Source organism: Dipodomys merriami, unplaced genomic scaffold (assembly GCF_024711535.1).
Source record: "Dipodomys merriami isolate MVZ:Mamm:240054 unplaced genomic scaffold, mDipMer1.0.p SCAF_27, whole genome shotgun sequence".
Taxonomy (NCBI): domain Eukaryota; kingdom Metazoa; phylum Chordata; class Mammalia; order Rodentia; family Heteromyidae; genus Dipodomys; species Dipodomys merriami.
Genome location: NW_027204159.1, coordinates 10,345,078 through 10,633,435, shown reverse-complemented (window position 1 = coordinate 10,633,435; position 288,358 = coordinate 10,345,078). Strand labels below are relative to the sequence as shown.

The 288,358-nt window shown below is 39.0% G+C and overlaps 1 protein-coding gene, 1 long non-coding RNA gene and 1 other non-coding gene across 7 annotated transcripts; 2 read left to right on the top strand and 1 right to left on the bottom strand.

The window, feature by feature from the left end:
- Positions 1-53,241: 53,241 nt before the first annotated feature.
- On the top strand, positions 53,242-76,684 carry LOC138837310 (uncharacterized). The gene is made up of 3 exons (XR_011375297.1): positions 53,242-53,288; positions 76,392-76,482; positions 76,581-76,684. It is a non-coding gene; the product is annotated as an uncharacterized lncRNA (long non-coding RNA).
- A 9,542-nt stretch (positions 76,685-86,226) lies between these two features.
- Positions 86,227-86,301, bottom strand: Trnav-uac (transfer RNA valine (anticodon UAC)). Its single transcript has one exon. It is a non-coding gene; the product is annotated as a tRNA-Val (tRNA).
- A 66,457-nt stretch (positions 86,302-152,758) lies between these two features.
- On the top strand, positions 152,759-270,724 carry Nr3c1 (nuclear receptor subfamily 3 group C member 1). Of its 5 annotated transcripts, none has more exons than XM_070036296.1 (9): positions 152,759-152,849; positions 157,136-158,332; positions 243,867-244,033; positions 249,815-249,931; positions 254,845-255,120; positions 255,965-256,109; positions 261,057-261,187; positions 265,768-265,925; positions 266,636-270,724. In XM_070036296.1, exons 2-9 carry the CDS (start codon positions 157,149-157,151, stop codon positions 266,786-266,788), a joined length of 2,331 nt encoding a protein of 776 aa, XP_069892397.1. In that variant the 5' UTR covers positions 152,759-152,849; positions 157,136-157,148; the 3' UTR covers positions 266,789-270,724. The 5 variants fall into 5 exon arrangements, with proteins under 5 accessions (XP_069892397.1, XP_069892399.1, XP_069892396.1 ...); XM_070036298.1 differs by lacking the exon at positions 152,759-152,849 and adding an exon at positions 153,577-153,651 and having other exon boundaries at positions 243,867-244,030; XM_070036295.1 differs by lacking the exon at positions 152,759-152,849 and adding an exon at positions 153,582-153,651.
- Positions 270,725-288,358: the final 17,634 nt, after the last annotated feature.

Below are 288,358 nucleotides of genomic sequence, written 5' to 3'. Positions count from 1 at the left end.
ACATGCAGAATGTATTTTTTTGTTTTCTTTCATTCAGGCTGTTCTGAAAAACAGAAATTAGAACTAATCATATTCTCCATGTGAAACAATGTCTTTGCTAATTCTGCTTAAGGAATCAGCATTCATTCAGTTATATACACTATGAATGATTTCTTGTGCCTCTGGTTAGCATTCAAGAGAGAAAAATCTATTTATACAACTTGTAAGTATCATGTAAATACCATGTCTTGTGAACTCTACACCTATGTTCATTGCAGCTTAATCACAGAAACAGCAATTACTCTAACACCATTAGCAATCTCTTAATGTGCCAGAGATAAATTACTCAATAAATGAATGTTTAACTGCATTAATAGTGACCAACTGAGTGGTGTGTTACACAGCCTGGTTTCCCAGCAGCCGTTGCCTTCTTTCATTTTCCCCTTCCCGCTCTGCCTCCCACAGTGGAGCAGCCTGTGGAATTTGGGACCACTCCAAAAGGATGAAGAGTACAAATACACATGCTAAAGCTTGAAGAGAAATGATACAGGAAGGTCCTGTCACCCACTCCTGAGTGGTTCAATACAGCTGGGAATGCATTTTTGATCATGTCCCAGATAATTCAAATAGTTGCAGAATGGAGAAAGGTTGATAAAAAGCGCATGGGGAATCAGAGAGCTTAAAATAGTCCAGATCGCATACCAAGGCCAGATTCGAGTACTGGCTCCTAATGGTTCACACTTATCCAAAAGCTGGCATAAGCAGAAAAACCAAAGCATAATTCTGATGGGAAGATTATATTTAAATAGAGAAACCAAGGCCTTTAAGAATTACCTTATATTTTGTCTTCCAAGTATATGCGCCTAGTCTTGACAAGTATGGACTCAGGGAAAATACATTCTGCTGTTTATGAACAATGAATATCCTCTTATAGGACCATCCTCAGAGAACTATATCTATGCGTTCTAGGGAAGTAGGCATTCAATGTTCATATACAGTCTTTAAATTTTCTTTTGCTTTCTTCTATTTTTTAAAAAATTATATTGTCAAAGTGATGTACAGAGGGGTTATTATTACCTAAGTAAGGTAGTGAGTACATTTCTTGTCGAACTTGTTACCCCCTTCTTCATTTTTCTCCCACTTTCCCTTCCCCCAGATCCCCCAAGTTGTACAGATTATTTCCAATATATTTTCTTGTGAGTATCACTATTGCATTGGTTCCCCCTTTGTCCTTTGTCTCACCATTTTGTTGTTCCCTTTCCCTTCCCTAATTCAGGTAAACTTATATACAATACCCAGGGTATCAAAACCAAATACAGTGATAAACCATAGGAGAAAAAAAACACAAAAGAAACAATCACACAGTATGTTAAAAATAACAACTACAAAGAAGCAATGAAAAACCTCTTGTGTCCATGTCTCAGAGTTAAAATATGGCTTTTTATTTTCTTTTGAAAAAATCTATCAAACTTAGAATACTTGTTTTTTAAAGCTTGAATTAATTTGCATGGATTTGCCTTAAGGACTTATTCATCCACCCTACGGTGGATAAAGTCAGTATGGCAGTTCCTTAAAAACTTAAAAGTAGAACTTCCATAGGATCCAGTAATACCAGCTGTACATATATACTCAAAGGAATCAATGTGAATCTCCTATAAAGTTACTCATTTACCTTACGCTTATCAAGACACAGTCCCAATGGCAAAGTCATGGGTCAGCTCAAATGACCATCAACAAATGATGATTGGGGGAAGGAAAGGTGTTCTATATACATAATGGCATTTTACACACACATAAAAGAGAATGAAGATTATTTGTTTATGAGAGAGTGAGTAGAACTAGAGATCACCATGTTAAGAGAAATAAGCTCTTCCCACAAGCATAATCATGTCTTATTTGCTGTCATATATGAAATTTGAGCGGGGAAGGGGCGAGGGGGGAGGAAGAAGGAGGAGGGGTGCTGAAAGAACATGAATGTAAAAGGGAGATTATGAAGGACATGGAAAGGGAAGGAAAATAAGAAAGAGTAATATGGGTGGCAAATATGATTAAGGCACATTAAAACATATACAGAAATGCCATAATGAAGTCTCTTCTTTCATAAATTAATATATGCTAAGAAAAAAGAAAAAGGTATTATGTCCACATCTATATCTTTGTGGTTGACAGTGACATTAAGGTTTATAGATATTTATAAGTTTTAAAGTTGAAATCCCTCATTTTCTCCTTCACCTGCTGCATATTGTGTGCCATTCCCAGAGATATACAACACTAACAATTTGATGTATTTACTTTCATTTTGACACAAATAGAATTCTTCCATGTGTACAACGACACTACCTTTTGAGGGTATCCTTAAGATATATTTCAGTGTCATAAGTGGGGAAGATATATTTCAGTGTCATAATGGGGAAGATACATGTCAGTGTCATAATGGGGAAATGAGGGAAAAGAAGAAAGAGACAGAGGGGATAGAAAAGAGTAATATATGAGCTGAGTATGATCAATGTATTTTTTTGTTGGTCGTGGGGCTAAAACTCTAGGCCTGGGTGTTATCTATCCCTCAGGTCTTCAGCTCAAGGTGAGTGCTCTACCACTTGAGCCACAGCACTACTTCTGGTTATCTAGTAGTTATTGGAGATAAGAGTCTCACAGACTTTCCTGCCAGGCTGGCTTTGAACCATGATCCTCAGATTTTAGCCTCCTAAGTAGCTAGGATTACAGGCATGAGGCACTGATGCCCAGCTTGATCAGTGTATTTTATATGCATATATGGAAATGCCATAACGAAAACTCTTACTCTGGATAATTAATAAATGACAATAAAAAGGGAAATGTAATATATCTCCTTTGAAGAGGATGTGTAAATCCGTGTGTATGGTGGCACTATTCATAATAATGAAAGCATAGAATCAGCCTACATGCTCATCCAAGCATGAGTAGATCAAGAAAATGTGGTCTAGGTACATAATGGAGAGGGCTGAGAGAGGTATATATGAAACCCATTGTAATCTTACTTTTTGTATAGTGAATCCATAAATATTTTATAATAAAATTTTATTAGCAATAAACTGTTCACTTGAAGCTGTTTCTTAATCTGTGGTATTAATTTAGTACAACTATTACATCCTATTTGCTATTTTGTTGTTAAGATATATGATCATTCTTTTAACCATTTAGATTCTTTTCCAGTTCTTTTTTAATCTGTTAACTATAATGCAGTGGGCACTCTTAGTTAACTTCCAGTTGTGATCCATTTTGACAGACTGAGCTTCTTACCTACTTCTCTTAACCTGATGTGTGAGGCAGGAATCAAAACTTCAGATCCTTAGGCAATTGTGTCAGGAAGATCTAGTATCAGCAGATCTTGGTTTTTGTAAGAAATATCTAGTCAGGAAAGATAGAAGAAAACTACTGAACGGCTCATGTCTGCTCCTCCAAAACCACCTCTGCTTTTCAGCCAAACCCTCTCCTGGCAGACACACAAGCTCACCAAAAGCACTCCTCTCTACCATGTGTTCAGAAGAGTCTTTCAGAGTTTTGCATGACCGTGCAGTTTTCAACCTTGACACAACCAAACAAACAAAGCCATCTGCAAGCTCAACAAAGACGAGAGAAACTTCCCCAAAGGAGTTGAAAACAACATGCAAAGAAATAATGAACTTCTAAAAACAACCATTTAGATCTGTGCAGTGGCCAAGCCTTCTCAGCTTCGCACCTCTGCCTACTTGACAACCAGAGACAAGCTTCATCAGAATTCAACATTTCATCCCTAGGATGAAGCCACACTTGTTTGGAATGTTAATGTTAACCACAGTTATACATATCCATTTTGATAGTTATTAGTGTGGCAAATTCAGAAGTCCTTATTATGTGTGAGGTACTAAATATTCGGGTATAAAGATGAATTAGGTAATTTCTGCACTCTCTCCCCTTTAAAACATAGTCTAAACTGGCAGTAGTCCTTAGATTTCTCTACAACAATAGGCCCACTTTAAAATCTGATGAAAGCCAGAGAACTAGAAAAATATGCACCATATATCTACTCAAAACTTCACAAATGATCTCATCTCATACCCCAAACTTGGAAACCAACTATCACCCATCTGGGGTTAGTTTCCTTGGTATACTGACTGCAAAAGTGACAAATGAGGAAAGAAGGGATAATCCCAGTGAAATATCTTGCAGTGAAGAATAGAGTAAGGCCTGGTATACTTATTTTATAAGGGGCTTTCTCACAGAGACATCCCCCAACAGGAAGCCTTCTCCATTTCTGTAAATGAGGCAGTAAGTCAAAAAGATAACATGACTAACCCAGTCCCCTCTACTAGAATTCTGACCACAATCGGGGCCTTTGATAACATGTGTCTGTTTGGTCAAAAACTGACAAATATGAAATGCAATGAGTAAGAGTTAAAAATCTTAGTGTCCATTACATGGAGGTGAAAGGTTTTAACCAGCCATCAGCTTTGCACGTGAATCTTGTTTCATTAATCAATTTTATTTAAGAAAAATACATGCATTAACTGATTACTCATCCACTGACAACTTGCATCTTTATGTGTGTATGTGAGTGAGTGAGTGAGTGAGTGTGTGTGTGTGTGTGTGTGTGTGTGTGTGTGTGTGTGTGTGTGTGCGTGCTGGTATTAGAGTTTGAATTTAGGGCTTGAATACTGTTCCACTTGAGGCTGGCACTCTGCCACTTGAGGCATACTTCCACTTCCAGGTTTTTGCTGCTTAATTGGAGAAAAGAGTCACACATTTTCTTGATCCATTCATCTACTTAGGGGCATCTGGATTGGTTCCATATCTTAGCTATGGTGAATAATGCTGCAATAAACATAGTTGTGCTGGTAGCTTTTGTGTGGTCTTGTTTGTGATCATTTAGATAAATGCCCAGAAGTGGGATTGCTGGGTCATAGGGGAGCTCTATGTGGTGTCTTTGGAGGAACCTCCATACTGCTTTCCAAAGTGGTTGAACAAGTTTACACTCCCACCAACAATGCAGTAAGGTTTCCTTCTGTCCACATCCCCTCCAGCATCTGTTGTTATTAGAGTTCTTGATTATGGCCATTCTAACTGGGGTGAGGTGGTATCTCAATGTTGTCTTAATTTGCATCTTTTATGGCTAGAGAAGTTCAGCATTTCTTCATGTGTCCATTGGCCATTCTTATTTCCTCTTCAGAGAAGTCTCTCTTTAAGTCTTTAGCCCACTTTATAAATTGGGCGGTTGTTTCTTTGAGGATTTGTTGTTGGGGGGTTTAATTTTTTTAGTTCTAAGTATATTTTAGATATGAAACCCTTGTCCATTGTATGGCTAGTGAAAATCTTCTCCCAATCTGTGGGCTTTCTATTGATCTTGCTAGCTATGTTCTTTGCCATGCTGAAGTTCTGCAGCTTCATGCAATCCCATTTGTCCAAATTTCTTTGATTTGTTGTGTTTCTGGGTCTCTATTAAGAAAATTTCAGCCTGTGCTAAGTAGCCCTAGAGTTTCCCCTATTCCTTCCTGTAATGTTTTCAGGGTGTCTGCTTTTATTTTGAGGTTTTTGATCCATTTGAAGTTGATTCTGGTACAAGGTGATATATATGGATCTAGCTTTAGTTTTAAATGTTATATATATATATATATATATATATATATATATATATATATATATATGTTAGGAAATGGAAAAACTTGGAAAAAATATATTAAGTGAACTAAGTCAAGCCCAAAGAAACATAGGTCCCATGGTTTCCCTTGTTTGTAATGACTAGTACATGTCTAGGACAAGTAGAGATCAAAGATATGTACATATGACCAAGATAAGGACACAACTGGTTTTTTCTTTCTTGCTATTGTTTTTAATGTATCTAAAATGTACTATGTGGTTCTTTTGTTTCTCTTGTATGTTCTTCCACCACAGTATAACCCCTGTTTCACTCTATTTGACATTGATGCCCTGCATCTTGTGTATACATTTTTCTAATTTGGGGAGGGGAAGGGAAATAACAAAATGCTGAAACAAGGATACAGGTTGACCCATTGTAACAATGAGATCTACAAGACACTATGTAGAAAATAAACTTTACAACTTGGGGGGGAAGGAGGAATTGGGGAGGTGGAGTGGGAAGGGATGGTATGGGAAAAAACAAAGGAGGAGGTAGCAATGCTCCATAGGAAATGTACTCATTACCTTACTCAGGTAACTGTAACCCCTCTGTATACTATTTTTAGAATAAAAATAAAATAAAAAAGATGATTCTAAGGGAAATCTACCCCAAGACAGAGACACAAGTGGTTTTTTTCTTTCTTGCTATTGTTTTTCATGTACTTTTAATGCCCTATTTGATTCTTTTGTTTCTTTTGTATGCTCTTCCCCCACCGTATGACTCCTCTTTTCACTGTATTGGATTCCAGTGTTCTACATCTTGTATATACATTTTTGTAACTTGGGGAGAGGAAGGGATATAGTGGATTGCTTAAATGGAGATGCAGGTTGACCCATTGTGATGATGAGATGTACAGGACACTATGTTGAAAATGAACTTTACAATGTCAGGGGGGCAGGGGAGGGAGTTTGGGAGGTTGGAAGGAAAGGGATGGTAGGGGAAAAACAAAGGAGGAGGTAACAATGCTTGATAGCAAATGTACTCATTACCCTACTCATGTAACTGTAACCCCTCTGTACAGTATTTTTACAATGAATTTATATATTTTTAAAGAGTCACACAGACTGTTCTGCCCTAGCAGGCTTAAAACTGGGATCCCCAGATCGCAGCTCCCTGAGTAGCTATGATAATAGGCTTGAGCAACTGGTGCCTGGCCACATCATTTTGTGTTTTATAAATAGTGTGTTGGAAAATAGATTGACTAATATTTCCAAGCCCCCTAATAATTTAAAGGAAAATAGATATTCTTAAGCTTCAGAATTGCTTTATCTTTCATTTTGTCTCCCTACATATTTGTTTATACAGTGAATTTCCCTATTAAATCACATGTTCCTTGAATATAAAGACTATAGGAGTGTAGCTGGCTTCTTACCATCTCTGTAGTGTTTAGAAAACAGCCTGAAATATGGTCATACTTACTGTGTTGGGTGATTGAAGGTTATTGCACAAAAACAGAGAGGGAAGACATTCACTCTTACTGAACATGCTCTCCTTCTTGTTCTGCATCCAGAGATTATCTCTAGGATACCAAAAGTGACCCCAGTTGATTATCATACCACTCTGTTTCTCTTGTCTTTATGTTCTCCCTCCCCATCTCTTTTTAATCTATGATATTTGATACGTTCACCCAAGCCGGGTTGAGTCTAGTTTAAATATCTAACACTAAACAGTCTTTCAGTTCTTATTAGAAAAAAATTTTCCATCTTATATGCCAAACTAGAAAAACAAACCTTAAGCAATAATTTAATTATTTAAATTAGTTGCAGGGTTTGGTCCTTTTTCTTTCCTTTTTTTTTTAAGCTAAAAGCTTATTGAAAAAAAAATGAGAAAAGCCAAAGCATAACTTACTGCCCTACCCAAGCCAAATAACAACTGTGGAAAGCAATGTGGTTCCTAGAGCAATAAATGAATGGTTTCACCCCTCTTGAGTCTTGGAAACTGTACCCACCCTTGCCAGGAAGGCATAAAAGAATAAGTCTGTATTTCATTTCACTATATTGAACTCCTTGAGGGTAAAGTCTATTCTTGATCCATCTTTGTATTCTAGAAGATTGCTTGGCACATAGTGAATGTTCACTAACTTCTTATTAAATTAAATTGGGTTTTTGCAAGGTTTACACATATTTGCAATATGTTTATATATGTATATACAGTGTATAACTACCCTATGTAGATAGAGATCTTGAATGGGCAAGCTATGTCTTATATCTTCCAAATAAACTCTAAAAAATGCATCATACCCAGCTACTTATAGAATTCCACCTAGTATGTATGTACTCTGGTTAAAACTATCTTAAATGGGAACATTTTTTACAATAGTACCTCTGAGATGTTTTCCTAAATACATAGATTAAATTGTGCATTATATATATATATATATATATATATATAACTGATGTATACTTTATATTCAAGCTAGGAATAGAGATGGCATTACTTGGCCTTACTTAGCAGACACACAGTCCATCTTCTCAACCAACTGGTTCTCCATTGCTCCATTCTGAGCTGAGTATGCTCCCACAGTGGTGATTGTTGTCCCACATAGATGGCTTCTTCTTGCCATTCATTTTAGCTCCGGTGGACAATTCAAACCCACAATGTCTGACAAAGGTAGCAGTAGTAGAGTAGAGAGGGTATCATATGATGCTAAAAGGCCTGTGTGTTTATAAAGAAATGGTTGATGCGAGGAAGGACAAAGATCAGCAGATTATTGAGGATCCATAAAAGTTATAGAGTGGGATTGAGAATATAGAAAATACCACTGCCATCTGGAAAGATGACCTATAGCCCAGAGGAAAGCAGAACTCAGAGGAATGGAACTGGGACAGCAATTGTGAGTTCATTTCCCAGTGGCATACTTTATAAGCTCTTCACTGAGCCAGTTTTATGAGAATCCCCATCCTCAGGACAACATACTTTGTTTATAATATGAAAATTTTTAAGTTTCCTCCATTTTGGAATCACTTTAGAATTTTAGGAATTAAGAAACCCAGGAGAAGTCCCCTCCCACCTTTTTACCTAAATTACCTTCACAACTAGCAAAGTTTAATTGTAGGAACACTCAGGCCAGTTAACATTCAACCACAATTATTCCACTTTCTCTAAAATTGCATCCTCTCAGTCTAGGGGGCAAAGCCCTACATCTCTAGACTCTCTCTCCACACGTCTCCATGTGCTTTGTAGACCCACACTGGCTGGACCAAATGTGGTCCCTCACCACCAACACCTAATGTAGCTCTCTGGCACTTAATAAATATTAAGTACTATCAAATGTACTTTTAGGAAAAAGCTTGGAAAAAAAGTTGCCTCACTTTAAGCAGCTGCTTGAGAGCTGGGCATTTTGCAAAACCTGAATGAACTTGTTAATAAAAATAAATGATTCCATGTGTTCTACAAAATTCTTTCAGTGTTCATTTCAAAGCCACATGCCCCCCAAAATGGCTCCCTTACTAAGAGGGAATAACTCATTTTTTTATTAAAATGATGATAAAATCCATCTGTATATTCCACCAATGTCTGATCACCTATCACATATTCTGTCCAGTGGAAGCCTTGAGAATACAGTGGTGTAAGGTGGATAAACTGGAAATTAAATGAAAGAAATTAACAAACATATGAAGCACCATGAACTACACAATGCACAAAGAAAAAGAAAGTAGGCAAAGGGGAGAAAAAGTAATGAGGAATGCTGTTTGTAAAGGATCTATGACATCTCAGAAGAGGTGATATCCAAGTAAGAGAAGAAAACAGAGTACAAGGCATATGAACACCCAATGTTCCTGGTGTCTGGAAGATGAAGGCCAAGGCCCTGACCTGACCAGGCTCAGTCACCATGGACCACAGTATAGGAAAAATAGCAAGAAAGGTAAAGTGTTTGGGAAAGTATGTGCATTTGGAAGACAGGAGGAAGGAAGATCTTGTATTGATGAGGACTTTGGCTATAATTGTGTGATAGGAAGTTACTAGGAGTGCTTAAGTAAATCATGACCAGAGAAGCTTTGGATAAGACACAGACAAACAACATTCAACCAATCCAAGACTTCGATGTTGAGTCTAAAGCAGGCTAGATATCCAGGGTCCCTCCTGATTTACCACATCTAAAATGCCACACACACACACACACACACACACACACACACACACACACACACACACACACACAAATGGATGTACATGAACTGACAGAGATGTAAAACAATTTCAGGCTCAAAAAGTAAGTGAGCACTGGAGTAGTTAGTGCTTGCATGAGATTATTTGCCAATTCCAGGTGACTTAGACTCTGAATTTAAAAGCCCTCTTCTGTGGGAGATAAGAGGCAAATCCTACATCTAAGCAGGTTTCCAGATCAGAGGCTGCTTTAAAAGTCCTGTCACTCATGGGGGATATCTCATTTTTAAGAAAGAGAGAGAAAGGAAGAAAGAGAAAAAAACAAAGAAAGACAAGAAAGGAAGGAAGGAAGGAAGGAAGGAAAGAAGGAAGGAAGGAAGGAAGGAAGGAAGGAGAAAGGAAGGAAGTGAGAATGAAAGAAAGAAAAGAAAGAAAGAAAGAAAGAAAGAAAGAAAGAAAGAAAGAAAGAAAGAAAGAAAGAAAGAAAGAAAAGAAAGAAAGAAAGAGAAAGAAAGAAAGAAAGAAAGAAAGAAAGAAAGAAAGAAAGAAAGAAAGAAAGAAAGAAAGAAAGAAAGAGAAAGAAAGAGGGAGGGAGGGGGAAGGAAGGAAAAACAAGAAAAGAAAGGAGGAAGGAAAAAAGAAATGAAAGAAAGGAAGGAAGGAAGAAAGAAAGAAAGAAAGAAAGAAAGAAAGAAAGAAAGAAAGAAAGAAAGAAAGAAAGAAAGAAAGAAAGAAAGAAGAGAAGAAAGAAAGAAAGGTGATTGTGGAAATTAATGCCTATTTGAAATAAAGCCTTAGGCATTATAGCTTTTAAAATGTCTCTGAGCTAGGTTCTAAGGGCTCATGTCTATAATTCTACTATTCAATAGGCTGAAATCAGAGGATCAAGATATTGGATGCAAGATTATGTAAGTGTGTATATATATATATATGTGACATAGAATCTCCTGGATTTGTTTGCCTGACTTTTATATAGAATAAACTAGCAAAAAGCTGGAACAAGCTAAGCAAGAGTTAAAGAGCTCAAGCCCTAGCGTTAGCATATACATACAAATAATACTCTCTTTATTCCTATATGTAAATATAATCAAAATTTTGGGACAAAATTCATAAAACCATTGTGGTAAATAAAACAAGAAGAAAATGAAAGTGGTATGAGGTTGGATAGAAGCCTGCTTATGCCAACCCAAATCATCTCAGGAGCACTAGGCTTTATACATAAGTCTCAAACATCCCAGAATCAAAATCTGCAAAACATATCTCACCATAAAAATTAATAAACATGCGAGGAAATAAATCAACACAATGAGAGATGACCAGAATTACTAAATATAAAAATCACACAAAAGTAGGGGTTTTAAAACATAAAACTGCTTGAAGAAATATATTAAGAAATAAAGGATAGCACTGAAATTGTAACAGGAATAAGAAAACAGCAATGTGTATTAAGAAGATATGAAAAAGATACACCTTTCTAGAAATAGTTTCTAGAAATTAAAATATAAGATAAAGGAAAATAAAATTAGAAATTTAATGGAGAACCTAAAAAGCAGATTAGATATAACTAGAGAGAAAATTGTGCATAATTGTAAGGTAGAATAGGAAAAAACTATTCAGAACAAAGCATAGATAAACTTACAAAGAATATAAAAATCACAAAGAATATAAAATTATGAGGCAGAAAATAGACAAAGGAAACATTTATGAAATCTAATACACATGTCATTTTAATTACAGAGAAGGATCATAGAATGAAGAAGTGTAAACATTTGAAAGAAAAGGGCTCAGGATATTCCAGACCTGATAAAACTAACACTCAAATTCAGATATCTCAAGGAAGAGAAATAGAAAAAGGAGGAGAAAAAGACCAAATAGATACAAACACATGAACCATGCCTAAACATAGAATAATACAAAATGCCCAGAAAGCAAAGAAACAATGTCTAACTCAAGAAGTTTTATATGTCAAAGGAAAAGTAAAAGCTTTAATGACAATATTCTAATGTGTCCTCATCTAAATAAGCTGCTAAAGTCTAATCGAAATTCATAGAGAACCAAGAGAGGATGACAACTTTCAAACTAGTTATTGCCAGGGAAATAAAGTATGGGAGAAGAAAGGGTATAATAAATAAAAGAGTACTTTTCCAAAGAAGCCATACATGACAGAATGTCCTGGGAGAAAGTACCAACCTCATTAAACATTGGAGAACTGCAAATGAAAACCACAACAAGATATTACCTTGTACCTGTCAGGATGACGCCATCACCAATAAACAAAAGAGTTAACAGATGTTGGCAAGGATATATAGAGAAAGATTCCTTGCATGTGGTGGTGAAAATGAAAAGGGATACAACCATTTTGGAGAATCATAGGGAGTGTCCTCAAAACTTTAAAACTAGAAATAGTGTATCATCTAGCACTCCCACAACAGAGAATACAATTAAGAGAAGAAATTAAAATAAAATTAAGAGAAGAAAATTAAAGAAGCCTATCTTTCCATGTTTGCATGATGTTTGTCATATTAGCTAAGACGTGGAAACAACCGAAGAGACCATCAGTGGGTAAGTGGGTAATAACAGACTGAGGCATGTGAGGTAGATGGCATAGACTACTTACTTAGTTATGTAAAGAGCACTTATTTAGCCTTGTTATTAGCAACAAAATAAACAAATCTTAAAGGCATTTTGTTAAGTGAAATAAGTCAGAGGAAACAAATAATGTACTCCATCATTTGGATGTAGAATATTTTTAAATCAAGCTCATGAGAAGAATTGAATGATAATTATCAAATACCAAAAATGCCGGGTGCCAATGGCTCATGCCTGTAATCCTAGCTACTGAGGAGGCTGAGATCTGAGGGTTGCAGTTCAAAGCCAGCTCAGGCAGGAAAGTCTGTGAAACTCTTATCTCCAATAAACCACTAGAAAACCAGAAGTGGTGCTGTGGCTCAAGCGGTAGAGCACTCACCTGGAGCTGAAGAGTGCAGGGACAGCGCCCAGGCCCAGAGTTCAAACCCCACGACCAACAAAAAACAAAAAACAAAAAAAAATACCCAAAATTTGGAGAAATGAGAGAAGTTGGCCAAAGGGTATAAACACATAATTATATGATTTTAAAAGTTCTGAGGACCTCATATGCAGTATTATACTATAGTTAATATTATTTTCTACACCTGAAAATTGCAAAGCAATAGGTGTGTTTCCAGCAAAGAAAGTAACACTAAGGTGTTAGATAAGTTAAGTGACTTTATTGTAGTAATGATTTCAAAAACTATGTATGTATATATCAAATCATGTTGTATCTTAAGTATATTTATATATATATATATATATATATATATATATATATATATATATATATATATAAAATGTTGCACAGACTTTCCTTTTCAGCCATGCCTCTCCACCATGCACAGCAGGGGCAGCAGTTTGGTAAATAAACTTCTTCTCCTGGCTGAATAGCACGTGGTGTTCTCTTCATCAGCTACCTAATGAAACCTATCTATTTAATATACATTACATATGGTGCCATGACTCGGATGGGGTTTTTGAGTCGGAAATGTTAGAATTTCCCAACCACCCCTTTTCTGTGAACCAAACTGCCTTGAGACATAATGTGAGACTTTTCACCAATATCATTGCTGGCCTTCACATCCACGTCCACACCACTTCTCTACTCGGGTGAGTGAAACTACTCTCTACGGCTCTCTGTTGCTCAGTCTCTGTTCAGATGTGGCACCTAACCAGAGAGCTCCTATGGCCTTTAGCCAAAAGGCTGGTCACCTCCAGAGCCAAGGACGCTTGGTTTTGGGGGCTTGGCCATTTCTCTCTAGAGGGCTCTGGGGGAAGTCGGGACGCCGCTTCTGCCTGGTCAGCTCTTCTTCACTCACCAGACTGACTCTCCTACACATTTAATGGGGTGCTGCGAATAATAACCGAGCTGGGAAACCCCTTTGAAATGCCTCCTGTGCTCCCTGGAAAGCCAGAGCACCTCATTTTTATGCCATTCTCAGATTTAGACAGTTTTTGCCACTGCAATGGTAAGTAGTCAGAAGTCTGTTAACTTTCAGGCTCTCTTTGCTCTCTGCTCTCGGCCAATCATGTCCAACTTTCCCTATCTCTCCCCTTCTCTTTTCTACAACATTTTGGCTTGTGCTCTGAAGAGTGTGATGCAGGCTGGGTCCCAGGAACCCACCCCCCCAGGTTCCCTCTCAAAGGCTAGCCACTCTAGGTTTGAAAATTATCAGTCTTTCCATTTGTTCAGATTTTCTTTGCACTTTTTCAGAAATTCACCATCTTGAGTCCACCATGTTGGCCACATAGTGGGTTAAGAGTTTGGTCTTATCTGACCCTTAACCTTCCACCAAGCTTACGACTCCACCCATTTATTCTAATGTGCTTTCTTAACAAGTTGCTGCCTCTTCACAGGCCCTGGTAACCGAGGCCCAACCATCTGATGTGCTTTGTTAGCAAAGATCCCTAAACATTGTTTTCAAATTTTAGGTTCTGAGTTTGTTGTTGTATATTCTACTACTGACCACATGGTTTTAGATATTGGGCAAAATAATATCATCTTAATGCTGGAATTCATTACAGCCATTATTCATTTTGGGGTGCTGTAAAACTTAATGTGTACATTAAGTGTGTGTATGTGTATGTGTGTGTGCGCACACCTATGTGTATATGTCTGTCTCTGTGCAAACTTGTTATCTGGCATTGTAACCAAGTTATTTGGTTTAAATAGTCTGAGATTCCTGCAGTTTATTCAGTTTGGATTCATAGTTTAGTGCCAGTCAGTCTAAACGCAGTCCAGATCGAGTCCATCTCTTCCAACCTGGAAGATAGGCCACACTCCTGCCTAGACCATCCTGACTACCTCCACCATGGTAAAAGTAGACTGGAGTCTCCCTTGGCTCCATCACATGCTGCTGATTTCCTGATGAAAGATTGCTTTGGATTTGTAAAAGCTAAAGCTCTTTCTGTAACTTTGATTAACTTAAGCACTATTAGGGTTACCAGAAAGAAATCAGTGCTATGTCTATGCTAAAATTCTCATCACATCTAACAAGTTTTGTCACTGCAGAACATTTGTTGGTCAATTCTTGATAAGGAGCAAGTAAGCTCTACTTATTCTATTTGATCTCCTTGTTGCTTTAATTGGAAATAACAAAGGGTTTTTGTGGCAAAGATTTCAGTTCAAAGCCAGCCGGGGCCAACAAGTCCCTAAGACTCCATCTTCCAACTAACCTGCAAAGAGCCAGGCTGGAAGCATGGCTCAAGACTCTTATCCAGCAAATACTGGAAGTGGTACTACAACTCAAACTGGTAGAATGCTAGCCTTGAGCAGAAATACTCAAGGACAGTGCCCAGGTCTTGAGTTCAAAACTCCATGAATCTAACTGCAACAAGCCATCCCAGCAATGACCACCTAGACTCTGCCAGTCTGGGGAACAAGGGAACATGGAGAGAAGTAAGAGGAGATAATGTCACATCAGACACTTTGTGCCTACCCTTTCAAAATTAACCAGAGCTGGGAGGTCAACAGAAGTGAGAAGCCTTGCCCCTCTAATGTCCACACCAGTCTACCTTTTAACTGGACAGGAATTTACATTATTGCCTTGGTTACCTGACATTCTCCCTACCTAGTTGTCAGATGTCAGAAGTAGCTAGGGACATTTCCACCAACTCCAGGACAGCCTGGAATGCACAAGATAATTCTCTGCCCCAAACCCTTCTTCTTGCTATTTGTTTGCTCTCTAGTATTTTTGATTTTTGCTCAGCCCCTCTCTGCCTCATCAGACTTCCTCCAGATTTCATCCAAGAGACTTGCCTCCTCCAGACTTCATCTAAGGACTCACGCCCACCAAGTGACAGCTGCTGCCTACTGCCTTCTCCCAGAGAAGCCTTTTACCCCTACTGTTGATGCCCCTTGCCAGCAGGAAGTAGCCAGAGAGAATCTTCTCCTTTTTTCATATTTATCAAAAGGCTGGAATGTAAGGTCTGCACAGGGACACCTCCCTACCTCTTGGCTAAGTTTCTGCCCAGTATCTGTTACCTAGGTAACTGGCAGACCTGGAAGCAGTCACCTTCCTCTCCTGCTAGGTCACATCCTGGGCCACCTCTGGACACACACCTCCCATCTGACCTTAGGAGTGATCCAGACCCTGAGGTCATGTCCAAATCCAGTATGGCCACACCTTTCCCCCACCTGGCCACACCTCTTCCTGTCTCTGGCCTAGATAAGTCCTGGCCTGGGGTGGGTCAGCCTTTCCTTTTTAGCCATGCCTCTCCACCATGCATGGCAGGGTCAGCAGTTTCGTAAATAAACTTCTCCTCCTGCCTAAAAAAAAAAAAAAGTTATACAGAGGGGTTACAGTTACATGAGTAGGGAAATGAGTGCATTTCCTATCAATCATTGTTACCTCCTCTGTTTTCCCCCTACCATCACGTCCCTCCCCGCCTCCCCAACTCCTCCCACCCCCACCCCAACATTGTAAAGTTCATTTTCAACATAGTGTCCTGTACATCTCGTCATCACAATGGGTCAGCCTGCATCCCCATTTAAGCATTCCGCGATATCCTTTCCCCTCCCCAAATTACAAAAATGTATATACAAGATGCAGAACACCAACATCACATCCAGTGAAAACAGGGGTTATACCATGGGGGAAGAACATACAAAAGAAACAAAAGAATCACATAGTGCATTGTAAGTACATAAAAACACTAGCAAGAAAGAAAAAACCACTTGTGTCCCTGTCTTGGGGGTACATTTTGCTTAACATTATCTCATGTGGTCATATGTACATAGCCTTTGGCCTTCTCTGCTTGCCCTAGACATATACTAGTCATTGCAAATAAGGGAAACCATGGGACCTATGTTTCTTTGGGCCTGGCTTGCTTCACGTAATATAATTTTTTCCAAGTCTTTCCATTTCCTAACAAATGAGGCAATGTCATTCTTTCTGATGGAGGCATAGAATTCCATTGTATATCTATATACCACATTTTCTTGATCCATTCATCTACTGAGGGGCATCTGGGTTGATTCCATATCTTAGCTATGGTAAATAAGGCTACAATAAACATAGTCATGCTGGTAGCTTTAGTGTGGTCTTGTTTGTGAACATTTGGGTAAATGCCCAAAAGTGGGATTGCTGGGTCATTGGGGAGCTCTATGTAGAGTCTTTTGAGGAACCTCCATATTACTTTCCGAAGTGGTTGAACAAGTTTACACTCCCACCAACAATGCAGTAAGGTTCCCTTCTGTCCACATCCCTTCCAGCATCTGTTGTTATTAGAGTTCCTGATTATAGCCATTCTAACTGGGGTGAGGTGGAATCTCAATGTTGTTTTGATTTGCATTCTTTTATGACTAGAGAAGTTGAGTATTTCTTCATGTGTCTATTGGTGATTCTTATTTCCTCTTCAGAGAAGTCTCTCTTTAAATCTTTATCCCACTTATTTATTGGGCAGTTGTTTCTTTGAGGATTTGTTGTTGGGGGATTTAATTTTTGAGTTCCAGGTATATTTTAGATATAAGACCCTTGTCCCTTGTATGTCTCTAGTGAAGAACTAAGAGTATGCTGGGCACTGTGCCCAGGTAGTAGAAATGCAAAGGCTCTGCTCTGCAGAGCTCACAGGTCAGTGGACAATACTAGTGTCCAGGCAAATGATTACTGCAGAGCAGGCTGTAGATACAGCCCAGGAATAGTTCTGTTTGAGAAGGTCAGGAAAAGGACATACAACGTTAAAGATACTTATAGTGTCTGCTAGCGATGAGTAGGAAATTTCCACTAAACAGAGATGGAGTTGGCAAGACTTGCCAAGCAGAGGGAACAAGATGAAGACAGGAAAAGGTATTAAGGCACTCTAAGACCCCCACCCTCGTCATCTACATGTGCTCTGTGGGATGTGCTGAAGATGTCCTAACCACTGCATCTCCCCCCTCTCCTGCTACTAAGCCCATCCAGCACCCCTCCCTGGTTTTCTAGCCTCAAGCTCTAATTCAAATCCTCTTTCACACACTCCCCCAGGCTCTATCTCCCCCTTCTATTCTTTTTTTTTTCACAAATTACAAATGATATATATGCAAAGGAGTTTACAGTTAGTGCCATGGGTAAAATAGATAACATTAAGAATTTATCCCTTACAGAGATAACACTGAATTGGCTAGTGAGTCAGTTGTGAAAATTACTTTTATAGACACAACAGAAAATTTTTTCTTGAACAGTACAATTGGCTGATATGATTGCCATTGAGTTACTAGAAAATTCTTTTTTCTTTGGTGATATCAGACATTGAACTTCTCTCTCTCTCTTGAACCACAACTCTAATCCTTTGCTTTTAGTCTGTGTTTCAGATAATGTCTTTCAGTTTTGCCCTAGGTTTGCCTTAGACTTCCATCCACCTACCTCTGCTTCTTTAGTAACTGGAACTAGCGTGCCTATTTTCACCCATTTTCCTCTGATTGTGTGCCCTCCTCCTGCTTCCCCCTTATGTGTACATGTATAAACCACATGTGGGGTCAAGAAAATAGGGTCATCTAAAAAATGATGCAACAATTAAGAAGAGGTCCTTTGTTTCTTGAGTCCTGTTTACTTTGTCCCCTTCTATTCTCATAGTCCCTCAATGCTTAATTTGATGGCTTCTTGCTGCACTGTTCTGTACACCAAATAGCGGTTCAAGTATTTCTATTAATTTTGTAAAATAATAAGCTGATAGTTGAACTCAACAAATATACTTGAAATGGATGGTCTTCGCTCACATGAAGGGCTCACACAGAACTGCTTTCAGATTGTGATCTGAAGGAAGCCCCCTCTGTTGGTGGTTTTATTTTCTTGCATGACATCACTGTGAAGGGAATGGCCATTGTCTAACCAACAGGGAGGCCAAAAGGAAAACAAAATCTGTAAAACTTGGCCTCTAGGATAAACTCCACCCAGTGTGCTTCAAAACAATACCGAACACCCAGCCTCTCCTACCTTCCTTGCTTCCCTAAAATTCCCTGGGTAGGAATTAATGGATAGTTTTCATTTGGTGGAGGTTTTTGAACCAAGGCCCCAGTGTGTCGGTCTGCTGTCCTTCTGACGGATATTTTAATATCTAATTGGGCAAGCTCCTCCTCTATGTATGTTTTTAAACTTAACCAATCATAAACTTTTATTCCTTCAACAAAAGTTTAAGTAAGTGTTATCATAACCTTAAAAAAATGACCAGAGATGGAGATGTCCTTCTGTGGCTCAGTTCACATTTAGCATATTTAAGGTACTGATTTAACCTCCAACACCACACAAAGAAAAAAAAAAATCTCAGGAGAACTTTTAATAGTAGTATATCAAATTTATCGACTAAATGGGATGGCTAATGTCTTCCCTGTAAAATACTATCTTGTCCAAAAACCTGGGATTTTTCTTCCTCCATGCCTGTTATGCCCTTTAGTGAGTTTCTGTTTTCACAGGTACCTGAAGATACCATTTATTAATGCAATTAATCCCTATATACTTAATACATTTCTTGGCAATGAGTGGAAATGTTTATTAGTACTTATGTTTTCTGGCTGGCAGCTGCTACTATTTAAACAAAAATTGATCTTGTATTTAACAAGATTATTCATTCTCTTACTGCTAATATTTTGTTTATTTTAATCATCTAATATTTTGTCTTTGAAACCTGTCACGTTTTCTGGATGAGTGGCCATATCATAGGCAATTGAAGACAGTTAACTCTCTCGCTTCCTGTCAGCTCTCACAAAGTCTTGCTCTGATAACAAACAATTCCCAAAATTTCTCAATTTACATCAATGAAAATCATGTAAAATGCTAAATGCATGTGCTGCAGCTCTGCTCTGTGTATTTCCTAACTCTGGGTCCAAGCTTGGAGAAACAGGAATACACCCTCCTCAGAATAGAGGAAAAGATAGGGATGCCAGCAAATAAACACTATAGTTGCTAAAGCTTCTACTCAGAACTGATATGCATCCAAATCTATTCATATTGATCCTCCCCGCCCCCCAAATAAAGCCCCTGCCTGAGCCTAGTGACAATGGAATTAGAAATGTCCTCTACCCACTGGAAAGCCCTACAATCACACACAATGTCCAGAGAAGCATAACTGTGCAAATAAGATGAGTGAAAATAAGAAGACACTTTTATCCAGGGCTGGTGGCTTATACCTGTAATTCTACCTACTCAAGAGGCTGAGCTCTGAGTTTCATGGTTTGAAGCCAGCCCTGGCCAGAAAGTCTGCGAGATTCTTATCTCCAATAAACTGCTCAGAAAAAGTCAGAAGTTGAGCTGTGGCTCAACTGATAAAGCACTAGCCTTGAGCAAAAAAAGGCTCAGGGACAGTGCCGAGGCTCTGAGTTCAAGCCCCAGGACCTATATATATATTCTTGCTAGGTATCCATGGCTCATACTGTCATCAAGCTACATGGCAAACTGAGATGGGGAAGATCATAGTTTCAGGCCAACATCAGGCAAAATGATTCAAGAGATCCCATCTAAACAGAAAAGGCTGGCTGTGGTGGTGCGTGCTTAGTCTTAAAGGTACACTGGGAAATGTAAATAGGTGGATTTCAGTCCAAATTGGACAAAAAGTGAAACAAAATAACCTGGCAAAAATAATTAGAACAAAAAAATATTGAAGGTATGCTCAAGTAGTAGCACATTTACTTATCAATCATGAAGCCAAAAACTATTGCCAATAAAAGAAAAAGAAAGAAGGTGAAGAAAAATATACTTTATCATCCCTTCTAATCTTCATTCTGGTTTGTCTTTCCTAGAACTTTAGTCAAGAGTTCTAACAGCAACAAAAGGCATCTTTGTCTTACTTCTATCTTTTTTGGGGGGGGGAGGGCGTCCAGTCATGAGACCTGAACTCTGGCCCTGGGCGCTGTCCCTCAGCTCTTCAGCTCAAGGCAGGCACTCTACTACTTGAGCCACAGCGCCACTTCTGGCTTTTTTTCTTTTTGCTTATGTGGTACTGAGGAATGGAACCCAGGGCCTCATGCATGCAAGGCAAGCGCTCTACCACTGAGCCACCTTCCCAGCCCTTAATAAGTTTTTTTTATTGTGAAAATACTGTACAGAGGGGTTACAATTACATGAGCAAGATAATGAGTACATTTCTTATCAAGCATTGTTGCCTTCTTTGTTTTACCCCTACCATCCCTGGCCTCCCATCTCCACGACTTCACCCCTGCCTCTCCTGCCAAAGTTATAAAGTTCATTTTTCGACATAGCATCTTGTACATCTCATTGTTGCAATGGGACCACCTGTATCCCTATTTAAACACTTTGTTTTTTCCCTTCCCCTCCCCAAATTATACCAACATCAAATATAGTGAAAAAAAGGGGTTATACCGTGGAGGAGGGACATACAAAGCAACAAAAAAAAAACCACGTTATAAATACATTAGAAACAATAGCAAGAAAGAAAAAAACCACTTGTGTAAATGGTGCTGGCAAAATTGGTTAATCACATGTAGAAAACTAAAGCTAGATCCTTATATATCACTCTGCACCAGAATCAACTCCAAATTGATCAAAGACCTCAAAGTCAAAGAAGACACCCTGAAAAGAAACCCTAGATCTCCTTGGCACAGGCCAAATTTTTCTTAATAGAGATCCAGAAACACAACAAATCAAAGAAAGGTTGGACAAATGGGATTGCATGAAGTTGCAGAGATTCTGCATGGCAAAGGACATAGCTAGCAAGATCAATAAAAAGCCCACAGATTGGGAGAAGATCTTCACTAGCCATACAACGGACAAGGGTCTCATATCTAAAATATACCTGGAACTCAAAAAATTAAATCCCCCAACAACAAATCCTCAAAGAAACAACTGCCCAATAAATAAATAGGCTAAAGACTTAAAGAGAAACTTCTCTGAAGAGGAAAGAAAGATGGCCAATAGACACATGAAGAAATGCTCAACCTCCCTAGCCATAAAAGAAATGCAAATCAGAACAACATTGAGATACCACCTCACCCCAGTCAGAATGGCTATAATCAAGAACTCTAATAACAATAGATGCTAGAGGGGATGTGGACAGAAGGGAACCTTACTGCATTGTTGGTGAGAGTGTAAACTTGTTCAACCACCTTGGAAAGTAGTATGGAGGTTCCTCAAAAGACTCCACATAGAGCTCCCCTATGACCCAGCAATCCCACTTTTGGGCATTTACCCAAATGTTTACAAACAAGACCACACTAAAGCTACCAGCACAACTATGTTCATTGCAGTATTATTTACCATAGCTAAGATATGGAATCAACCCAGATGCCCCTCAGTAGATGAATGGATCAAGAAAATGTGGTATATATACACAATGGAATTCTATGCCTCCATCAGAAAGAATGACATTGCCCCATTTGTTAGGAACTGGAAAGAATTGGAAAAATTATATTAAGTGAAGTAAGCCAGGCCCAAAGAAACAGTCCCATGGTTTCCCTTATTTGCAGTAACTAGTATATGTCTGAGACAAGCAGAAATGGTCAGATAAGATGATGTTAGGTGAAATAAAATTAATCTTTTAAATGTACCTGATTTCAGAAGTTATTTTCAACCCTCCATGTCCCATTGAGATGGGTATTTGGTGTATCCATGTGCAGACCCATTTTCTTAGGTGTACAATTCATTGTAAATAGGCAGAGCTTTAGAAGGGCTGAGGGGGCGGGTGAGTTGGAATTATAATCTATACATAGCCCTGAAGCTCCCATGCACATTCAATATTTTATAAATAATAACCACAAGAACTACCTGGCTCTGTGGGATTGATATCAATTTATTTTCTATAGAAGGACATTTTAAAATGGGTACATTTCTTATATTTGCAATTGAACTCTTGGCACATGCTCTGTTCTGCTTGTCTTTTCCTTGCTTTTATGCCTACTCAAGTATGGGTTTTATTAAGCAGTGTGTATTTCACTTAAAGCTTCAAAAATATACTTTTTTGGAGAAAAAAAGCTTTTCTTGGTATTTTGTGGTGAGTGGTGCCTTTTTTCTACTTGGACTTTGTGTGTGTGTGGTATGTGGGCCCTAAGGACTCAAAAAATGCTGTTTTCTTCAGGAAATCTGTCAGACAACACCAATTAAATCTAGTGACTGAATAAACATAGCCAAACCAGTTCAGTTCGTTTGCATACATGTTAAAATGAGTGAAAGAGTCGAGAGAAAAGTTGTGTAGAGAGGTTGTTACCATTCACTCCTTCTTTCTACGTGTTCTTAGTGGCTTCAGGTTGTTGTGAGGTTAGAGTTAGCATGTTAGCCTGCTGTCTGTGGCTCATGCCGGTAATCCTAGCTACCCAGGAAGCTGAGATCTAGGAATCATGGTTCACAGTTAGCCCAGACAGGTAACTCTGTGAGATTCCTGCTTATCTCCAATTTACCATAAAAAAAAATAATAAGATAGACTGGGAGGTATGGCTCAAGTGGTAGAATGTTAGACTTGAGTGAAAAGCCAAGAGAAAGATCAAGGGCCTCAGTTCAAGTCCCAGTACCTGCACATGCACATGCACATATGCATGCAGGGACACACATACACACACACACACACACACACACACACACACACACACACACACACACACACAAAACCCACCACTAAGTTAGTTGGAAGCACTTTTCACAGTTGCAATAGATGCTCAGAGACTCTACAGTGATATATAGATATATTAAAAAATCCCCTACATCTTTTTTCCTTGCTGCACCAACATCCCACTGGGTAAAAAGACTGAGCTCTAACTCTTTAATAGTAGGATAATATCTACAGTAGCAAAAGTGCATCCCTCTCCCTAGACAAGATAATCCTCCACATGCTACCTCCACATTCTCACTCTCTTCTTCAGTGTCTCCCCTGTCAGGCTGGCCAAGCCAGATCAAAAGTCACTCTAAGCCCCAGGTCGGATTGACTGGCTGCCAAGATGCAAAATCCCAAGCCCTGGAGACACAGTCATGCTGAAAGCATGCTCCCTTCATGATTCCAGGTGTGAGAATTTAAGGTGTGACAGAAATGTGACAGGAAGCCATCTGGCAAAGGAGACTCAGTACCTACAACCCAGTTTCCTCCTCCTCTAGAACAACTCAGGCAGGGATACCAGGTAGTCATAGTTTTGGCCTGTTACAGGAATTCATCTCTAATGAGGATACCTTGTATTGGCAAAGAGGCCTCTCCATAATCAGAGTCTCTTTGCTCTGTTAAGTATTGTTATGGGATTTTCTGCTGAGTTCAGAAACACTGTGGTCAGATCAACAGGTTTGGGATTTAGCTGTATTGCTTGGTTCACTGACACACTAGTGCCATTTATGTTGTAAAGGCCATTTCAAGTGAAGTTCACACAAGCTTTTCTAGTTCTCATGAGGTATAGAAATTAATGCACTCTGGGCTTTTTGTGGTTGTTATTGTTGTAGGGCTTGAACTCAGGGCCTGGGCACTGCCTCTGAGATCATTAGCTCATGGCTAGCAATCTACCACTTTGAGCCACAGCTCTATTTCCAGTTTTCAAGTGATTAATTGGAGATAACAGTCTCATGGGGACTTCTCTGCCCAGGCTGGCTTCAAACCATGATTCTCAGATCTCAGCTTCCTGAGTAGTTAGGATTTCAGGCAAGAGCCACTGGTGCCCTAACACCCTGAGCTTTTATGTGCCTGAAGTTGCTCAATTACTGACAGTCTTTCTGGAAGCCCAGAAATTGTTGTCACTATTTACAGATTAGAAGCCACTAAGGAAAATTCTCCCAAAGTCACTTAACTAGCTAGAAGTTTATCTAAATATAAAACCTGTGTCCTTTCTCCTTTCTCCCCACCTACAACTATACACCTAAAATGCCAAAAAACCCAACATGTACTGATCCTACTTCTTGGTTCTATCAAACAAATTTGTATGTACCTTATGCAAGACACAGCTTGTATATACAATGATGGCATTGGGAAAGACAGTGATGATAACAACTTTGATTTATTGGCATACTGCATGACAAGCCAACCACTTTGCTCAGCACTTTACATTCTTGTGTTGACTTTCTTCATTCTTACAAGATTCCTGCCCAAGTATTCAGCTGGTGCACCTGAGATTTGTGGCCTCAGCCCCTGCCTGCAAGTCCTGTACTTCTAACATCCCATTGCTGGACAGTGAATATTGAACACATAGCTTTATTTAGCCTAGAGACCTGGTAAAAGGAAGCAGAATTTGGGATGTTGCCCAAAGGTCTGATGAGAAACTGCTTGTATTAACAGATTTTATTCTTCCAGGCTTAAAAGTATTTAGACACTTTAATTTCATCATTACCTGTCACAATCTATCTGGATGTCCCTTGTCAGCCAGGACAGGTAGATGCTGGGATCCAGTGATCCTCTGCTTTATCTCATATTTTTTATCAATCACACAGCCATAATATTAATAGATGAGCTCTATCACTAGGAGGCCATTTGAGAGAGTTGGAGATTATATCGATGCTTGATGTAAATCAACTGAATCATTGCTTAGGTCTTTTTGGAAATTTGTCTTCATGGGTTCCCATGCAGTAAGACAGATGTTTCTTCTGGCTAAAATGACATTGTGTCTTCTAATAAGTTGAAGAACAACATAACTAAATTCTTCACAAGGCCCACAAATTCCCCATACCAGAATTTTTATCTTCACCCATAAATCCCCTCCTCTGACTGAAGCAGAGCTGTCTGCCTAGTTACCCAGTTCCTCACCTCACTTCATTATTTTAGTGAGTTTAGCCTGTAGTGTGCCATTCCCCAGGAGACACACTGGGGCCAACAGCATATACCAACAGCATGGTGAGGTCGAAGAACAAAGAGCTGGAATCCACACCAGGTTTTATAGGAAAGCAATGATAGGTTCTCATTAGCAAAGCCACAATTGCAACTCCTTTCTTGCTATAGTCAGTGTGAAAACCCAGTAAACATCACTTTTAATCGATATGTGTTGGCAAGGTGTTCTAGAGAAACCATACATATGTTTGTTGACAATATATATGATTTATTACAAAGGTTGGCTTGTGCAACTCTGGAGGCTGAGAAGTGTCACAATCTGACATCTGCAAAGTGGAAATCCAGAAAAGCCAGTGGCAAAGTTCTAATGCAAGTTCAAGGACCTGAGAGGGAGGAGAATAAATTGTGTAAGATCAAGTCCACAATGAAAGCCCCAGAATCAGAAACTGAAGACACAAATCCCACTAAGTCCTTAATCTAGAATTAGGCGTGCTGATTCTGTAAGACTCAGTCTGAGGGCTGGTGTGGACCAATGTCCCAGCTTAGACAGACAGAAAGAGAAATTCTCATTTCCTTTCTTTTTTATTTGATTCAGGTCCTCAACAGGTTGGATAAAGCCCACTTACACTGGGTAAGGTACGACTCTCTACTCTATCCAGACTCAATTGCTAATATCATCCGGACACGCCCTCACAGTCATACTCAGAAATAGTTTCAGCCAAATATCTGGGCACCCCATGACCCAGTCAAGTGTGGACATAAAATGAATTACACACATCACAGCAATTTGAGAACTTTATTCTCACTAAGGTGAGGTTGGAGTTCTGCTCTTTTAAAATCTGTGTTCTTTTACAGTTGTTCCCTGCTACAAAGAGGGAAGAAAGAAAGGGTTGAATATAAGTGGAGACTCACTAACTGTGCTTTCTGCCTTTTAGAGAGTCCAGTATAACTTGGCATGTTTAGAGTTCTGAAAAGTCCTGCAATCTTCTCATATTATCAACTTAGTTTTATTCAGTGCTGTCCAACCTTATCTTAGCACCTAAGTCTGTCTGGAATGGTAAATGCCATTATTCTATAAAGCCACTGTCATCCAAGTCACTGCAGTCTCTATTCTGGAGGTAAGAATAATGAAGAACATCGTATGTATAGGCTGGTAGATCACTAAGAGATTTCATTGTCCTTATACTTTCTTCAAATTGATAGCCCTGGGGAAAAATCCTGACCAGAACGTTTTCATAAGGAATCTACAAGGCTCCTATATGAAAACAAAGACTCAAGTTTTCTTCCACACATTCCAATTTACTACTAACACACACGTAGAAGCTGAAGGGAGCAGATCAGCCTTTGTCCTGTTAGATCCCTCCTGGATTTATAATATTGCAAATAGACTATAGCCAAACTCATTTAAACTTTTACTAGATCTCAGATATTCTGAAATTATATACAAAACACAGAAAGCATGCACTCCTCACTTCTTCTATCTGCTAGTCCTAAGTCACCCTGACCAGCATGAGTGGGCTTTATCCAGCCTGTGGAGGACCTGAATCACGTGAAAGTGAAGGAAGAGAGAATCAGAGGATGAGAGAGCAAGGTCCCTCAGTCTCTTTCAACGGAATTTCCCCAACAACCTAAAGACCTCCTATAACACTGTGCTTCATAAAGGTACAGAGCACTTCTGCATGTTGCCACTCTGGGGAACAAGTCTTTACATAAGGATCTTTGGGGAACACTCATTCGAACCATAGCAAGATCTGAATTCTGGTTCTACATGTAATATACAATGACTCAATTCTCCTCCCCAGAAATTAGTTATCTATTATTATTATTATTATTATTATTATTGTTGTTGTTATTGTTATTGTTATTATTATTATTATTATTGTGAAAATACTGTACAGAGGGGTTACAATTACATGGGCAAGATAATGAGTACATTTCTTATCAAGCATTGTAGCCTCCTCCTTTGTTTCCCCTTCCCATCCCAAACTCCCCCCAACCCCCACCAATCCTCCTCCTCCCCCCTAACAAAGTTGTAAAGTTTGTTTTCAACATAACAACTTGTACATCTCATTGTTGCAATGGGTCCACCTGTATCCTTATTTAAATGATTTATTTTTTCCCTTCCCCTCCACAAATTATAACATCAAATACAGTTAAAGCAGGGGTTATACTGTGGGAGAGGGACATACAAAGCAACAAAAAAAATAATCTTATAAATGTGTTAGAAACAATTGCATGAAAGAAAAAAACATTTAAATACATATCTTAGGGTTCATTTCCCTAACATCAACTTAACTGACCTTTTCTGCTTGACTCAGACATATACTAGTTATTGCAAATAAAGGAAACCATGAGACCTATGTTTCTTTGGGCCTGGCTTACTTCACTTAATATAATTTTTTCCAAGTCTTTCCATTTCCTAACAAATGAGGCAATGTCATTCTTTCTGATGGAGGCATAGAATTCCATTGTATATCTATATACCACATTTTCTTGATCCATTCATCTACTAAGGGGCATCTGGGTTGATTCCATATCTTAGCTATGGTAAATAAGGCTGCAATAAACATAGTTGTGCTGGTAGCTTTAGTGTGGTCTTGTTTGTGAACATTTGGGTAAATGTCCAAAAGTGGGATTGCTGGGTCATAGGGGAGCTTATGTGAAGTCTTTTGAGGAACCTCCATACTACTTTCCAAAGTGGTTGAACAAGTTTACACTCCCACCAACAATGAAGTAAGGTTCCCTTTTGTCCACATCCCTTCCAGCATCTGTTGTTATTAGAGTTCTTGATTATAGCCATTCTGACTGGGGTGAGGTGGTATTTCAATGTTGTTTTGATCTGCATTTCTTTTATGGCTAGGGAGGTTGAGCATTTCTTCATGTGTCTATTGGCCATCCTTCTTTCCTCTTCAGAGAAGTTTCTGTTTAAGTCTTTAGCCCACTTATTTATTGGGCAGTTGTTTCTTTGAAGATTTGTTGTAGGGGAATTTAATTTTTTGAGTTCCAGGTATATTTTAGATATGAGACCCTTGTCTGTTGTATGGCTAGTGAAGATCTTCTCCCAATCCGTGGGCTTTCTATTGATCCTGCTAGCTATGTCCTTTGCCATGCAGAAGCTCTGCTGTTTCATACAATCCCATTTGTCCAACCTTTCTTTGATTTGTTGTGTTTCTGGGTCTCTATTAAGAAATTTTCGGCCTGTGCCATGGAGACCTAGGGTTTCTCCTATTCCATCCTGTAATGTTTTCAGAATTTCTGCTTTGACTCCGAGGTCTTTGATCCATTTGGAGTTGATTCTGGTGCAGGGTGATATATAAGGATCTAGCTTTAGTTTTCTACATGTAGTTAAACAATTTTGCCAGCACCATTTACTGAAGAGGCTGTCTTTCTTCCATTCTATTTTTTTAGCTCCCTTATCAAAGATTAGATGGCTATAGGTCTGTAGGTTCATTTCTGGGTTTTCAATTCTATTCCATTGGTCCTGAGGTCTGTTCTTGTGACAGTACCAAGCTGTTTTGATTACTACGGCTTTCAGAAATTAGTTATCTTGTTGGAAAAGCTAAGGTTCCCTTTGATCGACATCATTAATCACAGTTCTTGCCCACCTTCTCCAGAGATGCATACATGTGTATGTATGCACACACACATGTGAATATACACACTTCACATGCACACAACACATATGCGTGTGAAGTATGTAACATGTTTGCAATGCTTTTACATTGACTCTGTACTCACATGCAACTTACTTTACAGTGAAAAGTGTAAAATGTGTTTGGGACATCCAGCATACTGATACATGTATCCATTCTATGTGGCATTTCCTCTTATGACTTCACTATTTATTCATCTATTTCCATCCTGTTAGAACTAAAGGTCACCTGCAATCTGTGCCTCTCAGAAGCCATGCAGCACTGAGCATCCTTGCCCATGGCCCTTGTATGTATACACGAGATTGATTGCTGGCCACAAGTATATTTATTTGTAATAAATACTGCCAAGCTATCAATGAGGAATTGTGAAGTGCATAAAAGCCAAGGAAAGGGATCTCTACAAAGACTCAGGTAGTCAACAGGGAGGAAGAAATGGATGTACTCATGCTTTGGAAAATCCTCTGAGGTTTCTTTCTGTACTAACAGTTAGTCCCCAAATCAATCCACTGATGCTAAAGCCAAGGTCCTTTTTAAATTCAATCCAAAGTCTCCCTCCTGCCTTCACTGTGCCCTTTTTGGACCTCCCGTACTCTCCTGATATTCTATATAAGTTTATATCCTGAACTTGACTACCACAGAACATGTGAATAGAAGGTAGATATTTTACCATTAAAAGTTTGCCATTGGGGCTGGGTGCTGGTGGCTCACACCTAAAGAGGCTCATGGTTCAAAACTAATCTAGGCAGGAAAGTCTGTGAGGCTCTTATCTCCAATTAATCTCCAAAAAGCCAGAAGTGGAGCTGAGGTTCAAGTGTTAGAGCACTAGCCTTGAGTGTAAAAGCTCAGGAACAGTGCCTAGACCTTGTATTCTCACACCCAGACCAGCACAGAAGAAAAAGTTTCCCATTGGATTTTTTAAAATCTCTTAGTGTGTGTGCAAGTATGTGTGTGTGTGTCTGTGTATGGATCCATATACATGTGCACTTGCTTGATTAGTGCTCTACCACATGAGCTGTATCCCTAGTCTCTTTTGCTTTTTATGTTTTTAAGATAGATTCCCACATTTGTTTTGACAAGGCCAGCCTCCGGCCATGATCTTAACTTTGCTTCTTGAATAGCTAGGATTACAAATAGCTGTGCACCACTACACTTAAGTTTATTTTTGAGATGGTCTCACTGATTTGTTTTTTTGCCCAAATGATTTTGAACCATGATTCTCTTGAATCCACCACCCAAGTAACTTGGATCATACCAGCTTTTCTTTCCTTTACTTTTGGAGAAAGACCTCTCTTTTACATAGTAAGAAAGGGATAGGTAATGACAACCACTTCATGTACTGTTAAATGAACATATACGAGGATCTAAAACTTCAGTGACAAAATTGTGAAATGTGGACTTCTCCACTGAGGGCAGTATTTTGTGCCACTATTTCAGGTCAGTTAGCTGCAGAATGTGACTTAGCTTGAATATTGTTAGATTTTTCCCAGAGACCTTCAATCTATTCTATTACTGTTCTATCACTTTGAGTCCTTTCAGTTCTCTGCACAACACTCTCTGGTAGTCTCTTCATTTGTTCATCTGGTTTGCTTGTCTGCCTTCATCCACCATGTTCATGAGGACCTTATCTTTCTTGACTGCCTCAGGCCCTCAACACCTGCAACAGCATGACATAGCTAGTGACTGGCAAATACATCTAAAGTAACAAGTGAATGAACTAAGTATATCTCTAAACAATTAGATTCTTCAGTTAGTCTTTATCTTTGCCACTTACTTGGAGAAGTTACTCTATACCTAGGGACTGTGTAATAATTTCCTATTCTGTGATTCTATGTGTACTTCAAAAGGTGGTATAATGCAAACAGAGGTTAAAAAATGAGTAGTAACCAGGGTATACATAAGATGGGATTTGTGAAACTGGGCTGAGAATGGCACAGAAAGGGAAATATAGATGAATTAAAGTAAAATAAGGCAAACCCTCAAAATAAAGGGAAGAAAAGGGCTTGCCAAAGGAAGTGATGTGTTTCAATCATGCAAAATGAATTCTGCAGTTGTGATACAACTTGTAATTTCTTTAAAAGAGTATAATCCTCCTTATTTATTCAAAAATAATGTCATGTTGGTCAGAAAATGAATTTAAAAATATGGGGAAAAGTAAGCTCTTTGAAATAGGATTCTATTTCTTCATGTTTGAGTAGAATGTTAAACCAAAAACTCTCCCATTTCTCCTATTTACTTACCACTCTTTATCCAAAAGGAGTTGGAGCCAATAACCAAACAAATGAGAAAGTGAGAACCCACAACATATAAATGGAACCCAGGCTTTTAGAAAAGTTTGAAATTGCTCATGAAGTCTGGTTTAGCCAGACATCTGTGACGTTTCTTCAGTGAGAATTGTCCAAGAGAATTCTTCTCTTGGACAAGCACCATTTACATTTTTGTTTTCAATATCCTAACTGTATTTATTATCTTATTTAAAAGTTAGATCCAAAGAAACACTTCCATTGGCTCTTGAGAAAAAAAATCTTGAAACCTCAAAAGGAGCACAAACCTAGAATTAGTATAATGATTGGTTGGGAAATATGCATTTTTATGACATCCTTGGGAAAATGAATGCCTAATATCCATGAACTTGTGACTGTAAATAACTGATAGCTGACAGTGATGACTTGCCATCACCAAAAACAAATATCCAAAGTCCTTCAGACAGAGAAAGCATAGTACATGTCCTGTGAGAAGCAGACTATTGCTTTCAAAAATACTAATGTACTGCAGAGGATTTAGCATCTCTCAATTTAATCTTACAGCCTAGGCTGTAAGATCATCTCTTCCTTGCCATCCAATGCTTACCCCCTACCCTTTTATCAGGCCCACTTCCCCACTCATATAAAGACTATGAAAAGACACTCATACTGTTCCTTCTGACTTAGTGCCCTTTATTACGACTCTCAATCTAGCTAAAACCCTTCAAGTCCCTTTCCTCAAGTGTGGATTGGAAAAGGCAAATACATCAAATGCTGTAAAATAAAATTGTTTCCTACTTCAATCACCAGTTATTCCCTACTGAATCAGAAGATGGTGGAATAGTGACCTGAGCACAGTCGAGGACTAACTGTTGGGCCATGTCTCAGTAAGACCGAACTTGTTTAAGTCTACACAGGGTTAATTTCACTTCCTTAGGTGGGATGCCAGAGAATGTGAAAATATGCATGTTCACATGCAGGAAAATATGAACAATAAACAATAGCAAATGTCCACTGTAAAGACACTGGAAATTTATGGTCCAACCTGTACTTAAAATATTCAGATAATCCAGGTTCTTATTTTCTTTAATGAATTGGATGTCAAAAAGATGCTCCCTGAATAGGATTATCAAGCCTACTATTGGATTCCTAAATCTGGAACTTTCCTCCCTAGGTGAGAAAGACTAAGTGGAAGCTACTTAGATGCCTTTTTTCTTAGAAAGTCTATTCACAGGCTGTGGTTCTGCCGGAAAATTAAATGTCTTTTATGTGTGCCAGTGCTTTTAGTCTAACTATCCCTTGTTATTTCCTAACTTTTCCTTCCAGTTCTTCTGCCAACTCTATCATTACAGTCAAAGTTATTAAGGAAAAAAAAGTTTGTTCCAGGAACAATCAGAAAATAACCCAAACCCAATCAATTGAATAACCACAATCATCATCATTATCATCATCTATCATCACCATCATTATCATTACTCTTTAAAAAATGAGGGCAAAGGTCAATTTAGTTTTCAGAGAATGGAGTCTAGCAAGATTAAAATTCTTGAGCTTCCTCTGTGCTATGTTCAAACTGAAAAGTCTATCTTCTCTATTTCTTTGACCAAAACCCATATCTTCGCTCAAGAAAATAAGCTGTGGGGCACTTTCTTTTGGAACAACTTAAATGGCAAGTTGGAAATCAAATGTTTCTGACACAATAGCAATTTTGATGAGTTAACTGCCAATGAATATACCATATGGATGAAATTTTTCCCAAAGTGCATGTGGGTGTGCTTAAGGATAGAACACATGGGGTAAAACACATTTCAAGCTTTAAAAAAAAACCATACATTTTGCAAAGTTATTTTGTGCAACTCCAGACAAGGGGAGCTTATGGAGACATTTAAGTCTGCAATGTATAGTAGCAGCCTGGAAGAGATGCTCTAAAATCTAGTTTCAAGGCAATGGCCAAAGTTGGGCAACACACCATTGTTCTAGGCCTTTGTGTGGTCATCTCATCTTCTTGATTCACATGGAGCTCAGGATCAGATCTTCTTTTATAAACTGCTAGCAAGTCATGGTTCCCCAATTTCAAAATGTAGCCTAGCACTAAATTTTTGAACTTACATGTAGGCATATATAATGACTCTCCCTTGGCCTTGATTCATTGGTTTAGCATATTGAGATTGTTTTGGATCTGATGCCAATCACTCTGGGAGTTATATCATACTAGGGACTTAGATCTGTATCAGTGGATGGATTGATCTCTTGTCACAGTATTCTGTATAAGGCTTAGAATCCTCTCAGGGAGTCTCACTGCTTCTGCTGCCATTGGGTCTGAGTTTGCATCTGAGATTGAATCTTTTCTTTGGCTTTTCTCTTCATTAGAAGTATTCACACGTGGCACACAGTCAGAATTACCTTCATTAGTGCTTAGATTTCTCGAGTTAGATGCCTGGTCCAGGCATCTGACTGCTATCTTCCTAGGACTTGAATGAATGCTCAGAGCTCTCTAGTATTAGCAGAGTGTCACTTTCTCCCAGGTCCCACCCTTTCCCTGTCACCCATCTATGGCTTGTTGCACAGGGGGTGAACAAAAGGTAACTTATGTGTACTTTCCATATTCAGACCAAAAAATTTCAGTGCATCAAGCTACATGTTAAAAAAATAAGGGTAATGCAACATTAATTGTAGTTCGTAGTTCCTGTTGATCCAGAACTGGGTAGAAAATACGGAAAGTTGTCAAATGTTTTTTTTTTTCTTTCATGCGATTATTTCTGACACATTTATAAGATTATTTTGTTGCTTTGTATGTCCCTCCCTCACGGTATAACCCCTGCTTTCACTGCATTTGATGTCAGTATAATTTGTGGAAGGGAAGGGGAAAAACAAATCGTTTAAATGGGGATACGGGTGGACCCATTGCAACAATGAGATGTACAAGTTGAAAACAAACTTTACAACTTTGGTGCAGGGGGGGGCCCCCACACGGAGGATTGGGTGGGGGAGCGGGGGGGGGGGAGGATGGGAAGGGATGGGAAGGGGAAACAAAGGAGGATAAGAAATGTACTCATTATCTTGACCATGTAATTGTAACCCCTCTGTACAGTATTTTCACAATAAAAAAATAAAAATGAAAAGCCCACTCTCAAGAAAAAAAAAGAAAATATGGAAAGTTGTTTCCTAAGCATAGATTATATAAATCAAAGGCAGGAGAAGTCTGCTATTTTCATTTTATATTCCAACTGAGAGTCTCACTCCACTATGAGTTAGCCATACTTACACAACAGCTCTTCTTTCTCATGTTCTAATGCCAGCTTGATTTCATTCATCACCACTAAATATTCAAACACACGCTAGCAATTTGGTGAGCACAGGAGGATTTTTTTTAACTTTTAAATTTTTTTTCAATATTTTTCTTGTTATTATAAGGGTCATGTACAGAGGGATTAAAGTTGCATAGGAGTTTTGACTTCTTCTCATGTCCACCTCCTGGAGCTAAGCATGTGGTAGATACTCAAAAATGTATGATAAATAAGTCAATATGATATGAAATCATTATTTTCCTTTTTTCTACATGAGAATATTAAGGGGTTCCCTGTCATGGTTTCTACAAAAATAGTTTGAAAAGTATGAAGATGAATATATTTTTTACAAAATTAGATGGTCTGAATTTGCTGAATCATAAAAAAATTTACTTTGAAAGCAAAAATAGGAGTTACCTATTTCCAACCTCTCTCCCGTCACTCTCCACTCTTAATCTTAAAACACAATAACAGCACAGATGGCTCATACCTATACTCCTAGCTATTCAGGAGGCTGAGATCTGAGAATCACAGTTCAAAGCCAGCCCAGAGAGGAAAATCCATGACACTCTTATCCTAACTTAACTACTAAAACTACCAGTAGTGGAACTGTGGTTCAAGTGGGAGAAGGCAAGCCTTGAGCAAAGTGCTCAGGGGAGCACCCATGCCCCAAGTTCAAGCCTCAGCACCAACTCTCTCTCTCTCTCTCTCTCTCTCTCTCTCTCTCTCTCTCTCTCTCTCTCTCTCTCTCTCTCTCTCTCTCTCTCTCTCTCTCTCTCTCTCTCATACACACACACACACACACACACACAAACACACACACATAGAGGAGCAATGGAAGTCTATTATTTTGTTCAGTAACAAGAATGTGTCTAAATGCAAAACTCTATGCTACTCCTTCAGTACTTTGCATACCCAGAGAATTGTTTTATTTTTTTTTTGGTTGGTCGTGGGGCTTGAACTCTGGGCTTGAGCTGTGCTGTTCAGCTCAAGGTGAGCACTCTACCTCTTGAGCCACAGCTCCACTTCCAGAGAATTGTTTTCTGAGACTGCTAAAGTAAATAAGTCAAGCCAGTCAGCTCTGGTGTCAAAGAACAGGAAAGCAGTTCCCCAAAACACAAAATCATCAGATTACTCTTATGAGCAAAAAGCTAGTCCAAGAATCTATCTTTCCATGACAATCTTATAACCTTTGTCCTACATCCAAAACAAGCAGCATAGTTGCTTCTAAAAACACGGAAGAAAAAGTGAAGGATTTCTTTCCCATTCAACCTTTCAAATAAAGGATAAAATGTAAGCTAGGCTGGAATATGGAAAGCATGGGTTTAGTAAGATCACAGCTGTTAAGTCACTTTGGATACAAACTGTATAATACTTTTGAGTGTGCCTGGGCTTTCAGATTGAGATATTTATAATAAGTGAAAATTACAGAGCAGTGACGGAGTCTCATGGCTAAGAGCACCACCTTTGAAGTTATATATTTCTGAGTTTGAGTTCCTGTTTTGTCTTTTCCTGTGTTCCCTAAACAAATTATTTTCCCCATACCTCAATTTCCTCTGCTGTAAAAAAAAAAAGATACTATTTCTAATTCCTAGGGTAGTTGTGAAAATTAAATGAGACAGCCCATGGAGAATGCTCACATAATGGCTGGCAAAGAAAAGCACCTGAAAAATGTTTACTATTATAACCATTATTCCAAGAGGAAATAATTTGGCAGGGATGTTGATGACTGAATATAAATAGCACAGAGTATCTTATCACAAGTACATAGCCTTTCTGAGAAATCCAACCAGCATTCGCTAATTATAATTCGCTTGGAATGAAATGAAGACACGTAGGCCATTTTAAGAACCAAGAAAGAGGACTACTAATGTGGATTAGGACATTGGTCTGAAGAAGAAAGAAGCAAGAAAATCCAATGTGTTGTGGAAAGAACCCTGGTCAGTGCTCTCCAACAAGAGCAGCCCAGAGAAATCTTTGTGTCTCCAGCTGAAAGCTCAGAGCCCTAGCAAGGTAAGAAATGTGTCTACCCTATGGTACCTAAGAAAATGGTCCCTGAAGAGATCAACATTCCACCTGGAAACTGATCAGCATCCTTTCCAGAACCCAGTACTGAGGGTCCCCAAGGTGTGTGAGATCAGTTGCTCGAGATCCAGGTTCTTCCTTCCAGTTGAAGCCCATATCCATGTGTGCAGGTATGTGTTTCGTTCATCTCATTCCCTTTACTCCATGAAGAAAGCATGGCTGATTGGCTCTGAGTTCATGGAGCCCACAGCTCAGTGAGGGGTGATGGGTACCCCAGGAGATGTCTGGAAAGGGTAGTATTTGTAGAGTTCAAGAATAATTGGGGGATGAGAATGTGGCCTAGCAGTAGAGTACTTGTCTAGCATGCATGAAGCCCTGCATTTGATTCCTCAGTACCACATAAACAGAAAAAGCCAGAAGTAGCGCTGTGGAGCATGTTGTGGTAGAGTACTAGCCTTGAGCAAATGAAGCTCAGGGACAGTGCCCAGGCCCTGAGTTCAAGCCCTAGGACTGGCAAAATAAATAAATAAATTAAACATATAGCTAATCTGGCCAAAGAGGATGGGGGGGGTGTGGACAGTCTACAACTGAACATGAGGAGTGAATTGGGTCAGTGGGATGGGAGGGGTGGGAGAAGGTCCACTCTAAGGAATACATTAAAGGGCCATCCAAGGATGGAGAGATTTTGAAGTGGTCTGTGGCAGCAGCAGAATCTATGGAGCACATTCATCTTCATGACGGATCACCAACATTAAGTTGTATTTACCACATTCCAGGCTGGTGACAAGTAGTCATCACCCCCACGATGGGCATTAGCTCATGAGATCTGCACAGCTATCTGATGAGCCCACCTTGTTTTGCTAATGGGAAAATTGGGAATTTGAGAGGTTATGGTTTAAGGCAGCTTTACAGCTGGAGTGTGAAACTGAGATTGCTACCCAGCAAACTAGCTTAAGCTTCTCACTCTTAACACTGCACTTCCCCAGACGTTCACCCAGGAGCTTCCAAACATTGGAAGGTACTTTCATACAAGGCTTTAGGTTTGTGGTTGGTTTGACACAAAAAGTCAAAATATGCTTCCAGATATGTCTGAGGGATAGAAGATATGACCACAGGTTGGTTGATAGGTTGGTTGGTTGGTTGGTTTTACCTCTACATGATTTTTTACACCCATTTTTCTTAACTTCTACAGATTCCAAATGCTTGCAAAGTTCTTGCACTATTTTGGAATCCTAAAAGTATAGAGACTACCATCTGAAAGGACTGATGTCTGACAGGTCTGTTCTCTTGGACTTAGATAGTTCCCAGATCTACTACAATCTACAAATTTGATCCAGATACCAAGAGAAGGAAACTTTTTTTTTTGGTTGGTCATGGGGCTTAAACTATGGGCCTGGGCTCCCTTCCTGAGCCCTTCAGCTCAAGGCTAGCACTCTACCACTTGAGCCACAACGCCACTTCCAGTTTTCTGAGTGGTTTATTGGAAATAAGGGTCTCACGGACTTTCCTGTCCAGGCTGGCTTTAAACCATGATCCTCAGATCTCAGCCTCCTGAGTAGCTAGGTTTATAGGTGTGAGTCACCAGCACCCAGTGAGAAGAAAACTTCTATGTGGGCAGTTGAGAAAGAAGAAATATTACCATGTATAGTAAAAAGTTTAAGCCAGGCACTAGTGGCTCATGCCTAGAATTCTAGCTACTCAGGAGGCTGATATCTGAAGGATCACAATTTGAAGCCATCCCACAAAGAAAAATCTTTTAAAATAACCAGCAAAAAGCAGGGCTGAAAGTGTGGCTCAAATAGCAGAGTGCTGGCTAAGCAAGCATAAAGCTTTGAGTTAAAATGCCAGTACTGCCAAACTAATCAACAGAGTTAGCCAACTAGAATGTTGTTCATAAATCCCTATTGTTCATAAATCTCTACATATAACTTACACACTGATGGTGGGTAAAGAATACTGAATTTAAAAATACTGAAAAATAAATTAATATTAAGAAACTGACTGAAAAATCGAATTCCCTGCCATTTTTTCTTTGTTTCTTGAGGTTTTCATCAAGGTGGGATAAAATATGTAGGGAAAGACATCTCTGACTATGGTCATGAGAATGGATGATACAATTTCTATGACCACAAAACTATGTGATCTGAAGGAGATATCTGTACCTATGTTCATGGTATTACAGGTTTATCAACAGTAAATAAGAAGTTGAAGCAATTCAAGAGTCCATGAATGAATGAGTAAAGGAAAAACATATAATAAGTTTTAGTTTAAAAAAATTAATGTTGCCAGGAGCCAGCACTTAATGCCTGTAATCCTTGCTATTAAGGAAGGCTGAAAACTGAGGAGTGCAGTTCAAAGCCAGCCCAGGTAGAAAAGTCCATGAGACTCTAGTCACCAATTATCTACCAAAAAAGCCTTCAAGGGAGCTGTGGCTCAAGTAGTAGAGTAATATCCTTGAGTGAAAATGCTCAGAGGCAATATCCAAGCCCTGAGTTCAAGCCCCAGAGCCAGCACCAAAAAAGTTAAAGTGGCATATAAATACAAGGGAATATTATTCATCCTTTAAAAGGAAAAGAATTCTGACACATGCTACAATATGATGAACCCCAAGGATATTATATGAGATAAATAAGCCAGTCAGAAGACAAATGTTACCTAATTCCACTCATGTGAGTGAGATATCTTAGAGCAGAAAAATTCACAAAGACAGAAAACAGGGTGATAGGTGGGGATTATAGAAAAGAATGGAGAATTATTGTTTTAACATTTCATAAGCTGAAAAGAATTCTGAAGATGGATGGTAGTCATGACTGCCAAGTAAATGTACTAAATAGTATTGACATAAACACTTAAAATTATTAAGATGATATTTTTCATGTTATATATACATATATATTAACAACTTCAAAATATTTCAAATGAAAATAAATCCATTTCAAAAACTACACCGTGACATGTGACATACTACAGTGGAAATATAATATTGATGTGTTAGCTTTCTGACTCTGTGGAACAATGCCCAAGATGGGTAACTTAAAAGGAAGAAAGAGTAAGGTGCCAGTTACTCAAACTTATAATCCTAGGATCTCAGTTCAAAGCTAGCCTAGGCAAAAAAGTCTTAAGACACATATCTCCAATTAACCAGAAAAATGCTGGACTGGAGATGTGTCTCAAGTAGTAGAGCACCAGACCTGAATACAGTTTTTTCACAATAAAAATTTTTTTAAAAAAAGTCAAAGTGCAAAGCCCTGAGTTCAAGCCCCAGTACCAGCACAAGAAAGAAAAAAGAAAGGAAGACTTGTTTAGGTTTAGGTTCAAAAGTTTTAGTCCATGTTTGCTTTGCTTCATCTCTTTGGCATAGGAAACATCATAGAATAAAGTTATTAATACGACATCCAGAAATTTAAAATGAAATAGAAGTGTTCAGGACCTTACCATATCTTCCTGGACATATGCCCAATTACCTGATTTCCTCCAAAAAAGTTTTACCTTCTAAAATTTCTACCACCTGCCAAAAGTACCACCCAGGGAATCAAGCCTTTGACACATGAGTTTAAGGGAGACACTTAGGATCCAAAAAATAACAATCATAGTTTGGTATATGTAGTATGATATTAGTTCTTATAACTCATACTTTATATAAGATGTAAATCTGATATGTTATACTATAATAATAACTAACATCTACTTATACACTATAACAATTATAATCATTTTAAATATGTTTCACATTTACTGAGCGCCTACGATGTCCTCACAGACAGCCAGAGTTTGTGCATTTCCAGAGCTGATTAGATCCTTAAGGAGAGCTCTGACCCAACCCCTAGATTAATTCCTTGATTGTGTCCTAATCAGATAAAGTTGGTCAATAGAGGAAGTGTCCTTGCTGAGCTTACTTCCTGTATTCCCTTTTCTTTGTGTCCTGGCTGCCATGATATGACCACTCTGCTCAGCCACAACCTTGCGGATCAACACCCCTGAAACTGTGAGCTAGAATACATAATCCCCCCCTTTAAGTTGTTTTGGCTATTTTGGTCACAGCTATCTAAAAATAACTAGTATTTCATCTCACAGGAGATTGATACGTAGATTATACAAAGAATTCAAAATCTTAAACCTGAAACGACCACATGTTCCAACCAACACATGAACATATAAACTGGACGTTTAGATTCCATCTCATCTATATCAGAATGGCCTTAACCAAACAAAACCAACAAATTTTGATGACAATACAAGAAAGGGAACCTTTGTACATTGCTGATAGGCACGTACATTAGTTCCATGTGTTCACCAACAGATGAATGGATGTAGAAATAAGCAGGTGTTCTGCTCACATTTATAATCCTACATCACTGGGAGGCTGAGGTCCAAAAATCACAACTGGGGCAGACAAATCTCTGAAGCTATTATCTTCAATGCTAGATCTAGAGAGATTTAAAGAAGCCACTTCCTGGCGCCTGTCCTAGACTGACTGAATCTGGTTCTGTAGGGGGAAATCTCCATTTAACAATCGGAAAATATGCTGGAATTAGAAGTGTGGCTCAAGGGCTGGGAAGGTGGCTCAGTGGTAGAGCACTTGCCTTGCATGCATGAGGCCCTGGGTTTGATTCCTCAGCACCACATAAGCAAAAAGAAAAAAGCCGGAAGTGGCGCTGTAGCTCAAGTGGTAGAGCACTAGCCTTGAGCTGAAGAGCTGAGGGACAGCGCCAAGGCCCAGAGTTCAGGCCCCAAGACCAGACCTCCCCCCCCCCAAAAAAAAAGTGTGGCTCAAGTGATAAAGTGTCAGGCATGAGCAATGGAGCTTAATGAGAGAAGAGGCCTTGAGTTCAAATTCCAATACCAGCACAGAAAAGAAAAAATTAAGAATAAGTAAATAAGGAAGCTTTCGTGTTCCTAGGGGAATAGCTAATGGGTGCCTTATTGAGGCCTCAAGCTAGCCAAGGCTGTTTAATGGAATGGAAGTTCTCCTACTACAGTTGGTCACTATACATAGTAACAGAAAAAAAGTTTCAATATAACAGGTGTGAGAATGAGGACTTCAGCCTTTTTCAGCTTTATCAACGATGATAGGAGGTAGGTGCCAGAATTTTATAGCTGAGGAAGCTGCATCATGAAGAGTGAATGGGGGTAGAGCCAGGATAGTCTGGGGCTGAACTTTTGTATTAACCACACCAGTGTTTCCTAAATTGAACTTCTTAATGTTCATAATACTGATAGGAGTTAACATTCATGATTGTCTAGGGTACACTGAGATAAAGGCTTCCAATGTATTACCTTATGGATACTCTCAAAGAACCTTGTGAAGGAGATGCTATGAATAACACCATTTGATATGGGAAGAGCCTCTCCAGTCTGTCCACTAGAAAGGAGGAGAGCCATGAGTTAAACTCAGGTGATCAGAATCCAAAGTCTCATCCTTAAAAAATCCACTCAGGGTGACACTGATGAAGATATAAACTGCGTTGTTAAAAGGCAACTCCTTTGTATAACTACTTAAAGATAATATTTTTTTCAATTCTTTTTAATTTTTTTTAAAATATTGTAAAGGTATATACAGAGGTGTTAGTTACATAAGTCAGGTAATAAGTACATTTCTTTTAAAAATTAATTTCAAAAAAAAATTCCACTCTTGCTACACTGAGAGGCTACTCCAGCTGCATCCCCCAATAGATGGTTAAAACACAGACCCTGACCCCACCCCAGACACAGCAAATGATATCTGCTTTTTAATAAGATCTCTGCTGACTGATACATAAATGAAGTTTGACAGCCTCTGCATTTCATTCTCTTTTGCAAAAGTGAGATCACAAGCCTGCAGGTAGTAAACAGCATTGGCCAGGCCGATAAACAAAAAACAATGGTGATATGTGTAATGCTAGATCCAGAGAGATTTGAAAGAAGTCACTTCCTGGTGTCTACCCTGGACTGACTTAGTCTGGTTCTGTAGGGGGAAATCTCCATTTAATAAAGAAGGCTAAGTGCCCTGTGAGTGCCAGAGACACTGCAGTATCCCATGGTACCCAGAATAAGCAGAGACAGTTAACACTAGCACCTCTCCCATGTCTTCCTGAGATAAGGTCTGACTATGGAGCACAGGCTGGCCTCTAACTCATATTCCTCCTGTCTCAGCCGCTCATGTTCTGGGATCACAGGTGTTCACCAACCTCCCTGGCTTCTTTCTCACTTCTTTCAGGACTAGACAGGTAGAACACATGAATCCTCCCCCCAAGAAGCTATCTAGCTCACAATTTTTGCACTGATTGAGAACACTGAACCACGTGTGATGACAGTACAGTGAGTAAAGCTGCCAGCACTCACAAACAACTGACCTGGAGTGTATTGACTGGTCCCTATGGAAACAGTTCCTTGATACTATGCTTGGCTTTACCTGTCTGCTACACAGCAAAGCAGATTCCCCAGCCTCTTGGGATGGGTCTAACATAACAACAACAGCTAGGATCTAAGCAGACCCTAACCAATTCCATGAGTCCATCCCAGCTAGAAGTCATTTCTCAGCTAAGAAACTGACCTTATGCCTGGCTTCTCAGAACTCACATACACAAATCATTTAGTAGCAACCTCAATGCTCTCCTATTACTGACAGCTGCTAGCCAGGCTCAACAGAACAAACTGGGGAGTTTAAAGTTGAAAATCCTTTAAATTTGAAGCCTTTAAATTTGAAAGTCCAAACTCAGGAAAAGAAAGAAAAAGAGGAAGTTGAAAGAAAAAGAGTAAAACGTCTAGGCCTCAGAATACATTATATTGTTATGAGAAAATGTCAAAGAGTCTGGGGATTTAGCTCAGAGGAAAGAAAGAAAGAAAGAAAGAAAGAAAGAAAGAAAGAAAGAAAGAAAGAAAGAAAGAAAGAAAGAAAGAAAGAAAGAAAGAAAGAAAGAAAGAAAGAAAGAAAGAAAGAAAGAAAGAAAGAAAAGAAAGAAAGAGAAAGAAAAAGAAAGAAAGAAAGAAAGAAAGAAAGAAAGAAAGAAAGAAAGAAAGAGAGAGAAAGAAAGGGAGAGAAAGAAAGAAAGAAAGAAAGAAAGAAAGAAAGAAAGAAAGAAAGAAAGAAAGAAAGAAAGAAAGAAAGAAAGAAAGAAAGGGAGAGAAAGAAAGAAAGAAAGAAAAAAGAAAAGAAAGAAGGAAGGGAGAGAGGGAGGAAGGGAGAGAGGAAGGAAGGAAGGAAGGAAGGAAGGAAGGAAGGAAGGAAGGAAGGAAGGAAGGGAGGAAGGAAGGAAGGGAGGGAGGGAGGGAAATGTCACAATGAAACCAATCATTTTACACAATTAAAATTAATAAGAAGAAATGATAGAATGACTGTGGAAGACCTGAAACAAAAGAAATTCTGAGGAAAATCACAAATACTATGAATAGAAACTGACTATTTTTATTTTTACTTGGAACAATACAATGCTCAAGACATTGACTTGTTTCATATTCTGAAAACTCAAACAAAAATAGATTAATTTAATCATTCCCAAATATTCTCTCTCTCTCTCTCTCTCTCTCTCTCTCTCACACACACACACACACACACACACACACACACACACAACACACACACACACACACACACACACAACACACACACACACACACACACACACACACCACAAACTGTTTTCTCAGTTATGACTTCTTGGGAGAGATGGAAAATTTGGCAATCCGATTAACTGTAGTTTACAATAAAATAGAACTAAGTGGGTGCTTTAGATGCTCTTTGTTTCTCATTATCCTTGGAAGAATGTCAAGAGTTTAATGCAACTGCTACTTAGGGAATTTCGATCTCTCAGTCAGAAAGCAGCACCTCTGCAAGGACAGCATTTGAAAGTAGCTCATATTCTTTATTTGAAGGGATATGCCAGGCTCCAGCTATGTGCTATGGTGCCTTGTCACACAAAACCCTCCCAGCAATCCCACAATGAAGGTATGATTACTAAACTTTTACATAACAGAGATAACAGAGGCCGAAGGTGGTAAGGCTATTTCTTTAAATGATAAAATAGAAGAAATAGAACCCAGGCAGCAGGGCTCCAGCATCTCCCTGCTTAAGCACTACACTAATCAATAAGCTAAAATAAACTTGACCCAAAATTCTCTTCCTTAAATCAGCCATACTGGTTACTTGTTAGGGAAATTTACAAACAGAGTTTGGTTGATTGCTTTTATTGGTTTGAGACAGTGCCTTATGAGGATGCCGTGAGAAATGGCTGAGATTCTAGGATGTTATTCATGAGTAATCAACACAATCACTCAACTTCTCTCCCCAGCCTCCATGAAAAGCATCCTTAGGGCTGGGAAGGTGGCTCAGTGGTAGAGTGCTTGCCTTGCATGCATGAGGCTCTGGGTTCGATTCCTTAGCACCACATAAGCAGAAAAAGCCAGAAGTGGTGCTGTGGCTCACGTGGTAGAGTGCTCACCGTGAGCTGAAGAGCTGAGGGACAGCGCCCAGGCCCAGAGTTCAAGCCCCACAACCGACAAAAAAGAAAAAAAAAAAAAGAAAAGAAAAGTATCCTTAGACCACCCATGCCCATGAGGTATGGTAGAAAGAAAAGAAAAGAAAAGAAAAGCATCCTTAGACCACCCATGCCCATGGGGTATGGTAGAGTCCATCTACAGGACTTATGAATTTATCTACCTAATAGATTTGAACCAACTGACTGACTGTCGTGTGTTTCAGGTCAGGCTGTACCCTTACATATTAATATTCTTTTAAAACTCACAAATCTCAGTGAGGCAGGCACCATTATCTGTATTCATCGATGCTCAATTGCAATAAAACCCCCAAAATGGAAGAAAATGTTTCCCATATATCTGACTAGGAACTTGTATCTACTATTTATAAAGAATGTAACATCTCCAAACAAACAAACAGACCAATTTAAAATGAGCAAAAAAGAATTCTTTCATTTCTTTTTTTCTTTTTGTCTGGTACTGGGGGTTCAACTCAGCGCTGTGAGCTGTTGATTGCGTTTTTTTTTTTTAATTTTATTTTATTTTATTTGAGAACATACTGTACAGAGGGGCTACAATTACATGGGCAGGATAATGCATACATTTCTTACCAAGCATTGCAGCCTCCTCCTTTGTTTACCCTTCACCTCCCTTCCCAGCCTCCCCCCTCCCCCCACCCAATTATACCCCACTCCCCCCCCCCCCGACATTGTAAAGTTGGTTTTGACATGACATTTTGTACTTCTCATTGTTGCAACAGGTCATTCAAGACTAGTGCTCTGCCATTTGAACCACACTTCTACTTTCAGCTCTTTGCTTTTTAATTGGATATGAATTTCATGTACTTTTCTCCACAGTCTAGCATTGAACCACGATCCTCAGATTTTAGTCTCCTACATAGAATTACAGGCGTGAGCCACTAGTGGGCAACTGTGCAAAGAATTTAAATAGGATATTTTTCCAACAGAGATGTAGAAATGACCAATAACCACAAGAAAAATTGTTCTGCATCGTTAATAAATAGGAACATGAAAATAACAACCTCAAACCCCATAAGATGCCTATAATCAAAAGGCAGATAAAGTAAGTGCTAGGCAAGGATGTGGAGATTGGAACTCTCATGCATTGCAGGTGGGGATGTAACATGGAGCAGCCATTTTGGAGAGCAGTTTGATATTTCCTTAAAATGGCAAACATAGAGGTACCATCTGACCCAAAAAGTTCACTCCTCAGTACCCACCCAGCAAAAGTAAAAATACTTCCACACAAAGCATATGAGTATTCATAACAGTGTTAACAATGGCCAAGAAGTAGAAGCAACTCCAATGTCATGAAAATGTGTCCATAAAAAGAAACATTATTTATTGACAAAAGAAATGGAGTGCTGATACTTCTTAAAATAGCATGCTATATTATACTAAGTAAAAGAAGTCACCAAAACCCCACATGTATGATTCTACTTGGGGAGATGAGCAGCTCCCTGAAGTTGTGGGAGGAAGGAAGGCAGCATGGTAGAGTCACTTCTGATGGGCATAGGGTCTCTTTTGGGGTGAGAAAAATACTTTAAATCACATTATAATTATGGTTGCACAACTCTGGGAAGATGATAAAGTCCTTCAACTGAATTATACTTTAAATGGCTCAATTTCATAGCAAGTGTCATCTCAACAAAGGTATTAAAATTTTTATATAAACTAGGACTAACATCACGCCCCTAAGAGCCATCCCAGATATACAGGAAAATTTAATAGGAGGATCAGGGTCCAGGCTGGCCAGGGCATGATGCAAGACCATAAGAAACGGACCCCCTAAACCCAAAAGGTCCAGGTTATAATGCAAGTAATAGAGTTCCCAAGTTCAAACCCAGTCCCGAAAGAAAAATATGGAACTGAATAATATTTGGTCATTTTCCCCAGTTCTTACCCTCTGAAGGAAAAGCTCTGTATCTAGTATCTTTATACCTATCACTCCAAGATAAGCATAGTATCAACAAAAATTAAGGCAACTCAATTTTCTCCATCTACAAATCTGTCCTGTTTAAACCATCTTCCTCCAGATGAGGAATAAGAAACTTGAAGAGCCGAATCATTCTCCTTCTACAGTATCTCCAAGCCTTTACCTCGCCACACACATACCCCAAACAAGTCTACAAACAGAAAGCTTGAAATACATTTTCTTCTTAGTCCAAGATAAGAACGAAAGAACATCAACAATAAAAACCAACTGATTCCACAAGAATTCTCATCATGCAGCTTTCTTTTCTTATAGTTACATGCCATCATCTAGGTGGGATTTGTCTATAACATGAGGAATTTATGTTACAAGTCATTTTCATAGGATCATTGCTGGGCAATGGAGCTATTGCAGAAACATGTAAGTTCTACATCTGTGGAGGTCTTTATCTTTTTTCAAGTTTCTTTCAAGATTTTTATCTGTGAACTCGAAGCTATGATAAAGTTAGCCTTCCCATAAAGCCAGAAGGCTAACAAGATTTCTTATAATCCCCTTCCATTCTTATTACCTACAATTTTTAATGATTTCCCTTCAATTCTCTCAGCCCTGCTATTCCTCCTCTGTTTTACTGTTGTTCATTTTCAGCTTAATAACCACCTCATTCTATGTATCATCGTCCTGAAAATTTCAGGGAATAGCCATGTAAGAGAAATGCACTCTCTGAATTTAGAACAGTACATTATGTGTATACTTTAATATTATGTTCCATTTGTGCCATTCCAATCACATTGGCTGAGCTCAGTGGCAAACTAAAATGACTGCAATGTTTTCTGTTTGGACAGGATGGCTTATTTAGCAGATACATAATAGCATTTATTTTCTTTACCATTAAACAAATTTGGTATGTTTGCCCCTCAACCATTCCTGGGTCTCAGCCTACCAAATTTGTGCCATGTACCAGAGCCCAAAAGCTTATTAACACCCATGTTTTTGCTTTGTTTTTGAAGTCTCTTCTTAACCATCAAGACTAGCAAACTTATTGCTCAGTTCAGCAAAGTTTGATAGCCCTATTATTTTTAGTACCAATTCTTGGTATTTTATAACTGAGAATAATAACAACAACATCTAATGTTTATGGAACTCTTAAAAATGGACCAGCCACTGTTGAAAGCTAGATCAAGATGGCCCCTTATAGATCATTGGCTTTCAAAACCTCAACAATGAGCCTGTGAGACAGCTGTTATTATTGTCCCCATTTTAACAGATGAAGAAATTGACTGGTACAAAGTTTTAAAAACAGGTTCAAGACCACACAACTCACAAGTGGCAAGTTTCAAATCCAGGAGTGTGGTTCCCAAATCACAAAGCTGGGATATCTGGTAGCAGTTTCATCACCTCGTTGAGTGAGCAAGCAGAGGAATATGGAATAAACAAGAGAAATCCATGACAGCCAAATTCCACATTCTCATCTCCACCCATCTTTTCCAGGCATCTGTCCTCCAAGAAGCCTCTCAAGAGTACTGGGATAGAAGGGACATTGTTCTGAAATCCCTCCTCACTGCTGCTCTCCTTCCTCCTCCTACTGAAGGGACCTTGATAGAGACCATGTGTCTGGAGAGAAATATGGACTTCTAAAGTAAGCCAGCTCCCAGACACCTAGACATTACTGTGCAAAGGCAGAATGTACATCTAATTTTTGACTCCTTAGGTCTATAAGAACAAAACAGGAGTATTCTGATAGAACAGACAGAGGGAGCAAAAATTCTCCAAGAAGAGCTATTTGGGAGTTTGGGTTTTGATCTTAACTATTTTAGGGTGTTGCTGTTTGTTTGATTGCTTCCCTGTGTTGGCTTTTAACTTGGGACTGCCTGCTTCCTAGGCAGGTGCACTACCACTTGATCAATCCCCCCCCCCAGCCTTTTGGAGCCTTATTTTTCAGGTTAAGGTCTCACATTTGTCTTGGGGCTAGACCAGACCATGATTTTCCAACCTATGTCTCTCACGCAGCAGACTTGTACCACCCCACCCTGCTTATTGGTTGTAATAAGGCTTCCTAAACTTTCTGCCTCATTAACTTTTGGCTCCACACCATGATACTTTCAATCCCTGTCTTCCAAGTAGCTGAGATTACAGGCATGAGCCAATGCCTGGGGCTAATCTTAGCTGTTCTTAGTTTTGCTTGAGACCAAGCTTGCTTGATTGAAGTTAGACTTTATTAACTACCTTGAAATTCTTTCTTTGAGTCCCTTCTAATTAATCAGGAGCAGTATTCAGGCTACTCGTTTCCACTTTCCAAACTTAAAGCTTGAAGACCCAACATATCAAGCGTTCAGTAGCGACAACATTCCTTGTTCAGTGAACATAGCTGCTTGTGTTATTCAGAAGTGTCAGTAGACACGCAGCAGCTGCAGGGCCCAACAGAATGGCTGCACCGACACTTTTGAAGAGTGAGACATTTGAGAAGTTCACCTGAGGTAACTGTGATCCGGTGAGAGGCGCAAAGCCTCGTCAGCTTGCCTCACCTGTTGGGAAATCTCAGCCAAACCTTGTTTTTCATCTCAGACTCAAAGGCCAAGTGTGCTGCTTTAGATGAATTCATTCATTCAGTGTTCCCAATAGTGTTTGTGGAGTATCTTGTCCTGGGTAAAGAGAAGGAAAGTTGAGCCAATATTTAAGCCAAGTTTTTGGCCTTCTAAAACCCTCATTTTAACCCTGAAATGCTTCTACCATAGCAAACATCTTGACATGAAGACAGAAGCTTTGTAACAAAGACCATTCTCAAACCACTGGAACTAATTTCAATAATCTTTGTTTAAAAATATGTATCTGGGCTGGGAAGGTGGCTCAGTGGTAGAGCGCTTGCCTTGCATGCATGAGGCCCTGGGTTTGATTCCTCAGCACCACATAAGCAGAAGAAAAAAAAGCCGAAGTGGTGCTGTGGCTCAAGTGGTAGAGCACTAGATTTGAGCTGAAGAGCTGAGGGACAGCGCCCAGGCCCAGAGTTCAGGCCCCACAACTGGAACCAAAAACAAAAAAAAAACAAAACAAAACAAAAAAAACCCTGAAAGTATTTTTCTCAAGAGCTCGATTTTCCCTTAGTCTGGCTTTGGAGAGTAAGGTATCATTTCTCAGTTACCCCCAATTAAATATAGAGAAGGGATTACACTAAGTTTAATGTAGAAGGTGATAACCTTATATATTGTAGATAACCATATATAATGTAGAAGGTGATGAGATATATTGTTGTTGTGTTTTCTGTGGTTACAGCTTTTGCACGATTACCCTTGGGTACATATTGGTTGCTGATGTTCCAAAGTTGCTTAACATATCAGGGTTTCAAAATCTTTTCAGTGACATGATTTTATTTGACCACTGTATTAACCTTTCGAGGTGGGCCGCTGGGATATGATTACTCTAGCTTCACAGAATGAAAACAGGCTTTGCGGTTCCAGTATTGCATGACTGCTCCAGAGGTGAGCAGGAACTAGACGCCTGCTATTTGACTCCTGAATCAATGTGCCTGTCACTATCCGTGCTGCTTCTCATTAATTCTCTGCACCACATTCACACTAGCATTAGTCGGGTTATCAACTGCCTCTCACAGAAAAATTGTAGATGGTAGATAACTGTCCAGCACCTGTAAGAATATCCAATACCACAACATGGTCTACCAAAAGAAAACCTTTGCAGGTAAAAGGACATTAATGACATTTGATAGTAGCAAAAATCAGAAAATGGCCCATTCATTAAAAAAAACAGATTAATAATAGTATATCCTTCCAACAAACTACACACAGAAACATGCCAATCAAAATAACCATTGACAAAGCACAATAACATGAATGAGTTACCCAAAAATTGACAGACGTTGCTAGGAACAGGATGCATCTTGCATAAAATTTATATAAATGTTTTTTATAGAATTTATAGAAAAATAAAGCCAGGAGCCAATGACTCATGCCTGTAATCCTAGCTACTCAGGAAGCTGAGATCTGAGACTCACAGCTTGAAGCCAGCCCCAGCAGGAAAGTCCATGAGACTCTTATCTCTAATTAAACATTAAAAAATTTTTAAAAGCCAGAAGTAGATGTGTGACTCCAGTGGTAGAGCACTAGCCCTGAGCACAAAAGCTCAGGGACAGCACCCAGGCACCATTGAGTTCAATTCCCAAGAGCAGCACAAGAACATATATATATATATATATTCCAAATTTGAGCTATTTTAAGGTAAAACAAATCGAATAAAAAGTATGTGAAAGTAGCCTCTGCCTTGAGGAAGTCAAGATGATTATTAATCTTTTTGATCTGTGGTTAACCCGGGATCACAGAACCACAGAGAGGGGGGATACCTGTTCTTGTGACCTCTGGAGAAAAGAATGGGAGTCATATGCTGTGGCTCTTGTTTTCATTTCCTGTCCTGTAGTCGCTGCATGGAGACTTCTAAAATTTTTTTTACACATTTGCGCATATCTCAAATATTTCACAATACTTTTTGTAAAGAGCATGAAGAAAGCCACCATTAATTCCACAAACACCAATGGCAAGCAACGTGCCGGGCATTGGTCAAGGTTGGGAGCAGAGCCGTGAACACAGCTGACTGTAGCTGACCTCACAGGCCCTCCCAGCAAATGGAGAAGATGCAAGCAAGCACAGGGGGCTGTGGGAGCCTGGAACCCTGGAATCTAGTGTAGCTCAGGTGACCTTAGACACAGCTCGAACCATAAATGAAGCTTAAGCCTGGACAAGAAGGTAACAGCGAGCACAGGAGTTGGAGGTATGCCAAGGCTGCTGCACTAGGGGGAGATAGGCTCCACACTGTACCAAAACCTCATGTGTGCTCCTTCTTAACGATTTGACTTAACCAGGAGGCAGGGGGAGAGGAGGGAGTAAAGGCAAGCAGAATATCCTAAAACATTTCACCCCTATGAGATCCACAACCGCTCCTAAATTCTAACCTAATGCCAAAGAAAGGAAGCACAGTGAGTATAGACCACCTAAGGCTTCCCTCCTCCTCATTCCTATGACGGAATGACTTCGGCTAAGTGCCATGTTGGAGGTAATTTACCATTTGTCATAGGCAAGTTACACAACTCAGTTAGTGATTAAATTACTAACATAGCTGCTATTTGAGGAGAGAAGGTTCAAGGTTGTTTCTTGCTCCCGCACTTTGGTTTACGTGGAACTGGATGCATTCTTTCTTAATCTCCATGTTTAACAAAACAACACTTAAAAATGATATCCAATCCCCAATAATGTAAAAAAAAAAAAAAAAAGCAAGCAGCATTCATCAAACTCAAGGGCCCCTGTATCTAACCTTGGTCCCATGTTTAGATTTATAAAGTGTGAGATCATTGTCAGTTTCATTTATCTCTGTTATTAAATTACTGGGCCTCCTTCAAATGGCATTATATCTTCTTATCTAATTCAAATAAATGTGTTACTTCTGGCTAGCATGTAGATGGTGAAATCTCATTGTTAACTCAGTAATTGAGATAATCACATTGTTTTGCTTTCCTAATGGAATCTTAAATTGATTGTTCATGCCTGAAATTCCACTCCATTTCACCAGAGTTTTCTTAAAACCGCTATGCTTAAGACTCCTCTGTGTCTACACATATCTACAAGGATGTAACATTCTTGCCCTATTCTTCAACTAGCACTTATCTTTGGCTTTTTTTTTCTTCTTTATCATCAGCATAAAGGTTTATCCTTTGGATTTAAGATTGTTATTTATTTTTATTTGTTATGATTTAACTATACTAGTAGTATAGCAACTAAAGTCACAAGCTTTTACAGTAAGCCCTGGGCTTCAATCCAAGAGCTATGACCCTAAAGTAACAACCTGAGTTTCCTCATATGAAACAGAAACAAGAGCAACCCCATAAGGTGCTATGAAATCTCACCAGGTTAGTTTCAATCTCAACTGAAGTTAAACAGCACATAATAACCACTCTGATTTTAGCCAAAGGAAATGTTACAATCCACATTCAGCTTGACTAGAAATGACGATGCATTGCTTAACGTTTAAGCCAACCTTCTGAATTTTGACCAGCATTATTTTTATGCCTCATGTCATTTTGTTCTTACAATAGTTGCATCTGAATCATTAATATTTCCTGTCATGTATACCAATTCATTTTGTCTAACTTGGTCTTATTTTATTTTTGTTCTGCTAGGTCTGGAGGAAGCAGTAGTCTGTCCTTCAGCACTTGTTTCAGGTAAGTACGTCAAACCAGAGCATCTGAGGCTCTAACTACAGCCGCCTGTACTTCCTGATAGCCAAAACCAACAACCTCTATGGCTGACCAACACAACGAAATGGAATTATCACCCACCATCAGCCTGAAACACTGTGGCTACCACTCCAAGTCCAATGCACTTTTTTTCATTTGAGGCTCTCCACATACTCTGCTCTGCCTGGATTAATCTTTCCTACACATCCCTGTGCCCAAACTAATTTCTACCCTTCTAGAAAGTCTCCATTTGTGTGTCAGTTTCTCCAAGAAACCTGTGACTCCACCGATTTAGGGAGAATTTCTATTGTGTGATTTTATGATACTCTCAAATTATCCTTATTTTGCATGAGTAGCACTTGCTTTACCACAGTCCCAGTATACATACACTTCAATAGCCATTATTAGGTTAGAATAACAGCAATCCTCCAACAAGGCAGTTCAAGCCTCAGTTACCACAGTATGTGAATAGTTGCATAAAGCATGAACTGCTAGCTCTTCAGTCCACAAATCACTTCATAAATAACAGATCTATGTGATGATCTGTTACCAATCATATCACCTCTTCCAAAGCCAGTAGATGGCTTATCACTGTGGGTTTCTTATTCATTTCGCACGCAAGGAGCAAAGTGTGTTGCTACTTTTCCTCCCAGGGATAAACTCACCTGGATTTACAAATGCAGACAATTAAATAGCCAAAAAATAACATCAAAAAAGTACAGAAAACAAGGAAGCAAGGAAGGAAGGAAAGAAGGAGGGAAGGAGGGAGGAACGGAGGAAGGAAGCAAGGAAGGAAGGAAGGAAGGAAGGAAGGAAGGAAGGAAGGAAGGAAGGATATGGTTAGCCCAGAAGTAAAATTCAAGCCACTTTTAAGTAGAGAAACAGGAAATTGACAATCATGGAATGCCAACATCATTTACCATTGGCTGTGCTGTAGCTATGCAGTCAAGGAACTTAGTGAAGTCACTTGTGGCATAAACAAGTTATTTGGGAATCACAGTGAGGTTCTTAGGTACAGGCCAATCTTCCCGCAAGTGCTGCTGGAGTGCAGCAATTCTCTTCTTCCCTACCCACTGCCCACATTGTGTTACAGCCATAAAGGGGCCTGCCAATAGGAATCTTGTTGAGAGTGTTGGTGGGGAGAAAGCCATGCATCAGCTTCGTGCAAAGGGGAATCTTGAATGGTAACACATGAAAGTCAAGTCTATTTTCTCATTTTAGTTCTTTTGGGATTTCAAAACAATCCTAGTACCAAGATTTTAACCCTATTAAAACACATTAATTATAGAAGAAAAAACAACTGTGAGCTGAACTCAGCCTGGAAATATTCATCATGTATTATCATGTCATATTACAAAAACTGTACCTAGGATAATTTTTAAATAAGTGATTGCAGGACTTTTTTGGTTAGCCGCGGGGACTTCATAGTACTTCTATTTGTTACTACCATGGTTTAGGAGAAAGGGAAAACTGGTAGATCCAGGTCTCTTCTCTCTTTGAGTCACACTGTTTTAACTAAATAAAAAATGATGACACTGGCATCCCCCAAAGGACTGTTGACAGAACTGAGCACTATATGTCAAGTGCATGGTTTTGCCAGAGTCATAGCTAGGGCTTATGAATAGTAACATAACTTGTGACAAAACATTATTTTTTACCTGTTCTGTCCCTTGAACTCAGGGCTTGAGCACTATCTCTGAGCCTCATTGTACTCAAAGCTAAAGTTTTACCACTTGAGCTACAGTGCCACTTCAGTTTTCTGATGGTTAATTGGAGATAAGAGTCACAGACTTTCCTGCCTGGTCTGACTTTGAACTACAACCCTCAGCTCTCAGCCTCCTGCATAGCTAGTATTACTGGTGTGAGCCACCAGTGCCTGACTAGTCATCTTTATAAAGAAAAAAAATGTTCTATAACTCGGATTTTTCATTTTCTGTTTCTTTTTTGGTGGTATTAAGGCTCAATGAATTCAGTGCTTTGGACTTACTAATCAAATTCTCTTAAACATCAGCCACACCCCAACCTTTATATTGTTGTTATTCTCTAATACAGTCTCATATTTTTTGTCCATGGCTGATGTGAGCAAGATATCAACAGACAGACAGAGAGATAGAGAGATAGATTGATAAGAGAAATTCATGCCTATTTCTCTTTGCTTGCTTTCTCTTTTCCCTTGACTCAGAGAGCAGCAATCCTATATCTTCAGCTATCCTTTACTGTAATAGTAATATGGCTAAGCTTTGAAGGCACACAGTATGAATTTAAAATCCTATTTTACTTCCACTAACTAGCTAGATGACCACAAACAAGTTTTAAGCTTACTGAGTCTTTAAAAATTGATAATAATATCTGGGAACTGGTGGCTCACACCAGTAACCCTAGCTAATCAGGAGGCTGAGATCTGGGGATGGAAATTTAAAGTAAGCTCTGGTAGGAAAGTCCATGAGAGTCTTACCTCCAATAAACTACTGAAAAGTGGAAGTGGGACTGTGGCTTAAGTGGTAGAGTGCTAGCTCCAAGGGAAAAAAATCTCAGAGACAGTACCCAAGCCCTGAATTCAAGCCCCAGGACTGTCATACACACACACACACACACACACACACACACACACACACACACACACACACACACACACACACACACATTCTCTCTCTTTCTCTCTGTCTGTCTCTCTCTCACTCTCCCTCTCCATCTTCCTCTGCCTCCCTCCCTCCCCCCCTTCTTTTACCACCATCACCAACAACAACAACATCAATAACCACAGTTCCTACCTACAAGGGATTCTGCAGGCCAAAATGATATCACTAGGATCCCTACCCTTATTAAACACTAGCAGTTCCTGCAAATGGCCTGGCATGATTGGTTTTCCTTCAGTCCTCTACAGGCATTTGCTAATGCACTACACCTTACCTTTCCAGGAACAGCATCTATATAAACACTCTAATCTTTTCCTCAAATTATTCATTTTACCAAGTAAGTCTAATTTCTATGAACTATTCAGACCCAAACTTCAGCATTTCTCGTTACACTCATTTAGGTCTCATTCCATCAAATGATACAGCAAAGATCACTTTTACTCTCCAGCTCTCTTCCTCACTCTGGCTTTCTTCTCTCCTGCCCACTCTTGGTAATTATTGAACTCAAACTCCCAACATTCCATCTATATCCTATTCTGGATCCACTAAATCTAGAATAAAGTTGTATTTCCAAAAGGAAGAAACTAGAAGTTCCAGGCTGACTCTGGCTGGCCACCTCAGGCTCCTGGTGACAGGTTGGGGCGAGAGGACACACAAGTGACAGGAGAAAATGCTGCATTGGTTTCCCAGTTTAAGTTGGTTCTACCATACTTATCTATCACCCTGCACCAGAATCAACTCCAAGTGGATCAAAGACCTCGAAGTCAAAGTAGACATCCTGAAAACATTACAGAAAGGAATAGGAAAAACTCTAGGGCTCCTTGACACAGGCCGAATTTTCCCTAATAAACACAAAGAAACACAAAAAAACAAAGAAAGTTTGGACAAATGGGATTGCATGAAAATGCAGAGCTGCATGGCAAAGGACATAGCTAGCAAGATCAATAGAAAGCCCATGGATTGGGAGAAGATCTTCACTAGCCATACAACGGACAAGGGTCTCATATCTAAAATATACTTGGAACTCATGCAGAAGCTCTGCAATTTCATGCAATCCCATTTGTCCAACCTTTCTTGATTTGTTGTGTTTCTGGGTCTCTATTAAGAAAATTTTGGCCTGTGCCAAGGAGACCTAGGGTTTCTCCTATTCCATCCTGTAATGTTTTCAGAGTGTCTGCTTTGACTTTGAGGTCTTTGATCCATTTGGAGTTGATTCTGGTGCAGGGCGATATATAAGGACCTAGCTTTAATTTCCTACAAGTGATTAACCAGTTTTGCCAGCACCATTTATTGAAGAGGCTGTCTTTTTCCATTCTATTTTTTTAGCTCCCTTATTGAAGAGTAGATGGCTATATGTCTGTAGGTTCATTTCTGGGTTTTCAGTTCTATTTCATTGGTCTTGAGGTCTGTTCTTGTGCCAATGCCACGTTTTGATTACTATGGCTTTGTAGTAGAGTTTGAAATTTGGTATTGATATTCTTCTAGCACTGATCTTTCTGTTAAGGATCATTTTTGCTATTTGGGGTCTTTTATTGTTCCATATGAATTTTTGGATTGCCTCTTCTATTTCCTTGAAGAATAAGGTTGGAATATTGACAAGAACATGTGGATGTATACAAAATGGAATTCTATGCCTCCATCAGAAAGAATGACATTGCCCCATTTGTTAGGAAATGGAAAGACTTGGAAAAAATTATATTAAGTGAAGTAAGCCAGGCCCAAAGAAACATAGGTCCCATGGTTTCCCTTATTTGCAATAACTAGTACATGTCTGAGACAAGCAGAAAAGGTCAGATAAGTTGATGTTAGGTGAAATGAACTCCAAGATAAATATTCAAACGTTTTTTTCTTTCTTGTTATTGTTTCTAACATATGTATAAGATGATTTCTTTGTTGCTTTGTATGTCCCTCCCCCACGGTATAACCCCTGCTTTCATTGTATTTGATGTTGGTATAATTTGTGGACGGAAAGGGCAAAAACGAACCATTTTAATAGGGATACAAGGTGGACCCATTGCAACAATGAGATGTACAACTCATTATGTCGAAAAACGAACTTTACAACTTTGGGGGGGGGAGGGGAAGGAGGGTGGGGAGGGAGATGGGAAGGGTTAGGTAGGGGAAACAAAGGAGGAGGCAACAATGCTTGATAAGAAATGTACTCATTACCTTGCCCATGTAATTGTAACCCCTTTGTATGGTATTTTCACAATAAAAAAATTTTTAAAGAGAAACTTCTTTCAAGAGGAAATAAGAATGCCCAATAGACACATGAAGAAATGATCAACATCTATGGCCATAAAAGAAATGAAAATCAAAACAACATTGAGATTCTACCTCACTCCAGTTAGAATGACTATAATCAAGAAATCTAATAACAACAGATGCTGGAGGGGATGTGGCCAAAAGGGAACCATACTGCATTGTTGGTGGGAGTGTAAACTTGTTCAACCACTTTGGAATGCAGTATGGAGATTCCTCAAAAGACTCCACATAGAGCTCCCCTATGACCCAGCAATTCCACTTTTGGATATTTACCCAAATGGTCACAAACAAGGCCATAGTAAAGCTACCAGCACAAATATGTTTATCGTAGCATTATTCACCATAGCTAAGCTAAGGAGCCAACCCCGATGCCTCTTAGTAGATGAATAGATCAAGAAAATGTGATATATATACATATATATGTGTGTGTGTGTGTGTGTGTGTGTGTGTGTGTGTGTGTGTGTGTGTATACACACACACACACAATGGAATTCTATGCATCCATCAGAAAGAATGACATCGCCCCATTTGTTAAGAAATGGAAAAACTTGAAACAATCATATTAAGTAAAGTAAGCCAGGCCCAAAGAAACATAGGTCCCATGGTTTCCCTTATTTGCAGTAGCTAGTATATGTCTAGGACAAGCAGAAAAGCTCAAAAGCTATGTACATGCCATATAAGATGATGTTAAGCAAAATGAACCCCAAGATAGAAACATAAGCGGTTTTATCTTTCTTGTTGTTGTTTTTAATGTATTTATAATGTATTATGTGATTATTTTTGTTTCTTTTATATGCTCTTCCCCCATGGTATAAGCCCTATTTTCATTGTATTTGATTCCAGTGCCCTGCATCTTGTATATACATTTTTCTAATTTGGGGAGGAGAAGGGAAATAACAAAATGCTGAAATAAGGATACAGGTTGACCCATTGTAACAATGAGATGTACAAGACACTACGTTGAACAGGTCCCATGGCTTCCCTTATTTGCAATATCTAGTATATGTATGAGTCAAGCAGAAAAGGTCAGATAATGTGATGTTGGGAAAATGAACCCTTAGATATGTATTTTAATGTTTTTTTCTTTCATGCATGTGTTTCTAATGCATTTATAAGATTATTTCTTTGTTTCTTTGTATGTCCCTTCTCCACAATATAACCCCTGCTTTCACTATATTTGATGTCAGTATAACTTCTGGAGGAGATGGGGAAAAACAAGTCATTTAAGGATTCAGGTGGACCTGTTGCAACAATGAGAAGTACAAATTGTCATGTCAAAAACCAGCTTTACAATGTCGGTGGGGGTGGGAGGGGGGAGGCTGGGAAGGGAGGTGAAGGGTAAACAAAGGAGGAGGCTGCAATGCTTGGTAAGAAATGTATGCATTATCCTGCCCATGTAATTGTAACTCCTCTGTACAGTATGTTCACAAATAAAATTTTTTAAAAAAGACACTACATTGAAAACGAACTTTACAACTTCGGGGGGGGGGCGGTGAAACTGGGGAGGTAGGGAAGGAAGGGATGATAGGGAAAAAACAAAGGAGAGGGTAACAATGCTCGATAGGAAATGTACTCATTACCTTATTCATGTAACTGTAATCCCTCTGTACAGTATTTTTACAGTAATATATATATATATATATATATGTATATATATAAGTTAGCTCTATCACATGTAAAAATATCTGAATAATAAAACAAAGTTTGAGGCTTCTTTCCCCTCTTTCATTAAAAAAAATGAGGTGCTTCTTAAATTAATGCAGTGCCCTGTGCACTTCCCTTCGCATGTAGAGACACAACCCCTTTTAAAACTGTATTAAAAAATAGAATTGGCAATGGTCTTGACTCCTGTTCGAGCTTGCCAAAAAGGCTGGAAGGGAGCATGCTTCTTCCTGCCTTTCTTGGCTGCATTCCCTGTTAAGAAGTTGGTGGAGACAGGCTCCTTGTCTTCCTCAACTTTCCCTTGAGCTGTTTGTAAAATAAGGGGTGGGTCCCAGAGAAGGGTTCCACAGGTGGTAATGTAGATATGTTAGGTGCTTGCAGCAAAGTCTAGGAGCTTCTGATTGAGTTCCCATGCTGGTGGTGAATCCTTAAACATCCTTCTTGGCTAGCATCCCATTGCTACTGTTTGTGTAAAGTTGGAAGTGACTAATTGCCTCAATCTGTGTTTCCTATATAACCGTGCTTAATGCAAAGCCCACAGGGACTCTCTCAGAGCCATTTTTGACCAACTGGATCATTTTCTTTGCTTCCAAGAAATTCTCTTCTCTCTTCCCCCAACATTCTAAAATGTTCCTAATCCCAAGTGACAGTCAGCATCATGGGATATGTTTAAACATTTCCTTAGAGAACACAAGATGTTGGGTACATTCCATATTTCACTGTCTCAATGAGATTAATTATCAATGGGGATTATCGCCATGAACTCGATGGAAATTTTCTGACCTGTTTTGTTCCTCATGAAGGCTATTTCAGTAACAAAGCACAATCATTACTCGTCGAAGCTTCTATCACCAAAAAATAAAACGTCAGATCATTTGAGCTAATTAAAATTGAAATTTGAGTGCTCTGGTGAGTCCACAAACATACCATTCAATTGCACATCTCCCAGGAGAAAATGCCCACTGACTGCTTCTCAAATGTGAGGGCATGGTTCTCCCCAGTTATTGCAGAAACTACAGTGTTGCAGGAAAATGCCACACAAGCAAGTGTGGACAGGGCCGTCCCTCTGTGCAGGCTCCCCAGCCACTGCTAGAGAAGCCCCTGCCCTAAAATGCACTCAGTGTCTCTTTTTCTCTTTCTCTTTCTCTGTTAATAATATTATGCACATTTACAAAGTAATCACCTCAATACAGGTACAAATTAACCAAGTAAGCAGCAGAAAGCTAGACTTGGAGTTGGAACTCAAGTGGTAGAGTGGTAGCCATGAGCTGGAAAAAGCTGAGTGAGAAGCTCTGAGTTCAAGTACCACTACTAGCGCAAAAACAAAACAACAACAAAACTTCAGCTCTCCAGGAGGGGAACGTATTTGTATGGATATACGTATAGGTGCATAGATACACATGCATATGCATGTATATATTCATACCTGTGTGTATCTATGTTCATATATGTACACATGTGTGTATGTATACGTGTATATATACATATGTGTATACATACACATATGCATATATGTGTGAAGTGAATTTGTTTAAACTTTCTTTTTTTTATTATGAAAATACCGTACAGAGGAGTTACAATTACATGGGCAAGATAATGAGTACATTTCTTATCAAGCATTTTTGCCTCCTCCTTTGTTTCTCCTTCCCATCCCTTCCCATCTCCCCCCACACACCCTCCCTCTCCCCCTTCCCCCTAATTCCCCCCTCCCTCCAAAGTTGTAAAGTTCGTTTTTCAACATAATGACTTGTATATCTCATTGTCGCAACAGGTCCACCTGTATCCCTATTTAAACAATTTGGTTTTTTTCCTTACCCTCCAACATCAAATACAGTGAAAGCAGGGGTTATTCAGTGAGGGAAGGACATACAAAGCAACAAAGAAATCATCTTATAAATATGTTAGAAACAATCGCATGAAAGACAAAACATTTGAATACCTATCTTGGGGTTCATTTCACCTAACATCAACTTATCTGACCGTTTCTGCTTGTCTCAGATATACACTAGTTATTGCAAATAAGGGAAACCTGTTTAAACTTTCTCTACCTGAAAATTGACAATGGTCCATCTCAGTTGCTTTGTTGTGTAGATCTTACAATAAAGAGACAGATACGCAGATTATTTGAGGGAAAACTCCTTGCTCCATTAGAAAAAATAAAATGGTACAAGACAACAATGACTTTAATAGAAGTGTTAGGCTGAGGCTGGAGAGACAAGACCAGGACAGAAATGAAAGGTGGGAGCAGCCTACCTGCAGTTGCACAGCATGAAGGGATGCACAGATTCTTGCAAGGAGGGTTTTTTTCCCTTCTCATCTCTAATGATCTATTCACACCAGCTTGTCAGATGAATGAATCCACAGCTCAGCGTTTAGTTGTTGGAGAAACACTCTATAGCCATTGCAATACATTCTTTTAAAGGCAGAGCCAATTTTTAATCTTGGAAGTAGTATTGCAGAGAAATCATATGATTCACCTACCTTAGATCAGCTAGCACTGAGAAGACAGAAGGGAAATTCTTTGGCCGTGGGGGCGGGGGGAGGGTAGGGATGAAAAGGCAAAGGAATTCTGCAACTTTTATGGCTTTTGTGAAGATCATTTAGCCTCCCTGAACCTTTATCTCTGTCATAATTATCCTTCCTTCCAACCAAAAAAAATGCTAGTCATAGATGCTAACATCTGAGTTTACAATTAGCCAAATCACCAGTGTATAAAGCTACCAAAAATCGAGCACAATCTTGTGATACAATAATATGAACATATAACCTGGGCCTAGTGTCTCAGGCCTGAAATTCTTGTTACTTGGGAGGATAAAATCATGAGGATCACAGTTCAAGGCCAGCCAAAGCAAAAAGTTTATGAGATGGCTCCTCAACAGAAAAATCTGGGCGCAGCTACTATAGGAAGTAGGAGGATTGCCATCCAGGCCACTTAGGCCAAAAGCAAGACCATATTTCAAAAATAATCCAGGATAAAAGGACTGGAGACATGACTTGAGTGATAGAGTACCTGACTGGCAAGCATGGTTCCTTGAGTTCAAAACCCAAACACTACCATAAAGAAAACAAATATCCACAATAAGATGAGAAAAGTGATAACCCTTCCCTACTAGAGTAAAACCTGATTCCACTACAGTACAACCTTCAATTTCAGGTGTTTCCCCCAAATAAATTACGGTACACTAGAATAGAATATAGCAGGACTTGATTGTATCTTTTTACCGTATCTTGGTAGCAATGAGAATTTTTTTTTTAATTCCAATAGATAAGATTGGCTGAAAATATATTTACTTATTTTTATAGAACAACGTATTTAGGGGAAAGTAGTTTCTAGTATTTCCAATGATATTAAGGCTGCTTTTTAAGTGAGAAAGAGGCTTTCCAGGGACTGGTGGCTCACAACTATTATCCTAGCTGCTCAGGAGGCTAAGATCTCAGGATCATGGTTCAAAGTCAGCCTGGACAGGAAAGTCCATGATTCTTATCTACAATGAACCACCAAAAAACTGGAAGTGAAGCTGTGACTCACATGGTGGAACATTAACCTGGAGCAAAAAAATTGAAGAGACAGTGCCCTGTCCGTGAGTTTAAGCCCTGGTACCTTCATGAGAGAGAAAGATAAAGAGAGACAGGAAGACAGGAAGGCTGGCACTTACTTTGATCTTCTCTTGTCCTCATAGTTACAAAATGGCTGTCAGAGCTCTAACCATCTTATCCATATTTGAAGCAAAACAAGAGAAGGAGTACTAATGGTTTAATCAGTGAGAAAAACACTTTCGTTCTTCATGAACTTTTTGTTTGTTCATTTGTTGAGTCAGGGTCTTGCTAAAAGCTCTGACAAGACTTTTTACTTGTATCTCATTGATTAGACCTATATCTCCTAAGTTATCTTTAACTGCAATAGAGGCTAGGAAGTTGGATATTGAACAGATAGTTAGAAGAAAAAGGTAATCAATATTTGTGACATTTCAGTCAAATGACACTTTCTGCCACAACTATCATTATTTTCTTTTCTTCTTTTAATTTTTATTAACATAAATTATTTATATACAGAAATTTCATTGTCATATTTACAACATGCTTATAATGGACTTTTTGTAAATCAAATTCACCCATCTACATTACTCCTTCTTAACCCCTCTCCCTCTTTTTTGCTTATAAAACGCACTTCTAAATATTTATACACATGCACATATACACATACACTATTGCCCTTTTCCTTCTCTCTTTTTCCTTTGCTTGATAAAAGTAAACAGTATAGTTCTATAATGATCTAATTCGTGTAGCTTAAGGAATATTCTAAAAAATAACCATACAGAACGAAAATATGCTTTGGATCAGGAGTTTTCCAGTCACCCTTTGTCCAGTGATGTCCATACCAACATGGTTCAGCAGGTTTATTAACACCATGGGGTTTCATACAACCACATCTGGCTAAAACTTGAAACACTGAAAATTAAATCCAAATCTCCTGGATATTTCTGGTTGGTTTTCTTTCCTTCCCTGATTCCATAACCAATCAATATCCCAAAGTTGGCACTTCTGATGCCTATACAATTTCTATTCTATATAATTATTTTCATAATATTGCTTAAGTGATTTTACAGTTTTATCCAAATGACATCATACTATAGCTATGACTTCTTTAATGTAATTATAATTTTGCAGAATTAATCATGTTGGAGCTAGCTCATTCCATTTCACTTTTATAAATATTTGTGATAAGTAGAATTCAATTTGCTGACCTTTCTTTCATTGATGGCATTTAGGTTATTTATGGTTTTTTGCTAGTTAGAACAATGCTATAGGGTGCTTCTTGCACACACCGCCTTCTACATATGTGAAATGTTTTCTCTAACTCTTATATCCAGAGATAGATTTGCTGAGTCAAAAGTCTGGGACTTTTTAAGTCTGGGACATTGTCAAGTGGCCCTTCAAACTGGCTTATCAATTATCCACCCACCACAATGCATGACCTCTATATTCTCAAAAGTGTTTGGGATTGTCAGCCATCTGCTTGGGCCAGCCTTGTTTGTGCATAATGGTATCTCATTGTCATTTTAATTTGGATGTCCTTGATGGCTAGGGAGATGGAACACTGTATCAGATATGGTTGGCCATGTGGCTTTAATCTTCTATTAATTTCCTGTGAATATCTTCCCTGCTAGGTTCTAATGAATTTATTGTCTCTTCCTTAACATTCACATCTTTTTGTGTCTGATTTCGACAACTACACCATATGCATCACTATTCAAGACTCACAACCTTAGCTGAGGACTTCACAGCTCACACCTATAATCCTAGTTACAGAAGAGGCTAAGATCTGCTGAGTAAAATTCAAAGCAGCCTGAACAGAAAGACTTATCTCTAACTAACCAAGAAGTGGAAGTATCTCTAGGCCCTGAGTTTTAGCTCCAAGACTTGCAAAAATCAGATAGACAGACAGACAGACAGACAGACAGACAGACAGACAGACAGACAGACAGACAGACAGACAGACAGACAGACAGACAGACAGACAGATAGATAGATAGATAGATAGATAGATAGATAGATAGATAGATAGATAGATAGATAGATAGATAGATAGATGCCTGGTGCTGGTGGTTTAAGCCTGTGATCCTAGCCTACTCAGGAGGCTAAGACCTGAGGATTGTGATTCAAAGCCAGCCAGGGGAGGAAAGTCTGTGAGACTCTTCTCTCCAATTAACCATCAGAAAACCAGAAGTGGCACTGTGGCTCAAAATGGTAGAGTGCTAGCCTTGAGCAAAAGAGCTCAAGGACAGCACACAAGCCCTGAGTTCAAGACCCTGGACCAACTAGATAAATAGATAGATAGATAGATAGGTAGATAGATAGATAGATAGATAGATAGATAGATAGATAGATAGATAGATAGATAGATAGATAGATAGATAGATAGATAGATAGATAGATCCACAACCTTCACCACTCACTCAGTGAATAAATGGTATTTACCAAATGTTGCAGTAGCATTGGACAAAGGCCATAGAGATGCCATTAGATCTAATTTTCTTTAAAATATTTTTGACTTGCTGAATGAACACAATTCTAAGGTACCTAAAAGCTGCAGCAAACAGCTTCTAGGTATGAAAGGCATCATTGCTGTAGGTACACTACAGGACATGAACTCTTCTCCTAGTTTCTGAACTTTAATAAAATGGTATGTATCACATAACTGCCCTAAAAAGTCTCTCAGTGACATTCTGAACTTAAAACTTCACATTTGCTAAGTAGGCACAATACCATTTGGGCACACCTCCAGCCTCTTTTGCTTTACTTATTTTTTCTATGTGGTCACTAACTTTTATCCAGAGCTGGTCTTACATGACAATTCTCCTACCTCTGCCTCCCATGCAACTGAGATTAACGTGTGAGCCACAATGGGCCAAAGACCCCAATTTTCAAACATCTCATAATGATGCAAAATTCTTAGTGGTGATGGTGCTGATATTTAAAATGACTCACCAAATGCCAATTTAAAATGGCTCACCAAATGCCATACATTGAACCCTTTCCTTTCTTATGCTTTTGTTTGGTTCATAAATCATTTTCCTTACAGCTCTTCTATTTTTCATAACCCTTCACACAATGACAGAATGTACGCAGCTTCATGCAGATAACTGAATGGGTTGCATCCTAACATTGGGGGTAGAAATGAAGAAACCCTTGCTTCCTCTCCCAACTGTAGTCTATAAGAAACAAATGACTGTTCTACAGCCAGCCCTTCCATTACAATATAAGCATCTGAAAACCTAGAAGGTGAACGCTTGGAATTAGGTTCTCGTTGGTCTAAAACGTAGGCATTGTGCAATAGTCACAGCCTTAAAAGCAGGAACGGATCTTAACATCCTCTGCCTTTATCTAGATCTGGTTTTAGACAGCACTAAAGCTCTCCTCCCTTACCTGAGTGTCTGTCTTGTTTGCACATGGCAGGTTACTGTACAGCTGCTTAATCACTCAGTAAATATTTACTGAGTGCCTGCTTAGGAATGTGATGTGTACATAAGTGAGAGCCTGGTGTGCTATGTAGAAGACAGAGCATTTACTCTCCAGGAACTTGTCATCTTGGAAACAGAGGACAACATGATAATAGGATCATATGTCCAAGAAAACCACGACAGTACAATATGCCTGCTGGAGAGCCAGAATCTGGCATACCATGGTCATCCAAATGTATCCCTGTTACAGAGCAAACTCAGGATGACTCCCTGGCTTGAACTCTTGGGTAGAGGATGACAGCATTCTCTGAGAAGAAGCCATGCTGGGGGGAGGTATGGGAGATGAGAAACAGGGAAAGATCATGAATTCATCTGGGTCATACTGAGGGTGAGGGATGATTAAGAATCCAAGATTCAGATGGACGAGTTCAGAACTCAAAGGAAAAGACCACGATAGAGATACTAACTTGCAGATCATTTGCACAATGGTGAGAATGATAGATAAAGTGCCTAAGACTTAGCTTGCGCACATGCCAACATCTATTTGATGGCTAGGTAGCAAAGGATACGCTGCCAGAAGCTAGAAAAAGTCAGATGATACAAGAGATTAGATGAGAAGGGAGGTCAAGAACAAGGCCAAAATACCACTGAGGAAACAGCTAATGGAGACACGGAGGGGTTGTTGGCTTTTGTTTGAACTCCCTAGAAAAGACTTAAGAGAGATCAAGACTTGAGCTGATCTCAGAGGAATAGAGGGTGGATCCGATGGAGAAAAGAGAGCAAAGGCTTCTGGGAGGAGAATAACACTAGCTAAGACCTAAACAATGCAACAGAAGTCAGGGAACGATTTGAGTCAGCACAGAGATGTCCTACGTATTAACCTTCCTTAAGGGAACATGGGAGAGGAAGCCCAGGGCCAGACAGGCCTTGCATGTCTGGTAAAGCATTTGGCTTCTCCTCTCCAACAAGAGTCATCTGTGGTTTCCAAGCCTGGAATCAACTGTGTAAAGCCACTAGAGAGGCTTAATACTTATGGGAGACACCATTCTTAGTAACTAGGGATAGAAACAAATCCAAGCCAAGATGCAGCTGCAAGAGACAAAACCCACCCCAGCTCTGAGCCCTCAGAGCTGTTGCACTACCCTGCCTGTGGGTGGGAATGCTGCCACGGGGACACGGAAAGCTGTTACTGTCACAGCAGTGGCCACCCCCAGGGAAGAGGAGAGAGCCCAGAGCCTCCCCCAGAAAAGAGGCAAGCATTAACTATCCTGCCCCTGTGATTTCTGCTTTGGTGAGTGACACAAAGCTGATTTCTACCAGGTCCGAGAAGCGGGGCTGACCTCTACTCAGCAAAACTTTGGCCACATCGTTGTACGAATGTGAAGTCTCTGCTTGCCTGGGTAGATGCCGCTTCTTTGGGCATCAGGATGGGGATTCATATTTGTGTTTTTAGAACTACTACGGCTCAGACTCTTACCTCCTCTTACTTCCATCTGTAGCAGAGAAATAGGTGAGAAAAGCAAGAGGAAGACATGGGAGAGCCTTCGTTGGGTTTTGCTGGAAAGGGGCTAGGGTTGAGGACGGAAGAAGTCCAAAGTTGGTAGTAGGAAGAAGGAAAGGGCCATGCAATGAAGATAATTCCTCTCCATGTGCCTCTTTTTCCTACCTTCTTGCAAAGTGACTACAACAACCTTATTGCCTCCTTCCTTAATTTACTGAGACTTTATGATGTGCTCACACCAACCTAGATGGGGAACATCACCAGTAAACATCCCAGATTCCGCTTCTGCCTTCGCAGAGCCTGAAATCTAGCAGGAGAGAGTAAATACAAGGGAGAACACTATAATGGGGGCAGAGGAGAACTACAAGGAATAAAAACTATGACTCTAAATCTGGACACTGGGGATTTTCCCTGAGGAAATTTGGAAAGACCCAAGGCTGCAAGATGGCTAGAAATTCAAATAGCCAAGAAAGATTGAGTTGGAAAGGGACAGAAGAGAGACCCCCGAGGCCTGAAAGCAACCAACAGTGCTAGACCCAAGGCTGCAAGATGGCTAGAAATTCAAATAGCCAAGAAAGATTGAGTTGGAAAGGGACAGAAGAGAGGCTCCCTAGGCCTGAAAGCAACCAACAGTGCTAGGAACAAAGAACAAAGGTCAGACTGAGAGCAGATAGGGGAGCTGACACTAGGGATGTCCCAGAGGACAAATGATCCAGGAACCCACTCTTGAAAGGGACCTAGATCTTTATCCTAAAATTAATGGACAGGGAGCATTTTTAAGCTAAAAAAAAAAAGTAGATGGTGAAATCAGATCTCTATCTGAATCAGCAGCAACAGGAACACAAGTAGTCTTGCATCTAATATGGTATACATGCTATGAGTCAGAAAAGCACTTCCTTATCTTCCCATCCCTAGGGTTTGTCCCTGACCCTCACTCTGTACTTTTCCTGGGGTCAGTGGATCACTTGGCTACTGCAGAAGGAGAAAGAAGCAGCAAGCAGATGTTCCTGAAACAGTGGCCAAGAGAAAACTGCTCTCGGGCGGCTGGCACACACTTAGAAACATGGGAGTCAGATAAGGGCATCTTGGAACTGGTTGGAGGGTAAAGTAGCCTACTTAAGAATGATATGCCTATGGGGGAAGTGCCCAGGATCCTCTGTGCAGTGGAAAAAGCCAGAGACAAAGTAGGAAAAAAATGAGTCTCCTGCCCTGGATTCTCTGTGTATTTATCCACCAGTGGGTATGTGTGAAGATATTTGCATGGAAAAGGAGCTTAGAAGTCAATTCACAACAACTGCTAACCGCTTTTTTAGTCCTCTTTTTTGCTTTCCTGGGTTTTTGAGGGTTTTTTTTCTTTCTCTAGTAAACCCATGTCAGTAAGTGAAAAGGAAGACGGCTTCAATTTTCTTTCTCCCCATCTAATCTGGTGCTGGCCCTGGCCCTTCTGGCCTTGGCCCTTCTGGCCTTTGACTTCTGAGACATCCTCAGAATGCTGTCTAGATATAAGAAAGCTCAGCCTGTACTGACATGATTTTTCTTGGATAGTTGCCCTGCTGCTTCTGTCCCAAACTACAATGTAGAGCTCATTTCATCACCTCTTCAAGAAACCAGCAATGGTTGTGCAGCATTTTCAGACCACATGCTGTGGCTCAGGTAAGTAGAATGAGTCACTGAGGTCCCTCTGTCTTACCCTTATATGTTTTTGCTGTCTAATCAGGGAGCTGGTTACTTTGTAAGACCAACTCCCTAATAAGTTTAGATTGCCACAGTTCACCAGATCTGAAGGTCAGGGCTGGGTTTGAGGGTTGACTGATGTACAAAATAGTCATCCATTAGATCTGAGTCCCTAGTATTGGTCCATGTACCTGCCATAACACTTGAATCTTGATGTAACAGTCTAATCTGAAACTCTGCCTGTGGCTTATGAAGCATTCAGAAATATTTCTTTGGATATTTGTTAGAAATCTTCTCCACAACGTAGCATCTTGTACATCTCATTGTTGCAATGGGTCTACCTGTATCACCATTTAAACAATTTTTTCCCTTCCCCTCCCCAAATTATACCAACATCAAACACAATGAAAACAGGGGTTATACTGTGGGGGAGGGACCTTATAAATATGTTAGAAACAACAGCAAGAAAGAAAAAACACTTCTGTCCTTATCTTGGGGTTCATTTCACCTAACATCAACTTATCTGACCTTTTCTGCTTGTCTCTGACATATACTAGTTATTGCAAATAAGGGCAACCATGGGACTTATATTTCTTTGGGCCTGGCTTACTTCACTTAATATAATTTTTCCAGGTCTTTCCATTTCCTAACAAATGGGGCAATGTCATTCTTTCTGATGGAGGCATAGAATTCCATTGTGTATATATACCACATTTTCTTGATCCATTCATCTACTGAGGGGCATCTAGGTTGGTTCCATATCTCAGCTATGGCAAATAAGGCTGCAATAAACATAGTTGTGCTGGTAGCTTTAGTCTGGTAGTCTTGTTTGTGAACATTTGGGTAAATGCCCAAAAGTGGGATTGCTGGGTCATAGGGAAGCTCTATGTGGAGTCTGTTGAGGAACCTCCATACTGCTTTCCAAGTGGTTGAACAAGTTTACACTCCCACCAACAATGCAGTAAGGTTCCCTTCTGTCCACATCCCCTCCAGCATCTGTTGTTATTAGAGTTCTTTATTATAACTATTCTAACTGGGGTGAGGTGGTAGCTCAGTGTTTCTTTGATTTGCATTTCTTTTATGGCTAGAGAGGTTGGCATTTCTTCATGTGTCTATTGGGAGATGGGAGGGCAGGGATGGTAGGGGAAAAACCAAAGGAGGAGGCAACAATGCTGATAAGAAATGTACTCATTACCTTGCTCATGTAGTTGTAACCCCTCTATATCATATTTTCACAATAAAAAAACTTATTAAAAAATCTTCCAATAGCAGATGAAATTGGCTTAAGCAAAAAGGATTTACACAACTAAAAATTCCAGGGCAGAACCAGCTCTCCTTGGCCTGGCACAAGCCACAGGTCAATCACTGAAGAGTTACTTTCCTTAGAGGACAGACAAGGAGACCCAAAGCAAGCACCAATCCTCAGGGTCTGAGAGAGAAAATAGCCTCTGCTGAAGGATCATATTGAGAATATGAAACTGAAGAAGTATTATCAGATAAGGAATGGATGCCCACCAGCAGATATCCACAAAACCAAGGCATTCACTAAAGTCATTTATTTAGCTTCCAGCTGGGTCCATGGAGTCATCATGGTATAGTAGGTGAGGCATCAGATTCAGAAAGAAGAGACTACAGTTCTAGACTTTTCTTCTCTAGCCTTTGCTCTATTCTCAGATCCATCTTTCCATGGTGTTCCCATAGTGATGCAAACTTAAAATCTAAAAAATGCAAAGCTAGCTGTGTCTCAGGTTGGAATTTTTTACTGCACCCAGCTGCCTCTCCATTCACACCTGAAGCCAATAGGATTCGATGCAAAGCCCTAAGTGGCATGCAAGGCCCTCTGCATGCCTTTTCACCACATACCTCACACAGCCAGTCCAGTCGCAGCAACCTGAGGCAGTGGTAGTTCACACTTAGGCTTGCATACCAACCAGTGTCCTTTCCTGTCCTCATCCAACTTGTACCTTGCTAGAATTCCACCTCATTCTTTTCCATTTGGCCAGGACATCAGCTCCAAGATGCCATCTTGCTTTCACCCTATGCTACTCTCCCCAGAGATCAGACCTTCTGTGAACACTGTAATACAAAAGCATGCTTCTATCTTTGCATTTAAAGTACCCTAATTGCCTGTGTGTAATTAATTACACCCCCACAAAATAATCATGATAGCAATCATGTCCTAATTATATGTTTATCCCGGGGTGTTGGAATGCTCCTTGGTCCCAAAGTAGATTTTTTTTTTGTTTTTTACACTGCTAAGGATCATATCCAGAGCCTTATGCATGCTATACAAGCATTTTACCACCTAACTTCATCCCCAGAGGCTTACTAAATGTTATTAAAATAAACATTTTAGGACTCCATCATTTGCATCTATAAAATGAAACTAATACAAGATGTGAGATTCGAAGATCATGGATCAAACTAGCCTTTGTCTAGCTCATAGATTGCAGTAGTAGGAGAGAATGAGACATAGACAGGTAAATGTAGTTTGCAGGGAGCAATAGAATGGTGAAACAAAGGACAAAGGGGAACCAGCGATATTCACAAGACAATATGTTAGAAAAGATTTGTACAACCTAGGGAATTAGGGGGAGGGAAAGTGGGAGAAAAATGAGGGAAGGAATAACAAGTTTCACAAGAAATGCATGTATTACCTTACTTATGTAAGTGTAACCCCTCTGAACATCACCTTGACAATAAAAAAGAGGGGAAAAAAGGAAATTCAGAATATGTCTGAAATAAAGGGAGATAACTCAAGTTAAATAATACAGCCCATAACTGGGCTAGTGATCTCCTATGTTAAGTTCACCATATAGATGTAGTGAAGATTTGAGATTGACTGGCCATAGAGTAGGAACTCAATTATACTGAATCAAGTGTTAAAAACAGATTTATCTGCTTCTCCACTAGTGTTTACCTGGTAAGGAGAGAGTCAAGGAATCCTCTGTCTCTATTATACAAACAGACATAGCCCATGCTGATTAATTCGCATCGATAACAATTCAGCCTTTACAAAGAAAAAAAAATTCTTAAAGGACTTCTATTCATCCGGAGAAAAGGACAAAGACTTGAACAAAACCTAAAGTCCTATAAAAATGACAAAACTTGGTAGCAACGAAATAGTCCAAGCAGACTAGAGCTACAATAGAAGTGCAGGTGAAATTCACTCTCATTCATATAAATGTGATCACCAATTTCTTCAGATTCCTTAGCTGTTCTTCAAACATCTGGTACAGATTGGATTACAAGAAGCCTGAATTTATGGACAGTGAAAAACACAATCTGAAAGTAGGACAAATATGTCAGTGTTTTATCACTACCAAGAATACTGACTCCCAAGAGCTTCTCCTTTTTTCAAAAATCCTATGTCAGTTACTTGGAGGAATGCAAATTAAAGTTTTATGAAAAAATCCCATACTTCAAAACAAAGTGTAATTAAGAACTTTCAGAATACATTTACATCAAAATAAAATTAACTCTCTTTGATTAATCTAGCATTGATTTTCTAACACTTTAGAAGAGAGTTTGTTTTCCGGAGCATTACCTCATCATTTGTGTTGCTGGGTTTGTTTTTGTTGTTTTCTTTTAAATTCTTACAAGTTTGTGCCAAAAGATGTGTTTTGTCTCATGAGCAAAGTTTTTGTACTATAAATGTATTCTGCTTTATTTAATGTATTCATTTAATTTCTGCTTAGATGATAGTTATCTGTCTTTTCCACCCCTCTTGTAATTCTGACTTCCTGACAATTTTAGGTAGAAAATTAAAGCAATATTCTTTCCGAACCTGAAGTGATTTTACCCAAGTCTTGTTTCAGAAAATAATAACAAAGAAGAATAATAGACTGGAAGACCTTGAATTTCACAGATTCCTCCTTTGCTCTCTGGCGTAAAGCCATAATATGAAATCACAGCATTTTTCTTTCTCCTCTCCATCTCCCACACAGAAGACTAATCAGTTGACTCTTGTCATTGGTTCCTAAGACTTTGTTGTTACTGCTGAAAACAAATCAGTTCAAGGGCTGGTAATTAAATCACATGCCTATGTTTTCTCCCCCTTTAAAAATCTGCCTTTTTTTCCCCCTATATGGTTCTGCAAGGCGATATCAAAGCTATCTCTTGAGCTTTGGAGATCAAAAGGAACACTCTATACCCAGAAGTCTGACCACAATGAAGGTGGTCATGAGGGAGCCACTATCTGTTCCTATGAACGCTTATTTTCACATGACAGTTTTACTGACCTTTATTTATACAAATATTTTCCCTTGTTCTTGCTTTTGCACTTCTTGTACACCTCCAGTCTGTTTCTTTATTCTCACAGATGGCATGAGGAAGATGATGTCTACATCTCCACTCTAAATATATAGGTATGGCCCCCAAATTAGGTGTATATTTCTTTAATCTTTATTCTTACTTTTTTTGTGGTTTTATATTATTCATGATACAGGGTTGTTAGCACTTTGTGGTGATTAGGATTTGGGAAAATAATGTTTTTGGAACCGGTACTATCTCCACCCAACTGTATGACTTATAAAGACCTTTAAATGTTGTGGGCCTCATTTTCTCAGCATATATATATTACCTCAAAGTCTTTTCTAGTCCTAACATTCTGAAGTATTTGGTCTATTCTGACTATCTTCCCAGTATTCTGTCTATACACTCTTTAGGATGTCCAACTCCAAATTCCTCTGGAAAGAAAGTAAAAGCTACATTGAAAGAGTCTTGTGGGTTGTTTTTTTTTTCCAGTTTGATGGTACATCTTTCTACTCCTCAATCCATAGGAAATATTACAACACTTATAGAGTCTATCAACTTCCAATGAAATACATTCCTACTTTAGAGTGTGCCATCTAGCTTGGGGATGTGCTCTACACACCTGAATGACTACTTTTTTTAGTCTCACCCTATCTTAGGCCTCATCTCTACTCCTACCCACATATGAGGGGAGGTACTTAGTCACCCAAAGGACAAAGAGTATTTTCCTCAACTAGCCCAGTAGGATGGTAAAAATCTAGACCCATGCTGTCCAGTAGTATCTACCACACCCATATGACTCTTACACACGTAACTTGTGGCTGATGAAAAGCAGGATGTCTTCCAGGTGTAAAAACACACACCAGCTTTCAGACTTAGCATGAAAAAACAAACGTAAAATATCTTAGTGATTTTTATGTGGATTCCATGCTAGAAAGATAATAATTTGGATATATTTGAGTCAATAAAATGTCATGAAAACTAAAACTGCCTCTTGATTTTTTACTGTTTCTACTAGGAAATGTTCAATTACATATGTAGTTCATCCTGAGACCAGAGGATATAGGTTTCTTCAGCTATTGACTCCTAACTGATGCCTGAATCATTCCTTTAGCCTCTCTGGACTCAACAAGCCAAGAGGCCCATGATCAATTAGAAAGTTTTACCAGACATGAGAGCTGAGGCTCATGCTGTACTGATTCTAGATAGTCACATTTTCTTATACTGGGCAGAGTGGGGAGGCCCAGTACCCTAGGAGGATAAAAGTGTTTCTCAAAGCCAAGTTACATAATTTCTTTCTTTCTTTTTTTTTTAAAGTTTGACAAATTCACACTGATTTCAGCACCAGGAATTCTGCCAGTTTGGCATTTCTAGCCTGAGTTTTTCTCTCTGATCTGAGGTACAAAGTTTCTGGACTGTGTAAGTTTTCCTTCCTGCTATAGTACTTGTGACCCATTTGGAAAGGTTAAAATCAAGATTCTAAAACTAGTGCAGCAAGATTTCAATGTGATGTTTGAGAAAATTTGTGCAAATGAAAACAAAACAGAACCAAAGGGGGGGGAAGCAAAAAAGAAAGGAAAAAAACAAAACCAGAAGTAGTTTCCTTTTGTAAACTTTCTCCTCTCTAAGAGATAGTGCTCTTTAGACAGCAGAGCACTCTGTCCTGTTCGACAAGGCCCTCTTTATCACTTATCATCAGCTAAACTTCTTGCAGGTAATCAGTGGCTTTTCTGGTTACCCCTCCTACTATTCTCCCTTCAACACTGCTTCAGGCCTGCATGCATTGGCTCAAGAACAGTTTGCTGTTTCTCTCTGTGTCCTGAAAGGCTTCCTCTATTCCTCTCCCTCCACTTGGCAAAGATCTCTGAAAGATGTTTCAAAAATCAGGTTGGGCCGGAAGTGGCACTGTGGCTCAAGTGCTAGAGCATTACCCTTGAAGTGAAGAGCTGAGGGACAGTGCCCAGGCCCAGAGTTGAGGCCCCATGACTGACAAAAAAAAAAATCCCACAGGTTGGTTTTCTGTCAGAGCCTTGTCTAAACTCCAGGACCCTGAATGAGCTTCTGGCTCCACGGATATGACATGTGGATTCTACCCCATACACAGTGTTTGCCTCTCACTCTCCTCCTTTGCCAGATCCCTGAAGTTTCAATGTCCCTGTTGGCAGCGCCTAGAGAGTTCCTGGCCCATCAAAGGCAGGTACATTACCTCTGGAATAAATGAAGGAGTAAGTAAATGAATACATAGGCCCTGTTGTTGCCAGTATAAAAGACTGGAATTATTTTAATTAATAACCAAACTAAATTTTTTTTCTTCTCTAATCAGGAAATGGACTCTTCGTGTTTGATCTTCTGAGCCTCTATATAGAACTTCGCTGAGATGATGTATTGCTCCATGTTTAATTTACACTTTGTTCCATTTTATTAACAAGTAATCAGGAGTCATGTTAAAGAGGCAATCTGATGGCACTGGTGATAGATGTTCCATGTTGGATCCATTATAAATCAGTCAAAGAGTCAAAAAAATGTAAATCCATTCATCAGCGTTCTGTTATGCAGACTCCCAATGAGCAACAAAATGCAGCCCTCAGAAGAGTTGGAAAGTCTCTCTCTCTCTGCTCTTTTCTAGCTCTCTCTGCTCTCTGTTCTCTCTCTGTTCTTTTCTAGCTCTTCTCTCTCTCTTTCCCAGCTCTCTCTCTTTCCCAGCTCTCCCAGCTCTCTTTCCCAGGCCTTTCCCCACCGCATGGAGGACCAAGATGGCCTGGTGCCAGCCTGAACAATGAATAAATCTACCCCTTACTGAAAAAAAAAAAGACTTGGAAGGTGAAAATTCTATTTCCATAACCATAGTAGGGTGGGGAGTGAAATCCGTTAGCCTCAGGTGAAGGCTATGACTTTGCCTTTTATAAAGTCTACAGAGTGTACAGATATTTGCTTATAGGGTAAATCATGTTATGTATAAATCAAGAAAATGAAATAAAATTATTTTGTCTTCACACCTTCAGTAATAGACTATAAACTTCCTTAGTGAAAGGATCTATTCTGCTCACTAATTAAAAGAAGAATAGCTGCATTTGAGGTAGACTAGTACTCTAACTAGGTAGTGCTGTAACCACTTATTATTGATAAACATTTCTTCTTCTATAACACAGGGTTGATGTGATGGTATTGTTTGACTATAGCTTTCTCTCCAAACCATTCTTGAATGCAAAATTAAGAGAGACATGCTTCAAGCCAAGAAAAAGCCAAAAAGAATGATACAAATAGATTCCACTGCAGAAAATTGTTTAAAACAAAAACTAAATTAAACACAGGAAAATATGTTTTTGCAAAACAATCACACTGGCAGGTTGTTCCAAGCATTCATCAGATAAGAACATGATACAGATAGGAGACAGCAATGCATGGGAGCTTTTTTATGTTTTTATTGCAAAAATAGTGTACAGAGGAGTTACAGTTACCTGAGTAAGGTAATGAGTACATTTCCTATGGAGCATTGTTACCTCCTCCTTTGTTTTTCCCCTATCATCCCTTCCCTCCCCAGCTCCCTAACTTCTCTCTAGACCCAACCCAAAGTTGTAAAGTTCGTTTTCAACATAGTGACTTCTACATCTCATTGTTACAATGGGCCAATCTGTATCCTTATTTCAGCATTTTGTTATTTCCCTTCCCCTCCCCAAATTAGAAAAATGTATGCACAAGATGCAGGGCACTGCATCTGGTGGGGAGGGGGAAGAACATACAAGAGAAACTAAAAAAATCACATAGTACATTTTAAATACGTCAAAAACAATAGCAATAAAGAAAAAAACCACTTGTGTTCCCTGTCTTGGGGTTAATTTCACTTAACATCATCTTATACATAATGCTTTTCTGTCTTTCTTCTCTTCCCTCGTTCTCCCATTGAGTCTGCATGGTCCCACAAAAATGCCATGCCAAGTTTTTGTGTGTCTGAGTTCTTTCAACCCTTCAAAATCATGTTGAAATGAGGGAGTAAAAATAGTGTTTCACGGGTTAGAAAGTTGTCCCCTTAAGAGGGCTTGGTGTCAGAATTGTGGTTGATTACTCTGTTTAACCGATGAATTTAGCTCAAACAAATGAGCTCTGGGAAGGAAGGAAGGAAGGAAGGAAGGAAGGAAGGAAGGAAGGAAGGAAGGAAGGAAGGAAGGAAGGAAGGAAGGAAGGAAGGAAGGAAGGGGGAGGGAGAGAGAGAAGGTGGGAGGGAGGGAGGGAGGGAGGGAAGAGAAAAGAAAAAGAAAATCTTTAATAAATACACTTCCAAAGAGACAGTTACTAGAAAACAAACTTCCTATTATACAACCTCTGCTGCCTTGCATCAAGGCTAGCCTGCTCAGAAAATTTGGAACCACTGCCATGACTGACAGATCAGTCTCTGTTAAGTAAATCCTTTGTTTTTAGCCTATTTCTGAGAACCACAGCACAGGATGAGGGAGTGTCTCCTAAATCTTGAGCATTGAGGCCAGATGGACTGGCCAGTTATCAAATGCAAAGCTATCACTTTTAAGCTTGGTTTGACCCAGTTTAACCTCATAAAGAGGGTTTTAAGGTTATAATATTGAAAAATCTTGGAGCACCAACTCTACATTGAAGTTTATATCATTTAGTTACTTCATGTGTCTACAAAAATGGGCAGATAAGTAGGTTCTAGTAGAATTTCTTAAATAGCTCAGTTATTAAAGATTGCACTTGGGAGGCTATATTTCGCAGGAATTATGAAATATCTGATTGCAGACAGCCTGCTTCAGCTTTACTGATGTGTTTGGCAAGGAGAAGAGGATGGTTCAATTCTGATCTTCAGCCCTATTCACAAATCAAATTTCTAGAGTGGAGGTTGTGGGAAGGACTCCAGGTGTTAACAAGGTCCCAGGGGACATTAAGGTGCAACTGTGCTTAGGAACCCTGTCTGATGCAGTACTATGCCTCTTCACAAACAGGAAAACCTCTAAGTGGGCAGAAGACGAAAGACTAGGCATCCTGCAGGCGAGATGCCTGCCATAGCTCCACTCACTTTTACAAGCAAATATTGTTTGCAAATGTGAAAACAGCACCACAAACATTTATTGAACATCTAGGAGGTATGTTAGATGAGCAACATAAAGTAGGAGAATAATATGTTAATTAACTCCATATCATACTTCTACATGTGTGTTCTGGTGTTATCAGCAATGTGCAGAACTAGCACAGAGCAAGAAATACTAATGCTGATGTGGAGAGAGGAGGGCTTCAGGAGAACAAATACAATAGAGAAGTTACTTCACCACACACAGTGGTAAACAAAGGCAGTATGACTCTTAGAAACGAAATGGTGAAAATCTCCCAGAACGTCATCATTCTCTTATACAAAATAGGAATGACAGTTTCCAATGGAGAGATGCTGGTAGGGTTGTTGAACCCTACCAATAGTTAGATGTTGTTGTTGTTGTTTTGGTTTGGTTTTGGTTTTCTGCTTTATTTTACTCTCATTTTCTAACAAAGGGAGCTAGGGATCACTAGAGAAATAACTGATCTCAACAGGGTCAGAAACTGATCCTAGCACAGGAAATATACAAGAGAAATTGTCAAAGGAACATAGAAGCCAACTGAGTATTCCTGATGGTCAAAGTGAGGCCAGTGTTAGCAACCAAGGAATGAACTTAAACTATAACCCAACATATAAAATAAGTTCTGTAAGTCCAGACTTCCATGATGGATGAGAGGGACAAAGCCCCTTTGTAGAATTCCAAGTCATTTATGTAGATTCTGTCAAGGAGATGGAGCTTAAGTGTGAGCCGTATCTAGAAATTTCCTTCCAAAGAGGATGATATAAGAAAGGAGTCTTGTAAGTTACTGGTACCTCATCCAGGTGCTCTGTACTAACTTCAACAGTAATACATCATTCCAATAGCACATATAATGACCATGATGTAATGTAAACAGGTCTTCCTGTGATCTTTCTGATGAAAACAAGTAGCCCTAGTACATCATAAGAAAAATACTAAAGAAACTACACCTGGAAGGACATTCTATGAAACACTTACTCCTCCAGACTATATAAATCACAGAAGCAGGGCTATGGCTCAAGTGATAGAGTACCTCCCTATTGAGCATAGGGCCCTGAGTTCAAATCCTAGTATTAGATACGTACACTGATATATCTAAAAAAAAAGCCCAAGAGACATGACAACTAATTATCCTGATTTCTGAATGGAATTTTGTAACAGAAAAAGGACATCTTGTAAAACCAAGAAACTTTGAGTAATTAAGTATGGATTTCAATTAATACTGATATCTCGTATTGGTTTATTAACATATGAAATATATCATATTAATTCAAAAGGTTACTGACAGGAGAAACTAGGTATGGGAACTTAGAGCTCTTACTCTTTTTAAAAGTTTCTATAAAGCAACTCATTCTAATATTAAGTTCAAATATAGTAATAATTATCCCCTGCTTCTTGGTTTTTTTCAGTTGCTATGAATATGAATATTATATGTATGAATATTAATGGTGTGGATATAATGTGTATGACATATACCTTAAACACAATAAGGTTTACAGATGTCTTTATTTAACTAAAATATAATTTCTGAATTTTTAATTGCTTAATTATTTAAAAAATATTCTTTGTCTCAGATTCAGTGTAAGCTGATTATATCAGCTATAACAAGACTATGACAAGCCCTTAAAATTTTGATAAGCAAAGCATTGAGATTCCACGTCACACCTATAGAATGGCCATTAACAAGAAAACAAATAATAACAGATGCTGGAGGAGATGCAGCCAAACAAAATGCTACCACATGGTTGATGGGAATGTAAACTTGTTCAACCACTCTGGAAAGCAGTATGGATGTTCCTCAGAAGATTAAACATAGATCTCCCCTGTGATACAGCAATCCCACTTCTGGGTATTTACCCAAATCACAAACAAGGCCACACTAAAGCTACCAAAACAACCATGTTCATTGCAGAATTATTCACCATAGCTAAGATATGGAACCAACCCAGATGCCTCTCAGTACATGAATGGATCAAGAAAATGTGATATATGTATATATATGTGTGTGTGATATATATATGTGATATATATGATATATATGTGATATATAATATATATATATCACATTTTCTTGATCCATATATATATATATATATATATATATATATATATATAATGGAATTCTATGCTTCCATCAGAAAGAATGACATCACCCCATTTGTAAGAAAATAAAAAGACTTAGAAAAAAATGATACTAAGTGAAGTACTCCAAACAGAAAAAAGCATAGGCTCATGGTTTCACTCATTTGTAATAATTAGTATGTCTAGGTAGTCCTAGAAGAGGATCACAATAGTGAAATAGCTATGTACATATGACTGTATAAGATGATGCTAGTTGAAATGAACTCTAAGATATGGAAAAAAGAGGGTTTGTTTTGTTTTGTTTTAATGTACTATGTGGAGTTATTTTTTTTCTTTTATTCTTTTTCCTTTGGCTTATCCCCTGTTGTCACTGTTTTTGATTTTGGTGCCCTAGGTCTTGTATATACATTTATCTGATTTGGAGAAGGGAAGAGGAATCATAAAATGATGAGACAAAGGACAAAGGATAAACCAATAAAACATTGATACTCACAAGACACTATATTGGAAATGAACTTTACAACTTGGGGGGAGGTGTGTCGGGGGAGGGAAAGTGAAAGAAAATAGGGAGGGGTAACATTGTTCAACAAGAAATGTACTCATTACCTCATTTACATAACTGCAACCCCTCTGTACATCACCCTTATAAAATAAAATCTTATAAGGACTTGGGATTTGATTCTGAAGATAATGAATACTAAAGGTTTCTTAGCACAAAAGAGATGTGTTCAGAGTGTAAATGAAATGAGGCTAGAATTGTGGAAAACAGGAGTCTTGACAGTCACTCAAGACAAGCAGAGGAATTAGGTTAAAAGCCTGGTCCCTATTGACAAGGACAATCCTCATTTGTGCCCCAAACCAGTAACTCAGCAACCTAGGCTTTACAAGGGTACCACGAATATTCTATGATTGAACAGTTTCAATAGAGATAACTCATTTATTGAATAAGCATATGTAAATGTTAAAACTTGTTAAATCTCTTATAAATGCATTGATCACTTGTAATCTCTCATCATTCCATGTGTCTACCACAGTAGTCTACCACGTTTTCTTCTCTCTCTTTCTCATAAGCAACATCATAATCTAGTTATTACATTGTTTAGAGAATAAATATGCTAATCCATGCAAATTCTTATAGAATAGCATGTGCCAAGTAGATGAGAAATGGTAGTTACATTTAAATGAGGTACTAGAAGTAATGGGCTTTTTGACATTGCTTAAGAGAACTTGCAGACACTGTGAAATAAATAACCTTTTGTGGCTATTCACCCTACAGAATTCCGTAAGTTTACCTCCCAAAAAGGTCACTGGTCACAAGCAAAGACAATTGGAAACATCAACCTTCAGCAATTTGAGGCTCATACATAAAATCACTGCTTCTACTGGTGACTCACTCCTGTAATTCTGTCTACTCAAGAGGCTGAGATCTGAGAATCACAGCTCAAAACCAGCATACTCAGACAAATCTGAGTGACTCTTATCTCCAATTGACCAGCAAAAAGCTAGAGGTAAAGGTGTAGTTCAAGTGGTAGAGCACCAGCATTGAAGGGAAAAGCCAAGGATGTGAGAGGCCCTGAGGCCTCAGGTACTGACAAAAACAAAAACAAAAGGAAACCTGTCTCTGTTTACTTCATTGGCACACTTAGCAAGCATTAGTCATTCTTAACAGTATTATTATGCCAAGTCCTCTTGGTTGGCAGTCCCATTGACTGCTTCTATTCTGTTATAGCTGCACTGGATGTCCACTGCCCATGTAATTGAAATGTCCCCCCCAAGATCCTCCAAAGTTAATTTTACCCAGTGCACCCCACAAAATCCTTTCTTTTTTCAGCAAGGAATATTTATTTTTTGAGTCATTGAAGGAAAGTTCTCACAAGCTTCAAGTTGTAAAGAGCCAACAGGTGACTGCCATATACTTCTGTCCTTCCAAAACAAAGAGATCCAACACCAGACACCAGGGTCCAAACAGTAGATGATATGGAATGTTTCTTCATGTAAAAAAATGGAAGGTATAGTGCAGTGGTAAGATAGTAAATACAAAGCACCAAACCAGCACCCTCATGGTTGCTCTACTTCCTCCTGTCTACCCCTCAGCCCCTGCACTCATTTTCTTTTCTGGGATCTGCCAGGGAGCCTGGCTCTTCCCAATTTTCAGGTCTGAGTTGTCACTATATGTTTACATGTATCCTGCTCCTGGGGCTTGAACTCAGCGTTTGGGCACTGTCCCTGAGCTTTTTTGCTCATAGCTAACTCTCTACCACTTGAGCCGCAGCTCTACTTCCAGGGATTTTTTGGTGGCTAACTGAATATGAGTCTTACAGACTTTCCTGCCCAGGCTGACTTCAAATTGTGATCCTAAGAGCTCAGCCAGGATTATAAGTGTGAGCCACCAGTGCCCAGCTGAAGTGTCATTATTTACTTGAAATCTTTCTGGGCTCTCATCAGCCCCGGGCTGTCATACTTTGTCTCTGTTACTATACTGCGCCCATAGATCCAGAGTTAGTTCCCACTAATTCCCTGTGCAGTGACTCAGAATTTCCAGATTCTTTGTTTATGTTATTCCCTCAGCTTGGATATTCCTTCTCGTAATCCTGGCCAAGCCTCTGCCAGTCTTCACCTACTATTCAGAGCCCTGGATATACGGTTTCTCCTTCACTGTTTCTGGCCTTATCACTCCACTGAGAAGTGAAGTCTTCTTTGTCATAAATCCAACAGCTCTCTGTATGCTTTTCTTATGTTCCATAGTATTACCACTATGTCATTATCCAGGTCCACCTCCAATCTAATTCTTATTTAAGGCAATGTCACTGTGTCTAAGAGCATAGATTTCAAATTGCCTGGGGTTGAATTCAGGACTTGCTACTTCCTATTGAGCTTGCACAAGTTACCTGTGACTTCATTTCTTCTTCTATAAATGGCAGGCAATGCAACCTGCAAGAGCACACAGTGAGCAATTTAAATGCACATTGCTAAGTGAAGAAAGTCAAGCTGAAAATGTTACATACTGTATAATTCCCACTATATGACATTCTGGAAAAGGCAAACTATAGAGACATTTAAAAAATAAATGATGTAGAAGTTAGACCAAAGAGGGATGGAATAGCAGAGCACAAAGGGCTTGGAATGGCTTAGTGGTAGAATGCTTGCCTAGCACAGATGAAGCCCTGGGTTCGATTCCTCAGTACCACATAAACAGAAAGAGCCAGAAGTGGTGCTGTGGCTCAAGTGGTAGAGTGGTAGCCTTGAGCACAGAGAGGCTCAAGGACAGTGTCCAGGCCCTGAGTTCAAATTGACACAAAAAAAAAAAAAAAAGAAAGAAAAGAAAAGAAAAGAAATAGCAGAGCACAGAGAATTTTTAGGGCAGAAAATACCCATCATCATTCTGTAGAGCTAGATATATGTTACTATACATTTTTTCAAACAACAATAAGAAGTATAAACCATGGGGTCTGAATAATTATGATGTGCCAGGCCGGTGTAGATTCCTCAGTTCTAATGACTGTACCAACCTGAGAACAGGGGTTAGAAAGGGGAGAAGCCGGCCACATGTGGGACTCAGGGATATGCAAACTACTATCTCTCCACTGTCCCCTTGGGTATACTGTGCTCTAAAAATTAAGTCTTAAGAACTAAAGATAAACCATCAATTGTGGTGATTTTAAAAGATGGACAGAGATTGATTTCTTTATAGAATCTCCTTCCAAGTAAAAAGACTTAAATCTCTCCCCTCCTATGTGACTGTACTCATTGACTTCCTTCTAACAAACAGAATAAAACAGAAGTGTGCATGATTCCTCCTTCCTCTTGCTCTCAGATCACTCAGTCAGCAGCCATTTTGGAGGATGCTCCAGCAACCCTATAAGAGGTCCACATAGCAAGGACTTGAGTCTTCCATGAGGTAACGAAGATAAATTAAATGACTCATGTGTGTAAAGTTATTAGATGAATAGCCAGATTGTGACAAATACTATTTCAGAGATAACAAATGAAGTTGTCATTTTGACACATCTTAAGCACACAGAGAGATGCTTGGTGTAAAGCAGCAAATACCATTACTCCTGTACTTATATTTATTAATGGTAACAGTTGCCATATTTTTCATAATTTAAGAAAAACAAAAAAGCCCTATATGTCTCCTTTTTGTATCCTATCTGATCTTTTTCTTTTTAAATATTATATATTTATACATAAATATTTATATAATATCAAATTATATTTATCCCAGTGTTATGTAGAGAAGAAATCTCCAAGATCATTGTGTAGATGAAAAGTGACTAAAGAAAAGAGAAGTATTTGGTAATACTCATATACCACACTATGGAGCTAGGACTTTAAAAAGAGTTTATAGTAGCCTGGAGTGACTAGTTGTCTGCTCTGTTGAACTTTTCCAGATGCTTTCTTCAGACTTCTTGGAGAAACTACTATCATAGTCTACCAGATATTTCTGAGATTATCAGTTGTTCACCAATCAGCAACCAAGCCCCAAGACTCAGTTTCTCAGCCTAAAATCTTCCCACAGAATGTGGGAAGATTCTGTCACCAGGAGAGAGAATGAAGCTAACACATAGACACAGCTACACAGAGGAGGGAGAGAAGGAAAAGATATGGAGAAAATTATTAACATTATTTAAACCCTTTAATGCCATATTCCTAAAATCTGCCCTTTCTTCATTGTTGACTTAATCCAGGTTGACTTTTTTTTTTGGGGGGGGGGCCGGTCGTGGGGCCTAAACTCTGGGCCTAGGCACTGTTCCTCAGCTCTTCAGCTCAAGGCTAGCACTCTACCACTTGAGCCACAGCACCACTTCTGGCTTTTTTTCTTTTTGCTTATGTAGTGCTGGGGAATCGAACCCAGGGCCTCATGCATGTAAGGCATGCGCTCTACCACTTGAGCCACAGCACCACTTCTGGCTTTTTTTCTTTTTGCTTATGTGGTGCTGGGGAATCGAACCCAGGGCCTCATGCATGCAAGACATGTGCTCTACCACTGACCTACCTTCCCAGCCTGATTGACTTATTTTTTACAGACCTTGCAATGAAGTCCTGACTCTTCTGTTTATAGTTGCTTATAATCTGCCATCGCAGAACCCTATATATATGGAATAGATCTGTAATTGAAAATGATGATCACAATGATACCATAGAAATATCACTAACTTTGAACTTAGGGAACATAGAAAATGTAACTGTGGTCAAAGTTATAATGTGGCACTTTCCTTCTCAAAGGTATTTCACCTGTCAACCATTCATTCAATGAATATTTATCAGATTCTTCGTATGTGCTAGATGAAAGGCTTATGACCAGAATAGCAACAGGACTTAGAGATAGTATGATAGTTTTCTAGATACTTTATGTGAAATTAATAACATTCATTCTAAATAGACTTCCCTTAATAAATAATACATATTTTAGTTCCTAGAGTAAAAGCCAATCGGGGAACTCAATATATTTAGTTTTTTGGGGTAGCCCAAAAGAAATGGGAAACAATAAATAGAGGACTGAAGAAAGATATAACAACCTTAACCAATAATTACAGTCAATATACTGGGCCTCATATTAAGAAGCAGAAATTTTCAGGCTATATAAAAAATCAAAACCTCTTTATGTTGACTATGTGATGTATATTTTAACTAAAAATGTATATAGAAAAGAAGAGAAGAAAATGCCCAAACCTGCAAATAGTACCCATAAGAAAGCTAATATAGCTATAAATAATATCAACCAAAGATCATTTAACAAGGAGTTATATCCAAGATAAAGGCACATATTTCATCATACCAATAAAAGGATCATTACAACAAGAAGACACAGCAAGTATAAATATGGTCTAACCCAACACCAGAAGTTCAAAATACAGGAGGCAAACATTGGCATAAGTAGAGACAAAATTAGACAACATTTACAATTATAATTGGGGATCTTAATTTGCCTCTTGTGGTAATTGATAGAACAAGTAGACAAGTAGATAATAATTGAAAGAGCAAGTCATTACATAGCATCTCCACACATTATCAATCATCTTGACACACATGATATTTATAGGCCACATGACATCACTGCAAAAATATATTATCATCCCATGAAATGGGACATTCACCAAGATGTAACATATTTTAAGTTACAAAACAACTCTCAGTGCATTTTAAAAACAAATCATAATATATTCTCTGACTATAAAGAAATTGGATTATATCTGAAGAGTAATCATATACATAGAAAATTTCTAAATATTTTAGGACTAGACAGCATATTTTTAAGCAAAATATAGGTCAAAGGAGAAATGAAAAATTAGGAATTATTTCAAAATGAAGGCTAAAGAAATTCAGCAAATCAAAATTTGTATGATGAAGCCAAAACAGCCTTTAGAAGGAAATTTATTAATTTAAATATGAACCGATATAAGCAATGGAAATTATTTGATCTTGGTAAATTTAATCCTATGTGGAAATGTTTTTAAATAATTTAAATGTCTACATTAGAATAAAAATGGCAATAGTAGTGATTTATACAAACTAGGCACCAGTGGTTCATGCCTATAAGCTTAGCTACTCAGGAGGCTGAGATCTGAAGATCACAATTCAAAGCCAGCCTAAGCAGAAAAGTTCACAGGCCCCTGATCTCCTGTTAACCACACACATAAAAAAAAGCTTGAAGTGGTGATGTGGCTTACATGCTATAGCGCTGGCCTTGAGCAAAAAAAGCTCATGTTTCCAAAAAAGCTCTGATTTCAAGCCCCAGTAATAGCTTGCAAGCGCGCGCATGCACACACACACACACACACACACACACACACACACACACACAGAAACCCAAACAAGAGCATATTGATATCGAAGTAAAGAGATGGAAATGAAAGGGTGACAGTGATCAAGATCCTTCTGTACAACCACTTAAAGATAATTTTTATTAGGTGAAATGAACCCCAAGATAAGTATTCAAATGTTTTTTTCTTTCTTGCGATTGTTTCTAATATATGCATAAGATGATTTCTTTGTTGCTTTGTATGTCCCTCACCCACGGTATAAACCCTGCTTTCATTGTATTTGATATTGGCAAATTTGTGGAGGGGAAGGGAAAAAACAAATCGTTTAAATAAGGATACAGGTGGACCCATTGCAACAATGAGATGTACAAGTCATTATATCAAAAACGAACTTTACAACTGGGGGGGGAAGGGGAAGGGGAGGGAGATGGGAAGAGTTGGGAAGGAGAAACAAAGGAGGAGGCAACAGTGCTTGATAAGAAGTGTACTCATTATCTTGCCCATGTAATTGTAACCCCTCTGTACAGTATTTTCACAATAAAAAAATAAAATAAAAAAGGTAATTTTTAAAAGGAAATAATAAATCCTAGAGCAAAATGGAATCAACTAAAATACAAATTAAGACAAATTTAAAAACAAAAATCTCATTTTTGAAATTACTAACAAAATTGATAAATCTCTAGAAAGACTGATTAAAAAGATAGTTAATTCAAATTGTGCTCATACAGATACACTAAATTATAATAAAGGAGTTTATAACATGACTCAAGTAGTGAATGCCTGTCTAGTAAAAATGAAGCCCTGAATATCACAGATACATATAGATATATAATACTTGGCCTCTTACATTAACTGGACATATTCTTCAAAATACAACTTCTAAAACTGGAATAGAAGAAAATCAGATTATCCTACAAAGTACAAAATATTATTATCAGAATTTGGTACAATCACAATACAAATCATTATTACTTCATTAACGAAATTAGACTTATTTTGTCAGATCGTGCTTACATGACAAACTCCAAAGGTTTTGTTGATGAATTTCATGAAAATATAGAAGTAGCAATACTAACATTCAATAAATTCTTTCAAAAACTAGAAAATGGAAGAAATAAGATGTAGTATGATACAGAGGATCTGAGGATCACAATTCAAAGCCAGCCTGGGCAGCTACCAGAGATTCTAGCCAGTACAAACTTTCAACAAAGTGAATTAAGATAAAATAATTGAAAGAATATACTATTGAATTAATTATGTATAACCCAGAACCAACACACACACACACACACACACACACACACACAAAGTTGGAGGTGGGCCTCAAGTAGGCAGAGTGCTTGCCTAACAAGTGAGAGGTCCTGAGTTCAAACCCAAGTACTGACAAAAAATAAAAAAAACAAAACTGAAATTATAACATAAAATAAAAAATAAGTTTCCACTAATCTATGTTGATGTAAATAGGTGATTAATTGAATAAACAATGGAGGGTAAAAGAAATCTTCTAAGCAAAGGAAATAAAAATAATTTAGATCCTTACTCCTGGAAATATGCACTGCTTTCAAATCAAGGATAATTTCTCATTGGTCACTCTGCTATACATTATTTGCTATCTTTTAAGGGGACTGCTATTGTAACAATGCTATAATATTTAACTTTTCCATAAATTCTTCCCACATGTATCAGGACAAATGTGGGGGAAATTCTTAAAGGAGAAATTGCTTCAATAAAGGGGAGATGCATTCAGAATTGGGTAGGGAAAGAAAGTGAGCTACTTTGCAACCACATCAGAACCTCCATCAACCCTGTGGGTATCTTTAAACTGGAATGGCTCTTCAGCATTATGAACAGAGAGGGCAAGTTTTCCAATCCACACCTTGGACATTCCCTAAATGTGAGCTGCTTTCCAACAGCAAGTTGGTACATACCTGTAATCCCAGCTACTCCAGAGGTGAAAGTAGCAGGTTCATGGTCTGAGATAAGCAAGGGAAAAATAATTAAATCTTATCTCAAAAAAAAAACCTAAAAACAAAGCACTGGGAGTGTGAATGAAGAGGTAGAGTGAACAGAACGCTGAGTTCAAAACCCAAGTATTGCCCCTCCAAAGGGGGGGGGGAAGGAGGAGGAGGAGGGAGGAGGGAGGAGGAGGAGGAGGAAGAGGAGGAGGAGGAGGGGGAAGAGGAGGGGGAGGAGGAGGGGGAGGAGGAGGGGGAGGAGGGGGAGGAGGAAATTTTCTTAATAGAGACCCGGAAACACAACAAATCAAAGAAAGGTTGGACAAATGGGATTGCATGAAGTTGCAGAGCTTCTGCATGGGAAAGGACATAGCTAGCAAGATCAATAGAAAGCCCACGGATTGGGAGAAGATCTTCACTAGCCATACAACGGACAAGGGTCTCATATCTAAAATATACTTGGAACTCAAAAAATTAAATCCCCCAACAACAAATCCTCAAAGAAACAACTGCCCAATAAATTAGTGGGCTAAAGACTTACAGAGAAACTTCTCTGAAGAGGAAAGAAGGATGGCCAATAGACACATGAAGAAATGCTCAACCTCTCTAGCCAAAAGGAAATGCAAATCAAAACAACATTGAGATACCACCTCACCTCAGTTAGAATGGCTATAATCAAGAACTCTAATAACAACAGATGCTGGAGGAGATGTGTACAGAAGGGAATCTTACTGCATTGTTGGTAGGAGTGTAAACTTGTTCAACCACTTTGGAAAGCAGTATGGAGGTTCCTCAAAAGACTCCACATAGAGCTCCCTATGACCCAGCAATCCCACTTTTGGGCCTTTACCTGAATGATCACAAACAAGACCATACTAAAGCTACCAGCACAACTATGTTTATCACAGCATTATTTACCATTGCTAACATATGGAACCCACCTAGATGCCCCTCAGTAGATGAATGGATCAAGAAAATGTGGTATATATACACAATGGAATTCTATGCCTCCATCAGAAAGAATGACATTGCCCCATTTGTTAGGAAATAGAAAGACTTGGAAAAAATTATATTAAGTGAAGTAAGCCAGGCCCAAAGAAACATAGGTCCCATGGTTTCCCTTATTTGCAATAACTAGTATATGTCTGAGACAAGCAGAAACAGTCAGATAAGTTAATGTTAGGCAAAATGAACCCCAAAAGGACTCAAATGGTTCTTATCTCTTACTATTGTTTCTAACATATTTATAAGATGATTTCTTTGTTGCTTTGTATGTCCCTCCTCCACAGTATAACCCCTGTTTTCACTGTATTTCATGCTGGTATAATTTGGGAAGGGGAAGGGGAAAAACAAATTGTTTAAATAAGGATACAAGTAGACCTATTGCAACAATGAGATGTTGAAAAACGGAGTTTACAACTTTGGCATAGGGTGAGGAGGGGGGAGGGGAAGGTTTGGGAAGGGGAAACAAAGGAGGAGGCAACAGTGCTTGATAAGAAATGTACTCATGGGCTGGGAAGGTGGCTCAGTGGTAGAATGCTTGCCTTACATGCTTGAGGCACCTGGGTTCGATTCCTCAGCACCACATAAGCAAAAAAGAAAAAAGCCGGAAGTGGCGCTGTGACTCAAGTGGTAGAGCGCTATCCTTGAGCTGAAGAGCGGAGGGACAGCACCCAGGCCCAGAGTTTAGGCCCCACGACCGGACCCCCCCCCCCAAAAAAAGAGAAATGTACTCATTACCTTGCTCATGTAATTGTAACTTCTCTGTACAGTACTTTCACAATAAAAAAAAGTTGCAAAAAAAAAAAAAATCCCCAGTCCCAAACATATACTCCCATATTTCCAGCATGATATAGACTAGTTTTCCTATCTCTGGATTTCACAGAAGATTTTATATATACATATGTGTGTATATATATGTATATATACATGTATAATATACTCTCATTTTTGAAGTTTTTAATTTTCATAAAATATACATAACTCAAACCTTTGTTGTTTAGCCATTATTACATGGGCCATAGTGGCCTTAACCAGATTCATAATGTTGTGCCATTATTGTCTCTACATCTTTGAGACATACTATTTTTTAATTGTGAAAGTACCATACAGAGGGGTTACAATTACATGGGCAAGATAATGAGTACATTTCTTATCAAGCACTGTTGCCTCCTCCTTTGTTTCCCTTTCCCATCCCTTCCCATCCTCCCGCCCCCCCAGCCAAAGTTGTAAAGTTCATTTTTCGACATAACGACTTGCACATCTCATTGTTGTAATGGGTCCACCTGTATCCCTATTTAAACAATTTGTCCCTCCCCCACGGTATAACCCCTTCTTTCACTGTATTTTATGTTGGTATAATCTGTGGAGGGGAAGGGAAAAAACAAATCGTTAAATAGGGATACAGGTGGACCCATTGCAACATTGAGACACACTTTATTTTATTAGCCTGTTAATTAGCTCCAATGATTGACGTGTACTAAACACTGATACTAGTTGATCAGCTAGATAGTAAGATGATTGGTAAAATGTATGAATGAATGTCTAATGTGTTTTTATCTAGGGACTATAGTAGAATTATTCAATGCCCCTTTATTCCTCCTCCATTTCTCAAATGTTTATGAAGTAACTTACACACAAACATGTGGCAGTGTTAGACTCTAAAAATTTAAGGATGACCTTTACAAAATTCCTGCTCACAGCCCACAGTCAAGTTATGTATCCAGACAGATAAAGAGCACATAATAAAACAATCCTTGGTGGGGGAGGGGAGTATAAATCCTTGGTTGAAGGAAAAAAATTGGGTAGGAGGAATAAGTGTAGAACTCAAATCAACTCAAAGTTCCTGTCTTTGAAGTTGAAGAGTTTGTGTATGGTCACTGATGAGACTATTCTGTGACTCTTGCTCTCTATATAAATTTGAGAACTAGTTGGATGAGATTTTGATTCTGATTATATACAATCCCTAGGCCAACTTGAGGAAAACTGATTTTATGACCATATAAAGTCTTCCTGTCTATAAACATGGAGTAGCTCTCAATTTGAGTTCTGCTTTTATACCATTCTCTCCATCAGCTTTGTAGCCTTGTTCCTATATTTGGTCAAATTTAAATATAAATGTTTCATTTTTATGTACTAATTAAAATCGCCAGGGGTTCTTAATCTCAACCTATACTTTGACATTGCAAGTATATGAGAAAGATAATAACTTTTTTGTAACCATTTGAATCTTGCCATCTTCCATTGGTTATTACTTCTAAGAGGACTTTTACCAACCTTGCAGATTCTACATAGGTGATTATATGGTGTATGAGCAGACATTTTTTTTCTTCCTTCTCAATCTCTGATTTTTCTTTTATTTCCCCACCTTATTGATACTTCCACTAAGATGTTGCAAAACAGGAATGAAATGTTTAAAAAGTAAAAATGAGTTTATGGCTTACACTGCTTGGGAAATCAAGGAGGGCTTCACAGAGGAGAAGCAGAATCTGTGCTGCTAGCTGGTAGGGAAAGGATCTGCCTGAAAGTCTTTGGAGCACAATCAGGGCTCTTCTTCCCACTAGATTCTCATTTTCCTCCGCAGTGCCTGAGTCGGTGCTTAGCAAAGAGGATGGTTACATCGATTTTTTAAAGCATGGCATGTTTTGCTTCTTTCTTCTCTCTCTTTCCTTCATGAAGGTTCTTTCTTATTTGTTTCTCTGTGCCTCCCTTGAGTTAGTTTCTCCTCTCTATATTACAACTGTTTACAACTATTTAAAGAGAACCTTTACAAGTAACTGCTATATGAATATGTACCTTCTTGCTACTCCATGGACTCACATTCATAGTTCTCTCTCCCACAACCCCCTCCTCTAGATCTCATTCCACTCTCATTCTTTCAGATGTGTGTGGCAAAAGAATTAGATGCCTTAGAAAGAATGTGTCTCTATATGTTCCAAAAGGGAGACTCTCATTTGGAGAGTTAGATGACTGGATGGATGGGGCTGGGTGACTAATCCTCTAAAAGCCGCAAGGCCTCCTTTGATAATGATCTTGATTAGGCAGCTCAGAGAGAGAGCTGATACTGATGATCATGGCAATAATACTGTGGACGGTGCAGTTCCATATTGACTATGGCAAATGAGTCCAAAATATGCCATGGACGAAGGCAGTCAGATTGTAGAACGAGACCGGAATCAGACTTCATTTGTGGCCTGGCTCTTGCCCAAGAAAAAATTGACTCTAATTACAGAAATGAGAAGAATAACTCCAAATTTATACAAGTCTAAGGTTTAAAAAAAATAAGCTTAGCCAGGCACTGATTGGTTCATTCTTGTAATCTTAGCTAGTCAAGAGGCTGAGATCTGAGGATCCTGGTTCAAAGCTAGGCTGGTCAGAAAAAGTCTGTGAGACTCTTATGTCTAACCACCCAAAGGCCAGAAGTGTAGCGGTTGCTCAAATGGTAGAGCACAGCCTTGAGCAAAAAAAGCTAAGAGGTAGCATCCAGGTCTGAACTCAAGCCCCAGTATTGACATAAATAAATAGATAGGCAAACAAACAGACTGGTAAGCACACTTATTTAATCATCTTGCCTCTCTTACAAAGAAGGAAATATTAGAGAATAAGACTCTAGACAGAAGTAGCAGGTATATAGAGGTAGGAAGGCTTATGCATCTGATAATACAGGCACCTTCCAGTGCCTGGACTGTGCTTCCTTGGACTACACACTGGCCCTGTGCATCTCAGTTTACCTGTCACATTCTAGAAGAAACCACTCCAATTTACCTCATCTTTACCTGCATTCCCAACCCCTACTCTACTGACATAGGGACTAGTCAGAGTCCCCTGCAGTGTGTCCTCATCAGATCCTAGGTGACTCTCCCAGACATATCAACCATTGTCCAACTGAATAGGCATTGATGAAAATAGCAGCCTCCTCTCTCCATGCTGGACTACAAGTTCCACAATGCTGGACTGTCTCTCTTGTTTACCACAGTCCATACTTTTGGTGTCACACTGTATCTGCCTACATTAAAATTTTTTAAAGGAAGGAAGGAAGGAGGGAGGGAGGGAAGGAAGGAAAGAAGATTAAATGATGTGGCAAGCAGAAGCTGAAGACACAGGCTTGAGGAGAGGACATGAAGGCAGAGTCTGGCTGCAGAAGACAAGTCAACCGCCATTGCTGGGCCTGGAAAAACACTGCTAATATTTGAGTGCAGAGCTCAAAGCCCCTCTAAGCCCCCAAAAGCCAAAGTAGTCAGAATTCCCCCATCCCCATATATGTTTCAAGATACTTAAGAACAAAAATGAAAAATTATGTCGTTACTCACATGTCCCCAAAACCAACAGCAAAGTAAAAGCCCACAGACAGTGTGCCACATAAGTGGAATTATCTTTAAGTGGAACGTTTCTTAACACTTTGGAAAGGAGTTGGTGAATTAAAGGTTTATATTAACCTCATCTCATACTTGTTTTTGTTTACAAGAAATTTGTTTTAATGTTCCATGCCCATCTGTTTGATGCTTCCTTTACTGACTGTATTAAAGCATAGCTACATCATTCTGTTTGGTTCTAGATCATTTATATGGAAAATAAAAAGACCTCGAGTTGGTAGTTTATTAGTTGTGGAATGATCATTTGCCTTCAAAATACTGAGGTTTATTTTTCACTTAGGGTATTTTATAGCCTTTTCTCTTTAGGAAATTCTTTTTTTTTTTAATCTCATGTTCAAATAAATAAAGCTTTTCTCTCTTCTCTTCAATGGCTCTATATATCTTCTATTTAGACATCCCACCTACTGAGCTGCCTGGTTATTCTATATGTCTTGTGGGAACAAGAATGTTAATGAGATAAACAGTTTTATAGGCCAGATAATTCCTTGTTGGCAAGGGGCCTACTATGTCCATAAGAGATGTTTAACAGTGTCTCTGGCCTCTCCCTATTGGATACCAGTAGCCAACCAGTACCAGTAATGATCATTAAAATAATACGTCTGGAATTTGTCAGATATTTCTTGGGGACAAAATGATTCCTAGTTGAGAGCCAGTAGTTCAGAGGGAGGCAGAGGCCAGAGGCAGAGATCATCTTTACCACTATCAGCAAAGGTATACCTGGATGGGGCAAGACCATCATCAACTTCCTTGGTCATGTGTTTTTCCATTCACCAGGGTGGTCTCTTCAAATCTTTCTAGGCCAGGTGCAAGAAAAGCTTTATGGAATCTTATGCATTGGTAAAAATTCCTGTGGAATCTCACCTGTGTCTGTCTCCATTTCTGTCCCATCTACATGGAACACAAAATGTTTTTCTGAAGTCCTTGGGAGCGTCCTTCCCCATACAGTGGAGAGAGTACTTTATGAGACCCAGTTGCACCAGTCCTTGGCCTACATCTACTCCTATGGCACAGCCAGAACCCAAAGCTCAGTAGGCATGGAATGTTTGCCCTGTCCACATGGATGGAAAATGTTCCTGACTTTGTTTCTCTTCTGTGACAGACTTAAACCAAGTAATACTTGTTGATATTTTGCCTCTTCCTGAAAAAAAAATGACTTTATTCTTAAAGAATGCATGAAAGAAACAAGAAAGCATGGTTGAAAGTCTGGTCTTTTAATTCTAAGCAGCCAGAACTTAAAGTAATCATTTCTACTTTACCAACCATGACGTAGTATAACCAACTACAACACCTAATCTCGGTGTTTCTCTCTTCATCGATAAAGTGATGTAACATCTCCTACATAGGAGGAATTCTGAAAATTCTATTCTAGAATATGTGCAAGGCATTTTGAATGGGACCCAATATAAAGTAATGTACTCATAAATTATGCTTGTATTATTGTTAATAAAGGCAGAAAATACCATGTGATGTCAGAATAATAAAAGACATTTTGGGAGAAGTTTCTTTTAGGATTTCTCACCAATTTTTCTTTTCTGTTTGGGTCCTAGGACTTGAACTCAGCACTTGGGCACTGTCTCTGAGCATTTTTGCTCAAAGCTAGTGCTCTACCACTTGAGTCACAGCTCCACTTCCAGTGTTTTTGGTGCTTAATTGGAGATAAGAGTCTCATGGACTTTCCTGTCCAGGCTGGGTTGGAACCATGATCCTCAGATCTCAGCCTCCTGAGTAGCTAGAATTACAGGCATGAGTTACCAGCGCTGAGTTTTTCTAACCAATATTTTAATAGAACTTTTATTTCTATCCTTTGTTTAAATCTGACAACACTGATAGCCATATTAAAAGATCAGCTCAATATCCAGGGCTCAGAGGCCAGAATTACACAACTTATACCCAAATTCAAAACATCTATTGTATGGTCAAAGTGAGATATTCATTCCTACAGGTGATTATTAATAAGTAAAACTACTAACATCTGCTATGTGCCAGCAACAGCTCTACACTCAGAAAGAAGGAAAAGTAGTGAGTAAAAACAGAGGAATCACAGACCCAAAGGGGTTATCATTCTTGTGCAGAGATTGCAAATCAAAAGGGCACAGGGCACAGGAAGGTGTTAGGAAACATATACACCTTTTCAGTCTTTTAATTTTTCCAATTATAAGAAACACAGGATTATAAACAATAATTCTCAACTCCAGAAAATCAGCTCTGTAAGAATGATAGTACATGACAAATAACACAGGCTTTGTTTGGAAGGTAATAGGGACTGACAGGACGAGTGGAAAGACAAAGAGTTCTGGGATTCCAGGCTCCAGAGATGAACTTATTTTTTTAAAGTGGCAGAGAGGGTTGCTTGAGATGGACTGATGACAGTGGGCAGTAAAAACGGAGAAGGGCTAGGTCACAGCATGGATCCCAGGAAATCAAGCTACAGGAACCAGATTCTCTGAATCCCTAGGTCACAGGGCTCAACCAACGACATGATAGTGTAGGAGACATTACACAAATAAGGAGGTGATAACTGGCCTGTTTTTCTGTTCCCCATCCTCCCCCTAGTACTGGGGATTGCACTTAGGGTCTTCCCTCAAGGCTGGTGCCCTACTACTTGAGCTATACCTCCATATCAAGCTTTTGGAGGTTTAATTGGAGCTAAGAGTTTCTCAGAGTTTGTCTACCCAGGCTAGCTTTGAACCAGGATTTTCAGATCTCAGTCTCCTCAGGAAACAGGATTACAGAGTAAGCTACCAGCTCCAGGTATAGACTACCTCTGGTAAAGAATGTTTTAAAAAACAAATAATTAAATTATAAAGATTAGAGTAAAACCCACCTTATTTTTTCCATTCAAATGGTTCCAGAAGGCAGAAAATTCTCCCCTGGTTTATTTGAAGTATCTTGGCCCTACAGTAAGAAGCCAGTAAGAATAATACCACTATGCCTCAGTTCAGTCCTAATCCTCTACAATGGGTGTCTGAAGACCTTGCTGGCTAATACCTAGTGAAAGTCTGAAGCTTTGGTTGTGTGTCTCTAGTCCTGTCCTGACATGTAATGGCATTAGGAAGGCCACAGGGATATTCTAGGAGACATTAAGCTATACCCAACTTTCTTCCTCTTTCTCTTTCTCTTCCTCTTTCTCTTTCTCTTCCTCTTTCTCTTTCTCTTCCTCTTTCTCTTTCTCTTTCTCTTCCTCTTTCTCTTTCTCTGTCTCTTTCCTCTCTTTCTGTTTCTGTTTCTGTCTGTCTGTTTCTCTGTCTCTGTCTCTCTCTGTCTCTCTCTGTCTCTCTGTCTCTCTCTGTCTCTCTGTCTCTCCTTCTGTCTCTCTGTCTCTCTGTCTCTGTCTCTCTGTCTCTGTCTCTCTGTCTCTGTCTCTGTCTCTCTCTCTGTCTCTCTCTCTGTCTCTCTGTCTCTGTCTCTGTCTCTGTCTCTGTCTCTGTCTCTGTCTCTCTCTCTCTCTCTCTCTCTCTCTCTCTCTCTCTCTTTCTCTCTCTTTCTCAGGACTTGGAGCCAAAGACTTGGGAAAAAAGGATGAAGTGCAAACAGGATTATAAGGACAAGCCAACACTGAGAAAGGAAACAGTTAAAGAAGTCTGGGGGCTATTGTAGTCTTAAAAAATAAATTCAGAGCAAAAATCCAAAATGTGTTTTATTTACTTCTACATAGCATAATAGCTGAGGCATTTTAAATAAAATGTCTGCAACCTTTAATGCACAAGAAAATGTATAGTTGTGCTCTGTATCATATAGGCATCAAAGTTGTCTATTTTTCCCCTGGCACACTTATAAAAGCAAGTATAAATTGAATTCTATTTTAATAACCCTTATGGTACAGTATTATATATTAGATGCAATTTCTTGTTTCCTACCCCATACTTACTTCCCACAGCATACCATTGCTTTCCTATTAGACAGTCTACCCTGTAGGGAGAAAAATACAAAAATTTTTAAAAGGGTCTAACATATAAAGCTAGCCTGTTCTTTTTACAGACATCTTGTAATTAGCTCAAGTTTTCATCCCTTCGCAGCAAGATCCTGCCACACAAAACAGAAAAGTTTTCTTTTCTCAACATATTTTTTCCAGATGTTTCCACCAAAAAAAAAGTAGAGACAACTTTTTTTTCTCATGACTTCATCCCAGATGACTGTTTGAAATGCTCCTCCTCCTCCTCCAACTAGTTTTCTCTCGCTTCCTTTGTAAAGCATATCTATTGTCTGTCTTCATAGTCCCTCAGCATTTCAGTCATTTTTGGCTTCACGAGAAGTCCAATTTTTGGTTTTATATACATTTACTAGATGTTTTTTGTACAATAAACGCTAAATGCTTTCACATTATGAGCAAAGAAAATTCAGTTGCTGCCAGACTTACACATAACACTCATTTTATATTTCCAATTAACCTTAAACTTTTGTCTGACTAAGGGCTGATTTTATGGCTTTCTGTACTGGAGGTGTTAGGATAAATTTGGCAGCCATATCAATAGCCACACTATGTCTCTTTTCTTGTTCAGACTCAGATGAGGCAGTTTTCAAGAGAATATTTTCATGTTTCAAACAATATTTTCTTTTTTTATTGTGAAAATACCATACAGAGGGGTTACAATTACATGGGCAAGGTAATGAGTACATTTCTTATTAAGCATTGTTGCCACCTCCTTTATTTCCCCTTTCCATCCCTTCCCAGCTCTCTACCCCCTACCCACACCCCTCCCCCCAACCCCCGCCCTGGCCAAAGTTGTAAAGTTCGTTTTTCAACATAATGACTTGTACATCTCATTGTTGTAATGGGTCCAACTGTATCCCTATTTAGACAATTTGTTTTTTCCCTTCCCCTCCACAAATTATACCAACATCAAATACAGTGAAAACAGGGGTTATACCATGGGGGAGGGACATACAAAGCAACAAAGAAATCATCTTATAAATATGTCAAACAATATTTTCTAGCCTTAGAATATTATCTAACACTACAATCATAGAATTTTGTAATTTTGTGGTGGTCATAGGGTATCTGATACATTTCCTTTTTTCTTCTCCAGTTTCTTTTTTGCTCATAGCTGGTGCTCCTCAACTTGCATCATGTTTTCAGCCTGAACTTTTGGTGGTTATTTGGGAGATGGAGTTTCACAAACTTCCTTGGCCTAAGTTGGCTTTGAATCTCAATCCTACAGGCCCCAATTTCCTGAGTAACTAAGATTGCAAGTGTGAACCACCAGAACTAGGCTCAGTACCTTATTTGAAATATGGCAAAGCTAGAAGACAAAAGTTGTTCCAAGCATATATGTGATTATCAAATATTTCTTCTTTTATTATCTTTAAGAAGTTGTAGACATGGGCTTCAAATGAACATTCAGCTTATGTATCAAAAGAGGTTTTGCCTTCATTCTATCTCTTATATCTCATAATTACATATGACTCTACATTCTCATGTGACACCCAAAACAGATCAGGAAAAAAAAAAAAGCATGCACTTGAAATCACTGAATCGTATTTAAATATACTTTCTACATGATGCAAGCCCGTATTCCTTGCTCCAATTATCTCTTTGAGTTAGGCTGACTTCATATATTTAGAACATATAAAATGGGCATGAGCTCCCACAGAGATAAACGTCATTGTAGTCAGACAAGAATTCAGCATTACTTCTTATAAACAATGATCTGGGACAAGTTAGTGAACTTCCCTAAGCTTTGGTTTTCTCATTTTTAACATACTGGCATAGTAATGGCACTTTCTCATAGGGCTGTCATGAGGAATAAATAAGTGAATTGGTGAGCATAAACATGCATAGAATAAGACATGACAAATAGCTAACATGACAGCCCCTGACATACTAGCACTTTTATTATGTTTGGTGAAAATCCCAAAGTCTGGTGCCTTCCTAAACGGGAGAAATACATAATAATGTACCCCCTTTCAGTCAGGCTGGGACTAGGAAGATACTCATGACATACCTAAGGGGAAGAAAGGTATAAGAAGGCATTTGGGTTTTGTTGTTGCTATTATTGTTCTTGTTGCTTTGTTTTGTTTTGTTCTATTTTTGCCAGTACTAGGGTTTGAACTCAGGACCTAATTCTTGTGAGTGTGTGTGTGCGTGTGTGCATGTGTGTGTGTGTGTGTGTGTGTGTGTGTGTGTGTGTGCATGTGTGCTTGCACACAAGCTAGTCCTGGACCTTGAACTCAGGGCGTGGGTGTTGTCCCTGAGCTTTATTGCTCAAGGCTAGCACTCTACCATTTGAGTCACAGTTCCACTTTCAGCCATTTTGGTGATTAATTGGAGATAAGAATTTCACAGACTTCCTGCCTGGCTTGGCTTTGACCCAGAATCCTCAGATCTCAGCCTCCTGAGTAGCTAGAATTATAGGCCTAATGCACTGCAGCAGGCAAGAGGGCACCTTTTTTTTTGGGGGGGGAGGGGGAGGGGGGATCTGGTTGTGGAGCCTGAACTCTGGACCTGGGCGCTGTCCCTCAGCTCTTCAGCTCAAGGCTAGCGCTCTACCACTTGAGCCACAGCACCACTTCCGGCTTTTTTTCTTTTTGCTTATGTGGTGCTGAGGAATCAAACTCAGGGCCTCAGGCATGCAAGGCAAGCACTCTACCACTGAGCCACCTTCCCAGACCCGAGGGCACCTTTTTGTAAGGGCAGTCACCTAAAGCCAGAGGGCAAGGGGGGCAGAGGCACGGGAAGTCAGCTGCATATAACTCAATGGTAGAACAGAGAACAGGTGCCCAATGTGTCTAAGGCCCTGGGTTCAATCCCTTCCCCCAAAACAGTCAACAAGGACCATATATGAGGTTTCCCCAACAATGAGGATTTCTCTTACCCTGGTCCCAGCTTCAAGTAAAACCATGTGACAAGGCCTGGCAGCTGTAGCTACCACAGAACCCAATTCTCTGTGTTCTCTTCCTCTGTGCTATGGCAGGCTGGCTCCCTGCAAACAAACCTACACATCTATGCCACATGATCAAGAAATAAATCTGTTGCATGGAGACACTGTGATGTGAAGATTGATTGTTCCTGCAACAAAATCTAGCCTATTCATTATTATCAATATTGATATTGCTAATATTACTCTCAATCACTCTCTTTTCCTTTGTGTGGACAGAGAATCCTTCCATGTCCCCAAGGCCTATCCCACTGTCTTAATATAATATTTCCATTAAATAAGTATTCTTTGATTAAGAGCAGATTTTAGTTTACAAGGTATGAGAAATTTTCTACAAAGTACAAACTATAAACCAACAGTGAAACCAGAAAATAGCCTAGATTTTCTTCTGCTTCTGTCTGAATCTCTTATTTTTTTGGCGCCTACATCAACTATGTTGTCAAGGTTACCTCTCATCATCTTTGGAATACTATTGGATGTCGACCCATATTGTATCAAAATTATACTTAGACCTTGATGGGTCTTTCAACTGTTGTAGCTTTCTTTTCTGATTTGTTTCTCTTGTTCAACTGTATTTAAATTTGTGAAAGACTCTACAGCCTGGCTATTCCCCAGAATGAATTATCATTCTACATTGTACTAACTCAGTATGCTTTCAAAGGAGTTAGCCTCAAATTGAGAATAAGTTGCAAAATTCTTCTTTTAAAAATGTACATAAAAATGTGCTCTTCCTCTCTAAATTTGTAGATGCTGTGTGGAGTTCCCCTGTGAATTCTGATCCATTCTCTCTCCTTCTGAAGTATTCATTGTTATCATTATCTCACCAATTGAATAATCGTGTCCTGCTAGGTTCCCTGATGAAGGCTTTAAATATGTAACTTGTTATAAGATCTACCACAACCTTATGAAAAAAGCAGTATTATTAGTTTCAGAAGCTAAGGCTCAGGAAAATAAAGTACTTACCCAAAGATACACAATACTCAATACTAGCACTGAGATTAAGCTCAGTCAGTTAGATTCAAAATTCTGTGTTCTCTGTTTTCCCACAATAGTAGCAGAGGAAAAGAGGGGAGAACTCAGTGGAGGACTAATTCCTTCCAGTTATAAAACAAATACTTGAATAGGGGCAACAATACCTCCTAATCTAAGCCTAATAATAAGAATTGGAAGTAGAGAATATAATTGGGATGCAGATTGAACTATACAAAACACTATTCAGGAAAAAAAATACCTCCCAAGCTAGATAGGAAAAGGAAGTTCAAATCCTGCAACACAGTCAGGTGGCAGTGGTGTTGGAGATTACATGACTTATAAAGAACTAGAAGACAAAAATGTGAAGACTCTAAACACAAAGAATGTATAAATATATGTATAAAAACACATAACTATGCATAAAAATGTATAAATAAATGTATAAAAAAGATGGAAATCTACTTACCCTGACTTCATCACCATCCTGTATACAGGCATTGAATCATTATACTGTTTTCCACAAGTATGTACAATTATTGTGTACTTAAAAAGAAAAATAAGTTGGACGCTGGTAGCTCACTCCTGTAATCCTAGCTACTGAGGAGGCTGAGATCTGAGGATCGTGGTTCAAAGCCAGCCTGGGCAGGAAATCTCCAATAAACCACCAGAAAACGGGAAGTGGCACTATAGCTCAAGTGGTAGAGTGCTCACCTTGAGCTGAAGAACTCAGGGACAGCACGCAGGCCCTCAGTTCAAGCACCACAAATGACAAAAGAAAAAGAAAAAAGAAAGAAAGAAAGAAAGAAAGAAAGAAAGAAAGAAAGAAAGAAAGAAAGAAAGAAAGAAAGAAAGAAAGAGGAAGGAAGGAAGGAAGGAAGGAAGGAAGGAAGGAAGGAAGGAAGGAAGGAAGGAAGGAAGGAAGGAGGGAGGAAGGGAGGGAGGGAGGGAGGAAGGAAGGAGGGAGGGAGGGAGGGAAAGAAGGAAGGAAGGAAGGGAGGTAGGAAAAGAAAGAGAAAGAAAGGAAAGGAAAAGAAAAGAAAAAAGAAAAAAGAAAGGTTTAAATATGTCCAATTTTTTTTGCCAATACTGGGGCTTGCACTCAGGGTTTGGGTGCTGAACCTCAGCTTTTATCACTAAAGAACTTGAACCAGTTTCACTTCCAGTTTTTTGGCAGTTGATTGAAGATAAGAGCCTCACAAACTTTCATGTCCAGACTGGTGTTGAACACTATCCTCAGATCTGAGCCCTCTTAGGATTACAGGCATACTCTGAAGATATTTTTAATTTTTGTGGTTTTAAAGGTAGCTCTGATGCTCCCTATAGTAGGCAAAGTAACTTTATAAACCTGTTTTGTGCCAATCAGAGGAAAGACAAAAGGCTACAGTGTAATTGTGAGGCAATTTGTAAAGGGCTTCATCTTTGATGCTGGCCATCATTACACATCAGCCATGTGTTGGCTGAACAACTTCCCAGAGACAGCCTATCAGTATTCACATCACAACTGGCTAGCCAGAACAGGTGCTAGCATCAGCCCATAAAACTGCTGTAACTCCTTGGAGTTGTTGAATTCTCAAATGACTTGCTGCTGAAAAGTACTAAAGAAAGAAAAGTAGAATGAAATGAAGCAAAAGGGAAAGGAAAGAATAACAAAAAGGAAACAGGACAAAAAGTTCTTCAACTGGGTAAGTGGGAATTTTTTTTAAAAAAAGAAAGAAAAGAAAATAAGAAAATAAAAGGAAAGGCGAAAGTAGATATAGATATATGAATGGAAAAAAGATATATGAATGCAAAGAAGGAAGGGGTGAAAAGAAAAATAAAGGTAGAGGAATATAAACATTTCAGGCTAAATTCATCTCAAGTATATGAAACCCCCCACCTGAGAGAGGGGGAATACAGATTTCTCCTATTCTAAATTCTCATTGAGTTCTCATTGAGCTCAATCTCATTGAGATTGAGCTTAATTCCTCCCTCAGAGGAGAGGAATCATTTGTTCCAAAGCCACACAATAGATTCATAAAAGATGGACAATCAGACTCTGGCTAGGTCTGCTAACTCCCAGGCCCAACCTTCCTCCTCCCCTGAGCATCTCCTTCCCTGACAATCCCTCCTTCCCCTGGAAACTTGCTGTTTGTATTGACCTCAAGCCATCCCAAACATAAACATTTTAGAAAAAAAGTGGACCTTCTATAAATGAAAAAACCCTTACCCTTATGATTTGTAATCATAGCACAACAATATAATAGAATTTGATCACTAATCTGTGAACTTTAAGACAACAGATAAACTAGCAGCTCCTTCCTTTTAGAGAGACAGAGACAGAAACATACAGACACCCCAAAAAAGACAAAGTGTTTTGGCTAGCATATCAAAGAAAAAATGTACTCTGAAGGAAATTTCTTAAGATAACTTCAGAAAAGGGTGAAATCCACAATATTGTTTGTAGCATTTCTTTGCTACACTTGAGGGCATTCCTATTTGCATTTAGATCTGCGAAGATACAAAGAGCTCAGGAGCTATGTGTCAATCATTTCAGTAAGAAATTTAATATGACTTTCTGAACTGGCTCTCTGAGTCTTGCCTATAATCCTAGCTGCCAGGAAGATGACCATCAGGAGAATCTACGTTCAAGGCCAGCCAGAATATTGAGAGTCCAATTGAGTAAGGAAGGTTGTTATGCTGGTACACCCCTGTGAGAGGTGTAGGTAGGAAGATCAAAGATTGAGACCAGACCATAACCAAAGCAAAAAGGGGATGGGGCTGTAACTCAAATGGTGCCTGTCTAGCAAGTACAAGGCCCTGAGTTCATACCCTAGTACTGACAAATGTAAATAAATAAAGGTATGACTTTCCTAAGAGGGAATGCTGGTGGTGATGGTTAAGCATAAAAGAGAAAAAAAATTAATGTTGAGGAACCAAAATATTTCTCCAAATGCCCTTACATATGGCAATGTCACTTTTCACATGGCCTGAATAAACCCCATCAGTTTTGTAGTTGGCAAGCAGGACTGTGTCTGGGTCAGATTTCCTTTTAGGCCTATGATTCCATACGATCTTACAACACAGTAAAAACTCCCTTTGCCCTAATTAGCTGGTTATTGCTTTCATTTTCTATTTTGCTTTGGCAATGGAGACCTTGCTTCATTCTATTTATTTATTTTGGATTGCACTCTGCTATATTAGCTTAGCTGTTTAGAATTAATGCCAATGAGGCCAGAGTATGTAGCACCATATATTCATTCCACAAGACTCACTGGGCTACCCACACAGGAGGCCGACTTAGCTGTTAGACATACAGCACAAACAAAATAGATAAAAGCTACTGTCCTTGAGAATTTGAATTCTAGCAGGGAGGGAAGCAGGGAGATAATAAGTATAATAAGTTTAGCAAACATACTTTATATTAGGTCGTGATAAGCACTACAGAGAAAAAATAAACTAGAAAGGAGCTAGAGAAAATAAGGCCAGAAGAGGAGCCCTAATTGTCAATAGGATGATGGGGACCTAAGTAGGACAATCTCTGATGACACACAGTTTGAGCAATATCAAGATGGTGGAGGGATCTGTGCAGACTAAAGGACAGTGTCTAACAGCAGATGTGACCAAAGCTCAGTGAGTGAGTGGAGGCTCAGAGGAGCCAAGAGGCCAGATCTTTCAGGACCAGGGAGGCCATCATGATGACTTCGGTTTAAATGTGGAACAAAAGGGATTTTCTTTTACCTGAGGATGCATCTTCACAATCTCATTGGCTCAGGATAGAGAAGAGCACTTTTGTTGTTGCTGCTGTTGTTGTTACTGTTTTTGCTATGCTGGTCCTGGGGCTTGCACTCAGGGCCTTGCTGCTGTCCCTGAGCTTTTTTTTATTTTTCTCAAGGCTAATGTAATGCTCTGCCACTTGAGTCACAGCTCCACTTCCGGCTTTGGTATAACTAGAGTCTCATGGACTTTCCTGCCCCAGCCGACTTTGAACCTCAATGCTCAGATCTCAGCCTCCTGAGTAACTAGGATTACAGACACCAGCCACCAATCCCCAGCTGAAGAGTACTTTCAAAGGCAAGGCTAGAAAAGCCAGCACTAATGGGTTATCACTGGTGACCCACTGGGGACCCAAGCATAGAAAAATAAAATAATGTGATTTGTAGGAAAATGGATAGAAATGGAAACACCAAACATTGCATACGTGCACTCATTTGTGAAAGCTAGATCTAAGAGGCAAATCTATTCATGGACATGTACGTATGAATACACAGATGTATGTATGAATGTATATGTGTATGTATACAGACATAGAACATGGCTATGTGACTGTTTAGAAAGATGAAGGAAAGAGGAAAGGCAAAAAAGAAAATGAAGATTGAATGATTTTACAACATAGTGCAACTACATATAAAGAGAGCGTAGGAAATTTCAATGGAACCATTATTCAATAGGAGGATGGGTGATCTGGAAAGAGAAAGCAATAGGGAGGGTTAATCTGAGTAAAATTTAATATATGAATGTCTGAAATACTATGGTAAAATCCCTTGGTACAACTAATGCACACACACACACAAATTGAATGACAAGAAAGTAAAACAGGCTTTGTTGGGGGAGTTATCAGTGGGAGAAGTTGGGCAAAAGAAGAGTGTGAATGAAAATAAATGTGGTTCGAGAAGGAGGGAAGGTAAGGAAGAGAAATAGAGAGCATACGTTGATTGGGATATATTGTATGCATGTATGGAAATGCCATAATAAAACTTTCCTTTGGTTAATGAATGTAAGCTAATTTCAAAAACCTTTAAAAAGAAAATAAATAATTTTTTAAAAAAGAGATGGCATGAATGGTCATGCTAGCAGGAATGAAGGAGGCAGGTTCTGGGTCTATCTTGGGACCAGACACACAGGGTACAATTGGGATATGAAGGAAAAAGTAGAATGAGGGTGATTCTGAGATTTTTGGCCTAGGCAATTGGAAGGATACTTTGGAGTTGCAATGAAGTGAGATGGGGAAGGCTGTAAAAAGAACAAATGTTTGTGTGTGTGTGTGTGTGTGTGTGTGTGTGTGTGTGTGTGTGTGTGTGTGAAGACTAGGTAGTTGGGTATATGAATTTGGAGTTTAGAAGAAGCATACTGGTTATTGATATAAACTTCAGTTTTCAGTGTGGAGACACTATTTGAAGCATTAGGTTAGATGAGCTATTGACTGAAAAGAGAAGAGCCCTAACACCTATGTACTGAGGCATTCAGCATTGTGCTGCAGGAGAGATGTGGACAGCAAAGGAGACTGAGAAAGATGGTTTGTTCTGTGATTCTACATAGGCAGTCTCTGGACCAGCAGACTGTATCACCTGGAAATTCATTGGAAGTACAAATTATCTGGCTTTACTAGAGTCCTACTGAGTCAGAGGTTCTGGGGACTCTGAACCCTGAGACTTCTGTTTAAAGAGTCTGTTGTACACTGCAGTTTAAGAAGAATAGGTCTTATGATATAGGAGAACAACTACAAGTTTTTAGAAGCCAAAGAAGAAGGTGTTTCCAGAAAAGGAAGGATCAGTCATGGAACAAATGAGACCAGGCCTGGTAGCTGGCCATTGGATTAAGTCCATTCTGTTAATGAATCCATTAGTGATTTGTGTAAAGCCAGTTTGAGTAGCAGTGGGGATGGGGGTAGGGAACAAATAACTCCTTCAAACAGCTAACCTATAGTTTAACAAAATGAAAACCAAGAAACTGAAACATGTGTTAGTTGGAGGTGTAAGGTCAAGAGGAAGGAAGAAAGACAAAAGGAGAGAGGAAAGGTAGAAGAATACAGTTGTAACATTCAATGTCTATATGTGTGAGTAGAACGAGATAACTAGAGGGGGTGGTTGGGCTCCAGAGAGATGGGGAAAGATGGTGGGAGGGGTGACAGTAATCAATATATTATACTCACAAATTGTTATGTGGAATTGAAACCTCTTTGTACAATTACTTAAAGATGATTTTAAAAAGATGGATTTCAATAGGTTCAAGGAAGAACATGAACAAAGGAGTTAGAAACCATAAATATAGGTAATTCTTGCCACTGATTTCATTCTGTAAAGGACATAGTTGTCATCATTTTGTTTTACATTCAAATAAATCTCCTGTGTCAACCACAACCCATTTTTCTCCCTCCTCCTACTCCAGGCTTAGTTGAAATTATAGCCAATGGTGTTGATACAAGTTTTTTGCCACTACGACTGATAGTTTATTCTGATTTTCCCCAAGACTTCAGTGAATAGGTTGTATGTGTTTCTTCTTACTTTCCTATTGTTTCTACTACTCACATATCTCTTAATGACCATATTCATATATATATATATATATATACCCTCTATAGAGGGAATCCAGGAGGAACAGATGAGTGGATGGGTGAATAGAAAAGAGATAAAGAGAAAGATCAGCAAAGAGAGGAAGAGGAAGAAGGGAAAGGGAGGATGCATTATACACAAAGAGAGAGAGAGGAGAGAAAGAAATGAACAAGCAATAAATGATTCTGTTGAGAGGAATTGAACAGTACATTCAAGGCCACAGTCACTGCACGAAGTGGGAGAATGTGATAGATTGGTTAGGGTAACTGCCTCTCCTGGAGCTGCAAAGATAAAGATAGTCACTGGGACTGAGGCTGCAGAGTTTGTCTCCAAGTTGCTTGGAGATGAATGAATTTATATTCATTCATTTAAGGACAAATATTTTAAAAGAAAGAAGAAAATATATAAGACTAAGAAGAAAATCTAATGTCGGTATACATTAATTCAGGGAGGAATTCATTTGTTTTAGGAGGGAAGACAACATTCAAAATGTTCTGTTCTACAAAGAAAGCAAAATGTGGTCAACAGTAGGACCTGGATGATGGTTAGGATGTTCATCACTTTGATGAGTTCTCTGTGTAAGGCAGGCTCCATCTCCTTCCATGAAAGCTTTGAAAAACATTAGAAAAGGAGAGAGAAGAGCAACTAATCAGAGTGCAAAGAAAACATTGGTAATAAACCAGTAATTAAAAAACCAATTCACCTTCATTCCTATTCTTCCCCCAAAAGAAAGAACCAACGTGTAAAAATAAAGGTATCTAGTTATGAGATATGGTCAGTATATTTGTCTCTGAATTTCCTACAAAGAAATAGAAAGAAGAAAATATACTCACTAATTTAAAAAACCCTAGTTTCCAAAAAAATGGGTTAAACCCACTATTTTATGGATTCTATCACTAAAATCTAAATAAATCCATGCCTGTGGAGCGAAATAAAGACTTTACACATTGGTTGTAAATTACTGGGCCTGGGTGGGTAAAGACAGGAAAGAGGATTGTGGAGAACACAGAAGAAATATTTGAAGGTAGAACAAAAGTGAAGATAATCCAACCCATATCAGAATCAAAGTGTTACCTGTATCTATAGTTTCTAGCAACTCTGCTTATGTTCTTTCTGGAAGCCACTGAAATCATTCTTTTGCCCCCATCTCAACTTCATTTGATGATAAAGACCTTGTCAATATTCTTGCTGACTTCTTTCATTTTGCTTATGTGGTGCTGAGGAATCGAACCCAGGACCTCAGGCAAGCGCTCTACCACTGAGCCACCTTCCCAGCCCACCTTATCAATATTCTTTCAGCAAACACAATGACAGGTTTCTTACTATTGGTTTCTTCTTGCCTTCTTAATTGCAAATCTTTTCCAATTCTTAAGCAGCATGAAGCCCTTAATTCTGCTAAGTTTTACTTCAAATTGATCTTTTGTTTTGTTTTTTTTTTTTTGGTAAAACAACACAAAGTGATCCTTGCTGCCATGGTAATAATTTGGCCTGTTGTTTTGTATACACCAGACTCAAAGGTGTATACAAGTTGTGGTGTAATTTGCACAGATATTTTGTGTAAATTGATGATATGCTTCCTTCTATTTTCTGCCATCTTACCTGTCTCATGCAAGCTTTCTAGAGACCAATCCGTTGGATGGATTCTATTGTAATTAGAATTCAGTGTAACCAAATGAACTTGCTAAGAAACCCTGATTGGGGCCAATGAAGTTGAGATCATTTGGAGTTTCCAGACCTCTGCATATCAGCTCTCTGGGATGGAACTTTTCTAGGGGCCACCATTACTCACATCAATTTAGGCACGTAATGCATCTCTCACTTGCCCAGCTGTTACAAATGTGCTTAAAACTGTGTTTATTTACAACCTAAATGCACCTGCAGGAGGGCAATCAAGGCTCTGCACTAATTTCGGTATTTTAGGGGAAACAACCGACATGTTAATATTGTATTCTTCTTTGAATGATAAATTGTGCACCCTTGCAGAAATCCTCCTCAGGCAAATTGAGGAAGTCCCAATGTTAAAAGTACTGTATAAAAATTAACACACAAAAATCAGTTGCCTTTCTGTACACCAACAATGGACAAGCAGAAAGGGAAAGCAAGGAAACAACCCCATTCACAATAACCTCAAAAAAATAAAATCTTCAGGAATTAACCTAACCAAATATGTAAAAGAACTATTTAATGAAAACTAAAAACTTAAGAAAGAGATTATAGAGGACACCAGGAAATAGAAAGGCCTTCCATGTTCTTGGATGGGCAGATTTAATATATTGAAAACGGCCTTACTGCCCAAACTGATATACAAATTGAATACAATTCTCATTAAAATCCCAAGGACGTTCATTACTGAAATACAGAAAACAGTCAAAAAATATATATGGAACAACAAAAGACCTAGAATAGTCAGAACAATTCTATGTAAAAAAGACAACATGGGAAAAATCTTGATGCTGGACTTCAAACTCTACTATAGAGCCATAATAACAAAGACAACTGGTATTGGCACAAAAACAGGCCCAAAGACCAATGGAATAGATTAGAAGATCCAGAAATAAAACCACATGCCTACAGTCAGCTGATATTTGACAAAGAAGACAAAGACAAACAGTGGAAGAAGCATAGCCTCTTCAACTATTGGTGCTGGGAAAACTGGGCAGCCACATGCAGAAAACTAAAAGTAGATCCCAGCCAGTCACCATGCACTAACATCAACAAAAATGGATTAAAGACTTTAACATCAAACCTGAAACTCTGAAACTACTGCAGGACAGTAGGAGAGACACTCGAATTTATAGGCACAGGCAGGAACTTCCTGAACAGAGTCCCAGGGCCACAACATATTGGCGAGAGACTCAACAAATGGGACTACCTTAAAATAAAAGTTTCTGGGGCTGGGAAGGTGGCTCAGTGGTAGAGTGCTTGCCTTGCATGCATGAGGCCCTGGGTTCAATTCCTCAGCACCACATAAGCAGAAAAAGCCGGAAGTGGCGCTGTGGCTCAAGTGGTAGAGTGCTAGCCTTGAGCTGAAGAGCTGAGGGACAGTGCCCAGGCCCACAGTTCAGGCCCACGACTGACCAAAAAAAAAAAAAAAAAAAAGTTTCTGCACAACTAAAGTCATAGCAACCAAACTAGAAAGACAGCCACTAATTTGGGGGAAAAATACCAGCAATATATCAGACAAGGGGTTAATATCCAGTATATACAGAGAACTCAAGAAACTAATCCCTCCAAACCTAACACACCAGTTACTAAATGGGCATGGGAACTTAAGAGAGATTTCTCAGAAGAGATAAAAATGGCAAAGAAACACATGAGGAAATGTTCACCATCCATGGTTGTAAAGGAAATGCAAATAAAAACAACCCTGAGATACCACTTTACCCCAGTCAGAATGGCCCGCATCCTAAATTCAGCCAATGACAAATGCTGGAGGGGATGTGGAGAAAGAGGAACCCTATTACCCTGCTGGTGGGAACGTACTCTCATACAACCACTTTGGAAAGCTGTCTGGAGGTTTCTCGGAAAGCTAAATATAGACCTTCCCTATGACCCAGCCATACCACTCCTAGGCGTTTATCCTGAACAACAGGAACCAGGATACAAGGACACATGCACCTCCACGTTCATTGCAGCACTGTTCACAATAGCCAAGATTGGGAAACAACCCAGATGCCCCACTAGAGATGAGTGGATCCAAAAATTGTGGTAGCTGAAGGGTAAACAAAGGAGGAGGCTGCAATGCTTGGTAAGAAATGTACACATTATCCTGCCCATGTAATTGTAACTCCTCTGTACAGTATGTTCACAAATAAAATAAAATAAAATTTAAAAAAATTGTGGTACCTATATACAATGGAATATTATGCAGCCATTAGAAAGGACAAAATAATGGCATTCGCAGGAAATGGATGGAACTAGAAAAAAACATTTTGAGTGAGGTAAGCCAAGAGCAAAAAGACAAATGGCATGTGGTCTCCCTGATATGTGGATGTTAAATCCAAACTGTAAGGAGATATGACAAAGTAAACTAGACTCGAGAAACAAAGGATCTCTACTCATGCTGCTGAACACATATGTGGTATATATGTGCACATCTGAGGGAAACTAGGAGGAGGACACAGAAACCTGGAAACAGGAGAAAACATACAACAGTGGGACCCATCAGTTGCATTGTACATTGACCAAACAGAACTACGCAACTCAATGTCAGGGATTGGAGGGAGGGAATGAGCAGGAAAGAGGGAACAGCTGACACTAAGCAAAAGGAAAGAAATGTACATATCACACAATGTGGAAGAAATAGCTGTATTGTCGAAGCTCATAAAATTTACAAACTTTATAGACCTCAATAAAGACAATTTGCCCAATGGGGGGAAAAAGAAGTATAGTAATAAAAGTAAATTAGCAGGGCTGGGAATGTGGCTTAGTGGTAAAGTGCTTGCCTAGCATGCATGAAGCCCTGGGTTTGATTCCTCAGTACCACATAAATAGAAAAAGCCAGAAGTGGCACTGTGGTTCAAGTGGTAGAGCCTTGGGCATGGAGAGGCTCAGAGACAGCCCAGGTCTTGAGTTCAAGCCCTAGGACTGGAAAAAAATTGGCACACAAAATGGAGTGCTTCTAATTCAATATCAAGGGGTTTTTGTTTGTTTTAAAAACTAGATTTCTGCCTCCTCTAATTCTTTTTTTTAAACCTTGATTGGTAGCTGGGTGCTGGTGGCTTGTGCCTATACCTTTGCTATTTAGGAGGCTGAGGTATGGAGAAGTAAAGTTTGAGATGAGACCAGATAGAAAAGTTCATGGGACTTCATCTCCAAAATAAACAGCAAAATCAAGGCTGGAGCTCAAGCTATAAAGTGCCTAACAAGTATGAGGACCTGAGTCCAAACCTTCACACTGCCAAAATAAAAATAAAAATAAAAAATATTTTTTGTTTGTTTTTTAAAAGAAGCAAGCTGGGTGCTAGTGGCTCATGCCGATAAATCCTAGCTACTCAAGAGGCTGAGTTCTGAGGATAGAGGTTTAAAGCCAGACCAGGCAAAAAAAATGTCTTGAGACCTTTATCTCCAATTAGCTACCAAAAAAAGCTTGAAGTGGAACTGTGGCTCAAGTGTTTGCTAGTGTTGAGCAAAAAAAGCTCAGGGACAGGACCCAGGCTCTGAGTTCAAGTCCCAGAACCGGTAACCCGCCAAAAAATGTTAATAAAGACAAAAATTGATGCTGAAAAAAGGTGATGTATAAAATGGAAATGAAAATTTTGATTTCCTCATCCCTGCTTGATGACAAGAAATTATAATTGTCATTGAACCTGCGTTTTCGTTTGCTTCCCTTTACCAAATGGGCAGAGCTTATATAAGGTTTGTTCTGGCTCTTGCCCACATTGGCCTCCTCCTCTTCCCTGGCTCTCTCTTACTCTCTTGGGCCTCTGTAGACATGAGGGCAGGCACGGAACACTTTCTTCTCTGCTGAAGAAATTACAACACACATCTTTAAATGGCAAAGTGAGGGAGAAAATGCATCTTTTGATATCCAACCACAGGACTTGTCAGTAGTCCGGTCACTGGAAGATCAGCAATCCTTCAGATGCAACAGGACCATAAAGTGCCCGTGTATCTGACAGAAACATAGGCATGCAAGTGGGGAAGAAATAGGAAGTCACTCAGAAAGGAACTAAGAGTAGAACAGAGAAAGTGGTAAAAAAGAGGACTTGGTGGGAATATTGTGTGCTGGTCATCTATTCCACAAATCCTTGTTGAAAGTGATCAAACACCCAGCTCCAACCTTGTTGTGATGGATTCCATGAGTCCCTGACTCAGGAAATCTCCACTGAACCAGTAGCTCTCAGCTAAACCAGGAAATGTATCCAAATGAGAAAGAGTTATGGTATTAGTCAGATTTGCTAAAGGGAGAAAAAGCAATACCCAAGAGACAGACTCCTCTGATGTAAAATGTTCTCTCTTGTGAAAGTTTCTACTCTGTGTTCAAAGCAAAGAAGAAAGCACCAGCAGTATTAATTTGTTCACCAAGTGTTCTGCAGTGTTAACTTCTTTTGGAAAACAGAGTAAGAGGGGGAGGGGCAGGGAGGGAGAGAGGCTGGGTCATATTGAAGCCAGAGCCAGATTTTGCTCTGAGAGCTAGTTAGTCCACCCAAGGGGCTGGGTCAGCTTCCATGATGACTGGTGGTACAAAGACAGGTGCAGTGTGGGTCCCACAGATAGGAAGTCTGATAAACACTGCATACGTGCCTTCTCTGGGCAAGAATGGAGAGGGGAAGAATACAGCCCCCACCTTCCTGGAGCTCCAATCATACTATCATCATCAGAAACCTCCTCTGCGTGGCTCCTTTCCTCAGTGATCTAAGCAAGGAGAACATCTCAGAGGTTGCTTCATTCAAGCATCTGAAGGAAGGTAAGTGGTGTTTTTTTATTCCCATTCTACAGCTGGGTAATGTGAGACGAAATAACATGGCTTGTGAAGTTCACAAAGAGGTCAGAACACTAGAAAAAAATTATCACCAGACTGGTGTGTGCTGCAAAGTTGAAACTGAAAAGGAAGGAAACATTTTGGGGGGGTGGGGGAGTGGCTTATCTAAAAGAAATGCAATTCTCTGAGTCTCCTGGTTTCATTTCTTCTGCAAGTATAAGCTGATGTGGTAGGAAAGGAAGGTAGAGCAGCAAGTAAAATAAAACTAGCACAAAGTGGAGAGGAAAGCCAGGAATTATATTTTTTAAATGTTCAATGTGTTAGGAGGCACATATCATGAAGAAAATGAAAATGGAATCAGAGAAAATAGTCATGGGAAGGGCTTTTAAGGAGGCAATATTTAAACAGAGATCTGACTAAAGGAACTAATTGTGTAGCTATCTGGGGGACTTGGGGAGAGGAAGCAAGTAGAAAGGCACTGCCATACATTGTAGTTCATACCCATAATACCAGTCTTTGGGAGGCTGAGATAGGAGAATCTCAAATTTGGGGTCAGCCTGGGTTACAGGTTCACTACAGATAATGAGACAATATCTGAAGGGAAAAAAAAGACTAAAAGAGAAAGAGTGAAGGAGGAAGGAAGAGAGGGAGAAAGGGAGGGAGGGAGGGAGGGAGGGAGAAAGGAAGGAAGGAGGGAAGGAAGGAAGGAAGGAGGGAAGGAAGGAAGGAAGGAAGGAAGGAAGGAAGGAAGGAAGGAAGGAAGGAAGGAAAGAAGGGAGGGAGGGAGGGAGGGAGGGAGGGAAGGGAAGGGAAAGGAAGGGAAGGGAAGGGAAAGGAAAGGGAAGGGAAGGGAAAGGAAAGGGAAGGGAAGGGAAAGGAAAGGAAGAGAGGAAGATGAATGCTCCGAGATAGAAGGAAGCTTGAAGAACAACCTGGAGAATAGGGCAGGAAAAGGAAAAAGATGGGGATCTGAGGTCAGCAAAGCAGCCCAGGAGGTATGGACTTTGGTTCTGGGCCTGAGTGAGCTGGATAGCTACTAAAGGATTTAGACCTGGATTTGGATTTGGCAGTATCCCTGTGGTTTGTGGGGTAAGGATTTGGGTATGGAGAGGCAAGGTGGAAGCAGGGAGGGCAGGAAGACAGTTGTAGAAATGTAGTGACAGAGATACACAGCATCAGCACTTAATCCTGACTGTGAAGTCAACAGTTTTCCAAGGGGTTGGACATGGGAACTGAGAAAGAGAGAAATTTGCAGACCACATTATTTAGCTGATCTCAAGTCCCTCATTGCTGAAGATTTGTTATCCCAGGATACCAATGAGGGCCAAAGAAAATATCCTTGGATATTGCCTTTATCTGCTTGCATGAAATGAAATTGACATCACATGCTGCTTTTAGCAGATCTGTGCAGTTACTATCTGAGAGATTGGGGTGAATAATATCTCTAATCCTAGGTATCTTTGCCTCACATATCTTTGCCTGACCGCTGCTGTGCTTCCCTCCCAAGGATGTGTGGAATAAAACCCTGTGAGCTAGAGGCCTCACAGGCTTGGGGCCTATGAGCAACACCATCAGAACATCCGAGTTAGTGCTATGATTCATTTGTGATGCCTTTGGGGTATGTCAATAACAGATTCCAGGAAGCTCCCCTGCCCCAAGTCTCCCTCCAATCATCTGTCATGACAAAAGAATGTCCCAATTAGCCCAATCCTTTCTGTGAGTGCACTGTGGACCTCAGACATTCTCCTTCAAAACAGGAGCTAAATACAGCTACTGTCAGTCATTTGTCATTTTAGGTAAACTTACATGTCAGATGACCGTTCTGCCATTAGCTAGACTAGACCTTATGCTTGAATAGAAGAAACACAAGATTAAATACACTCGCAAGGTACAACAGTCAGGAGTGGTTCAGGATGCTCTGGACAGATGGAGAAGATTCCCCCAACACACACACATACCAGGTGAGGACCATCCAAAGATAAACTACTTATGATAAAATTTGTCCCAGGTAGCTGCTGGCCACGGTGTTTCTCGAATAAAAATGATGCTCTCAAAGGATGGCTACTAGCTGTAGAATCCAAATGTCTGAAATGAAAGCATTGAATCTGTAGAGAATCCTAGGCTTGATGGACCATTTAGTTTCCTTTGTGTGACCGAATGCTTCCCAAACATCTCACTCTACACCAGTTTTGAGTGCTCCTGCTTCATCTCAGCTTTTAAAACCTCATATTCCCCTTAGTATTTCTGCACATGTCCATGGGTACTGAAAACAACTATGCTAATTGGCCTCATCATGACAGCAATCCCTAGACTAAGGCTCCAGTGCACCCACAAAGATGGCCCCCAGGATGAGAAGTCTGTCTCCATCCCTGTTGCCCTGCAGCTGCCACCAACAAGTTCTGCAGGACCCTCACTAGGATGCCTGCTGATGCCTACAAGCACTTCCCTGCTCAGCAGAGCAACACGCGGCATTCTGTAGTGTGCTCAGACTCAGCTGCTCTGTTGCCTGAACTCCCTCACTGGGGAGGTAGTGAGCCAACCAGGGAAGTATACACTAGTACTCTGACATTTCTGCACATGGGCTGTGCCATTCCCACCCCCACCAAGGTTTCAACTGTTTTCCAACCATCCTGGCTGCTAACTATCACCAACTCAGAGACTGGCATCTGTATCCAGGCCCATATAACTATGAATCAGAGCCATTGTTGTGGGCCACTCAATGAAGAATCCCTCTGTAAAATTGTATGAGCCCACAAATATTCCAAATTATTCACCCAGTACCATTTCCCAAGACTTCATAAAAGTTCTCAGGGTAGCTGACAAGTTTTGGTACCAGCAAAGTTTTTTTGTTCCCCCTACCATCTGCTGACATCAGCTTTTCTTGGTGGCATTGCAGCCTTCCATTTGGGAGCACCTATTTCTCAGACAAAGATTTGCAATGCAAGATTTCCATCTTTGCTCAAAAGGTTCCTAAGCCCTGTTGGAAATAGATATAAATAAAGGCATTTTCCTTTCTCTATTCCACAGAAGCTCTCACACCAGAGCTTCTTCCCAATCCTGGCACCTTGTTGTCTTGAGCCATGCCCATCCCATCCCTGAAAGAAACCAAAGAGAACATTCCATGAAACCATGAAGAGATCAAAACATTCTCCTCCCTACATCTCTATGTCAGCAACACTGATACATGATTTACATTTCACTGATATTGATGGCTAACTAGAAGTTGTTAAGTGGGATTCCAAACTTCTTTCTTCATTGGGTGACCATGGCTCACATCTGTAGTCCTATTTGGGAGGCGAAGATTGGGAGTTCAAGGCCCAATCAAGCAGAAAAGTTCTCAAGACCCTTCCTCAATCAGAAACTGAGAGTCTTGTCAGGCCTCTGTTAACCTAGCTATAAAAGGAAGCCTAAAATAGATCAAAATCTACACATGTGCCAAGAAGCAAGAGACTATCTCAAAAATAGCCAGTACAAAAAAAGAACTGGTTCAGTGATGAAGTGACTAGTTAGCAAGAATGAGGCCTGGAGTTCAAATCCCAGTACCACACACTCCAAAAAATTTTAAAAAAATAAAATAAAAATTAGGAAAAATGTTTTCCTATCTTGTCTGTGAAGAATCAACATGCCCAGAGAGAATGGGTTGGGCCCTGGCTGAAGATGCAGGTTGTGTCTTCCCTTAAAACAACATGTGTCTTAGTCTGTGTGGGCTGCTATAACAAACTTCCATAGATTGGAGGCTTATACAATACCTATTCTGAAGACTAGCGATTCTAAGACAAGAAACTAGCAAATTCTGTTTCTGGTGGTAGCCAGCCACTATCTTCTCACTGTGTCCTCATGTGGCAAGGGGTAAGAGAAAACACTGGAGTCTCTTCGAAAGGTATGAACCCCATTCAAGAGGGCCCTACTTTTATGCCCTTATCATCTCCCCGAGACCCTTCTTCCTTATACCATGCCATGGGAGTTAGGATTGCAGCCTATGAATCTGGTGGTAGACACATTCAGTCTATAACAATATGTATTGTGAACGTTTTCTCTTCATAAAAATAATATAATAGTGAGGTCAAGCAATGTGGCTTACTGCTTGTCTAACATGCATGAGGCCATGGGTTCAACTCCTTGGTACCACATAAACACAAAAAATAAAGGCTGAGAATGTGCCTTAGTGGTAGAGTGCTTACTTTGCATGCATGAAGCCCTGGGTTCGATTCCTCAATGCTCCATAAATAGAAAAGGCCAGAAGTAGCACTGTGGCTACTTCTGGTAGAGTACTAGCCTTGAGCAAAAGAAGCTCAAAGAGAGTGCTCAGGCCCTGAGCACCAGGACTGGCAAAAAATAAATTAATTAAAAAATTTTTTAAATAATACAATAGTGAAACAAGAAGGGGTGCTTAAGACCAGGACAAGTTTGGACAATAAAGCAAGGCTCCTTCTCTCTCTCTCTCTCTCTCTCTCTCTCTCTCTCTCTCTCTCTCTCTCTCTCTCTCTCTCTCTCTCTCGCTCGCTCGCTCGCTCGCTCGCTCACTCGCTCTTCAAATAACTTCTTTTAAAATTTATTGTAAACACGATGAACAGGGGGTTACAGTTACAAAAATAAGGTAATGAGTACATTTCTTCTTAAACACTGTTACTCACACCCTCATTTTCTCCCCTTTCCTCCCCTACTCCCCTCCCCACCAAGTTGTAAAGTTCATTTCCAACATCATGTCTAGTATTATTGTTGCATTAGTTCATCCTTTGTCTTACTGTTTCTGTAATTCCCTTTCCCTTCCACAAGTCAGATAAGCTTACATACAAAACAAAGAGTACAGAAAACTAAAACAGAAAGTTAAACATAGAAAGAACTGCATACAGGACATAATAAGAAACTCTTGTTTCCAATTCTTGGAATTTATTTTGATAAGCTTCATTATATATGGTCCTACGCACTTAGCGATTAGGCTATTGTGATCCCTTGCTAAGAATATCATAGACATATTCTAGTTATTACAAATGAGGGAAACCATGAAACCTATATTTCTTTGGGCCTGGCTTGATTCACTTAATTTAATTTTTTCCAGGTCTTTGGATTTCCTTACAAAGAGGGCAGTGTCATTCTTTCTGATGTAGTATAGAACTCCATTGTGCATATATACCACATCTTCTTGGTCCACTCATCCACTGAGGAGTATATGGGTTGGTTCCATGTCTTAGCTATGGTAAATAATGCTGCAACAAATATGGTTGTACAGGTAGCTTTTGAATGGCCTTGTTTGTGGTCATTTGAGTAAATGCCCAAAAATGGGACTGGTGGGCCATAGGGGAGCTCTATGTCTTTCCAGAGTGGCTGAACAAGTTTACATTCCCACCAACAGTGCAGTAGGGTTCCCTTTTGGCCACATCCCCGCCAGCATCTGCTGTTATTAGAGTTTGTGATAATGGCCATTCTAACTGAGGTAAGATAGAATCTCAATGTTTTGATTTGCATTTCTTTTATAGCCATAGATGTTGAGCATTTCTTCATGCGTCTATTGTCCATTCTTATTTCTTCTTCAGAGAAGTTCTCTTTAAGTCTTTAGCCCACTTGTCAGTGGGTGGTTGTTTCTTCAAGGATTTGTTTTAGGGGGATTTAATATTTTGAGCTCTAAGTATATTTTAGATATGAAGCCCTTATCTGTTGTATGGCCAGTGAAGATCTTCTCCCAACACTACTACTTTTGCTAGTTATGTCTTTTGCCATGCAGAAGCTCTGCAGTTTAATCCAATCTCATTTTCCAACCTTTCTTTGATTGTGTTTCTGGGTCTGTATTAAGAAAGTTCCAGCCTGTGCCAAGGAGCCCTAGTATTTCCTGTAATGTTTGCAGAGTATCTGCTTTTACCTTGAGGTCTTTGATCCATTTGGAACTGATTCTGGTACAAGATCTGAATCTGAGTTCTTTTATCTAAGATCAGAGATTAATACCTTTTATTTATTCAATAAGTGTGGCATACAGATACTATATTAAAAGACATACATCATAGTGGAAGTTTATTCAATTCAAAATAACCCAAAACAGAAAGCAAACATTGGATGGATCTTGCTTTTTGAGCCAATCTGCTATTCTTCTTTTCATTGGAGAATTGAGTCCATTAGTGCTTAGGGTTATTACAGAGAAATGTGTCATGTTTCCTAATATTTTCTTGATTTTTTTTTAGTATTTTGTTTCTTTTCCTGTGTTTACTGTTGATCTAGTAATTTTTGTCTGATGTGTCTCTTTGATTTTAAATGTTTTTTTCAGATTGTATTCCTCCCCTTAGAATTCTTTGTAATGCTGGTTTCATGATCATGCATTCCTCTAATTTTTGTTTGTCATGGAAGGTTTTGGTTTTACCATCTAATATAAATGATAACTTCACTGGGTAGATCAATCTGGGTTGGCAATTGTTGATCTTCAATGCTCCAAGCTCTCGTTGCATTAAAGGTCTGTGTGGAATGGTCTGCAGGGATTCTGATTTTCTTTTCATTGTAATATAGCTCCTTCTTTAGTTTTGTGGCATTTAAAATCATTTCCTTGCTATTCACATCTAATGGTTTTACTATGATGTATCTAGGAGTGTTTCTTTTTGGATCCAGACTACTGTGGGTTCTATATTCTTCTGTTAAAAGCAGGTGATATTTTCTCTCCTAAGAGTGAGGAAGTTCTCAGCTATTATTTTACTGAAAAGATTTTCAATGCCTTTACTATTAAATTCTTCCCCTTTGTTGATCCCAATTATGGATAGATTTGATTTCTTACCTGAGACTGTCAATTCCTGAGCTTCTCTTTGGTAGGTTGTGAGTGTTTCTTCTATACTTTTGATTTTTTGTTCTAGCTCCTCTCTTTTATCCTTGTCTTCTGATGTTCTATTTTCCATTTCACTTATTCTGTTACCTATGGATTCCCCTGTAGTTCGCATTGTGGAAATTGAACCTTTTGCGGTTCCGAAATCGTTCTCATAGTATCTATTTTATCATTTAACGTGGTAGATGGTATGTCTATTTTTCTCTCTGAATCTTTCTGGGAGTCTTGGATTTTTTTGCATGATTTCTTCTTTGTGCTTTTTGAAGTTGTTCTGGAATTTCCCCTTTTATTTTGTTGAGCAATTCTGTCACTTCTTAATGGTTCTTTTGTCTTCCATCTCTTCTTCATTCTCACTGGAGTCCTTCCCTGGATTGTTATTGGCTATTGGATTTGGTTTGTTGTCTTGATTGTTCATGAATCTTATAATCGTTTGCTGTGATTTAGGCGTTTGCATTCAGAGATTGTTAGGGCCATGGTCCTAGCTTGGCCTGTTTGCTGCTGACAAGTGGCAGCCCACACTTGGCTTGGATTAGTTCACACTGGATAGGCTAGCCCACAATGGGTCCCTGGGCCAGCAAATGTCTGTGCACAGGCTTAGTCCCAAGCTAGTTGGGGGGTGCTTGGTCAGGTCTGCAGCAGGGATTAGAAATGTTAGATTTAGTTCTCTGGGATGGATGTGCACTGGGCCCTTCCTGCTGCCGAACTGCTAGGCTGCTCCTGATGCCAGACTACTCCCACCACTAGGCTGCTCCCACCACTTGAACACCTGGTCACTCCTACCACTGGGCCTCTCCTGCACCTTGGCCGCTGAGCCACTCTTGCTGTCAGGTCACTGCTGCTGCTGGGCTGCTCCTGCCTCTCAGTTGCCGTGGCATTCTCACAGTTCTGGCCCATTGGTAGTACACATAATTGAGATTGACTAGAGGGAAGAATTTAATAGCAAAGGCATCGAAAATCTTTTCAGTAAAATAATAGCTGAGAACTTCCTCACTCTTAGGAGAGAAAATATCACCTGCTTTTAACAGAAAAATATAGAACCCCCAATAGACTGGATCCAAAAAGAAACACTTCTAGGCACATCATAGTAAAACCATTAGATGTGAATAGCAAGAAAATGATTTTAAATGCCACAAAACTAAAGAAGGAGCTATATTACAATGAAAAGAAAATCAGAATCCCTGCAGACCACTCCACACAGACCTTCAATGCAACGAGAGCTTGGAGCATTGAAGATCAACAATTGCCAACCCAGATTGATCTACCCAGTGAAGTTATCATTTATATTAGATGGTAAAACCATGACAAACAAAAATTAGAGGAATGCATGATCATGAAACCAGCATTACAAAGAATTCTAAGGGGAGGAATACAACTGAAAAAAAAATTGAAATCAAAGACACATCAGACAAAAATTACCAGATGATCAATTTAGTAAATACAGGAAGAGAAAAGAAACAAAATGCAAGAAATCAAGAAAATGAACAGGTGCTGGTGGCTCACTCCTAGCTACTCAGAAGGCTGAGATCTGGTATCACTTTTTGTTTTTGTTTTGTTTTGTTGCTGGTCATGGATCCTGAACTCAGGGCCTGAGTGATGTCCCTCAGCTCTTCAGCTCAAGGCTAGCATTCTACCACTTGAGCCATAGTGCCACTTCTGGCTTTTTCTGCTTATGTAGTGCTGAGGAATCAAACCCAGGGTCTCATGCAAGCAAGGCAAGCACTCTACCACTGAGCTACCTTCCCAGCCCCATGGTATCACTGTTTGAAGCCAGCCCAGGCAGAAAAGTCCCAGTGAGATTTATCTCCAATTACCTCTCAAAAACCAGAGGTGACGCTGTGGCTCAAGTGGTAGAGTGCTAGCCTTGAGCACAAAGAAGCTCAGGGACAGCGCCATCCAATGTTTTCAATCTGTTTTGGGTTATTTTGAATTTAATAAAGCTTCCACTAATTAAGATATATGTCTTTTAATATAGTACCTGTATGCCACATTTATTGAATAAATAAAAGGTATTAATCTCTGATCTTAGATAAAAGAATTCAGATTCAGATATTTGCCCAAAATAACATACCCTTAAATATAAAGAATCATCAAGAACACCATATAACTAACATAACAGAAAACAGCCCTATTGCCAAAAGGAGGAAGAGGAAGCGTGGAAGGAGGGGGGAGGAGGAAGAGAAAGGAAGAGGAGGAAAGAAGGAAGGGAGGGAGGAGGAGGAGGAGGAGGCGGTGGTGGTGGCAGAGCACAGTTCCAAGCCTAGGGTCTTTCCTTCCTCCATCACCCCGCAAAATGAACTCCCATGGTCCTGGGTTGTAGTTGGCTAGTGGAACTGGTTTGTTTGCTCGTGAATCTTGGAGTCTTTTCCTGTGATCTAGGCATTTGGGTTCAGAGATTATCAGGGCCGTGGTCCCAGCTTGGCCTGTTTGCTCCTGACAAGTGGCAGCCGTTGCTTGGCTTGGAGTCGTTCCCACTGGGTAGGGTAGCCCACACTAGGTCCCAGGGCCAGCAAACAAGTGCTCAGTCCCCAGCTAGTTGGAGGAAACAGCGTCAGAATGCTGCCGTCCCCCGGTGGGTCCTAGAGGCCAAGACAGCTGCTGGGCCGCTTGTGCGCTGCTGGAGTGGGATGGGCGACAGGGGAGAGATTTTCAGTCCTTAGGGTAAAAGGAGTTGTTGTTGTTTTCAGTTCCTGTGAGGCTCAGCTTATTTATATGTTTGTTGTTGTCGATCTTTTGGGGGAGAAGTGCATGTTAGGAACCCAAATCTCTGTTTGGATAGCGAGAGCTGCAGCCATTCCCTAGTGTCTGGCCTCCATCTCGCTTCCTCCATGGGAGGTTTACCACTTCCTTAGATTAAATTAAATTAAAGTATTAATGAGTAATTAATTAATTATTAATTAATTAATTTAATTAAAGTATTAATTGCCTTTTTCAGGTTTTTAAAGTTTTCGTTATGTGGTCCTTCACTTCTTTGATTAATTCCTACCTTTTTTTTTTTGAGGCTGTTAAGAAAAAAGGATTTGTTTTGCTAATTTCAGTCTCATTCTTCTCATTACTGGCATACAGGGAAGCCGTTGATTTTTGCGGATTAATTTTATACCCTGCTACTTTGCTAAAGTTTTGGATCAGCTCAAGTAACTTGGGAGTGTAGTCCATGGCAGGGGTTTAAATACAGCATCCTGTCATCTGCAAAGAGGGAGAGTTTTACATCTCCTTTCCTTATTTGGATCACTTTTATGTTTGCCTCTTGTCTTATTGCTCTAGCTAGGAATTCTAATACTATATTGAAGAGGAGTGGTTAGAGTGGACATCCTTGTCTCATTCCTGATTTTAGAGGAAATGGTTTTATCTTTTCACTATTAAGTATAATGCGAGCTGTAGGTTTGTCATATACAGCCTTTATTATATTGAGGAATGTTCCATGGATTCCTAGTTTCTCCAGAGCTTTCATCATAAAAGAGTTTTGGATCTTGTCAAATGCAAAGCAAGGCTCTTGAGAGAGATCTTTGTTGGAGAGAATAGGACAGTACAGAAAAATATGTAAGGGAGAATAATAGTCCCACATAACCCTACTTTCCAGAGAATCATGTTTAACATTTTAGTGGGTGTCTTATAAATTTATTTAGTATGAATTAACATGGTACAGAAAACTAAGTCTAATATAAAAGCATGAAATGTATAGGCCAAAAAAATGATTTAATATTATTATGGATATGTGTGCATGTGTAAATATATACATTATCTTATATTGACATATATGTGTGTATAGACATATTTTGATGATATACAATATATACACATATGTGTGTATAAATATTTATATAAACACATGCACACATATACATAAATATTTTATATATGCACACATATGTATTTTGTGGTTTGCATTTTCCCACAGATCATTAGAAAAATTAAAGTATTGATGGCAGTATTACATTTTATGTATACAATGTAATGAACAACTGTCCTTTTGGTTGACAGTAAGGTTGTCTCCAGGCTTTATTACTTTTTATCCTACTTTCATTTCCTTAGAACACTTTCTTAGGAGTATTATTTCACACATACATGCATCCAAATGCTATCTTTCCAGATACTATATCATGGTTTGGTATTCACTTTGTTCTAAAATTATGACTGTAATAACTCACAGGAATTTGTATGTCATTCAATTTTAGCCTTACTTTGTAATGCCAAGAATCAGAAAGCCATTTCCTAATGTTCTTCTGCCTTCAAAAAGGATCCATAACCTTGCCAAATCACTTCACCATTTTATGCCTCAGTTTACCTATCTAGAAAACAGAATACTTTCCTCTATCTTATAAGCTGTAGATTTCTACAAAAGGAATAAGTAGTAGTTTAAGTGTATGATGGGGCTCTGTAGTTAAAATGAAATAATTGGGATTTTAGTATCAGCTTACTTTTAATCTTGGACCTATCATTTATTAGTCATTATTGTGTTTCTTGGACAAGTTACTTCACTTCTCTTTTTCTTAGTTTTCTCATCTATATCATGGATGACAAAAGCACATACCTCAGGTGAGGATTAGATAAGGTCTTGTTACATGTAAATAGCATGTGTGTGATTATAATTATCCCTGGTTTTTATTAGTAAGTAGTGAACTTGGAAGTTATTGGCTTTCTACTATATGTTCTTAAAGGCTAGATGCAGGAGTGTGTCTCTGTCATTTAATCACAATACCAGAGCTGGATATGATGAAGTATGCCTGCAATCCCAGCTACTTTACTTGAGAACTGGAAGAAGGAGGATCATGATCTGAGACTAGTGTGGAGAAACTTATTGCAAGACCCTATCTGAGAAACAAACTAAAAGCAAAAGGGCTGGGTATATAACTCAAATGACCAAACAAACTTGCAACCCTAAATTCAATCTTCAGTAACACCAATGTTTTTAAAAGCCATATAGAACCAGACATGGTTGTACATGTCTGGTAGTACATTGTGATTTGAGGCCAGACTGAAGCTACACATCAAGGCCTTGTCTCAGAAGTGACAAAGTAAACTCAAATTAGTAAAGTCAGTGTTTTTCTAGGTATGTTCTCCAAAGTCCTAAATCTTGCAAGAGTGTGCTCAAAGAATTCCGATGGGCACAGGATGGTAGTTATACTGGTGAAGGGCATTGTGGGTTTCAAGTTCTGAATACATACAGGTTGCTTTTGTGGCAGAAGATTTAGTTGGTGAATTTAGTTGGTGAATTCCTTCTTCTTGGACCCATAAGCAGATCTCATTTCCCAGGCTGATATAGTGGAGGGTTACCATATTCTTACATTATGTATCATAAACAATCTGTTTCCGTGCTCCAACTCTGCCATTGCAGCATGAAAGCAGCCAAATGCATGTGCTTTATTCCAATAAAATTTTACAAAACTTGGCTGTAGTTTGCCAACCCTTGAACAAGAGGACAGTAAGCCAAGGGGGAGTTGTGTAACATCACTTAGAAAAAAGGTAGCTGGGCAGCAGGGATCTTGGGAAGGCTGGCACAAAGTTTGGCTTTTTGTCCTAAGAGCAGGAAAGAAGTCTTGGAAGTCCTTTTGAGAGGGGAGTGACCTGATACAGAGGTGCTCAGGCCTCAGGAGATCATCCCACAGCCCTTACTTGCCATGCAAACTTCAGATTCCACCTATTCCCTCCTCTGTGGAATCTCCTCCTAAGGAAACTCAAAGCAAGCTCCAGACTGCCAATGGCATCATCATGGAATGACCAGTGTGTAGACCTTAAGCAGATTCACAAGGTAGCATTTGTAACCATGGTGAACTTGCCAAGGCTGTGGCAGGATTAGAGATCCCAAGTTGTCACCCAAGTCCCCACCATGTCACACTTACTTTACCATGTGCACATGACTAAAAGCCCAAGTTGGTCAATATCCATGTAAAGTACAATTGCCACATGGGGAGTGGCCCACTCACAAACACACCTTCAGTGGAACTGCTAGCAGTAACAGCAATCATGGTGATTAGTAATGGTTACCAGTGACATTGTATCAAGTGTCGTGCAAAGTGTTTTTATATGATTGCCTCATTGAATCCTCACAATAAGTCTGTTGAGTAGGAACTGTGGATCAGTCCCTTTCACAGATTAAGTCAGAGGTTATGCAACTTGTCAGATAACAAAACTAATAAGTGGTAGAGATGAGAATTGAACCCGTATGGGGTGAACCACAGCCTGGCACTAAACCACTGAAGCCTGGTATCTCACAGAAAGCAAAAACAGTTCAAGAGGTAACTGGTGAGCATTGCACCAGACAGGAAACCAGGTGAATTCATTTATGATGTCATCAGGACCTTGCAAGCAGGTGTCCAGCTCCTGAAGTCCATACTGCCATAGCCTTCTCCCTAGAAGAACAATCCCCCAAATCCAGTAATCTTCTGGCTGGTTCTGGAAAAGGCACTGCCACATTTGCTTTGCCAACTCTCTTTTCCCTCTTCTCATTTATTTATTTATTTTTGCCATTGTGCCCACAAAGATTTCATCTATTTCATGTGAACTTCATAAATGCTGAGGGTAACTTCCTCCATCCAACCCTACTAGCAGACTAATATGGTAATCACTCCCACATACTAAGACTTCAGAGTGCTTCTGAACATTTATTGATATCTCCACTGTAAAAGAGTAAACCCTATGTGGAATGAAATGGCCAAGAAGAACATAGTCACACAAGATAATAAAAATTCCAACTTCTTCTTTGCAGAGTCAAGTATCAGAAATCAAGGACCAGAAATCAAGCTTGCTAAAATGTTGGAGGCAAAGGTCTTGTTTTTGAACTTTTCTGGAGGGAGCAGAAATGAAGACAAAGATCTTCTTTCATGAACAAGACTAAGTCCAAATGGTATATAGATTATATTCCGATGAGCAAAGCCTGTTTCCTCTAACATGGATACTTTTCTCATGACATAAGCAAAGTCATGTGGATCTAAGGATAAGAGAACAGGTAGTGTTGATGGCCCTTCACAAGGAAACATGCTGAGAGGTGGCACTATTTCACCAGAGCATTAAGGTTACCAACAGATGAACAGCTGTTCAGTGTACATGAGAATGTGGATGTCTCAGAATGACTAATCTGAACCTGTAAGGCAGGAATTGACCCACCAATTATTGTACCATATAGTTCTAATAAAAACAGTTTCATAGTGATGGCATGAAGAGCAGGTGAATTTGCATGTGGGAGTTTAGAAATTAGTCAAAGGATCCCTAACAACTAAGGTCGAAAAGTTGGCCTTCTTTTGGCCTCTGCTTATTTTTGATCATAATCTGTATAAACTCTAACTTCTACACTTGTTTTTGTAAAGAAACTATGAATAGCATAACTCAGGTATTATCTTGGCTGATTGGGATAAAGGTATTGGTCGAAAGAAAACAAAAAGCATATATTGGTTTTTAATGTTTTTCTTTATTATTATAGTTAATTAATGGATATGCCATAAAACTTATCATTTTAAAATATACAATTTAGTGGGTTTTAGCACATTTTTAATTCTGTACAACTATCCCCAATATTTCACTCCAGAGCATATCCATCATTTCTAACAGACTCTGTATTTAGTAATAGTCACCCCCATCTCCCTCCTAGATGCCTTAGCCACCATTAATCAATTTTCTGTCTCTATGGATTTGCCTGCTCCATAAATTACAAAACACAAAATCATGCAATATGTGGCCTTGCCTGGCATGCCTTAGTAAAGGTTTATCTATTTTGTAGAATGCAGAAATTAGCACTCCATTCCTTTCTGTAGCTAAAGAACATTCCACTGAGCCGATCTACCACATTTGTTTACTCATTCAGCACCTGATGGATAACTACTTTGAGTAATGTTGTTAAGAACATTCACGTGCAAGACTTCAGACAGAAATATATAGTTTCTTCTAGGGAAGATTCCTAGGAATTGAATTGTTTGGTCTTGCAATAACTCTATGTTTAACATTTTAGAGAAAACATCTAAACTGTTTCTCATAGGGCTGAAACATTTTAGAATCCCATCATCTATATATAAGAGTTTCATATCTTTCACCAACACTATTTTCCAGTTTATAAAAAAATATATAGCTGGGCAGGGGTGGCTCATGTCTATAATCCTAGTTACTCAGGAGGCTGAGAGCTGAGGATTGTGGTTAGCCAGCCTGAGCAGTAAAGTCTCTGTGAGACTCTTATCACCAATTACCCACCAGAAAACTGGAAGTGGAGCTGTGGCTCAAAGTAGTAGTGCACTAGCCTTGAGCAAAAGAGTTCAGGGACATTGATTGACTAGGCCCTGAATTCAAGCCCCACAATTGACAAAAGAAAGGAAGAAAGGAAGAAAGGAAGAAAGAAAGAAAGAAAGAAAGAAAGAAAGAAAGAAAGAAAGAAAGAAAGAAAGAAAGAAAGAAAGAAAGGAAGAAAGGAAGGAAGGAAGGAAGGAAGGAAGGAAGGAAGGAAGGAAGGAAGAAAGAAAGAAAGAAAGAAAGAAAGAAAGAAAGAAAGAAAGAAAGAAAGAAAGAAAGAAAGAAAGAAAGAAAGAAAGAAAGGGAAAGAAAGAGAAAAAAGATAGATAGATAGATAGATAGATAGATAGATAGATAGATAGATAGATAGATAGATAGATAGATAGATATTTAGATAGATAGATAGATAGATAGATAGATATAGTGGGTATGAATTGATATCTCTTGGTGTGTTTGTAGTCATTTTCCTAATGACTAAAAAGGTTGAATATCTTTCATGTGTTCATTGGTTATTTGTATGATATCTTCATAGAACTTGATGCAAATCATTTTCCCTTTGATTTTTTGTTGTTATTATTTTGGTTTTTTAATGAAAAATAGCTTTTTTATTTTTAGTAGTATCAGTTCTTTGTGTTTGGATCTAGACCTCTACCAGATACATGATATGCAAATATGTCTTCCATTCTGTGGGTCAACTTGTCATTTTCTTCATAACATCCTTTGCGGTAGCAAAGTTTTTAATTTTGATGAAGTTCAATTTGATGGTTTTCTCCTTTGTTACTTGTACCTTTGGTATTATATCTAATGAACTCTTGTGGAATCCAAGGTCATGGAGATTTACACATATTTTCATCTAACAGTCTTATGCTTTTAGCTTTTATATTTAAGTCTATCACCTATTTTGAGTTATTTGTTTGTTGATGGTGGTCATGGGGCTTGAATTCAGTGCCTGGGCACTGTCCTTGAGCTCCCTGAGCTCTCTTTTTTCAAGGATAGCACTCTACTACTTTGAGCCATAGCACCACCTCAGTTTTCTAATGGTTAATTGGTAATAAGAGTCTCATGGACTTTCCTGCTGGAGGTGCCTTTGAACCACAGTCCTTGACCTCAGTCTCCTCAGTAGCTAGGATTATTGGTATGAGCCATGAGCACCCCGTTTTTGAGTTATTTTTTATGTTCTTTTACATGTGGATATCCAATTGATTCCCAATCATTTATTGAACAGTCATGGTACATCTGTCTTAAAAATAATTAAGTTGAGCCAAGACATGGATTTCTTACTCTCAACTCTGCTCCATTATCTTAGTGCCAATCCTTAGGTCAATACCACATTGTCTTGATTACTGTAGCTTTCTAGTAAGTTTTGAAGTTAACAAGTGAGAATACTCAAACTTTGCTCCTTTTAAATGATCATTTTGCTGTGTTAATAATTTTTGTGCAAGTCAGACTTTTCATCATGGAGACAAACACACTAACAACACAAGGGAAAGGAAGAAAGATTTATTTTGAATCACAGTTCCAATAGTCAGTCTCTGCTTAAACAAATTCCCAGATGATTTGATTGGCAGCTCAGATAGGAGTCAGTGCAATAACAGATGGCCCAGTAAAATACCGTGGAAGGTCATGGAAAGTCATGGTGTTTCACTGGGGCATCTGTTAAAGCACTTTCAAAGCCAAAAAGACCTTGGGGAGATGTCATGCATAGAAAGAAAATCCAGAGAGAATGAGCGAAAAGTGGGTACTAGTAAAGATGGGAGTAGAAATACTGGAGATGTCACTATACTAACAAAGAAGCAGGAGTAAACTAGGTGCTGGTGATTCACACCTTTAATCCTGGATACTTATGAGGCTGAAAATTGGGAATGGAGGACTATGGATAGAGGGTAGTCCAGTCAGAAAAGTTTGCAAGACCTTATCTCAATCTGTGTCTGGGCATGGTGGCACATAACTGTTATCCTAGCTTTGTGAGAGGCTGAGATCAGGAGGATCTCAGCTGCAGGCCAGCCTGGGCAGAAAAATCCAAAAGACTCCGTTTCAACAGAAGCAAGTGGATGTGGTGGCATCTGACATCCCAGCCATAATAGGAAGCTTCAAGTAAGTGGATCAGAATCTAGGTGTATTTCTATACAGGAAGTAAGACTGTATCTCAAAAATAACTACTGCAAAGGGAGCTGGCCATGTAGCTTAGTGGTATAACACCTGCCTCACAAGCACAAGGCCCTGAGTTCAAACCCCAATAGAGGGAGGGAGGAAGGGAGAGGGAGGAGGCATGACTGATAAAGCACTGAATATGGCTTCAGCCACTCCCTATCTTGGCCCTGACTGACCCCAGCTGTGACCCTGCGCCATATCAATACCATACCTAAGGCCTGCATCACAGTGTCCCATAGGCAAGTGAATGAATCATAAAAACAAAGAATGAATAGTAGTAGAGACAGCTAGCATTTGTCTACCTCTATCACGTGTCAGAGCCATTCTACTCAGAGCTTTGCACGTGGGAACACATGTGAGGATTCAGTCCTTACCACAAGGTAGACATTATTTTCTTTCCCCCATTTTACAGGTAAGAAATCTGGGGCACACATAGATTGAGCTTATCAAGGTCACATAGTGACCAAGTGGCAGAACCAGATTCAAATTCTGGCAGTCCTGCCTTAGATCCCATCTCTTAACTATGTTTGTTTCTAGAACAAAGAAAATGAATGTAAGCTGAGACCTATTAATGCTACACTTTAGAACAACAACTTGCAGCAAATTCTCATTTGAGACAACACAGACCTTTCTGAACTGCCTTATTAGTCCATCACTGGTGGAGGTGTAGAAAGGACAAGGGAAAAATCCCAGCACACTGGCTTCCTTCCAGATGCTATGGGTATACAATTGAGTGGCCAATGCTCTGTACCCCTGTGATGCTAAAAAAAAAACAAGCCAAGGCCACCACCAGTGGCCACACTAGGGATGAGTGTCTTTTTGGAATAAATATCATTAAAATCATCATCTATCTGTGGATGTAGCTCAGCAGCAGAGCATATACTTAGCAAATGCTAGGTCCTAGGTTCATCTCTCAGTACCACAAGAAAAAAAACCCATCATCTAAAGAAGGAGTTCATCCCTAGTTAGCCTTGAAGGAGATAATAAGAACAAAGGAGGAGGCTGCAATGCTTGGTAAGAAATGTATGCATTATCCTGCCAATGTAATTGTAACCCCTCTGTACAGTATGTTCTCAAATAAAATAAAATAAAATTTAAAAAAAAAAGAAGTCTACATGACTCTGCCAGAACTCTGGAGGCTGTCATTGTCAAAGGAGATATTAAAACATTTGATAGGTCTGAATGATATATTTGTGCATGTTAGGAAACTGAGTTCATGAAGGTATTAGAATAAAGAAAGAGCAGAAAGTGAATTCAACAGACCAGATCAATTTTTATGGATAGTTGATCTGAGGAAACTCCGGACATACGAGGTATAATGGGAGCTGGGGGGGGGGGGGGGTAGGGGGGAGGACTTACATAGAGTCCTAGGTAGGGGCAGAGTAGAAGGTAGCTGGAGAGTTGCAAGGAGTTTCAGTACTTGCCTCAGAGTTGCTGGTAATACCTGAAATGGTCTGGTCCTGGTCCAGGAGCCTATTATATATAGCCTATTGTACGGGACAGGTGTAGCCTGCACGGAGGAATTCAGGTGCCTGACATCTGACGGGGTGGGGGTCAAGGAGTGGGATTTCATATTTTGATTAAAAGTCCTGGCAGGAGAGCCAGGCTCCAGTGGCTCATGCCTATAATTCTAGCTACTCAGGAGGCTGAGATCTGAGGATCACAGTTCAAAGCCAGCCCAGGCAGGAAAGTCTATGAAACTCTTATCTCCAATAAGCCACCAGAAAACCAGAATGGCACTGTGGCTCAATTGGTAGAGCGCTTGTCTTGAGCTGAAGAGCTGAGGGACAGTGCCCAGGTCCAGAGTTCAAGCCCCACAATTGACCAGGAAGTGGAGGCGGGTGTCAGTGGGCCATACCATGGGAGCAACACTGAGTTATGAGAACACAACAGATTCCCATCTGTGCAGGTGAACATCACTTTCCGTTGTTTCCTGATGAATGTTGGAAATAACTCTGAGATGAACATGATGAGCCTGTCTTACAGAGCCCCAAGAAGAAAACAGTGCAAAAGCATGAGGCCTAATCTCAGCTGTGAGCTGATGTGGCCAGACAAAGGTGAGACCCCACAGGGATAGCTGGCCAGAGGACATGCATAGTTTAGGACTCAGCCTACGTGCTACCATCCTTGTCATAAGGGACCAGAAGCCAGGGTCCCATGACATGCACTGAGGGCTTCATCCTGGCCAGCAGTGTCCAGAGCATCTTGCCACACCTACTCCAGCCCCAGGTGTGGCCCTGTGTAGGGAGGTCAGTGAGTGTCTCATGTTAGACAGAGGGAAGATGGCAGAGGAGAACACGCATGTTGGCATGTATATTTTGGGCCAAGGTTGCTGGTGATTGATTCTGGTTCTGCCACTTGGTAGCTACCTGACATTGCTTCCTCAAAGGACTAATCAACTCTAATCTGAGTCCTAACACCTAGCACCTCTATTCCCAGTCTTGCAACCTCAGACCCACGATGCCCTCTTTAGCCTCTAGTGTTTTGTCTGTAAAATGGGGGTGGTAATTGCAACTGCCTCTGCTGTATGACAGGAGAGCAAACAAGTAAACCTCAAAAATGACTAAAAGTAAAATAAAGAGAAAGAGAAGAGCAGACATGATGACTCATGCCTCTATTATTAACTACTTAAGAGGTTGAGATTAAGAGGATCATGGTTTGAAGCCAGTTAGAGCAAAAAGTTGGGGAGACCCCATTTCAACCAATAAAAAGCCAGGCGTGATGGCACATGTCATTGGTAGAAAGCATAGTCCACTAGAGCATAAACTCAAGACTCCATTCAAAAATTAACTAAAGCCAAAATGGCTGAGAGTGCAGCTCAAGTAGTACAGTACCTGCCTAGCATGTGTTAAACATGTGTTAAGCATGTATTAAACTGTTTAAAACCAGTAAGGGGGAAGGGGGATGGGGGAAGCAGAGAAAGTGAAGAAAAAGAGAGAAGGAAATGAGAGAAGAAAAAGAAGGAAGGAAGGAAGGAAGGAAGGAAGGAAGGAAGGAAGGAAGGAAGGAAGGAAGGAAGGAAGGAAGGAAGGAAGGAAGGAAAGGAGGGAGGGAGGGAGGAAGGGAGGGAGGGAGGTAGAAAGGGAAGGAAGAAGGGAGAGAGGGAAGGAGAGAGGGAGGGAAGGAAGAAGGGAGAGAAGGAAGGAGAGAGGGAGGGAGGGATGAAAGGAGCAAAGATCAAGGAAGGAGTAAGGAAAGGAGCAAGGGAGGGACTAGTGGGTACACCTAGGGCAGAATTGCTCAACCGTAGCCCTATTGACATTTTGGACTATCACTTTTACCGGGTTGTGCTGCCCTGTACACTATGGGACATTTAGCAAAATCCCCATGTCACCCACTAGATAACCACAATGGTTACCCTCTTCCATCCTGGACAACTCAACCTGTCTCTTGGCATTGTCCAATATCCCCTAAGGCTCCAATCACCCCTAATTAGGAACTCCCTGTCAAGGGAAAACCATCATAGTTAGATGAAACTTTATGATTCCCTAAGGTATTGTATGGAATATCGCTTTCTAAAAATCTTAGTGCTTCAAAATACTTGGCTGTTATTCAGAATGTTTATAAACAAAATATATTTGTTGATAGAAATCAATAGTTCATGTCCCTAGATGAGGGGTGAACAAGACAGCAGGAATTACATGTTGCTGGTGACAGTATATTGGCAATAATACTAGTAATACTTTGACAAGGGAGTGCCAAATTAGCATACATAATCTCATTGATTAATTATACATTCTCAGTAGAAGAGGAACCTATTTAACTGACAAGGACACTGAAGTGCCTAAGTAAAGCTCACCCAACAAAGCCTAGGAGCCTGGATTCTTTCTGTCCTCGGGCAAGCCAGTTCACTTAACACTATTCTAGACTCTGTATTGTCTTCATCATCTTTCAGCCTCAGACTTTGTCTATTCCCACCCAACTCCAGTGACTCCTCCTCTTGAAAATTTCATCCTGCCTCTGTCAGATGCCTTCCCCGGAACTAAGGTCCCACCCTGAGTGGGTCTTTATTACTGCTTATTTATCATGAGTTTGTTTCTGTGTTGGGCCTTCCTGCAACCAATGAGACCATAAGCTCAGGGGCCATCTTCCTCACCTCCATCTCTAGTGCCTTGCATAGAGGCAGACAGCAGAAACACATTAAAATAAGTGGACTTTTAGCTACTCAGGAGGCTGAGATCTGAGGATCATAGTTCAAAGCCAGCCAGGCAGGAAAGTCTGTGAGACTCTTCTCTCCAATTAACCACCAGAAAACTGGAAGTGGTGCTGTGGCTCAAGTGGTAGAGTGCTCACCTTGAGCTGAAGAGCTGAGGGACAGCGCCCAAGCCCAGAGTTCAAGCCCCACATCCGACAAAAAATAAAAATAATAAAATAAAATATGTGGATTGCTAGGAAAAGCTAGGCAGCCAAAGATAATGAAAGGAGTGTGATTAAATTACAGCCCATCCCTCCATACCTATAGGTTTTTGATGTGGATTTAACTAATCATAGATAGAAAATACTCAGGAAAAAAGTACATCTGTACCAATCCTGTAAAGACGTTTAAATTTCTGACATTCCTTAAACAGTGTGGTACAATAGCATTTGCACAAATTACATTGAATTAGCTCATATAAATAATATAAACAGATACAGGGCATATAGGTATGTACATCAATCAATCATATACAACATCAATCATATACAAAAATACCCCATTTTATAGAAGGGACTTCAGCATCTTTAGATTTTTGTTATCTATGGAGACACTGAAACTCATCCCCTGTGGAAATTAAGGGACAGCTGTACCTTTATATAGGTATCAGTACAGATGCTTTGACATCAATGAGGAGGGAAAGTCTGGAGACCTAAACACAGAAAGACAAATGGTTGGTTGGAAGTGGCACTATGGCTCAAGTGGTAGAGTGCTCGCCTTGAGCTGAAGTGCACAGGGACAGAGCCCAAGCCCAGAGTTCAATCCCCACAACCGGCCAAAAAAGAAAGGAAGAAAGAAAGAAAGAAAGAAAAAGAAAGACAAATGGTTAAAAAAAAAAAAGAGGAAAAGCAATTCACTCAAGATTTCAACATCAAGGAATAAAAAGGGGACAAAATCAACACACAATCCCTAGTCCAGGAAATAAGTGATTTTGTGAATTGACACATGATTAATAATAAGTTTGTAAAAGGTAAATATTGATGTCTGAAGATTATCATTCTGTGGATAGAGAATTGACCAGGAGTTAAGAAAGATATGTTCATTTTGGCTCCTTGGCAAGTCAGTGAGACTCCAGACAAATCATTCCATGTCTCTATGCTTTTATTTCTTTTGGCTGAAACATTGTGTTGGTTAAAGAGCATTGCGTGTGTGTGTGTGTGTGTGTGTGTGTGTGTGTGTGTGTGTGTGTGTGTGTGTGTGTTCTGTGCAAGGGTATGCATGTATGTGCACGTATGCCAATGCTTGGTCTTAAACTCACGGCCTCATGCTCTCACTGGGCTCTTTTGATCAAGACTGATACTCTACCCCTTGGGCCATACCTCCACTTCCAGCTTTATGCTGCTTAATTGGAGATAAGAATCTTGTGAACTGCTTGGACTGGGGGCTCAGAACTGAGATCTTCAGAGCTCAGCCTGCCGAGTAGTTTGGATTATAGGTATGAACCAGCAACTGGCCCCCAGAAACTTCTGTGTTTTTAAACATCTGTATTTGAACGCATGCTCAACTGTGTAGTAAAACCTATCATAACTTTTGGTTTCATGAGGATCAAATCACACAGAGATATTGAATTGCATGATTTATAGAATTATACAACACCAAAGCCTGTTAAATCATATAGTGAAGATTAAAATTCTTAGCTATACTTGAATTTTTTTTAAAATGAAGGAATGAAATGTGTGGGTGTGCGGGTGTGAGGGTGTGTGTGGGGGTGTGTGGGGAAAGTGGGGGTGTGGGTGTGTGTCCTTACTTACTTTGAGGTTTGCCTGGCTGGTCATCTCACTTTCAGCAAGGATAATAGTAGCAGTTGCTTTACTGTGTACTTACTAAATGTCAGTATTTGTGCTACATGTTTTAGAGAATATCTTATTGATTCAATATACACACTTTATAAGGCAGGTAATATAATTTGTTTATTTTTATTTATTTATTTTAATTTTTTATTCATTTTATTTTTATAAATTCATTTATTTTTCAGACAAGGAAAACAAAGACTCAAAGAAGTTCAGTAATTTTCCAGCTTAGTAAACATGTGTCTAAGATACAGACTCTCAAGTCTTCTTCATGCTGAGCTGAGCTATTAACAAGTAAATAAATGTTTATTAAATCCAACTAATGATATCCCTACCTACCACCACATTTTATGTGCCTGTTACAGATAACAAAGTGTAACACTTACATAAGTAAAACAGGAACAATATTTGTAGAAAGATTGTGGATTTAATTCACCTAAAGTATTGGTTTTATTTTACTTTTTTTCATGTTAGTGGAGCTTTCTCTCCAGTTATCCAGTTTGGGATTCAAGAAGAACAAATGCTAATAAAATATTAAAATATTTAATACATAATTCCACTAGGTCATATCTACAGATACTGTATTTTACTTAATGTATTATCAAGCCTACTGTAAACAAAGCAATAGAATATAAGGCTGGAACAATAAGGAAAGTAGAGTAATAATTTAACTTGCCCTAAAGAGAACCTAAAAACATTTCTCTTAGAGGATTACCATGTTTTGCAGGGGTTTTTTTCCCTTTTATTTCAAAACTCACCACAAAATAGAGAAGCAATTTCTATATGAATAAAAATGGAAATCATAGACAGAGGTAGCCAGAATTAGTGAGTTAACTAGAGGCTGATATTCTCATTTATGTACATGTATTTTAAATAAAAAAGAACTTTGACTATCTCACCTAATTATCTATTAAGAAGAAACTCTAGACCAATTGGTAAAGCAGGTAAAGTTTATTTTTAGACATTCAATGGGCTTCTCTCTCCAGCTTTCTGTCTTGTTTTGAGGTCACCATAGCTTCCCGATAGCTCTAACCTGCCTCCCTCCTGCAATAGTGTCAGGACCCTTAAGTTTTAGACTTTACCTCTAATGTCAAGATCCTTCCAGGGGCTAACTCTAAAAAGAGGGAGAGAAGAGGAAGAGGAAGTGGGGAGGAGAAATAGCCAGTTCTGCACACAGACATCCATGACTGCTACCCTAATAGAATTTGTCTAGAATATCTGAAGAAAGATGAAAGTAGAAAATGAGTTGGTAATGGACAAGTATTTTTAAAATAATTCCATTAGTGTGGCACATTTGAGTACTTAATGATTGCTATGAATTACATTCGCCTGAGAAATTCTAATTCTATACTACAAAAAATACTTGCACAATGGTGCAAAGATACAAAGGCAAGAAACTTCTTGTAGCATGACTTGCAATTGTGAAATATTGGAGACAATTGAAATATTTATCAATAATGCAAATATTAAATTATTACATAATATGCCACTATTACCTAAAATATTGACATGAAAAGTATAAAACCATTTGAAAAATGAGGTTGAAAGTTAAGTGAGTAAAATTTCATTCTTCTTTAAAAAAAACTATGTAAAATGAACTTTACAACTTGGGGGGGGAGGATTGGGTGGGGAGTAGGGAGGATGGGAAGGGATAGGAAGGGTAAACAAAGGAGGAGGCTACAATGCTTGATAAGAAATGTAATCACTATCTTGCCCATGTAATTGTAACCCCTTTGTACAGTATTTTCACAAAAAAACTATGTGTATAAGTAGACAAAAGATTATAATGTATATGTATAGACAAAAGACTGGATATTACAGACAAAAAATTTGTAATTATGCACATCAACCTTTAAAAACTGGTTATCTGCAAAATAGGATCCTGCAGAGGAAGGCATTTTTACTTTTGGTTTGTATTCCTCTGAATGTTTATATATTTACAATAAGAACATTTTGTTTTCTAGTTCCTTTATCTTTTCTTTTCTTTTTTTTTTTTTTTTTTTTTTTTGTTGGTTGTGGGGCTTGAACTCTGGGCCTGAGCACTGTCCCTGCATTCTTCAGCTCAAAGCTAGTGCTCTTGAGCCACAGTACTACTTTTGGTTTTCTGGTGGTTAATTGGAGATAAGAGTCCTGCCTGAGCTGGCTTGAATTGCAATTCTCAGATCTCAGCATCCTCAATAGCTAGGAGCCTCCTGAGTAGGTGTGAGCCACTGGCACCCGGCAAGTTCCTTTTATTTCTAAGATGTAAAAGACAAAAAAAAGTATCTAATGTTGTATTTCATCTTTCTAATGCCATTCTCATGATAATAACCATTTATCTTGGATGTCCCCAATCTTCTTTCTGTGAAATCCTTCCTCATTTGTTATATCCATAACTCATTCCTTCACCCTTACTGCTTTCCATTTTCCCTATAGATTGACCTGCTAAGGACTTAGCACCTCATTAAACATTAATGGCAGTAAAAATTGACTTATAAAGCAAATGTGGAAAATTATCATCTACCATCAAGTACAAAACAGTCATTCAGTAACCTATTTTTACTTCTTTTGCCCCACTATTTATTTCCTTACTAGAGAGGATTTGAAATGGTTCGTAACAAAATTAATTTAGATATAGTTGATAGATAATCTCATGGAAGGAATAAAATTGAGTACATAAGACACTGATCACAGGATAAACAGAAACACATGCGATGAGCTCACAAATAGGTAAAATACAAAATAAAAATCAGGACCAAAGAAAGAAGAATAAAAATATTCTGGACACCATTCAATAACTCTTTGCTGATGGTAATTATAGGGATGGAAAACCCGTCAGGCCTATGGAGCTAAAATTAATCACCAAGTATTCACAGACTGCCTCCTGCTTCTATTACTGGTCCTGGCTTCCTGCCTGCCCAGTGCCAAGGCTGGAGACATTTGCATGACATTCAGCTTGAGAGACAGAATAAGCAAAATAAGCAGGCAGAGGCTCATAGCAGCAGTCTGTACCCCAACATAGTTGTTAGAACCTCATTCAAGCAAGATAAATTCCTTCTCTGGAGGACTATGAAAATTGCTCAAAAGTTATGAACATTACAACTTTCCAATGGAAAGAGCCCAATTAAATGAAGGTACTATTTCTGCAAAGCAACAGTCAATTCATTTGTGTACCATTTGGAATTTCAAGTACAAACCACACATTCACTTTCTATAAAAACCAGGAAGTAAAAACCAATAGGACTTGGAACAACTATACTTATAACAACTATACTAAATTTTCAGGGTTCTTCCCATTGCTGACAAACATTTGAGATCATGACTAATTCCTTTAAAATTTAAAATCTGATGATTATGTCCCTCCTAAATTCTAATAAATAGCTTCTAAGATGGACATCTGTTGTTTTCTGCATGCTCATCTCTTTATTCCTGTGTTAATTTAAAAGCCCAAATTATTTTGTGGAGCATCTCTCTGTGTCTCTGTCTGTATCTCTCTATCTTTATACACTGCTTAAATCAAAGTATACATCCTTCTCATCCCTTGATAATAGTTTTCTTTTTTTTTGTTGCCCAACTGGATCAATGTAGCACATTGCAGAGCAACTACTGAGACTATTGGAAAAGAACTCTCTTTCTACTGTAGTTATTAAGCTAATAGGCTATCTCAAATTCAAGTGCTACAATCTATTATGTAGAGATAGCCTTTCCAGAAAGAAAACCAAAGAAGGACAATAAAGCTAAGAGATATTGTTCAAGCCCTTTTGAGATCTTTTGAACTTGGGATCTATCTATGCCTGAAGTTAAACTTCCTCTAGACTTCTAAGTGAAATAGCAAACACTTTTCAATAACAGTTGGTTGTGTTTTAAAGGTACCCCCAAAATATCCTCATGCTAATGACAAACTTCTATTATGTGTTTCTCCAGAAGGAATAATCAAATCACTTGAAGGAGACCCTTCATAATTCAAATCAGCTCGTGATTATGTCCAGCTACACCTCCCTGATGCCACGGATTTACACCTGCACCCCGCTTCATGGTGCTAATGTAGTGTTCTGGGTACCACATTCTTACAGGTATTCAATGGCTCAATAGTGACTTGACATTCTCTGTCTCCATTTCCTCCAGAATAGTGATTGTACTATGAATGGCTTTTCATTTAATGAGTACCTATTCATATTTGAGAAGGAATATTTTGTTCTTTTGTTGAAACATAATTGTACTCAACAATCTTTACGTCCTTGTAGTCTAATCAGCATCCAACATTTAACAGCATTTTGTCAAAGTAATATTTTGTTGCAAGAATGAGTAATTAGGAAAGGAAAATGGTTGAAATGGTCCCTTCTTTGTATTGTTATTATTGTTATTGTTGTTGTTATTATACTCTATCAATGATGGAACTACATCCTAGGTAAGGGGGGTGTGTGAATGAATGGGGAGAATTTGTTCTTTCTTTCTCAAAACTCTATTTTTAAATTCCATAAAATTTAATAGCTTTTCTTGAGGTTAAAAAAAGAACAAATCAAGGTAAAATGTGAAGTATAGTTAGGTAACACTGGAGGAAGTAAAGAGTCACAACAGCCACAGCCACAAATTTGCTAATAACCAGTAAGCAGTAAGGTTTCCCTACACAGACACACAGACACACAGACACACACACGCACACAGACACACACAGACACACACACAGGTGCAAATGCAGAGAATTCTTTTCCTGTCAGAATAAATTAAAATTGGAAATAAGGTAGTGAAAGTATAAAGAGGTATCAAAGTTATGTACCATGGAATGGCCAAGCAAGGGTTTTACAAATACAATGGAAAACTGCCAGGTAAAGCAATTTATACTTTTATAATAGGATTGAGGCCTTGTGATAAACAAATAACTATGTAGCCAAAGATTAGTCAAAATTTCTAGATGAGTAGAAAAATTACTGGTATATAAGTCGCAGTTTTACAACATATGGCTGGGATTTGGAACTTGCTTTTCCCAACCACCCTTTGTTAAAGGCAATTTAGACAGTTAACTAAAAATCTAATTTTCCCCATTTGCTTCAAACCCCCAAGTTATAAAACTCTCACTCAACCACTCCATGCTACTTCTTATTATACTTTTCACTACCTTATTCCTTTTTTCCTTATTATGGCAGAAAAAAAAAAAGAAATTTGTTACAGTGGGGGTGAGGGAAGCCATCACATTATATTGCCTAGTGGTTATTAGCAAACTTTTTAGAAGCCTCAAATTGCCAATAATTCCTTACCAGCTATTTCATGTCTCCCCAAACTTCCTTTCTATCCAGCCACTCAGCCATTTTGGAATTCACCAGATAATCCTCTCTCGCCAATGGCATTCCTGGTTCCCCCCTTGGCTCTTTCTCTCTGCATTCTCTTTCTGCTCGCTCGCTCTCTTTCTCTCTTCCTCTCCTTCTCTCTCTCTCTCTCTCTCTGTCTGTCTCTCTGTCTGTCTCTCTCTGTATGTCTCTGTCTCTCTCTGTCTCTCTCTGTCTCTCTGTCTCTCTGTCTCTCTGTCTCTCTGTCTCTCTGTCTCTCTGTCTCTCTGTCTCTCTCTCTCTCTCTCTCTCTCTCTCTCTCTCTCTCTCTCTCTCTCTCTCTCTCTCCCTCCTCTCTTTTTCCCTTCTCCCCTCTGGCTCTACCTCCTCATAGAGATGCTGGATATTGGATTCACCCCAAATACCTCAGTCACTCAAAACACTCAATGGCTGCCTCCTCCTCCTCTCTTTGCTTTCTCCCTTACCCCCTACAACTTATCTTCATAGAATAGGCAGAATGATGTTTTCAAGTAGCAAATTTGATTAAGGCCATGTGTAAGTATTTAACAACTGCTGAGTGTGGGAGGAGGGGGAAGTATGTATTTGTTTATCCTAAACTTTATTAATATAAAGGGTATATTTACAAAACACAATAAAATGTATTAACATTCTTTAATAGTGACCCCTATGTGGGAAACTGATTTTCATAGAACAACTTAGGTGAATCTTACAGATATTTGTATTCATAGTGAAAGTAAAGTTGAAATTCACCCTTGTTTGGCAAAGTCAAACTACAAATAAATATTTGATTAATATTTAATTTAGCAAAGAACACTCATGCTACTAAAGTTCTCCATGAGTGTCAGTTGATATTTTACATTAATGAATGAACTCAGGGTGAAGCCATAAAGTCATATTTGGGGACCAAACTTTTTTATCAGCAAACATGAATGATTTGGTGAGTCATACAATGGTTTTTCAGGTACTGTAAAAGTATTTTCTTTTGTGTCTTTCACAAACTAACTTTTAAGTTTAATCTTTATTATTAAAATATCCTTTAACTTTTAAGTCTGAACAATGAACAAAATAATTCAAGATCTGATTTATAGCGTCTTTCAGTTTCTAGAATATAAATATCATGTTTGATTTCAAACTACTAAAATCATATTTCTGAATACAGAGTTGGTAACAGATATGCTATATATTGTTTTGTTATATATAAGACTTCAATTTTATGGCAAATTAGATTGTGCTCAGCAATGTGTATAGAACAAACAAGAGTCACTTGAAGAGCAGGTAGTAGTAAAATGTAATAAAAAAAAAAATAATAAGGCCGGGCGCTGGTGGCTCACGCCTGTAATCCTAGCTACCCAGAAGGCTGAGATCTGAGGATCATGGTTCAAAGCCAGCCTGGGCAGGAAAGTCCATGAGACTCTTATCTCCAGTAAACCACTAGAAAACTGGAAGTAGCTCAGCAGTAGAGTGCTCACCTTAAGCTGAAGAGCTGAAGGATAGCACCCAAACCCAGAGTTCCAGCCCCACAACTGACCAAAATAATAATAATAATAATAAGGAAGTGAAGTTTTGAGTACTTATTATCTGTGTTAAAATATTTTCTTATAAGTTCACAAATATTTAAATGTTTAATAATGACTATACTTAGAAACTTACAAATCCCTGAACATTTAACAATCTGCTCCTATAAGCTGGTAAAACAGAGTCTAGCACCTAATTGAACTGTCACTCCCTTGCTCAGTGCATTCAGTTTGGGATGTGGGATGTGAGTAAAGAGAGACAAAGATAATGAAGTGACAATATAAAATTTCTACAACTCCCTCCCTGCTTCCCAAATAAAACTCGTGCTTAAAAACTTCTCCTGAATATATAATCCCATTTGAATTTCATATTTCCTGTAAAACAGGATGGGTAATACCATTAATGTTCTATACACAGAAAAGTTAAATGATTGGCCCAAGCTCATTCAAGTAAATATTGAGCAGGATTTCAAATGCTGGTCTTAGTTCACAAATTAAACACAAGTTAGAGAAATTTTAACTGACTAATGTGGATACCATCTTTTAAATTATAACAAATGTCTTTGTAGCACTTTAGAATCTGATAAATATTTACAAACCCGATTTCTAATTTAAGCTTAAAATAAGCCAAAAATCTACATAGCCTATTAAATAAGGTATAAGAACTTTTTAAATGGAAACACAGATTCTCAAAAATGAGCTGAGTAATTTCACCTGCAAATGGGGCAGATTGAAACACTGTCTACCAAAAGAACATGGAACAGAAAAGATTAAATCAGAAAAAGGAAGAAAGCTGATGACATAACGGCGAGCCACAAATGCCACAAATGAAAAACAATGTACATAATGCTCCTTAGAATTATTCTGTGTGCTTGCTGTAATGTCACCAAACATTAAAAACACTTGGTTCCTGCTTATGTCAACATTTATCTATCTTATCGGTTGATATTTACCTCATCCTTCATTTACAAACGCTTAAACTAACTTCTGATAGCATAACCCTATAGCCTTACCCAAGACACTAGAGAATATTTCATCCAGTTAATAGAAATTATGATATTTTGGGTTGTCTCTAGTGAAATCATAGAAAGCTTGAAGAGAAACAGCAGTTTAAATCCTTTTTAAATGATTCCTTTGCTTTAAATAACTTCTTACATTTAAATATAAATCCAAACACATGAGCAGAAGGCATCACCATCTACACATGGGGTGGGGGTGGCATTTAGCATTTCCCATTTCCTGTGGGACAAAAAGAAATACCAAGGTAGGATTTATTATTAAAAACTTGCTGAACTAGTATGAATTATTTATAATAAACATATCTGTTATTAGATGCAAATATTGAGGCAAAATGAGACACTCAAGCTCAACTGAATTGCCTTGAACTTCTTACCTCATAAAGTTAAAAATGGAAGTGTTTCCCAAAATCAAGGTAATATTTTGATAATGAGCAAAAGCTGTCTGTTAGCTTAATATAAAATGAACATTCAAAATTATTCATACACAACTGCACTGTTGGTGGGAGTGTAAACTTGTTCAACCACTTTGGAAAGCAGTATGGAGGTTCCTCAACAGACTCCACATAGAGCTCCCCTATGACCCAGCAATCCCACTTTTGGGCATTTACCCAAATGTTCACAAACAAGACCACACTAAAGCTACCAGCACGACTATGTTTATTGCAGCATTATTTACCATAGCTAAGATGTGGAACCAACCTAGATGCCCCTCAGTAGATGAATAGATCAAGAAAATGTGGTATATATACACAATGGAATTCTATGCCTCCATCAGAAAGAATGACATTGCCCCATTTGTTAGGAAATGGAAAGACTTGGAAAAAATTATATTAAGTGAAGTAAGCCAGGCCCAAAGAAACATAGGTCCCATGGTCTCCCTTATTTGCAATAACTAGTATGTGTCTGAGTCCAGCAGAAAAGGTCAGATAATGTGATGTTAGGAAAATGAACCCTAAGATATGTATTCAAATGTTTTTTTTTCTTTCATGTGATTGTTTCTAACACATTTATAAGATTATTTCTTTGTTGCTTTGCATGTCCCTCCCCCACGGTATAACCCCTGCTTTCACTGTATTTGATGTCGGTATAATTTGTGGAGGGGAAGGTAAAAAACCAAATCGTTTAAATAGGGATACAGGTGGACCCATTGCAACAATGAGATGTGCAAGTCGTTATTGTCAAAAACGAACTTTACAACTTTGGTGGGGGGGGGGGAGGAGGATAGGGTGGGAGTGGGAAGGGGAAACATAGGAGGAGGCTACAATGCTTGATAAGAAATGTACTCATTATCTTGCCCATGTAATTGTGACCCCTCTGTACAGTATTTTCACAATTCAAAAAACTAAAAAAATTATTCATACATATAAAATTTGATTTCAGGTTACAATTAACATCATAGATTTAAGGAAAAGCTTGAAGTCATGACAAAGAAACTACTTTGACAAAGAATAATAGACTCTGGGATGGGTCTTTTAGTAAGAGGAAACATATGATAACTAACAGCATGGGTGGCAGTGAATACGGCATGCTGTGCCCTTTCTTGAACAGAATCTTAACTAACACTAGCCAATTCATCTCGGTAAGGCCAAGTTGTCTAGTGTCCCTGGAACACGTGCAGGTTGATGAATGGGCATGCTAAACTGAGTCAAATTTACTTCCTGCATTCCCCACATTTCTGCTGTCACCAGTTACCCTTGTATTTTCCTTATATTCTCCCCCACCCCAATATGTTTATGCCATTTTTGCTTGCCACTCTAGTTCATTCCATATTAAGTAGAAAAGAGGAAATATGAATGAGAATTCATTGGTGTTCATAAAAACTAAATGAAAAGATATGTCAACAATTATAGTCAAGTAAGACACATATAACTTTAAAAGATTACAATAAGGTCAGGAGGGAGGAATCACAACCATTTAGAAATCCATTGTTATTTTGTGATACCTTTTATTTTTTGTTCTAAAACAACTTGGGAAAATAGTAATATTACAAATAATTGATAATGTTTGCTGCATACTTAATATGTCTCAAAGTTAGTGTCAAACTAACTTTTTTAGCTTAAATTAGTACTATTTTCATTCCCATTTCACAGATAATAGAAATGGAGGCACAGAGACTTAGGAAACTGGAGACTGGCCTGGCTAGTAATTACTTTGCGCCCTGTATTAGATTATGCAGATAATTCAGAACTCCAGTTAACTCCTAAGAGCTTTAGATCTTCACCATAAGATGAACAAATACATATTCAATGATATGTTTTAAGTTTCAAAAACTTTAAAGTTCATAAGTTGTTATTTTTTAAAATGATTCCCTTGCTTGAAATAACTTCTTAGATTTAAATATAAATCCAAATTTGTAAAGTTTGTTTTTTCAACTTTGCTGGGTGGGAGGAGGATCGGGGGTGGTATGAGAAGGGATGGGAAGGGGAAACAAAGGAGGAGGCAACAATGCTTGATAAGAAATGTACTCATTATCTTGCCCATGTAATTGTAATCCCTCTGTACAGTATTTTCACAATAAAAATTTTTAATTAAAAAAATTTAAAAAATATAAATCCAAACACATCAGCAGAAGGCATCACCATCTACAAAGGGGCAGGTGAAAGATGATGGTCCTATGGATCAAAATGGGAATTAGGATATGTATATCACTTGAATTGAGAGCTTTTGTATGTACTAGAGTAGGAGCATGGCATAATTTAATTGATGTTCTGGAAATACAATGTAGCAGTTCAGCTTGTATTATTTTAATGGGAAAGGAGATGATTAGACTATCAGTGGGGAAAACTCAGAAAATCTATCAAGTGCTGTATTATTATAAAAGGTGATTTGGTTACTGCTCAGGCTTAAAGTTCTGTTGGTCTTAGGAAAAAGATCTCTTAAGACTACATTTGTTCATTCAGTCATTTAACAAAAACCCAGAGTATCATATATGAATTAGAGATACACTGCTGAACCAGACAGATATAGCTCCTTGCCTTCATAGGCTTATGTTTTAGTGAAGGAGAAATTTACTAAATTGAGTGTAGAAATAATGAGTAATTGTTGAATGTGTTACCAGAACATGTGGGATACTATAAGAATACAAAATAACGAGGTCTCTCCTTTTGAGATACCCATACTGTTAAGAGTATGCCTCTGCCTTTTTGCTTGTCTGTCTGCTTTCCTGCTTGCCTACTAACTCAATTAAGTGCTGCCAAGTTTTTTTTAACCATTAAAAAAAGAATATACAATAATAAATCTAGTCTAGTTCAAGCAGGAGAAAGGTAATTCAGGTGTGTAAATCCATGACAATAAAAAGATCTTGAGTAATATTTGAATATTTTCATGAAGCTTTTGACCACCGTAACAATTCAGTTAACTAATTTATGCCTAGCTAACTAATTGACTCAGTGTTATTATTATAACTGTAAAATGCTTCATACAGTGTTCTGATCCAAGACTAGGGCATAAAGCAATAAATAAAGCAGATCAGAGTCCTTGCCTTGATGGAGTTTGAATACAACAGCTTCATTCCCATCTCTGCTTTCTGAGACAAATACATTTCAAGTGATTATTCATCCTATTTCTTTTCTTGTAGTAATGATCGCTTTGCAGTTTCCGATGAGTAAATGTTGTATTAAAGACTTAAAATATACCACACATGTTCAATAGTGCCTGGTAGATAGTAGAACGTCAATAGATATTAATTATTATTAGACTTGTGTTATAATTTTTCTCTTTTCTGATACACTGAAAGTGATCTCTGAAGTGAAATTCCATAGGCACTTATGTTAAGTGTATCATGAATTTGGTATGTTGCCTCATGAAATTTTTCCTCCATGCTTACTGAGGAAAATCTAATATTGTGTAATTCTTCAACACTTATGAGCTCTATGGTCTTGGACAAACACTAATCTCTGTAAGCATCAGTTTTCTCATATTGAAAAATAAAGTGAAGCTGGAACATAGCTCCTGATAGCCTACCACAATCGAGGCTGTGCTTCAGCAGTGCCCAAATAAAATCAAATAATAATCATCATAGCAATACCAATTTCATTCTACTATTACCAGGTTTATTTAGGCCACTGACAAGGAAATTTCCTATTTTTGTTCAATTTAAATTGTTGGCAATAGCAATGTTTAATTTAAAACTATGCATTCCTCCATACTAAGATCCGGGCTTGCAGGAAAAAGTCAGGGAAAATGCTAACTGGTAATTCTTGTAAAGACCATAAATTATTTAAAAAGTTATCAACACCTGTTAGTTAGAACTCAAACAATTAAGAGATGAAATCAGTTCTTTCCATAGGACAAGAGATTCATCTAGGCTTATGGTAACGGGGAGTCAAGTTCTGGCAAAGAATTATGTTCCCTTGACATTATGTACGTGTGTGTATAACACACATGTATGTGTATACAAAAGTCAATATATATATATGTGTGAAATCTCTAGGTCTTTTAAGCAAACGTACAAGGAAATGATAATAGCACGTGTTATTTAATTCACTTATAAAACATGCATAAATGGTGGTAGGATTGAGTTTGATGGTGTTGGTAGTTTGGGCACTGAATCTAGGAAAGACCCCTGCTTCTCTCGGGCAATGGAGACTCAGACGTTGGAAGAGCTTGCAAAGAGGCAATGTAGAGTTGCTGGAGTACGGTATCATTTCCTGCCTGTTCGGCTCTGCGGTGTCCTCGTGGTTGTGTTGTAAGGTAAATCATCCCAGAAGCCACATTTTAAAATATAGAATATTTGGATTCTTCATTATACAGTGAACAGGCTGCAGGCCGCCAGTTGTTACAAAGGCCTGCAGCATGCAAATACACATAACCCAGCTAGGAAACATGCTAAAGAGGAAAGAAATAACAAGAACAATACCAATAAGCCATTTTAGCTCCAATGGAGAGCTGAATTGGGACTCCATGATGCCTGGAGATGAGCCAGGAGATAGGAGACAGGACACGATCATGGAGACACACGTGGCATGGAGTCCAACCGCTAGGCCTCAGGAAATTCCCAGTCCCAGGCACTGGACTGACAGATTCGGTAACCTATCAGCCAAGTGCCTGCCCCTGCCTCCAGGGGTCCGGGTCCGCCCGCAGGTGATTTTGGGGGGTTCTTCCATCATGAAGACAAGATGCCAGACCTATAATCCACCATGTAGCCAATAGGGCGCTGGCCAGACCTGACCTCCTTACTTCAGTTGACTTGCTTCTTCCCTTTGGAGGATCCATCGACGCTGAGAGTCTCCACACCCTTCGCAAAGTGCGCTGGCCCCAAGGCTGCTCCTTGGCACTGGCTCTGGGCTCCACTCCCCGGGCAGCCAGTGCCAATTCCTTTGCCAAGATGGCAGCCCAGACGCGTCTGCAAGGTGGCCCTTGTAGATTGTCCCAGAACCAGGGGATCTTCTTCTTTTTTGTACATCCCAGGCAATACACAGAGCAATATTCACTCTGTTAAACCAAGGAAGGGTGGCTTGGGTCATAAGCGATCTAGAAATCAGCACCAACATGGTGTCCGAGGGGCCTGGTTGGCGACACCACCCTTTACCAAGATGGCGGCCGGGAGGCTTCCGGCACGCGCTTCCCCCATGGTTCTCCAAGATGTCAGAGTCCGGGCGGCTGCCGTCAGAGCGGGAAGGGCGCGCGGCGAGCGGAGAGCGCTGGGGCTGCGGCTGCACGCCAGCTCTCCGGGGCCGGCCTCCGGAGCCGGGGCCGGGGCCGGGTGGAGCTGCGGCCGCCCCGCTCGGTCCGCAGCCGCCCACAGTCACCTGTGGGGGCGCAAAAGTTACCTTCCCGCACACCAAGCCTCCGCGCGCTGCCCGCCCCGAGTCACCAAACCCCAACACGTGCCACGCGAGGTAGGAGGCTCGGCTGGGCCTCGCTGCCGCCCGCCCGGCCCCGCGGGCTGAGGAAGGGGCTGGGGGGCGAGGGTCAGCCCGGCGGAGGCCCCTGTTCCCTCCTCTCCTCCGGGACGCGCCACGTGTTTCCCGTGGACCGGGTGTGTGTGTGTGTGTCGGGGAGGGGGGGGTGTGAGCGCGTAACGGGAATGGCTGGAGAGAGCTTTGCAGGCTGACATTTCCGAGCTGCGCGAGTGAGGGGCAGGGGTCCCCGGCACCAGGCACCCGGCCCGGGGTGGAGGCCGCGGATGTCAAGGCTTTGGGAGAGGGGCCTCCACCCAGGACTTGGGCCGGGCGGGCGGGCGGGCGGGCGCGTCGGGAGTTTGGGGCTGGCCGGAGGACGCACTTCGCCCACAGTTTCGTCGGCAACTTGTTTTTAGACCTGCCACCCCCTGCTTCCCTTAAATCAGGATTCGAAAGTGCAGAGAAATCCAGCCCGCCCGAGGTCTTTGCTTTTGGCTCGCAACTTCCTCTGAGTGTGAGCGCGCGGGGAGGGAGCGAGGGAGGGAGAGAGCGAGCGAGGGCGGAGGGAGGGAGGGGTGGGGGTTGAACTTGGCAGTCGGCGCCTCCTTCTGCCGCCGCCGCCGCCGCCGCCGCCGCTCCGCGAGTCGGGGAGGAGGGTGGGGGAGGGCCGGGGCGCGGGGGAGGGCGGTTCTGCTTTGCAACTTCTCTCCGGCTGTGAGAGCGCGGCGGCTGCACACCGGGCGGCCGGGAGGATGCGGGGGTGGGGGACCCGGCGGCACGCGTCTCCCCGGGGCCGACAGTACGTATGCGCCGACCCCCTCCCCAGCAACCCCCCTCTCCTCCCGATCCGGCCTTCCCCCCCCCCCCCGAGGGCGTGTCTGCTGTGTGCGCGGCGGCACGGTTTCCGAGCTATCCGGTCGCCCCTCCGGTAGTGACACACTTCGTGCAACTCGGCCGGGGGCCCGAGGTGCGGACCACCCCAGCGGCTCCCGCTGCGGGCCGCACCCCCGCTGCCCTCCTACCCCGGCCCGCCCCTGCTGTCACCCGCAGGGGCGACCGCGGCGCCGGCCGCCGGAGGTCGGGGCGCGTTCTGGAGTGGGTCGGGAGCCGAGGAGCGGGGCGGGGGCGGGGAGGACACGGCCAGAAGAGAAACTAAAGAAACTCGGTCTTCCTCCCCGAGCCCGCCCCGCGACGCCAGGTCGAGCCCCGCGGCCGCCGCCTCACTTTCTTTTTCCTTGGGGTGGGGTGGGTGGAGAAGCCCCGCGCGCCCGGAGCGGTGGCCACGGGCCTCCCGGGCACTGGCAATGCCCGGGGAAGTGCGAGCGTGCCGACGCCGTCGGGGCTCGGGGAGCGGGGGTCCGTGCAGAGGGCGTGGGGGGCGAGGGCTGCGGGCGCCCCTGCAGTTGCCCAGCGTCGCCAACAGGTTGCACCGTTCCCCGCGGCCGCGGCGCGGCCCCTCGGGCGGGGAGCGGCCGGGGGTGGAGTGGGAGCGCGCGCACGCGTGAGTGTGTGTGTGTGTATGTGCGCGCACGCGGGTGAGTGCGCGTCGTGGCGCCGCCTCCGCCCGCCCCCCCCCCCCCGCTCGGTCCCGCTCGCTTGCCGCGGCCGGGCAGCTCTTTTCGCGTGTCCGCGCTCCCCTCCCCTCCTCCTCCTCCATTTTGCAAGCTCGAGTCTGTGCCTGGAGCCCGAGTCGCGCCGCCCGCCCGTCGGGGACGGATTCTAGTGGGTGGAAGGAGACGCCAGAGCGGCCGGAGCGGCGCCGCGCGGGGACCGGGGGGACGCGCACTCCGGAGCCTGGAGCCTTGGAGACGGGAGCGGGCGCGGGGATCTGGCTTGTCAGCGGGGAAATGGGAGACTTTGTGAAATAGGGGCGCCCCCCCCCCCGCCCTCGCCCATGGAGAAAGGGACGGCTGTTTACTTCTATTTCTTTGGATATTTCCCTCCCCGCTTTCACACGCGAAGTTGTTTGTCTGGGCTGCGGTGGGAGCCGCGGACGGTGGCGGGCGGGCGAGCGAGCGGCGCCCTAGCCAGAGGTAAGACAGGCGGGGGGCCGAACGGGTGTGGGGGCCGGGGCCGGCGCGGGCGCGCGCGCGCTCCCCCGAGGTGCCGCGGGGGACGGGGTCGGGGGCCGCTGCCGGAGTCCGCAAACTTTTAGGAGCCTCGGGGAGTGAGGGTGGAGGCTGGCCAGGGCCGGGGAACGGTGACGAAAGGTCAGCGCGCGGGTGACAGCGCTGGCCGCTTCCTCTCCCTCCGCTGCCGAGCCCCGGCCGGGCCCGCCAGGGGAGGAACTGGAGCCCGGACTGCCAGTGGAGAGGAGTCGGGCCCCCGTGGCCTGGGGGTTCCTGGGAGGGAATCAAGGTCGTTTCTCCTCCTTCCCTCCGAGGGGGCCGCCCAGACTCCCCGTTTTTGGGGTGGACACTACGCTCTGTCTGGACGTGAGCGGGGGTGGGGGCCGTGGTGCACCGGAGCGCCCCGGGCTGGTCCCGGGCGAGGCGCGCCTAGGAGGTGGCGGCGGGTGCGGGGATCACACGCTCGCCAGGCGGGGGGCTGACAGCCGCCACCCGCGCGCGGACTTGGGCCAGGGCTGGCGTTATCTGCTGGAAGTGGGCGTGTCGGAGAGAGCTCAACAGGTCTGGACGCATTTCTCTCTAATCTCGCACTTTTGCCTCCCCTGCGCCCCCCTTCCCACGCCCCCCGGGCTGCTGCTTCAGTGTTTGGCGTGGTTTCCTGCCTGGCTTTTTCTAAAGAAATAGACCCTCCATCGCCAGAGGAGTTTCGTGCAGCGAATTCTGACCAGTGGCTGTTTGACGTCTGAGGTTGCAGGCTTGATCACTCCAAAACCTTTGGCATGATTCAGTAGGGCTTACCGATGTGACAGGGGTGTTTATTTGCCTTAGAAACGGGATGACCAGGCTTGAAGGGAGCATTTCGTTTTATGAAGTATTCTTATGGTTTGGGGCTTGAAATTCATTAGGCTCTGTTGAACACCTGTGTTTGAGATAAATCCTTATCAGATAAACTCCACAGGGAGGCGGGGAGATAGTGTACCCCGAAGATTCCTGTGGCAGGTCCCCACCCCTTTCCCCCTTCTATCACACCCCTCTTCAGTGGGGGCCATGAGGTTTCTAAGTGCTCTGGTGCAGGGGAAAAAAAGTTTCATTTTATTGGGTGGGGTTTGACAGTAATGTCCCAGATGTGCTTACCGAGGTCTTTGATGGCCTCTTAAAACATCCTGATTATTAATGCATTCGCAGCCAGCCTTGAAAATAGGCTTGGAAGAATAGGTGCATATTTAGAATTGAACCCAGAATTGTTCTGATCATTTTAACGGACATTGTTTTATCTGGACTTACATGAATGTGGTTTTAATCATTCTGGACTTTTCCAGTACGGTACATGGATACTTGCAAAGGAAAAAAAAATCTTAATTTAGAGATAGGATAGTATTTCACACTGAAAGTCTTAAAGAATGTTTAAGAAAGCAATATAGCCTACCTGTTAGTCTACATCCACCTAGGTAGTATTGAGAGGTATAAGGGCCAATCACTTTACCGTACTACGAAAACTTAGTGACAGGCTGCTATGCTTTGCAGTTTAGTTAGCTTGGATACAATGTATCTCACTCCCTGCAAGCAAAATTTGAAGGTGGACACTATTAGGCAATATAGGCAGAAATGTCCGTTAACAATCAGAACCTTTCTCCAGCCATTAGTAGATAAGCAAATCAGCACTGTTTATTTTTCAAATAAAATGCACCTGGTTCACCGGTAGGATATATTAAAAGGGTTGAGTGTGTGAGTGTTAGTAGGAGGTGAACCTGGGAATTAGGGATAGAAAATTCTGGAGAAGTATTTATTAAATGTTAAAAGTATTGGTTCTCAGAAAAACAAACAGCCTTAACAGAAAAGAGGTTTTTAATGGTCACACTTCTTTAAAAAAAAATTTAAATACTTTGACATCAACTTGAACCTTTACCATAATTGTATGTAATGAATTATGATGTCTGATTAACAAAGCTACACAGTTCAGTGAGTGAGTTGCAGGAGGAAGAACCAAGCTTAGTTGTGTACAGTTCTGTTCTCTGTCCAGATGGACTACATTGTGCTTTTAAATGTGGCACACAGAATGGGAGCAGGACATGTGGCATTTGATTCAAGAAGATACGAAGTTTTGGTGACAAAGAACAGGGGTTCGAGGTTAACTAGAAGGTTCAGGTCACAGAGGTAATGTGACTTTATAGCTTATTATGTCCTCCCCCCCCCTTTTTTTTCTTTCTGTTGTAGCTGATACTCACTGATGGACTCCAAAGAATCGTTAGCTCCCCCCAGCAAAGAAGTCCCTAGCAGTGTACTTGGCTCTGACAGGGGAAATGTGATGGACTTCTATAAAACCTTAAGGGGAGGAGCCACTGTAAAGGTTTCTGCATCTTCGCCCTCACTGGCTACTGCTTCTCCGACAGACTCCAAGCAGCAAAGACATTTGGTTGATTTCCCAAAAGGTTCAGCAAGCAATGCGCAGCAGCCAGATTTGTCCAAAGCCGTTTCTCTCTCCATGGGACTGTATATGGGAGAAACAGAAACAAAAGTGATGGGGAACGACCTGGGATTCCCACAGCAGGGCCAAATCAACCTTTCCTCTGGGGAAACGGACTTTCGGCTTCTGGAAGAAAGTATCGCAAACCTAAATAAATCGACCAGTGTTCCAGAGAACCCCAAGAGTTCAGCATCTGCTTCAGTATCTGCTGCCCCCTCAGAGAAGGAGTTCCCCAAAACTCACCCTGATGTGTGTTCAGAAAAGCTCAACCTAAAAAGCCAGCCCGGAACCAACGGTGGGAATGTGAAGTTGTATACCACAGACCAAAGCACCTTTGATATTTTGCAGGATTTGGAATTTCCTCCTGGATCCCCAGGTAAAGAGACAAACGAGAGTCCTTGGAGATCAGACTTGTTGATAGATGAAAACTGTTTGCTTTCTCCATTGGCAGGAGAGGATGATCCATTCCCTTTGGAAGGAGATGTGAGTGAGGACTGCAAGCCTCTCATTTTACCGGACACTAAGCCTAAAATTAAAGATAATGGAGATATAATCTTATCAAGCCCCAACAGCGTACCACTGCCCCAAGTAAAAACAGAGAAAGAAGATTTCATTGAACTCTGCACCCCTGGGGTAATTAAGCAAGAGAAACTGGGCCCAGTTTACTGTCAGGCAAGCTTTTCTGGGGCAAATATAATTGGTAATAAAATGTCTGCCATTTCTGTTCATGGTGTGAGTACCTCTGGGGGACAGATGTACCACTACGACATGAATACAGCATCCATTTCTCAGCAGCAGGATCAGAAGCCTATTTTTAATGTCATTCCACCAATTCCTGTTGGTTCAGAAAATTGGAATAGGTGCCAAGGATCTGGAGATGACAACCTGACTTCCTTGGGGACTATGAACTTCCCTGGCCGGTCGGTTTTTTCTAATGGCTATTCAAGGTAAGACAAATGCTTTTCTACTTTTTCAGAATGATATGTTTAAGAAGGTTGATAAATTTGAAAACTCATTTGTATATGTTTTCCAAAGTTTATGTGCTTTTGCAAATGAATAAATTTAAATGGTAGACAACCTAAATGACTAATCTGTACATAATCACTTTAGGTTTTTATCTTACATAGTGATACTAGGCATCTCACTGGTCATTACTGAAAATTTTATTTGAAATCTTTTGCTCAGTAAGAAGTATCCTAAGTAAAAAAATTACGTAAAGTCAAATGAGCCAGTGACTTGTATACTGTACTTATACTGTCCATATTCATTTAGCTGTTTTAGAATATGCTCTTTCATTAGAAAATTCCCATACTACTTGCATAATCCAAGCTGTGCTATATTTGTACTTTGCTGGAGTGTTATATGGATATTAAAGGGTTAAAATTTAGAAGTGATGTCAATTCTTCAAATTGAACCTTCTGAGTTTTGAAATTGCTAAACAATGCAGTGAACAGTACATCAGACTACAATATTAGACTTGAGTCTTATTTTCAAGACTCTGACTTAAAGTAGACAAGTTGTGTCTGGTCATGAGTCCCTTTAAGAAAGGAATTAACTGGTGGCTGTATAAAAACCTTTCTTCCATATGTTCCTTCAGGTTCTCAAGTAGATAACAATTGATGGCTTGTAATTGATGTTAAGTATTAATATTAAGTATTAATTCTACCAGCTGTTTCTTTATTCTTAGTCAAAGTACACTAACATTTTTGTCCTACTTTTAAAAAGCCCATTCAAATGGAATTAATAAAAGCAAGTTCAAATCTAGATATATGTGTTGGTAGGGCTTTGGTTCTCAACCAAATACTAGGTTGTTTATCCCTTTTGGCTGTGAAGGAATATATTAAAGTGTGGATAGTAATGACAGTATTGATTATCAGTGGGTTTTTAAAAGAAGGTGTAATCGTTATTATTTGTACGTAGCTCTTCAAACTGTGATATTCATTGTTCCTACGTAACTGTTATTTAGGATTTTATTTAAAAATTCTTCATCTAGGAAGGGTGTCCTAATACTGAATTGAAAAACAGTGTCATTCCTTTCTGTATAGGAAGCATTTTAAATTAGGAAAAGTGTAGGCTTAGGTTTAGGCTATGGTCTGCTCTTCTGAGTGACTTAGTTGTTTCTTATCAAGGGGGAAAATACCTTTGTTATTAAGTGTCTTAATGCAGATTACTACTACTAATCCATTATTTTATAAAATAATTATATTTTATTTAGAAAAACATTACTTCAATGTTTTGTCATTTTTCTGAAATAGGGTTTAAAGTGTTTCCAGTAGGGAAATTGAGTTGTTGGTTTCACATGTTAAAAGACATGCTATGTTTTACATTTTCCAATCTCAATATTTTGGACAATGGATTTCACATGTCTGATTTTCTTAAAGAGCAAATTATCTGTAGTAAACTGCTAAATTGATTTATAACAGATGTAGTCACATAAAGCTAAATAATATACTTAGGAAATTCTTTGTCCTGATAGTGATCACAGTATTGTTTTCATTTTATTACTATAAGAAAAACTCATGAACAAAAGTTAATTTCCACTTACTATTGACTTTAAGCCTTATAAAACCTGGGATATGCAGAAGGAATAGCTTAACCTTTAACCACAGTTACCTTTAAATCATTAAAGATAATTTTAAGGCTTTAACTTATGTCGTTACTTTCTGACAACAAGTGTCTATATATCTAGTTTCAGCTTCCTTCCAACCTTTTAGAGATAGACAAAGTTATGATGATAACAGCTCTTTAAATGCTTCAATATCCACAAATGATTAATTTTATGCCGATGTATGATTTGGAATTATAATCATTAGTCTGTGTCCCAACAAAAAGGCATAATACTGTAATACTGGATAATTTGATAATGTTCGAACAATTTATACCATCTAGCATTTGCAAGGAAACTGTGATTATCCAGAACAAAGCTTTACCCAAAGACATTGAAACAATGTTTCTTTTTTAACCTTACAGAATTAGGCTATTGTTTCCAAACAACAGCCTTGATATAAGTAAAATTGGCTGCCTTCTCTCTGTTACACAGCTCTAGCCAAACATTAGCTAAGACCAGTTTTCCTGAGTGTCAGCGGCTAAATCCACACATGATCGAATACTGATTTTCTGACTTTAAATATAAAAATAGTAAATGCCATGGATGACTTCACTTGCAGTTCTTGCTTAAAAAAAATAACATTAATTGTAATATGACTTTATAAACTGCCCTTAAGATTGCTTTTTCTTCTAGAATACTTAAAAATATACTTTATATTTTGTTTGGAGGTGAATGTAATTCCTTCAGATGTGTTACTGCACCACATCGAGTTAGAATATTAAATTGTAAAACTGAATATTATGATTGAGCATAAAATGCATTTTATTTTTAAGGTTTGAGCTCATTGATAGTAAAACCAGGGAAGCTTTATTAAAGGCAATTTTAGTAAAATGAGCTTGTCATTCTAATTAATATTCTTTTTTAAATACTAATTCTGTAACTTGAACATAAAAACAACATTGATAAAGGCACATTTCTGCATAATTTGATTTTCAACATGGTTTCACCTCAGTAGTAATGGTGAAACTGCCAAAAAGAAAGCACAGAGAAGCTTTTAGATGAAATGAGAGCTTTTACATTGGGATAATGTTGAAATGTTAGTAAAATGTTTGTTTCCTGCAAGGTAGTATTATTAGAGAGAAAGCATGATGCAAGATGAATTTACAAATTCAGTTAGGGGGAGTCCAAGGCACTGGTGATTGGCATTACTGAAGACTAAAACTTAGGTATATTTCAGTGTCTCAATAGTAATCCTATCTGTGTTTAATATTATAAAGGTAATGAAATTGAAGACCTGTGCAAACACAAGATGAAAGTGGATTCTGTCCCTTTCTTTTTTCTTATATGTTGGGTATTTCTGAAAAAGGGAGAAAGCATAAACGAAAGGAAGGAATAATTTACCTTCTTTTTGATGCATACTTTCAGTTAAAGTTTTTATGCTTCTTTCCAAAGGTTTTGACAATGAGTGTGTACAATGTCCTTTTGCCTAGTATTTCTATATGGTTTTGAATATACACATACGGGCGTACACACACACACACACACACACACACACACACACACACACACACACACAGAGTTACTATTGCCTTTATGAAAGAATCTTTTCTTAAAAGCAAAAAGAAAAAAAAAACGGTAGCTTGTTAGGGCTGGATAGTTGATTTAAAAAAAATACAGCTCAAAAAAAAATACAGCTCAAAAACATGTATTCAAGGTGTGTCAATTTAGATTGGAATGACTAACATAGAAATAAGTGATAAACATTTAGTCAGATTTTATTGAAATTCTTGTATTTCTTTGGCTAATCTCTGTACAGTTTTATAACTGATAACATAGTTTTTATTCATAATGTTGTTTTTGTATATTTGTGTTATAGTTAGGCCATTTCTATGTTACTGAATGCTTATAACTATTATGAAAGACTCAACTATACTTTGTATGAATATACATTAAATACAAATGGTATTGCTAATGAAATGAATGTGTGGGTATAGATCACATTTGGGGTACTGTGAGATTTTAGTGAAGGAGACACTGGACTGAAATGCTTTACTTTAGCCAAATGCTAAGGGCACTTGGCTGCATTAATTGGTTAGTTATATAAGTCTTAATCCACTCTGGCTTGCAGGTAATAGAAAAAGCCTAATTATGTTATGAAATCTTAATTCATATTACATTTATGATAGTCTGTAGCATAATTTTAAAAACACATTTGTAATGAATATTCCTACATTTAATTAGCAATGAGTTCTTACATTCTATTGTGTGAGCAAATTAAATAGGTTTGTGCTGAATACATTTTATTTTCTGAGGCTGTCTTGGTAATATTTTCATCAAAAAGTAATTGGCTAGTACAGTATCTATAGATTTTTGTCAAATTAGTGAATAAGCACTTGGTTTCATATTTTTAAGTCATGTAAACTATGTACTAATGAATCTTGTTGCATAAAGAATTTTCAAAAAGTCATTCATTGAATTAAGTTTTTACTCAAAAGCCTTTACACAGGGGTTAAATAAAAGGAATGCAGACATTCCTTATTTCTGTAGCTCCAAGGAGTCAACTGATCCCATTTTGCCCTAGAATATTCTCAGATTTGTATTTTGAAGGAAATAAAAGGAGAACTTTCATTTTTTAAAGAACATCATGAAATGTCCCCTGCATGATGTGTTGATTCATGAATTGTGTCCCCTTCATAAATTGTGTTGATTTCTGTGTCAAATTACAGTGTGACATATAAGGGTAACTTTTCCATTGTATGTATTAAACAGTTTGATAACATATCAAATTTTGTAAACAGTGGTTTTAATCCCAGTGGGGATAGGTGAAGAGGTTCAGAAACCATTTGAATCAATAGTTAATGAACTTAGAGGTTTCAGAATGGGGAAATATAAGTCTGCTCCTGAAGAGAGTGCAGCAGTCAGGATTACAAACATTTCTTTCACTTCAGGTGGGAATCTTAAACTAATTATGATAATGTAACCCTAATTATTTATAAAGTTGTTGTCTCTTAGTATGTTTTATTGCCAAGACAATTTTATTTCCTGTTATTTTGCTACAATTAAGCTTATATTTGTCTAATTTTTCTTTAGATTATTTAGTGAAAATACAATGACTTGAATGTAGTTTAAATAATGATCTGGTATTGCTATAACCATTCTATATTTCATGGTATTCTTTTACAAATATTTAAATATTTTGTCTATTGACCATGAAGTACAACTCTTTTCTTCTGGTCATGTAGTTTCATGGGATATATATTTCTTTGCTGAAATTTAGAGGAAATTAATTTGGGAAGGGTACTAGGGTTTGAACTCAGGATTTTGTACTTGCTAAACAGGTTTTCTACCACTTTGAACCTTGGCTCCAGCCACAGGAAATTATGGAATATACCAAAATAACGGAATTCTGTGAGTGCTAGACAATCACTTAAACTATTTATATTACAATAGAGTCCTTATTTTAAAAGGAAGGGTCATGCCTTTTTCTCTGGATCAGTTTAAGTAGCAGTAGCTTATCTTGATTGACCTGCTTGCTTAAATACACTTTTTTCACAATAATCCTGTTAATAATTTGAGCATTTCAAAATATCTCTTTTTAGCAGTCTTGAGCAAGATTATATGTATAATGAAACAAATTTAGTGAAAGAACCTCTTATTGCAGGATATTTTTCCAATCACACAATAAGGCATTATATATACACATATATATAGACTTACATATACACACACATACACATATATATATATATATCATGTATACAAATGTATATATGGAGAGTAAAGGTGTGATTATAATTATAGATGACTTTTTGCAACTAGTTTGAGAGTTCAACTTAACTGCAGTATTTAAGACATAGCTTATTTCAAGTAATGTCTACTGTGTTACTTCTTTTTATACTAAAATTATCCTTTATTCTAGTTGATTTCATAATTCTCAAAAATATTTAGCTGTGGCTTATTATGAAAGTATATTTGATAGCCAAATTTGAAAGCTGTTGTGAAAGGACATCCATTCTAGTACATGATTTATCATTTCATGCTCATTGGGGCAATGCCATGACTTATGACCTTATGATTGTCACATGTTGAACATTAATGCTCGACTGGCTTGTTATGGACACTGGTTTATGTTGTTGCTGCTGCTGTTTTAATGCTTTGGTTCATGATTACTGGGGCTAAGAGTTTCCTTAATGTTAAAGATATAGATTTGGATATTTTCCCCCATCAGATCCTTTCCAAATAATTTGACTTAGTTATTTAGAAAATGGAATTTGTAGAAAAATAGTAAATTCAGATGACCTGGGTTCTAAGGTTGAAGTGAGTCAATCTCTGATCTTATGTAATAAGGTACTTTGGAATCAAAACATCTTCTCTAATTGTTTTCTAAACATCTGTGGGCCTGTATCTAAAATTTTATCAATTTGGTGAGAGAAGTAATTGAGGTAGGGAATAGTATACTGAAGTTGGCTCTTCGACAGTTTCTTCATGCATTATCAAGTAAAAGACAAAAATTGAACTCGGATTTGTATACTAAAAGGATTTAAAGTAGTATAATTAGAAGTACATAAAAAACAAGATGGTAAATACTATTGTTATTAGAACCCAAGAGGTGGGACTTGGGTTCTTGGAGTTTGTTTAATGAGTTAGATATAACACTTTAGGTAGAGCACAAAATTATTTGAGAGGTCATCCATTCTCACCTCCTTGTCGTTTTTCAAGTAAGAAATTGAAACTCTGAGTATTTAGAGAAAGGCCCCAAAAGAAACTAGTGGAATAGCCCAGCTGAGCAAGCCTGCTCCTCAGCAGACTGTGTTTTTAGCCTCTGGGTCTCATCTAGAGATCTGAAACAAATTGCTGATTCACATTAATTCAGACTTGGTAGGTCTTTCACAAAAACTACTTTGACTAGTGTAGAGATGTCCAGTCATCTCTACGCATTTGTTACTTTTTTCTTTTTATAGTGTTTGAGTACTATATGACAGAACTATGCCATTCACTTTTCATACATTCACCTTAAGTCTTCTGGCATTGTGAAATTTTTCTTCTTTCTTTATTAAGTTCCCAAGTCTGTATGTATCCGTGTAAGGCAGAAGGCTGGTGTTAACCTGAGTTTTTGCTGGTGGGAATGTGAAACACTCGAAGAGGACAGGATAGCCAGGAAACCTTACTACTGAATCTGAAGGAAATATTTAATCTTTAATAATTTTTGCCAACAGTGAATCTTTGAACACAAGACTTCAGGAGAAATGTAACTAAGCTCTCTTTTCATTTAGTCACATGTACTCTTGTCACAATGTCAACTTGTATACTATTCTTGTCACAGTGTCAACTTCTATACTGTTGTGAGAGCACCAACCATTTTCGTCTGGTAGAACTTGTCCATGTGTGGTTACTTGGAAAATCAAAAACATACTTTTAAAAAGATGAAAAATTTAAAGCTCTGCCAAATTGAGTTGAGACTCAAACAAGGATAACCCTTCTTGGCTAAGAAATTATGGTATCTGTGTCTATGCTGTAGGAATTTCCTATCAAGCATAGGATTCGTTTTTCTTTTTGGTCTCCTATGTGCAGTCATCAGAAGAGCCCTGGGACATTTCATGAGGACTACTGTGTTTAAAACCAAGATAATAACCTCTACATTTTTACATTTTTCAGTTTAGTTTTCTTGAAAGGTTTTCACTGAGTTTGTTGTTATATAGAAAATTAACAGCTGTAATCATAACTTCAACCACTTTGTCCACCTTGTTATTATCTTTTTGTTAATAAATGCTAGTGTGCAAAGATTCTATTATACTTTAATTTGTTGAAAGTGGAGTTATCAGCTTATTTTGTTCATATGTATTATACTTAGCAAAGCTATATGCAAAAATGTATCCTAAATCCATAAATTTGGTAGAATTTTGAAATTTGCTGGACTGTACTTACTAGGTTTTTATTAATTGATAGAAAAAACTTTTAATAAAAGTAATTTCATGAATTAAATCAAATATCATACATACACACACACATAGAGAAGAGGAGGTGTACAGGAACAAATGAGAGTTTACGTTGCCACACATGCCAGTGTAAAATGTAAGTTAGTTTTAAGTGGAAATATTAGAAATTTTAATTAGAACAATATGTAAAATTGTTATCTGGATTCCAACTGTCTTTATTAAGGACAAAGTGTGACTGTGAAATAGATTGATTCCAGAATGAAGTTGTATTTCTAAGCTTCTACCTTGGGAGTCTGTGTGTATTATTCCTCTTCAGAGACACCTAGTAAGCTATAAAAGAAAACTGAACTCATACACTGTAGTAGCCCCTAAATATTCTTGTTTAATTAGAAGATATTTTTATTCTTAACTTCATCCCTTTGTTTGACTCCAAATGAGTATTTCCAGCAATTGAAAATTTAAATTCTGTCTGTCTGTCTCTGTCTCTGTCTCTGTCTGTCTTTCTGTCTCTGTCTCTCTCTGTCTCTCTCTCTCCTTTTTTTGGGGTCAGTCAAGGACCATGAACTCAGGGCCTGGGTATTGTCCCTGAGCTTTATCACTCAAGACTAGCACTCTACCACTTTGAGCCACAGCACCACTCCAGTTGTGCCATTTCATTTTCTGGTGGTTAACTGGAGATAAGCGTCTCATGGACTTTCCTGCCAGGGCTGGTTTCGAACTGCCATCCTCAGATCTCAGCCTCCTGAGTAGCTAGGAATACAGGCATGAGCCACCAGCACCTGCCAAATTCTTTCTTAATTCTCTCTCACGTTATAATATTTGCTTTTATTGAGGGCAACTGAAAAAAATTGTTTTTGTTGAGAGCAATTGAAAGGAATCTGTCTAGATACTTCTTTTGTCTTTTGAGACTGGGTCTGACTACATAGTGTAGACTGACTTCGAACTCACAATCCTCCTGCTTCAACCTCAATGCTGGGAGACAGCAGTGTGTCACTATGCCCAGCCATCTAGCTACTTCTATGGAACATGTTTAATTCATCCGTGGTACTTTTCCAAAATAGATGATAGTTAGTGGTTAAGCTCTAATTTGTTATTAAGAAACTATATGCAAACAGTTTATACATTCATTTTCTTGACATAGTGGAGAAAAAAAGATTGCTTACGTCTTAGCCATTAATTGTTTATGTTCAAATAAGGTAGGTCTATTCTTGACTTGGACTTGAAGGAAATTTGGGAATAGCAGATGTACAGTAAATACAATGTATGTTTCTACAAACATTTTTCATTCTAGTTCGTCAGTGTATCAGGAAACTATTTGACAACAGTTATAGCAAGAAGGACTCAAATACAATAAAATCACATCCATAAAATAGTTGAACAGAGAGTAATAGCTGCAGTATGAAGCATGTAGTCTCTATTCTTCACTCCTTATAATCTAAAGAGAAAATTTTTGCATTTTACTGACAGTACTTAAAAAAATTAAGATCTTTAGTTGTACTGTTTTGTGTGTGTTATTTATGAAATCCTGGGACTAGGGTAGAACCTAGCTTTGGAAATCATGAAGGTACACAGGGTGTCATCACAGCAGAACAGCTCCTTTGTGACTATTTGTGTTAGGACCAAAGTTCTTTGAAAACATGTCTTTGCAAGAATAGCCTATTTGAGAAATTAGAGTTTTGTGTTTGTACTAAAAATCTGTTTTCTTAAACAGTCTTTCTTTCCAAAGATGATTTATAAGTCTTCAGTGGCCAGAAAAGGGGGATAAAATGCCATCATAGTCTGATAGAAGTGTTTTATTGCTAAGTGTCTTACTAGCTTCAGTCTCCTAGTTTTGTTCTGTTGACCAGGAGAACTGGCAGCTCTGTGTGTGTGTGTGTGTGTGTGTGTGTGTGTGTGTGTGTGTGTGTGTGTGCGCGCGCACGCGCGTGCATGTGTGTATGCATGCACCCACACATTATGAGTGTACCAGTACCAAGGCTTGAACTCAGGGTCTGAGTGCTATCCCTTTGGTTTTCACTCAAGGCTAGCACTCTTAACACTTGAGCCACAGGTCTACTTCTAGCTTTTTGATGGTTAATTGGAGGTAAGAAGTTCATGGAATTTCCTGCCAAGTCTGGCTTCAAACTGTGATCCTCAGATCTCAGCCTCCTGAGTAGCCAGGATTATGGGTATGAGCTACCTGTGCCCAGCAGCTGATTTTTTTATAGGTGGCAAATAGTTCTTAACACTAAACACATTATATACTCATATTAATATAGTCTGTGGATAGATTTTTAATATAGGATAAGTAAGAAAACAGAAGTTGTCCCTAATTCAATATATTGGGGATGAATGACCCTTCAGTTAGTAATATCATTGAACATACCAATTAAGACCAGCCCAGTGCTCTAGTAAAAAACATAGAAAAAATCTGGGAGAAAATGAAGGATATGGTGACACTGTTCAAAAAGAAATACACTTGACATGTAACTGTAACCCCTCTGTAATAATTAAAAGCACCACAAATAAGTCAGAGGGAAAATCTTAGATAGCTACACACACACACACACACACACACACACACACACACACACACACACACACACATATTTTGAAATGTTTATTCAGGTGTCTGGCCACACTTGATTTCCTATATGTCTAAGTGCTTCTGCATGTTCACTGGATATACCTTAGAAGCCTAATTATATTATTGTACTAGGCAGTCGTGTTCTAGAGAAAGAATTCTAGAGGAATTCTTTACAAAGATTCAGACTATCTAGACCTGAAGGGGCCTTCCTATTGTACTTGTAGCAGCAGATATCAAGCTAGGCACTGGACACCCAGAAATGAAGATTCTTTTAATCTCACTGAGCACGGTCTAGTGATCTTCATACCCATTCTACCTTCTCTCCAATTTGCTTTTTAAATGTGCACTTAAGCTCCTTACTAGGATGGAAGAGAAGTGTAGATATATGGGGAAAACTTTAGAATAAGGGAAATAATTAGTAAGTCTTAGAAAAATAAAAAAGGAAGAAAAGATAGGGGAAATAAGCTGATTTGATGAGACCTGACTTGTTATCTACAAGCCAGTGGAGTCAGGATGGAGGACTGGGTTGTTGTGCATATGTTGTCCTAACCACTGTACAAGACAAGGAGGAAGTGTGATTTTCACTGACATCTCAGGTTATACACCTTAGCTAGGTATAAGGCTCTTTTTTTTTTCCTTCAAGCCATTTAAGAATCATTTCCTTATCCTACAGAAGAAACATAACTGTCTTTTTAGATTGCCAGTGCATGAGCACAAATTGAGGAGATAGGAGCCTTTCCCCCAAATATTCACATAATTTACTCTCTCATTTTCTTTGCATCTCCACTTAAATGTCAGCTCCAGAATAGTGTCTATCTTTGATGCTACCTGTAGTAGTAGCATTCTTCACACAGTACTCTCTAACCCCTGGCATCATATTTCTAATTATGTCTTCTCTGTGGTCCTGCAGACATACTGCCTGCTCTGGTTACTCTCATATTCTAGCATCTGGAGGAGTCTAGCACATAGTAAGACTCCAATAAATACATGCTGAATGCCTAAATAAACAGAATGATGTATACTTTCACAAGATGCATAACAATGACTTGTATTTCAATCTGCAGTGAGAGAAAATGCCAGAGACGTGGCTGGAACTGGAGGAAGGGTAGCCCAGGCTGTCTTTCCCAGAAAAGAACTCAGTCTTAATACAGAGGGTTCGTGTGTGTGGATGGACAGTATTTCCAGTTCTTAGCAGTCTCCAAAGCCTTAAACAGGATTAATTTTCTTAGAATAACCCAGATATATTCATGATTAGACAATTGGGTAGTCAAAGCTTGGAAATGATGGGTTTAAGGAGTTTTGTTCATTTGTTTGGTGTTTTAGTCTTGTTCAAGATAGTAACATGTATTTTTACTGTAGAAGTTTTCATCTTTGTTTTCTTTTCCACTTGCATGAGCATTGAGCTTATTTTAGCCAGTGATTCTAATGTGTACATTTGTATTGACTTACCTAGAAAACTAGACAAGAATTCTTTTTTTTGTTTTTTAGTACTGAGGTTTGAACTCAGGACAGAGCCAAATCCCTAGCCCTAGATAAAATTGTTTTTCTGTTTGTTTGTTTTTTGTTGGTTGTGGTGCTCGAACTTTGGGCCTGGATGCTGTCAACTCAAGGCAAGTGCTCTACCCTTGAGCCAAGCACCACTTCCGGTTTTCTGGTTGTTTATTGGAGATAAGAGTTTCACAGACTTTCCTGCACAGGCTGGCTTTGAACCATGATGCCCAAGTCTCAGCCTCCTGAGTAGCTAGGATTACAGATAAAACTGGTTTTAATTACTGTACATTAGTAGTACAAGGAGATTTCATTTTATGATAATTCCATAGATATGTGAGCACAGTGAACTTAGAACGAATGTAACCCATCTACTATATTCCATAATCCTTCTCCTTTCCTGGTTTTGGAAATAGTACTTGGTAGATTTCATTATACATTATTACATATATATGTAATACAGTTGGCTTATTTTTCAGATTGGGTCTCACATTTTTGTCTGGAGTCAGCCTCCAAACATGACCCTCCTTACCTACCTATGCCCCCTACATAGCTGGAATCACAAGTGCGCACACACAGTTTATGGAGATAGAATCTTCTTAACTTTTTTTTAAATTTTATTTTTTAACTGCAAAGGTGATGTGCTGGGGAGTTATTGTTACATAGGTAAGACAGTAAGTACATTTGTGTTTACTTATTTACTCCATCCCTGTTTATCTCCCACTTACCCCTCCTTATCCCCCCCCCAAGTTGTAATATTCATATCCCACATAGTGTCAAGTGAGTATCAGTGTTGCTGTGGATCATCCATTGTTCTGCTTTTTCTGTGATTCCCTTTGACATATTGCATTGTCTATTATGTAAAACACCAGATACAAAAAGCTAAGAGAAATGAAGAAAGAAAGAGAAAACAATAGAGAAAAAAAGAACCAACCATTTATAGGGTCTAATGAGAGTCTCTTGTTTCCATAAGTTGGGGGTTCATGTTAATATGCTTCGTTATATATCGTCCTTTGCCCTAAGCATTTGGATTCTTGAGATCCCCTGTTAAGAGTATCTTCTACATATTCTAGTTCTTACAAATGAGGAAGATCATGCCACCTGCTTTTCTTTGGTTCTGGTTTATTTCACTTAATATAATTTTTTCCAAGTCTTTCCATTTCCTTATGAATGGAAACAATGTCATTCTTTCTGATGGAAGCACAGAATTCTATTGTGTATATGTACCACATTTTCTTGATTCATTCAACTACCGAGGGGCATTTGGGTTGGTTCCATATCTTGGCTATGGTAAATAATGCTGCAGTGAACATCATCGTACTGGTGGGTTTAATGTGGCCTTGTTTGTGGACATTGGGTAGATTCCCAGGAGTGGGATTTCTGGGTCATAGGGGAGCTCTCGATGTAGTCTTTTGAGGAACCTCCATGCTGCTTTTCATAGTGTTTGGACAAGTTTGCATTCCCAACAGTGTAGTAGCGTTCCCCTTTGGATGCATCCCTGCCAGCAGCTGTTGTTGTTAGATTTCTGGATTATGGACATTCTGACTGGTATAAGGTAGAATCTCAATGTTGTTTTGATTTGTATTTCTTTTATAGCCAGAGAAGTTGAGCAATTCTTCATGTGTCTCTTGGCCATTCTTACTAACTTTTTGTCTAAACTGGTTTCAAACGGGGATCCTCCTATCACTACCACCCAAATAACTGGGAATAGAGGCATGAGAAACCACACCCAGCCTCAACTGGCACATTTTTTCAGAGAAGTGTGAATGTAATTACTGAAGCTCCAGGAGAGGAGAGGTATCTTAATTTTGCCTGAAATTCTAATTTATCTTTTGTCAGCTTCTGTATGTCTTAGATTTGAGTTGTAGTATTGGAAGTATACAACATCAACTCAAAAGGTTGGTGGGATAAGTTTATCTCCTCTTCTAAGAGTTAGTGGTGAGAAATTCAACCTAATATGGCAAATACAGTTACAGAAGTGGAAAAAAAAAGTAAGGTCTTATTGCAGTAAGAATGTTTAAAGAATGAATGGCTAGCAAGGACAAGTACCCTGAGAAAGAAGCCACAGATACTGAATGAATAGCTAGAGAAGCAGAAGATGGCAGTCTGAAAATGGGAGAGGAGAGGTTTGTTCATGCTGCCATATCAGTTTGGATAGAAGAGTGCAAACAGCATATTCTTTTTTTTCTTTTTTCTTCTTTTGTTGATTGTGGGGCCTGAACTCTGGGCCTGGGCGCTGTCCCTCAGCTCTTCAGCTCAAGGCTAGCGCTCTACCATTTGAGCCACAGCACCACTCCCGGCTTTTTATTTTTAAATTGTGAAAATACCATACAGAGGAGTTACAATTACATGGGCAAGATAACGAGTACATTTCTTATCAAGCATTGTAGCCTCCTCCTTTGTTTCCCCTTCTCATCCCTTCACATACCCCCCTTTGCCCCCCCCCCGATCCCCCCCCCCCAAAGTTGTAAAGTATGTTTTTCGACATAACGACTTGTACATCTCATTGTTGCAATGGGTCTACCTGTATCTCTATTTAAATGATTTGTTGGGCTGGGAAGGTGGCTCAGTGGTAGAGCGCTTGCCTTGCATGCCAGAGGCCCTGGGTTCGATTCCTCAGCACCACATAAGCAAAAAAGAAAAAAAAAGCCGGAAGTGGCACTGTGGCTCAAGTGGTAGAGCGCTAGCCTTGAGCTGAAGAGCTGAGGGACAGCGCTCAGGCCCCACAACCAGATCCCCCCCCCCAAAAAAAGGATTTGTTTAAAAACTTCCAGCTTTTCCTGCTTATGTGGTGCTGAGAAAATGAACCGAGTGCCCTCATGCATGCAAGGCAAGTATTCTATCACTGAGCCAGCTTCCCAGTCCATAAACAGCATATTCTAAATGCATGTGCGTTTTTTTTTAATTTAATTTTATTTTGTTTGTGAACATACTGTACAGAGAGGTTACAATTACATGGGCAGGATAATGCGTACATTTCTTACCAAGCATTGCAGCCTCCTCCTTTGGTTTACCCTTCACATCCCTTCCCAGCCTCCCCCCTCCCCCCAATCCCAATCCTTCTCCTTCCCCCCCCCCCCCGCCCCCCTCCCGCACTGACATTGTAAAGCTCGTTTTGGACATGACAACTTGTACTTCTCATTGTTGCAACAGGTCCACCTGTATCCTTAAACAACTGGTTGCATGTGCGTTTTTGAATCCTTACCACATGTAAACATTCTCAAAAGGTAAAGTCAAATCCTAAATAATTTTTGAAACAATCCTAAATTTGAAATTTAGGTTAAAATATTGAGGTAGATAATAGCAACTTTAACTTCTGAGGCTACAAAGCCCTTAAAACGAAAGAGTTAGACACAAAGGCTAGGAACCAGGAAAGGAAGGACTTGGGTTTCTGTTCCCAAGAAGCCAGCACAACAGGAAAAAACTGGCCACACCCTACTTCTAGTGTGTTTATCAGTAATCTCTTAATTGTTTTCCTATTCCCCCCCTTAATTCATTCTGCAGTCTACTGCCAGCTTAATCTTCCCTAGAACACCACTTTCAGTATTATCCCCCTAATAAAAAATGTCTGTGGTTCTGTTTCTTGTTCACACACCAGATGATTCAAAACCACATGAAAACTCCAGAGCCCTTGGTGGGCTTAGGTTATGATAGCTTCATGCGACCCACCCTGCTCAGGAATGCTTATCGGCATGTAAATGAGCCTTATAAAGATAGTTTGGAAATTGGCTTTATGTAAATTTATTATCTTTGTAAACCCCTCCTTGGAGTTTACTCATTTCCTTCACTAAAATTATACCAAAACCACTCATTAAACATATTCCCATTGCCTCTCTATCCTCTTCAGTCTTGCCTTGTCTTCTGCATTTCTCTGTAATCTCACGGTCATGGATTCATATAAGGCATTCTGGCTTGTATGCTATAGAATAAAAATGGGATCATTTTGCATTCATTTTTCTGCAGTTTGCTTCTCTCACCTAATGACCATCCTTCTGGTAGATAAGAATTCTCAGAAATATAGATTCCATCCTTTTTTATAATTTGTACAAGATTTAATGCAGATTCTTGCATAATTTTTGCCACCGTAAACAAGGCTCCAATAAATCAAGTGTGGGTTCCCAAACGAAGGGTTGCTGAGTCAAGAGTATGTGTATTTAAATTTTTAATAGGTACTTCCTACTGATCGTTTGAAGATCATCTTTAAAGATCAGCCCAGGCTGGTGTCAAAGTCTTGATTCCCTTGCCTTAACCTCTCAAGTGCTGAGATTCCAGAAGTATACTTCCATTCCTGGCTTGTTAACTTTTCACAAGGATTACAGCTAATCACAATCTTACCTGGCAGTGCTTGTACTTTCTCTACAATCAAAATAGATAAATTATTACTACTAAAGAATTTCTTGCCATGAATCATGAAATAGATCCCTAAACCAGCCTGGCTCACTGTTCTGTATCTACATTTAGTGGAGGATAATAGTGGAGGGTAGATAGCAGTGCTTAGTGTGCTAATTCCTAGGCACATTTCATGTACAGTACTCAGTATACAATCCACTAAGGAATATACTCTTGTCATTGTCATAGAATTCATGAGATTCCGTTGAGCCAGTCTTATATCTAGACCTTACCTTTCATGTAAGGAAAGTATGGCGCTATACAATTAGTATTGTACATGGGGTGTGAATTAGGTCTCTGAAGTCAGATTTCCTGTGTATTAATCTATTTAACACCCATGTGATCTTGATCAAATTTATAAAGCTGTATACCTTCATTTTCTTTTGAAATGGCCAAAATGAGATCGTACCTGTAAACCACGTAATACAGTGTGTAGCATAGTACTAGTGAAATGTTAGCTTTTATTATTAGCAACATGACTTCAGATAAGACAGCTCCTGCATGCCAAAGGTTCTGCCTAAGAACTTTGTCCATTGTGCCATACCATCCAATGAGTACGCCTTTTTTCATTGATGGATCTCAAACTGGCTTCGTTATGAATTTAACCTTGAAAGTAATTATAGTTAAGTAATGGAATTTAATTTCTTGTAGCATTCTCAGATACTGTAACTTTGAAGAGGAACTGAAAAATACATGTGTGGTGGATGTTTTGTTAGATGAAGTGTTTCCTATCTGGTTCCTCTTCCTCTGTCCTCTCCCTGCTCTGCTCCCAACACTTAAGTTTCTACTACTTGAACCTCTTAGAAACTTGTGCAGAAGGTAAACAGGAGTAAAGGAAGAGCAAGCCTCTTACATCTTGACAAATTCTTTATTAGAAATAAATTAGTTGTGTCAGTTATTAGAGATAGAGATAGAGAAAAATTGTTCCCCCCCTTGTTGGTCATGGGCCTGGGCGCTGTCCCTCAGCTCTTCAGCTCAAGGCTAGTACTCTACCACTTGAGCCACAGCACCACTTCCGGCCTCTTCTGCTTATGTGGTGCTGAGTAATCAAATCCAGGGCCTCATTCATGCAAGGCAAGCACTCTACTACTGAGCCACCTTCCCAGCCCCCAAAATTGTTTTTTTCTTAAAGAGAGTAACTCTTTGAAAATCTACTATCATACTCAGGTTCAACCTTATCAAAGAAATACTTAAAACTCTTTTATTTTGTGATTCATATGAAATCATAGAAAAACCAGAGTTTTAAGTATTTCTTATGCCAGGCCTCGGTGGCTCAACCCTTTATTCCTGGCTACTCAGTAGTATGAGATCTAAGGATCATGATTTCAGGCTAGCCTGGGTAGGAACTCTTATCTCCAATTAACCACCAAAAGATGGAAGTGGAACTGTGGCTCAAGTGGAAGAGTACCAGCCTTGAGCAAAAAAGCTCAGGGACAGCATCCAAGCCCTCTGTTCAAATCCTAGGATTTGAAAACACACACACACCACACACACACACACACACACACACACACACACACACACACACACACACACACACACACACACACACACACACACACACACACACACACACACACACACACACACACACACACACACACACACACACACACACACACACACAGAGTTTACTTCTTAATGCGGGGTGATGGTGGCTTACCCCTGTAATCTAGCTCCTCAGAAAGCTGAAATGTGAGAATTGAAGTTTGAGGCCAGCCCCTGAAGGAAAATTGGTGTGAGACCTGATCTCCAATTAGCCAATGAGAAGCTGGAAGTGGAGCTGTGGCTCTAGTAGTACCAAGCCCTTGAACAAAAACAAAAAGCTAAGGGACAGAGCCCATGTGCTGAGTTCAAGCCCTAGTACCAACACACATGCGCGCGCGTGCGCACGCACGCATGCACGCACACACACACACACACACACACACACACACACACACACACACACACACACACACACACACACGAGTTTACTCTTTTGCCAGTCATGGGGCTTGAACTCATGAGCTCAGGGCCTGGGTGCTGTCCTTAGTTTCTTTTGGTCAAGGCTAGCCTTCTACCACTTGAGCCATGGTGCAACTTCTGTTTTTTTCTGTTTATGTGGTACTGAGGAATGGAACCCAGGGCTTCATGCATGCTAAGCAAACACTCTACCACTAAGCCACATTTCCAGTCCCACAGTTTACTTCTTGATGTAGATTTTTTAAAGGTGTAATTGCTTATATTTGTGACTAAATTTGTCACATATGCTGAATCAATTTGAAGCTTCTTGAATGGATCAAAACAAATCATGGAGTCTAGATTCAGGAGATAAAAAAATTAAACTGTGTAAAGGGGAATGACAATGAAAAATGTGGCTTTTCTTTTCTTTCTTTCTTTCTTTCTTTCTTTCTTTCTTTCTTTCTTTCTTTCTTTCTTTCTTTTTTTTACAATTTATCACAGTTAAAGGATTTAGGTGCTTTGGAAATTATTGTGCTAGAAAGAACAAAATCTTTGAATTTAGAGACTAACTGATATTCTAATTCTAGTCTTACCATTTATTTGGCCAGGCTGGCATAAGTTAACTTCATCTTTCTGGTAGGCCTCCAATAAAGACTGATTCAACAGAGCTTCAGAATTGTTGTATATTATAAAGAAAGGGGTGAAGTATCTGCCAAGTACTGAAATAATTGCTTTTATTCTTGGAAACCTATTGTGTGTAAGTCCTGGTGTCTTCCTCAAATTAAGAGAAAGTGTGTTGAATGGTAACCCCTCTGTACAGTTACTTAAAAATAATAATGTAATTTTTAAAATGTATATTAGAAAAGGGAAAAGGAATATTTTACTAATTGTGGCCATGTTCCCAGGTATCCTCCTATAAGGATAGAATGTCTAAGACTCACAATTAAGAATTACAAATCTAGATATCTCTATAGAATAGGAGTCTCTATGATTCATTGGTTGAATTTTATATATATATATATATATATATATACATATATACACATGTATTATACATATATATGAACAATATATGTCTATGTACATTATACATATATATGTGTACATTTATACATATATATATAAGTATACATAAGTATATATAATTTCAAAAAAGAATTCTAGTCCTTGTAGACATACTGAGTGTCTCAACACTAGATGTAGAAATGATCACTCTTGAAAATGAGTTATTGAGCTGTTTCTGTGGGTCATACTCAGAATCTACTCAGGAGAACCATAGCTCAAAGCCAGCTGGGACAGGAAAGTCTATAAGACTCTTATCTACAATTAACCGCCAAAAAGCCAGAACTGAAGTGGTGGCTCAAATGGTAGAATGCTAGCCTTTAGCTAAAAACCTCAGGGACAGCAGTCAAGCCCTGAGCAGACTGAGGCACACACACACACACATATACACACAAAAGACATATTAACCAAGACAGGAAAAAAGAATAGTATCATTCAACACCAACAGTTAAAAATTGATTGCTTTTAGAAAGCTAAAAGGGCTACTTACACATAAAATGACATGAGTTTCTTTTCCCTGTATTAAAAATAGTTGAGTTGAGGGAGACAGTATTAGTCTCTCCATCATACTAGTGGGGCGCCGGTGGCTCACACCTGTAATCCTAGCTACTCTGTAGGCTGAGATCTGAGGATCACGGTTCAAAGCCAGCCTGGGCCAGAAAGTTGATGAAACACTATCTCCAGTAAACCACTAAAAGACCAGAAGTGGTGCTGTGGGTCAAGTAGTAGAGCGCTCGTCTTGAGCTGAAGAGCATAGTGACAGCACCCAGACCCAAAGTTTAAGCCCCACGACCAACAAAAAACAAAAAACTCCATCATACTAATAAGATGAAAAAAGAAAGTGAAGGACAAACAGTAAAACTGTGTTAATGTAGTGCATACAAAGGGCTGAATATATCAGAATTCAGACAATCAGAAATGTAAAGTGGAGTTTTTTAATACCAGTCTTAGGAGAAGTATCAGGTAAGTGTTTTCAAAAACCTGGAAATCCAGACCCAACCTTCTATGGCATTAGCTAATTGTGTGAATACAAGCAGTTCAAGTGACTCTTCTGCACCTTACCTGCCATGTTTAATAATTATGCATTATTCTAAGGAAATAAAGTTTGGGTGCCATTTTCTGATCAATGACAATTAATATATTTTAGTATGGGTAATGGCAACATTTGGTATAGAAGTTTTGCTTCATTTTTTTGAAAGAACAATGGCTTTGGTAGATTTCAGTCTGCCCAGTTGATATTTCCCAATTTTATTCTTTACAAGGACCATGTTGGTTCATAAATCAAGGGAAACTTCAGCTTCCCCAAACATTTGGGAACAAGGGATGTTTCCCTCAAACCGTCAATTCTAATTCATATCAATACAGTTTTTCTTCAGAATGCACAGATGAAACAGCGTGAATTTGGGAAGGACATTTAATTAAAAAGAACAAAAACTTGAGAGGCAAGTACAGTTTAGTGCGAAATGGAGGGTCATAAAAGGGAGGTAAGAAAGTATTTCTTCACACAATTACCTACTGATTGGGCACATTAATGAGACTTACTAAGGATCTTTTTGTTTGTCACTTTACTAAGTGTTTCAGTAGAAAAATCAGTATTCTTCTTCCTAAGCCCAAAGGAAGTTGTACCTGTTTAAAGAGCCATGATGTAGACAAATGAAATAATTAAGAATCAAATATTGCAAGTGATGAAAACAAGGAATACAGTGCCCTTTATAAATCTGCTTTATTTCAGTGGTCAGTTCTAAAACAGCAAAGGAATGTCTGCTTTTCCATTGCAAGGTAATCATTGAATACTGAGGTCCATTTATCTTTGAACAAATAACACAACTTTAAGAAGGAAGGCCATGATACATTAGTAAAAGGCTAGACATTTTTGCCAAAGAACTTCCCTAGTGTACCTACTCACACACCTATCTTCCAAGCAGCAATAGCTGCCTTGCTTTTTTCCCCCTTCTCTATCATTCCTCATCTCCACACCCCATTATACTCTTTCCAAACCCTGTTATCAGTAAGTCAGTTAGTGAATATGTTGAAACAAATGTTATAAACTTGTGAGGTTAAGCTTTTCATGGTTGATTACTGTTTGTTTTTGTGGTATGCTATGAATTGCCTCAGGGCCTCATGTTCTACCACTTGACCCTTGATCCCTCCTTTTGTCTTGTATTTTGTTTTTAGATAGGGTCTTCCTAACTTTGCCCAAGCTAACTTCAGTCTTCCAGAATGGTGTGTACAACCATGCTTGGCTTTTCTTGGCATTCTTAAAAATGTATGTGTTAACACCTGTTAGTGAATCCCTATTTCAAAAACAAAATATAATCAAAAGGACTGGAAGCCTGGGTCAAGTGGTAGAACAGTAATCTAGCATGTGTGAGGCCCTGGGTTCAATCTTAACTTTATCTACCCTCATCCTGTTTAATAGTTGTAGAGGTAAAGCCCAAGAATCTGAATGTTTTTAGAAACTCCCCAGAAAATTTGGATGATCACCTACATTTGGACCCACTGCTCTAAGGAAAACAAAGATACCAAATAAATGCTTTTATCAAGGAAGTGGTTATGAGACTTAACAACCTTGACTGTGTGAGAAACAAGGCCACAATAGCTATGTAGTCTTTGTCTATAATTACATCAAAAGAAAGCTGGCAAGTGCATTCTACTACACACAGGCCCACTATGTCTGGCTTGCCTTTCTCCTGATACCTGTCAGGAGTCTGGATAACATGGATACATGTTATATGTATAACTCCAGATGGACAGAGGAACTATGTGAGATAGAATGATTCCTGTACAAGAAGTAAGGAGTCCCTCCCCCACTCAATGCCCTAATTCTGCTGTGAGAACATGTCTGAGGTTCTTTACCACTCCACACTTTTATCTGTCTTTGGCTCTAACTGCATTGTGAGAACAGATAAAGGCTATTCTTTGCATCTTTTTATTTCTCCCACTCCTTCTGTGTGTCAAATATAGGAACATTTTAAAAAGTTTTTGTGACTATCCATTTTTAAAAAAATTCCAGATCTTTCAACTTACTGTTAGATAATTCTTTATTTTGTCTTAGGAAAATTCTAATGTGTATCCTGTTAAGGGTTTATGAAAAAAGATTCAGTAGTACTTCATTACACCTTTTAAAAAGGGGAAGCTTCAGAATACCAAGTCTAGTCATGTATATACTGTCATATATCATTCATCCAAGAAATTAGACAGGTTATGTTGTGATAAGGATTTTTCCCCTTGGTGATTTTTAAAAGTGCTTCAAACTTAACTCTCGTGTTCTTTATTCATTAATCAGTTTGCTAACCCTACATACTGATATAGTTCTTAGGGAAGTAGATTTTTGGCAGAAATTCTTAATGACTATGTGTAATAGTTTGCTTTTCATAATTTTTATGGTTTCTGGATATTGATCATTATAAATAAAAGTGCAGTATTTTTGCATAGCAGTTCTATGATTCAAACTCAAGGCCTAGGACTTACCAGGCAGTTGCTTTACCACTTGAGCCAGTCCTTTTTGCTTTTGTTACTATTTAGATAGCCTTGGCTTTTATTTATGCCCAGTGCACCAGCCTGAACTTTAATTCTACTCTTTATGCTTTCTGTATAGTTGGCATAAAAGGCTTACACCACTGTTCCCAGCTTTCTTACTGATTAACATAGGGTCTTGAGAAATTTCCACCTGAGTTGGCCTTGGACGCAAATGATCCTGATCTTCATTTCCCATGTAGCTAGGATTATAGATGTAAGGCTACTTCACCTAGCTCAAAAGTATAATTTTTAATTTTTACAACTTTGATGATCAGGTTATGCATTATAAGCATATGACTGTGATTCCAGCATTTTGAAGACTAAGGCAGGAAAATTGTGAGTTCTTGCCCAGCCTGGGCTACATAGCAAGACCTTGTTTCAAATGAATGCTTTAGTAGCATCATAATGAATGTATATATACAAGTTATCAGTCTTAAAAATATATGATCAGCATTTTTCTTTGCCAAAAGAAATCAACTTCATTCTTTCTAACAAGTGCTGTACCATAATTAGACATACATTAAGGGAATTTAACTTTCCTTGATATTTTTTTTGGGGGGGGTTCGGTCGTGGGGCCTGAACTTCTGGGCCTGGGCGCTGTCCCTCAGCTCTTCAGCTCAAGGCTAGTGCTCTACCACTTGAGCTACAGCGCCATTTCCGGCTTTTTTCTTTTTGCTTATGTGGTGCTGAGGAATCAAACCCAAGGCCTCATGCATGCAAGGCAAGCGCTCTACCACTGAGCCACGTTCCCAGCCCCTTTCCTTGATATTATAAACACTGTTGCTCCTGTTGCAACAATGAGAAGTACAAAATGTCATGTCAAAACCAGCTTTACAATGTCGGTGTGGGGGGGGAGGGGGGTATGATTGGGTGGGAGGGAGGGGGGAGGCTGGGAAGGGAGGTGAAGGGTAAACAAAGGAGGAAGCTGCAATGCTTGGTAAGAAATGTATGCATTATCCTGCCCATGTAATTGTAACCCCTCTGTACAGTATGTTCTCAAATAAAATAAAATAAAATTAAAAAAAACAAAACAATAAAAACAAAAACAAACACTGTTGCTATGTACATCTGTGGATCTGTATCTTTGTGTGTAAATTCATGTTCATATAGGTATTTTCTCCTTAGTATTCTGCATTTTCTCTCAATTAATACTTAGAAAAAATTTCAAAATTTACAACTATCTTCAGAAGCATTAAATCATAAAATACCATGTTTTAGTTTTAGAAATTACATCATGGTTAGTTTTCTGTACTACATAAAATAAAAATTTTAATTTTAGAATAAGTAAGGCTTATTCTATGACTGGGCTTTCCATGGGGAAAGACTGAGGTCTGTGAAGGACTTTGGAGAAGGGGTGTTCAAGTATAGCTTCTGATTAATGAAGACTGGACTATGACGGGACAGTGCATTGTATCTAGTGTCTGCCTGCACACTAACATCACATTATAGACATCTATGGTTATTACTTCATGAGAACCAGCCTCAGTTATAAAGTAGGGCCTCTAGAAAACAGATAGAATAGGAAGGCCCAAGATGCAGCCTAATACAGATGCTTAAATAAACTAAGATTTTTGAATCCAAGTCCTAGGTCCTAAATTCAGCTCTCATCCTCTTTCCTTTTTAATCCCTCTGTAGTCTGAGATTGAGGCAAATACCTAACAATTCAGAAAACATTAAATAATGTATTAATTAGTGAACGTCTTGAAAGGAAATGAAGGCAAGGATATAATGCCAAAAAAAGGCAATCGCAGAAATTTTAGACAAGGTAGATTGAGCCTGAATTTGCTGAAAAATATTTTTCAGTGCTTTACCATAAGTACCGTTTTTGTAAATTTCATGATACACATAGAAATAACTACCCCTAAATCATTCACTAGCTACTTTTAGGTTTTTGTTTTTTTTAACTTCATGTAGTGGAAGCATGTAACTGTATTCCTTTACAGCCTGTTTTTGTTAAACTTAACATTATGCTTATAAAATTCATCAATGAACATTAAAGCTTATACAGATATGATTTTTTAAATTATTTTATTTTATTGTAAAGATTCTGTACAGAGGGGTTACATTGACATGAGTAAGGTACATTTCTCATCCAACATTGTTACCCACTCCATTGTTGTTCTCACACTGTCCCTATTCCCCACCCTCACCCCGCCCCACGAAGTTGTAAAGTTCATTTCCAGCATAGTGTCCTGTGAGTATCATTGTTGCAATGGGTCAACTTTTGTACTTCTTTCAGCATTTTATTTCCCTAACCTTCTCCCAATCAGATAAATGCATATTCAAGATGGAGGGTACCAGAATCAAAGAGGGATAAACCAATGGAAAAAGAAAAATGAAATAACATAAGAAAGAACTAGATGCAGTACATTGATGATATCAAAGTTGACAACAACAACAAAAATGGACCTGATGTTTCCATATCTTGGAGTTCATTTCAGTTAGCATCATCGTAGCTCTTGAGTTGTTATGATTCTCTGTCAGGACTAACTTAGGCTTATATTAATCATTACAAATGATAGAAACCATAGTGCCTATTTTTCTTTGGGTTTGGCTTACTTCACTTAATATGATTTTTTTTTCCAAATCTTTCCATTTCCTTATGAAAAGGACGATGTCATTGTTTCTGATAGAAGCATAAAATTCCATTGTGTAAATATACCACATTTTCTTGATCCATTCACCTATTGAGGGGCATCTGGTTGGTTCCATATCTTAGCTGTGGTAAATAATGCTGCAATGAACATAGTTGTACTGGTAGCTTTAGTGTGGCCTGGTTTAAGATCATTTGGATAAATGGCCTGGAGTGGGATTGCTGGGTCATAAAGTTAAGTTCTATGTTTAGTCTTTTGAGGAACCTCCATAACTGCCTTCCAGAGTGGTTGAACCAGCTTACATTCCCACCAGCAGTGTAGTAGTGTTCTCTTTTGGCCACATCCCCACCAGCATCTGTTATTGTTTTCTTGATAATGGCCATTCTAACTGGGGTGAGGTGCATTTCTTTTATGGCCAGTGATACTGAGCATTTCTTCAGGTGCCTATTGGCCATTCTTATTTCCTCTCCAGAGAAGTCTCTTGAATTCTTTAGCCCACTTACTAATGGGGTGGCTGTTTCTTTGGGGGTTTGTTAATAGGGGGAGTTATTTTTTTTCAATCAGTAGAGTACATGCCCTATTGATGAACACTTGGATTGTTGACAGTTTTGTTGCAATTTTGAACTATGCTACTGTGAAAATATCTCCTGATACATATCTGTTCAAGGCAATTTTACCTAGAAATGAAATCCCTAGGTCAATAAGTTAAGGGCATCAACAATTCTAAATAATGCCAAATTGTTTCCAAACAGTTCTGAGTGTTCTTTTTGCTTTGCATCTGCTTCTGTGTTGAGAATCAAATGACTATAGTGATATGGTCTTATATGGTTTTCTGTCTGATTCTGTGCCAATATAATGCTGGTTTTGTTATTGTGACTCTGTAATTCATTTTAAAACCAAGTATTATGATACCTTCATCATTGCTCCTTTTCCTTAGTCATGATTTGAGTGTTCAAGGAAGTTTTTTGTATTTCTTTGACTTTTAAGAATGCCATTGGTATTTTGGTGGAGATTTCATTGACTCTGCAATTTTTCCTCTGATTTCACCAGTTACCCACTGTTTATTCAAAAGCCTGTTGTTCAATCTCCACGTGTTTGCATAAGTTACAGAGTTTCTTTTCTGATGACTTTTAGTTTATTCCATTATGATCTGATAAGATGAAAGAACTTCCTTTTTGGACTTCGTTAAGACTTGCTTTGGAGCATGAGATGTGATCTGTTTTGGGAAAACTTCTATGTATCAATTAAAGACTGGATAGTCTCCCCGATGAAAGGAATACTCTATAGATGTCTGTATAGTCCATTTGATCAATAGTTTAATTTATCTCCAATGTCTGTTGATTTTTGTCTGAATGTATTTATTGATGAGAATAGGATCTCGAAGTCAATGACTGTGATTACAGTGGAACTTGTAACTCCCTTTATATCATGTGTGGTTGTTTTATAGAATTGGTTGCTACAACATTGGATGTAACTTACAATTATTATGTCTCTTCTTACTGATTTTGCTTGAAATCCATTTTACTGGATGTGAGGATAGCTGCTCATGCTTGTTTTAGGATTCCATCTTACTGTAGTTCTCAGAATATGACTTTCTATCCTTTCAATTTTAGTCTGTGTCTGTCTTTGCCAGTGAAGAGTTTCTTTTAGGCAACAAATTGTCTGATATTTTTTATAATTATTACTCTAGCTAGTCATTCCATGTCTTTAAATTGGAGTATTAGGTCCATTAACATTTTTCGTAGTTTCTGTCATTTTCTTATGTTTTCTAGTTGTTTTGAGTAATCTATGTCCATTTCTTTATTTTTTATTTATCTTAGAGATTCAATGGTTTACTGAATCATGCTTGAATCTTCCTAATTATCATTTGCCTGTCAGTATCTCTAGTGAAGTTTATTCTTTCACAATCACCAGTGATTGTATTTATCTGTATTCTTCTTTGGGTTTACAATTCTTTTAAAAAATATTCTATAATGCTGGCTTAGTGTTCATGCATCCCTTTAGTTTATGCTTATCTTGGAAGGTCTTTATTTTTTCTTCAATTATGAAGCATGATTTTTCTGGATATTACTAGGTTCAAAGTTGTTTTCTTTCAGGGATTAAAACATGCCACTGGTTGCTTTCCTACTTTTCAAAGTTTCCAAAGAACAATCTTCTTTTCTGTTTTGGTTGCATGAATAGATATATGTGACTTGTTGCTTCCCTGGCAGCCTTTTTACTATTCTTTCTATATTTTTGGGAGGGAGGGTTAACTATAAGATACTCTGAAATTTTTCTTTTCTGGTCATCTTACTGTAGTTCAAAATTCCTTTTGTACCTGGATATCCTTATCTTTCCCCACATTTGGGAAACTTCCTGCTATTATTTCACTAACTAGGTTTTCTATTTCTTTTGTCTTTGCTTCTAATTCTTTGTTAATTCATATTATTTTTATGGTTGGTCTTTTTAAATCAGTTCCATAGGTTTTATGTGTACTGTTCACAATTTCTCCTTTAGTTTTTTTGTTTATTATGATCTGAAACTGATGTCATTTAAAAAACCATTCTTTCAAATTTTTTTTGTCATTTCATCCATTTCAGTATATTTAGATCATTTTGAATCTACATGGAACTTATTGGGCTTTTACCTATTTTTCATCAAACATGTCTTTTTGTTTTTTGCTGTCACTTATTCATCTATTCTCTCCCTGTTCCTCTATTGTCACGATTTTGTGTGTGTTGTTATGTTTGGTGGTGTCCCTCAGGTCTCTGCGACTCTGTTTTGCCTGTCCCCCCTTTTTTTCCAGTTCCTCACTATAAGTCTCAGCTGACTTATCTTCAGTTTTATTAATTCTTCTTTTTTCTTTCTTTGCTATGGAGCCTCTCTGCTGAATTTATTTCAGGTTTTATATTGCACTATTTAAATATTTCTATGTGGTTTGCTTTTCTCATTTCTATCTTTAGGTCATGGTTTCCTTTACATCACTGGACATATTTAAAACAGAGTGAGCTTTCTGAAGCACAGTTTCTGTTTTTTTTTTTTTTTTTTCTATGCATGGGCTCCGCTTTCTTGTTTCTTGCATATAATATTTGTCAGAAACTAGATATTTAAAATACAGATTGAGCATCTCTTCTCTGAAAAATCTAAACTATTTTTGAATGCCTACATGGAAATTTCAGATTTATGATATTTTTCCTTTTTGATTAGGGATGCTCTGCCAGTAAAATCTACACATATATCCCAAAAGCTTAAAAATTGAAATCTGAAACAATTCTGGGCCTGGGGGTTTTCTGCTAAGTGCTACTAAACCTGTATTAAGATGTGGCGAATTCAAGACAATTTTCTCCCCTCTCAGCATTTGTTTGTTTGTTTCTATTATAGTGTTTATTTCTGACTGCTTTCAGTTAACATGTAAAGTTTATATTATTTTTCCATTATGAATACCCTGAAGTCCTTCTGATAACTTAGTGATCATCTAGTAATTGATTTAAGATTTCACTAAATGACTCTCTTTGTTGGGCACTGTGTGTCTTTTATGGAAGGATTTCAGTTCTTATCCAGGGAGTTCGCAGCCTTGCCTTAGCCTTTACTTTTGTCTTCTTTATAGCCTTACGTTTAATAGAAGTGAAGAGTTTAGAGCCTATTCAGATCTTTACAAGAATGTGCACAGCCCAGCTTGATGTATGTGGCCTTTTGGATTTCCAGGAATATAAGGGTTCTGGTTAGTCTGTTGTTTATTCCAACTGTTAACTGTCAACTCAGGGCATCATCAAACTAAGACATTTGCATAGATGTTTTCTATAGCCTTTCACTCCAACTATAGTGTTTTAACACTTTACCAGTCTAAATTAAATTAAATGATGACAATCTTCCATGCAATCACCAGATAAATAATTGCAATTCTTCATGAATTTTCATGGCTTCTGCTGAGCTAGGACCAATGGACAGGACTGCAAGGTTTGCCAATAGCAAGGATAGCATGTTTGTTTTTAGAATAAGCATATTCTGGACTGCCTTTGATTAATTTTCAGAGTTCCAAAACAACTTGAGTCTGATACTTAGGCCTTTTTCTTTGGAAGTAGAAGCTGAAGTTTCTTATTACAGATTTGTTTACATCATTCCCTTATAATTGCTTTGAAATCATTTTTTGTAAAGTCATACATTTCCCCAATTCTGAGTAAATTAAAAGTACTGTTACTCTCCTTTGGTTTGGGAAATGAATTCATTTTGGTCCATGGCCAACACTGGTGCATTTTCAAGCTGTTTTGCCATTTGTCTTACTTTAGAACCTGATACATCAAATATACATAGGTGGTATCCAGCTGTCTCTCTAAAAAAAGGTCAACTTTTTATATAGAAGTTGAAATTGTTTAAAAGCTATATTGGTGCCCTTGGCACCACATTTTCATAGCAAATCTGGAAATTTCTTTTTTTTTTTTTTTTGCTGGTGGGGGAGGGGGGGGTCCGGTCGTGGGGCCTGAACTCTGGGCCTGGGTGCTGTCCCTAAGCTCTTCAGCTCAAGGCTAGTGCTCTACCACTTGAACCACAGTGCCACCTCCGGCTTTTTTCTTTTTGCTTGTGTGGTGCTGAGGAATCGAACCCAGGGCCTCAGGCATGCAAGGCAAGCGCTCTACTACTGAGCCACCTTCCCAGCCCCCAAATCTGGAAATTTCTTACAGCAGCTAACATTTCAAGCTACAGCATGGTGGTACTGCTCTCCAAGCCTACAGATTAAATAGTCATGTCATTGTGTTCTTGGAGAAAGTAGTGTTTTCCAGTCTACTCTGAGGAAACATAAAGAACTATGGTGCTATCTCAGACTTGGGGGCAAGTACAGAGAAATCTACCCAGATTTTATTACCTACCTGATTTCCAGAGAAACTTTTTTTTAATTAAAAAAATATTTCAATGCCAAGTATGATAATACATGCCTGCAGTCAAGTCTAGCATTTGAGAGGCAGAGGCAGAAGAATTGCAAATTTGAGGCCAAGTTAGGCTATGTAACTAGACCTTGTCTCAAAAAAAAGAAAAGAAAAGAAAGATCTCATTTTATAAAAGTAGCTCTGAGCATTTGAGTTAAATATTCAGTAGAGATTTAGTTACTAAGATGAAAATGTTGAGTCCAGAACTATCCTCCAGCTTGGTCATTTTACTTCCTCCTCATTCCTTCTGTAGAATATTTAGTTTTAAATTTTATTCAGTTTGTTGGACGTTTCTAATGCCTTGTTATTTCAGTACTTCAGTAGATAGACAGAATGAAACCTTTTGGGTTCCCTTCAGAGGTACCTGTCAGCTTGTAGTGAAGACAGACCCACAGTTACATTACTTCAATTGTAAGGTACTCATCTTACCATTTATTATTACTTTAAGGAGAGACCAGGAACCCTAGAAAACAGTAGGTGGGGAAATGTCATTCATCCTTTATTAAATATGATTGGAAAGACATCAGTTGATGGGCATTTAGACTCAGGTTGTACACATGAGAATGTGGCCATACAGCTGTTTTTATCAGGGGATAATCTCTTTTCCTTTGGGATGAAATTCTGGAAGGATTGCTATGTTCTATGGTAATTCTATTTGCAACATTTTTTGAGTTTCAAAATACTCTTTTTAAATTGCTCTTCATGGTTATTCTATTTGTAACTTTTTTATTTCAAAATGTTTTAAATTTTATTAGTATATATTTGATTGTACAAAGTTAGAGGTTACACTGTGCTATTTCCATGCAGTATTTTGATGACACGCATCCCCTCTACTACCTACATCATCCCATTTTTAAATATTAAATATTTTAAATAGCTCACATACAGTATGTACACATACTGTGTACATACAGTATATACTTTGTATTCTTCTGTACAGTATCTTTCTTCTCCCCATCTCTTGCTGTTCTTTTTAAATTCTCATATCATTGTTTAAATCTAGATTCTGCACACGAGAGAAAATATACAGTATTTGTTTTTCTGGGTCTGGCTTGTTTTGCTTAATGTGTTGCATCCACTTTTTTTTGCAGATGACAATTTCTGCTTTTTAGACTCCTTTAGGAATTCTATACCGTTTTCCATTACAGCTATAGAGTCTACATTTCCACGTACTGGCTTCCCCTTTCTCCATACCTCCGCTGACATTTGTTGCTGTTTCTAGTCCTTTCAATATAGCACCCATCTTCATGGGTGTGAGTGATCTTAATTTTATGTACCTGCTGTGCGATGATGTTGAGCAACTTTTTATAAACTGTTGGCTACATTTATGTCTTCTTTGGAGAAAGGTCTGTTCATACTAAATTGGGCTATTTATTGTTCTGCTATTGAGTTGTAAGAATACTTGGTGATAATCTCTTACTATATATGTGGTGTGCAGAAGAGCTTTTTGCTTTAGTGTCATTTCCTCTATTTGTTTTTTTTTCATAGTCTGAATGTTTGATAATATATTAAGAGAAAACAGCAATCAGTGTCTAAGATCTTTTCTCCTATATTCGCTTCAGATTTTTATTCCATTGTGAGTTAGTTTTTGTGTATAGTACAAGTTACAAGTCCAGCTTCATTCTTTTACATGTGGAAATCAAGTTTTCCCAGAACTGTTTTTGTGTCCTCTTGGTACCCTTGTCAAAATGTGATTTATTTATAGGTCTTCTATCCTGTTTCATGGGTGTTTGTTTTCGTGGCAGTACTATGCTGTTGGACTACTATACCTTTATAAAACCAGGAAGTTTCCAAATTGTTTTTCTCCATAGTATTTTAGCATGTGTGTGTGTATGAGAGTGAGAGAGACAGACAGAAGTTAATTCCATATGAATTTGGGATTTATTTTCCTATTTCTGTGAAGAAAGCCATTGGGATTTTGATGTATTGCTTTCTTGCCAACCATCAGCCCAACATATCCTTCCATTTGTTTGAATCTTCCAACTTTTTTATCAATAGCTGAGATTTTAGTGTTGTTGTTAGAAATAGCTTGGGGTATTTGGGTGTTGTGTAGGAATAAGGACACCAACTCAAAAGGAACCCGGCAAGGCAAAGTTTACATCTGCAGAAGAGTACACCGTCAGCCAAAAATCTGGCAAGCAAGCACACAGCAGGCAGGCTGCTCCCTTTTTATTCCTAATCCAACAGTCCCTGCCCCTCTGCTCACACTGGCTGAGTGTAGGTTCACAAACTACAAAAGGATGTGGCTAATTAATAGGCTATGACTATAATTCAAGGAGTTTCTAACAGATATCTTAATTAAAGTGCTCAGGAAAGGGATGTATGCCACTGTTTCTGTAATCAGATCAACTTATATTCAAGACAAAGGGTTCTGAAATCAAAGGTGTGACCACAGGGAATAAACCAAAGGGAAAAAAGTAAAAAGAAATAACTGCAAACAGTACATGAAAGAAAAAAAGAAAGAAAGAAAGAAAGAGAGAAAGAGAAAGAAAGAAAATCTCTTGTTTCCATATCATAGAGTTCATTTCAGTTAGCATCTTTTTTTTTTTTTTTTTTTTTTTTTTGTCAGTTGTGGGGCTTGAACTCTGGGTCTGGGTGCTATTCCTCAGCTCTTCAGGCTAGCACTCTATCACTTGAGTCACAATGCCACTTCCGGTTTTCTGAGTGGTTTATTGGAGATAAGAATCTCATGGACTTTCCTGCCTTGGCTGGCTTTGAACCGTGATCCTCAGATCTCAGCCTCTTGAGTAGCTAGGATTACATGTATGAGCCACCAGCACCCAACAATTAGCATCATTTCATATAGTCATATGTATATAGCTGTTGGGCTATTGAACCAGTGCAACAGTGATACTCAGTGGACATTGTTGGAAATAAAGGGGGAGGGAAAGCAGGAGAAAATGAGGGAGGGGGTAACACTGTTAAAAAAAAAACAACAACCATGTACTCATTACCTTACTTATGTGTTACCCCTCTGTATATCACCTTTACAATGAAAAGAAAAAAAAGAAAAGAAAAGAAATATGTGAGCAACTAAAATGTAATTAACAGGGGCCAAGCCACCTGGCCAAAGTAGGAACCTTTCAGAAAAGTTTCTGAAGAACAAAATTCCGGAAAATAGTTGTCAAATAGTTGTCAAATGCAGTAGTGATACTCATTAGACCTTATGTTGAAAATAAACTATACACCTTGTGGGTAAGGGGGTGGGGTAAAAAACTGAGAAGAGAGTAAGGGAAAGAGTGACATTGTCCAAAAAGAAATGTGCTCTACCTGACACCTGTAACTGTAACCCCTTTGTATATCACCTTTATAACAATAAAAAATTCTTTCAAAATTAACAGAAAGGAAGAAAACCAGATAGAAAAAAAATGTTTTCTCACAAGTGTACAATCTTTCATCTCTCTGGTTAATTTGTTCCTAGATCTTTCATATGCAGTTGTAAATGGTTGTGTTTTCTTGATTTTCAACTTTACTATTATTTGTGTATAGCAACTCTACTCAATTTTCCTTGCTAATATTTTGGCCTGCATCTTTACTGACCTCATTTATTATTCCTAAAAATTCTTTGTGGAATCTTTGAATTTTTCAACATAAAGGATGCTATCATTTGTACATAAAGATAATTTTACTTGTTCCTTTCTGATTTAAATGTCTTTTATTTCTTGTCTGATTGCTCTGATTGGTATTTCTAGTACTGTTGAATAAATTCTGTGAAAGTAGGAATACCTGCCTTCTACAGGATCTTAGTGGGAAAGTCTGTTGACCATTTATTATGACATTAGCTGTGAGATCTTCATAAGTGGCTTTTATTGTGTTGAAGAACTTCCCCATTAGACTTAATCTATCATGAAGGAAGAGGTGGATGCAGTTATAAAATTGAGGGTATTGGTGGGGCTGGGAGGGATGGTGAAGAATGATAAAAAGAGGTAACGTTGATCAAGATTCATTATATTCATATACTACTTTGAATGGTGACTCCTTTGTACAACTTAAAGATAAAAGATAAAATTTTAAACAGAAAAAAAGAAAAAGAATCATCAAATACTATGATGTTTGCATTGGTTGCTATTGTTCATTTTGTTACTGTGATATGTTGATTTGCATATATTAAGTACCTTTTAATACCTCTTAGTCATCATAAGTAATCTTTTTAGTGTATTGTTAAAGTTTGGTTAGCTAGTATTGTATTGAGGATTTTTGTATCAGTGTCCTTTAGAGATACTATTTTCTTTTCTTACTGTGGATCTGCCTGGCTTATGTAAGTATTAAAGGTAATCTTGGCTCCATAAAAAGCATTTAGATTATTCTTCCTTGCTCAATATTTTGGAATATTTTAAGAAGCTTTGGTAATAATTCTTTTTTGAATGTTAGATGGTACTGGGCTTGTCTTTGTATTTCTTTGTTGTAAGGTTGTTTATTCAATTTTGGGGGGCATGGGAGGGTATTGGAATTTGACTCCTGGGCCTTGAACTTGCTAAGCAAGGGCTCCTCCACTCAAACTACACTTCCAGTTCCTTTTCTATATTAGGGTGTGTGTGTGTGTGTGTGTGTGTGTGTGTGTGTGTGTGTGTGTGTGTGTGTGTGTGTGTGTGTGTGTGTGTGTGTGTGTGTGTGTGTGTGTGTGTGTGTGTGTGTGTGTGTGTGTGTGTGTGTGTGTGTGTGTGTGTGTGTTTACTGCTGGTTAATTGGAGATAAAAAGTCTTATCGACTTTTCTGCCTGGCCTGGCTTTGAACCATGATCCTCAGATCTCAGACTCTTGAGTAGCTAGGATTACATGCGTGACCCACCAGCATGTTTTATACTGGGGACATCATTCGGAGTTGTAATCAAATACCTGTGTAAGCCCAAGCCAAGCATGAGATGACAGGTGCATGTCACTGTGACCCACGATGGGTTGAGTTAGAGTCTCAAGAACTTTTATGCCCAGAGCAGCTGACCTCCAACTGCGATCCCCCATCTCCACATCCCTGTTAGCTAGGATTACAGGCCTGAGCCACCTGGCTAGTTGAATCTTCTTTTTAGGGTAGGCTTTTCTTTCTATTACAAACTTCCCTCTTTGGATTGCATTGGCTCCATCCTACAGGTTTTGATTTCCAGATCCTATATAGGTTCTTGTATTTCCACTCTCATTTGTCAAGATATGTCCTTTTAAAATCTTTCTTTAGCTTGTTGGATGAATAAGAGAATGTTGTTTAATTTCCACAAACTTGTGAACTTTCCAAGATTGCTACTGTTTCTAGTTTCTACTTTAAAACCATTTTGGCAAGAGTATATACTAAATATGATTTCAATCTTCTTGAACTCATTACAATTTGTGGCCTTCAATGTTCTTGAATTCATTACAACTTAGGGCCTAACATGTGGTCTGTCCTGGAAAATGTTCTATCCTAAATATTCTGAGCTTCAAAATAATTTAATAGTAATCCAGGAAATTATTCCTATGGAAATAGAATGGATACACTTAAAATATTTGAGGAACAATGAGAAAAGCATATTGATGGAAGATTTCCTACATGAAATCTGAGATGATTTCTAGATCAGATTTTGTTGAAGTTGGAATTTTATTTTTGTAAGGGGAGGAAGATTTGATACAGACTAGGAAATAAAGCATGGAGCTGTTCCAGAAATACAAAGGGAGGATTTCAGGCAGTGCCTGACATAAATACTGTCACTAACTTCTATTTCAATTTTATTGATTTTACCAAAACAGCTTCATTGATCTTACTGATGTATTCTTACACAGATAATACATTTCAGTGTATGAAATGTTCATTATAAAGTGCTTACTCTTACCGATATTAGAAGCCCTACTTAAGATTTAAAAGAATCTGCTGCAAACCACTTACATTTAATGGAAGTAGATATTAAATGCTGGTAACGGCTTACATATTCAATGGATGCTATCACACTTAAAATCCCTTACTTTTTCTAAGTTTTTAAGTGAAGTAAGCCAGGCCCAAAGAAACATAGGTCCCATGGTTTCCCTTATTTGTAATATCTAGTAAGATGTATGAGTCAAGTGGAAAAGGTCAGATAATGTGATGTCAGGAAAATGAACCCTTAGATATGTATTTTAATGTTTTTTTTCTTTTATGCATGTGTTTCTAACGCATTTATAAGATTATCTCTTTGTTGCTTTGTATGTCCCTCCCCCACAGTATAACCCCTGCTTTCACTATATTTGATGTCAGTATAACTTGTGGAGGAGATGGGGAAAAACCAGTTGTTTAAGGATACAGGTGGACCTGTTGCAACAATGAGAAGTACAAATTGTCATGTCCAAAATGAGCTTTACAACGTCGGTGCGGGGTTGGGGGGGGAAGGGGGGGAAGGAGAAAGATTGGGATTGGGATTGGGGGGGAGGGGGGAGGCTGGGAAGGGATGTGAAGGGTAAACAAAGGAGGAGGCTGCAATGCTTGGTAAGAAATGTACGCATTATCCTGCCCATGTAATTGTAACTCCTCTGTACAGTATGTTCACAAATAAAATAAAGTTAAATTAAAAAAAAAATCCCTTACTTTTTTGGGAACTAGCTTTTAGATGTGGATGTCCCAGAGCCTCTCTTCCCTTCTTGTGTCATCTTTGACCCTTCCACTCCTGAGTCCACATGGGTGTCAGTGAATATGATTAAGAAAAAAAAGTCTTTGGTGAAGAGTTTTCTGTATAATACATGTTGAAAAATGCCTTCAAAATGTTAGCAAAACATTTGGGAGGATGAATTTAAAAACTGAAAAAAAATTTAATATGTGCAAGTTTCAATTATTGTTGTGGTGAATGGGAACAGCTGCTGACAGAAGGAAATCTGAGATCTCAACTCAGAGCGTCACGTGCTTTTAGTAAAGGCAGAGTTCCTTTTCTGTAGTGCATACTAACCTGAACTTGGCCATCTTAACTTGGCCATGTTCAGATGAAAACACTATTAAGTTCTGTTGTTTAATCTCAGGATTGTCAATTAACCACTAAATAAAATTTCAAAACTAGTTCTGGGAAATCTAATAGCTGAATAAAAGAAGGAAGGGACAGGTTAGAGAAGATTAAAAATGGCCTTTGAACTTTGGTAGACCTTTCGCTCTTAAAAGACTTACATTTTTATGAAATTATGAATGTAGTTTTCAGTAACAATGAACATATTAGCACAGCATTTTCTTTTCCGTTGCATGCAGAAATGCTATTTTCAAGGTACTGTAAGAAACTAAAAAAAGAAACCAAGTGTGGGAAGTTTGGGGAAGGAGAAAGGGTAGCGTGGCACACAACTGGTAGCTCATGAGATGGGTTTATGTTGCCTTTTGCAAGTTCAGTCACAAACTGAGGATTAGAGGATTCTTTTAAAATAACTTTTCACTTATTAGGTAAAATGCGTATCTTTGGATTTTATCCCCGTTTTTCCTCTTTCATGCTGCATTGTTCAATTTTATGACAAATTTTATGGTTCATTCATTTAAGTGAGCAAACGGATTTTTCATCACATATTCAAAAAGGAAATTGGAAGCTAAAACTTACTCTAAGAATCTGAACAATTCCTATAATTACTACATTTACCAACCTAAAGTTGAATTTGCTTTGTACATAATCTTATTTCAGTGTATTTACTGTTTTGTTGACAAACTACTTTTCCTGTAGCAAACATGCTAGCAGTACATTTCAATATAAAACTTCCAACCTGGTTGGGAAAGTGGCTCGGTGGTAGAGTGCTTGCCTTGCATGCATGAGATCCTGGGTTGGATTCCTCAGCACCAATAAGCAGAAAAAGCCAGAAGTGGTGCTGTGGCTCAAGTGGTAGAGCACTAGCCTTGAGCTGAAGAGCTGAGGGACAGCACCCAGGCCCAGAGTTCAGGCCTCATGACCAACCAAAAAACAAAAACAAAAACTTCCAACCTGTCTAGTGAATAAGTTAAACTTCATTAGTCCTTTGTAGTTAGAAGTTACTGGAAAAGTAGCCCTGCTGCTTATTATTTCAAAATCTTGCTCATAAACTATACAATTTCCAAGGCCATAGATCTGGCAAGTTTTGGAGTTTTAACTTCTGGAAACACAGAATTTGAACTTACTTACCTACTGATTGAAGTTCATCTAAACTCATATACTTTGATCTGATATTAGAAAAAAAAAAGCCATGTACTATGACCTATAATTAGCCCAGTACTTTATGCGTAAATTTTTCCTGCTTACAAAATAAACTAAGTATGATGTCTAATCTTTTTTCAAAAAACAAAACCTCACAAATGCTTAAGAAATAGTATGAAGTAATTTAGTAATTAATAAGATAAAATTTGCATATGAACTGTTTCTAGAAGAAATATAAATCATAAGGAACACAACAGTAAATAACAAGGAACACAACAGCAAAAGAAATAACAGAGGAAACATAGTTATAGGGCCAAAAGATTGTAGAACTGAAATACCAAAATTATTGAGTATAATGAACAAGACAATGAGTGGGCAGGAGAGCAGCACAGATTCAGACTATCTTCAAGAGCTTAAAAAGTTTTAGAAATCCATAACCTTATAACGTTAGTAAAGTGATTTGCTTTGCCCTTTGGGCTTGAGAATTCAGTGGAAATGATGATACATTGGAAAGTGGCTGTCATGAAATGATTTATTTAGGGCATTATGCAAAATTTAGGCTTCCAGAACCCTACTGAAAGACTGGCTTAGAAAGTAAAAGAAGCTAAATCGTACACAAAGGGCTTCAGGTGATTCTGAGGTTTTAGGAGCATCTTTCTTTTCCACAGACACTGTTAGAAGTGCCTGTCATTTCTGTGGTTGGTCATTTTTTTGCTGTTGACATATGCTTTAAACAGTGGCTTTGATTCCTGAGGTCCTCCGGATGGCATTTGCTCACAGTGTTTACTGGCTTGATGTGAGAGAGCCTGAGACATCACTCATTTCACTGGTCCCTGAACAGTCCCTGAGTGGAAGAGAGAGTCTGTGCTCTGCAGTGCCACTGATACCAGTGTTGACATGTAACCCTAGGAAGACAATTGCAGGAACAGTATGGTTGGACAGGTTTGGTCTAAGTAAAAGGTTTTTATTACCTGTTTTTCTCTGAGCTAAAGTGGTCAGCATGGATGGAAAAAGGTTCTTCTTGGAACAAACACTTAAGTACTATAATTTCTGGGGTTTGATTGGAATCACTCTTTTTGTTTTACTTTTTTTTTTTTTTTTTGTGGGGCCTGAACTCTGGGCCTGGGCACTGTCCCTCAGCTCTTCAGCTCAAGGCTAGCGCTCTACCACTTGAGCCACAGCACCGCTTCTGGCTTTTTCTGCTTATGTGGTGCTAAGGAATCCAACCCAGGGCCTCATGCATGCAAGGCAAGCATCCTACCAGTGAACCACCTTCCCAGCCCTGTTTTACGTCTTTCTTAATAATTAGGTTTTATTCTTATTTTCTATACCATAGCTGGCTATTCTATTTCTATTATCAGTTTTCATACCTAATATGACTTATTTAGAGTAGTTTCAGTTGAATTGATGTAAATTCAAAGGTATTTTAAAATAGATATTGTGGTCTTTACATTTTTTGATTGAAAAGTACGTAGACTGACTTTGAGGACATCTGCCCATTTCACTGGTAAACTTGTTTTAAGACTATCTGTTGAGAGGTAACTTAAAAGATGCTGAAGTTACTGAAAAAAGATTGGAATATGTTGGAGCAATATTGAAAACAATACCTGTAGGAACTTAGTAAAGCTTATAAACGCTTCTTTATCTGCTGATCTATTTTGAAAAGACACTGTGTCTGTAAGCATTCCTGCTCTGTGGCATGATTGGTAAGCTGGGAGTAAACAACTTACTGTAAGTGGGCCCTATGCCAGCTGGCTGCAGGCAGTCTCAAGCTTGTGACTTACAGTCAGGGTCAGGAAAATGCCTTTTCACTTGTTCATTTCCGCTTCTTTTAAATATGTGAAAGGGCACTACTGTACTCATGCAGTCACACCTTGCAAGATCTTTTAGGAATGTCTTGGAAGATGCTAGTATTGTTTCATTGGATCTGGACACCCTGTAACATGAAAAAGAAGTTTCAATTATTACAAGCAGTTTCTCAAATGAGCATACTCCTAACCTTGTTTAATGTACTTGGGATCATATCTGAGAATTTCTCAGACCTATTTTAAGTATACTATTTGTGGGGGTGGATGGGAAGAATGTGTGATATCCAAAGTTGAGATACTTTCTTTTTAAAAAAAAAAATAAAGATAAACATCTTGGAAAAGAGGAAACAAATTTTTCAAACACATATTGCTCCCAAAGTATTTGTATCTAGTAAAGCATATTAAATACCTAAGCCAGCTGAGCCCAGAATAAAAAGTGGAAGCTACAGAATTCTGTGCAGTTTATTTATTTATTTATTTTTTGGTCCGGTTGTGGGGCCTGGGCGCTGTCCCTCAGCTCTTCAGCGTAAGTCTAGCTAGCGCTCTACCACTTGAGCCACAGCACCACTTCCGGGTTTTTTCTTTTTGCTTATGTGGTACTAAGGAATCGAACCCAGGACCTCATGCATGCAAGGCAAGCACTCTACCACTGAGCCACCTTCCCAGCCCCAACAGTTTTTTTTTTTTTAATTGAGAAACTAGTCAAGCCCTTGTGGCCTTCTGAAATATTCTAACATATAGTCCTGAAACTCAGGAAATGCTATGCTTATAACAGTTTTGTGGAATCAGATTACTAACTGGAAGATTTCTACAAATTACTTCAGATTTTTATTTAAAGCAGTGGGAAATAAGATCACACAAATTTTGTCCTGAGCCGCATAAGATCCTGTCTCTAAACAAAAACTTAGTTACAAATTGTAATGAGAGTGGAATTTTGTCCACATAAATATTTATTTTAAGTATACAAAATTGAAAAATAAGCTGGGCACTGGTGGCCTATAATCCTAGCTACTCAGGAGGCCGGGATCTGAAGATCACAGTTCAAAGCCAGGAAAGTCTGTGAGGCTTTTATCTCCAATTAATCACCAGAAAACCAGAAGTGGTTCAAGTGGTAGAGCTAGCCTTGAGCTCAAGAGCCAAGGGACAATACCCAGGCCTAGAGTTCAAGCCCAATGACCAACCAAAAAAAATAAAATATAAATAAGAAAAAAAAACTTGTTTTTAACAAATTGAGCCTTATATATTTTAAGCTTCTGCTTTAGAATAGAGAAATATTATACCTCTTATACCTTTAAGTACTTAAAATTTTTTCTATATTTGAAAGGAATTCTTTTAGCATGGAGTTTCACTGCATAATGCAAAATCACATATTAAAAAAAGTTAAATTTCCATATTTTTCAGTGAATTAAAAAATAGTATATTTGCTAGCTGGACATGAAAGGAAATTTGACTTTAGACATTCCTCCTTTCTGCTCAGAGTAGAATTATGAAGATAATCTTTCAGAGAATAGAGTGTATTTTAGTGAGCCTTTAACTTCAGTAGTAGTATTGTATGGTGTCTCGAGTCAAGACCCTTTGATAATCTGAGCATAGTAACTGATGTCCTCACAATGCGGGGAGAAATGCTTGTAGCCTACACCATTTGGGGCTTAGCAATGGTTACTTCATCACTTGTTTTTTTTATTTAAAATGATAGGTGACAATATAAATGGTTCTGAGATGAGTGTTAGCTCTAAAAAGTCATTCACGGCCCTTTCCCTAGTAGAAACATAAGTTAAGACATTGATCTTGATTTAACTTAAACTAAATAATCAACAGTGACAGACTGCCCTAAGTATGTAATGGGCAAAATGCATCTCCTGTCACATCTAAACGAAGAAAGCCTGTGATGAATAAAAAAAGTGGATCCTATAGTTCAATCACCAAATCCCAATCCCACACATAGACTTATTAAATGAGAATTTGACATTGGTTATTAGTGGGGTTTTTTTTTTGTTTTGTTTTGTTTTTGGTGGGTCATGGGGCTTGAACTCTGGTCTTGGGCACTGTCCCTGCGCTCTTCAGCTCAAGGCGAGCACTCTACCATTTGAGCCACAGCACCACTTCCTGGTTATTAGTGTTTTGGTGAAATCTGTAATGCTTCTGAGAACTACTGGTAACATAATAGCTGTCACTATTCCAAGGGTTTTCTATCATGTTTAGATACTGATAATTTATGGCTGAAAAAGCCCAGTATGTAAAAGGAGACAAATGTAGAAATTTCTGCATTATGAAAACTGACTTTTCTTTAAGTGAGAACATGATAAATTGTAGTTATACAAAAAGAATAGACTTCATGACATTCTTCCGTCAACCAAGATGTGTCTGAAATAATCCCATCTTGCTTTTAAACAAAGCTTTAGGTCCACAGTGATAAAATGTCACTGTACCAGTCTCAGAAGACTATGCATATATGTTATTTGTTTGGTATGTAGAATTTATAGAGTACACTATCATCCTCTGATGATTGACCTCAGATCACTATTTACCAATGATTTCCATGAGTAATAATGTAGTTCAAAGCAAGGAGAATAAATTAGGTAAGATCAACATTTTTATCAAGCATATTTGATCATCACTGCACTTTAGTTAAGTGTGTGTGAGTACATGTGACACTGTAAGAATCCTAGAGAGCTGGAAACAAACAATAACAAGCCAAAGGACTGGGAATATTTGGAGGACATAAGCTGTGACAGAACAGATCCTTTTTGATCTGTGAGGTCATCTGTAACCCTTCTCTTAGATATGTTACAGGCCTTTCAGCTCTGTTTAAATTAAAAATAGTCTGAAAGGGTAAAATGGCCTTTTACACCTCAGTGCTTCTAATAAGCATGTGGTATATAAGTGGAAAGCTATGACACTTAAGTTAGTACAGTCTATGTATGCAGACTGCCATCTTCTAATTAAGAAACCACTGGAAAGAATGTTACTACTTTTAAAAGAAAATGTTTATGACTTTTGTTTTCTTGCCATTTTACTTAGCTGAGAATATAGAATGGTTCAGCTGATAATAGGATGAAGATGTCTTCAGTAACAGATTAGTATTTATAAAATATATTATAAAAGTTTAAATACCATTTTTTCCTCCCCTGTAAACCATGTGCTTCGTGCCACAATATAATGAGTATATATTCTATGACAATTTTAGTCTGTCAGATGTTGTTTATTCTGTAAGAATAAATAGAGCCCTGAACCCATACTTAAAAAAAAACAACCTATTAACAAAGCCTGGTGCTGGTGGCTCATGCCTGTAATCCTAGCTACTCAGGAAGCTGAGGTCTGAGGATCGCAGTTCAAAGCCAGCCCAGACAGAAAGGCAGTGAGACTCCTTATCTCCAATAAACCACTCATAAAACTGGAAATGGCTCAAGTGGTAGGGTACTAGCCTTGAGCTGAAGAGCTGAGGGACAGCGCCCAGGCCCAGAGTAAAAAAATAAAAGAAAGAAAAATAGAAAAATATGAGTTACAATGCATCTTGGTCACTGTCATTCCTTATATTGTTCTTCCCATTTCTCCTTCTCCCATCTCTACCTTCAAGTTACATGGTTCATTAAGAATGGGTTTTTAGGGGCTGGGGGTTTTGCCTAGTGGAAGGGCACCCGCCTGGCGCGCGCAAGGCCCTGGGTTCGGTTCTCAGCCCTGGGGGAAAAAAAAAGAATGGTTTTTTAAGCCGGTGCCCATGGCTCAGGCCTAAAATCCTAGTTACTCAGGAGGGCTGAGATCTGAGGACTGCGGTTCAAAGCTAGCCCAGGCAGGAAAGTCTTGGAGACTCCTCAATTATTAACCACCAGAAAATTATTAACCACCACTGGAAGTGACACTGTAGCTCAAGTGGTAGAGTGATAGCCTCAAGCTGAAGAGCTCAGGGGACAGTGCCTAGGCCTAGAGTTCAAGCCTCAAGACAAAGAAAAAAGAAAAAAGAAAAGAATGGTTTTTTTTGTTTTTTGTTTTGTTTTGTTTTACAAATTTAGAGTGTTGTAGAAGGTATAAAAGCAGAAATCAATATATGACATGTGACTCCCAAAGTCTAAAATATTTACTGTCTGACCCTTTATTGAAGAAGTTTGCTGATCCTTCATCTTTATCATCCTTTTAAAGTAGTATATATTTCATCAGATGAACATAGTAAGTCTTCTTTATCTATAGTAATTATGTCCAAACATATTTAAGTGAATACTGAATTAACAAATATTGAGCCACTGCTTCTAGGGCAGATATAGAGCCTGATTGCAAATTTTTAGCAACCTATCAACATTCAGCCTGTTTTGTGTGCATTTCTTTTTCAGGACACCTGATTTAGCATGGATACTCTGTTTATTACTATTAAACTTACGGACACCACTACTATAAAACATGCTTTGATCAAAGCCTGTCAGATAACATGTGCTTTCTTCCTAAGGAACATCAGAGCCTTGTTTTCTCCTACGTAGTTTATTAGCATCAAGTAGTTGTATAAGGATATTTCTTTTCACATCACTGTCTTCTTGTGCTTGCAGACACTAGACAGCATTTCAGCACTTTGTATGGAGGCCATATGAAATGGCAAAATCACCGACCAGCAGCACAAAACAGCACTAAGTATATAAGTTAAAAAGGACACATGTTTACATATGGGAGTCCTCAAACAAGGCAGTATGTCAACTCAGTTGGGAACACACATATCAAATCAATTCAGATTTTTCACCAGTCTACAGATGGCCAGGATCGCACTACAAGTATGGATTTTGGTGTTGCAGAGAAATTTTAGCAAGTATGCAAACTTCCAAATATGAACCTGAAAAGCGTTAAAATCAATTCTTTAAAATCATTAAATCCATTTCTGAATATGGTATTATAGTACCTTATAGCCTTCCTTGACTTTTAGTCATTCATTGTTTTAGTTTTTAGTTTCAGTGGGCATACACAGACTTTTTATCTGAAGTCCCATTCAGATCTTATAATTAATGATCCAAAGTATGCTACCAGAAAGGTGAATTGATACCGTGATACAAAGTATATAGATTATCTGCCATCCCAGCTGTGGACTAGTAGAAGAAGTCTTCCCAGAGGCCCAGAGGTTTGAGAGGAATTCTGAATTATATGCATGGTAACTGCCAAGCTACCTACATTTTGAGAGTATGATGCCTCAGACCAAAAAGTCACCGATGGACAGGGATTCCGTTTTGCCTTATTAGGAGAAGAGATTCAAAACTGTCACTCTTGGGTGCTTAAATGAGTGAGAACTCTTCTGGAAATTGAGACAGAGTACACATGGTAGAGTATTTGCTAATTGCCAAAATTTGGACTTTATTCTCTGCAAAGCAAAGAGATGACATTTTGAGAGGTTTTATAAAGCTGCATTTAAGCAGCACATTTTTTAATTTGTTTTTTTTTTAATTTTATTGTAAAGATATACAGAGGGGTCACGGTTACATAAGTAAGGTAATTAATACATTTATTTTTGAACACTCCTTCATTTTCTCCTGCTTTCCTCCCTACTCCCCTCCCCCACCCAGGTTGTAAAATTACTCATATCTAAAATGTATATTTTAGAGCTCAAAAATTTAAACCCCCAACTGACTCTTACTTGGCCTTATTAACATTATTCCACACAAAGGAAATGTGTGCCTTTATGTTTAGTTTAGCCTAATTTTCAACAGTGGAAATATGGAAAGGGGGTTGCCTTTTCCAGGCTGCAGTGGGGTTTTTTTTGTTTGTTTATTTGTTTTTGTATTTTCTTTCCCCCAGAACTGAGGAGTGAACTCAGAGCCTTACTTCTTTCACTGAGCTAAATTCCCAACCCCCAGGCTGCAATTTCTAAATAGCAAAACATAATACCTCAATTCACTCTTGGCATTCCATGACTTTTATGACTTCCATGTAGAGTAAAATGGATTTCCCCAAAAGTCACTCTCTGTAGTTTTGAATAGATATTAGAATTACCATTAGATATAAATAGGATTTTTAAATCAAGATGACAACTCAGAATTAACTCTTCATTAGTGTGATACTTACATAAAATTAATGAAAGAGTTAGAGCCTTGGATTAGTGGTTTAAAGTTTAGATTTTCAGGTGTAAGGCTTTATTTTGCTTCTTAAATAGAAGTAAGGAGGAGATAGGAATAAGGACAGTAAATCTAGTTTCAGTTCTTACAAAATTTTAAGACATGGCTGTGGAAAGAAAAGTCCTCTGCTTGGCTGCTCTTGCTTGAAAACTCTACTATCACCCACTGCTGCTCAAGATGGGAGCAAAGTCATCATACAACAGAGATAACTGAGGCCAAGGGCATATGTGTACAGATGTGTACACCTGTAATCTCAAAACTTGAAACACACAGGCCATCTCGAACCCCTTCCCCCAAACAGAGATACCAGTATACCCATGTTTACTCCTGCACTACTAGCAATAGCCAGATTATGAGATCTCCTCATCATAAAGGAATGGATAAAAATAATGATACACATACACAGACACACAGACACACACACACACATACACACACACACACATACACACACACACACACACACACACACACACACACACACACAAAGTAGAGTATTATCCAGCTTTTGAGAATAAGTTCATGTCCTTTGCAGGAAAAAAAAAAACCAATGGAAATAGAGATAATTATATCGAGTGAAATAAGCCAGAATTAACAAGGATCACATGCTTTCTCTACTGTGCAAAGTAAAAGGGAGACTCTAGGCATAGGAAAAGGGCTGGCAGGAGTGGTAGTAAGTGTGGTAACAGGGTTGAAGTAAATAGAAAGTACCTAATGTACATATATGGAAATGTCATAAAAGCCATTATTTTGTATGATTCATGTATATTAATAAAAATATATATCTATTTAAAACTAGCAGACTTTATGGAGAACTCAAATAGTATAATCTTTAGAAAGATTAGGTCAAAGCCCAATAAAATCAGCACCAGGAAATGGGTTCACACAAGAGTTGGGGTGGGGCCAAGGAGAGAGGGTTACAGGAATGAAGGGGGAGAAAAATCAGTAAAGAATTCATGGTATATACCACAAAATTAAGTAAGGGAAGGGATGGGTTAAAGAGGGTGAAAATGTTGAAGGGATGACACTGATCAAGATGCACTGTATTCATAAGCTGCTTTGTTAAATGACACCTCCCTTGTACAACTACTTAAAGATAATAGAGTTTAACTCTGAGAAATGTTACAGATTATATCTTGTAACATGGGAAGATTTTGAACTTTACTCTTTTTACTTTGGTAAAACAATTCAATTAAGCTGTAATCAGATAATTATAAAAGGTTTGTACATATTTTTGAGCATGTTGGACCTCTGATATTTTTAAGCACTGTTAGATTTAAGCATTCAGAAAATGGAGTCTGGGAGGAAATAGCTTTTTATGAAAAGCTTCACTCTCTCTGAAGTGGGGTTTTCCTATTCATTAAAGCCTATACCATAAATCATAAAGACTGAACACACAGAAGGTCACTTATTGCTGTTTAGTAATGCCAGCAGTCAGTTATCAATACCCTTGTAACACTGCCTTCCTGGCAAGCAGTTCTCAATTATACAAGAATAAAAGAGGACTAAGCACCCAATGGCTCATGCCTGTAATACTAATTACTTGTGAGGCAGAGATATGGTAGATCATCATTCAAGGCCTTCCTGCCTCTTCTCTACTAGTAAGGCTAAATAGGGAGATCATAGTTTAGGCAGGTACTCATGCAGGAAGGAGAACCTGCTTTAGAAATAATTAGTTCAAAGAAGAGCTGGAGATGTGGCCCAACAGATGTGGTTTTATTTGCTAAATCCTTCTCCTCAAGAAAAGAAAGCATAAAAGAATCTTACGTCATTTTCTGATTCTTCTAATTGTTTTCTTACAAGGAAAATGCCTGTCGCTCCTTATTTTAAGTTGAACAAGTGCTTGCTATGTTATTAGCTAAATTTTTTAGCCAATATATAATAAAGTTAAAGGCTAGTTTTTAAAGTTTCTGGTCATTTCAGTTTTGCTGTTGGATTCTATTGATATTAAGATATTCTATATTAGCTTCAAGTGGGATCTGAAAGTTGTGTCAGCAATGACATTTTTCTTGTAATCCAGAGATTGTACAAATTTAGAAAATTTTAATTTGCTAGATTTCTAACTTTCATAGTAGGACAAAAATCCATTTTCTTTTTTTTTATTGTAAAGATACTATACAGAGGGTTACAGTTACATGAGTGAGGTAATGAGTACACTTCCTATTGAACATTGTTACCCCCTCCATTGTTTTCCCCCTACCATCCCTTCCCTCCCTACCTTCCCCGAGGTTCTTTTTTTTTTTTTGATTGTGATTAAGTGATTACATAATTTCCCAAATTTCACAGTATTGTAGAATAATGATGTTCATTTAAAGTCACAAGTTCATTCTAACTTTCCTGGAGCAAATTGTCTATCACAGTCTATAACAAATAACGGTGTTCACATGTTATACACCATACATGTGATCAGCAGCATGGGGATATTTAGTAGTGGTTCAACCAGATGAGTGGGAGTTCTTTGTTTCTTAAGTCCTGTTAGTTTCACCTAACATTTTGGATTTAGCATCTACTTATCAGGGAGACCCATGTACCGTTTGTCTCTTTGCTCTTGGCTTACCTAGCTCAACATGATTCCTTCTAGCTCCATCCATTTCCCTGCAAATGCCATTATTTTGTCATTTCTAATGGCTGCATAATATTCCATTGTGTATAGATACTACAATTTTTGGATCCATTCATCTGTGGTGGGGCATCTGGATTGTTTCCATATCCTAGCTGTTGTGAACAGTGCTGCAATAAACATGGAGGTGCACGTGTCCTTGTATATTGGTTCCTGTTGTTCAGGGTAGATGCCTAGAACTGGTATGACTGGGTCGTAAGGGAGGTCAATCTTTAGCTTTCTAAGGACCCTCCAGACTGCTTTCCAAAGTGGTTGTATAAGTGTACATTCCCACCAGCAGTGTAATAGGGTTCCTCTTTCTCCACATTCCCTCCAGCATTTGTCGTTGGCTGATTTGTGGATGTGGGACATTCTGACTGGGGTAAGGTGGTATCTCAGGGTTGTCTTTATTTGCATTTCCTTCACCACCAGGGATGATGAACATTTCCTCATGTGTTTCTTTGCCATTTTTATTTCTTCATTTGAGAAGTCCCTCTTTAGTTCCCTTGCTCATTTAGTAATTGGTTTGTTAGGTTTGGGAGGGATTAGTTTCTTGAGTTCCCTGTATATACAGGATGTTAACCCCTTGTCTGATATATTGCTGGTAAATATTTTTCCCAATTAGTTGGTTGTCTTTCTAGCTTGGTTGCGATAGATTTAGCTGTGCAGAAGCTTTTTATTTTAAGGTAGTCCCATTTGTCGAGTCTCTCTCCAACTTGTTGTGACCCTGGGACTCTGTTCAGGAAGTTCCTTCCTGTGCCTATTAGTTCAAGTGTCTCTCCTACTCTGTCCTGCAGTACTTTCCGAGATTCAGGTTTAATGTTAAGGTCTTTAATCCATTTTGAAGTTGATGTTGGTGCACGGTGATAGGCTGGGGTCCACTTTTAGTTTTCTGCATGTGGCCACCCAGTTTTCCCAGCACCAGCAGTTGAAGAGGCTGTGTTTCTTCTATTGTATGTCTTTGGCTCCTTTGTCGAATATCAGCCGGCTATAGGCCTGTGGATTTATTTCTGGATCTTCTATTCTGTTCCATTGGTCTTTGGGTCTGTTTTTGTGCCAGTACCATGCTGTCTTTGTTATTATAGCTCTGTAGTAGAGTTTGAAGTTTGGCATGGATAGCCCTCCCATATAGTCTTTATCCCCTAGAATGGTTTGGGCTATTCTAGGTCTTTTGTTGTTCCATATGAATTTTTGGACTGTTTTCTGTATTTCAGTGATGTACATCATTGGGATTTTAATAGGAATTGCATTGAATTTGTATATTAGTTTTGAAGTATTACCATCTTTACTATATTAAGTCGGCCTATCCAAGAGCATGGGAGGTCTTTCCATTTCCTAGTGTCTTCTGCAGTTTCTTTCTTTAACTTTTTATAGTTTTCATTAAATAGTTCTTTTACATCTTTGGTTAGGTTAATTCCTAAATATTTTATTTTTTGGGAGGTTATTGTGAATGGGGTTGCCCCCTTTATTTCCCTCTCTTCTTGTGCATTGTCAGTGTACAGGAAGGCAACTGATTTTTGTGGGTTTATTTTGTATCCTGCTATTTTGCCGAAGTGATTTATGATTTCTAAGAGTTTGGGGATGGAGTTTTGGGGATCGTGAAGGTATAGTATCATGTCTGCAAAAAGGGATAGTTTAACTTCTTCTTTCCCTATGCGGATCCCTTTAATGTCTTTTTCTTGCGTTATTGCCCTGGCTAAGGATTCCAGGACTATATTGAAGAGGAGTGGAGACACTGGGCATCCTTGCCTTGTTCCTGATTTTAGAACAATTGGTTGTAGCTTTTCCCAATTAAGTATAATATTGGCTATTGGTCTGTCATAAATGGCTTTTAATGTTTTTAGAAATGTTCCTTCTATTCCTATTTTCTCCAGAGCTTTTAGCATGAATGTTGAATTTTATCAAAGGCCTTTTCTGCATCTCTGGTGATAATCATGTGATTCTTGACCTTGGCTCTTTTGATGTGTTGGATTACATTTATTGACTTACGTATGTTAAACCATCCCTGTGTCTCTGGGATGAAGCCTACCTGGTCATAGTGTATAATTTTTTTTAGGTGTTTCTGGATTCTGTTAGCTAGAATCTTGTTAAGGATCTTTGCATCTGTGTTCATCAACGAAATTGGCCTGTAATTCTCCTTTTTGGTTGTAATTCTCCTCTTTGCCTGGTTTTGGGGATGAGTGTGATATTGGCTTCATAGAATGAGTTTGGGATAGCTCCCTCCTTCTCTGTTTCTCTGAAGAGTTGAGGAGTGTGGGTATTAGTTCTTGTTTAAAGGTCTTATAGAATTCTGCTGTGAATCCATCTAGTCCTGGGCTTTTTTTTGTTGAAAGACTTTTGATAGCTTCCTGTATCTTGTTACAGGATATTGGCTTATTTAATAGGTTTACTTCTTCTTTGCTCAGTTTGGGCAACTTGTATTTCTCTAAAAATGCATCCATTTCTGCCAGATTTTCTTCCTTTAGAGAGTATAACTTTTGAAAGTAGTCCGTTAGAATTGTTTGGATATCTTGGGTATGTGTTGTGATTTTTCCCGTGGCATCCCTAATCCTGTTAATATGGGTTTCCGCTCTTCTTTTTTTAATTAATCTTGCCAACGGGCCATCAATTTTGTTTATTTTTTCAAAGAACCAGCTTTTTGTTTTGTTTATTTTGGTTATAATTTTCTGATTTTCTAATTGGTTAATCTCTGCTCTTAATTTGGTTATCTGGCTTCGTCTAGTAACTTTAGATTCCATTTTTTCTTGTTTTTCTAGCTGTTTTAATTGCAACATGAGATTATTTACTTGGTCTGTCTCCATTCTCTTGATGTGGGCACTGAGGGCAATAAATTTGCCCCTCAGGACTGCTTTTGCTGTGTCCCACAAGTTTCTTTGTGAGGTGTTTTCATTTTCATTGAGTTGTAGGAAATGCTTTATTTCTTCTCTGATCTCTTCCGTTACCCAGGCATTGCTAAAGAGTGTGCTGTTCAATTTCCATGTATTAGAGAAATTTCTGCGGTATGCTTTGTTATTGAGAGCTAGCTTGATTCCACTGTGTCAGATAGGATACAGGGGATTATGTCGATCCCTTTGTATTTGCTTAAGTTCCTTGCATGAACTATAATATGGTCTATTTTGGAGAAAGTTCCATGAGCTGCTGAGAAGAATGTGTACTGTGTTGTTTTAGGGTGAAACACTCAGTAGATGTCAGTTAATTCCGCTTGAAGTATGACCTCACTTAATTTGGTAGCTTCTTTGCCAATCCTCTGGTTGGTAGACCTGTTCTTTGGTGAGAGTGGTGTGTTAAAGTCTCCTAGTATTATCGTATTGGGATCTATTTTATTCTGTAAGTTTGAGAGCGTTTGTTTAACATATCTGGGTGCACCAATATTTGGGGCATATAAGTTGATGATGGTAATACCCTCCTCTTGGATTGTTCCCTGTATTAATATGTAGTGTCCGTCCTTGTCTTTCTGTACTGATTTTAATGAAAAGTTTATTTTGTCAGATATCAGGATAGCTACACCTGCTTTCTTACTGGGGGCATTTGATTGGTAGATCCTTTTCTAACCCTTCACTCTGAGTTTGTTTGTATGTTTGGCTGAGAGGTGGGTCTCCTGAAGGCAACAGATGGATGGGTCTTGTTTTCTGATCCAGTCCTCAGTTCGTTTTCTTTTAATTGGTGAATTCAGCCCATTAATATTAAGAGAAAGTATAGAGAGATGCATTGTTGTCCCTGTCATTCTGTTTTCCTAAGTTTTTCTTCTTTCCTTTCCTCCTGTGCTTGCTCAGTTAGACTTTGAGTAATGTGTCTGGGGCAGGTCCCAGTTCCTGGTTGCTTTCTTCAGGTTGTGTCCCCCCTCTTAGAATTATTTGTAATGCTGGTTTAATGTTTATGTATTCATTTAGTTTTTCTTTGCTATTAAAAATTTTCAGTTCTCCATCGAATGTGAATGCTAGCTTTGCCGGGTATATCAGTCTGGGCTGGCAGTTATTGGCTCTCAGGGCTCGTATGGTGCTTTCCCAGGCTTTTCTTGCGTTCATTGTTTGTGTGGAGAGATCTGCAGTGATTCTAATTTTTTTCCCATTGTAGTATAGCTCCTTCTTCATTTTTGCTGCATGCAAGATTGTTTCCTTATTATTCAGATCTATCATTTTTACTATAATGTGTCTAGAAGTGTTTCTCCTGGGATCTTGCTTGTTGGGTGTTCTATACGCTTCTGTTATGTAGGTAAGATGCTCCTTTTTGAGGTGGGGAAAATTTCCACCGATTATCTTGTTGAATAGGTGTTGCATTCCCTTGCTCTGAAATTCCTCACCTTTGTCCACTACAATTATACGAAGGTTAAATTTCTTGGCATTATCTTCTTGCTCTTGAATTTCCCTTTGGTTTAATTTGAATGATTTTTCCATATCTGTCACTTTTTGGTCCAGTTGGTGTATTCTGTCTTCTGTATCTGACACTCTACCTTCCATTTCATTCACTCTGTTGACCGTGGCTTCTATTGTGGTTTGCATGGAGGAAATGGATCCCTTTATGGATTCGATGTTGGTTCTCATAGTACTGATCTCACCTCACCTCTTAATGAGGTGAGATCAGTATGCATTACCTCTAATTTGTCATTTATCTCACTTCTTACTGAGGTTTGTGCAGCTTCTATTTTTGCATGCATCTCTTGTTTGATATCCTGTATCTCTTTTGATAGTTCATCCTTGTGCTCTTTCAATTTCTGATCAATTTCTCGCTTTATTTCTTGAGTCATTTCCTCCAGCAACCCTTGGATGTAGCTTTTGTCTTCCATTCCTGCTTTGCTCCCACTGGGGCTCTCCCCTGCGTGGCTGCTGGCTATTGAGGATAGCTTGCTGTCCTGGGTGGTGGTAAACCTTGTAATTTTTCTCTGTGATTTTCGCATGGGGATTCAGGAGACTAATCTGCAATTTTGTTTTGGTGTGTCTGTCTTTGCTTGGTTGCTGATTCTGTATTGGTAGAGAGAGTCTGTGCCTGATCTGGGTTCTGTTGGGAGCCTATTTCCAGCTGCTGGTCTGACCTACTTAGGATTCTCGGCTCTCTGCTGTAGATTGCTGGCAATTCCCACCTTTGGAAGGGTTGAGCAGCCTAGACTGCTTGTGTTTGCTCCGACGGGTGCTCTTGGGTAGATCAGATGCTCTGGATGCACTCTCCCAAATACTGGAGTCTGCTATGGGTTCCTGATGTGTTTTTGTTTGTTTGTTTGTTTGTTTTGGGCTGGTTGTGGGCTTGAACTCTAGGTTTGGGTGCTGTCCCTCAGCTCTTCAGCTCAAGGCTGGCACCCTACCATTTGAGCCACAGCACCACTTCTGACCCTTTTTGCTTTCGTGATGCTGAGGAATCAGATCCAGGGCCTCATACATCCAAGACTATCACTCTACTGCTGAGCCGCCTTATCAGCCTGGGCTCCTGCTTACTATCAGGTGCTGGCAGCCTGTGTTGCCCAATTCCCAGCCTAAAGTATATGGGTCGGGTTTTGGTGGGGTTTGGAGTTCTCTTGTCCAGAGCCTCCAGGTCTTTTGTTGTCAAAGGTGTGCTTCCCGGAGAGTGCTGTTCCCTGTTTTTCTCCCCTCTGCTGAGGCATATGCTCAGCTTTTGACTTCAGTTGGGAGGAGTTGGTTGTGTTGTTCAGGCGCCAGATCCCCAGGCCTGGTTCCGGCCCCCGCCTGGAGCGCGCTCGTTAGGCCTGTGCTGCTGTGTATATCACCTAGGTTATGCAGCCTGGGGTACACAGTTCAAATTTCTTCTACTGTTGGTTGTCTTGACCCAGGGGCGCTGTTCCTGGCTTGGGCATGTAAGTTCCCTTCCAGGGGCGCTCTTGCTCTAGCCTGGCCAGCGGAGTGTGCTCCACGGGCTGGTGGAGCTCTCGAACAGTTCCCAGTTTTAGTGGGTCCTGTGGTCCAGGTGTTGGGGTAGGGAGTCTGGGTCAAGGTCTGGGGATTCCTTCCAGCTCTAGTCTCCCTTGAGGGATACACTGTCCCCTGTGGGGTACTCACCCTGGAGCTGGTTGTTTCTATTTGGTGTAGGTCGTCAGTTGCTGTTGCAATCCGAGTTCAGTTGGGGTGGCTGCAGGCTGGGCTGGTCGGTGGTGGCTCTGTGTGATTCTTTTCTGTCTCTGCCTCTGTCAAAGCTGTCAGGTCCACAGTGTCCACGCTCAGGTGGCTTCTGCACCCATGATCTGCAGGCAGCCCCCTGTGTCTCTGGGATGCAGGGTTGTCAAGATAGCGATCAGGCGGGTCTGGTGCCTCAGGCAGCTTCTGTGCGGGTGGTCTGCAGACAGCTCCCTTTTGTCGCGCTGCCGGTGCCAAGGCGGCTTTGGCGGGATGGAGCCTCTCTGCTCGGGTGGAGAGTGAGGGGTGGGGGTGGGATCTTTGTGGAGACTCCCGGCTGGTAGGTTTCTCTGTTCGTGGCGATCAGCTGCTCTGCAAACTGGTACCACAGGCGGCTTCTGCACGGGTGATCTGCAGGCAGCCCCCTGTGTCTCTGGGGCTCCGGCAGCCCCCGCCGGGCCGGCTGGCCGCGGCTTGGCGCACTGCTGCGCGGCCAGTAAAGGTTGGGGGAGGGGTCTTCACTCTTCTCTGTTCTGAAATTCTTCTTTTCCTCTCTTTCTTTTTTGTTATTTTCCACCTCCTGTTTTTCTCTGAATGTTCGTCTTTTTGTTGTTGTCGGTCTCTTGGGGAGATTAAGGGTTGGAACTCAAACTCTCTTTTTGGTTGGGGAGAGCTGTGGCGTTTCCCTACCCCATCGCCATCTTGGTCCCCCCTCCAAAAATCCATTTTCTTATACAGTAAGTCCACCCTGAACTTTAGTCAACATATTAATAGTAGACTGAAAAAAGTCATTAAGGCTAATATTTTGTCAATTATTTATTAAATTGCTTAAATTTATTTTATTTTATTTTTTAATTTAATTTAATTTTATTTGTGAACATACTGTACAGAGGAGTTACAATTACATGGGCAGGATAATGCGTACATTTCTTACCAAGCATTGCAGCCTCCTCCTTTGTTTACCCTTCACCTCCCTTCCCAGCCTCCCCCCTCCCCCCCAATCCCAATCCTATTCCTTCCCCCCCCACCCCCCCCCCCACCGCACCGAGGTTGTAAAGCTCGTTTTGGACATGACAACTTGTGCTTCTCATTGTTGCAACAGGTCCACCTGTATCCTTATAGAACTGGTTTTTCCCCATCTCCTCCACTAGTTATACTTGACATCAAATATAGTGAAAGCAGGGGTTATACTGTGGGGGAGGGACATACAAAAATTGCTTAAATTTATTTAAATAAATGTATTAAATTTAAATTTATTAAATTATTAATTTCTGATAGAACCTATTTCTTTTTTCTGTCTTGCCCCACTTTTATTTTTTTTTTTTGTTCAGTTGTGGGTCTTGAACTCTGGGTCTGGGTACTGTCCCTGAGCTCTTCAGCTCTTGGCTAGTGCTGTACCACTTAAGCCATGGCACCACTTCCAGTTTTCTGGTGGTTTATTGGAGATCAGAGTCTCACAGACTTTCCTGCCTGAGCTGGCTTTGAACCATGACCCCCAAATCTCAGGCTCCTGAGTAGCTAGGATTACAGGTGTGAGCCACCGGCACCCAGTCCCACTTTTTTTTTTTTTCTGAAGATTACTCTGTAAGGTTTGAAGGTTTGAGGTCTGGGTTACAACTGATTACTAGACTGTGCCATGTTTTAAACAGCTCAATTGCTTGCTGGTTATATAACTTTTCAGTAACTTACCTTCATAGTTTTTAGAAACAATTTCCTAATCAATGTTACAGCCTGAAATATATGCTTCATAATAATCTTCTCTTTATTAGACATAACATCATAACACTGTATAAGCATGTAGCTTAGTGGATGAGAACACGGCTCTGTAGTGGTCTACTCATTTGGAATCTAGCTATTTTCTAGTTGTGTGCCTAATCTTGACCATGCAACCCTACATCTATAAAAAGGGTCTAACAGAGCTGGGAAGGTGGCCCAGTGGTAGAGTGCTTACCTCGCATGCATGAGGCCCTGGGTTCAATTCCTCAGCACCACATAAGCAGAAAAAAGTTGGAAATGGCACTGTGACTCAAGTGTTAGAACTCTAGCCTTGAGCTGAAGAGCTGAGGGACAGAGCCAAGGCCCAGAGTTCAGCCTCCCCGACTGACCAAAAAAAAAATTTTTTTAAAAAGGGTCTAACAAACAAGCAGTTCAAGGCCAGCCCAGACAAAAAAGTGCATAAGATTTCAACTGATAGGTTATGCACACTTTGTGCACACCTGTGGTCCTAGCTTTTATGTGAGGCTAAGGATAGGATGATCAAAGTTCCAGAATAGCTGTGCATAAAAAGTCCCTGAGACTGTCTTAACAGAAGGAACTGTGTATGGTAGTATATGCCTGCCATTCAGCTACAGCAAGAAGCTTAAAATTAGTTAAACTACGGTCCAGATGTATGCCTGGGCAGGAAGCAAGATACTGTCTCAAAATATCCAGTGCAAAAGATGGTTGGAAGTATGTCAGTGACAGAGAGCGTGCCCAGCAAGTTCAAGGCTGTAAGTTCAAACTTGAGTATCTCCCCAAAAAAGAGTCTAATAGTAATCTTAATTTAGAATAGATTTAGCAAAGTTCTACAATTTAGAAAAATGATAGCCTAACATTATTCTAGTTTATAAGGCAAAAATAATTTTTCATGAATCCTCATTTTATAATTTAATCAAAAAATTGAGTGAATATTTGTTAATCATCTATCACATTGGCTTATTTAATATATGTTATTACTGTATTTGGAATAACATAAAAATGGGGGTTATGAAACCTGAATTCTAGACTCAATAGTCTGCATGGAGATGATAATACTTGTCCACTTTTCAAGAATATTATGAAGATAATGCTAATGCAAAAATACTTTGGAAGAGTTTAACACTACAGACATACATGGAGAAATGTGTGACATCCTAGGACAATTGCCAGTTAATGTGTAAGAGAGAGCATTGGACACAGACTGGTTAAGAGCATGGATTCTGGAGCTGGGATGCTCTTAGCTATCTGACCTTAAACAGGTAACTTCTCTGCATCTGTGCCTTCTTTAGTCTACAGAACAGGAATAATAGTACATGTAGAGCAGGAATAATAATAATACATCACATTCACAACTGTTACTGGTTACCATTGAGATAGTACATGGTTGGTTGTTTGATTGTGTGACTTTAGTCAGAGTCATGGTGGCTAGAACCGATGGAATCTTGAGAAAGCAGTCTGTCACAAGTAGTTTTATTCATAAGTCAAAGAAGTCTTCAGAGAAGCTAGTTATATTATTGACGATCACCTGAAGAACTATTGGTAGAAGGCTACAGAAATCCCTTACTAGTTATCCATTTGTTGGTCAGGAGAGAGATCCTGCTTGGACTTGAATACCCTACTATAATAAATACAAAAATGCCATATTACCAGTATGCCATTAAGGATTTCTATTTTATCTGTTCTTCCCTTCATGCAGTCTTACATTTTCACCTTATAAAATTTTAACCTATGACTGCCAGGTTATTTGAACCTTCATGGACAGTATATTCTAGTGCTTTTTTAGTATTTTGTTCTCTTTCATTGCCTTTGAGTTTCCACAAAGTCAAATGTATTATGAGTCTTGAATCTTGCTGCTTCTCCACCTCAACCTCCCTGACATATTTTTTTGGGGGGGTCCAGTCGTGGGGCCTGAACTCTGGGCCTGGGCACTGTCCTTCAGCTCTTCAGCTCAAGGCTAGCACTCTACCACTTGAGCCACAGCACCACTTACGGTTTTTTTTTTCTCATATGGTGCTGAGGAATCGAACCCAGGCCTCAGGCATGCAAGGCAAGTGCTCTACCACTGAGCCACCTTCCCAGCCCCTTCCTGACATATTTTATCTCTCCACTTCTTAGCACTGATGTTATCTACTCCAAGAAAACTTCTTTGATGCCTCAGGTACTTTGATACCTTAAAGTCCTTCCATACTTTACCAAGGGATCATGAATCACAACTGGCCCTTTCATTGTGTGTCTTCCACACATGCAGAAGATAGACAAAATCTGTCCAAATAATTATATAGTCCTAAGCACACAGCACATTTCCTGGCTCCTGATTAAGAACTAGCTCATTTTTCCTTGCTCAGAGATAAATTACTGTTTTTCTTGGCTTTTTTGTTAACATTTTTCTCATACTGCTACAAAACCTTTTCTTGACCTTTCCAACTTCACTTAAAAGTTGATGCTCAAAATGTATGTCCATGGTTAATCTTATCAGTGCTACTGATTTGGCAAAAAATAAAACATGATGAAGAATCTCTTCAGTAAGAATATAGATTCTTGGTCTAATAGAGCCATGGTGGGCTTAATCTGAGTTTCAATTTATTTATCCTTAAAATTGGAATGGTAACAGAACCCATTCCTGGAGATGTTGTGGATCTTAAAATAACCAAGATAATTCCAATAGTGCAGTAGGCCATATTCAGTATTATGCAAACTCAGCAAACTGAGGTAAATAAAAGATAGTAGGCATCCTTTTATCATTATTGTTATCTTCAAATAGTTGTATAAGAGGGTTTTCAATCTAACATGTACATTTATGTATACAATGTGTCTTGATCAGAGTTACTTCTTCCATCACTCTACCAAAAATTCAGTATTCTCAGAACATAAATTTTCCAAACTTCTTTCTTTTGTGAAACACCTGTTGGCACATTGTGTTATTCATACTGTTTTGACTGTGACTGTATGGATTCCTGTTTAAGGTCTGAGAGGCCAATTTGTCATTTTGAACATGGTGTCAGTGGAACACCTTATGACTCAACAATTGCATCACCCTGGACAAACATCAAATGGATATGAGCCAAGACATGATGTGATGAAAGATAATTTCTCCCCCCCTCACTTCTCTCTCTATATTTCCTTCATGATAATATGCTAGCCCATATTTCAGTTCAGTTCAAAATACAAATTGGGGTCATTAGCATATGTTATATATTATATAGGTTAAAATTCTATATTCTGTTAGTTTATTTGAAGTACATCTTTCATTTCACAAGAATTCAACTGTAGTAGCAAAACAATAATACTTCCCTAGGAACATTAAAGAGATTTATATTAAATATTCAATGTAATTTCAACTTTCTGGTAATATTTTAAAAAACAGGGCAAAAGGATATGACACATACGTTCTGTAAGAACAGTTTTGTCAGTGAGAATTGCCATTTGGAATTTGCCAAGGGATGCTACGTGTAGTTTTGAACCATGTGTCCATATGTCCCTGAGAAAACAATGTTAGATATATTTGGTTGCATATTTATCATTTTCTATTAGTTCTCTGAGTGACATTTGCTTTCAAATACTTTTCTTAAAAATCTTTTGATTGTAGTCATTCACAATTTTTTTTTCGGGTCCGGTCGTGGGGCCTGAACTCTGAGCCTGGGCGCTGTCCCTCAGCTCTTCAGCTCAAGGCTAGTGCTCTACCACTTGAGCCACAGCGCCACTTCTGGCTTTTTTTCTTTTTCTTATGTGGTGCTGGGGAATCGAACCCAGGGCCTCATGCATACAAGGCAAGCACTCTACCACTGAGCCACCTTCCCAGCCCTCATTCACAATTTTTTTTTTTTAATGCTCAAATCAGGACCCAGAAATTTAAGAATACCTCTGATTCTGAATTAGCTGATTCAGTCACATCTTTGGCAAAAGAAAGTTTAAGTTAGTTTGCTTTCCTTTAACATTCCATTTTCCTCTCCATTTTCATTCTTTGTTTGGAGTTGTACCTTATTTAATATATTTCAGGCTTTTGACTTAAGTAATGTAACATCATATGAGCCGCTTAGAAATATAACAAACATTTGAAAGAATTTTGTGTATGCTCATAGAAGAAGTAATTCAGTTTTATTGGCTGAGCTACCTTCATTATTTGTATTTGATTCCTACTAAAAAGTATTCAGTAAATGAATACATGCATCTTAAAAAGTATTATTATTTTTTCTTTTATATTTTATTTTATCTTTTATTGTGAAAATACTGTACAGAGGAGTTACAATTACATGGGCAAGATAGTGAGTACATTTCTTATCAGGCATTGTAGCCTCGCAGTAATTAGCCTTTCCCAAGAAGGCAGGCCTAAAGTGTAGGCTCACAGTTTATTAGTTTCTATATACATGTACAATCACTGCTGGGGTTATAATTGATAGTGTATTGATTTATAGATTAATTTTGGGATAAAAGACAGGAATATGGAATGTTCCAATCCAGGAATATTTGTATACCCCTCCATTTGTTAGAGCTACATTAGTATCTTTCATGGTTAGCTCTTCCCCCATAGAGCTCTTAGATATCTTTTGTTCCCAGTTCAATTTTTAATGTTTTTTTGCAACATGGAAGTGAGTTTTCTTCTTCCATTGTCCCTGTGACCATGCTGAATATACTAATTAGTTCTAAGTTCATTTTAGCCATTATTTCTTGAAGATTTTTTTTTTTTGCTGGACACTGGTGGCTCAGTGTAATCTTGTAATCCTAGCTACTCAGGAGGCTGAGATATGAGGATCACAGTTTGAAGCCAATCTCAGCAAAAGTCCACGAGACACTTACCTCCAATTAACCACCAGAAAACCAGAAGTGGTGCTGTGGCTCAAAATGGTAGAGTGCTAGCCTTGATCAAAGAAGAGCTCAGGGACACACTCTGGCCCTGAGTTCAAGCCCCACAAATGACAACAAACAAAAAGTAACTTTTTTCTCCATTTCTATTGTTTTTTCCTTCAGGAACTCCATTTATGTGTATGTTACACCTCTACCATCTCTTAAGTCCCCTGTATTACTGGGACCTGAAGATAAGTTTTATTCAGTATCCCCTTTAAAAAAAATAAATCTTGGGGCTGGGAAGGTGGCTTAGTGGTAGAGTGCTTGCCTTGCATGCCTGAGGCCCTGGGTTCGATTCCTCAGCACCATATAAGCAAAAAGAAAAACGCCGGAAGTGGCGCTGTGGCTCAAGTGGTAGAGCGCTAGCTTTGAGCTGAAGAGCTGAGGGACAGTGCCCAGATCCAGAGTTCAGGCCCCACGACCGGACCGAAAAAAATAAAAATCTCTTTGCCTTCAGATCACTGAATGTGTAATAGCTCAGCTCTCTTAAACATCCTGTTGTCAGATACTACTACTTTCAACTGTGTTTGGAATCCTTAAGTCCAGACCTTCTCCATTTGATCCTTAGAGAGAAAGACTTTCAGTTTTCTATATTAAAAAGAAAGAAAGGAAGTGTGAAAGAAATGAAACCTTTTAGGTTGAAACAACTCAAACAAGAGAAGAGTGAAACTTGGAAGAAATAGAAAAGATGTAAAGATAAAGCATACCATTTATATGCTTAGAGTAAGATGGCAAGTGTACCATTTATCAAATAATAAAAATGTTACTTGTTTTCAAAGGAACAATCATAGACTGAATGAAATTGAACTCTTGGCCATGAAAAAGATGGTAGCATAAATGAAAAGACCAACATAAGGACTTTAAGTGAACAGAAGGTACTCCAGAAAAGTAAGAGCACAAGGCACAGAGATGGAAAATAGGGGAGAAAAATAAACAGGAGAAAAGAAAATGGGGGAGAAAAGAGGAGGATTCACAGCCCAATATAGGAGTCTAAGAGAGGGCAAGTTCACACAACAAAAAGAAAGCAAATCGTTGACATTGGAACCAGGGAGATAATATAGTGATTATTTTCTGCTTTTCCTATTTCTTTCATTCTGAATATTTAAAAATGGACTGTAAAACAAATGATTATATACATTAGAATAGTTACAAGACAGGTATAAGCACTTTGCACTGCAACCAGGACACATACATCCAGTATTTGACTTTTCAACATTACAGTCTTGGTTTGCTCCTCCTCCCCAAAAATAACTGTTCCTAGCAAAACATTCATTACTCTCTTCTTTTTCTTATGATCTGTGTACATCCTTAAACAATGCAGCTTATTTTATATATTCAATAATTCCACAATAGAATATTTGTAAATGAACTATTTATTGGAATACACTAATGAATTGCTTCTTTCAACATTGAATAATTCAACATATTCTTTTTTCAATATATATTTTTATTGTGAAGATACTGTACAGAGGGGTTACAGTTACATGAGCTAGGTACTGAGTACATTTCCTATGGAGGATTGTCACACTCTCCTTTGTTTTAACCCTACCATCTCTTCCGTCCCCAGTTCCTCAGTTCCTCAACTCCTGAAGTTGTAAAGTTTGTTTTCAACATAAGGTCTTGTACATCTCATTGTTACAATGGGTCATCCTGTATCCTTATTTCAGCATTTTGTTACTTCCCTTCCCCTTTCCCAAATAGAAAAATGTATATACAAGATGCAGGGGAACAGAATCAAATACAGTGAAAACAGGATTATATCATGGGAGAAGAACATAAAGAAACAAAAAAAATCACATAGTACATTGTAAGTACATTAAAAACAACAGCAACAAAGATAAAACCTCTTGTTTCTGTATCTTGTGGTTCATTTCACTTAGCACCATTTTATATGGTCATATGTGCATAGCTTTTGAGCTTTTCTGTGTGTCTTACACATATACTAGTTATTGCAAATAAGGGAAACCATGGGATGGGACCTATGTTTCTTTGAGTCTGGCTTACTTCACTTAATGTAATTTTTTCCAAGTCTTTCCATTTCCTAACAAATGGGGTGGTGTCATTCTTTCTGATGAAGGCATAGGATTCCATTGTGTGTGTGTGTACACACACACACACACACACACACACACACACACACACACACATTTTGATCCATTCATCTACTGAGGGGCATCTGGGTTGGTTCCATATCTTAGCTATGGTGAGTAATGCTGCAATAAATATAGTTGTGTTGGTACCTTTAGTATGGCCTTGTTTGTGATTATTTGGGTAAATGCCTAAAAGTGAGATTGGTGGGTCATAGGGGAGCTCTTTTGAGGAACCTCCATACTATTTTCCAAAGTGGTTGAACAAGTTTACACTCCCCCCAACAATGCAGTAGGGTTCCCCTTCTTGCCACATCCCCTCCACCATCTGTTGTTATTAGATTTCTTGATTATGAGGTGGAATCTCAATGTTGTTTTGATTTGCATTTCTTTTATGGCTAGAGAAGTTGAGCATTTCTTCATGTGTCTATTGGCCATTCTTCTTTCCTCTTCAGAGAACTCTTTCTTTAAGTCTTTTAGCACACTTATAAATCCGGTGGTTGTTTCTTTGAGGATTTGTTTTTAAGGGATTTAATTTTTTGAGTTCTAAGTATATTTTAGATATGAGACCCTTGTCTGTTGTATGGCTAGTGAAGATCTTCTCCCAATCCATGGGCTTTCTATTGATCTTGGTTGCTATATTCTTTGCCATGCAGAAGCTCTGCAGCTTCATGCAATCACATTTCTTCAGCTCTTCTTTGATTTGTTATGTTTCTGGGTCTTTATTAAGGAAATTTCGACCTGTGTCAAGGAGCCCTAGAGTTTCTCCTATTCCTTCCTGAAATGTTTTTAGGGTGTCTGCTTTGACTTTGAGGTCTTTGATCTATTTGGGATTGATTCTGTGCAGGGTGATATATAAGGATCTAGCTTTAGTTTTCTATAAGTGTTTAACCAATTTTGCCAGCACCATTTACTGAAGAGGCTGTCTTTCATCCATTCTATTTTTTGGCACCCTTATCAAAGATTAGGTGGCTGTAGGTCTGTGGGTTCATTTCTGGATCTTCAGTTCTATTCCATTGGTCCTCAGGTCTTTTCTTGTGCCAGTACCAAGCTGTTTTGTAGTAGAGTTTGTAGTAGAGTTTGAAATTTGGTATTGAAAAATTATATTTTAAGTGAATTGAAAGAAAAACAATAAAAAATATATAAAAATAAAAAAAGAAATTTGGTATTGATATTCCTCCAGCATTGTTCTTTATGCTAAGGATTGTTTTTGCTATTCATGATCTCTTATTGTTCCATATGAATTTTTGGATTGCTTCTTCTATTTCCTTGAAGAATGAGATTGGGATATTGATAGGTATTGCATTCAATTTGTAGATAGCCTTTGGCATTATTGCCATTTTCAGGATGTTAATCCTCCCAATCCAGGAGCATGGGAGGTTTTTCCACTTCCTTAGTTCTGCTTTAATTTCCTTTTTCAGGGTTTTAAAGGTTTCATCATAGAGGTCCTTCACTTCTTTAGAGAAGTTAACTCCTAGGTATTTTATTTTTTGTGGGGCTATTACAAAAGGAGTTGCTTTTCTGACTTCCGCTGTGCTCTTCTTTGATTTGATACAGAAAAGCTATTGATTTTTGAGGGTTAATTTTATACTCTGCTACTTTGCTCAGTACTGTGGGAGTGGAACTCATCGGGATCTTTAAATACAAGATCATGTCATCTGCAGAGGGAGAGTTTTACTTCATCTTTCTCTATTTGGATCCCCTTTATGTTTGCATCTTGTCTTATTGCTCTAGCTGGGCATTCTAATACTAAATTGAAGAGGAGTGGAGAAAGTGGACAGCTTTGTCTCTTTCCTGAGTTTAAAGAAAATGGCTTCAGCTTTTCGCCCTTAAGTATAATGCTGGCTGTAGGTCTGTCATACAGCCTTTATTATATTAAGAAATGTTCCATGGATTCCTAGTTTTCCAGAGCTTCCATCATAAAGGGGTGTTGGATCTTGTCAAATGCTTTTTCTAGTGAGATAATCACGTGGTTCTTATCCTTGCTCTTGTTGATGTGATGAATTACATTAATTTATTTGCATATATTGAACCAGCTTTGCATCCCTGAAATGAATCCTGTTTAAACATGGTGTGTAGTTTTTTTGATGAGTCGTTGAAGTCAATTTGTCAAAATTTTGTTGAGAAGTTTTGCATCGATGTTCATCAAAGAAATGGGTCTATAGTTCTCTTTCTTTGATGAGTCCATCCCTGGTTTGGGGATGCGGGTTACGATGGCTGCACAGAAAGAATTTAGTAGTGAGCTTTCACTTTCAAATTCATTTACAAGTTGGAAGATTATTGGTGTAAGTTCTGCTTTGAAGGCCTTGTGAAATTCAGCTGTAAATCCACCCGGTCAGGGCTTTTCGTGGGTGGGAGGGCTCTTATTGCTATTTCTATTCTGATGCTTGATATGGGTCTGTTAAGTTGGTTTGAATCATCTTGGTTTAGATTGGGCATGTCAATATTAGCTAGGAATTCATTGATTTCTTCCAGATTTTCAAACTTACTAGCATAAAGGTTTGATAAGTATTCCCTTATAATGTTCTGAATCTTGGTAGTTTCTGTGGTGATGTTTTCATTCTCATCTCTGAGTTTATTTGGGTATGTTCTCTTCTTTTTCTGATAAGATTTGTTAAGGGTCTGTCCATTTTGTTAATTTTTTTCAAAGAATCAACTTTTTGTTTTGTTTATTTCTCTGTTTTTTTGGGGGGACTCTAATTAATTTAATTCTGAGTTAATTTTAATTCTACTGGGTTGAGGTTTAGTTTGTTGCTCTTTTTCAAGGAACTTCAGGTGTTGGTTTCAGATCTCTCCAATTTGTTGATGTAGGAACTCAGAGCTATAAATTTAGCTGGTTGTTTGTGTGTTCATTTTTGTTAAATATCATAAACATTTGAATTTCTAATCTCTTCCTTGAGCCACTGGTGGTTCAACAGTGTGTTGTTCAGCCTGCATGTGTTACAGGATTTTCTTCGGTGGCTTTTGCTGTTGAATTCTAATTTCATTCCCTTGTGGTCTGAGAGAATGCAGGGCATAATTTCAATGTTTCTGAATTTGGACAAATTTGTTTTGTGACCTAAAATGTGGTCTATTTCTATGTGCTGCTGAGAAAAATGTGTATTCTTGATGTTGCTGGGTGACATATTTGGTAGGTGTCTGTTAAGTCTAGTTGATCTATGCAGTTGTGTAAATCTGAGGTTTCTCTGTTGAGTTTTTGTCAGGTTGATCTATCCAGCAAGGATGGTAATGTGTTAAAGTCCCCAACAATTCATATCTTTGGATCTATGTGAGATTTTAGGGAAAGTAGTGTTTCTTGGATAAATTTGGGTGCTCTGTTATTTGGTGAATAGATATTTAGAATTATAATATCCTCCTGAAGGAGAAATCCTTTTATTAGTATATCATGACCTTCTTTATCACTTCTCACTAATTTTAATTTGAAATCTATTTTATCTGATATTAGGACTGCAACTTCTGCGTGTTTATGGGGGCCATTTGCTTGGGAGATTTTATTCCAGCCTTTCACTTTGAGGATATGTTTGTCTTTGTGGGCAAGGTGCATCTCTTTAAGACAGAAGATAGAAAGATCTTGCTTTTCAATCCAACTAGACAGTCTTGCTTAATTGGAGAGCAAGGCTGTTAATATGAGAGTTAGGACTTGAGAGGTGTTTGGTAGTTCTTGCCATATTGTCCACCTTCTTGGGGGCTATGCCAATTGAGTTCTTCTTATGATTCTTGGATTCTCTGTTTAGGGGCTGTTTCTTGGCCTTTATCATGCTCTTTTTGTTTTCTATGTGTAGGACACCTGTAAGTATCTTTTGTAAAGCTGGTTTGGTGGAGATATATTGTTTCAATTTTTCTTTGCTGTGGAAGGTTTTATTTGTCCTTCATTATGAAGCAGAGTTTAGCTGGATACAGTATTCTTGGTTGATAATTGTCTTTAGGGCATGGCATACATCATTCCAGGCTCTTCTTGCTTTCATTGTCTCTGCTGAGAAATCTGAAGTTATTCTGATTGGTTTCCCTTTATAGGTGATAGATCTTTTCTCCCTGACAGCTTTAAGGATCCCTTCCTTGGTCTCAATTGATACTGTGTGGATTACAATGTGAGGGTGGCATGTTCTGTTCCGATCTGGTCTATTTGGGTTTCTAAAGGCTTCTTGTATCTGAATAGGCCTATCTTTATGCATGTTTGGGGAGTTCTTTGCTAGGATACTGTGAAATAAATGTGCTAGACCTTTCATTTCTGTTTCTATTCCCTCCTCTCCACCTAGCAGCATTAGGCCTTCTGATGATATCTTCTAAATGTTGAATAGATCTATCATATTTCTTGGATTTGTGTTGAATTCTTGTCTGTTCTTTCTATATAATTCCCAGAGATTCTTTCTATAGAATTCCCAGAGATTCAATCTTCTGCATGGTCTAACCTACTGTCAAGACTTGCTACTTTTCCTTCTAATTGGTCAGATTTGATGGCTTCAGATTCTTTGTTGGAGCTTTGTTTTAAGTCTTGTATGGACTTCTTTACCTCCTTAGTTTGGCTTTCAGTGTTCATTCTCAGATATCTTAGTTGATTGGTTATAGTTTCATTGGACTCTCTTTCCTTCTGTTGGGCTTCATTCAGCATTCCTTTTGTGGTCTCCATATTCCTCCAGCTTTGTTTGTGGATTCCATAAATGCCTCTGTTAATCTTTATTTATTCTCTTCCTGCTCACCCAATTCCTGTATTAATCTTTGATTGGCCTACTCATGCTCACGAAATTCCTGTTATTAATCTTTGGTTAGACTAATCATGCTCACTATCACCTTCACACAGAGTCCTTTGCAGGCTTTCAGTCTTTTCATTCAGCATGTTTACCTGTAGTATTTGTAGAGCATTTTGGGAACTCTCCTCTGGATTGTCCATTAACCACTCTGTTGCCTGTTTATCATGAGCTGGAGTTGAGACATCTGGATTTGCCATTTTTTCTTGTGTTTCTCCAGGGGGTTCTGCCCATTTGGGTATAAAAGCAAAGCCAAGCATCAACCAGAGCCCTGTAGTTGAACAGATTGTTTGACACAGTCAAAATGGGTACAGAGGGTTGGGAAAGTTGGTCAGTGGTAGAGCGCTTGCCTTACATGCATGCGGCCCTGGGTTCTATTCCTCAGCACCACATAAGCAAAAAGAAAAAAGCCAGAAGTGGCGCTGTGGCTCAAGTGATAGAGCGCTAGCCTTGAGCTGAAGAGCTGAAGGACAGTGCCCAGGCCCAGAATTCAGGCCCCACGACCAGACGCCCCCCCCCGCCACAAAAAAGGGTACAGATACAATCTAGTTCAACAAGGAACAACTAGGAATCAATTGAGAAAATCAAAGGAGGAGTCAGCAGACCAGAAATTAATACGTTTTGAGAGAACTGTGAGGAGAAAATAAGATTAGAGGAATGTGAGGAGGGAAAAGGAGAGAGGGAATATTACCAAGACCTAAAGTCAGAGAGAGGAAAAGGATAGAAGAAAGGAGAGTGATGAAGAAAAAAGGAAAAATGAAAAAATAAAAAATGTAAAAATGAAACGCTTAAAAATTATATAAATATAAAGAACACTATAATTAAAGGAGTTAAGGCTGAGAGTTTGTAAATTGAATAATCAATATCTGAATTAAGGATGCACACAGTGAAGGATAAGGTCTAATAATTGGAGATGGGTATATATCTAGGGAGGAACAGAACAGCAATTAAGTCATGCAAAAAACAACAAAAAATAGACCAAAAGGGAAGAGTAAAAAGAATTAATAAAAAATACATGCACCAAAAATAAAAATTATGAAAAAAAATGTTTTTAATTTTAAGGGGCTGGGAAGGTGGCTCAGTGGTAGATGGGTTCAATTCCTCAGCACCACATAAGCATATAAGGCCAGAAGTGGTGCTGTGGCTCAAGTGGTAGATCATTACCAATGAGCTGAAGAGCTGAGGTATAGTGCCAGGCCCAGAGTTCAGGCCCCATGACCAGCAAAAAAAAAAAAAAAAAAAAAAAAGGCAGAAAACAGAGTTCTTCGATTTTTTTTTGGGGGGGGGGGGGGGAAAGGGAGGAAGAATGTCTCCCCTGTGTCTGTAACCAGTCTCTTAGTGGAGTCTCTGGTTTGTCTGTGGAGTTTGGTTTTCCTGTGGCTTGATTGGTTTTTTAAATCAGTTTGTTTGAGCAGGCAGAAAGAAGCTCTGCCTTACCAGAGACTTTATGACCCTCCTCCCAGGCTAGTTCAGTGGGAGGGAGATCTACTTTGAGTATCAAAAAAGAGGGAGATGGCTGTTTCCTTTAGGTTGGAGTTGCTGTGATGGGGCTAGGTTGTGGGTAGGGTTGAGGCCTGTCAGTGATCAGCTTTTCCCTGAGGGTCTAGCTCCTGAGATACTCACATAACCCAGCCTGGAGCCATTCTCAGGATTTATGTTTACTGAGTTTCCAATTGTTTTTCTTTTACCTTCCTGCAGCTGAGTCTGCTGGCTGTGCTGCAGTGGGCTGGGGCAGCCTCTGGCTCTGTTTATCCAGTGAAGAAAGTCACTCCTCCATGAGCGGAGCTACCTCTAAGGGGGAAGGGCAACTTTCCCCAGAGATGAAGCTGAACCCTGCAGGGTCAGGTTCCTTTGACCTGTTGAATGGCTCCTATTGTCTTCTTCCAAGGCCTGAGTTAGTGCTAGCTGCTCTGGCCTGCGCTTTGTGACAAAGATGGAGTTCTTCTCTGGTGGTGGGGGAAGGCTAACTTCCCACCACTTCTCCATAAGAAGGAGTGAAGATGTCTTGTGGGTTACTCACACCTTTCCCTTGGTTTCCGGTGTATCCGTGGTCTGCGACTGTCTGTGGTCAGCAGGATGAAGATTTCTGCTCCTTGTCAGTTCTTGCTGGTGGTGAGTATAATCTGCTCTCACACCATCTCTGGTGCGTTTGTCCTGGGCTCTCTCTGTTAATATGGTGGCCGGGGCAGTAGCCACTACCCCCGAATCTGGCTCCTTAACCAAGCTGCCTGAACTTTTCCTGTCTGCCCAAAGTCTCTGTACTATGATGGCATACTTGGTGTGACTCTCCAGCCTTGGACTTCTTGCTGGAACACTAAAACTGGTTCTACGTGAGAGCTTGTTTGACCCCCAGCTTCTCCACCATCTTCCTCTGAACTCTCTATATCTATATCTATATCTTATTGATTGATCATGGGCCTTGAACTCTGGGCTTGGGCACTGTCCCTGTGCTCTTCAACTCAAGGCAAGCACTCTACCACTTGAGTCACCACACCACTTCCAGTTTTTATTGGAGATAAGAGTCTCACGGACTTTCCTGCCCGGGCTGGCTTTGAACCATGATCCTCAGATCTCAGCCTACTGAGTAGCTAGGATTACAGGCATGAGCCCCCAGCACCCGGCTTCATCTATAATTATATACATACACATATATGAAATTTCAGTCTTTTCACTGCTATGTGGTCTTATATCCTCAGATATATGGATCCTTTTATGTATATTCAATTAGTTGAAAATTTTGCTACTTTCTAGTTGTGGATTAGTATGAAAAATATACAGTCAACCTCCTGGTGCATTAATTTCTTGACAAGTATTTCTTCTTGGAAATATGCCCAGTAATGAAGTTGCTGGGTTAGAGGATATTTCATCATTGACTTTATTGGATAATTCAGTAATCCCAAACTATCTTCTTAAATGATTATGCCCTCTAAACTCAAATTTTATTTTGTGGTGATACTTGTGTTTAAACTCAGGACCTCAAACTTGCTTGACTTGCTTGGTCAGTTGGCACCTCACCACGTGAGCCATGTCTCCAGCTCCACTTTTTGCTAGTCATCTTACAAATTCTAATGTTTCTGTCCAGGCTGTCACATCCTCCAGATATCAGACTTGTGAGTAGGTGGTATTACAAGAGTGAGCCACTATCATCTAACTTGAGCTAGATGTTTCTTATTACCACATATTTGGAGTTTTAGCTATCTGTTAGGTATGTGATGGAATTTCATTTGTGGCTTAAATTTGCATATCTCCGCTTTTTTTATTTTCTGTCAAAGTGATGTACAGAGGGGTTACAGTTACATAAGGTAATGAGTACATTTCTTGTCAAACTGGCTACTCCTTCCCTAGCTCTGATTTTTAGTGAAGCTGAGTAAGTCTTAAAGTGTTTATTAGGTACTCTGTGTTCCTATTTTATACCATGTTTGTATAAGGGGTTTTCTTTGGATGGGGAAGTTCATGTTTGAATTATAATGAAACCCGAATTTTCCTGAATCTGTAAATACTTAGCATCAATGGCTAAGGGTGGTTTCTCTTAGATTTGATCTAATTCTTTATCACTTTGCCAGCTTAGGTGCTTTTATGGAAATTTTTAATATATATTTTATGCAGAATTGCCATTTTTTTAGGTTGGAACCCTAAACCTGGTTTATTGTCACTATAAGGAAACTTGTCAGTGTTCTTAGACTTTGAGTGAATCTTCTTGATTTTGACTACTTGCCTTTACTGCCCTGTTCCCCATTTCTTAGCTTTTTGGAGCTTTTGCCATATTTATTAGATTGCTTCTTAGGTTTTTCTACTGGTGACTTAATGGATCTTGCCCTTGTCCATCCATCAGTTTTCTACCCCCATAAACATAAACTGTTGCCATTATTTTCTCGCATTGCCTTTAAAGTCTTAAACCTTTATGCATTTAACCACATTCCGCTTCTCCTCTTTTGCTAGGTTCTGGAGGGAGCTAGAATAAACTATAAGTTCATTTAAATAGAACTATAATTTTATTTTTAAGCTTCCATACACTGCAAACAGTCATATGACTAAGAGAACTATCATGTGTGTAATAATGATAGCTACACACATCTCAGATAGTACAATCAGACTTAATATATTTTAAAATTCAATTTTCAGATTAGGCTTATAGATATGTCCTCAATGTATGAAATATTAGGGTATTTAATATCTAAAGCATACTATACAATTCAAAGAAGAAGAAAGGAAACAGGTATCTTGTATCCATTGATGGTTCATCACACTTGTTTCTGTTAGCAGGTATGGGCAAATGCAGGTGCCCATGCTTTGTCTACTTTCCTAGGACAGGGGAAGAGAAGTAATTCAACAATACATGTGAAATTCCAGCACTAGAAGATCCTGTCTCAAGGGAAAATGGATCATTACAATTCATGTCAAATGTCCTGAAGTGGTCCATTGTCTTTCCTTGCTCTAATAGTATATTTCCACTTCAACCAAAAGTGTTTGCAGAGAAAGCTGTGTACAATAGTAATTATTCATAATAATAATAATAAAGCAAAGAATGACCAGTGAGAGGAGAATGGTGATATTACATCTGAATAGTTTCCAACCATTGAACAAGGTTATAAAAGATCTGTTGATAAGAAGTTTTCTCAAAACATTACATAAGCAAATGAACAGTCGCTCATATGTAAAAAATGAGGTATAGTCATCTATAGTGTTATCTCCAAAATAAATAAGGCAGACTTCTTAAAAGTTGAAGGCTATGTATTGAAGTTGTTTGATAATGGCAAAGGAAAAAAAGGAGGGGGAAAAAACCAAAATGACAACAACAACAACAACAAACCAAAATGACAACCCTCTGTACCTTTTGTGTTGTATGGAATTTTATCATTATGGGGAGAGGAAGAGAAAGCACAGAAATGGTGGGACAAAGGATGAACAAATGCAGCAGTGATAGTCACTAGACACTATGTTGAAAATACAGCTTATGGAGGATCAGGAGGAAGAAAATGAGGGAAGAGATGACACTGTCAGAGAGAAATGTACTCATTATTGACTTAGGTACCTGTAACTCCTCTGTATATCACCTTTACAATAACAATTATAAAAATAACAATTATAAAATGATAATTTTCTCTGATAAAGTATGATGAACTTTTTGATATCAAATATTCACACCAAATACTTTCTGTAAGTTATAAATTTCAACATAGCTTACTGTAGCAGAGTATTATTCCAAGTTGTCTATTTCTAAATGGACTTAAAGTAGACTTGGAGTAGATTGTGAGTTAGACTTTAAGGATACAATAATGAGTTTTTCTCTTGTTAAGAATTGGAGTTGTATGTTCATTGAGTTTTTCTTTTCCTCATGAGTAGAAAATTGGGTAACAATGAGATTTGCTTTGGCATATCCCATTCTGCAGCATATGATGCTATTTGTTGATACTAATAAGAAGGGAAGCAAATCTGTCTATTCAAAATGGGGCTCTATAGCCCACAGAGTCAGACAGTAGATTGAGCTATCCAGTCCAAAGTGCCCCAAAACTAAGCCCTTTGTTTGCTCTGTTGCTGTTTTCAAGTCACTGGTCCTCATTCTGTTCAAGTTTTGTGTGTGTGTGTGTGCATGTGTATGTGCACATGTGCAGCAACTTGGGCTTGAACTCAATACCTAGCTGCTGTCCCTAAGCTTTTTTACTCAAGGCTAATGCTCTACCACTTGAGCCATGGTTCCACTTCTGGCTTTTAGGAGGTTAATTGGAGTTAGGAGTCTCATGGGCTTTTCAGCCTGAGCTGGTTTCTAACTGTGATCTTCACATATCAGGGTCCTGAGTAAGCAGGATTGCAGGCATGAGCCACCTGCTCCTGTCTCTGGTGATCTTTTCTTTTCAAAATTCTTTTCTTTGTTCTCTTGGCACTAAGATAAATGCTGAATTTTCAAACAAGATTGTTTCTTGGATACCATTAATATTCTCTTGCCCTTCTTTGGGGGCCAGGAATGAACAATATTTCCTCCTTGGAATGATTAAGAAAACTTGCTAAACTTCTATTGTAATTTTAAGGAGTTTACTTGTTCTATTATTGCTTGCTGTATTCTTCTTAAGGATGTATGGTCCGTGACTTTTACAGAAGGGGATAGATGACTAAAAAGAAAAACAATTAACTGGACACTGGTACTGTCATAAACCCAGCACAGCTAAACTCATAACTGCTGTCCACCAAACAGGTAGCAGTCCACATTGTAGTGTTGGGTTTATTGTTCAACATATTTGTCAGTTTCAATATTAAAGATAACGTGGAAGAAGTACTTCGCCTAGGATTTTCAGCTAATCTTGTTATGTTAATGACTTGTTCTTAAAGTACTATTGGTATTTCAATTTTAGAAATTAGATGTTTTATATTCTGCATTAAACTATGGTCTTGGAAACGCTGTAGTGATTTTGTATTTCATTTGTTCAACAATTTCAAATTACATTGTTTTTTGAAATGTGTGTTGGTCCTGGGACTTGAACTCAGGGCCTAGGTCCTGTCGTTGGCTTTTTTGTTCAAGGGTAGTGCTCTACCACTTGAGCCACAGCCCCATTTCTGGCATTTTGGTGGTTAATTGGAGGCTAGTGCTCTACCACTTGAGCCATAGCTCCACTTTTGGCTTTTTGGTAGTTAATTGGAGATAACAGTCTCAAGGACTTTCCTGCCCAGGCTGGTTTTGAATCAATCCATAGATCTTAGCCTCCTGAGTAGCTAGGATGACAGGCGTGAGCCACCCACATCTGACCTGATTTTTCTTTTAAGCAGTTTAAAAATTACTTTTTCTATGTTGAAATGTTCTATTGAGGAGTGTATTTTCAGTAATTTTACTTTTTAGATGTTGGCACCGTGGACAAAAGTGTCCAATCTGCAAAGTGGCATTAAAACAGGTTCTTTTCCTGCCTCCCTTAGAAAAGTGTCAAAATGCTTTCCAGCGGCATGCATTCACATTCTTACTCTTATTAGGAAATAATTATTTTTTTCAAAAAGTTTTGTAATACTTCAATAAAGATTCAAACTGACAGCTTTGAAAAGAAGTTTATTTTAAAGAACATATTGCCTTTACTTTTCGAAGTGCAAATTATTTTAGAGGGGAAAGGTTAAAAGCAATTAAAATGATTGTTACTGTTTGCTTTCTGTGCTTTTCAGTTTCAGAGCTTTGGGCTGCACTTTCCACCCCACTGCTAATCACTGTCCTTTCTCAACGAAGCCTGCCCTGTGTCTTTCAAGTTTTTATATTCTTAAGCAGAGTTCCTTTTGTCACTTGCTTTACATTTCTTTTCCATTCCCACATGGCTTTAAAATGTTAGCAAATACCATTTTAGAAGCAGCATGGGTTACTTTCCTAGTAAACATTGTGAACTACAATAATTTATATTTACTTGGATTCTGAAAAACAAAACCAAAACTTGTTTTCTGTTACTAAATTTGTAAAGGTGAAATCACATGGTAGCTTATTTTCTTGGCATTATGTTATTGTGAATTTTTGAAAAACTATCCGTGGACATTTTATAAATCAGAGCACATTACCTTATATGCCTCAATTTTTTCCATGTTTTGAGTGATATTTAGTTAAGTAATTTACCAAAAGGTGTTTACCAGAGAACAAGAAAGTACTGACTCTTAGAACAATTCACACATTTGCAGGGGAGTTCATTATGATTCCTTTATGTATATATATCATTTACTGAGATCATATTCACCCTTCTCATTACCTGCTCTTGTGTCCCAGACACACACTGGCCTCTTTCCTCTTCCCAAATAGACATGATAATAAAAGGGGAATTTTTTTTGTGTGGGGGGGAGGAGTCAGTTATGGGGCTTGAACTCAGAGCCTGGGCTCTGTCCCTGAACTTTTTCACTCAAGGCTAGCACTGCTGAACCACAGATCCACTTCCATTTTGCTGGTGGTAAATTGGAGATAAGTGTCTATGACTTTCTTGCCTGGCTTTGAACTGTGATCCTCAGATCTCAGCCTCCTGTGCAGCTAGGATTATAGGCATAACCTACCAGTGCCTGGCAGGATTTTGTTTGCTTATAATCCAGATTCTGCATATGCTAGGAAACATGATGTCTTTTGCAGTCTAGCCTATTTTGCTTTCTCATGATGAATCAATTTTCCTGCAATTATCATAATTTCATTCTTTGTTATGGCTGAATAAGAGCCTACTGTGTTCGTATACAACACATTTTTTTAAATCCATTCAAAGGCTGATGGATATGTAGGGTTCCATAATTTGGCTGTTGTGACTAGTGCCTCAGTGTACATGGGCATGTAGGAATCTCTACTATATGCTGATTTAGATTCATTTAAGTCTATATCCAGCAGTGATAGAGCTAGATCACATGGTGTTTTAGTTTTTTTGAGGACCTCTCTATACTGATTTCTATAGTGGCTGCACTATTTATATCCTCACCAACAATATGGAATTTCCCCTACCCTTCATCCTCACCAGCATTTGTTGTTGTTTGTTCTCTTTGATGACAGCCATTCTGACTAAAGTGAGGTAGGATCTCAGTATCATGTATCCTTTGAATTTCTTTTAAGAACTATCGGTTCAGTTTATTTGTTCAGTTTATTTGTATTGATTGCGTTTCCTTTTTTTTCTAATGTTTCTTATGGTAGTTTGAGTTTCAAGTCTTAAACTCTTTGAACGATTTTGAGATAGGTTTTATACAAAGTGAGTAATTAAAGATGTAGTCTTAGTACCTCACATGTGGATATCCTGTTTTCCAGTTTCATTTGTTAAAGCATTTTCCCTTTAGCACATATTTTTTGAACGTTTGTTGAGACTAAGTATTAGTAACTATAGATTTATTTCTGGATCCATCCTCTGTTGTGTTCTGTTGATCTGTATCACACATTTTAAAAATGTATAGTCAACCCTTTAAATCTGGAGAGTGCAGAGTAACTAACATGTGGGTATTAATGAAAATGTTCATTTGTTACCTATAGTAACTATTATTTGAGTATCATTTCCCCTTAGTTTCTGTGAAACAGAAAAGTTTCTGTAGTTACTAGCATTAAAATGTCCTAATAGAATCTGCCATAGATAGTCAAGAGTTTGATGTAAGTATATGCTTAAAATAAAACAGCAATGGACTTCGGAACTTGAATTCAAATCTAGACTTCATACCGTCCTGGAATAGTGATCTAACAGATTGTCACATGATTTTAAGGCATCAGTTTGCACCTTTTTGATATGCTATAACAACCTTTATTTGGGTAAAATCTTCCTTGGAAAATTATGAATAACAGTGAGAACATGTAATTTGAAAATTTTTGCTTCATGTTAGTGATACATCAAAGTACAAAGTAGGAAACACTGTTCCTTAAAGAGAGGACCTGGATAACTCCTCAGTCTTGACATTTCATCGTAGCAAAGAGTAGGATATTGGCTAACCATGTTGATTTTGGTACCCGAAGAACCAAATGCTTGATGTAAGGGAATGATAGGACACAGTTAGGAAAGCCCACTTCTATAAATCTTTCTATAAATCTGATGTTGAAAACAATACCCACCACATAGGACTATGGAGAGGATTAAATGAAAAAATACATAATGAACTTGAGTAGTAGTTCCTACTCACAAGGTATGATATCTATAATTTGGAGTATAATTTCATAAGCTGCTTCAAATTCTAAATGTAATATAAAATAGCATATAGCTGAACTCTGTATGAGACACTGGTGATACGAAGAAGCCCAAACCATAGGCCTGACTTCAAAGAAGCTACTAGTAGCAACAGGAGATATATAGTATATATACTATATACATTTATAATGTATACAAAATCTCATAGCACTCTATGGCAGTGTTTAAGAAAGTCTAGATGCTATCAAGGATCAGAAATGCCATAGTGGACATTTCAAGCTGGAGGACAAGATCTTAGCAAAGATTCCAAGGAGGAATGTGGCCCATTGTAGGTCTTTGTAAATATTCATCAAATACAGGCTCTCTGAAGTGATAAAACAAATGGTTTGAGGTAAGAGAGTAGGAGCAAACATGATTGGAGGGGGGAAAAAAAAAAAACAGTTTGTGAAGCATGTTGCGCTTATATGCTCTGGAAAAGCCCCTGACATTTTCAATTATGAAAATACTTTCGGTGTGTGGGGTGCAATGGGAAAATATGAAGGCAAGGCCAAGAGTATATTGAATATTAAGGCCCAGGGTGAGACAACAATGGTAGTCAGAGTGAACAGGAGGGAAAGGGTATATGATATAATCAGGTGTGATAGCATATGCACATAACCCCATATATTGAGGAGGAGGAAGCAGGAAGATCTTGAACTTTAGGGTACTTTGGGTAAAGTTAGTCCCTATCACAGAGACGACATACAAACAAAAAGAGTAGAGCCATGGCTCAAAAAAAGGTAAATCACTTGCCTAGTATGTACAAGGGCTTCAGTCCCTAGGAACATAACACACACTTCACAAAAACCCATGACCTAGTACTGTAGGAATAAGAAGCAGGATGTGAGAAAGGGCTCGAAACTGGTACTTTCTGCATTTATGCATGAGTTACTATGAACAGTATGTGTCATTTAAATCCCTTTAAAGAATAGAATAAAATAGAAATAAGCTGTCATCGTACTTCAAGTGCAAATAAGGGGCATTTCAAAGATGTGTGATAGACATACTTGAAAAAAGTTAGGAGTTGTGCTTTATCTCCAACATGTCTTGCCTTCCTTGGAGATGTCACAGTCATAATTCTCTACATTCCCAACTAGGGATTACCCACATGGGTTCAGAAAAGCAGCATCAAATGAGAACAAAGGTGGGTCTTCGGTCTAGAAACCACCATTTTCCAAAAACATTCTTGGTCCATTACTATGCAGGTTTTGGTGCTCAAAGTTCCTCCTAAGATAAGTGAATAGAAATGATATATACTTTAGAAGAGCTGTCTTAATATGCACCCAAAATTAAAACCTCTCTCAGTAAATGCAAAGAGAACAATTAGTGCTTCTTTAACTTGCTGAAAGTAATATAAAATGTGTTCTATGGAAACCATCTAACAGAAACATAGTGAAAGTCTTCCCCTAAAGTACATTTTGATTTGATTTGAAAATTATTATGTAGCTTATTATTAATCAAGCCAGTAATCCTTTAGCTAAAGATAAACGGGCAGTTAGAAAATATAATCACCTGGTGTGTGCAGCTGAGTATTTACATTTTTCCTAATGAGCAAAGATAAGAAGTGCAGGTGACTTTAATGTGTAAAAACTAGCTTTTAGTGCTGGCCCTAGAGGGAAAAATAAAACTAAATTACTGACTGGAGCTAATCCTATCATTGATAAGTAGGCCTGTATCATCTCTGGTCCTCAGATCTGTTTTTGAGTCTCTTTGGACTTGGCTTAAATAAAAAACTATTTGAAAGTGTCTCAATAGAACAGTTACTCCTTGTTTGTTCTTCCCATATTGTTTATTATCATCCATGAGTTGTATATAGGGTTTCAGTCTGACACATCCATATATGAGTTACAATGTACTTTGATCACTTATCCCTCTGATACTCTTCCTCTCTCCCTTTTCCCAAACCAATCAATTTGAAAAGGTTTCTGGTCCCTGTTTTCTGTTTTCCTTCCACTTTGTTACTTCCAGGTTAATGGCAAAGGTTTCTGAACCTCAGCATTATTGACATCTGAAGCTGAGTAATTCTCTGTTGTAGGGGCTGCTGTAAGTACCAGCAGTATATTCCCAATTGTAACAACTGAAAGTGTCCTTGGTAACAAAACTGCTCCCTCCTGACAAGTAGAGCCTTGTGATATTTGAACACTGACAAGCCAATGAGAGTATACTTATTCCATTTATAGTTGTTAAAAATTAATCCAGTTGTAGCAGCTGTAGTTCCAAGACTTTTCCCATGTTAGTTAAAACTTTATCTCTGAGGTAATAATACTGGTTCTCCTTTTTCTTCAAGTGGATTCTTACATTACATTAAAAATGATTAAATTCATTTTGTAATAGCCTTGTTATAGAAAAGCCTCAAATTTAGTAAACAACACCATATCCTTTGAGTAGGCACATTACTGTCCCCATGAAAATAAAACAATTGAGAATGTAGAAAGGTTAAAAGATCACCAAGCTGCTACCGGGTGGCTAGATTATGAATTTTAACTTCTGATTTAAAAACTTCACTGATAACCCACGCACACACATAATATTTTACTTTTAATAATTATTTTATAATGGTTTTTGTGTGCACCAATACTGGGGTTTGAACTCGAGACTCATACTCTCTCTTGCTTAGCTTTTTTGTCCATGTCTGGCACTCTACTATTTGAATCACTCACTTCTGAGACTTTGCTGGGTAGAGATAGATTAAAGTCTCTCCAATCCGTCTGCCTGGCTGGCTTTGAACCTTGGACCTCAGCTGCCTAATTAGCTAGGGCTTCAAGTGTGAGCCACTGGCACTTGGCAATACATATATATCTCTTGGATATTTGAATGCCAAAATGGAAAGATGAATAAAACACTTAGTTTGTACATAACATTTGGTGGTTGTCCCAAAGAAAATCATTCATAAGAAAAAATATTTAAGTTGTACTTGACTGAGAAACAGATACCATGAGAAAGAAATTATGTTTCTGCTTTGGGTAGATACTTTTTCAAAAAGGACTAAAGCAATCTTTGTACTTTAAGGAAAACAACTGATAGCATTTACCAGTTGACAGAATGCACATTTCAAACACAAATTAAAATTTTGTAAGACTCTGTTAATATTTGAAAGATCAGAAAAATTCTGTGAACCACTATGTCCCAAATTACTAATGGCTGATACAGGTTGAGCATCCTTACTCCCCAATATATGAATCCTTCAAAATCCAGTGCTTTTTGAGCAGTGACATTACACTCAGGTTTCAGAGCATATTTAAAACTCCACATAGACAATCTGAGATACTTCCAGGCTCATGTATTTTGGATAAGGAATACTAACCTGTATTACAAAATCATTCAAGTGCAAGATAGTTAAGTGTAACAGAGTTAGAGTTACATTGCCATTATATCAGAAAAGCTTATCTATAATTACCTGAACTTAAGCTTCTGAATGAGGATTAACCTTCCCTGAGCTCTCAGCCAAGTTGTTTAGCATTTCTTTTGGATTTGAGTTCTCCAGTGGGGGAGGAGGAATGAGAGGGGAGTAAAAAGAGTAATCTTTAGGGGCAAGGGAAAGCCCCATTGACAATAATCAAATATATAACAGGGCTTTATATAACTAATATAAACCACACAGTGTGTAAAATAGTGCTAATAATAGACTGAAAGTGGTTAGATCAGCCTGCCACCGTCACACAGCTACATACAGCCCTAGAGCTGGGATTTGAACCGAGATTTGTCTGTGCATAAGACTGAATGTCCTCCTAGTGGGACAGTGTCATAGAGCAGCTAAAAGGTAATTCTGCCCCTCCTTCCCAGATAAAAAGCTTCAAGGTTCATTATCATCTCAGTAATGAATTTCATACCTTAATGGCTTCTGAAGCCACTCAGTGCCCGGCATTCAGGTGCAGGAAGTGATTGAGGAATGAATGGGTCCCATTTGCCTGGACATTTCTTCTTAAGGTCTGTGCTTAACTTTCATGATCCAGCCATGACCCTCCTTTCAATTACTTTAAAAACAGATATTAGTCTCTTCCCTCTCTCTCAACTCTAACGGAAGCTCAGTAACCTCTGGCATGACTCATGTTGAACACACTTGCTATTCTGACTAGGAATCAACATCATTCAAGTATATGTTTTCTCTGTGGCTCTTCATTTAAACGATACTACCCTGGGCATAATCAGTTTTAAACAGGACCTCTCCACATCTTCAGACTGTGTGGCAGACCTGTTGAGTAAGCGGCAACTATTACAGATGACACCACTGAGACCAGAATATTTTGCTCTCCCATTCAAAGTAGGCAAAGCATGCTGTTATTTTAGCTTATTATTTTGGCTTCTTATTAAAAGAGTGCAATGGTGAGTTAGATCTTGCATTCTAACCATTTTGTTGTACCCCAGTTTTTGTAATAATATCATAGCAAATAACATTTACAACTGAATAACATTTACAAATGAATACCATTTTGTATTCATGGTGTTCAGTATAGACTTTTTTTCTCCATTGATGTCTGTGGTCCACCTGGCAGCTTTCCATGCACTCTGTTCTTATCTGATATAGCCCAGATGACTGCCTGAAGAAATGCCAAGAGCCTGACTTACAGTCCAGATTCTCAGTTACTATTCTTTCTATTCATTTAGCTTTAACTTTCCCACTTGCCATCTGCACCTTACACGTGAGTGGGCTGAACTCATTTTGCATAGATTCTAAGTTGTATATGACAATCTGGATAATAATATCCTAGGTTTTCAGCTTAATACTTACCTTCTCATTACATAGTGCTTATTCTTAAAATGTTTTTCTGAAAGAGAAGAGTGAATGTATATTGAGTACCTGCTTAAAGACAGAAATTATGTACCAGAATTTTTCTGTGTTTTATTGTCATAACTCACAGACATTGTCTTCTCCAGCACCAATGAGAAAACTCAGGTTCAGTCTACTACCCAAGGTCATGCAAGCTATTAAGTGGTACAGCTCAGATCTGAAACATGTCAGTTTAACCACAAGTAGGCTCCCAACCAGCCACCTGCCTCTGCTTGTCTGACTTCATCTGGAAGCGGTGACATCCTTAGAACAGAGCTGTTCAGAGGATAAATGAGATTGTACTCATGGAAGTATAGAATATAAATTTATGGCACTGGTGGCTCATGCCTGTAATCCTGGCTATTCGGGAGGCTGAGATCTGAGGATTGCGGTTTGAAGCCAGCCTGGGCAGGAAACTCTATGAGACTCTTACCTGCAGTTAATCACCAAAAAAGCCAGAAGTGGAGCTGTGGCTGAAGTGGTAGAGCACTAGCCTTAAGCAAAAGAAACTCAGAGACAGAGCCCAAGCCCTGAGTTCAAGTCCCAGGACCTACACAAAAAATAAAATATAAATATATAAAAAATGCATGTTGGAAGTGGTACTGTGGCTCAAGAGGTAGAGCACTAGCCTTGAGCTGAAGTGGTGAGGGACAGTGCCCAGGCCCAGAGTTCAAACTCCATGACCAACCAAAAGCAAAAAATAAAAAAATGCATGTTTATAGTAAATAAAATCAAACATTCTCAAGAAAGATTATGACACTTTAAACAGTGCACTCACTTTCCATAACCTACACATGCAAGCAACTGGTCCCTAAAAATAGGTGTCAGGTGAAATGGCTGAGCAGGAATAGGAGCATGTTCAAAACAGAAGCTAAGGACATGGTTGCTTCCTAAACACATTGCTACTTTTTTCATTCACACCAGGACCTTCCTGCTTCTATGAAAAACCCTGCTGCAAAGCAGCGCCTCTCTATCGGTCACAAGTTTCCATTCATCAGGGCCATTTAGGTTATTCTCTTACAGGCCTTCAATATACAGCCAGTCTGCTCCTAAATCCAGCAAGAAATCAATTGTGATATGAAAACATGTAGAAATTATTCTTCAGCAGTGTTCAGAGAACAAATGAAACCCTGGGGCCTGTTCTCAGAACTGGGATGCAGGAAATGCTGTCCTATTTTTTTTGTTGTTTTGTACATCTTTTATTGTAAAAATACTGTACAGAGGAGTTACAGTTACATGAGCAAGGTTATGAGTACATTTCCTATTGAGCATTGTTGCCTCGTCCTTTGTTTATCCCTCTACCATCCCTTCCCTCCCCACCTCCACAACTACCAGCTCCCTCCCCACTTATCCACCGCTTCCCCCACCAAAGTTGTAAAATTTGTTTTCAATATCCTGTCTTATACATCTCATTACAATGGGTCAACCTGTACCCCTATTTAAGCATTTTGTTTTTTTCCCTTTCCCTTCCCAAATTAGAGAAAATTAGAGAAGTATATACAAGATGCAGGGCACTGACATCAAATACAGTAAAAACAGGGGTTATGCCGTGGGTGGGGGGAACATACAAAGAAACAAAAAAAAATCACATGGTACATTATAAATCTGTTAGAAACAATAGCAAGAAAGAAAAAAATATAGCCGGATGCCGGTGGCTCATGCCTGCATTCCTAGCTACTCAGGAGCCTGAGATCTGAGGATCATGGTCAAAGCCAGCCTGGGCAGGAAAGTCCATGAGACTCTTATCTCCAATAAACCACCAGAAAACCGGAAGTGGCGTTGTAGCTCAAGTGGTTGAGAGCTAGCCTTGAGCTGAAGAGCTGAGGGACAGGGCTCAGGCCCAGCCCCATGACCGACAAAAAAATAATTGTATCCCTATCTTGGGGTTCATTTCGCTTAACATCATCTTATATGGTCATATGTACATAGCTTTTGACCTTTTCTACTTATCCTACTCATGTACTAGTTATTGCAAATAAGGGAAACCATGGGACCTATGTTTCTTTGGGCCTGGCTTAGCTATCCTATTTATTAAACCCTTCTAGATGAGCAGAGAGATAGCAAGGTGCAAGGAGCTCTTTGAAGGAAGTTTGCTATTGTGCATATGTTCAAGTCTGCTTGAGAACACATAACCAGATAAGAACCAGTCTCTACTTATAAGAAGGCTAGAAATTCTTTTTAACTCCATAATTTCAGTTGTAAAGTTAGTGTATGAAATGAAGTTCCTTAGGAAGAAACTATATTGAAAACCAGTGTTATCACTTAATACAAAAAGTACAAAAAAGCAATAATTTGTTCTTTATTTTTATTGCTTTATGGACATACATTTATAAACAAACATAAAATATTAAGATTTGGTGTTTATAGGTGTAGGTGAAGAATATTTAGCCATTGTATTTGTTTTGGTCTTCCCAAGAGTTTAAATGTTTTCTTGAAAACATTTCAAACAACCACTAGACTTATAGTCCTATTGTAATAAGTTTACAAAACAAAAATGAGACCTGGTAAAAGCTGGAGGTTTACATTTCACCCTTTTCTTTGAGATGTTTTCACGGAGAAGCAGGATGTTTCTCAGATTTGAAAGCCTGTTTATCTTTCACAAATGTGATATTTCTGCATTCATCTTTTCTGTTTCTGCATTCATCTTTTCTATGTCATGAGAGCCTAGCATGACATTGACAATAAGAGATACAGGACTAAACACTAACGTGGTAAACAAAATACCTTTTTGCTCTAGTAGAGAACACAGATAAAATTGTAATAAGACTTGATTGACTGGTTCCCTAAGGAATTAAAGGGGTAAAAAGTATTTTATGGATGGTGGAAATATCCTCTTTCAATCATAGTGATAAATACATGAGTTATCCATTTTCTAAATACATATAGTATAAATGTATAAGAATAAATCATAAAAACAAATCACAAAAATTATGATTGATTGCTAAACTACAATCTTACCATTCTTTGGGGAAAATACTTCTTAATTTTCTAACATTGAGATAGAATATTTGAGTTCCTGCTGGTGCTAGAAGACAGAGTTCAGCGTGAACATGCTGAATTGCATGAGAAGAAGAGAGATATTTTCTGACATTCCTGTTTTTTCCTTCTCCTTTAGCCCTGGAATGAGACCAGATGTAAGCTCGCCTCCTTCTAGCTCCTCAACAGCAACGGGACCACCTCCCAAACTCTGCCTGGTGTGCTCTGATGAAGCTTCAGGGTGTCATTATGGGGTCTTGACATGTGGAAGCTGCAAAGTATTCTTCAAAAGAGCAGTGGAAGGTAGTGTGTGTTTTGAAGAGTTTTATGTTTCCTATTTCTTGCAGTGGATTTTGAAATTTCCACTGTATGCAAAGCCCAGCCTCAGTACAGAGGTCCTTGGTCTTCAGAGGGGAAGGAGATATTTTTTAAAAACAACACAAGCACAACTAGAATAAAATGGGAAAAGTATATAAATTGATGGGAGAATCTGGGTGAATCAATATTGTAAGAAAGTGCTATCATGTAAAATAGTTTTGGCATTATAAGCATTAATATATGCTCATAGTATGAGATCCTAGGCTGTCAATTCTCATACTGAAGTTGATTTCAAAACCACAAACTACTTTGGTTAGGCAAAGTTGAGTGGCAATGAGATCTGTGAGGGGCAAAGGGTATCCACTCATTCATTTAACCCCTTATCAAGCCCAGGCAATCATGCTAAATGGTGGGATATCATTAAATCCTGATCCATTCCCTGTGGGACATTACAGTCTACTGGAGTACAGAGATTGGAATATAGAGGCAAGAGTTAGAAAACCTACCTGTTATCAGGAAGGAAACTTATTTTGCTATGTCTGTGTTGACTTAATATAAACCTAACTCATGTTACGGATACAGAATGCTGACAGGGCAGTCACAGCATTTTGTCTCAACTACTGAATCCTCTTGGGGAAAAAATAGGTATATAATTTAGTTATTTGCAAAACAGTTTGAAATCAGTGTGGCCTGAATGGGTTACCTAAAGCTCTGATTTTTTTTTTAAAGAAACTAATAATCCTCATACAAGGAGTCAATGTTATTTGGCTAGAGTTGTATTGTATATCTTTGAGAGTTAGAGGAGTCTTTTTGTTATAAAATTACACTACAAGGATGCAAGTTTGTGATAGCTCCTACCTACCCAGGAGAATCATAAAGTAAGACCACCCTTCTGCAATGCTTCCAATAACGTGGATGCTACTTAACACATAGTGCTATGTAAAGTGAAGATAAGATACTCTTGACTTTCTTAATTGCTTGAGTATTAAAATGTTGCTGTGTGTGTGTATATATATGTATATATTGCTGTGTGTGTATATATATATATTAAAATTGGCAAATGGATTTTTGAAAATGAAATTCAGAATGAGGCAATGAAACAACTTATGAGATGAAATATATTTTTCACTTATTTTTATAAAATGGGGTTACAAATGCAAATGCCTTTAAGGGTCATCTGTGTCACCCACTGTAACCAAATATAATACCCTGGAGGTAAGTGGACAGGACTGATGTTGGAGACACACGTCCAATCTAGGAGCATTGAAATGCAAGTAAGCCAGAAAAAAGCTAACATTACCTCCGAATTATAAAATTATGGCAAGTCATGGTCCTGAAACTGAATCATTGCTTTAAAAATAGGTTCTTACACTTGCTTTTTGCATAGAATTTAATTGAAAATTAGATACACTATTTGCAAATATTTCAGTAAAGTATCATAGTGAGATTATATTACTGACAAAGTTGAAATGTGGATGACATTAATTAGATCCCATTGTTCTGTTTCCTTCTCATTTGGATTTGAATGTATTCAGAGGCACTTCCCAGATCTAAACTTTTGTAATCTTTTCATACTCTAACCATGGTTTCCATATTCTAGGCATTATGAAAAAGTTGAAGCCCAGACACATGCTTACTTTGCAACACCTTAACAATGATAAAGACACAGATAGTATAACTGGAATCATATATTGTCTGCTCCATTTTCAGCATGTTACAAAGGATAAATTTCCCCTCCTTTCCCCCAAAATTTATTTTTAGAAAATCTATAGATGTTTTATTGCCCATGCAACCCAGAACCAATGATATTTTGTGTTGAATTTTTCATTCAGTATTCTTAGTGTGTTGCTGTTCCATGAACAGTAAGGATTTCCATTTCTTTCTAGTTTTTTCCCCCATATCAGTTTTTCTTTTTTTTATTTCTTTGCCCAGAAGTGCATGTGATCTTTCTTGGTAGATCAGAAAGGAGATAAGCAAATTAAGGGTAGTTTTTATTAAAAAATTATTAAACACTGAGAAAATAATTTTCTATAAAAATTTGTAGCATATGCTATACGTATACTAGTAATTATTGCTCATTAAAAAAATTACCCCTAAAATCAGTAGCTTAATGCAACACTTATTATGTCATGCAGTTTGAGTTAGGAATCTAGAAACACAGCGTGGTGATCAAGGCCTCTGTGAAGTTAGGTTCAGGCAGTCACTGGGCTGCAGTCATTTAAAGTCTGGGCTGGGCCTTGATGGTTCACTTCTAAGTTCACTCACATGGCTTTTAGCAAAAGCTTCTTCACTACATTGGCCTCCTCAATGCTATGTTCAGTATATCAGCTAGCTTTCCCCATAACAAATGTTCCAAGAGATTGTAAACAATGCAGCAGAACATGTAGCATACCACCACTTCTGCCATATTTTACTGATCAGAGGCCAATCCTGTTATATCATCAGAAGGGAATATTAAATATCAGGAAACAGGTCACTTTGGGCCATCTTGAAAGCTGGCTGTTACATTTACCATAAATAGAAAACCAGAATTACTTGCTGAAAACAGTTTTAACTCTGTGTGTGTGTACTATGTAAACAACATTAAGAAGTTTCTGTTGTTCTGAATACTCTTCACTAACTTTTAGTAGTTAAAAGGGAACTGGGGGCGGGGGAGGAGGCTGGGAAGGTGGCTCAATGGTAGAGCTCTTGCCTTGCATGCATGAGGCCCTGGGTTCGATTCCTCAGCACCACATAAGCAAAAAGAAAAAAGCCGGAAGTGGCGCTGTGGCTCAAGTGGTAGAGCGCTAGCTTTGAGCTGAAGAGCTGAGGGACAGCGCCCAGGCCCAGAGTTCAGGCCCCACGACCAGACCCCCAAAAAAGGGGACTGGGAAGAACTAGGAAGATTGATAGAAAAGGTGATATTGATCAAGATGCCTTAATACTCATAAATAGACATGTTGAATTGAAGCCCCTTTGTATAACTATTTTAAATAATTTATATTTAAATTTACTATGTTTTACAATGGGACTTGAACCAGTGGAAGAAAACATAGCTATCTCATCTTGTTTAAAAGGATATGTGGGAAATGAGTATTAGTACATGGCCACATGCCTTGTGGAATAGTGAACACTAGTGGAAACTGCTTGTTTTATGGATAAGGAGCAGCATTCTTGCCAGCTCCATACTAATAATCTGAAATTCTAATTTAGGAATAAAGTACAGTGCCCTTGAGCCAAGAGCAGTGTTTCTGCTATGCTCCGCATACAACCTAGTATTAGCATCTTACAGACATCATGGTCTTTCAGTTGACTATAAATAAACCATTGGGATTTCTTATTTAGGGATATTCTTGTCAATCTTTTCTTTCTTTTTTTGGCCAGTCTTGGGGCTTGAACTCAGGGTCTGGGCACTGTCCCGCAGCTCTTCAGTTCAAGGCTAGCACTCTACCACTTGAGTTCAGTGCCATTTCTGGCTTTTTCTGCTTATGTGGTGCTGAGGGATCGAACCGAGGGCCTCATTCATGCAAGGCAAGCACTCTACCACTGAGCCACCTTCCCAGCCCTATTTAGGGATATTCTTACCGAGTTAAACTTTTATAGATGCCTCAACCGTTGTCTGTTATTCCTACTTTTGCTTTCTAAAAGAATCGTTTGGGGTTAGTGCTATAGCAAGCTTACAAACACCGAAAGGAACTGTTATAGCTAGCACAGCCCTTGGCAGTAGAAAATCTAGAATAAAGCCTAACTATACATCCTTAGTCAACTTCATGGCCCATTTTCCACAAAGAATTAAACATCATATAGTTGACCATCTACCTCAAACTAAGATTTAAAGAGAAAAGTATGGTTTATAAGGAAGAAACAATTTTTTAGTAAATTTTAGGTTGAACTAAGGAATCTTTTCTTTTTTTTTTTTTTTGGGGTCCGGTCGTGGGGCCTGAACTCTGGGCCTGGGCGCTGTCCCTCAGCTCTTCAGCTCAAGGCTAGCACTCTACCACTTGAGCCACAGCTCCACTTCCGGCTTTTTTCTTTTTGCTTATATGGTGCTGAGGAATCGAACCCAGGGCCTCAGGCATGCAAGGCAAGCGTTCTACCACTGAGCCACCTTCCCAGCCCCTAAAGAATCTTTTCATAGCAGTGAGACCAGATATATCCAGACTAGTGAATTGACATTATAACTTTTCTTTGAAGATTATTCTTGAGAAATGTTGTCCAGTCAGTGTAAGGGACATGAAATCTTACTTATCTATTGTATTTACATAGACATGCTAGTCCTTTGGTAATTTTCTTCAGAAGACTGTAAGAATGAATGGGAAGATGGCTTTTAGTCTATCCCTTTTAAAAAGACTTTTGCTGAAAATATTTTGCCAAAACAGAATTAAAATTCTTAATACATTACTCAACACTGAATAACAGAAAATTTAGACAGTAACTGTCTTAAATTAATAACCCAAGTCAAGGTAAATTCAAACATTCAAACATTTTATATTCTGAAAATTTATAAGATCTATCTATCTGTGGTTCACTAGCCATTTGCTGGCATCATTGATCATTCAAGTTTAACTATGACTGATCATCCATTTAGACTGATCATATGTTATTGCAGTTCAAATGAGAAGATTTTGTTTGTATATCATGGCATGACAAGGTCCCTTTAGAACTCCCATAGTATTTTATTTATTTGTTTGTTTATTTATTTATTTATTTATTTATTTATTTATTTATTTATTTATTTATTTATTTATTTATTTATTTATTTATGTCAGTTGTGCAGCTTGAACTCGCCCTTGGCACTGTCCTCAGCTCTTCAAGTCAGGGCTAGCACTCTGCCACTTGAGCTACAGCGCCACTTCCAATTTTCTGGTGGTTTATTGGCGATAAGAGTTTCATGGACTTTCCTACCTGGGCTGGGTTTTAACCTTGAACCTCAGATCTCAGTCTCCTGAGTAGCTAGGATTACAGGTTTGAGCCAATGGTGCCCAGCTACCCATAGTATTTTTTAAATTTACTTTCTTTTTTTTTTTAATTTTTTTTTTTGGTCCGGTCGTGGGGCCTAAACTCTGGGCCTGGGCGCTGTCCCTCAGCTCTTCAGCTCAAGGCTAACGCTCTACCACTTGAGCCACAGCGCCACTTCCAGCTTTTTTCTTTTTGCTTATGTGGTGCTGAGGAATCGAACCCAGGGCTTCAGGCATGCAAGGCAAGCGCTATACCACTGAGCCACCTTCCCAGCCCCTTTAAATTTACTTTCTTAACTAATGTGAAAACATAATTTATCCAAAAAAAGAACAAATTTACTTTCTTAACTAATGTGAAAACATAATTTATCCAAAAAAAGAACTTGTGTTTGATTAGTAGTGACTAGACTCAGACATGAAGCAGATATATTGGACACCATTCTGTTCCTTGCTTGATATGAGGGCTAATTATATGGAGATGTTCAGTTTATAAAAATGTATTAAAGTGGTAGTATACCTATGACTTGTGCACTTTATTAAACTCTTTTCAATTTGTGGAGCAGAATGAGGGACTTTTTTAGCTTCTGAATTTTGTAATTAATGTTAAACTCTTTTCAATTTGTGGAGCAGAATGAGGGTCTTTTCTAGCTTCTGAATTTTGTAATTAATGTCAGTGTATATAAATAAACTCTTACCTTCCTTAGGTAACTTTGGTTTTGTTTTGGGAAAATAACAGCCAAGTTCCAAAGATGCTCACCATAAAAAATACGGGGCAGTCACATTGGTCCTTAAAGACCCATGGCATTTTAACCCTGCCTTTTATGTTATATAGGACAGCACAATTATCTTTGTGCTGGAAGAAATGATTGTATCATTGATAAAATTCGAAGAAAAAACTGCCCAGCATGCCGCTATCGAAAATGTCTTCAAGCTGGAATGAACCTGGAAGGTAAGGTACTATCTGAAAGGAATTACCTCTCTGTCATGTCAAAATTGTTATTTTACTTTCCCCCCAGTACTGGAATTTGTACTCTGTGCCTACTGAGCCTTGGTTTTTGCTGGGTATTTTTAGGATAGGGTTCCACTTCTTACCTAGGCATTATACCTGGATTATGATCCACCTACTTAAGGTTTCCCCATAGTTGCTGGGATCAGGCACATACCACTGCATGTAGTTTCCCTGAAAAGAGATGGAGCCTTACTACTTTTCTGCTTGGGCTGGCCTTGAACTACAATCCTCAAGATCTCAGCCTCCTAAATAGCTAGTATTACATGCCCTAGAACCCAGCTGGTAATTTTACTTACCGCTTAAGCAGATGTAATAGTTTACATGTGCTTAGCTAGCATAATTTTATATTATTGCCCAATAAAGTATATTGGGTTTTTCCACCAGTTCTTATAACATCTAAATGAAATTACTTAAAAATATCTTTTATATTTCTTACTTTTTTCAGCTCATTTGTTCCCTAGGGTTGGAAGTATTCCTGTGTCATATGTATCTCCATGTCCATTTTTCTTTCTCTTTTAAAAAACTTTGTAGTTGGACTCAGTAGCTCATACATAATCCTAGCTACTCAAGAAGTAGAGATTAAGGTCATGGTTTGAATATAGCCCTAGCAAAAAGTCTGAAAGAGTCCATCAAACAGAAAAAGCTGGAGGTGGTATCTTCCCAGCTATGTGTGAAGAAGCATAAAGTGGAGGATTGTGGTTCAGGCCAGCTGCAGAAAAATGCAAGATCCTATCTGAAAAACAGTGAAAGCCAAAAGGTTTTAAACTAAAGTGGTAGAGCACCTGCTTAGCAATTGTCAGGCCCTGCATTCAAACCCCAGTATCACCAAGAAAAATGAGTAAGACGCATTGGATGGGTTTTGTCTTTCAAGAACAAATTCAAAACTAGTTATAAGTTTGAGTTTCATAGTCCTGTTTATATAACAAGTTGTATAACTAACACTGATATTACCATTTTAAAAAAAACTCTCAACTTTCCTCTAAAAGAATTTAGAATTTTACTGAAGTTAAAAGGGCAAATTCTATGAAAGCAGTGATCTAATTACTTGGGTTGCTTACTACTTGTGGTGACTATAGCACTTTCATGAAGCAAGTATTCACCAATAAGCATACCTAAAATGAAGTCCAATGCTCATTTCAAGGAGTTTACTGTGTCTGGATTGCATGACAATGATAAAACAGATCACATCACAGAAGGAACAAGTGGGAAGCTACCTAATTTTGTCCAGAAAATCAGGAAAGGCATCCTAGAAGAACTAATGTTGATTTTTTTTTAATAATCCAAAAGATGAGTAGGAAGTAGTTGAAAAAGTAAGGACAGAGACATGCTCACGTTTATGGTTTAGACTAGTCTTGTTTTGAGACCAACTAAATGAGTATAGTGGTAGACTAGATAAGAATGAAGTAGAATCGTATGGTTCTTTTGATAAGAAAGACTTTGGGGGCTACCTAGTACAGACTTTATATCTCTAATAGGTTACTAAAACCTAATTCCCAAACCATACACTGTTTTAACTATGGCCAAGTTGCTTAAACCTGACTGCATTGCTAGCATATTTCTGTTTGGAAATTGTTTGTTGTTGTTTGGTTGATTAGTTTTGTTTTTTTTTTTAAGACAGGATCTCACTATAAGAGCCCAAACCATCATCAAACTCAGGGTCCTCCTATCTCAGCCTTGAAAGTGTGTTTCAAAAGTGAGAGATTAATTAAAATTCACAGGGCTCAACTTAAGTGCTAAAAAAGTAGTTTCTTTTTCATATATATATATATATATATATATATATATATATATATATATAGGGCTGGGAAGGTGGCTCAGTGGTAGAGTATTTGCCTTGCATGCATAAGGCCCTGGGTTCAATTCCACAGCACCACATGAGCAAAAAAAAGCTGGAAGTGGTGCTGTGGCTCAAGTGGTAGACACTAGCCTTGGGCTGAAGAGCACAGGGAGAGTGCCCAGGCCCAGAGTTCAGGCCCCACAACTGACAAAAAAAAAAAAAAAAGAAAAAGAAAAAATATATATCCTTTACTTTGTTACAGACAAACTCTCTGGCTAGATTTTTCCCCCTATTCATATTCTCTCTCTCTCTCTCCCTCTCTCTCCCTCTCTCCCTTTCTCTCTCTCTCCTCTGCCATAGCACCACTTCCAGTTTTTGAGTGATTAATTGGAGATAAGAGTCTCTCACTCACGTAGACTTTTTTGCCTGGGCTGGCTTTGAATTGTGATCCTCAGATCTCAGCCTTCTGAGTAGCTAGGATTTTAGGCATGAGCTATCCACCAGCCCCCAGCTACTTTTTCATGCTCTCTAACTATTTAGATATGTTCTCAGCACCTCAGCCAAGCATTTTTCAATTTAGCATACATTAGTTATGCAGGGAAGATTTTACTGTGTCATTTCCACTCACAGATAAAACATAATCCAGTCTTACCCCATCTATTGCAACCCCTTTCTAAAATCATGTTTTCACCATGATTCACTTCTCTATTTTCATACATGAAAGCAGTCTTCAACCATATTCATCCTCATTCACCCTCCCTAGCAGCTTAACCCCATCCTGCTTGTACTCATGCCCCCTATAAAGGCTGTTTTTCTTTCCCCCCTCTTCCCAAGCCAAGCAGTTTTGATGATAGCCCCAGAGTTAACTTTACTAAAGCAGTTAGTGCTTCAGCCCAATTATCTCTGGCAGTGTAACTTAGTTATTGTTCCAAGGGTTGTATTTTGATACTGTTGCCCCATACCAAGTAAACCTCAAGATTTATTTTGAGGTAGACTTCTTCACTGCTTAAAGTCCTGGGCATTTAAATTTAGATAAGTTTATTATGGTGATCCTACATGTTTTAAGGTATCTTGTAATCATTCCTAACTATATCTTTATTTTTGGTATAAATGTTTTTGGTACAAACAGTTAAATAGATCTTAATAGGCACATAGACTTACTTAACAAGATTTATCTCTATTTAAGAGCAAGTGGTATTATTGCAAGCATCTGGACACTTCTATAGAGATTATATACTTACTGATGCTTAACTCCTTGCTGAGGATACTTTGAAAATGTATTGGTATTAACTTATGGAGGTAGCACAATTCAGTTCATTAGCACTTTCTGAACTTTATCCAGCAAGATCAGCTGGGAACATAGCTAAATAGTAGAGCACTTGCTTAACATGTACACAGTCCTGCTTCCACCCCCAGTGCTAGAAAGAGCATCATCCTTATCTGGACCACAGGTAGACCAAAATTAATTACACACTGAGTCACACAGAAAATGATTTTTTAAATCCCCAGCTTATTACTAACCTTTCTTCTTTACCATACACCACAAGAAGTCATGGTTACATGAAGTTTTTACAGTATCATTCAGTGTAGATTTGGGATCTGAGTTTTTGTGAAAGACTTTTGAAAGGTTTCCCATGTACAAGAACTCTGCCTTTTTAACACTGTATTACTACTCTATGGAGTTCTACTAGCTCAACTTCTTTTTTTTTATTTAGTTTTTTTTTAATTTTATTTTATTTGTGAACATACTGTACAGAGGGGTTACAATTACATGGGCAGGATAATGCGTACATTTCTTACCAAGCATTGCAGCCTCCTCCTTTGTTTACCCTTCAAGTTTTCTTTTTTTGAGGGAAGGGTCTGGTCATGGGGCCTGAACTCTGGGCCTGGGCTCTGTCCCTCAGCTCTTCAGCTCAAGGCTACTGCTCTACCACTTGAGCTACAACGCCACTTCTGGTTTTCTGGTGGTTTATTGGAGATAAGAGTTTCATGGACTTTCCTGCCCAGGCTGGCTTTGAAACTCAATCCTCAGATCTTAGCCTCCTGAGTAACTAGGATTACAGGCATGAGCCACCGGAGTCCGGCTTTTTAAAAATTCTTAAATTTCTTAATGCTTACAGAATATCTTCAATGTCTTTTCCCCCTAACACTCAATAGTGTGATATAGCTCCTCACGCTAGTATTTTGTTATTTAGAAATCATTTTGTTTACTTTCTCTTTGCAAAATAGTTTGCATCCCTCACCTCTGAGTCAGGTACATTTCTTGCCCTTAGGACTCTCAGTTCTCTATTTGAGAGAGTAATGTAGAGGATTGGTTTAATAGCTCACTACAAATAAGCCCAACTACTCAGAAACAGTAAGATGTTGGTGCAAAGTCAGGCAGACCTTGTCTTAGCAAATTAGCTCACTGTGGTAACTTGCACTTATAAACACAACTATGTTAGGAGGATTACAGTATGAGGCCAGCCACTGAATGAAGCAAAAATGAGTCCCTACCTAGCAAGCACAAGATCTTGAGCTCAAATCTCAGCACTGCCAAAACTAGTGTGTCATCTATGTCACCTTCCTATACTAGAAAGGAAGACTTCTATGCACCTGTGCCAATGGTCACTGTCTTACTCACACAACCATAATGTAGACTGACCCAGAGCTATAATTTCTGATGTGCTGTTTTTTTTTTTTATTACAAATGCAACTTGTCCTATATAACTTAGGTGAAATTTTCAGAATGAAAATGAGACTAACTAGTTTACAGAAGTGATTTGTTCAGGTAGTTCAGGTAGTTCAGTGACATAAGATTTAAGGTAGACCTTTAGCTCTATCATAAAGTTACTGAGTTACTTGAAGCAAAGCATGTATGGGAATGGAGCTTTTGTTTTCAAGGACAACAGGATCTCATATTGCATGTCATTATCACCACTGCTAAATGAAATATTTCTCCTTTTGGGGGAACAGTTTCAGAACTATTGAAAATGATTGCAAATAATTTAATAATACTGCAATATCAAGCTTATGTCTGGATGATCAAATACTTCCTACTACAATTCATTTCTGTGTAATTTTTCAATACTCACAGCTCGAAAAACAAAGAAAAAAATAAAAGGAATTCAGCAAGCCACTACAGGAGTCCCACAGGACACTTCTGAAAATCCCAACAAAACAATAGTCCCGGCCACCTTACCACAGCTCACCCCCACCTTGGTATCACTGTTGGAGGTCATTGAACCTGAGGTATTATATGCAGGGTACGACAGCTCTATTCCAGACTCAACGTGGAGGATCATGACCACACTCAACATGTTAGGAGGACGCCAAGTGATTGCAGCAGTGAAGTGGGCGAAGGCTATACCAGGTAAGATGCAAATGTTGACACAGCTACAGAATAAACCTTGATTTTCTTAAATGGGTTTTGTATGACTTTGATCTCTTGGCATATCTTGTTTTTCTTCCTCACTTTTAACTTTTCTCTGAGAAGCAGTCAGGTGAATATGCACAGGTGGGGGAGGAGACTGATAAAACTTGCATACACTTCCCTGCCTTTATGCTCACTGATATCTAGGGGAAGAAATGTATGTCTAAGATTCCATTTGTTTTCCTTTAACTTGTTTTAAAAATGGTTAAACATCAGGTGTATTGACTGCCAAAATGTACTGAAGCCAAATAGTTTGGGCTGTTGACTAAATGAAATATGACACATTGAATGTACATTTTTATCTAAGTTTGAAGATAACTTTGAACCAAGTTTCCCTGTTGGAACTTGGTATGGAATAGGAGAAGGCTGTTAGGGCCAACCCTAGAGAGAGGGGGACTGACAAGCTTAAGGCGACACAGATAGAAAAAGGACACAAATAAGTAACCTCCTATAATCATGGGGGAAAGAAGAGTGAAAAAATGGAAACTTTTTATTTAAATTCACTGAGTTAGAAACCACAACAAAAAACAGGACTCCTGGCTCTTTCTCTTACTGTTTAGTTTGTGTTTACTTTAACAGACAAGGGAACAAAAACTGGGTACTTACTAAAACTTCTGAAGGTTGGGGTCTTGATGTGTCAGATGACAAAAGGAAGCTGTGTTCACTTCTCTGTTAGGCCTTACTTCAAGGCTAATTGACCTTCTTGCGCTTTGGCAGTCCCCAGAGAGACGATCTTCTCTTAGGCTACTCAAGATTTACCCTGTGCCTTATTCCTCTTAATCAGGCTTCAGGAATTTACACCTGGATGACCAAATGACCCTCTTACAGTACTCCTGGATGTTCCTCATGGCGTTTGCCCTGGGCTGGAGGTCCTACAGACAGACCAGTGCAAATTTGCTGTGCTTTGCTCCTGATCTGATTATTGATGAGTAAGTAATGAGTCATTTTCCCTATTCTCATTTATATGGTATGTTTCATCCGTTGATGTTTTCCAAATGGACTAGACTTCAAGATTGAATCAATTCTATAAGCTATCTAGGAACTGTACAGACTTGAAACAGCTGGTTTTCATGTTTGGGATAGATCAAATGCAATATAAAGCAGATAAATAAATATGCATGTGGGACTATTACTGTCCTGGGACTGTATATTTAGCTAGGTATGGTGGCTTGTACCTGTAACCCCAGTTACTCAAGAGATAGAGACTGGAAGGCCATCCTGGGCAAAAGGAGTTAATGAGACCTTATCTCAACCAACAAGCTGTGTGTGTACTCCTAAACTCAGTTATACCTAGACAGAAGTGTAGCAATATTGAGGTCTGAAGCTTGCTATAAAAACATGAGCCCTTATCCAAACACTGAAGCAAAAGGATTAGGAGTATGGCTCAAGTAGAGCACCTGCCTAGTTTGCACAAGGCTCTATGTTCAAATCCTAAAAGATTTTAAATACTGAGCATGCCTGACTGACGTAAGTCTGTGGCAAGGAACTGCAATATTATTTTAATTCTATAACCCTATTCTAGAAAGTAAAAGGAGGGTGGAGGGTAAGAAAAGTCTTGTGGACTCAATTAGGGACAATTAGAGATGAGGACATCTCAGCTGTGGAGCTGAGAGTTACGGACCAGAGATAAGAGGTGTCCCTTTGCATGGCAAGACTCACAATATCTGTGACTTAGGACATGAGAGAAGATTAATACTGAAACTTAAAATTTGATAAAACAGCTCTTTGATTACATCAAGGCCTGTGCTATTCACGAAGTATTTCAGGTGTCCATTCCCCATCTCCTCATCTCCATCGTTGCTCTAGTTTCCTACCTCGAGTGAAGCCTTCCTTGTAAAGTTTTCTTCTTTAACATAGTTCTGATGGCTTCACATCTCTCTCCAGTGCTACCTCACTCACCACCTAGAGCCACTCTGCATGACTTAACGTGTTTCAGTACCTGGCCTCACTGTCTCACTCCCATTGTCCTTCATAAACTTTGTTCCTACTCAGCTAATCTATTCTTCAAGCATGACCCTCAGTTCATGGTGAGACCAATAATTGGCCATACATCCCTAGTGCTCCTTATTTTCTATTCCCAGTTACCTCTTTGTGCCCATAGCTTCCTTCCTTCTTTAGAAAAAGGGGGATACACATGGTTTGATAAGAGAACAGAATGGAGGTTTGGAGCAGGAAATAGTGGTGTACTCCTGTAATTCCAGCTACTCAGGAGATAGAGACAGGAGGATCATGATTCAAGGCTAGTCCAGGCAAAAAAACAATAACAATAAAAGAAGGTAGTAAGACCCTATCACACCAAAAAGAAAAACCTAGAAATAATGGTGTATGCATGTAGCCCTCCCTACTCAAAGAGGATCCCTGCTGTTGACCCCAGGCCCCAAACTAAGGCTGAAAAATAACAGTCCTGGCTCAAGTGGTAGAGTACTTGCCTAGCAAGTACAATACCCACCCCCAGAACACCAGAAACAGTAAATAAAATTGGAGGTTTGTATATGTGTGACAAAAGATAGGGCTTAATTACGAATTACAGATGCTGCATTACCTCAAAAATTATGAAACCATCCATTATGCATAGGGAGATTTCACTATTACATTTCCACATGGTTACAGGATGTTCTAATCATTCTCACCACCACTGTCACTCTCCCTACTAAAATTAATGAAATCTTAAGCTCACTAGAGTAACAATATCACTGCACTTTTATGTGAATAAATCCATCAACGGCCGTTTGTGTTCACAACTGGGTACCACATTCCCAACAACAATGAATACCTGAAATGTCTCAGAGTGGCAAAGAGTCTGAAAATGAATGCTGACTGTTAATATGCATTGTTTAGAGAACAAGATATGCATTGTTTGGAGCATCAAGGAGAGCCTGAAGAAGTAGAGGGTAGGAGTCAGAGGAAACCATGTTAATAGGAGTGCCTGAAAGTTAATAGGAGAGCCTGGCCCATGATACAGTAAGCTCCCATTATTGTTTTGGGGATAGGATGATACTTGCCCCCAAAGCTTCAAGAAGCGACTTTGGCAGTGCACAGGAAACTTCAGGTGATGAGGCTAGATCCAGAACCTTTCCCCTGGTACTACTAAGTAATTCCAGAGCCACGTAGATAAATAAGAACTACATGTAGCAGAGATTTCGGTTTTTCCCGCTACTGGTATAGCTGCATAGAAAAATCCTAGCTAAACTACTGAACTAGCCTGATTTTTTTTTCTCCTCTGGTAATACTTATTTTCCAAGATTATGTTCCTTTCTTGGAATTTTAAGTACTTCCCAAACTGCCTGACACTATTATGGCAGCCTGGATTGAAATAGTGAATAAAACAGACGAGACCCCTGCTAAGTCAGATAGGGAACTCAAATAGATGACCAAAACTATTTCTAGAGCTCTGATTGATAGTGGGACTAGGATGCAGAAAAAAGATTGTGACCACAGAAGGCCCAAGTAGCTGATCCTCAGCTACACAAAATAGCAAGCTGCGTTAAAGCACCGGACATTCCAAGTACAAAGACGTGACACAAGCTTGGCTTACGTAAGAGAGAGAAGGCCACCGCGAATCCTGTAAGCTATGGAATAGTTTACATCAAATACTCATCATATTCCTAGTGATTCTTTGTTTTGTGGGCTTGGGGTTTGTTCTAGCTTCAGTGCTGAGGAGTAAATAGGAAGAGGGCCTCACACATGCCAGGCCAGTGCTGTGCCCGCCCTTCCCACACACCCATCCCTCTCTTAAAGTGCCCCAGACATGACAACAGCAGTACGAGACAACATGTCTGCTCTTTAGTTGTCTACATGTTAGCAGAGGTAACTAATGGTCCCTGGGAGTAGGTGTCATCTGGGCCTCAGGCTTCCTGTGAGAAGCAACTTGATAATGCACATGGGCTGTTAGTTCAGCTGCTTTGTGTTCTCAGGAGGGACCACATCTGACCCTTCACTAGTAGCTACTACTCATGATTAGCCAGCCAGCACTGTACACAGACACACAATGTCTGTGTCAGAAAGACACCAATATTAGTTTTTTGATCCAATTTTGAAATAATTGGGAAATATATTTAGATTACATGGAAACTCAAACACTCATTTCAGAAGACAACCATATTTTTTTTCCCTAAAAGAATCATGTTAAGGGTGTTCACAGTTGCTTTTAAGCAATTTGAAGTTACCTAGATATGAAAGACCAGCTCACCCTTTTATTTGTAAACCTAATTCAGAGTTTTATTTTTAGGCAATCCAATTTAGATTTAAGCAGTCACATCACAATCTGATTAGACCACATACATTTCTTATATAAAGTGAGAATTATAGAAATATTTCCTCAACAAATTAATTTGATGTTCTTCATAGAACATCACATTGGAAAGATCATAGTTGCTAATGGGTTATTTTCCTCAAGCATGACAGGAGAAGCAGTTTGTAGTCAGCGTCTTTACATTCTTACACGGCTGTATGTTAGGTGGACAGGCTTCCTGCTCATGTGTTTGTTGTATCTGTGACAGGCAGATTTAGTGTGAGATGTGTGCCTATCAAGGTTCCTCATGGTTGTCCTTAGTGCACAGTGGTGCTACAGGAGATTGGAAAGGTGCTTCCTCAATTAGATATTTTAAAGAAGAGCCCGAGGAGCTTTTCCTGACCACTTTGTCAGCATACACCTTATATTGAATTCATCTTATTATAGAAATAAAAAACTGTATCTTCAGTAGATAAAAATAATGTAAAAAAAAGCTCCAAAGGCCATGAACAGAGCACAGTTTCAGGTCGTGGTGTTACACATCTATAATCCCAGCACTTGGGAAGATGAAGCAGGAGGACTGCAAGTTTGAGGTCACTCTGGGCTACATTGAAAAACCTTGGGGTAAAAGAATATTCAGTCTTTCTATTTCCTAACTGGAAAGCCAAGTCTCATGGTTTCCCTTATCTGCAATAACTAGTATATGTCTAGGACAGGCAGAAGAGGTCAAAAGCTATTACATATAACCATATAACCTGATGCTAGGCAAAATGAACCCCAAGATAGGGACATAAGAGATTTTCTTTCTTGTTGTTCTTTTTAATGTACTTAGGTGCTATTTTTGTTTCTTTGTATGTTCTTCCCCCATGGTACGACCCCTGTTGTCACTGTATTTGATTCCAGTGTCCTGAATCTTGTATATACATTTTTCTAATTTGGGGAGGGGAAGGGAAATAACAAAATGCTGAAATAAGGATACAGGATGACCCATTGTAACAATGAGATGTACAAGACATTATGTTGAAAACGAAGTTTACAACTTTGGCCGGGGGGTGGGAGGATAGGGGGGAAGTGGGGAAGAAAGGGATTGTAGGGGAAAAATAAAGGAGGATGAAACAATGCTCGATAGGAAATGGACTCATTACCTTGCTCATGTAACTGTAACTCCTCTGTACAGTATCTTTACAGTAAAATATATATATAAAGAACAAAAAAGAATATTCAGTCACATCTCTGACATAGAGGGAGCTTTTGGCTAAAAAAGAAAAAGAAAAAAAGCCTACATTCAGGTTTAGGCCTCTGCATAACTACATTGTCACAGATGGTTGTCCCCATGATAGACTAGTTGGGGGTGAAGGGAGGCCTTGTGAATTTTAAGTGTATGCAATCTAAAACTGTGCTCTCTAGCCATATTGAAATGCAAAACCTGGACTTAAATGAACAACTAATAGTACACAATAGCAATAAATAATACATAGTAGGTAAGATCATACAATAGTTTTAGATTCTCCAGACTAGGAACAAGTTGGAGGAAGGTTCTCCACAATTCTGGTTCTATTAGGAATTAGCATTAAATCAAAAGAAACGTACTATTTTGGGAACTAGCTCTGTTTCTAATTCAAACACTCATATTTGTCTCTCACAGGCAGAAGATGAGTCTACCCTGCATGTATGACCAATGTAAACATATGCTCTTTGTTTCCTCTGAGTTACAAAGACTTCAAGTGTCTTATGAAGAGTATCTCTGTATGAAAACCTTACTGCTTCTCTCTACAGGTTGGTAGACTACCTATTCACTACTAAGACTCAGTCCCAAATATGGAATATCAAAGTCTAAAAACAAAGGTCCAAATATATTAGTTTTTTTGTATATATTATATATGTATATATAACTAATAACCAGTCTACTACTATGTTTTGCTCACCATATACCTTTGGTAAATAAATTTTGAAGGCATATTCATTAGTATCAAGATTAATAAGACAAGTTTAAAGCTGCACAGGATTCTCTGGTAGGAGGGAGTTGTGCAAACTGCTTTTTCCTCCCGCCATTTTGGTCTTTGGTAACATCACTATATGAGCCATGGAAAAAGAAAGCCAACAATGATTTAATTTGTCTATTTCAGTTACATAATAAAGACTATAAACATGTATCCTAGAAAACAGCACTAAAAGTTTGTAAACCATTCTTGAAAGTTTACACAAGACTGTTGATGTCTTGTGTAAGATTTCAAGGTAACTTTCAGCTAGCAAAGATAGCATTGAAAAATATGAAGCATCTTGTACATATTAGTTTGTGTCACATTTTTAGTAAGTCACAAAAAGCATGTCTGATGAAACACTTCTCCAAAATCCACAAAGAACTTTTTAAACTCAATAGTAAAGAAACAAGCTGATTTTTAAGATGGACCAAGGACTCTTATTAAGGAATATATAACAGTGGCAAAAAGAATATGAAAAGAGGCTTCCCATCAGGCAAATGAAAATTAAAACAAGAGTGCAAAACCACTACAACCTCTAAAATAATGACAGCAACAAATGCTGGTAAGGATGTGGAGCAAAAGAAAGGTTCAGTTCACTTCTGGAGGGAATATGAATGCTGTGTCTCTTTATTGCAGCTTTATTTATCCTGCCCAAACTTGGAAGCAACTAAGATGGTAATGGACAAACTGTTATCTAAACAATGGAATATTTGTCAGCCTTAAGAAGAAATAGACATCAAATCATGAAAAAATGAATCTTAGGGCATCAAGTTATTTTTTTAATGAAGCTTAATGTTCATAGTGAACATTACCAACCTGAAAGGTTTTCAGTGGATTGAAGCTGATAGGAATTAGCTTGAGAGTTCAAATTCCCAGGAATCCAGTATTAAGTGAGTCCCTCATACTTCCTTGTGTTTATCTTCAGAAACTACTAGGTTCTCATGGTAAATACGAAAGAAAATTCCCTCATTCTCCTGGCAAGCAGGAGGAAGAAAGTAAGCATTTGAAAATATACAGATACACGTGTCAGGTGTTTTCTCTTACAAAGATCTGCTCTCTTGGGAAACTTACTTCACTAGAGCCTTAGGTGACCTGCTGGAAAAGGCAAATGGAGGATCCCAGCCACTTCTATGGCTTCTGTCTATGGGACAAGGAGAAAGAGGAAAAGAGCTTCTAGGAAATAATTCTGAAGGTCACAATCCAGTGATTCAGGCCCAGTTTAAAAAAAAAAAGATGTAAGCATAAGGATTATTTATACCTTACCTGCATATCAGCAGTCTCCAGTATAGTAGTGGCTGAGACTTGTCAGCTACTAGGTCATTCAGAAATTCTTAGGAAAGACAGAACATAGCAGAGAATGGAAGAACGAAGTAATAGCATAGAAACCAGAGCCTCTTGCAACAATAGCTACAACAAATGTTAAACACTATACATCATTCCTCCACTGAAAGATCAAATTTGACATATCCTATCCAGCTTTCAAACACACACACACACACACACACACACACACACAAGGTGTGCTAAGAGGCAGGAAAAAAACAAGCCACTGTCTGAAGAGACAAAGTAAGCATTAAAACCAACCCCAAACTTTTTGGAATTTATCATGAAATTAAAAGTAACTGATCTCTCTATATATATAAAGGACTAATGAAAAAAGTAGACTGCATGTAAAAACAGATTTGTAATGTAAGGAGAGGTGGAAATGCCAAGAATACTGGAACTCTGAGTAAGAACACAGCAGAGGGGTATAAGAATGTTGTTGGCAGGCCTGTCAGTAGATGGACACAGTCAAGGAAAGAACTGGTGCATTTGAGGATAGGAGAATAGAAACTTCCCAAACTTAAATGCAAGAAGAAAAGGAATGGGAGAAAAAAAATGCAACAGTATTTAAGAACTCTGAGGTGATTTACAAGGGGAGGGTATGGCATACAAGTATGGAAATACTTAAATAATCCCAAAGTTAATGACAGATACCAAAATGTAGATACAGGACATTTAGAGAAACAGCCAAAAAAAATTTTATATTTTTGATGTATCTCATTAAAACTTCAGAAAACTAACAGAGAAAAAGTAAGAGAAAAAAGCAGCTTCCATACTTAGCCATGCAAGCAGGAGGACAGTGAGGTGACAGTGTTGAAAGAAAAAACTCAGTAACCTGCAATAGTGTACCCAGATTATTCAAGTGAAGGAGACGGGGTGAACGTGGTGGTGCATGCCTGTAACCCTCACACTCCAGGTGCTGAGGTAGAGGATCCAAAGTTCAAGGCCTGCTTACGTAGTCAAACAAATATAAGAATAGCCTAAATGGGACACATTTGATCAAAGTAAATCATACACAAATGCTTTTGGAAAACTAGTGAAAAACTTTCATATGCAGAGCACAAGGCAGTAAAAGTGCAAAATTTAAAAAAAAAAAAAGACAATAGGATAAAAAAGACAGTTATAGTCATCATATTTAATCCTGCTTCAATAATCACTATAAATGTAAATGATCTAAATATATCAGTATCTATTTTCAAGGAAAGTAAATTTGCCACCATAGTCCCTCACTAAAAAATATTAAAGGATAAACTTAAAGAGATTTCTTCTTTATTCATTATTCCTACTTAGAGTGATAAATACACAGATGCACTTACTTTATAGAAAATAATGGTATAATGACCTTGGATTAAAAAATAGAACTAAAATACAAAAAAGGACCGAAACACGAGGTAAAAAACGTTCATCTAAGCCAAAGAGGCAGTTTGATAAGAATGAATGTTGAAATTGCCAAAGCACCGTGGGTGCAGGAGGCAGGTACCAGAACAGATACTCCAAAAGATAAAATGGGTTGATCTTGGTGGTTTCTACCTGTAATCCCAGCTACTTAGGAAGTGACATGAAACTGGGGGCAGTGAAGCAGAGTTAACATGAGAACGTCACTGCGAAACGACAGCGAAACGACACTGAGAAAGAAGAGCATGAAACACTCACTCAGTTCAGTCCTGAGTGAGAGGAGAGAGAAGTAGGAGTGGGGAGCAGAAGAGGCATGACAGATAATGTAGTACATGTTGATTTGTTCTACATCAGTAATTTGAATACATGCGCCAGGCTGAACTGAAAGACTAACATTTTCAAACAATCCAACTATGTTACTTACAAGAGTATCTATGAAGAATATGAAAAAAAATCTAAAGGCTGAAATATAAAGAACATATAGCACACTAAACACAGTGTAAGAGATGGCAAGCCTGTTCTGCAAAAGACAAGTTGGTAAAAGTTTTCACTTTAGATTGTCTGTCTGTCACAGCTGCTGTCCAAACTTTGCTCCTGTGGCACACACAGGCATTGGTAGCTGGAGAAGGGATAACATAGTTTCTCTGGAAAGGCCTGAAATACAGAAATCTGCCTTTGTAGTCAACATTTAGTTTGTCTTTTGCTCAACCCTTTCCCCAAATCCTTCTGCCTTATAACCGCTGTTAACAAAGAGCCAACACTCTACACAGGTGTCCTCCCTGCAAGACTGTGATGACTGTGGCACTCATTTTCTAAGAATAATATAACAAACGTGATTGTGTACCACCTTTATAGTTAGATACCATGAGTGTTTTAATTTTGGTTTCGTTTTGGCAGAACTGGAGATTGCACACGCAAGGCCTGTCACTTTAGCCACACCTCTAGTCCCCCTACGCCCTCTTTTTTTGTAAAGTCTCTAACAGTAAAGCTTAGAGTCTACTTCCTCCCTGTGGGACTACATCCTAGCTGCTATCACAGATATGCCATCACACCCTGCTATTGGTTGAGATAAGGATCTCACTAATATTTTTACAGGGCTATCTTTAAGCCAAAATCCTCCTGAGTATCAGGGATTATAGACCAAAGCCAAAAAGCCTAACCTATGACTTATTTTTAATGATCATATGTAAAAAAAGAAATATTTACTCTTTCACAAGACATTTCTGTAGAGTACAGTAAAATTTCCTTTTAGACTGTAGCATCAACTCTGAATGCTAACACATCTAAAAATATATTGACTATATTTTAATTTTCTAATTGATGATTATCACAGATACTCTTAAGTTATAGCTACTGTTCAAGCCTTCTATCTCAAAACAGAATAACGTCAAGTGCAGAATGACCAACTGAATAATCACTATCATTCAACTTGGCCTTCAAAAAAAGCACCAGCTCTATTGTATGAGTTCCTAACCAAGAGAAGACTCAGGGTGAAGACCTCCAGTTCTCTATGCTATGTCTTCTCTTGAAGATAGTTTCAAAGTCCTTTTAAAATACAAGTTTTAGGATGTATGAAGTATGCTATGAAATGGCATAGTTGGTGAGTGTAAAGCTATAGAAAGGAAATTCTTTAAGGACTCTTTCTTAATCTTTTAGTTCCAAAGGAAGGTTTGAAGAGTCAAGAGCTATTTGATGAAATCAGAATGACCTACATCAAAGAGCTAGGAAAAGCCATTGTCAAAAGGGAAGGAAATTCCAGTCAGAACTGGCAGCGTTTTTATCAGCTGACCAAACTTTTGGACTCCATGCATGAGGTAAGTGCCAAACTTACAGCCAATGTCACAAGAGGTTTGAAGAGCATGTAATATATATTTGGTATAGATTATATGTTTTATATACTATATTAATATATAATATATAGTAATATCCACATTTGTAGATTGGAGTTCAATTTGCAGATTCCAATTTTGCACCCATTTTTTTCATCTAAGCATGTGAATTAAAAAAAAAAAAGTTACTACAGTACTTTTTTCAAACAAGGTAACCCTCCTGGGTGGGCCTGAGCTCCTGTTCCCTGCCCGAGATCACCAAGCATTGGGTACCATGCTGGACTTGCCCTCGACACACCATTTAAGAAATTTAAAATGTTAAATGTTTAAAATTTTTTATTTTATTTTTTGTCGGTCATGGGGCCTGAACTCTGGGCCTGGGTGCTGCCCCTTACCTCTTCAGCTCAAGGCTAGCGCTCTACCACTTGAGCCACAGCGCCACTTCCAGCTTTTTCTGCTTATATAGTGCTGAGGAATCGAACCCAGGGCCTCATACATGCAAAGCAAGCACTCTATCACTGAGCCACCTTCTGAGCCCCTAAATTTTTTTTTAAATATTTAAGAGCTTATTTAACTGAGGGATTCCAGTACTAGTGTATTTTAGGTCATATGTTTGTTCATGAGACCCACAAACATGAGAGATGTTCATGTTGTTCACTTTTGAATCCTAATTGGTACTGTATCTTCTCTTGCAGGTGGTAGAAAATCTCCTTAACTATTGCTTCCAAACATTTTTGGATAAGACCATGAGTATTGAATTCCCAGAGATGTTAGCTGAAATCATCACCAATCAGATACCAAAATATTCAAATGGAAATATCAAAAAACTTCTGTTTCATCAAAAGTGACTGCCTTACTAAGAATGGTTGCCTTAAAGAAAGTTGAATTTATAGCTTTTACTGTACAAACTTATCAACTTGTCTTGTAGAGGTTTTGCTGGTTGTTTCCTTTTGTTTTTGTCTGTTTTGTTTTCTTTTAACATGCACTACATGTGGTTTCTAGAGGGCCAAGCCTTGGCAACAGAAGCAGTTGAGTCACCACTTGCAAGTGATGGCCCAGTAGAGAGTGAAATCTGTTAGTTATGTCCCAGAAAGGAGAAGCAGGAATGTGGGCTAATTTCCACTGTCAGAAGGCACCTAAACCACCAGTGCCCAAAGTCTGTGTGAGGAACTTTCTGCTCATACTTTTCAGTTGGCTGGATAAAAGTTTCTAGATTTTTTTTTTTTTTGCTGGTGTATTTTTCCCATGTATAGTTAGGATAGCATTTTTTGATTCATGCATGGAAACCTGAAAAAAGTTTACAAGTGTATATCAGAAAAGGGAAGCTGTGCCTTTTATAGCTATCACTGTCTAGTTTAAACAATTTCCTTTATATTCAGTGAACTACGCTTGCTCATTTTTTCTTACATAATTTTTGTATTCAAGTTATTGTACAGCTGTTTTAAGATGGGCAGCTAGTTCATAGCTTTCCTAAATAAACTCTAAATATTAATTTTCTGTGTGAAAATGGGTTGGTGCTTCTAACCTGATGGCACTTAGCTATCAGAAGACCACAAAAATTGACTCAGATCTCCAGTATTCTTGTCAAAAAAGAAAAAAAAATAAAAAGCTCTTCTTTTGTATATATCTGCTTCCAGGGAGAAGTCTATAGAATTGTGCAGATTCATTGCCCTAACTGGTATTGAGCGCCTAGTCCAGTGGCCTGCTGGGTAAACCATGGAGGATGGTTGCAAAGTCTAATTTTAAAACATACAATTATCAAGAAGCACCTAATGCCCTATCTCTGTAGTGGTTAGATGTCAAGAAAGTTGGTAAATTAATTCTTTCGGGACCTTTTTTTTTTTTTAATTTGTGTGATTTCTTAAAAGTGATGATTCCAGATAAGCAGCTGTAACACAGCAGAGAGATTATTTTTTTAATCACACCAAGGAATGCCTCCCACTAAGCCCCCAAACTCAATTTCTAATATGGCAAAAGTGGCTAGATACCCATTTTCACATTTACATCTGTCATTGATTGGTCTCTTTCCTGGTGGTACAGGAAAGTTCAGCTACTGATTTTTGTGATTTAGAACTGAATGTCAGACATCCATGTTGTAGAACTACACATCCTCTGTGTGTGCCATACAATTTAACAAGTCTTGTGAAATTCTTCACTGTTGAAAATGATGATTTTAAACAAAACAGAAGCTGTAGTAGCCCTTTCTGTGTGCACCTTACCAACTTTCTGTAATCTCGAACTTAACATATTTACTATGCCACAGAAATTTGATTTCTACTCAGAGTGGCCAAATTATTTGTGTAATAGAAAACTGAAAATCTAATATTAAAAATATGAAACTTCTAATATATTTTTATATTTAGTTATAGTTTCAGATATATATCATATTGGTATTCACTAATCTGGGAAGGGAAGGGCTACTGCAGCTTTACATGCAATTTATTAAAATGACTGTAAAATAGCTTGTATAGTGTAAAATAAGAATGATTTTTAGATGAGATTGTTTTATCACGACATGTTATATATTTTTTATAGGGGTCAAAGAAATGTTGATGGATTTCCTATATGGTTTCTAGTGTGGGCAAAGCAGTCACACAGGCATTAGTGCTCTCAGAAACCAAACAGGTTTGCCTAGAGGAAGAGGGAGCCGGAGACAGCCCTGTGTGCAGTGAAGGTTGCTGAGGCTCTGACCAAATACATCACAGGAAACAGCGCTCTGACCGCCCTTCTCCTCCCAACAGCGCATCAGCACAGGTGTAGTTCATTGACTCTCCCCAGGTGTGAAAGTGTGAAGTCAGGATAGAATGGTGGTGCTTGTCAGTACAAGCACCATCTAACAGCAGGTTACTTTTGCATACAGCCTCTCCAACAGGCTAACAAAAGCAGAGGCTTTAGAAGTTCGGCAATAATATGCATAGAAGTTCCAGCAATATGTAAATAGCGCAGAATCCCATAGGATGCCAATAATACACTAATTCCTTTCGATCCTACAGAGTTCGTTTCCAAGGAAAATGAGGACATGTTTATGTTTTCTTTGAATGCTTTTTGAATGCTGTTATTTTCAGTATTTTACAGAAATTATTTAATAAAAAGGTAATCATTTACTTTCTTGAATGCTCTCTAAAAAGAATGTTCCTTCGGTAATGGTTTAAATTGATCTCAAAGTACTTTAAGATGGTTGTAAACCCAGCTGGATGTGAAATTTATGGTGCCTAAGAAATACCACTTGAATATTATCAGTGACAGTGTTAAGTTTCCAAAGAGCTTCTCAAAAGTGATTGTTGTTCACCTTACAGAGTGTTCTGTGGTTAACACCAGAAGGCACGTGGCACATCAATCCTGTTCCAGACCCCGCACCCTTGGCTCTCAGATACCGAAGCGCTGTAAACAGATATGTGCACTCTGTTGTCAACTGACATTCATAAAACTATTGCAGGCTTTTTACTAAAAGAAAAAGCTGCCATGCTCTTTTTAGAACTTGCAGGAAAGAAGAAAGTTATCATAATTGTGTCTGAGTATAATTATGAACTTGTGTGCAAAAATAGATACATTACGCTTGAACGCAGCTTCATTTTCTATGTGTGTGGTTTCTTGCCATCCCAAACAACTTAGGTTTAGGGCAAGTTCAGTGGGAACTGGTTTTATGTCCATGTGACTCACACAGATCCTGAAAAGTATTTTTCATTATGGCTTTAAAAAAGTGATTCTCTCAGTGTTTTTAGGCATTGCTGTGGGATACTGTACAAGCAATCCTAAGGAGCTTAGGCCATGACAGTCTGGGGGTAGATATACCCCCACTATGTAAAACTGGGAAGGGAACTGAGGGAACACCTGCCTTCTTGGAGGGTGGAGGGGGAAAACCCTTGGCCACCCCCAAAGAGCAGGTGATGAGTGTCTGAGGAGCTTGATGAGGGCAGGGGCTCTGGGCCAGCATAGGGGAAAGGCAGCCAGCCTCACTTCAGAATCAGGAGGGATGAAGGATGAGCAGCCTCAAGGTGACTCGGGTCGTATCATTGCAGATCCCTTTTAAATACCTATCTCACCATGCAATGAACAATATTACTAATTTTGAGCTAGTGGCCTTTGGTAAGATTTTCATCTCAGTTGGTCACCCCAACTGTAGCTGTAGTTGAATGTGTTTTTATGTGCCTGGCTTCAGTATTGGAAGGGAAAAATAAAAGTGTATGGAAAACACTTTACATCACTTTGGATGAAAGTTTTATCATTTTCAATCAACCTAGTCCACCAAGGATAAGTGACTAGGTTTTCAGGAAAGGGTTAGCTTCTCTAAAAATGTCTGAAAGGATTTTATTTTCTGATAAAGACTGTATAAAAATGCCCTCCTTAAATAACTTGCTTAACTACATAGAGATTCAAGTGTGTCAATATTCTATTTTGTATATTAAACAAATGCTATATAATGGGGACAAATCTATATTATACTGTGTATGGCATTATTAAGAAGCTTTTTCATTATTTTTTATCACAGTAATTTTTAAATGTGTAAAAATTAAAACCAGTGACTCCTGTTTAAAAATAAAAGTTGTAGTTTTTTATTCATGCTGAATAATCTGTAGTTTAAAAAATGTCTTTTTATCTACGCAGTGACATGTCAGACTGTAAAATCTTGTGTGGAAATGTTTAACTTTTATTTTTCATTTAAATTTGCTGTCCTGGTATTACCAAACCACACATTTGTACTGAACTGGCGGTAAATGTTAGTTAGCCATTTACAGCAATGCCAAATATGGAAACATCATAATAAAATACCTGCTTTTTCATTATGTGGCTCCCAGAATGCTTTTGTAGAATTTGTAAAGTTGCGGTTTTTCCATTTTTTTTCCCTCCACGTTCTACTGAATGTAGTGTCCTTACTTCAGGAGGGTTAAATGCTGATAAAGACATTTAGATGACAGTGTTCAATGTGTACATTTTAATGTGACAAATTCTAAATGAGCTGAACCCCAATGCCAAAGACTCACAGACTCTCCTATCCATGCCTCAAACAGTTGTATGCCTTTTGCACCAAAGCACTAACTTCTAAGACTACTCCAATTGTTGCGATCATATGAGCCAAGCACAACGACTCAAACCTATAAGCCCAGCTGTTTGGACAACAGAGGTCAAGGGGGGTCATGCTTCAGAGTCAACCTAGGCAAAAAGTTATTGCATCTCAACCAATAAGCTGGGTGTGTGCCTGTGGTCCCACCTGTACAGCCTGCCCCAGGTAAAAACGTAAGATCCTTTTTGGAAAATAAGAGACATGGCTCAAGCATGAGGAGTTCAAACCCAGTATTGCCCCAAAAAACTCTTAAGGAAAAATGACCTTTTATAGAGATATTAGCTAGTCAAACTTCTTAGTTTATTTTAAAAAGTCCTTTTCTTAGAAAAGGGAATAAACAATAAATACAGCAATGTTGCACAATACAGAAGATCAAAGGTGGGGGAAGAGCTAACTAAATCAACTATTCTTTACAATATATTTCATAGTTTCTACATGATGTGTTCTGCTGTGTATCTGTGAATTAGATGACCCTATCAAGCAACTTTCCCATAAATACCTTTCAGAAGAGACCACCACAAAAAAGGTACTGTAATTTCAAAGCAAAATTTTTCTTATCATCATGCATGCACCAATTATTTGCTCAATGCACCCCTCACACACTTGAAAGTGTGTGATTGGAAAAGTATGGAACAAGCATCATTGCCCTGTGCAAAGCAGAGACAGGAAGACAGGTGTCAAGTGTGTGCCCACTGCACTACCACTTGAGTCCACGCAGAATAGAGTCAACCCTCACCAGAAGAGACTATGAGAACTGGGGAGACGTACTGACTCCATTTTATAGAAAAGGGAACAAACTTAGAATTCCAGTAAGTCATCAGCCATAGCTACTCCCTTTATTATTAAAGTTTGAATGGAAAAATCTCTGTAAAGAAACCACTTAGCAATCACCTACAGCTTGTCTGTGGTCAATGAGTTTCTCAGGGAACTGGTTATAGTTTTCTGTTTCTAAATGCAACGGATGCTTTACTGAGACCTTGCTATGTGCAATGTATTATTCATTTAATCTTAGTGGCCTAATGAAGTGCCACTATAAAGTACTATGACCCTCAACACTCCCGTAAGAGGAAAAGAGGGTGTAAAGAATTGAGTAGCCTGTCCAGAGTCATATAATTAAGCATGGAAATGGTTAATACACTGGGAATTTGTCTTGAGTCCACGCTTTTAACCACTACTAAGGAAGGACAACTAAACAGCATCTAAGTGGAGAAATGAGTCCATGCCAAACATTGTAGACATGCCAGTCTTTGAACAGGATCTCATTTAACTGACAGACTGCTGGAGAAGTGGTTAAAAAAACAAAAACAGTAGCTGCTCACAGATGTAGAACACCATTTGGCTTGCCACATGTACAAGGAAGAACCTCTATCTCACAAACATCTGCAAAATAATACATAAACATATGAAGCAAAGAGGCTGTAGCCTCTTTTGTAGCTGTTTTAAGTTGTTAAGTGCTACTTAGACTTTGGGTATAGAAAGTGGTTGACAGCACCAGTACTTACACTAGGTGAATAATTTTCAGCTTCTAACTAATAACCTCTCTTAACTGGGACTAAGTAGCTCTGAACAGCCTAACAATAGCATTTTCTTTCACAGAAAGAACATTGCCTCTGTTCTTATGTATCAGGCTTCTCATTCCCTAGCCAGGATGGAACCGCAAGACCATTTTTATTTGCCTGGCTGTAGAGATACAGTTCATACAGAGCCCCTAAGACATCTGAAAAACCCTCATTTTCCCTGGCTCACTGGGAAGTGACAATTTATACTCTATTCATCTTATGCACTCTCACCTGAAATAATCAAGAGATTAGTAACATGTACAAAGCAAAGAATAAACTTCTGCTATGATTAATGTGGTTTTGTCTTATAAAGTAGCATCTGTAGATAGTATGTAATATGTAATATTCTTATTTCCTGCATAACCAATGCTGTGGGGGGGGGCGTGCGCGCGCGTGCACACGTGTATGTAGTGCTAGGACTACCTGAGAAATCCAGTAGTGTTGGTCTGACCAACAAGTGTGAGGCCATGATCTCAAACCCCAGTTTTGAAAAGAAAAAAAACCACAAAAGTCGCAGGGCACTGGTGGCTCACGCCTATTATAACCCTAGCTACTCAGGAGGCTGGTATCTGAGGATCGTGGTTCAAAGCCAGTCCAGGCAAGAATGTCCATGAGACTCATCTCCAATAAACCACAAGAAAACTGGAAGTATCACTGTGGCTCAAGTGGTAGAACACCTATCTTGAGCTGAAGAGCTGAGGGACAGCACCCACGCCCAGAGTTCAAGCCCCCACGACCCACCAAAAAAAAAAAAAAAAACCCACCTCAAAAGTGAAAAGAGGACAGAGTGCATAAAACCTAAAGCTCATGTGTCACAAATACTTTTTGGTCGTTTTTGCTACTGCTGTCTTGCAGCCATGTAAATGATTCAATTCAAAGACCACTAAGGCAACACTCAAACTCCAGGAAGAGGTTAGGTTGTCCTCAAGGAATTGAAGAGGAAGGGCAAATGACTCAGTAAATCCACTGCTATGCATCTACTCAAAACATTTGTCTACACAATCACTTGCAGGCAAATTTGCACAGAAGTAGAACAGGGAAAGCAACTCGAATCCCCATCAAGGGAAAACAGATAAAATGTGACTCAACTACCATACAGAATGTTATATGCCTCCATAAAAGAAGTGAAATACTGATGCATGATCTACTTGGACAAGCCTAAAAGATGCTCTAAAGACTTTTTTAAAGACCACTTATTTATTTTTACTTTCAGGTCCAGAAAAGGCAAGGCTCATATAGCACCAGAAAGCAGACCAGTGTTGCCAATGGTGAGGGTTAACATGAGGACTAACATGCAAATGAGCTTGAAAGATGGAAATGTTCTAAGACTACATTATACTGTTGAATATATACCTCAGTAGACTTAATGTAAATTCTTACCACACTTAAATGAATAAATTTTGTGATTTATATCCTGATAAATTACATACAAAGCCTTAACAAATATAGTCTAATATATTAAAAAGAAGATAGCATAGCCAAAGAGTTATCCCAGAAATATAGGGCTATAATAACATCAGAAATCAAATAGCAGTGCTTTGGTGGCTTACACCCACAATCTTAACTACAAAGGACATGGAAGTCAGGAGGATCACAGTTTGAGGCCAGTCTGAGCAAAGTGTTCATGAGCCCCTATCACAACAATGGCTCAAGGAAGTGACAATACACTGTTGTCCTAGATCTATACCCAGCTGACCTAGGCAAAAAGCGAGACCTGATGGCTCACACCTGTAAACCTGGTTACCTGGGTGGTTGAGACTGGAAAAGGTTGTAGTTCAGAAAGGTTCATAAGCCCCTCCCTGCTTTTTGCGTGCTGTTCCTGGCCTGAGCACTGTCCGTGAGCTAGGATTACAGGTGTGAGTCCTAGGCACCTGGCTAACGAGGTTCCCTTCTTAACCAACAGCTGCACGCAGTGGCCCATGCCTGTCATCCTTGCCACACAGAAGCTGAGATTAGATGGACTGTAGTTCCATCCAGGCCAGCCCAAGCAGGAAAGGGCATGAGACTTCAATTCAATGGAAGAAGCGCAGGGTGGTAGTCCACATCTGCCATCTAGCTATAACATAATGGGGGAAATAGGAGGTTCAAAGACACAGCTTTCACCCAAAGGAAGACAGAGCTGTCTCAAAAGATTATTTTAAATAATAATTTTAGTTTTAAATATAATTGTAAAAATAATCAAAACAAGGATTACAAGGGTGGCTCAGCATAAACTACTTGCCTAACAAAGTGCAAAGCATTGACTTCAAACCCCAGTACTGTCAAATAGAAACACAAACATATATATTGTATTTATTTACATTATGTGTATATTCATGGATGTGTGAATATATGTATACATTATATATATGTATGTGTTTGTATTTTTCATAATAGTAGGAAAAAAAAGAGAAACCAATGTAATTAGACATATATAGATAAAATACTGGGCAAAATCTAGCATCATTGCATGCAAAAAAGTTGTAAGTAAACAATAGGAACATAATGAGGGACATGTACAAAATCAAGCCATCTGGGATAACTGCGTAGTCTCCGCATATGATCAGTAGCCAAATGTAGAGATCTGTTCTCTCCATTTCATTCATATGTTACATGGGAACCTTTAGCCAATGCAGTTAGAAGGACATAAAGTATCCATAGCCAGGTGCCAGTGTTCATGCCTATAATCCTAGCTACTGAATAAACTGAGATCTGAGGATCCTAGTTCAAAGCCAGCTCAAACAGAAAAATCTGTGAGGCTCTTATCTTTAATTAACCATCAAAAAGCTAGAAATGAAGCTGTAGTTTAAGCGGTAGAGCACCAGCCTTGAACAAAGAAACACACAGACAGGGCCTAGACCCTGAGTTCAAACACCAGTACTGGCACAAACAAACAAAAACAGATCAGACAGGAACAAGTAAAACTGTTTAGGATTAATTTGGTCATGCTTGTAGAAATTCTGATGATATCATAACAAATCTACCATTTGACCCTATAATTCTGCTCCTATATATCCAAAAGACCTGAAGATAGATGCTAGAGGAAACATAGTTATTCATAGCACTACTACTAAGAAGAGCCAAAAGGTGAAAAGAATTCAAATGTCCATTCAGGAAATGTATGTACAAATAGTAGTGTATATATGAACAATGAAGTGTTATTATATCCTAAGAGTCACTTGATGCTACAACATGAGCAAACCTCCAAACATTATACATAGTGAAAGCAGCCAGGTATAAAACATTCTACACCATGATTCCACTTATACCACATACTCAGAATATATCTACAGGTAGAGAGTGGAGGTGTGGCTCCAGTGGAAGAGCACCAGCCATGAGCAAGCTGAAAAACAGTACAAGGCACAAGAGGTTTTTCTTTGTTGTTGTTTTTAATGCACTATGTGGTTTTCTTTTGTTTCTTTTTACTATGTGGTTTTCTTTTTTTTCTTTTTTTATGTTCTTCCCACTATAGTATATCCCTTGTTGTCAATGTATTATTTTCTTTTTAAAAATTTTTATTTTATTATTAAGATGTTGTACGGAGGGGTTACAGTTGCATGAGTAAGGCAATGAGCACATTACTTGTCGGTCATTGTTACCCCTTCCCTTCCTTGTTTGTCCCACTATCCCTTCCCTCCCCCACAGAGCTTCATTCTTTTACTTTAATACATTTTTCATTGTAAAAATATTGTACAGAGGGGTTAAAGTTACATGAGCAAAATAATGAATACATTTCCTATCAAGCATTGTTACCCCCTCCTTTGTTTTTCCCCTACCATCCCTTCCCTCCCCACCTCCACAACTACACTCCCCTCTACCCCCAGCCTAAAGTAAAGTTCATTTTTCAACATAGTGTCTTGTACATCTCATTGTTACAATGGGTCGATAAGCTACCAGCACAACCATGTTTATTGCAGCATTGTTGTTGTATTTGATTTTGGTACCTCGAATCTTATATATACATTTATCTAATTTGGGGAGGGGAAGGGGAATAACAAAATGATGAAATAAGGACACAGGATGACCCACTGCAACAATGATACTCACAAGATACTATTTTGGAAATGAACCTTACAACTTGGGGGGCGGGGGTAGGGGAAATGGGGAATGGGGGAGGGAAGGAATAGCAGGAGAAAAACAAAGGAGGGGGGAACAAAATGCTGGACAAGAAATGTACTCATTACCTTACTTGTGTAACTGTAATCCTTCTGTACAGCATCTTTATAATATTTTTTAAAGTTATTCAAAAAAATAGCACAAGGCCCTGTGGTCAAGCCTGAGTACTGCACAAAGCAAACAAACCACAAGTGAATGAACATTTGCTGCAGGTACAGAATATAGACATAGGTGATTTCAGGGCCTGGAGGTAGGAGAGAATGGAGAGAAATGATTTAATCAAGGAAGATTTTACTTTAGATTGATGGAGCTATTTTGAAACTATACACAAGTGGTAGTGGTACAGCACAGACTAAATACTATTAAATTGTCCATTTTAAATGGTTGAATTTTTGCTATATGAATTTAACCTCAACAAATTATTGTTTTTATAAAAATACATGACCTAAAATGTCAATTTAGCAAGTCTGCATGACACAACAGGGGTCAGCAAACACAACCTGTATAGCTAAACCTAAATCACAGTATGTTTTGTAAATAATAAAATGGCACAGTTGACAAGTTAACAGAGCTCATATGGCTGCAAACTGGAATACCAGTTCAATATACAAAATTAATTTTTCGATGCACTAGCAATAAGCAATTAGAAATTGATCATTTTAAATACCACTTACAATAACTTCAAAACGCATTTAAGAAATAAATGACAAGATGTAAAAAAAAAAACCTCTACTTTGAAAAAATATAAAATATTGCCAAGAAATGTTAAAGATCCAAGTACACATAAAGACATCTTATTCAAAGATAATGTAGTTTATCATATCAAGTACCAAGTTAATTCAATCATAATCAAAATACTAGATTTCTGGGTAAATTAACATGAATATTCTAAAGTACATATGAAAAAATAACTAGAAGAGCTAAACAGAATAACTAAAATATCCATGAACTAAAATAGAGATAACACTTCCTGATTCCACAAATGATCAGAAAACTGCAGTAATTGTAACAGCAGGTCATTAGTGTAAAAAGACAAACAGACAAGTGAGAATAGAAAATATGTGAACACACACCAAAGCATAATTTATAACACAATTGGACATTACTAACATTAAAATGTCTGTTCTCCAAAAGACAGCTTTAAACCAATTTTAAGCCAAGCCAAAAATTGCGAAAAAAAATCTTTGTAATGATAGATCCAATAAAGAATCTGTCTGTAGAACATGTAAAGAATTCTCAAATACCAACATAGGAAAAGACAATCTTCTCCCCACATACAAATGCACAGAGTAATTGAACAACTGTTTCACCAAAGAAGAAAATACATGTTTTAGAAAACATAAATGACGATGGTAAGACTGGAGGTATGAGTCAAATGGTGCCTCCTAGAAAGCATGAGGCTCTGAATTCAAACCCACTACCAGCTACAAAGATGATCATTATTCATTAGGAAAATACAAACTGTCAAATAAAATACCATACCATACTCATTACAATGCCTTGGGGGGGGGGTGGTCATGGGGTTTGAGCGCAAGGCCTGGGCACTGTCCCTGAGCTCTTTTGCTCAAGGCTAGCTCTCTACCACTTTGAGTCACAGCACCAGTTTTCTAGTGCTTAATTGGGGATAAGAGTCTCAGACTTTCCTGCCTGGGCTGGCTTTGAACTGTGATCCTCACATCTCAGCTTCCTGAGTAGCTAGGATTACAAGCGTAAGCCACCAATGCCTTCTACACCTAAAAGACTGCTCATACCAAGTAGTGTTAGTCAGGATGTGGAGCAACTGAACTCTGATACACTACTGATCATATACAATGCCACAACCACTATGAAAAATGGTGTGGCAGCTTTAAAACATATACCTACCACGTCATGTAGACATTCAACTTCGAGGAACTAACCATAAAGAAAATGATTATATGTTCATACACAGATCTGATCATTTGGACATGAATGCTTACAGCAGCTTTGCTTAAAAACCATTAAAAATTACACAACAAAAAATGTCCACCAATAAATAAACGAACTGTAATACAGTCACACAGTGGAACACTACTCAGCAATAAAAATAAATGAGCAACTGGTATGTACGCTAACATTAGCAAATCTCCAAAGCCCTATGCTAGGACAAAGAGTCAGAAACGCAAAGCTTCACACTTTATCATTCCATTTACAAGGTGTCATGTATGGCAAGCTCATAGGAGCAGAGGTCAGGCCAGTGATTCCCCAGAGAGCACAAGAAGAGCTTTCACTATACTAATAGTAGCATTTTGCACCAGATACCAAATAACAAAGCATTACATGGTACAACTTAACTATACGATCTTTTTATTAATTGCACCCTGCTGAAGTTGGGGGAAAACTATGTTTTAAGCCAAAACATTGAGTTAATTCGCATTTGATGCAAACCACAATTTGAAATAAATGACTAAGCCACTGTCAAACCAGAGTTCGGGACAATGTTACCTATCTGTGGTCTAGAAGAGTAGTGAGGGATTCATTTTCAATCTTCTTTCCTAAACACTAGTTGAGGGACCTGAAGTCCTCTAGACTACTGGTTCTTCACCTGTAAAACATGGAATCCTCACCGTGGCCGCTCCTCTTCGGATTTATGTAAGTAGAAAACACCCAGCACGTGGGCAAATGTACATCTTGCCCCTGGAAGCTTCTGAATGCTCAGAGGAAGCACAAAAACACCCCACCCCATGGCTGCCCTCTTCACAGCTCTGAAGGTCACCAGGCTCCCCCAGAGGTCTCCAGGTGAATCCGGAGGTGTCCCTGCCCACGGGGAGCCCACGGTCGCCACGGGGTGGGCCGCTCAGGTGTGCACAGGCCCGGCCTCTCCAGGTGAGACCTGGGCAGGTGCTTAGCAGTGAGAAAACTTTTCAAACCACCTCAACCCATCTTCCCCAAAATGCCAGAACAAAGAAAGCCATACCTCACAGAAGCAGAGAGGGAGGACGTCCACTCCACACCGGGTTCTCACATTTCCCAGCAGGCAGACAGCAGCATGCGAACAACACCCGCCCAGCCACAAATGGTGCCAGCCCCTAAATACATAGGGACTGAGGCGCGTGGGGCTTCTTCCCAGGATGCCTATAGTCCCCGCTCATTGGCCCTCACTGGCTTAGGCCTACCTAGTCCTCAACCAATCAGCGATAAAAGTAAGCAGATGCTCCTCATTAACTCAATTCCTAATCTTGGAGGGAGTGAGGGTGGAAAGGATGTTTAAAGTCACAGTATATACTACAAATCACTAAATAATACACACACACGCGTGTGCACACACACATACACACACACAAAGGCATGGATGGAGAGATGAGTAGCTGAATCTAGGATGTACTAGCTGGATATGGTGAATAGTTGGATCTATCTATACTTTTACAAAGTATGGAGGGGCGGCCTGGAAAGTAAGGGAAGGCCTCTTCTGAAGTCTGTAGATACTTCCACTGATTTCATGATGAATGACTTATCTCACAGCTGCCAACCATTAACTATAACTAATACTATTAACTATACTAATACATTAACTATAACTAATACTTCAGGATCAAGATTATTAAAATAATAAATAAAAAAAAAAACTATGGTGTACGGAGCAAAGTGGCTGCAGGTGGCAATAGCTTTTCTTCAACATTTTTTTTTAACAACTTAAGTGACTCTTCCATTCACCTGACCCAGAAACCTTAAAAAGGGATCATAAAAAATGTAAAAGTGAACTGAATGAGATTACTGATCTGGTTAAAGATTAACAAAACTACCAAGAGTTTAAAAAATTAGATGACTATCTTGCTTCTTATGGGCTTTATTACAAGTATAAATAGAGGACACAAAGCATTTCAATGATTAATTGAGACTATAACTTTCCTACCTCTGTTAAACTTTAATAACTTTACTGTCATTCCAAAATTTGTTATGAGTCAACACAGAGTACAAGGCATTAATGTTGTCTAGACTTTAACCATCATTTAATTGAAGTCCATTTCACCATAGCAGAATACCTATTTGCACAGTTTAGTACATGCAAATATGACCAAACTTCAAGTTTTCTTTTAAGTCAGGTAAAAGTTCCTAATACTTGCACAATAGTGATCATAGAAGTTTTAATCCAAGAATCGCATGAAAATGAGTTAGCTGGGTAACTAAGTTAACACAGGATGCTCTCTCATATATCAAACTTCACTAAACACAGAAAATAGGCACATTTCACACCCAAAATAATTTTTAAAATACATTTGCAAATGACCAAAATAAAACCATGCAGGATTTGCCCTCCACATATATCATGCCTAATTACAACATTCATGTTTATTAAGATAGCATGATAAAGCCAATAGAAATCCCAGTGAAAGAGCCAGACAATAAAAAAGTACTTGGTTAAGATAAAGGTGGCAGCTGAAAAATGGCTTATAATAGAAAATAATGTCCTTATAATAGAGTGAGCCATTTATTGGAACAATTGCATATCCCTATGATGGGCTGGGTCATGTGTCAATCTGGCTGGGCTGTAGTCCCCAGTTATTCAAATGCCACACTAGGTGTTCTGTAGTTGTGAGGAAGGTCCATGATCAGCCATTTTTAAGTAAAGGAAATTACTCTACATAATCTTGGTAGGCAGGACTTCATCTTGTTTGAAAGGAAGCAGCTGAATGCATCTGAGTGCCGCAGCCTGCTCTCTCTATGCATTAGACTTGCCTGGCCAGCAGGAAAAGACTCATCCAAACAAAGGGCAGAAACAGAGCCATCATTAAATCAATTTTGGGACGCTCTTGATCAAGGACCTGTTAAAAGTAGGCTTCTGAGTTTAGCAAAGTAAAAAGCATTTATGCTAGAATTTGAAATAAAGTAGCACATAAAAATCACCAAGTATGATTTTATTAATGTGTTGTGGTATTAGACAACAGGAGATTCTGGAATCTCAATCATTTACTATTTTTCTGGGGGGTTTGTTTGTTTTTTTCGAGACAGTCTCACCATGTTCCCAAGCAGATCTTGAACTTCTGAGCATACAAATCCTCCCACCTCAGCCTTCTGAATGCAGAAAGACCAACACACCAGCAAGACCTACTTCGCTTCGCTTTGCTTCCCTTCCCTTTCTCCCCTTCCCTGCCCTGCCTCTCTGCCTCCCTTCCTTCCTTCCATCCCTGCTTCTTTTCTTTTGTATCTTTGTAGTAGGGCCTTGTCCATGCTAGACAAGTGTGCTATCACTATAGATATGTGCCTAACCCTTTTGTTTCTATTTTATTTTTTGAGCTAGGGTCTGGTGTTTTTTTTTTCTTTTTTCTTTGCCAGTCCTGGTGGTAAGGGAACTTTCCCTGAGCTTCTTCTGCTCAAGGCTACTTCCAGCTTTTTCTGTGTATGTGATACTGAGGAATTGAACCCAGGGCTCCATGCATGCTGGGCAAGTACTCTACCACTAAGCCACATTCCCCGCCTATTTTTTAAAATTTTATTTATTTATTTATTTTTGTTGGGCATGGAGCTTACACTCTGGGCTTGGGTGCTGTCCCTGAGCTTCTTTTGCTCAAGGCAAGCACTCTATCTCTTGAACAAAAGCACCACTTCAGCTGGCTTATTTTTCCTTGGCTGGCCTTGAACTCATCATGCTGCTCTGTAGTAGCTGGGATTACATACATGTGCCACCACACCCGGTTCTTGTTTCTATTTCTTAGTTCTATGTGCTGGTAACAGATTGCATTCAATTTGTAAAAATTTGACCTTTGTGTATGTCTATACAAATATATGAAGACTATATTGTAATTTGATTTAAAAGTGGGAAAAAATTATGAATAAAAAAACATAAATAGTAGTTGTGGTTCCATTGAGAGGCCACAGCTATGTTTTTGTGTCTTCTTTTTCCTTCTCCGCCCCTACAATGGATATGAATAGCTTTTATGATGGACAACCAACAGTTGCTTTAGCTATCAGAATGAGATGTGTGCCCACTGGAGTTGAAAAGAGGAAAATGGACTTACAATGGTTGGCAGAGATCTGGAAGCCTTCATGGGAGTGAGGTGGGACCCTCAGCTCCATGGATCAAGGGACTCCCCTAAAAGTATGAGCCCATCTTTGGGACAGGGTGTGCTGGGCAGTTATTGCTTTGGAGATTGAACATCCGTTCTCCTTTCTCCTAGTAAGACCACTTTACTATTCCTTTAGAAAAAGTGCTGCCTTTACCAGTCTTAGTTTGCCACCTTGCCACTACACACAATGATAGGATGTTGCCATGGCTAGTCAACATAGTCCCTCCCTTGAACTAGAGTGGTCATGTGCCTTAGGGTGATGGTGCATAGATCCTACAACTGCTGAAAATGGTCAGAGATAACTGAGCTGATTTAGCGAGGGCTTGAGGCTGCTAGAGGCTACACAGCTATCCTGAGGGAAAGCCTGCCTAGAAAGAAACACAAAAGAAAGGCTGAGATCAGAGAGGAGGTCAAAGGCAGATGGCTACTGACGCCTTTAAGTGTCTGGATGCAGCCATGCCTGAGGGTCACCACCAGCTTTACACTTCAGGGGCTATAACAATCTTCATGTTTTTCTGGCAATGAACTTGATAGAAGATGCCCTGGATAGTAGGGGAAAGATGGCGATCAAAGTATGGGACTGAGAGTTCTGGATTCGGTGGCCGGAGACAATTATTATAAGCTTATAAAGATTGGAGTTCAAAACCAGCTGTCAATTACAGCCTTTGTGCATAGGCCAAAAGCTCTACATCTGCCTCTCCTTCTCTGTAAGATGGAGGTCAGCCTGCCCATGCTAGTGGCATGGCTTTAAGGTGACATGCAGACCAGATTTCTCTCCTGGGTCGGTGGACCCATTACCACAGGAGCAAATGATTCTTTACCAAGTTTCCTTCCTACATGTATTTTCACATGGGTCAGATTCTAGCACAAAAGCCTGAGGGTCACTGACCGAGCCACTGAGCTGGAGGTCATGCTGGGACTCAGTGCCAGATATCCTGCGTCCCAGGCCTGCACTAATGCCTTCTATACATGACTCTGTCAGGAACACATCACCTAAGTAATGCCTGGCCCAAAACAAGGGAGGTCAGATTTGAGGGCAGAATTAAAAAGAAAAAGAAAATTCCCCTCCCAACTGCTCTTAAGATTAATAGGGCTCTCCTTTACTAGGTGGGAGGCTTTGGCCATACCTAGAGTGAGCAGTCATTTTGTTTGGCTGTCTTCTTTTTAAACAATGAAGTGGAGCAAAAGCATTCTACCGCTCCAGCCAGAGGCATGAAAGCTAGATCATTCAGCACACTTTCCTCTGTCAGCCAGGAGGACTCTTTGAAGCTCTTGAGTCAGGATATTCCCATGATAGTGTTACAAGCAGGCAGCCAGGAGCCTGCATTCAGGGGGAATTTGTTCATCCCTGGTTCACATCTTGAGTTGCCAGTGACAACCATCTTTAACCCGCTTTGCTGGTCCCGACAGGACTCTCCAAGTCTTCCCCTATCCCTCTACTGGTCAGTTCTATTCTGGACCCTGAACTCAAGTTTCCAATCATTTCTAGACTTCAGATCATAGGCTCAGGGGAGAGGGTAAGCTTACAGCAGACTTTTGGTGGCACAGATTATGAGAGTCATTTCAAATTGGAAGCTTATAAGTGACAATTTTAGAAAATCCTTCTCCTTCCAAGGACTCTTTCTTTTTCTTTTCTTTTCTTTTTTTTTTTTGGGGGGTCCGGTCGTGGGGCCTGAACTCTGGGTCTGGGCGCTGTCCCTCAGCTCTTCAGCTCAAGGCTAGCGCTCTACCACTTGAGCCACAGCACCACTTCTGGCTTTTTTCTTTTTGATTATGTGGTGCTGGGGAATTGAACCCAGGGCCTCAGGCATGCAAGGCAAGTGCTCTACCACTGAGCCATCTTCCCAGCCCCCCAAGGACTCTTTCTAGCCTAGTCTCAACCTGAAAAGGATTCATACTGGCAATTTGATAGTATGTCAATTCATCTCCTTCTGCCCTTTCTCTGAACAATTCAAGATTTTATGTGGATATCAAAATCAAAATGTACTTACTGAATGAACAGCAATTACATTCATAAGAACTCATGTTAATCTATGTGCAGTGGCACACACTTGTAATCCTAGCTATTTGGGAGACAGAGATCAGAAGGATTGTGGTTTGAGGCCAACCTGGACAAAAGAGTTTGAGAGGCTCCTATCTCAGTCAATGTGGGATGCACCTGTCATGCCAACGAAGGTGAAGTAGAAACAGGCCAGCCCAAGCATAAACATAAGATTGTTTGAAAAGTAACAAAGACTAAAGTGGAGAGTGGGGCTCAAGTGGTAAAGCCCCTGACTAACGAACATAGAACCCTGAGTTCAAACCCAGTACACAAAGTGTGACATGATATGTTCAAGGGCATTCACTGACATGTGTAATAGCAAAAGACAGAAAGAAACTTAACTTACCACAAGTAGGGAATAGTTAAATAACTAGACAGGAGAAGCCCAATGCAGCCACTAAGAAGAATAAGGCTGGCAGGTCTCTACTTACAGATACCGGAATTCTCCAAGAGTATTAAAAGACGTTAAGCCAGCCTAGGTACCCATCTACGGGTGAATGCATAAAGAGCATGTCTACATACATGCTGAGGTATTATTTTGCCATGGAGGCTGAATTCTTTCATTTTTAGCTAAATGGATGAAATGAGCCAGACTCAAGAGAGACAAGTGCCACACTTTCTCACTCACAAGTTAAAAACTATAAAAGCTCAATGTGGAATTAGAAAAGGAGTCACTGGGGTTGGGAAAGGCATGGGGTAGGGAAAGAGTAGTCGAATGGGCTCAGTGTACCATGTGTAAATGTATGGAATATTACACTGAACCTCACAGATATATGCAATGTGTTAAGGGAAAGGAGTATTACAGTGAGAAAAGTCAGGTGCAGAAAAGTATTTCGGATGGGCTAGCGCCATGGATGATTTTTATGTAAAAATTGGCATATACATAAATATCTATATGATGGGCTGCATCATATCTTCCTCAAATTCAAATGTTGAAGACTTAATTACTAGTACCTCAGAATGTGATCTCATTTAGAGGTAGACTCTACAGAAGTAATCAAGTTCAGATGAGGTCAAAGGGTGTACTCTTATCCAATGACTGATCCTTGAAAAGAGAAAAGTCAGAACACTAACGGGAACACATAGGAAGAATGCCAAGTGAAAATTAAGGCAGAAGTCATGGTGATGGTTTTGCAAACCATGGAATGCCAGAGACCACCAGTAAAACACCAAAAGCTAGGAGAGAGGCCTGAATAGATTCTCCCTCACAGCCTTCAGCCTCCATATCTACCAAACATTTCCAGTGGTTAAGTCATCTAGCTGGTGGCATTTTGTTACAGCAACACTAGAAAATGAATACAGCTTTTCTCTATTTATGCATACCTACTTGATATATATTGTTTCTTTGTGTGAAGAGGTTATTATAATTTACAGGCAAAAAGCCTGATGATATTGGTTGAGGGGTAGGGAACTAAGGTAGGAAAATGAATTTTCACTGAAGATCCTTTGTGTCTTATGAGTTTGGTACCCTTCCTTCCTTCCTGACTTCCAAATTAACTCAGTAGATGTTCATGAACAGGAGCCTTCCGAAGCCTCAGATTTCAGATGTGGTTGAAAAAGCCACATCTTCCCTGTCAAATCTAATCTTAGCAGATGAACATGATGTGGGGTTGGTTCCGAGTCTGAATTGGGAGGGTTGGTGGAGGGGAGGGTTGGTGGAGGGGAGGGCTGGTGGAGAGAGCTGGCCAGGTGCTAGAATGTTGATAAAGTACAGGGAATGGATACAAGGCCAGGAGCTCAGAGCTTCTGGCAACCTTGAACTATTCAATCATGGGTTCAGGATGAGACTCCTCGGGTTGCTTTGGGAAATACAGGGCAGTGTGCAGTATTCACCTTCGTGCAGTAGGAAGCCCCCATTACCACAGAGCTTTGCTATGGTCTGTGAGTCCACAGGTGGGCCCAAAACATGCATGCAAAGAAGTCCTTTTTCCTTTCTCAAGCAAATGGGCAGATGGATGGCCACTGCATGAGTCATGAGGCCCCGAGGCCGAGATGGCTGGGCAGATGGAGGAAAAACGAGAGCTGGTGTGGGAGGTGCCTCTTCCCTCAGCCTGTGGGGTCAGCCCCCTACATGGGCTGCACCTGCTGGCTCACACACAGTCCCAGAGCCCAGCTTGAGCCCCTATGGCAAAGGAGACACAGGGACTTGGCCGCATTCAGGCTGTCACCAGAACCTTGGCCTCTTTTCAAAGTAGAAATAATCTGAAACTTGGAACCAAAGCCAGTGTGGAAGAAATTAGAATGAAGGCTCTTGAGAGCCAGGGTCAGTCTAACTGTGGCAGTGACTATCACATTAATACGACCCAGCATGGGAATGGCCGCGACTTTGACAGTTCTCTCTGTAGTAGGTCCCCTCTTGAGGAGAAAGCCTTTGACCCAAACCAGATCTCCTTCGGAGTCCCCAGGTAAGTGAATTTCCCAAGCCACTGAGAATACAATTTTTTTTAATGGCAAAAATGACCTCAAAATGACAAGATCTGTGGAGAAGGCAGATGATCAGACAGACAGGCTACAGGGCAATTAAAAGAGATTTGAGCTCCAGGTGAATCTGGAGCTTTCACTCCAACCTTCACAGGTGCAGCCTGCTAGTACTGAGGCATATTATGAAGGGTAGTACCAATGGTTCTTCTGGTGTGTCCTACCTCATGGTACCACCAGTGTTTTACATACCTGCCACCCAAACATGTTTTCCAAAAAGCCTACCATGTCTGGGTTGTGCAGGTTGTGCAGAATCCCTCATGGTGAAAATTACAGTGTGATCATATAACCAAACAATCTCAAAAAGGATCGCCACACTCTAACATCAAAGGCCCCGGAAACCTTCTGTGCAAAGGGCAGAGGAAGGAAAATGGAGGTCAATCCAGGGCAACTTTTGAGCTGAATGTGAAGGGGAAGGAGAACTCTTTCAGGTGAAACAAGGAGAGAGAATCCAGAGACTGGGAAGAAGCAGTTCAAAGGCCATTTGCGAACGAATAAAGATCAGTGGGAAGCTGCTGAGCAGGCTGGTATGCTGCAGAGGGGGTGACCACGATGAGGTGAGAGGTAGCCAGAGTCTACCTTCCATACCCTGCACGCTTTGCTCTGGCGGGGGAGGAATCACTTTGGGGTAAGTTGCGCTGTGTATAGACAGCATCCTGCCAGGTGGATGAAGAATAAAGAGCAATGTGAGGAGCTTGCTCACACAGTCCAGGCAATGGATTGTGGAAGTCGTCAGTGCATGAGGGCATGAAAGGACAGAGCACACTTGGGCCCGCACTGGACAGGACCTCCTGTCAGAGAGTTTCCGACTTGGGCTGTAACATATCTAAGTCAGGAGTGGGAGTGTGCTATCCTTTTGGACATGTTTGAGTGAGGACATGGCTGGAGGTCATTTAACTAGAGATAGCCAATAGGCAGACAGGAATATGGGCGTGGGACTTGGGAAAGCAGACTCTCATGGCATATTTTTTGTATGACACATTGCTGTGAAGCTTCCATTCCTGGGGTTTGGCTAAGGCCACTGTGAACAGATTAGTAGGGAAGTGCTGTTCTGGGACCTGGGTGTGGTCTACAGTCTAACAGTGATGCTGCTTTCTTCCCGGCCCTGTCTTCAAGACCAGATTTGGTGTAAACACAAGCGTGCTGGGCACAAGGTCCAA

Bases quoted from the DNA above. Each gene is read 5' to 3' on its own strand.
- Nr3c1 (XM_070036296.1), top strand. From the start codon at position 157,149: ATGGACTCCAAAGAATCGTTAGCTCCCCCCAGCAAAGAAGTCCCTAGC. The intron at 244,034-249,814 runs GTGTGTGTTTTG...TATGTTATATAG, and splicing joins CAAAAGAGCAGTGGAAGGTA to GACAGCACAATTATCTTTGT. The intron at 261,188-265,767 runs GTTGGTAGACTA...TTAATCTTTTAG, and splicing joins CTTACTGCTTCTCTCTACAG to TTCCAAAGGAAGGTTTGAAG.